The 288,358-nt window shown below is 38.7% G+C and overlaps 6 protein-coding genes and 1 long non-coding RNA gene across 17 annotated transcripts; 4 read left to right on the top strand and 3 right to left on the bottom strand.

Moving 5' to 3' along the window:
* Nucleotides 1–93,963: 93,963 nt before the first annotated feature.
* On the bottom strand, nucleotides 93,964–206,817 carry CDC73 (cell division cycle 73). The gene is made up of 17 exons (XM_055724419.1): nucleotides 206,615–206,817; nucleotides 201,063–201,168; nucleotides 200,004–200,073; nucleotides 198,928–198,990; nucleotides 198,789–198,841; nucleotides 196,913–197,001; nucleotides 194,462–194,678; nucleotides 180,753–180,851; nucleotides 179,406–179,484; nucleotides 167,223–167,287; nucleotides 115,498–115,555; nucleotides 112,418–112,453; nucleotides 111,965–112,052; nucleotides 105,319–105,480; nucleotides 103,311–103,411; nucleotides 99,783–99,924; nucleotides 93,964–98,518 (listed from the first exon to the last, which is right to left on the bottom strand). The coding sequence occupies exons 1-17, from the start codon at nucleotides 206,743–206,745 to the stop codon at nucleotides 98,482–98,484; spliced, it is 1,596 nt and encodes a 531-aa protein (XP_055580394.1). The 5' UTR covers nucleotides 206,746–206,817; the 3' UTR covers nucleotides 93,964–98,481.
* Nucleotides 136,171–144,455, top strand: B3GALT2 (beta-1,3-galactosyltransferase 2). Its single transcript, XM_005434167.4, has 2 exons — nucleotides 136,171–136,765; nucleotides 141,590–144,455. The coding sequence occupies exon 2, from the start codon at nucleotides 141,698–141,700 to the stop codon at nucleotides 142,964–142,966; it is 1,269 nt and encodes a 422-aa protein (XP_005434224.1). The 5' UTR covers nucleotides 136,171–136,765; nucleotides 141,590–141,697; the 3' UTR covers nucleotides 142,967–144,455.
* On the bottom strand, nucleotides 200,584–200,995 carry LOC102055295 (ubiquitin-conjugating enzyme E2 D2-like). Its single transcript, XM_055724449.1, is given in 4 exon segments — nucleotides 200,584–200,639; nucleotides 200,642–200,817; nucleotides 200,819–200,898; nucleotides 200,990–200,995. Coding segments are annotated over 4 exon segments (318 nt in total).
* A 2,258-nt stretch (nucleotides 206,818–209,075) lies between the features above and the next one.
* Nucleotides 209,076–213,061, top strand: GLRX2 (glutaredoxin 2). Of its 3 annotated transcripts, none has more exons than XM_055724183.1 (4): nucleotides 209,076–209,217; nucleotides 210,128–210,197; nucleotides 211,642–211,818; nucleotides 212,352–213,061. In XM_055724183.1, exons 1-4 carry the CDS (start codon nucleotides 209,147–209,149, stop codon nucleotides 212,469–212,471), a joined length of 438 nt encoding a protein of 145 aa, XP_055580158.1. In that variant the 5' UTR covers nucleotides 209,076–209,146; the 3' UTR covers nucleotides 212,472–213,061. The 3 variants fall into 3 exon arrangements, with proteins under 3 accessions (XP_055580158.1, XP_055580159.1, XP_055580160.1); XM_055724184.1 differs by lacking the exon at nucleotides 209,076–209,217 and adding an exon at nucleotides 209,497–209,605; XM_055724185.1 differs by lacking the exon at nucleotides 209,076–209,217 and adding an exon at nucleotides 209,905–209,994.
* A 164-nt stretch (nucleotides 213,062–213,225) lies between these two features.
* RO60 (Ro60, Y RNA binding protein) lies at nucleotides 213,226–232,169 on the bottom strand. Of its 6 annotated transcripts, none has more exons than XM_055724178.1 (9): nucleotides 232,049–232,169; nucleotides 226,174–226,776; nucleotides 225,449–225,669; nucleotides 225,047–225,193; nucleotides 223,441–223,578; nucleotides 223,040–223,156; nucleotides 222,156–222,269; nucleotides 221,556–221,702; nucleotides 213,226–220,278 (listed from the first exon to the last, which is right to left on the bottom strand). In XM_055724178.1, the coding sequence occupies exons 2-9, from the start codon at nucleotides 226,751–226,753 to the stop codon at nucleotides 220,126–220,128; spliced, it is 1,617 nt and encodes a 538-aa protein (XP_055580153.1). In that variant the 5' UTR covers nucleotides 226,754–226,776; nucleotides 232,049–232,169; the 3' UTR covers nucleotides 213,226–220,125. The 6 variants fall into 6 exon arrangements, 5 of the variants coding, with proteins under 5 accessions (XP_055580153.1, XP_055580154.1, XP_055580152.1 ...); XM_055724179.1 differs by having other exon boundaries at nucleotides 226,174–226,773; nucleotides 232,049–232,137; XM_055724177.1 differs by lacking the exon at nucleotides 232,049–232,169 and adding an exon at nucleotides 231,544–231,697.
* On the top strand, nucleotides 232,118–251,622 carry UCHL5 (ubiquitin C-terminal hydrolase L5). Of its 4 annotated transcripts, none has more exons than XM_055724181.1 (11): nucleotides 232,118–232,253; nucleotides 233,490–233,553; nucleotides 235,311–235,416; nucleotides 243,211–243,336; nucleotides 243,423–243,484; nucleotides 243,563–243,693; nucleotides 245,292–245,355; nucleotides 246,444–246,546; nucleotides 246,970–247,080; nucleotides 249,082–249,180; nucleotides 251,028–251,622. In XM_055724181.1, the coding sequence occupies exons 1-11, from the start codon at nucleotides 232,172–232,174 to the stop codon at nucleotides 251,070–251,072; spliced, it is 993 nt and encodes a 330-aa protein (XP_055580156.1). In that variant the 5' UTR covers nucleotides 232,118–232,171; the 3' UTR covers nucleotides 251,073–251,622. The 4 variants fall into 4 exon arrangements, with proteins under 4 accessions (XP_055580156.1, XP_055580155.1, XP_055580157.1 ...); XM_055724180.1 differs by having other exon boundaries at nucleotides 246,967–247,080; XM_055724182.1 differs by lacking the exon at nucleotides 246,970–247,080.
* Nucleotides 251,623–260,849: 9,227 nt separating this feature from the next.
* LOC129737225 (uncharacterized) lies at nucleotides 260,850–276,973 on the top strand. The gene is made up of 3 exons (XR_008734807.1): nucleotides 260,850–262,653; nucleotides 266,961–267,081; nucleotides 274,035–276,973. It is a non-coding gene; the product is annotated as an uncharacterized LOC129737225 (long non-coding RNA).
* Nucleotides 276,974–288,358: the final 11,385 nt, after the last annotated feature.

Raw genomic sequence — 288,358 nt, 5'->3', positions numbered from 1 at the left:
GGATTTAATACTTCTTCTGCTGCAGGTATAGTAGAATTTTAAAGTTTCTTCCTCTTTCTTAAAGAGTGGAAGAAGAAGAAAATGCAAGGAATAAATACCACCCACCATCTCCGTTTAGTTTGAAGCATAATCATTTAGTTTTCTTAGACATGGTTTAAAAAAACAGAAACGTAAAAATCCACAAAAACTTTCTTTCCTCCAAGAAGCAGAGGGGAACTAAAAAAAAAGACATGCAGATGAGAAATGAAAATTGCATGAAAACAAAAATCCTTTGCAGGAGATTCTGGACCACATCTTCACCTACATAAATTATTCCCACTGCAGTGAAGTCAATGAAATTACTGGAGCTGACTTTACCAAAGGCTCTAGCTCTCTCTTTTCACTAGAGTCTTTCCCCTCGTCTCACCTTAGGTCAAAGAACTGACAAGTGACATGGTCTACAGAAACCTCAGCTATATCAAAAAGTCAGGGCCTGACCCACCAGTGAATTAGCTTGTGTTTATTGCTTTGCCTGACATAACATTTTAAAGAATAATTTTGAGTTACATTTAATGAAAATGTTAACTAACTTATTAAATTAATATACGCCTTACTGATGTATATTTCCCAGGCTGTATATGACATCTATTAAATATAGATGTGTAATATTACCCTTACGTTTTCTTAGGAGACAATGTAATTGATCAAGTGGGAATATACTTAGTCATTTTCATGGCTTTTCTGGACATCTAAATCCTCACAGGTATAAATTAGAGTGGCAGATATACTGGAGGTTTTCCAAGTTTATCTTCTAAATTATGAGCTGCTCAGCAAAAGCTGTGCTGCTGACTGCTTTTGCACAGAATATATAGCGGGGGGAAAGACCCGAAAAGAACAGGAGCTTGAAACTAAGCATGTGTGAGTCCAGCTTCCCTGCTACCGTCCTCTCTCTCTTTCTCTCTCACTGACACATTTGTACCTATTACAATCTAAGTTTTAGTGCCTTTATTTTATTTTATTTTCCACTATGCAAATCTCCAAAAAAATCCTCTTAGATGCACAGTGAAAATAATTTGGCACACCATCTTTCTTTTGCTCCTTCTCCTCATTCCTTCTTTTCCCTTTTCCCACCTCCACATTTCCGTCTCCCCCTTTCTCACGAGCAGGGTTATGTACGTTATATATAAGGATGCAATACTGCATGTTTTTAAAAGAAAGCTGTCAGAATGAACCCTTTTGTTTAGCTGAATCCTCTGTTCAGGTTGTATATCTCAAAATGGAATTAAAATAAGAAACATAAAATTATAAGCCTATAAATATATATATATATATACAGTTTCAAAGCTTCCCATGGAAGTGTCCAATATTAAATTATTGCAATAACACTGTGTTACAGTGATGAGGATTTACTGCATAATTTTGACTGACATATCTGAGCAGCTGTTTTCACTCCAGTGGTCCCACTTCTATCATTGACTGCTCACTGGCGTGAACAAAGTTCACAACTGAGTCATTCACAGTTTGGGCAGCCCATGCAGCTTCTTCTAAGCAATAGCATGGAACCTCAAACATACACGGAGTGGCTTACTATGCTAGCAAAGGAGTAGTTTCCTTTCCATCACGGAGAACGACCTCACTTTCACTTAACTGAAACTTCTCTTTAATGCTAGTTAATTTTCTTTGCCTCCCCATCATTTTTCCTGCTGTGAGAATGGGGATGATTCACAGTGTAAAAGGGATGTAAATAACCACTGATCACTGTTTGAACCTTTGAGATGAAGAAAAGAGTGAGAGAGACAGAAAAAGAAAAAAAAAAAAAAAAAAAAAGACAGTACAAGACAGAGCGAGCCAAACTTGTGATGTTAAGCTAAAAAGAGGCAAAATGGAAAAAACAGTAATCATAGAAACGGACATATGAAGAAATGAGAACTAGTTTGTTATTCTATCCCGTTGTAGAAGAGTAAATAAAGCCTCCCATAAATATATATATAAATGTATATATATATATAAAAAAAGAGGACTTGAGTTAGAGAAGGTCTGCTAGAAGCAAAGGCCCTACTTCTACCCAGCCTTCAAACTTCATGTTAAATCCCTAAGTGCGACATTAGACTTAAAGGGAGAAAAGAGGCATGGAGAAAACAAAAGAGCAGATGAACTGGGTAGTGCCTCCGCCACTATCTCACAGTGCCTTTGTGAAACTAGAAAGCTCCAGTTGCAGCAATGAAAGCCCCAGGTACAGAAAAAGAACCATTGCTTTTTAAAGCTCTGAGCTGATGGGTTAAGCTACGCCCTGACTCACACACCTATTTATATGCCATTTAAATATGTCTCCAGTAATTTTGCCTGGTGCAGTGTTGCTCTTGCTTGCATTTGAAGCAATCAATCAAAAATACAATAAAATGTTTGATGAAAGCGCAAGAAATAACCTTTCATGACAACTTCTTGGTCATATATGATTTGTTTCCTGAAATTGAGGTCCTAAATGGCGATGCTGTTCTTGACCTTGTAGTCATTCCAGGTTGTCTGTCTGCTGTTGTAATGTGCTGCCTTGCTGTTTTTTATATTCTTTGGCATGTCATTATCTTTTTCTGGATTTTTTCTGTCCTCACTTCATGATGCAGTAGGAGTTACTCCTTTAAATCAGACTGCGGCTGTCTGGTGCCAGTGAGTTTGTAACTTATGGAAATGTATTCAAAATCCGGTACTTCCTGCCAATAAACAGGAATGGGAACTGAGGGATTTTAGGAAGTGGGATTTCTTCTGGAAACATACAGCATAGACAGGTCATCTGAAAATAGCACGGAAATGTAAGACACAGAAGCATTACACATATTTTGTACCAAAAAAGGCTCTCATGAAAGCGTTCAAGAAAAATAAGCATAACCCAGGCTAATTATATAGTATGAATTTTTACATGGCTCATTTCTTGAATTTAATTCAAACACAACTATGCTACATACACCCAGGTTGTGCACAGGGCACTAGAAGGCAGAAAGGGAGCACTCAGAAATAATTATGAGGCAATCAATTTACAATTCCGTACTCAGGGACAGAAAATTTAGAATTTTAACATTAGTCACTTATATATGCTTGTGCTGAAAGTGTAATTCCCAAAGAGGTTACAAAAATTGTATAAAAACATAGGATACAAAATAACATTTTTTTAAATGATATCAAACAGAAATACTACTACTCAGAGATACAACTGCAAAATATGCCCCCGCAGCGAACAAAAGTATGGATAACTGATATTTTAGTAGGAAATAGCATCTTTGTGTTATGTACCAACATTACAACAAAAATTAAAGATCATAAACTACCCTAATGTAGCCGTGCAAAGAAGTAAATCAGCATTAAATAAACATATACGCACACTTCCATTCTCCCATTCACTCTGCTTGAGCTTTAGGTTCAACTGCAGTACAAGGTTTGAACACTTTCTGAAAAATTTCTAATATTTAAACAGGAAGAAGAAAAAGCAAGGACAGGGTGTGAGCAAATGCTTGTCTCTGCTTTCCAGACAGGCTAGTCAATGGTAATGAGGAAATGTAGGAGATGATTTGGTTTTCTGGAGAGCAGGAAGATGACCTCTCCTTAGCAGCTAAAGTGGAATGCAGTTGCCACTCCTCTCCTGGACTGTCTCTTTAGTTGTACAGGCAGGAGCAGACTTGGCTTAGAAGTGGAGGGACAAAGACATAGTCCTTTCTTAGCAATAGAAGGACACGATAAAGAGCTTTAAAAATGCCAACACACTTTGCTAATCACATGGATGGGAAATTGCTGATGAAAAAAATTGCAAAAATATCTTCTTTGTGGTTGCAACTGGCTTTAACTGTCAGATTTTAAAACTGATATTTAGGGAAGAGCTGCCTGGAAAAACTGAACCACAGAATTCAGTAGAAACCACAAAGCCAAAAAGATGCCCAGTTAGAATTCATGTATGCAGCTAAATTTCAGCTTCTTCTCAGGCTCAGGAAGAGCTGCCAGACACATTGAGGGAATACGGGCATTTGAAAAGTTAAAAATATTATGCTTATTTCCCTTTATGCCCATTCTTAAAATTGCAGAAAAGCTTTTCCAGTATACACGGTCGGTGCTCCATACGCACATACTCACAAGGCAGTATGAACAGGTATTTAGTCTGGTCTAAGTTCCCAAGAACAGCACACACCTGGAAAGCTATAAGAGGACTGTAACCTAGCACATTGAGGCATGTCTGCATATATAATTCTCAAACTACTATTCAGTTCTACACTCTGTTTTCATAGAACTAAATTAGTCACAGAGTACAGATCAGGTGCAGAATAACGTCATTCCGCACAGACGGGCACATTCTGCCCAAAGGCCTGTGCACTGTATGTAAGCAACACTGAACACACCAATACCTCTTCGTATTTGCAGGCTAAATTCAAGTTTTAAGTAATCAGCCAAGTCAAGACTGAAGTCAGGCTAGCTTGCTTTTTAAAAAAAAATCATCATTTGTCCCAATTTTTCCAAAGTTTCAACAAATTTGACAGATGTACTAAGTGTGTTTTGTTAGGTTTGACTGCTAAAGACCCTTGCATAAGTGAGCAAAAAAATTCTTCAGAATAAAGACTTGTGAGTTCAGGTGCGGAGCATGTAACCACGTCTCCTCTGGGCCACAGCCCATACCGAATAAAGCACACGGAACCGCCTTGGGGGCCCAAAACTGCTGACATGACAGGAGCTGATCCCCGGGGGGATCGGAGCTGAAATTTACTGCCTGTGGCTGATAAGCACAGCGTGCTAGGAATCGTAGGAAGAATTCACTTACTCAGTGTTTGTTTAGGCCCAGTTGCTGTACCTAAATTCCTAATTACTTTGGTGATAGGGAAACACAGAACATTTTTTTGTAAAAGGAAAATGCTGCAAAGGCCTCAAAAATAACCATAAGCAGATCTCCATTTTAATCATATGTGCTAGAAATTTTTCTCTGGTGAAAATGAGCTTAAGTTTAATTAATTTATATCATCAGGAGATGTGGAGTGTAGCTGATGATTTTGCAGCTCCTGCATGTAACCCTATTTTGAAGAAATATGTGAAGCAAGGATTTCACCCAAACTACCGAGGGCAGTTTGGCTTAGTCACTGCTACAAGTTACCATCACAGCTGTACTAGGTTGCTGGGTTTTCTTTTTACAGTGAAGATTTTCAAACCATCATCTTAAACAGAGATTATAATGTGTCCAACTGTGTTAATTTAATGGTAAATTTAATCCTAAATATGCAGAGCAGTGCAGTTCTACAGCAAGAAAAAGTTCCCTAGAGACTTACCTTAGGTGTCTCAAAATATTATTATTTATCATGTTAAAATTGCTAGCCAGTTAATCTAAACAGACACACAGCTAAACAAATAAAGGCACAAACTCATGCCTGTATCAATACACTGCGCCAAACCCATACACATATGTTTTGGTGAATGCAAATAGATTCATGTCAATTTTCACTGTATTATATATTTCAGGAAGTGGCTTTTTGACATAGTGTTACTTCATATGTTGTTCCTAGTGCCATAAGAAAAACATTTTGAATACAAATAAAGAAAAAAATGTGCAACCTCATTAGCCATATGACCCATGAAATGGTAAAGATCATTAGTCTCGTAAAGCTAAGTGACTAAAATTTTTATGAATTTTGCATTCATATTTGTGAACTGAGATACTGATATCTTAAACAAAACAAGCACATGAGCACAGGACCAAGATACAAAATATCGGTTTCTGCTTCATCATATACTCCCAGCTACTGTTCTACAGAAAACAGTCTCCTGTTACTAGAATTAGCTTATAGCTGATAAACTTCAGAGAATACTTATGTGCTGTTTATGTTTCTGGTAATGAAGTCTCATATTTTAATGGCTTACTACAGCAGTACAGTGTGCTAAAAGAAAATTAAGCATCATCAGCACAACATATTGGGAAGTTTGACCCTTCCTTTAACAGACTCTACTTTCCTTTGTGAAAATAAGTTACCTCTTTACATCCCAAACGATCAAATTTTATTCAGAAATTGTTTTACTTGGTGAGCTGTAGTATTTATTTTTAAAAATAAATCAATCTTGTTGTATATATTGTATATGCAGAACGACATTTGACAACGAGAAAGAACCATGAAAGCAAATAAAGGAAAAGAGGAGAAATAATGGCTACATATTTCAGGTAGAAGTGCAAAATATAATAGTGGTTACAACTGTTTTAAAATCAGGCCACACTGCCCTTACTATAGAGAGTCAGTGGACAACCCCAGGCTTACATGACAGATGCAGCTCTCCAAACAAATTAACCAGATCCTGGTCCATGTTTTCTCTAATGGATTTCCCCCAAAGGAAGCTAGAAATAACATTTCCTATAAATACCAAAGGTATCAATTATAATCCTGGAGGCAATGCATATACTCACTCAGCAGAAAGCAGCACGCTGAAGTGAGAAGAGCTATTGATCTCCTTACCAAGATTATGTGAGGAAAAAGGCTCTAGGTGCAGCAAGGACCTGAGACGAGGACGTTAGGATATTGGCATCTGAGTGAGGTTTTATTTGAGAGCAGACTCTCCAGTGTAAGGGGTACAAGAATCATCTGAATTCAAGATAGAAAGGCTGGGACAGAGGTTAGAACTGAGGAAGAGGTGAAATTAAAAATGGGATCTGAGGAATAGTAGGGATTGAGTACAGGAATAGTTTTGTCAAATCGGGAGAAATCTGAAAGGACCAAGGTAGAAGTGGAAGAGCTTCCCACACATACATTTAGTTGTGTTAAATTTTAGAACATAAAAACCCTAAATCAGTACAGACCAGAAAATATTTCGTTGTACATTGAGTTCTTTGTATTTACCTTTCTTACTAGGGAGTTATTACAGGTAGTACAAGCTCAGTGGTTCCTCACTTCAGTGTGTAGATTGAGCTGTAGATAATCCAGCTGTATATTTCTGTAGAACATGCTGCGTTCAAATCCCAGAGCAACAAATGGTTCTGAAAGACATTTTTTTTGCTCAAAAATTCTGTACTTGGCATTTCTTCCCCAGAAAAAAAGGTAGTAGTAGTAGCAGCGATAACAGTATCTTCTTCATCTAATAGGAAAAATACTTAAAGTTTTTAAGTTCAAAACAAATACAAAATCCAGAATCAAAATTTCATAGCCCTAGCAGTTCCTTGCAAATTGAACTCTGGGCTTAAACATCCAGCCAGTTCCAAAACTATGTACACACTACTAGTATTCAAGGCATATACTATAGAGCATGGATTTCCAAAAAACCCCAAATGTAGCCATGAAAACTACATCATGCATTCCCAAAATAATACTGTAAGTTAGTGCATGAAAGGTATAGAGTAGTTCAGGATGATATACAGTACAGAAGACTTTAGTAAACTAACATATGTGTGAAATAATCTCCCTTTAAAAAGATAATTTAGATAGATTTGTTCATGAGCACAGACTGAACAGTGACTAAGTGACTAGAAAAAAAACCAGAATGATAAATGACAGTGTATTAGTATTTGGGTACCCAGACATTATTGGACTAGTGTTAACGCTGGACTTCTTTTAACTCCTTTAGCCAAGATAGAAAACTGGATTAAAAAAAATTATTAGATACGGAGGAGTGAGGGTTTGTATTCTGTTTACCTGGAGAGCCCTGTAACAAACCATAACAGTGCTTTTACAAAATATAAAAATTTTTTTTTAAGTATTTGCAAACAGAGTTACAAAATAAAAGGTAGTGTTTCTATAATGACATAATCTTCTTCAGAGAACCAAGGATGTAAACAGAACTGACTCCAATTTTACTACAGCTTTTCCACAGTAGATCAGTAAAGCGGAGTAGTGGCAAACAAGAACATGTAAGCTATCAATGCTTCCATGCACAAATTGAGCACATACAGCTTTGGAGACCATAAAAGCTGTTTCACAGGGTACTATAGAGTAATGTTGTTATTTAGTCTGTCTTGAACCTGTTGTGCGTCCTTGAGCATTTATTTTCGCTATGGCTCCATTTCACTGTGGAAAAATTGAGAGAAACATAATGTTCCTAAATGAATGAGTATCCAGGACTTTTATGTCTAACTGTCTTTAGCTGGGAGTGGATAATATGAATAAGGGGCTCTTTCAGCAGTGCATTTTAATTAGGGGTGCTAGGGTAAGCATAACTCAGGTAAAATGAAACACAGTTATGGCCACTAAAATGAAACTTGCAAAGTGCTGTACCTAAATTCATGTTCAGTTGTTGGCATGCTGGGAAAGAAGCATTAATCACACAAAAAGTACCTTGCTTAGCTACAAACTACACAAAGAGAAAGAGGTACATGGACCTATGGAATGCACGATGCACTTTGGTTTTGAGACAAACACCGCAAAATAACAATAAGAATTTTTTTGTGCGGTGCTCCCCCTACCACCACTGTGGCAAAATCTCAGGGCTGTCATGGAAAGACATATGTCCTAGCACGACAAGCCATTCTGCCTTCATACTAGTTATCTCCACAGGGTAGTCTGACAGGAGCCCCGAATTGCCTAGGAGGGGCTAAAGGCTGGCCTAAATCTGTCAATTAGGCATGGCTAAAGGCTGAGCTAAATCTGACAAATGCAATCCCCTAAAGTATTACAGTGGTTTGGACTTCAAAGTAAAAAGCAAATGTGAACTATCAAGTCATGCAATGCTGCAACATATGTCTTATTTGTAAGATGCATATTAATACCTGCAGTAATATAGTCCAGAATCTTATTTTTAATGAAAAAGCCAGCTTCGTGTATTCTGAGAGATAAGTGGAAACTGATAACTTGGAATTTTTCCAATATCATCATCTTGAAAATTTCAATAAAATCTTCACAATTTTTCCAGTAGGTATACTTCCTATATTTGTATAGGCATCTCTGCTTACAATGTGGAAACGCAATTTTTAGGATCTTGGTAACAGTAAGATTCTGGGATCCTCAACAGTAACACTAACTTAAGTGAAAGCACACCACTTCACACCAACTCAGTGTATGATTCTCTACATCATGTTAAGTAATAACAAAACTTCTTAGAAATAATTTCTCTGATGGTTTTTCAATTAAGTTATAGATGGCTTCGATTTCTTTGTTGCCATCCCTCTGTTATTTTCCAACATTAATGTATTCAGTGCTAAAATGTTGCATTTAACTATGAAGTCAAGCACTGCAGACCATTTTTGTTGTATTTTAGCTAAATCTTTTCATTCCAATTTGCAATTTGCCAAGTGAGCAGCAGTTTAAAAATGCAAAAACCCCATCATGATAGCTTATAGACTATGGGATACAAACAGAATTAATTCTATTTCCAGTTGAAATGAATGAAGTGCTGTTACGCTGTTCCTTTTTCTTGAAAACTTTAGTTTTTAAAATGCATCAGAAAGAACCTATTTTTTCCCCAGTCCCTGCAATGTTGCATTAAACATCTTGAAATACAAGCAACTTTTCAAAAGCCACCATTTTGCCTCAGCAGAGCATAATCAGTGAAATGCAAATTGATGTGTAAAAATTGCCTACAGTGCTTGATGTAAATTAAAATTACTCCTATAAATTCAGTGTTCAAATTATCTGACAACTGCCGTTTTATTAATTTTACTGCTGAATACATTAAACAACTGCAAACCCATTTTCTCACTCACATCACAATTAGTTTAGATGCTGGTCAGGAAAAGCTACTAAATATACCAATAATCGTTTACTATTTAAAGCCTGATTATAAGTAGGAGATTTATCTAAAGTGAACGACCTTTCTAGTGTTGGTATTTCCCTCTCAAATTTTAAAAAAAGTGACAAAACCTTCTGTGAAGTGAACAAGTTGTATTTCTTTCCTAGAAAACACCAACATTGGCCAAAAAGAAAACTTTGCTGTTCCTTACAGGAGAGCCGAAATACTCCCAAACCGCAAGCTAGGATAGCCTCACGGAGGCATACGTGTACGCTGATGTGTAAACAGGTGCACGGTCAAGGCCATGTGGGCAAGGACTAGATATATAAAATGACCTGTAAATCACATAGAAGGACAGTAACAGAATTAAAATTCAAGTCTCTGAATGCCTATACTAGTGACTGGGCTTCTAGGCTCACCATTTTTTCAGGATGCAAGGACTCTTGCAAATGAAATTAAAATCACTTCACTGTTTTTCCCTCCTTTTACTCTGAAACTTTGAAGAGACCCCAAAAGTATGTAGAATGTGTCTCATGCTTTTGGTTTTGGGGGTTTACCCTGATTCAGCACTACTTCAGTTATGCTGCTTAGAATAGACACCTGTGAAACACTGTATTTGAAGGCTGTATTTTTTTAAAAAAATAAAAGGGCTAGCTATATTCCCAAGGTAATTTTGTCCCTAGCTGGTACTGATTCCATGGATTTTCATTTCACGTAGAAGCCTGTGCCGGCGTCAGCACGGAGAGGTGCTGCCCTACGCAGGAAGGAGGGTCAGGAGTCCCGTGTGCCGGCAAGGTGGGCAAGGCTGTGTCCCCGCCAAAGGGGACACAGGGTCACAGTCCCATGGCTCTTGAGTGAGGTGAGCAGGGCCACCAGCAGGTTCAGCCATGCTCCAGCCACGGCCAGGTAAGTCCATAGTGCCGAGACACAGAGCTGGAGAGGTGCTAAGTGGAGGAAGAGGTACGCTGACCAAGCAAGGGGACCCACCTTATTGCGACCTGGTATTGCCATACCATCTTCTCTTCAGGCTGTTAAATTAGGCTTAATGTCAGGTTTCCAGCAAACATATCGTGCTCCCAAACACTCAGATACAAGCTGGAGGCAAGGTACATTCTGCTTCGTTTTCTTTTAGCCACAGGGCATTTGAGAAAGAACTGTCAGTAGAAAGGGGTTAACTTTTTACCAAAATTATGTAAATAAAACATTTCAGTCAATTATAAAAAAAAAAGTTTTACAGATCTTTTTCTTGTAAGCTTAATTTCCTTAGTTTTCCTTACTTTAACTGTTTGCTAATTTTTCTGGAAATGCCAGGACAAAATATTTCAGAAATTTTTCCACTAGCCCTCACAGTGCCTACATGCATAAAAATAACAACTTTGCACGTTTCAACCTTTAGAACGGATTAGGTTTTATTTAAACCAACTACAGCACTGCATTCTCTCTTTCCTTCTGTATCATACTCTACTTCTCTCATATGCTTATAGGGGTGGAGGCAGAGAAAGGCTTCAGGTGCCAAAACACCTTTGCATCTGAGGTAACATATAATGTCAAATCATTTCACAGGAACATTCAGTTTGCCAGTTTCAATTATTATGTTCAACAAGCACCGACTTATAAATTACTTTTTATGTTTAATATGTCAGTGTAACTTTAGGGTATGGTTCAAGCATTCACTGTAGTGATTTCTCTAAACATTAACACCTTCTCTTATGTATCTATTTTTTCCTAAGTAAGAGAGAAAGCCATTGCTGAAGGTATTTCACATGTACAGTCTTGCATCTCATTCACAGCCTAGTTGAGAAATTCTTGCCTTTAATTAAAGAATTCATGCACTTCACAAAAAAAGTTTAAGACAGATTCTTCAGTCTTGACTGATTTCATAAGTTTTATCAAAGCTGCAAAAAATTACAAAGTCAAGTCATGTACCTAATTCGTATTTTCCACCTCACTTCATTTTCATGCCACAACTTGTTTACAACAAGACAACCTTGTTTAAAGTGGAAAAAATATTTCTATATTTACACGGTAGGACGTCAGTGATAAGCAGAAAAATAGGTATTAAATTCTCTTTTTCCCAGGTTGTATCACTGAATACCACCACCAAAGTACTTACCTTTCCAAACCGCAAGTCCTTTCCTTTGGACTTCGGTAAATGTTTACAGGGAGATTTGATTACACTTGCCTTTCCTCTCTTACCAGTCTCTTCTGCCAGCTGAGTTTTAAATGCCAGGGGAAACAAAAAGATCTGTCTTTCCACCAGCAAATCTTCATCTTGTTATTTCAGAGTAACCAACTTCAAGGCATATTTGTTGTGACTTCCAGCATCGATGTTCTCTTCCCTCCTTTGTCACTGTTACACATCCCCTGCCCCCCCTCCAAATTATTTTAAACCCTTTTAAGTAGCAAGGACAAACCATTTCTTAATTGCTGGGAGGGAAAACCAACGTTTTTATTCAAGCTTGTTACCATAAACCTTGGCAGACAGGTTCTCAATCTTTTAACTACTGCTCAGGTTTTTAAGACCTCTGTAACCTGTGGCTGCAAACTTCCCAGTTCCCACAGGCCAGGCTCTCTCAAGCACAATGCCCTTCATTTCTCTGGATTTAGTTTAGCAGCAAATTTGCCCTCTCTGTGTCTTTGAACATTACCGAAACTATTTTAAAAAGCTACATCATACGAATAAATCTGCCAGGATTTCATAACAAGACTTAATCTGGGGAAACATAATGTGATGAGAGAATCTGCACTTGCAGCCACAGCAGCAGTGCTGGCCTGGTGCACCCCAGGTATTCAGAGCCTAATGGTTAAAGATCGTTTCCTTGCTTGGGATGGTGGAAGTGGCAGAGTGAAAACCTGAATAAATATTTTGGTTTTTTCCCATTTTCCACAAAGAAGAGTTTACATTCCTATCACATCTAAACTTAAGTGGGAATGCCTCGAATCTCAGTTGTACATGTGAAGTATCTTGAAACCCAGTGTGCTACTCTTCTCTATTTCTAGTCTTTAAAATTTTTTTCAGTCCAATTTAACAATGGAAGTGAAACAAAACAAGCCATTAGCTAGTCATTAGTTACTGTAAGTCAATATGGACCTTCTGAAGACAGTGAAGGGATACCATTTTGTTAACACCGCGGACTTCCCCCTAGTTTTCTTTTTAAAGTTGAGATTTTTAGGAAATTGTATCATAATGTTGGAAACTAAATTTATATACATTTAATTTTCCCTTCTATGATACCAGCCTTCCATTCCAATAGTGAAAATTGGAAAAAGATAATATACCTTCTAGTGTTTTGTTTGTTTTTTGTCAATAGCACGCGAGCCATATTTATTTTCTAAATGTCAAGGTAGTTTTTATATGTGTTGTAACATATACTTAATTTTTTAGGGAGGAACACATTGGTAATTATCTTTCCTAATGAAATGTGCTGTAATTTCAGTTAGGTTTTAAATGGGGCATGACTCTCACTTAAAAAGGACCATTGCATAAATGCCTATTAGTTGCAGTTTAGCGAGTTTATGCAGAACTCGGATTTTTTTCTGTCTCTTCCTACATGACTTTTTACAAACTTATTCAGTACAAGGGAGCAACTCACTTGCTTCCGATCAGAATTAAACACTATAGAATTCTCAATAATTTCATTTTAAACAACAGTGTATTCCTTGCTAGTCCCTGCCTGTAACTGAACAGCAAATAAAAAGAATTTGAACATGAAAGCAGCAGAATCACATACAACTTACCAGTCGCTACCCCAAAATAATTACATTGTTATCATGGTAGTGGTAAAGCACTAGTCTTTATTGCTAATAATTCTCATAGGGCCCCTATCTTTACAGGGACCATTGCCTTAAAGTCATTAATGTATAATAGATTTGCAGTGATGAGTAAACAGGATTGATCCTGTTCTGCCTCTTCCCTTGCCCTTGCTGCTAAAGAGGCAAAACTGCCTGTGGTTGACGGCCTTCCTCTTCTAGTAGCAGAGAAAGAACTTTGCATTTCAGTTAATTACCTTGTGCCTCGGTTTACTTGATTTGCAAAGCATGGCATCTCGCTGGAGAAAACGAGGATTTGAATATCTGTCCAAAGTACTTTGCTAAACAGAACTGGACTTCAGCATATGTGTGTTAACTTGTATTGTGTCTCTGGTACTACATCCTTGTAAGGCATTCAGTCCACAATATAGCTTCACAAAGTCCACGTCCTAATTTTCACCCCTATGAATCACCAACACCCTTCATCTCACACATTGCCCGGGAGGGATGTCACCCTTGTTCATACAGGTAGATATGGACAATGACTTATCTCTGAACTCGGAGTCATCTCCAATTAAAAAAATTGTCTGCTGACTGAGAGAGCTGGCAAGAAAGTGGGAGATAAAGTGGATTGCTAGCTCGGATAAGGTATTTCCGTTATAGCAATGTTTCTGACACACGATACGCATTCTTTCTAAACGCCTAATTTATTGCTATTATTATTTCTTGTTCTTTGCTGAATTTTAAAACTGTAACAAAAGGAAATCAAAAAGTTCATGACACCAAAATCACGCCTTAAGTGTGTTCATCACACAAACAACTTTATCCCTTGGTATTTTATGCTCCAATTCAAAAAACACATCTGTTCATAATTGCATGCGTGACTCAGTAAGATTACTACAGGCTATAAGTTTACGTATACGACTACCAGAAATACTGTATGAAGACAAGGATAAAGCATTTGAAATGGGATGATCTTTTAAATAGTGTATATATAAAATATAATTCAAGACTTCAAAATATTTGTTAAAACATTTTTTAAAAAAACTTAGAATTTCAATCAGTACTTAGATAATCACTATAAATCCTAGCTTCCATAAGGATATACATCCAGCTTCCTCTGAAATAATTCTTATTCTTTATTGTTCCCTACTTTAAAAAAAATTACCTTTAACATATGCTTCTTAAGTCTAGCATTTCAAGGTTTATCCTATTTCACCTTAAAGCTGAGAAGTGTGTCTTTATTCCATAATAATAAAATATTGATTATTCTTTTAACTCTTCCATCATTGCTTTATAAAATCATCCTTCCCCATAAAACTGCGTATTCCTCCCAACATCCAGTGGCATCAATATGTGAATGGCAGTTGTCCCACATGGTACACTTCCAGAAAAGATTGAGTAGAATGGATTAAAACCAGTGGAAAGCAGCTTGTATCCTGAGCAGCATGAATATCCTGAAGAAAGAAATGGAAATTCTCTCCAGGCAATTGAGGTCGATGATTGTGCCTATCACAAGAAAGGAAGAGTATCAACAATGACGAGCGAGGGCTCTGTCCTGAACCAACAACTCAATATTTTGAAGCTTCATTGCATTTATCATTCTTTTTATTGCAAATCTACTAAGTTTGTATTAATGCACAAGGAAGAATTTACAGTTTATATACTCCCCAAAATTACGTCTATAAACGAAACATAACTATTTGATGTCAGGGCAGTGCTTTTAGTTTAATATGGCATTGAACACATCTGCCAGTGTCTTGCAAAAAAAAAAAAAAAAAGTACTGTAAAAACATGTGATTTTTTTTTCACTTTTATAATGCTTTGGAGTATATATTCTTCCACATTACACCTTTAATACGTCTTTAATACCTCTTCCATCATAAAGAACTTTCTAGCTGAACTTGCTACCCATGATGTTGGACAAGATAAAGTTATCTGAGCAGAATGAAGAGTAAGACTTTCTGCCCTTTGTTTTATATCTGTATGTTGCTTTCCAGCTGTTTACAGGAGTGTTCAGACTGAGTGAGATCCCTTTCTCCTTACGCAATTCTCATGCTCAGAGCTTCACATACCGCAATGACATTCTGGTGTGTATTTGCAAAGAACTGAAAATGTGTATCCATTACCATTTCCTGATGATGATTCCAGGTCTAATCAATTTTATGTTACAATGAACCTAGGTTATCTAAACCTCTTCTTCCAATTTTTTAAATTCTTTTGAGATATAGTAATTATTTTTATATACATAACAAAATAATTTTATTGAGAGATAATAAAAAATAATATAATAATTGAAATACCTACCATCATCTAGCATTAGAAGGACTTACATTGCACATGCACATGAAGTAACAGGTAAGATGTTCTGACAGGCCGGTGAGAAGGTCTATTTCCCTGTTTACTTTTCCCAGTAGGTGGATAGGAAGTCAAGCCAGTAGAAAACGGTCCTGCTAAATCTAAACTAAAAGAGGTAGATTATCTTGGACAAAAAAAGTAGGAAAAGTTTGGGGAAAAAGAAAGGTCTTATAATTAAATTTCTAGAGCATGTGTTTATGAAAAAGGATAAAGGCATTTCTAAAAGGATTTTTGATAGAAAACACTGTTTTCTGAACAATTCAGTCAGGCCTTGCAGCTCAAGATGTAAGACCAAATCTCTCTAAGAGGAATTAGAGCCTCATTACTATTATTCTATCTATACCTTATTCTGTTTCCTTGGAAAAGAATGGAATCACAGAAAATTAGAGCTAAAAATTAGCTTAAAGGTCCTACATAGATTAGGAATATTTATTTTTATTTTTTTAAAGGAAGTTAAGTCTAAAATTGAAAAATCTGCAGAAAACTTCAGAGGTTTAGCAGTCTAATAAAAAAATTCCATTCAGGACTGAAGTTTTTTATGTCCTTGAAAATGCTTTTGTAATGACACAGAGAGCTTTTCTGTTTGAGTAACAGTATCTGCCCTTTCATTTAGCTTTGTGAAGGATATTTTTATTCCCAAACACTGTACTAATCAATACTTGTTCAATAATATACATGATTACTGCAGTAGGTACAACAGTGTTTTCTGCCTTCTAATGTAATAGAAAGAAAATATAAGGAGAGATTTGTTAACCCCTTTTGGACACTGTTCCATGAAGAATTACATGTTGTTAACCTTTTTGAGCTATTTTGTATATTTTACTTTATAAAGCTCAAATATCTAAACATGCAAATGACATTTTTCAAATTTCTTAAAATATCAACAGAAGCATCACTGAGTTGCTGAACATATAAAGCAGTTATTAATAAATTACAAAAAAACACACCCAAATTACACATGTGCAATTCATTTATTTTAAGAAATTGTTACTTTTAAATAGATAAAGGCATTTCAGAATTATAAAAGAGAATAATTTCCACACTTAATAAATAATAATAATGCTTCTCAGTAATTCAACTACCCAATTCTACAACTTGAAGATCTCAGGACTCTTCATAAAAACAAGCCTTAGCTTTATAACTCTCTGAGATCAGTAATGTCAATCCTTTTATAGCAAAATGCTTAAACATTTGCATTCCCAGGCTTGAAGTCAACTCTTTGCTTGATCTGATTTGGATCCATTACGTTCATTTTACCAACTGCAAGCAGGAATGAAAGGAAGCCCAACAGTGTTTATAAAGCCATCTGTGTCAGAGAAAGAAACTGAATTCAGACACGTAATTCCAGCACTCTTGGAAATCCTTCACTTTTAGTTATTAAAAATGAAATAAAACTGTTTAAGCTTTTTCCTCCTTTTGGACACATTATGCATTGCTTTTCTCGGGTGCAGAGCCTATAAAAGAATGAAATAGAAGGTATTCCAAATGGTTTATCTAAAATGAGTGCTAAATCAATCCTAAAGTCATCATTTAATCTTACACATGTTCAGTCTAAAGGTTTAGACTGAAATAACATCTCTAAGATGCCTAGAAATACAAATGGAGACTATCTAGAAGTCAATGAAGCTGCTGAACTGAAAGGGCAACCTTCAAGATCGGATCAATGTATCATGCGGCGTTATAAACATGATTGTTGTTGCCTTTCTGTACAAGACAGGCCTGTGTTCGTCAGAAGCAGGAAAACAAACAAGCAAGTACTTAGTAGCACAGAACCTTTTTTGAGGAAAACAGAAAGAATCCATTTCTGTTTAAATGCCTGGGTTTAAGTGGCAGCAATAGAAGTGGAAGCCAGGCCTACAAAAAGTGACTGATTCTACACACATTCCCACAAACGTTTCAAAGGGCTTAACTGTCTTTCAAGAAACTGATATTACAGGAAATCCAAAGAGGGAGAGGCTGAGCTATGAAAATAAAGCGATGTTTGGAGAATACATTCTGCTTTTCATGTGAACATTTTACATCTCCAGGGTGTTGCGCATCCCAGGCCACATACCATGAAACTAAATTAATACCTGTCAAAGTAATGAGACCATTTCCTCCAACATGGATGAACTTTGGTTTAGGCTATGTTTCCAGTGCAGAATGTGACAATGGATAAAAACACAAGAGAGACTATTCAGGCACCTAGTGTCTGTTCCCACTTTTATCAGTACTCTATTGCATGGCCTTAGGCAACTCCTACCCTCATTACGCTTTAGCTTCCCCAAAACATAAACATTTCTTCAACTGGGGAATGTAAGGCATAACAAAATCATAAATAAGTGTAGAGGCTCGTGTGATGACTTCCCTTTGCATTGGGTAACTTGCAGACAATGCTACCATATAGAGAGATTAAAGGATGAGCATCTCAGATTTTCAATGCTGAATACAAACCAGCTGGCAAATAAAATCCTTGTTATCCATTAAGCATCTCTTGCAGATATGATCAACTTATGAGGTTGCTGAGTCTAACTCCCACTCCAATATCTCCCTTTCACATTCCTAAAATACATTAGATGACCAGCCATGCCATAAATTGTGGATAACTGACTAGCTGAAAAGGGTCACATAGACATAGTCCAGCTGGCTGGACAAAAATGCACATCGCTCTCAGCTTATCTGAAGTAAAGCAAAATACACTGTCTTTGGCTGTCCTTGTTACACAGTAAGAGGAAGATTTCGGTGGGAAAAGAATGTTGCAGGTGGGAACAGAAAACTACAGAAGAGAAACTAGGGGCGGGCTTGGTATTTAGGCAACTAACCAATAATGAGCTTAACTTTTGTAATATGTATGAGCTAATTATAAGAAGGCATAAAAGGTGACTGTAAGAGACAATAAACGAAGTCTGCTGATCACTCATATTGAGTGACTGTGTCTTCCCTCCGTCGCAACAATAAATAATCCATAAAACCACATTCATAATATTGGTAACACTATTAATTAAACACTACTTTCTAACTGAACAGAACACAACCAGTAGTAAAGACATAACAAATGAAGCAGGGCTCTTCATGACAGTATTAAACTACTGTGCTTTAATTCATATACATATATAAACTTATTTCACCTTGTTAGAATGTGAGCAAATAAGAATGCAAGATTTTACACATTCACATTTTAGTGGTGTTCTTAGTAAAACTTACAAAAGCCTCAACAACAAAAAGCTCGTTTTCGTGGTTATATATATTGTGAAAAATATGCAACCTTTGCTAATGGGTATAGCCAAATTTATACCACATAAGGAAGCTGTAATAGAGAGACAATAAAAAAATAAACAGTGCAAATATTCCTGTCAGAAGCTGGATAGACATTTGTGCAAGCACATAATAAACATCCCTTCTAGTTAGGCAAAATTGGTCCTTGAGTATTTGGACATCATGAAAATTAAATGTAAATGCCTGACAAAAAGAAAACCCCCAAACCTGCACATTAGAGTTTACTGACTGAATGAGCACCACAGTTTCTCGTGCTTATTAAAGTATTGACCATTTGAGGGAAAAAGAGATTCCTGTGTTAAAATGACTTACTTTTCTCAGTATCCTCATACTTGGATCATTTTCAGTAGGCATATTGTGGATAAGTGGAAGGCTGACAATTCCTAGTTTGTGTTCAAACTGCCTGAACAATATCCAAACTCTGAACACAGTCTCTGAATTTAAAAAAATGTTTCCACAGAAACCAAAGAAAAAGGGACAGTTTAAAAGGAACGCATGCATATAATACTGGTTTTAAAAGAACATAAATTTCAGAAATATTTTACTAAACCTATCAGACTCTTTTCTTTCAGGAGACTGTTTCAAATCTGGAAACAGTAAGCTGAATGCCAAAAAAGCTTTGTTTTTAAGATGCAGAAAAAGGAAAATGTGATGCCGACAAATCCTATGCTAAATATAGTAACTGTGACCCATAATAACACCAACTCTTTTCTAGCTACAAGAAAGATATTGCTAAATCTTTGTAAAGATAGTCATATTCTGCTTCCTACAACATCTTCTATTCTATTAGATTTCAATCTAATCCTGTTAGATAGGCATAACTGAGAGCAGAATTTAAACCTTAGTTTCAATTTAGTTAGATTTACCATAGGTAAAGAACTCACTCTATTTATAGCGGAACCCATACACTAAATAAGATTGTCTGTTCTAGAGGCCAAACACTAACCACATAGAAATGTAATTAATCTTACTTTTGGTGATTGCCAGTTCCCTTTATATATCTTATACCTGTATTTAAGAACCTTTCAATGTATCACTGAAGCACATGAAATGTTTTACTCATTCTCCTCTCCAGTGACAGTTAACTGAACATAATTCATGGATAAAACCCATTTTATTGTTTGTTTTCTGTAAAAATCTGATAAAGGCTGATAACCACATGTAGACTTAAAGAGACACACACTTTTATTCAGATATGCAACATAAAAAAACCAAACTCCTCAGATGCCTTCAAGGAAAAGTGTGGAAGTCCTGATTTTCAAAAGCGCTAGGCACTGGCCATTCTGGCTAGAGCCAGCTGAAGCACATAGACACCAGAGAACCATGCAAACATCTCCCGCTTCCTGCTGTTGCTACCTCTCATTCTTAGCATCTTTGCAAAAGGCACAAAAATGCAAAAAATTTAGTCAATTACCAGAGTGGAAGTTTAAATGGATGCATTGACATGTGCAAATGGACAACTTCTGAATTGTGATTGATCTCTCCTATATGTCTATGTGCCCTCACAGGACCAGCACTAGTGCACTGTTACCAAGTGTTCCATCATTGGATTTTAAGCTCACTGAGAAACTGGATTAAAGATTCAGGCATGAGCCCTGACTCTGTACATCCTTCTATGCAGATGTAACAATATCATTCAGGAATTAAACATTATAGGCGGGTAAGGTCCTTGAATTATTTCTGTCATCATAAACTTACAAGGTTTTATCGTTGTTCCAAGCAGATTTTCTGAGACTTCTTCCTTTGCTAGTCTTTTAGAAGTAGAAAGAACATTCCATCTAAGGAAAGGGTCTGCTTGCACCCACCAAGTGAATCAATGCAAACAAATCAATGAGAACTTTTCTATTACTATTATTCTAGTATAGGTAAAAACGAAAACCTTTGTGAATCACAATAGCCAAAAATAATGGTAAGATTTGAAACAAAATAAGAGATGTTTTATAAGAGCTCTGTTTTATTCAGCTGTTTTTCACAGTGTACATAGGCAGCACCATTCACATGCTTTGGCATTAAAAAGCTGAGTGGATAGACAAACACACACAACAGATGCTGCTAGAAAGTTTACTGTCAAAGCAATATTCCACAAACAATATTAAGATCCATACGAAAGTTGTTCAGCTTTATAATTGCCAATATCAAAAAATAACCAAACAAAGCCCCTCACAACAACCATCCAGTTAATCAATGACAGAAATCAGCTTTGTCATTTGAAGTGTCAATTAAAAAATATCTGAAAAGGTCTGCCGCAGAAACATGTTTAACATGATCAGATTTCAGTGTGGAGAGATGTGCCAAGCAAGGCAGATAGAGAAGAGAAACTCCAAACCTAGGGGTCGTATTTTGACAGACAGAGCTGAATAATTCCAAAAGCTTCAGCTTTGCAGGCACTAAAAGGAATCTGTTCTCAGATAATTTCTTCGGGTTATGACGCACAGTCCTTCTGAATAAGCAGCTTTGGGCAGATTTGATTTCAAAGAACATCTCTTCTGGTTTTTTAATCTCTCTCTGTACATTAAGCCCAATTATGCGTAGCCCTTTGTGAGCAAGCCTCTGCTGCAAGAAAAGCTCCATCGTGGCTGCCCATTTACTCTTACCTTCCCCACCCATTCAGCACAGCATAAGATGGCAGCTTCAATCAGCCAGATCATGCTCTCTTTTCCTGTCACCAAAAGAAAGCAGAACCTCTCCTGCATGAATGTACTGGCCTACAGCAATGCTCTGAGCCATCTAAGCAAATCATTTCAGCCAGAGAAACATAGCTCTTAAACATAGCAACACCCAACATTTCACAGAGAGAGGAAACTGGCTGAGAACAGCAATGTGAGCATTTGAGATAGTGCCAGCTTGTGCAGCAGAGAAAAAAAAAAAAAATCATCCAACTACCATAGGAAAAGATTTGAGAATGAAGGATAGAGTGCAGGAAAGGTGCCCAAAATGGGATGAAGCTGAGAGGCATAGCTTGAATGCGAGAAGGCAACACAGTGTAGTGGTTGATTATTCATGTTAACATAAAGATCACATGAAACATTAAGCAAACCAAGGCGAGAGGGTTCTCCTCCAAATACTATGTACTGTACTAGTGTTACTTAGAAACAGACAACTAGCCTTGAATTCATGTTTCATTCTGAGTAGGGAAACTGTTTTCTTAGATAAAAATATTGGCCTCTATAAGGCTCTGCTCATACTCTTTATTTTCAAGATTAATTTCTTTGAATGTGTATCTTTTCTGATGAGATATTCAATCTATATGCAAGATCCTGAATTTCTATATTGTTCTAGCATCAGAAATTCTATTTCAAAATGAATCCTTACATTATAAGGTTATAGTAGAGACAGGAATACACAGCTGTTAATTCTGCACAGCCAATACCACAGGCAAAAAAATCTACTCAGACAGCAGACTAAAGCACCTACTCTGTTTTCATTGTCTCATAATATATTCCTGCCATACAGAAAAGAGCTCAGAAATTCTTCTAATTCTGGGCTGACATTTGAATCATATGTTATTGCACTAATTAAATCTGCCTACATATCAATGACTTCATCACATAGCCACATTACTGCTGTGTGCTGATGATGCATTTCTTATTGATGTGTTTTTTTCACCTCATTTAATCTGTTGTAATCATAGCCTCTTTGAACATGTAGTTAACAGCCTTCTAGCATCGATGTTACTTTTTCAACATGGCCAAAGTAGCATAATTTTGGCTCTTGGTTACTCATTACAATTATGACTCCATAGCTACTTTGATTTAATTCACTTTCTCCTTTAATCCTGTTTGTGTCAAAGACCTGTTGTAGTCAGACAGTACTTACAAGCTACAATGCACAAGATTAATTTAGCTGATGCTATTCTTTAGTATTCTAGCATCAAATCGCTCACTTTCATCAAGTGTAGATTTCACTGCTGATATCTAAAAAAGTCATAATGGGTGGAGGGTTTTGAGACAGTTAGAACCATCTCACTGAAAGTCTCTTTACTGCTCTGATAATGCTAGAATTATATATTGTTCTTACAGCCTTTAACTAATAATACCGCCCCCCCCAACAAACCAAAACTCAATAGAATATTAAAACCTTCCATCAAAATTGGATGGCTTTAGGCATACCTTAAAAGTCAAAGCTAACAGTGTTCTGATAAGAAATAACTTACATTTCACACACACACCCACTCTTGATAGCCAAAACAGAGAATCATGGCTCTAATCTTATTTATATGCAATAGAGCATTATACATTCAAGAAAGGCTTTTGGTAAAATGAATCCAAACTACTGTACAGTTTCAGAGTATTTTGGTTTGGTTTATTGCCACCTATTCTGAAATTTCTACGCAACCTGAATAACTAACATAGATTTGTGTGTGTGTATAAATATATGCATATCAAGACAAAATTAATAATGGAGTGCCTATATTTCAGTGACATGGTCTTGATTTTCCTTCATTGTATCTTTAGTATACATACACACATGAAAGTAAATTCACACCAGGACAATTTAATTACAAGACCATTTTCAGAAGCATAATTTTACATCTTTTCTATGCTTACCTTTATCCTCCATTATCAACATTTTCTGTAGCATTACTCTTGCATTGATATCATCACGTGTCAGATCTCAGCATCACCGCATGGATGCACAGTTGTCTCCTCCCTTCATCTAGGTCATAGATTTGTTTATTCCAGGCAGTGGTGGCCAGGTAGTTATGTTTGAGAAGTTCTGTTTCAAGATATTTTCTGTTTAAGACAAGAGACACATATTCTTTCAATAGCATAAAAGCCACTCTAACGGCACAGTCATTCATCTCTATCTCTCTCTGTCTCTCTCGTTTAGGAATTTCTACCCACTAGTTGTTTACAGATCCAAACCAGAAATATTTCTAAATGCAACACAACTAATCAAAATTTCTGCAATGTCCAAGAGCATATTTATTATACAAAGAGGAAATAAAATCTGTGTTGCTTATAGAAAGACTGACCTACAGAAATGTGGGTTGTACTCTTAATGTTTGTAGTAAACATAAGCTGTTCTCTGAACAATCTTTTTTCATGGCATGAATAAACATGCCTCTGCCTTTCACTCTGAAGTAAGAGTAACAACTAAAATATGTGCAAAAATGTCTTTTTATCATTACTAGACGCAAACAAGAAGACTAGAAGTTGTTTAAGTTTGCATTGCCTTCCTTCAGGCATATTTTCTTCTTTCAGGGTCTACTACAAGGCAGCGAGGTTGCTGGCAGATTCTGAGAATATACAAACATAACACAATTATATACCTCTTTCAGATTTGTTGAGCCAGAAGCATCACTGAGAAAGTTGCAGGACTCTTACCTCTCCCCAGCCTTCTGTATAACCATACAGAAAGGAGAAATATGAAAATGTATTGTTTAAAAGGCAGTAAAACTGATGAACTTCACAAAACAAAGGAGAGTTTCTCAAGCTTCATAGGAAACCTGAGCTGATGGTCTAACATTCCCAAGGACACCCACACCTGCTGCTCTTAGACACAAATTAACATAGACAGTGGAATCAAAACTAAATGGATTAAAAGAAAAACATGCCAAATTTGCACAGCCAGTGTTAAAGCAAAGGATTAGAGAGAAAAACTTAACTGCAGTCTCAGTCTGTGCCTAGGAAAATCATTATTAATTACAAACCACATCTCATGACATGCCTAACCAACGCAATTTTTTTCGAGTGAATCTGCATCCTAGATTAATTCCTAAGGTAAACAGAAGCCCTTTGGGCTGCATGTATCTTCTTCCCCTGGTTTAACAAGATACCCCCACTCACACTAGATAATATCTTATTCAGCACATAAAATTACTGTTTCCAATGGGTCTGCATCACACTACACCAGACATACTAACAAGGCAGGAAGATTCACCGAACAGCCTTTAACACTCACAGGAGAGATTTCCAGCTGATGTGAAATGTCACAGCTCTATTGACTTCAAATAGAGCTATGACACTGTATCCTGGCCGAGGATGTGGTCTGCGAGCCTTTAGCTATCCAGCAGGCTGACTTATCATTCAGACAAAGCATTAATGTCATCTGTTAGGTTTGCTCTGAAGAGTATATGGAAATTTCAGCCTGAAAGCCAGCAGGAAATATGTGTTTTTACAAGCATGAATTTATAGCAGAACTGCTGAAATGAAGCACTGAGTTCAGCACAGATCCCTCCATCAGAAATGATACTGCTTGGAACATGCCACAGAAACAGCTCCTCCAGGACATCTCTCTGAAGAGAAACAGACTGAAGAGGTAAGAGGCAGTGAGAGACATACAGGGCAAAAAAAAATGAGCATTTTCAGAGAGACGTTTTTTCTCTAGAACTATCAAGCATAAAAAGGAAAATGGATTAACTGTCAAAACAGCAGTGTAAACTTAAAAGGGTAAGAGATACAGCCCTATAGAAAGGTAAGATGTTAGGAAAGTATGTGCTGGGGTTACTTAAACAGCACTTTTAAAGCATAGATGTCAATCAAAGAAAAAATCACATTCAAAGATAAAATGTTTCTGTCTAATATTGTTCTTAAGAATGCCAGAAATTATCTAAGAGCAATTTCAGGCAAAGCTTCATGCAATAATAATAATAAAAAATTAATCAATTTTCTCAGTTTATTTTTTGCACTCTGTAGTACAACTTGCTTAGCTGTTCTCCAAGTGTAGTCAGTTTGGCACCAGTCCCATGAAACTTACATTATTTATGGAAGTCTACAAATGTATGAAGGTGTAGGTACCTTTAGAGAGAATATACGATACCTAAGAGACAATGCTGGGCTATGAGAAAATGACTGTACACTGGCCACTACTTTTAGAGTTGGAATTATTGGTAGGTTTTTAAGCGTGAGAGGAGAAACATCCTGGAACTTTCTTCCATTTGGAATATCAGAAGGAAAACTTTGCCTGCTTTAAAGATGGAACTATTTATATTCCTGAAAACGAAAATATAATAAAGGGCCTGCAATGGTATAAAATCTGACACTGTTTGATAGTTTTGTGTTGCAAGAGAAGGAATTTAATGATCCAAAACTGATTCTTACTGTATAGAAACTGGAAGAAAGGCTAGGAGCTGAAAGTCAAATAAAGTAAGTCTTACAGACTCAGTTTCATCGGTTCAAGAAGTCTAAGCTGTTACTTTGTCCATTTAATTCACTCCACTACTTGCATTTGCATTGCCAGATCCATGCTTTTACCAAGAGCATAATGTTAGGAAGTATGAACATCCCAGGGGAGCCAGAGCTGATCAAAACCTCTAATTTCCCTTTTTGCGGTTAAACGCAGAGTTTACTAGATTTGTTGTGCCTGAAATGAAAGGGAAAGAACTTTAAAATAGACATCTGCACAAAATGCGTAACTGTGTCAATTCTCTATTTCCTAAACAAGACAAAACATGCAGCCCTTGAGGGCTGGGCATTTGCTGGACTGCCCAGAGCCTGCTGCTGTAGTTTCAAGAGCTGATGCTATCTGAGAACCAAAGTTCCCATTGGGATTCTTCCAAACACTTCCAAGGTTTCTGCAAAGGAGCTGGGAATAAAGTCAGAGCTCGCAGGACTTTCAGGCTTCTAGCACTTCTGCACAATGAGGCTGCACAAGTGCACAATACCTGGCCCTTGCAGCCCAAACTGTAGAGCTGCTTCAGTATTGCGGCTCCAGGAAATCTAGCAGCGTGCCAAGTGGGTTTGTCAGAAAGCCGACCGGTTTCCAATAATACTTACCTGGCAAATACAATTCAGTCAGGACTACAGAAAACAGAAAAAAATGTTCTAATTTCAGGTGTTCAGCATTTTTTGAAGAAACACTGTTCATTCTCGAGTTCTTGACTATCTGTAGCTTAGCTCAGCTGAACAGTAAATTCCTCTAAGGATTTTTTTTTAAATTCCAGGGTAAATATAAAACAATTATTAAGCACAAAAAGACAACTAGAAGATTACTTACAGGTGTCTGAAATATAGACTAATACATGTAGCCCCATCTAACACCACTGATGCTCCACCCACCATTTCGACAATTGTAGAATCCGTGATTAGACATTTGTCTGCCTTGTGACAATACAGGTTTGCTCAGCACTATACGTTCTTCAGTAAAAAATATTACCAATTAAGATAATTGAATGATTTGAATTTAATATGGTGTTTGGTACTTCTCTGTAAGTATATTTGGTTTTGATTAGCAACAAATTAGTCAAATATTTAAAATTAATATACTCAGAATATCGTATATATCCCTAATTTCAAGTAAATTGCTTACAAATACAATTATTGCTTCAATTGAAGTCCAGGAACTGAGTCCAATAAAAGGTTTATGAATGCTAATCTTTAACCTGTCCTGATCCTTTTGTCCAAAACTATCATAATTTGCTTTTATCCTCAACCATAGGTTGGTCTGCATTTTATCAATGATCAATATAACATGCCTCTAATGTAATATGGCAAAATCAAAAACTTCTGTGAAGTAGGATGCAGGGACTTACAGCATCCCCAGCACCTTACTACAGTTTAAGATCCAAATTCTGAAAGAATGTTTAAAGGGAATTCTCCAGGTGTTTTAGTACATGAGGTCAGAGAAGATACTCATAACATCACTTCTGGGATTAAAATCTTACGGCAGACACACATACCCACATGAACACACTTCCTGGCATCTGGTCCATTCAAGACCAAACAGTTCTTTCTGATGTGCTGGCTTTTGCCTCCCAGTTATCAGAGACTTTTATCTGATGTTGCTGAAATCCATATAGATGCTTATTTTCAGAAAGACATTACCAAATAATTTATCTTCATCTTGTGTCTGATGGAATACATGATAAGCTATTAATATATGCAATTCTATGCTAAAATTAATTATTTACACAATTAATTACTCAGGTAGCATACTTTCTTCATTTTCTTCATTCAATTTATTTCCTAAATTAAGTTACTTTACTTAAATGAACAAGTTTGACATAAAAGAAGCATATTTCATTTATACATTCCATAGGAACTGTCTTCATTCCTATTTTTAAAAAAGGCAGAGAAGACTAACTGAATCAAGTTAGGCAAATCTCTGTCATATTTTTTTCTAGAGCTCAAACCGGTGGGCAAATCAGCTGTTTGAAACCTCAGGAAAATATGACTCTGAAATAAGGGACACAGGATGAAAGCATAAGGAGCCATGAAAACAACCCTGAGATGCAGAATGAGATGGAGATGCCAGTGAAGCCCACTGCCTGCCATTCAGGGCTCTGCTGGCAAAGTGAGTGACAACAAATGTGTATTGGAACGTGTTCAGGTAAAAAGCAACACGCTAGTTTGTCATGGGTCTGTGAAGGCATCTGTCCAAGCATCCACCCTTGTGAGCTTGAGCCTCACTCCAACCTCGCACCAAAGTTTGCCTCCAGACAATCACAGGAAACCATTAAACAAGGAACAGGCAAAAAGGCAGAAAGTCTCGACCAAAATCTTAATAAAAACACCAGGAAGAGACAACAGAGAATTTCAGGCAAAACATCCACCAGAAGTCAGAGAAAATTGTCAGCCTCGGTTGTTGGTAGTTCTCCACAGATTAACCTGTTCCCAGCCTCCATATTTGCCCCCACCTTTTAATAATTGAATAACACTAAAATTTTACCTTGGAAGAAAATTCAGTGTTCAGCTTTTACAGTAGAAGCCTTTCCACAATCATGCTTCTGAGATATTTCAATTGTAGAGGAGCCAGATCAATAACATCAACATCAACTTCAGTTTTACTCACTACAAAGCAACGGGAGAAGGCCAAGGACAAGAGGCAGTATTCGTGTTCAATTCTGGCTGGCAGCCGGCTGGGCATGGGACAGCGGTGTGCCCAGGTGGCCAGGAAGGCCAACAGCACCCTGGCTTGTAGCCGAAACAGGGTGGCCAGCAGGGCTGGGGCAGTGACTGTCCCCTGTGCTGGGCACTGGTGTGGCCACACCTTGAACCCCAGGTTCAGCTTTGGGCCCCTCGCTGCCGGAGGGACACTGAGGGGCTGGAGCGTGTCCAGGGATGGGCAGGGGGATGGGGCAGGGGCTGGGGGAGCTGGGGTTGTTCAGCCTGGAGAGGAGGGGGCTTCGGGGGAGGCGGGGGGGGGGGTGGTAGCTGATCCCTTCCTACAGCTGCCTGACAGGGGCTGTAGGCGGGGGGGGTCAGTCTCTTCTCCCAGGGAACAAGTAACAGGACAAGAGGAAATGGCCTCAAGTTGCACCAGGAAAGGCTTAGATTGGGTATTGGGAAAAGTTTCTTGACAGAAAGGGTGGCCAAGCATTGGGACAGGCTGACCAGGGAGATGGTGGAATCACCATCCCTGGAGTATTTAAAAAAATATGTCGATGCGGTGCCCAGGGACAAGGTTGAGTGCTGGGTTAACAATTTGACTTGATGATCTCAAAGGTCTTTTCCAACATAAATGATTCTATGAAAATAACAAGCAGGGAAGTTCTCTGCAAACATTTAACCTAAAGAGCAGCAGAAATATGGATTTGGGCTTTCGTTTTACTTTTTCTTTCCCCTGAAAACAGTAGAAGAATCATTTTTGTGTCTCAAAAGCATTAGCACTATTTGTCAATAGCAATTCTAAAGCTTGTATGCCTGGAAAACTCTTTTGTACCACATTGTTTCCTAATATTTTTACCACCTAGATCAGTACTGATGAATTTCAATTCCAGACAGAGACAGCACAGCCTACAAGCAGATAGTGCGTGGGAAATGGCCTCATTCATTAAGTTCTATGAAAACTCATCCATTAGGTAAACAACCATCACCTCAACCACAGTTTTTAAGGGAGTTTCCACGTCCAAGGCAAATATACTGGGCAGAACGGGAGCTCAGCTGCTGGTTTTACTGATTCCTTTCAGCCCAAATGATTAGTCGCCTGTTTATTGTCACAGAAAGTATTAACTGTCTCAGCTCACAGGGAAACACAAAATCTTTTGGCTGTCTGTACTATAATTATTCTAAATACCTTAGAAATAACAAGTTCAGTATTTTCATTTAGAGTTATTCTTGTAGGCATTTATTTTAAATTATGTTGGGGTTTGTGCTTGCATGTCAAACAATAAGGGTGTATGAACACTGAAATTCATCCTGGTCTCAAGAGGGTTTTATTGCAGTGCTGTGGTGTATACTCTTCATTATAAAGTAAGAGACCATTCGCAAGCAAGCTGCAGGGTCCAGGGCAAGGCTTGGATTTCAAATGATAGTGTATTTTGGTGGTGTTTTCATCAGAGAATGTCTTAAACTTTATATACAAACTTAAACATACACCAGAAAGAACATATCACAATTATTTCACTCCTACAGTATTTTAGTTTTGGAGATTTGTCAAAATTTAATCACCCTTCCCCCCCCCCCCCCCATTCTTTGGGCAAAGCAAGAGAATAATCAAATGACATATGAATACAAATGTATAGACTTCTATTCAATCCAAAGCAAGAACGGGAGACTGAATGGGTCATAAATAATTTTACCTGTTCCATATTCCATGAAGTTAAATCTGAGCGGCTCAAAATGAGCTGGCTCCAGCTGCCTCTTATGAAACTGCAATAGATCTGGTAATTTAGGTCAAAATATCTTCAGGCACAGATTAAATCCAAACACGGGGACATATATCATTTAAGTTTGTCTTTAATCTTCCATATTGCTTCCATGCTTCCATATTATTGCAGTGAAAGAATTTGGAGCTTGTCTGTATAATACCTGTGAAAGACCTTGAAAAAGCCACAATAATAGGAAATTTTATGCCTCAATATTAACTATAAATCAATGCACAGAAGAGAGACACGTTTTCCGGTATTCAGAAGTGGGCACAAAAGCATGACAAGCAGGAACCAAATGAAGAGGATGAAAGTTATAATGGTGCTCCATAATCAACACAGCTGTGCAATAATTTGATTTTCATTATAATGACACTATTTAGACATGCCCTGCATATTGAAGATTGAGCGTAGTACATAATTATTGATTAGTTATAACCCATTTGTGGTTTATGTTTATTTCATCTGACAATAATTATCATACATTTGCACTAATTAATTCATCATGTTTTATTACTGGAGACGAAAGGTAACTAGCACGAAACAGGACAAAGAACACTGAGAAGAAAAGTTGGAAGCCTTGTAAAGCAAGAGCATTATTTGCAATATAATACTACACTGATGCTCTTTGCTTATTTTATTTTTATAACATAAGTAGGGGCAAATGATTTTCTAGCTAAAATGTACTTGGAATTGCTCTTTAAAGCATCCTGAAGTGAAATTCAGCAAATACACTGATGAGATGGATATTGACCTATCATCCAGTGTTAATGCTAATTTTTTTCATGAAGGTCTGTGAAATTATTTGCCATTTTGGAATACATTGTAGAAAACTGCGCAGAAGATTGTCTGGTTTGGGGAGCAGAAGTTCTTATACTACATCTCTCAAACAACACTGCATTGAAAATTTTGGAAATGAAGCTGGATAACATTATGTAAACTGAATTTTGTTCCCTAAAAAGAACTAAGAAAGCTTGCATTTTTACTGATGGATGGCTTCATCAGCTAGTAATACAATTACTTTGCAGTGCTGATATAAAAACACTGTGCAAAACCGCGTGGTGCAGACAGCCCTAAGCCAGAGCCAAACGAGACAGATGCTAGAGAAGTAGACACACATCAGCATGGCATTGCTACTAAGCCTTATCAAGAGCCACAATACACTGAATAGCAATACTAATGGGGCTCTGTTTGCAAAATCTGAGCTTGTAACTATGGCACCGCTATATTGTGTAGAAGTACAAACTGGCCTATAGCTCTGCTGAAGGTAGACATGATGCTCCAATGCACCTTGTGAATACACCTAAAAGGGATCAAATAAGGCAGTGATTAAAAGAAAAGATTAGAAGTATTTGAACGTTTCCTCTTTGAATACATATATGATATGACAGAAAGACATATGGCAAAGAGCCGTCTGCTCTTCCAGAGGCCTTATTCCTTAGGGGGCATCCACAGATGACCATGAAATTAGACACTGCTTTCTCTGTTGAGCTCTGCATGGTGTAGGGAAGCCAAGTGCAGGCAGTGACCTGAATGTGTATGAGCTAGCTGTCATGCTGGAGGTGTGGTGAGTGTGATAAACAGTGTGCAGGGTGCAACCCAGAGCTCCTGCATGGGATACCAATGGAGATGTTAGCTAGCAGATCCATGCACTTCCAGTTATTAATTACAGGCACCATGCATTTTTAGTCTACATCTTGCTTTGCTGGTAGGGTTCGGATTGACCAACTCTGAAATTACATTTATTTTGCCAAATAGACCCTTTGTATATTTTACTAATGCATTTAATGCCTTTTGAGAGACTACAATAAATTGTAACTATCTTGTTCCATGAGAGAGATGCATACTGAACTGGAAGTCCCTGCTTTACCGACACGAGGGAAAGGCAATTTCAGACCACTGAGCCTGGTGTCTTATGAGTGATCAGTAAGAACTTGTGGTGGTGAGAAAAAAAGTGGACAAATAAGTTTAGCAAACTCACGTGGTCCTAGAAAATATTTTCCTACTTCTATAACAATTTTATTCTCAGCACATCTGTTGGGCAGATTGTGGTGGTGTTAAGCATAGGAAAGCAAACAAATTACAAGAATTTTGTGTAAAATGTTAACACTCCAGAAACAGCAAGCAATTCCTTTCATGCTTAAATTTGATCTTTAGGGAGCAATAGGATAAACTCTCACAGAACAGCCTGATAACAACAAACAGAACCCTTGAATAAATGGAATTTTGAAGATAAGACTCACAGAAAGCCAGAAATCATACAGCAAAATGCTACTGAATAAATATCAAAACACTTGATATAGCCTAGAGCAAAATACATCACAACAATTTGCACTTTTATTTGTTGTTTTGTTTTTTAGAAGCTTCATCTGATTTAAACGTGTTCCAAAGATTGTCTTAAGTCCCAAAGCTGGGTTCCATAATTTTGTGTTTAGGTTATTCAGAGATATACTTATGGTACCTCATTTATTGTGGCTGATGATATACCAGTATTTTCTTAAGCACACACAAACAAGGCAGTGATGAATAGATTGCTTAGGTACAACAAGAAATGCAGCTTAATCATTTGTTTCAGCCCTCAAGTTGTGAATGATGCTGCACACCTTTTACATACATTCACCTCTCTTTCTCCCATTTTTCTCTCTATCAAATTATCCCTTACAAAAAGCTTCATCTAATACCTGACACCCGTTCATGTTCCACGGATTTCTCATTCTCCTCCCCAGGCAGCTCCCTCTTCTCTTTCTCCTTGCAGCTCTCCCCTCTAATGATTCCTCCTGCAAATCTGCTGACATCCCTGGTTTATATCCAGGCACCAGGACACCGATCACCTCTTGAAACACAGACAAAGCAGCTGTCCTACACAAATTTCCTAGGTAAACAGGATAGGAAGACTGGGAAGCATGACATGCCTTTTATACAGGGTGACTGAGGAGTACACTGGTATCAAAGACAGTAGCTGCCTTATCACCTGGACTTTACTTGGTACAGTCTTTATCTTCATGTACAGTACAAGGTGCATAATGTATTAATGGCTCTGTAACTGAGAAAAAGTCCCAAAATGGAAGAGAGCCTCTCCCAACAGGATTAGAAACTCTGGTTTGGGGGAAGGGGGTGTGAGGTGTGTTTAAAAAAAATAATCGTGTTTGCTTTTGAAGTCTGCTTAAAATAATGAAGAAATAAAGATGCTTTTGTTTCCAGCAACTGTTCTGTTTCAATGGTACCAAAAGAGAATATGGCTACATATTTTCTGTGTTGATTTTCACCCTGGGAGCTACCGTAGCAACACATGAAATGTCATTCACTAAGACAGGTACCCAGAGGTGTTGCTTTCTAAGCTCTTTGTTTAAGTGTCTATATCTTTATATCCTGCGGAAAAACCTTGCTTCACCCTATCATAAGAACACAAACAGAACATGTAAGGCAGAATAACTGTGCTATCATCATAGCATTTCCTGCATTTGCAGGTACTCTAGTATTTTAGCCAGACTAGATAACTAGTGTATATTAAATACTTTCTTATAATGTATATTTGTGCCAGAAGATACCAACACAACTCCGCAAAAAGTCTGATAAAAGGGTTTTGTAAATTCTTCAGCATTTTCATCAATCCCCTCAGAGCTGCTACTTTCTGCCTATCTTCACCATGCAAGAAAGAGCCAGCGGGTCAGATCTCCTACTACACAATCACAATCACCTTGCTGCAGAGGGTTAATGACAGAACACATTTTTACATGACCTATAAATGCATTCATCATCCATGTGCTTATAATCAGGAAGTTGATTATCAATAGCAGAAAGACCACTGGAGAATGCTTACCTGATATTAGCTGAGCAAAGTTAAAATATAGACAACCATTATTGATTATCTTCCATCAGACACCCTGACAATACCTAAAAAATAATTAGAATTCAGGGTAATTCTTTTTTGCTTCAGAACTCTGCCCACATGCAACAGAACCACTTTGTGCTAAATGCACTTGTTAACACGCACTAGAAAACAACTAGGGGTGTACAACATGGCAAAGCAGCACAGCAACTGGGAGATGCCTCGTATTATTGCCTTCATTTTTACACCAGAACACAGAAGTAGAAAAGAAGATTGAGTCATGCATAATCAAACAAGAAGTTTCTGGCAGTCTTTCCCTAAAAGGGAGCCCATCTGAGCTGTAATTACAAGCCATTTCAGACACAACTGAAAGCTAACATACATCATCCGCTAAATTAACTCTCGTAGCACTGTCCTGCTCTGCGGAAAAACCCGACTGGACTTGGCTGCCTGGAGTGGCTGAAATCGCATCTTCTCTTGACTCTCCTGCAGCCCTGAGTTCTCTCACTAGATTGCCAAAACCAACAGTTTCAGTGAAAGTGCTCTATATAAAATTTAATAATTTTTTTACAACTGATGATTTGTTTGTTTTACAGTTTACTTGAGGAAAATCAAACGGGAGGCTGCTGACACACTGTAAATTGGGTCACAATTTCTGAGCCACTACTAAATAATCAATAATAGTTAATGACTTGTTTGATGGTTAAATGTCAAAGGAAAAGGCCAATGAGTTTAATGCTATAACAAGATTGGTGTTAACTGTATTAGCAAATACTTTGGCTCTGAAAACTATAATTACCAAGCAAAGTAAACAATAACCTGTTTTTGAAAGAAAAATGCCACAGCTGACTTATCTGAGGCAGGACAAGAGCCAGGAAATGTGTCCAGTCTTACAAATTCAATAAAAATAAGTGTGATACAATACAGCTAAAATTTGCTGCTCTGCAGTAGAGAATTTCTCTCCATACCTACCAAATAAATGGAAAGTAAGTTACCCTAATTTAAAAAAATACACAAACAACAACACAACTTTAAATTATCTTTCCATCTTCCTTCCATTTTTGGAGGATATACAATATATCACTGTTTTTAAATGGTATGGCTAAGCTGGTACAAACTAACCCCTTCTGCAGAAAATCCTCTAGTAGAGGTGAATGTGCATTAGTGAGAAGAAATATGCATTAAAATTTTATATGGAGTACATTCACCACCAGTAAAATTTAGGACAGTACTTAAATATGCCAGAACCCTATGAACCCTGGGTTTTGCCACTATCTTCTGTGCGTCTCTACAGCAAACAAAACATGCACATTAACGTGCACGGCAAAGATAACTAAGGCACTCCTAACTTAACGTTGTTTCCTCTGCTGTATGTGAAGAAAGGCAAAATCCATAATCCAAAAACGCATAAAGCTGTTCAAAATACTTGTATAACAACAGCGAAGTACTCAATTTAAAAGAACAAATGAACAGATGATACAAAGTATGACAATGACTTATCAAACCTTACTAGGTTTCTGGGTCAGTGGCTGATTCCGGTTCCAGCCTCTTTCCACACAAGCAGCTGATCAGTTGGTGGGAAGTGTGATGATGCAGCACACAGGGCACAAGGATGAGGCTAGTTCCAGCCTTGACTTTCAACTGCTTTCCTCACAACAGTCAACTTCTTTTCTTTCCCTTTTCCCCAGACAACTCTGTGGAGGATCCTTTATGTGTGCATCCTTAGAACCTGCCTGTAAATTGAAGCAAGTCAGTAGGATATTGGTGAAAACCACGTCTTCATCATCTCCTCGCCCAGGGCCATCCAGCAATTACTTCCCCTGGGGATGAAACATAGAAGTGTTCGGAGCAAACTAGTCACACCTTTGTACTGAGACACAGGGAAGTGCTGCCCAGCAACGACCCTGTCTGCCCTTTTGCCTTCAATAAGGTGAGTATGGATTTATTTTAATGCAACTGCAACCAGTCAGGCCCTCAGGTCCATTAGTGATTAAGAAACTACCATGCAGTATGCACCCAGCATAAAATTCTTTAAAGAGAGGGAACAAGAATGTTGGTATTTTACTACAGTTGCAAAGTCAAGCCTACTATAAATACCGCTGTCAAATAAATTGTTATTGGAAAAATACTATATTCAAAGAGGAACTGAATACCAGTTATCCTGCTTGTAAGTCTGAATTTTTTAAATGTAATTTCATGAAACCTCAAAACATTTTACAAAGTGAGGCTTTATGGAATCCAATTTTACTTATACCCGACTTTGATCAGTAAGCACACTTACAGTGATTGCCTCCATTGTCATGCTGCCTTCCCATCTGACAGTCTTCTGGACTAAATATAGTCTAAAACACCCAATCTCTAAAGCTAGATTTCTACTACAGAATTAAATAGAACATTTATATTTAATTTCACATAAATTTGATCATTCTACACTCCATGAGGGATTATGAAATAATCGCTTCTCTCTTCCTTGGCCTCAGCAGGAGGAGAGAGAACCCACAAAGTTTGCAGATTCCATTTGCCACGTGCAAAGAACGTTCTAACAGATGTGGAGTATACTCAGGTTTGCCATAATTGCAGGATGTATACAAGGAGTTGCACTATCTGGCTTCACAGACAGAATTACCAGCAGCTTTGCAACTACCCTTTCTGGTCCAGTTCTGTGGTGAAAGGTCCCCAGATACATTGTAGGGGAAAAAATACAGCTACGCACCAACGCGCATGCATGTTGCATGCAATGACTAATGAAGACTAGAACCTAGGTTAACTTGGTTAAAATTACAGAAAGCAGTTCTCCAGTTTTCTAACCGCAGGACAACGCTCTGGAAAATGTTACAGAAACGTCCACTTTAGCATAGCCCGGAGTTAAGAAACAGGAGGCTTCAGCTTCACTCAAGATATCTGGGTTTAGCTATTTCAAATGTAGGGTTCTAAAAAAAATGGGGGTTTATTTAGTCTCGTAAAAGAGTTTTTTTCTCTGACAAGGTGGTTTTATGAAAATGCAAATGGTATCACAATATCACCAGATCGCATATTTGAACAATACTTTAGCGAATTTACCTTATCTAGACATAAACAAAAAGCGCATCTTAAATATTTCTGTTGTGGCAGGACAAAAGGAGCTTGCTCTCCTTTTAGAGTAATTAAGTATTCCTTTAAGTAAAGAATCACAATTGAAGTCAAAACTAACTTTTTATTTAATATTTTTGTAGCAACTAGCATGTTTTACCCTGAGTTTTATTGGTCATTTAAGATTAATGGATAAAAGCTTAAAGCAACTTTTATTAATTGAAAAATATTCTTAATTCACATAATACATTACATATCATGTGGAAGTGCAGTTATTGACTGTATTATTGCAAGTTTATTATCCCGTTAAAAGTTCATGTTATAATTGCTCCCGGGCCATTGTTTTTTTAAACTAATATAGGCCAATGGTGTGATTAACTGTGTGCAATTCAAAAGAAGCCCAAGAGAATTCTTAGAGCTCCAGGATTATGGGCATATATTCATCAACAAACTGGACTTGGAAGTACAGAATTAAGTATTCCGATATATCTGGGAGCAAAAATATTTATATGCAATAAGATACTACAGAAAGAGGATGGATTTTTCTCAGAGGTAGTTTGTAGGTACAGTAAAATCAAGAGTATATACAGTACACCTTGAAGACGAGATTATTTTGAAGATGTTACCACAGAAAAAAGGAAAATGTTTAAAATTAATAAAACTCCATTTTGCCATCCATCTCCAGCTGCCTTTGCCATGGCCTCATTTGGACCCAATACTTTCAGAGGTGACACTAGAGGAGGAAATGTTCTCTTTCTTCCTGGCAGGAGCAGAACTTCACCCAGCTTATCAGAAAAGAAAAAGAGGCAGCATTATTCCCAAGAATTGGTGAGAAAGAATAGCATACCCAGGTATCTCTTCACTTAACGATTTCAGTCTGAAGTCTTATCTCGGGTCGCGAAACTACTCAACATGAAACAGTGACAAAATTTCAAGGAAAAATTTATCTGGTTAGATATAACACAGACATACGTCATGAAAAGTAAGTATCATCAGCAAGGATTTTGTCTCCCTTCGTGATTTGCCAGTTAGTCAAGCAATTGTGTAATGCATTCAGCCTAACTTCTGGGCCCACCAGCAGGTTGTAATACTAAAATTGCCTGAACCAGGAAAAAAAGCTTTGCAAGTGTAACTGAAGTTCGTTTGCCAGTAGTGAAACATAAAGGCAGGTAGACAAATGTTTTTTCCAGCAACAATTCAGCTGCAGTAAACATCCTTTGCAGCTCAGATGGCTAACTTATGTGAAAAGTAAAAAATATCAGGATTTTGCTTTATTCCAATTAATTTAGGTTACCATCTTTTTTTGCCCACAGCTCAGGCCCAGCAGAACGTTTTATTCCACAGACAAGCAGCACACACTTCTTTCCCTCTGCCCTTAGTTACTGGAGTGACCAGACTTTCAAGCATCTGGGAAGGTGAATACACTTTCCATCAGCTACAATTTCAATAGGCTCCATGATCTCATTTAATGATGGAGTACATACCTAAGACAATGGGATTACTGAAATGAATAAGTACCCTGCAGTCTGAAAATGTATCCAGAATCTGGACTAAATTTCATAACAGACTCACTTAAAAAGAAGAAGTTGCCTTCAACATTTACACCTTTACCTTTGCTTAAGTATTTTTTAAAGTATGTGCTTCTGTGGGTGGTTTTATAAAAGTGCAAGAATTTCTTATCTTCCTTTACTTTTCTAGGGCCAGGTCTGAGTTTGCCAGGGGTATAGGACAGCAAAATGAGAACACATTAAGCTCTTGTATGATTTTTAAAACAGTAGCACAGCTCCTTTTTGCACATACCTGGCACCAAGAATTACGTTAGTTTTAACATCACTGACAACAGGTAAGCCTCTGTTGCGAGAGGAACTGTTTAAATAACGCTGCACAAAAGAGATTTTCATTCAGAACCTTTTAAGCACTCCACTGATAGAGAGAGAGGTTGGCACCAATGAATTAAATGGGTATGTACACAGAGTGGTAACAAGTGCAAGTGTAGCATAACATACCCACACACTGCAGGACATCCTTGTGACTTTCTGCCTGCATTGTAAAGAGCATATTCCTGAGCAGATAACTTCTTGAAGACTCTGACAGGGAGGTCAAGCAAGTCCGCTTACTATTCTAAAGCATGTCCTTACAAATACATTTACACTGGCAGGTTCAGCCTCACTGAATCTCATGCCTGAAACAAATTAAATAATTTCAAACATAAGAAGCCATTATCAGGAGCATGTCTGCTTTCTGCCAGCCTAGCCCCACAGTACAGCAGACAGGCATTCAGTGAGTGTTTAATCAGGGAATGCTTATTAAACTGCAGATTTGTGCTGTTTCCAGGGAAAATACAAAAATAGAAACGTACTCTAGCTGTCAGTCAAGACAATTATTTTAATGCTGGCACTCTTACTTAAAGTTAGAGCAGCTGAGTTTAAATACATATACTTTATGTACATTCACTATGCTTCTGTACTGTACATTTTGTATTACACCAAGTTCAGTATAAACTTCTATAGTCTGCAATTTAGCTACATTTTTCCTTGTCATGGACCTGCAGTGTCTTTAGTAATCTTGTCCATATAATACTACACCCTACTAATTATTCTTGTTAACAAAGAAAGGTTAAGGTGGTTAGTTTGGGTTTTTTTCTTTTTTTTTTTTCTAAACATTTCTTAACAGTAATGAGTTTGGAGTTGGAATATCATAGGTCTTACATAGCAGTATCAGGCAACAGGAACAGCTGAGGTCTACACTCTGGCTTCTGACTTTAGAGGGAGAAGAGAGAATATTCATCACTAGAATTAACAAGCACAAGGCAAAAGACTGGACTAAGGAAAAAAAGTAGTTCTGGTGTAGACAGCCAGGAGATGATAGGAGACAAAGCAACTGATGTGAATTAGCTTGCTGCTTTTATTCTACTTGCACTCTAAAAAGGACCAAGCAAATAGTCATGACTGAGCCATAACTTGTTCTGTGGTTTGCACCTGAGTAAGTGTAATTATCTGCTGTCACACGTCCCCACCAGGCAGATTGCAAGGCTGCAGATTAAGCTCCAGGGTGAGATTATCTGCACTCCAGTGGATACAGACTCACTGTACCTGAATATTCCATATGGCCAGAGGTGTAGAAGAACAACCACCAAATCACAGACATTTGAAAAGCAAAGAAAAACAAAAGAAAAAAAAAATCCAATTTTTGAGATAATTAGGCAGGGGGCAGTTTACACTACATGCTTAACACTAAATGACATTTACCATATGCCAAAATTAATCTCCAAGGACAACAGTGATGGTCAAGTTATTTTCCAATAAAATTATTTTTAATAGAAGAATTAATTTAAAAGAAGAAATTTTGGTGACTTTTTTGAAAATTGTTCCTCAGATCCAGAAGGGAATGTCTGGTCAAACAAGGAGAAATACTAAATACAAAGCAGGTGGAAGATCAGTTTTAAAGGGAATCTTAACGGAAGATGGAAAAGGTTGAGCATCAGGGCCAGGTTCAGTCCTGTTTGACCTCAGGGCTTGAACTCCAGTTTCCTATAGTGGCTGAACGGAGCCGACCAGAGAGAGAAATCCTCTGTGGCACAGTGCTGAGCTAGCTGTGAAATGGCTCTGGCAGGATTGATGCCGCCTACCTCACAGAACGAGTAACCTCCTGGTCCCAGGCATTCCCACCTCAGTGCGGGGGATGGCTTATGGAAAATTTGGAATGGAGTCACGTTCACCCCTATACAGATCAGGAGAAGTTTTTACATCTCAGAAATGTTCACAGAACAAGAAAAAAAAAATCATTCCGCTCTATCCTTAGTAAGAAACATTTTTTATTTTATCACAAATGCCTTTATAAAGCAAATGCAAAGATAAATCCCAGTTTTAATACAGCTAAAAACTGTAGCTGGGACCTGAAGTCTGATTTACAGTTCTTTTTGTATTGGATGAAAATATTTAAAATTATAATCCAGAATACTGATTAATGGTCAACCAAATACTCTGATTTAAAAAAAAACAAAAACAAAAACAGAAAAATCCCCAAACAAAACCAAAACCAAAACCAAAACAAAACAACTTGGATTGATCAAAAATAGCCTAAATAAGTAGTAAAATATTATAAGAGAACACAGAGTTAAACTCAGCTGAAGAAATAAACATAACATAATTCATATTTAGTAAATTTTTTGTACAATCTCAGATTGGCATATCTAAAAATCACTCAAGACACCACTTTGAAAACATCCAACTATTCATCCCGTAGCAATGCCAAATAGAAAACAGAAGTATCGCAGGAGCACTATTATAGACATCTCTTGGAATACTTTGTTTGTTTACTTTATCTGAGCCTTAATACATCAAACACAAATGGGAAAACAGCCAAATAAGGGACAAACAGGAGAAGCCACAATGCCAGCTGGCACAAAGAGGATGCAAACTTCAGTTTCATCCCAGACAGCTGAGAAGAAATAACAGGAGGATACAATGTCTTAATATTTATACATGCTCATATACTTTCACTCAAATCAACAAGTGCTTAATTATTGCACTGTTCAACACAAAATTAAGAAGTTTGAAATGATTCGTTGCTCTGTTGACGATAACGAAATCTTCCTTACAACACATCACCCCACAGTGAAAAACAAAACACTACTGAGCCTTTTGGCCCGTGCATCCTTACAGGATCTAAAACCATGAAAAGTCAAGAACTACTAATTCATAAACCCCACGCTCAAAGTGAGATTTGCTAGGGACCAAAGAACTGAGATTAGAGCCAAGTCCCAAAATAAATATTCTTCCTTCTTCATCAGTTAAAGTGTAGAGTTAGAGTGCAGATTAAAATGATTTGCACTTCATAAAACCAGATGTTCACTAGTGAGTCTCTTCTGTTGCTGGAAAATCCGTTTCTCTGACCTTGCCATCCTGCTCTTTGCATGCAGAGACATCAATACATCCCCACGTTCTCACATCCACATGTTTCCTACCGGGTGTTCAGCACATCCAGGTAGGTGGTGAAAAATGAACGGCCAGTTCACTATGTTCCAGCTGACTGACTAAGCTTAAGGATCAAACACAATCAAGAACCAAAGTTTCTTCAGCAACAGAATTTCTGAGTTTTCCTCTTTTCAGATTCTAGCTAACCATATGCTTGAGCTCGTGCTTCTACCTTGCCTTCCTGAGAAGATGAGAGTAAAACCGCAAAGCTTGCTGATGACAGAAATAGAGATTTGAAAAGGACCTTGAGCTCATCCAGTGGGATACCTGCAGCTGGCAAACGTCTCTGATGTGAACGTGGGGGTCTCGTACTTTCCCCAGACCTTGCACTGAAAGAAATTTCCCAGACACAGGGAGTATCTCCATCTAAAGCACAACCTTTTTAATTTAAGTATCACACTGTAATCCCTCCTTCAGAAAAGAGGTCTAAATTCTATTCCAGCTCTACTGTTGCTCAGCACTGATATGGAGTGCCCCCACCATGATGACAGGTACAGCTTGGAAGAAAATGAGCAAAGCATGTGTGAGGAGGAGTTAAGGAGGAAATAGGAATTAATGAAAACTTGGAAAAAGTAAAAAAAGAAAGCCCCCAAAACCCTCAACACCAAGGGATCTGAACCAGATTAATTCCAAAATTTGCAAAGGAATGAAACAATCTGTGCTTTTCTTTATGAAGGGCTTTTCTCCCATGTTCCTATTTCTAAGTCAGAGTAATTCCAGGTCTGTATTTAAAAGCCAACTGCTATACAGAAGATGGATTCTGGGAGCCGGGGCGGGGGGAGGATATCTTAAACTGTTGTTTAATTGGATACCCAAAAAGCATTTTTGTTTTCCTTTTCATTAAAAAGAAGTTATGTTTACCAGAAACCTTAAACCAAAGGATGTCTAGCAGAGTACTAGGATCAATGTATTTCTTAATCATTGTTTTCTCATAAAAGCATTTTCATTTGCTGCTCTTTCTTTCCAGTACAGATAAGCTGCTTCTAAGCCATAGCAACTGAATTGGGATTTACACATTCCACTCTATAATTTTAACTACCTAGGCTTGACTACCCACTGCTCAGAGTCAACATACACTAAATAGGATTATTTTTAAAAAATAAAATATACAGGATAATTGCTAGAGTTTACACAAGGCATTCTTTTCTTTATTGAAACTGTGAGCAGGGTAAATTGTGCTGTATTTCCCAATGCTAGGAATTCAATCCATTTCCAGTTAACTGGTAGAAGAAAACTTTTGACTGGCCAAGAAATGTATCACTGTTACATTAACTCCATCGATGTGTCCATCACAGCAGTTCAATAACTAAGCCACTAGCTGTGGAATTTGATTCCAGGCCAAGCCAGCTTTTATCTAAAAGTAATGCAAAGTTTCTTACTGTTATGACTGTGGGAGGAAAACCTGAATCTATAGCTCAGATGACAACCCAATATAAGAGCAGATTAAAGGATAATAGTTTGGGTCCCTTTTATTTCATGATGCTGGAGTGCTTGGATTGGCCATGATGCACCCAGGAGGTTTAAGGTTCAAGAATGATAAAAGATGAACACTGAAATAGCAGAAACTAGATTCAAAATATGTCTGGATCAACAAGGTGAGATTCATTGGTAAGGACACATGCACAAAATAGCAAAACAGACAGGGAAAATAAAGCTCCAAAAACACGAGAGGCAATTTGAGTCTGTAGAGCACAGAGTAAGAAACATAGAACCACTGTTTTTCTCTACACATTTCCAGTGCGAATGAATACACTCTGAATTTAATTATATTCTGTGTATCTCATTAGCGCCAAGAAATTGGTAAATCAGAGAAACCAGAAAAGAACTGTAAAGCTTATAGATATTCAACTTAGACATAATTATGAAGGATAATCAAAAGAAGCAATATACACACGCATATAGCACGGCAACATGCTTGTAAGGACAACAGGGAAGTGAGCGCGGAACAGATATTTCAAAGCACCAGGAAAGAAGAGTAATTAGGAGTTACAAGGAATAAAGGACAATACAGTTGTGACCGATACCATAAAACACACTTGAACTGGACGACTTCTCAGCTTTTGAAAAAGTTCCCCAATACATTTAATTGATCTCTTTTAATCAAAAATACCCTGGATGAATACTATGAAAGTGTTTACTGGTAAACAACCCGTGCTAGCAAGAGTGACCATACACTGCTTCGCCTGTAACTCCTATAAGGACTTGAGCACCTGCTGGGTAGGAGTCACCTGAAAAGCAGTGAACAAAGTTATGCGTATGACTAGGCAAGCAGCAACAGTCATATATACACAGCGAAAAAAAAAAAAGAAAAACCAATCACCCTTTATATGACAGAAGCATGTATTATGGGAAACAGATCATCTATTCCAAACAAATTCCGCTGAATGAAAAATGGTCCCAAAGAAGCAAAAAGCAGTACCCGACTTCTGAGTCAACCTATGCAAATTGCAGATTATCTGTCTTAATTTCAGATTTGACAGATTTTTCCTCTTATAAGCAAGAATAGCAGCAACTAGGGATCTTGTATCAAAATACTATAGGGTTATTTGTGATCACCTTACAAAGAAATACCCAAACCAAAACATCTGCTGATCTCAGTAAAGCCACCAGAATTCACACCAAGTGAAGTTGGGGGGGTTTGGGGTTGGTTTTTTTGAACTTTTTTCATGTTGTTACTGTGAGGTGAATTTTGCCATGTTTTCTAGGAAAGAGAGAAAAATTACAGGTTCTGGAGAAAAAAGAAAAAAGAGACCTTAGCTAACACTGCAAGTGAGTTAATTAGTGCATTTGCTTTATTTCAGAATAAATCTGCCAACAATATTAACTTATAACACAAATATACTTCAAGTAGGCTTAAGAGTTAGAAGTAAGCAGCTATGAAAATATTGAGGACAGCTACCTCTCTTATCTCTGAAGAATCACTCAAGTTCAAAAGATGCTAACATTTTTACTTTTAATTAGTTGCCATTTTGATGTCAGCCTCCAGACAGCATGAAAGAGAATAGAGCCTTGATGGGTGGATATGACAAAAGCCAAGACATCACCTTTCCTTCCAGATTTCCTCGTCATCTTTGTTACTTTCAGAACAGTGGGTGAGATTTAAGAAAGTTACAAGCTTCAAAAATCTCCAGCCTCCCTCAGTACAAGACTTTTTCCCCCCTCTTTACAGCTGCAGTAAGGTTGTTCGCTAAATAGCGATTCAGGCTCTGGGGAATAAGCACCACACTAAGCCTTGCTTGGAAGGGAACACAAACTCCCTAAGGCATGCCCTGCAGGCTCAGAGAAGAAACACACAACTGCAAGCTGCCAGTGTTAATATTTGAGATTCTGTTGTTTGGGGGTTTTTTTCCTAGGAAATGAGTTAAGTCAAGGAGAAATAACATCTGACTGAGGCAAGAATACACACACACATTTAAGTGCTTTTTAAGGGTGGAGAATGAAAGAAAGGGGTTCTTTCCTTTTGACTTATTTGAGCTATCCGTGGGTTTGTAAACTGTTGAAGCTTCTAAAAGGGAAGACTGAGAAAAACAGCAATCAATAGTGCCAGCTAAAGGTGACAAACAGAGCACGAAGTGGCTACTGGAGGGACACACTGTGAAGACAGTGGCTGGGCAGTGATCAATTGCATTAGGAGATGAAGACAGACAGAGGGAGCAAAAAGAGGAATCGATCCAGTCTACTACATCTACAGATATAGGCACCTGGAGCAGGTAGCCTGCGACAGACAAGGCTTTAGTCTGTCAATAATTCATACTGCTTCACTGCATAAGTTTTAGTAAGACTCTGTCTTAAAAGCAGCGGTATTGACATATGTTGTATGGTCGAGTTTTACTAAAACCTGGCATCTCCAGTCAAGAGCAATTCAAAGCACGCTACTCAGGTTCCAGTCACCTTAGTCCTTCCTGCCGGAAGAGTTTTAGGCCAAACTAAAAAGACATTTGAAATACTAGTTTTGACAGAAAAAAAACAGGGGAGAAGCACTTCCAAAACCAGACAGAAAAGAGGAATCAGAAACAATCCTTCTTTTTTAAATGGATCATTCAATCCAGCTCTACGCTGTTGAAAATGCTATCATTATACTTGGCCAGCATGCCTGACGCGATATACTAATGAATTCAGCTGATTATAAAGGCCTGGAATCTGAATGGGAAGAATGATCTAAGACATCTAAAAGCAGAGGCTGCAATTGCGAGATGCTTCCTGGGCCAAAGGAAAAGAAGGATGCTACTCACAGCCTGGGCTGGATGCAGTGGCTAAGGAAAACACCCTGTACCGCTGAAATGTCACCAGCAAGCTGGTACCTAAAAATGAACAGGGCTGAGCTTAATCCAGTTTTTCTGAACCCTAGACATACAACTATGCCAAGTGCAAAAGTAAATATGAAAAATAGAATTTTAACTTACCCTTAGAACACAGGAATAAGTCACCCCTCCGAAAGTCTCCTATAGATGAATAATAAGCATCACAAGAAAAAGTTGATTTTATTTCTGAAGAGTCAATTCAGCTTATTCTTTTAATAAATGCTTTACTGTATTTACTCCAGTTCCTGGATTTATTCACTAACGTCAGTATAGCCATTGTCAGAAAAGATTGGTCCCTCAAGCCAAACAATGTTGCAATTCTCAATTAATATTCCATTAATTTATTTCAAATCTTCTAAGTAACATTTAATTTAATTGGTAGCTTATTTACTGTGATAGGCAACATTATGCAAGGTCAAGTCTTCAATTAATTCCATCTTCACCACTGAAGACGGGGATAAGAACTAGTGGTGGCTGTTATAACAAAACCTGTATAGGTAACTATAGTGTCCTTAATGGATTCTAGAAAAAGTAAAAATAGTATTTACCAAAACTCAGACACTTATGAAATCACTCGCAATGGTTCCAAGTTATCCTTCCACAGAAATACTCACATATTTAAAATTAACAGGTACGTTCAAGGAGGCACACACATCTAAGCCCTGGTGACATCCATTCCTGAGTCTGTATTTAAATAATGTCAGTCATTTCTGCAAGAAGCTGTCATTGCAGTGTGAATTGTCTTTCAAGCCATGTGACTGTTTTCCTCCTGGCTGCTGACAAAGACTCTGGTAAATTTTGTGACCCTCAGCTGAGAACACTACATGAGGTGCATCGAAATTTGCCTTCTCTAAGAAACTATTTCTAACTGTTGTATTGAAGAGTTTCTAAATCATCTAGTCACTGCTTTTTCTCCTCCTGTTCTTCTAGGTCTGAAACTGATGCATGGTTATTAATTTAGGGCATGGTTAATAATTTAGGACACGTTGTGGTTCCCTGCATTTGCTTAGTCCATATTATATGGCTTCTCCCAGATGAGCATGCTGTACACAAGCCATTAACTTGGTGCAGAGAAGTTCATACTGTGCTGAGCCACAGGTCCCTCCTATTATAAAACAGGCCACTCGGCTGCCCTAGTGAAGTCCCTAGCAATCTTTCACCGAGAATGCAGAAATTATTCAGCATTCAGCAGAGCCCTAAATGTTTTAGAAATCTGTTTTCCGAAGCAATTGCTGGTACCCTGACAGCTATACTTTGGCTTTATACAATGCCTACAGATAAGTACATTTCCAAGCTCATTACAGTGCTATCAACAGAAGCCAAGCATTTAAAATGTTTTATGCATTGGCTGAACCATATTTTAGTTTAGAAAGAGCAGGTAAGATTTGTTTCATCACAAATAGGCTAAACATTAAAGTAAACAAATCATCAATATTATTCTGTGCTGTAAGATCAAAGCAAATATCGATTGCAACATTCCACTGCTGCCTACTAATACTTAGCAAAATTAAACAGGTTGATTTTCTCACTTTCATTTTTAGTGATTAGCCACCATTTCATTAGTTCCAAATGTAAAAACTTGTTTCAGCCACAATACCTGTCAAAACAAGAGATGGTAATAGCAAGACCTTGCCCTTAGATTAGTGCAGCAGGTTTTCAGCTCTTAAAAAGCAAAGGCAGTTGCAATACAGACGGCTTGTGGTTGTTCCTGCATTATGGTACATAAATCTCGAAACATTCCATGTAGTAGCCAACCTGTAATGAATTATACCTGCTTCATTAAGTTTCAGATGCACAGTTACTCTGATCACTTCTGCATGTTCACCTGCAGTTTTCCTAAGGCCAACATCATTTGCTGATTATCTCCCTTCTCCAAATCAGACCCATCCAAATCACCACCCTCTTACCATTCAGAAATTGAGTCTCTTGTCCAAAATCACTGGTAATTAAACACAAAACCAAAAAAAAAGAGACAATCAGCACGGAGTCATTTCACACAAACAAAATGAGTGGGAACTCCATGACTTAAAGACTATAAGAAAAGAACGGGACTGAGTAAATTTCCAATAGGCTCATAAATGAATAGTTAATTACTAAATTCTTTACAGCTGTAGTATTTTCTCCACTAATACATTTCTGCACACTTTTTTTTAAAGAACATACTTTTGGGCCCAGATTTTTTTTTTAAAATCTCTCTAACAAAAATCTTCTCTGAAGAGAACACAAGGTTGTTCCTAAAGTAATTTAGTGTGTGTGTGCAAAAAAATAAAAAAAAAATTTAAAAAAAAAAAAGGAAAAAAATGGACAGGAATCTTACAAGTTTAAATAATTATGCCCGAACACAAAAATTAGCCTGTCATGTAGGGAATGGAATTGTTTAAAATGCATTTTTGCAAGTTGCACTCTGATAAGGGAGACAGGCTTTTAAAGGATGGAATTTGTTCTAATGATCCACCTGAAAAGTATTTTTTAATTCAAAATTAGAACTTTTATAAAGAAGTAATGGAGTATTTCTTTTTGATAAGCCACTTCACAGAACAGGGATCAGAATGCAAATTACAGTTATTTGCTCTAAGTGGTTTTCCATTAGAATGGCATTAATATGAAACATTTTCTTTTTCCATTTCACCAAGACATTTCACAGTATTTCTGCTACCTTTAAGACATGGTGTATTAATTTAACAAAATTATATATAATCTTGAGTGTATTATGTACGCTTCATTTACTCTTTGCAATGTTCATTATCTTATTTTTCTTGTTTGAACCTGTCAATTCATAACACAGTTACATCTCCTTTCAGAAGATCAGCTTTCAGATCAGAGAAGCAAAGTTTAATTACAATAGACAATTTGTAAAATTTGTGAAAAAATGAGGGCTTTATTAAAGAAAAGGACCACACAAACCCTTTTGTTTAATAGTCCAAAATCCTGTAGGTAAAAGCTTTCTTTTTTCCCCTCTCCTTTCTTTTTCATAGTTTAAACAGCAACACAAGAAACTAAGAAATATTTGGGGGTTTTTACTCTAGTGTAAATGAAGGGTGTTGGCACAAAGGTGCTGTAGGATGAATGATCTGTAGCACCAAGAACACTGACAGAAATTATTGAATATGTAAAAGCAAGAAATAACAAACTTTCATCTGCTGCTTTTTCACAATGACTAGTCGAAGTTACTCACACACACTGGCTGTGGACAGTGGGACACCACTCCACCAAAGGTAGCCCAAAGGGCACGTAGAACCATCACAGCAGATACTGCATCACCCTTTCTTAACGCCTGAAAATTGCAGTTCTACCAGCTTTTGTTTTACCTGCAGCACCCTGTGAAAATGACATCAATCCCCATCCCACCAAGTATATTCTTTTTTACTTCTTACTTGAATAACAATTTCTGCGGTTGTGCAATGAAAATAGGTGTGCAGCAGATCTGGGATAACCTTTTTCTCTGGCTTGTTTCCTATTAACCCCAGTTTTTTCCCATATCTGTTTTCAAATACAGCTGCACAAACAATTGTACTAGCATAGCTCAGAAGGTCAAAACACACATGCAGATATAAATTCTGCTTAAGCTGACACTCCTAGAGAAAGATACGCTCATTAAATGACACAGCCATAAGAAACTGTTCACATTAAGGACCCCTTTATAGTCCTGGTATTCCAGGCCACTAGAAAGGTCATTGTGTAACCTGTGTCAGAGAAGCTTTGAGCCTCTTCACTTTACTCACACCAGGGCATCCAGAAAGCATAAAAAGTGTTCTCCTTATTTCTCTAATAGTTTCCAAGGATGTGAACCATCAGCAACTGATAACAAAAAAAAACCTCCAAAGGCCAACCAAAGCAAACAGAACACCCTCCACAACACACTCGGTGCCACCACAAAGCTCTTTGTATTCCACCATCAACATACACATGGCTTACTGCATAGGCATGAAAAGCTAGGGGAAAGTCAGAAACAGAAAGTACAGAATCAATGATCGGGTTTGTTATTTATGAAAATACAGAACAGAGGGAAGTTTTTGTCTTCCTCCACCCTGTCAAGTGTAGCCATCTACTCAGTAGAGCAATCTACTCTGCACATGTAAACACAGCATCGAATACTGATGGATTAAATTAGCAAAGGGAACCTTTTCATTTTGTTATGTTATGATTTTTATTCCCTTGTCTCACCCCTCTGGCTTTGTAGAGAAGGCTAAGAACAGCCCAGTGGAAATTTCCAGCATACGGCCTGTGAATCTCAGTTCTGGTGGTCTATTATAGGTCCCAGTGAAGTCTACAAATAAAGATTTTCTAATGCAGGACTCTCTAAAAAACACAATGCTGGAAAAGGAGAAGAGATATCCAGTGACATATCTGTGGTAATTACCTGCCAGAAAAAGTTGTGACACCTATCACTAGATATAAAGGCAGCAATAACAACTGTTCCACTGGAAGAGGTGGACAAGCAATAGCACCATAGCATGGAAGGAATGTCAAATGGAGTAAGAGACTAGCAAAAACTTGTGCTCTCTATCCAAAATGCAGAAAAATGAAGGCAGCAAGTGGGATGAAGGAAAAGCAGAAGAAAAAAACCCCCACAACTATTCAGGGCAACGAGTGAACAGCATGTTATTAAACTGGAAATCCCTGCATTAGTGTACAATATGGACAATTAACTACCGGTTTATTATTTATTTTAATTACCTGACCAGAAGGCAGCTCACATTAAAAAAAAAATAAAAAAATCATTAAATGTAGTAACATCGGGTTTCAAGGGGATTAGCTCTTTTATAATCTGTGTTAACTAGCTTACAGCAGCCATAATGTGCTTTTAAGCATGTTGGTTCTGTGGCTGCTGAGAAATTGGTCTCTCCATCAGCTGGCTATTGATTTCCTACCAGTCCAAACACTCCTCTGTTTCACCATTTCTTTTCCGTGTTTTCCATTACATTTTAAGATGGTGGCACACTTACAGTATGCAAAAACGGCACCATTTTGGTCTGTAGGGTTTTTCCCCCTTATGTAGCGATTGCTGTCTAAAAGGAAGTAGCACAAACCACTCAGTCCTTGTTGCAACAAATCTCCCGGAGTCAAATTCACTGCCTGCCTTATGTTTCTCAGGTCACTCGTACCACTAAAAGTGTCGCCAAATCAGAAAATGAAGCAGACAGTGCAAAATAAGAGAACCCTGTCCGAGACTGCAGGCTCTGAGCTGAAACATTTTAAATCTCTCCTGTCCCAAAACATTTTCTGTATCTGTATTCATTTCAGTGAAAGAAGCGGTCATGCATTTCAGAGCAGAATGTGGTGCGCACATATTAAAACAAAAATAAATTAGTAAAATACAGTCTTTGCAGTATCTAATTCACCTCAGACAGTGGAGAGAGGATCGGTACAAATCCCCGTGGGTGGCAACAAGTGAAAAAGCCCATCCCTCTACAAGGAAGAGTTAGACTTGATCTCGCTCAGCATCCTTGCTGTCAGCTGGCCTCAGCATCTCATCTAGGCTTAAATGTCTAGATAGACTATCTACAATATTGGGCTGAGGGTAAGATTCATCCATGCTGTCACCATCTGAATAGGCAGACTGAAAAATTCTCCAGCAGATGCAGCTAGACTCAGGAGAGTCATTTTATTTCTAGTTCTTCAGTGGTGTGGTTCTGCTTGTGTGGCCACCCCACCAAAATTCCTGTGACAGTATTGAAAAGGATGGTGTAAAAGAAAGGAAAAATCCCATTTCCTATGGTACATTTAAGAAGAATCAGAAAAAGCAATGGCAGTCAGTAGTCTCATGTAAATAAGTGCCATTCTAGATGTTGCCATAAATGAATCTCAAATTATTTTCATTCAACTAGCTCAGAAAATCGTATTTTCCTGCACTAGACCGGCCCCATCACAGTAGGATTAAGGAAGAATACATCTGAAATACACAAAAGTGTTTATTTTAATGGAACAGACTAGAGTTCATTAAAAAATGTCATAAAACCGAAGTCGATCAATGAAGTTCACTTAGGTGTGTGGTTAATGTCATAACCAAACCTTTTTTAGTTAGACAAGCTCTCTAGCCAAATAAGTGTTTATTCATATAAAATAGTAGCTCGCAGGAGCTACTGCACAAAAGGGCATATCAGCAGATTTTCTTACAATCTCTCACTTTCAGCCAAATGATTTGCTGCTGCCAAAGGGCAGCACCTTCCCAATCCTCCCAGGCCTCAACTACCTCCTTTTCCTTTCCAATATCTCTGGTACTTGCCTGGCTTCTCAGTGAGCTCATTTAGCTAAATATTTATTTATTTATTTAATGTCTCTTTCTTCTACCTAAGACTGGCAGGCTTTTCAAGGAGTCAGATGAGGAGCAGAGCTCACATAACAGATTAGGTTTCACAGAAGCAGGAGAGAAAAAATTCCAACCCTATCCTCAGTCATGGACTATAAGCCTTCTCTTTGAACTTCACCTTAACTATGCTGGCCTGAGGGAAATGCAGTGTGCAGCAGTGCAGACTGAAATCTCTATCCTAAATTACACAGAACCCAAATCTATACTCCAGTAAGGTGGTGTTCCTACCACAGATCCCTCCCACAGTGAATTAGTCCACCTTTGCATTGTCATTCCTTCTTTCCTTCCTAAATTTAAATGTCTCCAGTAAAACCTCTACCAAACTAGTGCATTTCTGCAAAAAGATTTGATCTTACTATATCAAGAAGTTTCACCTCTCAAACATGATATATATTTAAAAAGTCATGGCCAGTTTATGCGATGTTTGTTTCATGCTGTGAAACATGCTTTATGGGGAACACATGACAGCAATTAGCTGGAGAATGTGTCATGCAGTACAACTGAAATAGTATTTCTATAGAAGGACAGTAAATTTGACACTATTGTTGAACTCTGCGGTCCTACTAGTACCTACCAATTGCTCTTTACAGGGAGGGTGAATGGCTAATGATACAGGGTGGAATTTCACTATCTTCTGGACATAAACATCCCATCATCACTCACTCCTTTCTCCACTGTGAAATAATTAGGGCACCTAAAAATGTTGATTTAGTACATCATCCTTTTCCTGTTTGTCACTGCTTCTTACTCAGCTGTCTCTCATAGCAATCACTGTACCATACATTCCCCTAATCCTGCACTCCTCCAGGCAAACCCTTGTAATGACCAAGAAGCAAAGAGGCTCCCACTATCCCTATTACAACAACCATGGGAATATGCCCTTACAAGTTGGGAGGCAGCCTAAATTCAGGACTGTGTAAATGCCTGCACTGACATGCTTGCAGAAGTGGAACATGTGGATTTTAATGATGCCAGAAACCTAGCCAGCATCTTGCTGAAGGTTCGTTGGGAGTGAATAACCATCTCATCTATACATTTAAAATACATCTCCTTCTAAGTCTTGTGACAATGTTCAACATGCAAAAAAGGGAACTGATGTTTAAGCAGGCTGAGGGTTTTTTTTTTCCTGGGTTTAAAAAGAAAAAAAAAAAAAAAGGAACATTTCTTTCTTACTGTTTAGAAATACTTGATTTGTAAGCTTCCTTTAAGAAGGTTTCCACAAGAAAATACCAGCTCCAGCCCTGAGACAATTACCCACATTAACGCATAATGTATGCTTTCCTTTATAAATATATAACAAGTATTAGTTACCCACTAATATGTTCAAAATAATTCTAGAATCTGACTGTTACTGGTCTTGAACTGCTGGACTGAGACTTAAGATCAACAAGTGGAAAATTATGCATTTAGATTTGCTAGTTTGTGTGGGTGACAAAAGCATCATCCATCAGGAAGTAATGATAGTAAAAAGACAGACTAATTCTCTCCCAGATAATTCTACCTATCTCAAAATCAGATCTTAAATATAAACATGAGTGCAGTGAATGTCAGAATCCAAAAGCTATTAATAAAAAGTGGAAACATTAAAAAAAATAGTGTTGAAACAACCAGCTTCCTCGCAGAAGAAAATAATCTCTAGGGAAATTTTGTATTCTGTCATGAGAAACACATGACCATTTTTAATTAAAAAACAAATGATCCGTTCTATTGCCTCAGTCTGTGTTCTTTGTGACGCAACTGTAGAATATAGTGATCACCTCAAAAAATAATCTACATTGGAGTTTTTCGACTGGTTTGAAGGATCACAGGACTTTTCTGAGGGAAAAGCGATCTACAGCCATACTATAGATCTCATGTTGTCTGGGGACTGAGAAAGTGAGGTGAAAACCAATCAGCACTTTGCATATCAGCCCATGCAATTCTGTTGCTTTTATAATACCATACGTTTTGTTATCATTGTCATGACACACCAGTCCAGCATTGACAACAGTCAAGAGCTTGATGCCTAGGCCATGGTCCCATTCGCCATCTGTCCACCGCACATCTTTGTATGCATATTTCACAACTTTCTGCAGTTCTACAGATCACGTTTTGAGGTTCTACAACCATTCACATCACTTTCAGTAATAACGACACCGTCTCCTTCCACAGGTGGCTCTCTGCTCCCCCTTTTTCATGAAAGATGAGTTTTACCTGTGATATCCCCAGCAGACATCCCTAGCCTGCTCCGATCTTAAAAACCTTCAAGGACAGAACAGTCCATCCCTTAAAAATCCAACAAGTTTCCTGTTTCACTGCATTTCCCTTGACGCAACTTGAGTCTATTTCTTCTTGTCACAGACCCGGACACTGGTATTTTACTTCAAATTTTTTTACTTGAAATTTATTCTGTAAGATTTTTCTCTTTAAACACTCCTAGATTGTCCTCCCAGATTTACTGGCAGAATTCCCGTTCTCTTCAGTGATGCAGTATCTGGATCTATGACAATAAAAAACACATTTTAATCCAATATGTCTTTTCTTCTATGACAAGTTTCCCAACAGAAAACAAATTTAGTAAGTTGGTCTGAACCATATGCTATTCATCCAAGACATCTAAAGGAGCTCAAAGATGAAATGTTTGAACAATTGAAAATAACCTACTCATTAAAACTGCCTCTGAGTTGCAGCAAATGTAATGCCAGACTTTGAGAAGGGTCTCAAATGGTTACAGGGAATGGATCAGCCAGAGGGACTGGCAGCCTTATTGGGAAAAGGGGTAGGAAATCAAATATTTTGCCCATGGATATATGGACAAAGGTGATAGATACCCTGAATGGAATGTTACTGGCAACATCTTATCTCACAAATACATTGGAGCTGAATGAGTCTATAGGTATAAAAGGCAGATCAAGATGATAGAGTCAGCCTGGATTTCTGAAAGACTTTCTTTTAAAGTAACTCAAATCATGAGAGCTGGTCTTTTCAGGTAAATGCCTTGTTAAGAAGCCCTCAGTGTATACTGTGGAAAAGTTATGGTATTTGCCCTATTCTGAGAGGCAGCCCTATGTCTGAGTTTTCAAAGACTTAGCTACAGAACCACTGGATCTCCTAAAGCATTAAATGCAGCAACTATCTCCTCCTTATTTCAGAAACCAATGAATTTTCATTCTTTGAATAAACTTAGTTCTACCAAAATTCTTGGGAAAACTGATTTTTTAAAAGATTCAGAGTAGGCAGCAGGACTTTTCCCTTAAGAACGCCTGTTTTTTGGAACTCACTCCATGAGACCTACCAAACATACTGATATAACTTGGTAGACATTGCAAATACCATCCGTACTACTTGCTGAGAAGCACAAGTCCCCAGTTTAGGAGGAATGCTTCAAGGATTAAAGGGAAACTTGCCTTCTGAATTGCTGATACAAACTCATTGCATTTTAATTTTTCTCTGAGCACAGTCTTGCATTTCAGGTTGGGCATCAACAGTCTGCGTGTAGCTCCAGTGTTTACTCAGTTGCCAAAATGTGAGCTTCCCTAAATAAAAGGCAGCAAACAGTGAGGAGTTACTAATTTCATCACCTGCCTCATCTCACTGTAAGATTTTAAACTACAATTATTGTAATAGATCATGAAAATCAGTACCGCTTGGAACCTTGTAACATCTTATTCAAAGTGCTATACAAACCTTAGAGCAATCAGTATCCAGATTAACTTTTATACACGATGTGTGCATGTGTACACGCAGACAGGTAACCTGTAGTTCGTTTGGAAAGTGCAAATTAGCATCTTAAAGCAGCATAGGTTTTCTTAACTTAGCATTATTACAATTTTCATTTTTAATCTTATTTTTATCTTATGTTTCTTTCAGCTGAAAGCCCTGTAATAGCAACTCACCTAGCATTATGCATTTATATTAATAAAATTATATATAATGTGTAATGGCACATCGCAAACACATATTGGAATATGCAAACCTCAAGAAAATATCACATTTGTTTTTCTGGTTTTTAACTTGCCGTTAGGCAAATTTACTTATCTTTCCAAATAATGTTTGATACATGTTCTTTCTGAAAAAGAAGATATTTCTAAAACATAATTTACATCAGCGAGAATTTTCCTCCTCAACGTCAGCTCATTTGGAGCCCTTTTCAAGTGATCAGCAAACCTGGGAGGTAACAGAACTGACTAAATAGGGAAGAATGTCACTTCTGCTTCTTTCTCCAAGATTTTGAGAAAGTAAAATACCTTATAATAAAAGTTCATTTCCAAGCTTGGTTGCTTTTTTGCTTTTTTCCTTTCAGTTGTCACATAGATAGATTTTATATAAATTATTAACATAACAGTACTGATAATTTTGAAAAGGTTATATGGAAATTGTAGTAACATCAAAAGTCACATTTGGTGAATTTTATGACAGCTTTTGCTATGTTGTTGGCTGATGCAAATTTTCCTGCAGAATACCAATCTTATTCCTACATTTGTAGAATAAAACATGAATAAAATATGAAAGTTTGACATTAATAAATATTAATTTACAAGCCTTTCTTGAGTTCTATTCAATCTCTGGCAAGTTCTAAGTAAAATTTTAGTAGGCTCACTTCAGAAAGCTCCATTGACCTCTAATGATCGTGATGAAATTTGCTTTTCATAATGTTCTTTCATGGGCAGTCCATAACACTTTTATGTTGAATAAGGTTACATTTAGCATGTGAATCACCTTTATGATAGCTACATACAATTTTTATATAAATTATCCTGGTAAGGAAAGAAAACATAAAAGATACAAGTAGGGCTTAGTAATACAGTTTTTAAATGACAACTGTAAATTCAATTGGTGATAATGAAATTATTTCAATAAAACTTCAATATATTTTGTTATTAAAACCAAGTGTGAGCAAAACATGATAATGAGAATTGTTCCCATTTTAAATGATGACTATACTCTGAAAACTAATAGGCTGAAACGTACTCATCACAGAAATGCAGGCACTATATGAACAGTAAGCATCAAACAGAATGGATCAGAAGTTGTGTATGAAAGACTGCATGTTGATAGAATGTCCAACAGGGTGCAAAAAAAAGCAAAGAAAATATTAGGAAAACAGAGTTATCACTTTGCTGTATCTAGTGATTCCCCAAAATAAATCAATGAATCTAAGCACACTCCTTCCTACATTATTGTTCCTATGCAATAACCAGGCAAGACTCTGAAAAAGAATCTCTCCGGCTATAAAAACTTAACCTTATGGAAATATTGAAAATATACTAACATTTTTAAATATGACTGTGTCAAAGGAAACCATTGTATCTTTTAAATTTTTTTTCCCCCCATACAAGTCTTTAACAAACAAAACAGCTTTAGAGTCAGGTTTTATCATAGCATTTCATGATATTGAAAACGCAATATTTTTACACTATTAGTTTCTTCTTCTTGGTACTTGTGTTCCCAAACATATTACAGAATTTTCAGGGTTTGTTCTGAATTAGGACAAAAAAATCATTATTTTTAGAATGTTGCAATGTCCCATTAAATGTATATTCAATTTTTTCTGAAGCTGTTCCTAGAAACAGATAAAATCTTGGACTGTACTGATTTTTGTCACTTAGCTCCCTGAGTCAGGATCTCAGCCCAGTCCTATGAATCTCAAGTGAACTGCAATGAGTTCTCCTGCAGCAGAAATGTTGAGCAACCTGTTTCAAAATTATAAAAGGCAGCAGATCTACCTTTCTAATTTCTACTGGAATTAATGAATTTTTTTGAAAAAAAATATAAAAACATGTGGAGGAAGATGAATTGGAAGAACATACTGACTGTGTAATGAAGAATGGATAAGTAATTCAGAAATTACATTGAAAATTCCTTGTGCTGTTATGTATCTTGTCACGTAACAGCTAGATTCCCAATTTAGCCAGACGTGTTTCAAGGCTACAAATATCCAAACTGGAGAGCTGGCAACAGAAATGAGGTAAGTCATCCTCTTGCTATAGTTTCTGCTAAGAAACAACTAAATGATAGCCAATGATGTCAGCCTGCTCATCATTTTTGGTTACCAACATACTTTCCACATGATTTTGGACTTCTGACAAATTACGGTGAAGTTAGATTGTCAAGAGAAGAAAAAGGAACCATGACAAGATGAAAATCTGAATTTTACTAGTTCAAACTAGAAATAAAGATGCAAGTGAAAAAACAGATATTTTTTTCTTTTATTATTATTATTTTTAAATAGAAAACTGAAGTGAAGCACTAAATCAACAGGACCAATACAGAAACCTTCTCCTAGTGGAATTTTTTATAGGAACAAAGGCAGCTCTGGGAAGAAATTAGCTATTTTTCTAAAATAAGATGGCATTGGCTAGAGACTGGGGTTTTCTTTTCTCAGCTTTGCATGAAGGTCAATCTCAAGCTGACAAATTAAACCCTAGGTTGCATAATAAAATTCCAAGATATGGGTCTTAAGAGGTCAGCTTGGGATAACATTAGTATGCTAACAAAATACATTTTATAATAAGAAGGGAACAAAGATATCAAGATGTCAGAAAAGGATATTTCAGATGGTTAACTCTCTTTTTGACGAGAAACAGAAATTTCCATTGGAAAGTAAATAAATATTCATGAAAGGATTTGAGCCATGAGATGAGTTTCTCCGATTACGACAAATTTCCCATCCACATTATGATGAGGCTGTCACCCTGAATACGGGAAGGGAGGGGAAGAAATATGGATAGAGGTTTACTATCTGTCCAAAACAAGGGGATATTCGTAAGAGCCTGTCATATCTCTTGGTGTTTCTGAAGCAGCAGTTACTCACCTCCTGCTGGGCTGTCAGTAATGAATGAGAAGCTTCTTTTTCTCTCTATCAAAACTGTTCTTAGCAAAGAACAAAGGATATTTTTATTCATATTATGTATCCCTAGAAGGAGTAAAATAAAGGTATAGAATTACATATTCAGCAGAATGTTATAAACTCAACAGAATTTTTGCATTTACTTGTATTCCAATATTTTCAAGGGTTACAAACATCCAGTTTCTGAAAGAAAAGCCACCATGGACATCCAACCTAAATTTCTTTCACAGCTCACATTTCTTCACAGGGGGCAGTCTGGAATTTCCTAGCAGAACAGGAAACAGAGTTTAGAATATTTTTAGGGGAAATTGCTGCCTTCACCCTGCCACTAAAACCTAAGATGAATTTGCATCCACCCCTGGCTTTTGCTGTTTAATGAAAGCTGCAAAGAGCCACAGCCAGTGGAGTGACCAGGGAAGGTTGTACTGTGTTGTCATCACTACCAGTGAGAAATTGGTTTTTCCGCATTCACTTTTGGGGACAGAATAGCTTCCCTCTGAGAAACAGAAGCAGTAAGTCTGGAAGCATTAACATTTAGCAGCAAAATTAACACCTGACAGAAAGACAAAACTAATTACTCTAGTCCCTGCAGAGGACTTCCTTCACATTCCTTTCCATCTTACAGATACAAAACTTTCCCAGTCACTCAAGTCCACTGCCATAGTAAATCAAGCTGCACTGGCAGTGGTTGCCTTATGCAGCGACAGCTCACATGCAGTCTGCAACCAAACCTGGGCACAAGGAGCAAAACTTAGCAGGAAGGCAAGCTGCGAGTGAAGAGGAGGTTCCACTTCACCCCTTCTTCTAACAGTTCTCCGCAGAACTTATCACACCTGTCTCTACATCACGATATATATTTGTCTTGTTTAGGTTCAGATATGCTGTCAATTGGAAATAATTAAATTACAGAACAAATACCAAGTCTGGGGTTTGCTTCTATACTTTAGACATACTTGAATAATACAGCAATCTCCAAATTTATCTGTCAGACACAGAAAGCTCAGAAGTTCCTGGAGGAAAAAGAAAATCTTTTTTTCTTCAAATTGCTAGGATTATATAGCAAATTGGTTTACCCTAAAATTTTTAGCTTCTCTTAAAATGAGTTGTGTCAGTTTGTATCTCATGGAATGAGGTAACAGTAAAACTGATGTAACACAGCATGAATCATCACAAAACATAACAGTTAGAAAGCCATGCAAAAACCAGTTACTGTCATGGATAATAAACATATAAAAATGTAATACATTATGGTACTTGCAAAGATGTAGCCAGCGGCGATACAATACAAAGCATTTCAGCAAAGAGCCACCTTCATCATTGCCTTTCTGACAAGTTTCAGCAATCATTTCATCATGAAAGTCATTTTACTTCAACATCTAGTAACTTCTGATGACTTTAAACCTATAACTATTTTCTAACTCTTAAAATCACTAATATTCTTGTATCTAAGGCACAGTAAAAGCAAACTCAGTCACCTCCAGCTCCAGCATTAGGCATACGTCCATTTAGAAGGACCATCTGCACGTCTGTTTTACAAAGAACTCTGACATGCACAATTTTTCACTAACATTTTACTTGCTTTGCTGATCTCAGTCCGATTTACATTACAGGACATTACTATCAACAGCCCAATGGAAGTTTTGAACTTCAGCCACCTGTGCAAAAGATGGCATCATTGTCTCAGAAGTTTTTCAAGACTTGACTGCAATGTCTGTACAGGCTACTCTTAGGTGAATTAATACCATGTACAATGGGATTCCCCAAAGAGAAAAACGGCAAAGTATGGAGTGCAATCTAACTAAAATGCTTCTACCAAACAAGTATTGACCATGAGCCAGGTTCATATGCTCATTTTTTCCTTCAGTTTGTTACTCATGCAGGAAAACCTCAGTCATCAAGCTTGAAAAAAAGGAAGAAACACACATACAAACACACAGACCTCCCCTCCCCCCCAAAAAAACCCCAGACTCAATCCCCACAAAAATAAACTCAGAAGCAGTTCTTGTAGGGCAGTCCTGAAATTTGAAATCTCACTGTGTAGCACTGTAAAGACTAAAACCAATTTTAAAACTAATACTAACTGGAATTAGCCACCTCTGCGTCCTTTAAAAACCCTCGCCTGGATTAATATATGTAACATGACAGTCTCACAAAATACAGCACCTATAAACAAGCTACAGCTCAGCCGAGCAAACGAAGACTGCGGTAGCAGTCTTCAGTAGCCAGCAGCAATCTGTTTGAAAGGGCCATAAAGCAATCTTAAATAAAAGAAAATGAAAGAGCAGTATAACTTTTTTTTTCCCCCAAGCCTTATGACAATGACAATATTTACAGCCCAAACACAGAAACACAGATGGGCAAAAATTAATCTGCCAAGATAACTTTCCCCAAACTTGTGGTGGACTTGACTGAATGAAGGTTTTATTATGATACGATTAATAAAGCTGTTCGGAAGTACAGGGTCAAACAGTGGCATGGCGGTAAAGACGTGGGTAAAATTGCCTGTTCAGTGTAAAGTAGATAATTTTTTTACACAAATATGAAACCTATACATCACTGCATGTTGTTTTTCAGCATCTATCTATTCTTTTTACTGAAGTAGTGGACATATAAACTGCATAAAAAAGGCCGTGTGTAAAACAGTCTATATTCTACAAATACCATTGAGCTTACTGATATTGCAATGGATTCTCTGTTAATTTCCACAGTAGGATGAGAGAAAATTTGTAATTTCTTTTTTACTGGTTTTTAATAAATGAATTTTTATGATTCAAAAGTCCGCTATTTCCAGCAACCAACATTAATTCTGAAATACAGTGATTTTCCTTCCTTATCAACATACTTACTTTTGTTGTGCCATATCTGATATTTTGAATTTTCAGAAGTACAAATTCCTTCTGCAGTTTGCTCCTGTTATGTGACAGACTCAATCTTACATCCATGTACAATTATGTTTATAAAAAGGTTATTCTAGCAAATTCCACTTAGAGTATAAGATTACAAAAGCTTGACACAAGCCATTTATGTGGGCTGTATAGGAACAGTTTCCTGTTTTCGGGTATTATATTGACCTTTCTTACCTTCTTCTATAACTGTCTGGCAATCTGTTTTATAAACTCTTCCTCAAATAAGGCTACACTTCTTAAAAAACAAGGTGAATTCCGTACTGCATGGACTTCAAGTCATTCCCTTCAGTCAAAAACTAAATAAATCTATGATTACCAGAGACAACCTTTTCAGCTGTATGGCATTCAGGATCTGAATTCTTGTGTGAAAAAATAAAATGCAGCAACATTTTTATTGCCTGTCTCAAAGGATACAGTAATTAATTTTTGCCTCATATGGTAATGTTCTTCATGGATGCTGTTGTTGTTATAGTGACTGTTACAGGATTGCTTTAATATGAAGATTAAGGCAGCATGACTAGAAACTTCAGAGGACTATTTCTCTACAAGGGTCAGAGATAGCAAGTGAAATACAGGATTAAGTAGAGTGTGTTGTTATAGCCCCAAGGTTTTTCTTTCTTTCTTCTTCCCTACTTCTTCTTTCTTCTCATAAGAATAATTTCTTGAATAAAACTGCCACAGTTGTTCAAACTAAATTCTAGTCCAAATTTCAACACGCCAAACACCTTGGAAGATTTTAGGATGTCAAAGTAACCTTGAAATATTTGGTACTACTTTGTTTCCATCTTCTCTACTTGTCTGTTACTCAACACTGATTTGAGGCAGAAAAACTAGAAAAGGGGAGAGAGGAAGATTTAACATCAAATTTTGATCAGTGAGAGACTCTACAGTGCAAATGAAGCAACAAAATGAATAAGAAATGGAGCAAGGGACAAAATCACTATGTTCATAACTCTAAACAAAGTGCCTAATGGCCTCGGTAAAATTGAATTTCAGTATGAAACTATTCCCACACTTGAAGTGTATCCCTCAGTCCTTTGCTGCATCAAGGAATTTATTTGTTAATTAGGCATATTCTGTAGTAAGAACTACTACAATAGTTTCTAACATTTCTTGGTCCACAGACTAAGAATAATGTGTTTGAATAGCAACACCATGCTTATATTTTTTCTGGACAAGCAATAGGATGCTCGGTTTTAAATTGTGGTTTGTGGGGATGCAAATACTGTCATATAATCTTGTACACAGTATGCTGCTCACAGGTTGGGAAGCACTATCAATAGTATATAACAGATCCATATCCACTTCAAGTACATCCTCTCCCTCTACACTTAAATTGGCATATTTAACATTCTTTTCTTATTTAATGGGATTATATTAGCTCAAACAACAAAGGTTTATACTTGCATGTAATTCAGTCTTTGTTGTCAATGATCCAGCCAGGCCCAAAGTTTAAAATGCATTTAACAACTACTTTGATAATAATTATCAGTAAATACCAATAATTATCTCTGTGTGTGTGTGTATATATATCAGTATATCAATAATTATCAGCACATACATCTATATGTGTCAATTATCAGTATTATTAATACAGAGTATTATCATAAATATATTGTTCTGACTTTCCCATGCTCTTTTTCATACTTTTCCTGCTATATTAATGCAGGAATAGCTCCGTTTTCTAATTCAGGTTTTTGATTTATACTTGGCATCCAACGCTTACAGTAAGATGAGGATTGGTTTCTTCTTAAACATCCAGAAGGTTACTGTCCTCCTCCATATTTCTACTTAAAACAAACAAACAAACACACACAAAGGAAAAAAAAGGAAAAAACAAGGGAAAAAAACAAGGGAAAAAAAAGGAAAAAAGGGAAAAAAGAAAAAAGAAAAAAAGAAGAAAAAAAAAGAAAAAAAAGAAAAAGAAAAAAAAAGAAAGAAAAAAAAGAAAAAAAAACCACCCCAAACCCCCCCAAAATAATGGGGAAAAAAAGCCTGGAAAAAAGATCTTTCAGGCCTTCTGAATATTGTTAGTATAACCGTATAGTCATTCTCTTGCACATTCTTGTACAAAGTGAGATCCCTGTGGACAATCAAACATCAAATGGTAATGCATTGTGTTGATCATGCTTAAAATATTACTTGCCTTAGGCTCTGTCAGCAAAATTAGCCTCTCTCAATGATTTCCTGACTTTTGAAGCTGTAAGGGTTTACACACGTTTTCATTAAGGGAAGGCAGACTCTGCCCTTGGAGATTTTTATGCTGGAACACCTGGGCAGAGATTCTGCACAAACACAGAGGTCCCTCAAGATGAATTCAGGTGAGGCTGCGTTTATACGAGTCAACAATTTGTAGTTTTTCCTCATACCTTCTTTAAAATAATAGGCACTGTCACATGAAAATAAAACAAACACAAAGCTGCTCCAAAATGCACCAGGTGAGTTTGCAACACTCTGAGTGGGCATACCTACAAAAGCGGTACTCCTGGCAAAGGCGCCTCGTGACCCTGAGACAAAAAGTGTGACTGCAGACGGCATTCATCCCCCATAGGATGCAAGTAGGACATACAAACACAAGTATAAATACACTCCTTGGTTTAAGTAGGTGATGACAGACGCAGTTGTAATCTATGCTAAATTCTCACTGACCTATCTTTTCCCTCAGATTTGAGATCCATTTTTAGAGCTCTGGCCTGATTTCAGGCAGTCACGCATGTCATATCACCTGGAACATGAAGCGGTACAGATTGCAGCAACACATTCTATACCAGTCATGTACTTCTGTAATTAGAGATAGTTAATCACAAACCCCCTAGTTTTCATAATACATAGACAATAATAGCCAGATCAGCCCAACAATCTAGACAAGTTACTAGCAGAAATGAGACCAGACTAACACAAGAAGCACATTCGCAGATGTTTGTGCCAAGCCACAATCGATACAAACGGGTTGGCTTCCGCCTCCTGCAAAAAGCACGGCGTTTGAATGCCCTTGAACTGATGGCTTAAAACCACACGGCTGAAAGTCACATGTGGGCAGATCCACCCAGTGCTTGTTCATTTAAAAAAAAACACAATTTTTTTTTCCAAACAGTTTTGGGGGGGGGGGGGGGGTGGTGTTTCTTGAAAACACAAAGCAAAAAATAATAGAACTAAGGCTCTAACCTAGGATTTAGAAAGACCTAGATTCAAAGTACTGCACTGTCTCAAATCCCCATCATGATCTCGGGCATCCAGTTCCTAAGGGCTTGTATAAATTGAGCTTTGTATCACTTCTCTACCTCACAGTGGGAACACATAATATTATAACTGCCATACCAAAGCTCTGAATCCTGACTGTGACCATAGCAGAAGCAGATGCTTAAGCAACATGTTTCACCACTGTATTTTGCCAGTTTTCATCAGTCTGCTACATCAAGTTATTGTGAGAAATAGTAAATAATTGTTCTCTATTGACTCTCTCCAGGCAACTTATAAAATTGTATTATTTGCCCTCAGGTAGTTCCACACCACCACCCCAACAAGCTGGAAATTCTGCAAGCATTTCATCCTTTCTAGCAGAGAAGCTATTCCACATATTCCAGCTTTATTGTCCTTCTCTCTACACTTTACAGTTCTCTAGTACTTATTGTCAGTATTGTCTACGTTTTAAGCTGGTAGATTAAGCAGACATTCCTAGATTTATACAATAACATGACAAGTACTTTCTGTTTTCTTCTCCATTACTTCCAAATAATTTCTAATGTTGTATTGGCCCTGTTGACTATATTAGCAAAATACTCAAATCACATCAGAAGAATTTATTTTTATTAAATACCTCTTCCAATTTTCCATCAAATGCCACTGCTGGCAGAATGTATTGCTATCCTTGTGGTGCATCCTGAAGATCCCAATATGCTGAAAGACCTGAATGATTTCACCCAGAAAAGAAACCTATTTGTCTCTGTAAACTACTCACTGGGATATCCTCGGGGTAATTATGGCATTAAAAGTCAGAAATTAAATTGGAAAAGTGAAGGACTGGTTTGAGAGTTAGCAGCACTCAGCAACGCCAAGGGCCAGTTCAGGTCAGGAAATTAAAAATGCTGTGGTCAGCTGAAAGACAGAAAGCAGCACGGAGAAATCAAGTGGGCTCGTAACTGGCTCCTCTAAGGTGCAATCAGATATTCACCAATTTAGTCTAAAAGTGTCATAATTTGTAAAGACATGCGAAAATGGTACCTTTGGGAGCACAGGCATTTGTGACACCAAAGAGGCGTTACGATTGCAGTCTTAACAGCCTCAAAATGCAGCAGCACTGTCTGATACCATTTTATCACCCCCTGGACCTCCCTGTTTATATACTTTTCATGCCTGAAACGCCTACCAATTCTAAGATCTGAAGATGTCACAACCGAAGGTAACAAGGCAACAGGTAACTTGGGCCTCATCCCCAAAGGCTCGGGATCACAGACATTAGCTGGTTATTCCCCACGTGCCAGTAAACACACTGATGTTGCAGAACGCACCAATAAAAACACACATGGTTTAGGACAAACACTCCGGAAGTTTTACTCTTTGGTGTATCCCAAAATGAAAGAATGTAAACCCACTTCTTTCCTGGTTCAGAAAGCACTTAAAACATACTTAATCCACATCACAGACAAACAGAGTCTGTTAGAAGGCAATCTTTCCTTGAAAACAGTAGTTGTTTTCCAGTATCTCCCCTAAATGATCTTCGACCTCTTCTTTTCTGTATCACTCTATCTTCTTGTGGAAAAATGGAAGAGCAAAAATGGCAGAAGTTACAAATGAACACACCCACAGAAGAGATATCTGTTGTGGAGGCGTGATGCTCTATCATATCAGCTTGTGAGGAAAAAAAATAAAATAGCTGAAAAATATTTTTGCAAAAACCTACAGAATGAGAAGTATTTCCACGTTTTTCTGTAAGAATTCCTTTATCTTTGTATTAGTTGTTCGAAAAGCAGCTGGAAAAACGCAACAGTAGTCTCCACACAGTAACGCCTGTCTGAACTAAAATAAAAGCTCACAAATGTGGGGGAGTAGCTTGATTATATCAAGATGATATCAACTACAATGAGAAGGGACTACAGCCAGTGGGAAACTCAGTCAAGACTACCCACTGAAGAACTCCCTTTAGAGCAAGGGAGGGGAACAACAGTGTAAGCATCCAATCCAGCAGTCCAGATTTTACTAGTAGGAACATGCACGATTACTGGAAAATACCTCTGTGAAACTTGTGAACATGGGTGAGTGACAGAAAATTCAGCAGTACTTCAAATGTCTACCTGCGACTGTACACGCAATATATACATCAGTTCTTTTCTGTTACTTTGGGTTTATTCTTCTTAGGGAGATAAATTAACCCATTTTTTTAGAAGAAAATCAGAATGAAAAGTTAAAATACTAAGGACATATAAAATGTATCTTCTCTTTTTCTTTTTTTTTTTTTTTTTTAATCAAAGTCTCTGTTAAAAATACTGGTTGCTCAGAATGGTCTGCTTCTTGAAACTTAGCTACGTATCAGCCATTCCATCCAGAGCTTTCTCCCAAGATGACAGAAGAAAGCATACACTTCACTTGTAGGAGTTATTAAATTGAGATAATTAAACAAGCTATACAGACATCTCAGAATATTCTTTTCTTCTTGCATTAATGCAGAAACATGTTGCCCCAATGAAAGGTAGAATGATGAAGTGACTCTCACGCACTTGGTGTTGCTCTTTGCCTCTAACACCAGCACTTCTTTGTTAAGTGACAGCAGATGTCTAGCCCACATAGGACTGAAATGCTGAAAACAAAAGAGGGTATATCCACATGTAAGTACCTTTCATTTTCATGCTTAAATGATTTCTGAAAAAAACGACAATTACAGTAGCCCTTGGAGCAGCCCTTCTTTTCCAAGAGCTTAGTAAATACAGTGCAAAACTTTTGTGCCACGCACAAATCAATGACATGGAGACATGAAGAGGCACCTAGTTTAAAATGAGTATGTTTAAAACCTAAATTAAATTTGAAATCTTCAACTATACAATGCTTGAGCACAGTGGTGCCATAGCATATTCTTGAGCAAGAAAAGCAACTTATGCTAACCATGCTACAGTTTTGAACTGTAATTTCCAAAGTACTTCATCAGCTTTAAAACTTAATTTAGGACACACATAAGATCTTATTTGCAAACCGCAAGAACACAGGTGCATTTAGAAGCTACAATCAACTGTGTAATGCATGTTGAGTTTTTAAAAATCCTATTTCACTGGAATTATTATTCACATTGTAAGGATTTTCTTTTTAGCTGGAGGATACTTCTCAGTTGCCCAGTGCTGCTCTGACATATTTAAAAGACCTGATCATCAATTTCTTTGAACCAGATTGAGTCAGAATATTATGAAAAATCAATTGTCTTTGTAAGATACTATTGTTGCATTGTTTGCTTCTCTACAGCTACGCTACTTTTGAAATAAAAATATACAGCGATAAATTTTAGTGTCTCTGCCTAAGTACAAAGGCAGCAAATCCCCAGAGAGTTTGAGGGCAGGTTTACAGCTGAGGCCATGGAGGGAGAGGGTTACACAGGCCTGTTCAAAATGGTGTCTAAACAAAGACAAATGTGACTGTTACATACTTTAAATATTTTTTTCCATTTAGGATTGAAAGCAAATCTTTCTAAATACTAATAATATAATTATATTTTAGAGCACACTGTTGTTGGTTTCCCCCAGAATTCATCAGGCAACTTACCCTCATGCATTGTAGAGAGACCATTTTTGCCATTATGAACACTTTGTTTATGCGTCTGTGTATACAATAAAGCTAATTTTAGTTAACTTTCTAGCTTTACATGTCAGTATTACAATTACAGTAAACCTTAGTATGCTCTGTCTTTAACTTCTAAAGCAGAGTACTTACTCAAAAGCAGAAAGAGCTATACAAAAGTTAATTAAAAAAATCTCACTGACTAAAAATAAACTGTAGCTATTGCCAAGGAGATTCTAACGTCTCATCTGTCTCTGAGTTTCCTAATACTTTTTTCTTTTTTATTCATTCATCTGAAGAACTTTTGACACACAACACCAAGCACAATCATAACCAGTCCATTCATTGACACGCTAATAAATTAATAGTTGATCTAATCAAACATTTGCCAAAACAGCTAGCTGCTACCACGTTATTGCTTGGATACCATCACTCCATTCTACCCAGGCAGTTAATTTCCAAGACACTCGTACGTGGGGAGCTGCCAGTTTGGCATGCTGGCCTCGTTAGCTCCGCTGCCTTCATTCTCCAGCCCTGTCTGCTATCCGGTTCCCGGAGAATCCTCCTATGCCTTGAAACGGGTTTGTTCCTGTTTAGTTCTGTTGTATGGCTTCAGGTTTTCAAAAGGCAAACTGCAACCAAAGAAAGAAGAATGGTTAAAGTAAGTTATCCTGGAGATGAGTGTCCTCTGGTAATCTTTTCAGGTGGATAAGCAGAACTGGAATATCATTGGCGAATACGGATCGCACCGAATCCCACTCAATTAAGATGCAGATGATGTTCAAATCTCTTGTTCCCCATTGTCCTTTCTCAAACAGGCAAGCTGTCACCTGAAGGTTTACAACTGAGACTGACTTCAGTTTTGCACTAAGGGCAGTGCTTCAGTCTTCTTTTTACCATTAAAAAAAAAAACCAAAAACAGTGCTCTCCCATTCTCACAGAGATATCACAAAATCACATGTAAAATAATTAATGCATTTATTTTTAAAATACAGATGGAAGATACTCAAACTCACCACCTTTTTCAAATCTTAGTATTAGAATAATGCATTTTTCAGGAAAGCTTGTATGATGTTTGGACTAATTGCAACTTTCTCATGACCAATTGCTATAACAGAACTCACAGCAGCAGCAAAATTAAAGAAAGCTTGTTTAGAAACAGCTACTGGCTTTTACTGTTTTCCACTAAAAGGAACCTGAAAACTTACTGCTTTGATCCCTTTTGAACTGTTTCTGTTTGCACCTCCTCTCTGTAACCCAGCCTTTGTCATCCAAAGACAGCTTGACTCTGCTCCTGTGAGCGTAGGGAAGGGAAACCCAATATTTAACTGAAGTTAATGTCATACAAGCCAGCTTAGAAATGTTAACAAAATGAACCTTCTGGTTATTAAATTATTAGTGAGGGGGGAAACAAGATTGATTGGGTGCCATAATAATGCCTACTTTAATAAGTTTGGGTTCATTTTAAAGGTGGACTTACCTTTAGATTTTCTGAACTTGGTGCTTTTTGTGGACAGTTGCAGGAAACTCGTGGTATATGTTATTCTGAAATTTACTCCTATCAAAAAAACAGTATTGAAATATAGCTAAAGCTACCTTTAAGTAGAAATGAGATCATTAATTGTAGACATTTAAAAGATTCTGTTCCCTTTTATATTTTTTCATCAAAATATGATTTTGCAGCAAGAAAAAAAAAAGAAAGAATAAGCAAGCACAGTGCCTTTTCAGAGCAGTATAAGGACCTTCTTTACTCAAAGTGCGAGCAGCTGACAGTATAAAGTCAACTTTTGGATGGTTTTGCAAAGTCAAATGAAAACACCAATTCAACCAAAATATACCAAATTTATTCTCATGTCTTAACTTATTAAAAGTGACCAAAAAAAAATAAGAAAGCTTTGCAAAAGCTGGTAAAACTTTTACAGATTTGAAGCAGCAAAACACCGGCTTTCCCTAATGAAAAGACTTGTTTAATCTAGTAGACAATATTCAGCATCATTGCAACAATCAGCATGTTCAGATACCACAATATCTAGCATCAGCAAAATTAATGACAAGAAGGTCACGCTTTCTTTACCCCTAAGAATAAAACAGCTGCGGAAACACCTTACCGAGGCATGTGCTGGCATCCCCGTTACTCACCTTTCATAAATAGTCTGGGTTTCTTTCTGAAAAACATACTCCAGTGTATCCCCCAGACCAGCTGAAAGGTAAGTCTTTGGCTTATGTTGCCTCATGGAGTAGCTTAGATAAAAATGCCAGTCTTTACACGCTCTTAACACCAGAAACAAAGCATCTTATTTGTGCTAACGGTAGTAACGTGGTCAACATTCAAGGACACAGAGGGAAATGTCGTATTTCTCAAGTGTGGTGCACCTACAATAATATTTATGAAGTTAGTACAACGTGGGTGGAAACACTCTGCTCATAGGTTTTAAAGTAGTTTTCTATCAACATTGTAGGGGTACAAATCAATGAGAAAAAATACAGGTTTGTGGACAGTCAGGAGTTTTTTCTGCGCAGCTGATAAAGCACAAGATACAGTAAGACTGGAGTGCAGATCTCAATTAGATTTCTTTTTTCTTTAGGTTTTAAACCATGTTTTGTAAGTTATTCAAAGAATGTTGTGATCCTGACATGTTTGAGAATACTTAGGAACACGGATGAGAATGGGAACTGACAAACCATGCGAAGAATCTAAGTGGACTGTCATTTTTATTTATAGTGTCAAAAAGGACCTCTTCTTATGCTACTGACGCGATTAAGGAGCCTGCATATCACCACATCTTTGAGCATTTAACAAGTTACATCGTATCACTGAATGAGCTAAAATTCTTCTTCCATATGTTTTAGACAGTTACTTTCTAACAGAGGTAACAAGCCACTCCTCCAAGAGAGATCCTAGTAACAGAAATAACTATGAAGAGGTTATAACATCAGCAAGTATTGCTGCTGGGGACTCACAGAAAAATATTACTTTGGTAGTGAACTACTACAAAAAGCATAACTGCACATCTCGTTACATATAAGCTTAATAATGCCTTTATGGTTTGTGTTCCCTCGGTGCCCCAAACACAATCAGCCAGCATCAGCCTTCATTCCCATCAGCTTCCAGTTCACAGATGAAAGGCTTTAGCCAGTGACTTGTTCAAGTGTTTTGCTTTGCCAAAGACTCATTTTGAGACTTGAAGTCAAGAGTAGATTTTATATCCATCGAATCCCCTCACTGCCAAAGAAGCCCAAGATACTCTTTCATTCTTCCAACTAGGACTGGAACTTTCAACAAGTGCCCAGTTCTTTATGATATTTGAGTAACAAACACATCGTGTAGCATCTTCGGGTGAATTAAAGGAAACAAGGAGAGGAAATGCAATTAGTGCAGTAATCTTGGATCTGAGGTGTAGCATAGTGTGCTTTGCATGTGTATTTTGAACAAGCTTCAGACTTTTATAAAGAAAAAAATGTTGAAAGGGGATCCTAACCACGCAGACGATAAATAGAGATTTTTGACATTTAGGGCACACAGAATTACTAAATAAAATATTTGGCGTTGCCAAGCTCTGGCTGCTCTCCCTCACCTGCCTCCCAAGCCTCCGTATCCCATTTCTGCTGTTCTTGCACGACATCCTCTCCCAGACTCCTGCATTTTTCCAACTCCAGTTTCTCTCTCCTGCTGAGGACACCTCCTCCCTCTGCCTGTGCAGTACCCACCGTAGCACACCTACCTGCCTCCCCAGCTCACTTCTGGCAACTGCTAATTCTTCCACGCGCTCCTATCACCTCCGGCACACCAAGATGTTTCTGTTGGAGCACATCCAGGGACAGCCGTCATGCCTGAGCCACGCTGTCGGGAGCAGAGGTCCTGGGGCAAGCTGGCATTAGCAGGAGTTTTTGTGAGCCGCTCCTGACGAGTGGAACAGACAGCACCAGCAAGCAACGAGCCTGCCCGCGGCTGGCTGCCCCGAGGAGCTGGGCTGAGGCTGGTTTGTCACACCTGGGCACCCAGCTGCAAGAATGGAAGTTCCTGGAGGGGAGTGAGGAAAGCTATTTCTGTAACACGCCACGGCAATTGCTACTGATGCATGCAGCACACTATCCAAGGAGACAGGATATTTACTAGGGGATGGTTATTCACGTTTAATGCTACCTTCTCTACACAACATGTTACATTTTCCCTGCTGCAAAGTGAATCTGCAGGGCTTGGGGATGGCAGGGGAGTTCCTCTCCCTAGCTTGGTGGGCTTCAGCCCAGGACTCCTCCCACCCCACTCAGACACGGGTGGCTGACGTGGTTCCCGTCTGTGGGTCTGGCCAGTGGCAGAGCTCGGCACGTGCAGCACCAACGCAGATACACACACACCGGTTCGGTAGTATGCCGACACGTATACAGAAGGGAGCACACTCACACAGAAAATAGGAACAGAGCTTGCTAAGAAGATGGAGTAAGCTCTGGTGAAAATGTGCAGTGCTCAGCCAGGCAAGGGCACTGACCAGCAGCCTGCTTGCACTTCAGTGGCTTTTTATCCCCCCTCTTCTCTGTTTTTCCACACTCATTCTTTCCCCATTCATTTTGATCTGCCCTTATCTGCCCCCAGATGAACCACCCAGCCCCACATACTTTTTCCCATGGGTCCCAGTTTTACTACATCTTTGCCCATGTTTGGTGTTTCTCATCCATTATCTAGGTCAGCTAGACCTTCTACCCTATACTGGACAGGGTTACCCAAGGCCTGCTGGCATAGCAAGATTTCACCCCCCACCAGGTTCCCAGTGCTGCCCCCCAGTTATGCGTGAAGTTCACGGTCTCTCACCTGACTCCTGCTGAGTCACCTGTGAAGCTCAGATGAGCTCACAGCACTGTACCCAAGGTTAGTATCTCTGATCCTGTTCCTGAGATATATTGTATAGTGTTACTGATATAGCTACCTAGGCACTGCTAGCTTTGCGAGACTGCCTCTCCCCGAAGGTCCTCCTTGCAATTATTTGTGAAGTTTGGATATTTTTCAGGTATTTCCCCCTCAATCATCTGTGAAATCCAACCATTCCCCACTCTAGCGCATACCTTCACTCCACTCACTTCTGCTGTCACCCCTTCTTACACCTCTTCATGCCTTTAGTTTTCCTTTCCTCTAAATCTGCCTGTCCTTCCAATTGCTTATTCCGGTTATCAACCTTCTGGTCTCTCTTCAACCCTGAAGATGGAGACTCAGAGAAAAAGTCGATGATTCATGAAGTCTAAGCAGGTCTGACTCTCCCTTGGATAGGATTTTTTACATATATTTATCCTCCAGCAAAGGATAAAGAAGTCTTTTCATTTGTGTTCCCCACCCCCCGTCAAGTCCAAGAAAAACAGCATCATCATATCATCTCCTTCCCTTTTCCTCTATCAGGGTTTTGCTTCCGTTAACAGGAGAACAGTCATCCATAAGAACTCTCTCCAGCAGATGTGAGCTCCTACTTCTTGTAATGAGAATTTTGCAATGAAAACAAGCAGAGAAAAGGGAATGATGAAGCAGGGCTCTTCAGCATCAGGAAAATGAAAAGTTTCCCTTGCCATTCACTGGTGGTGTAACAGCTGAGCTCCCTCCATGAGTTTAACTCATGCGGTCGGGATTCATTTCTTTGCTATCATTAATCACACTATCTCTCACTGAGAAAGCAGGAAGGCACGTGGATACTGCTTTTTGGAATCACGACAAGATTCCCCCTATGGAATAAATTATGTAGAAAAAAGTATATAAAACATAATTCTGAACTGAAATCGTCAAAGACTCCTTAATGCTGATATAAATAATTATGCTTTGATGGTTTGAGATATTTGCATGTGGCTCAGTCTACGGGCCTGAGCCAATTCCAGAAGGAGCTGTCAAATTAAAACCCTGTCGCTTATATCACCTACTGCTCTAATCTCCTCAGATCACATGCCAGTTCAGTCAGTCCTGTTTCTCAGCTTTCCAATTTCCTGCGACGCCAAAGCACAATTGTGATCCATTTACACTGCAGAAACACCTGCCAGAGAAAAGATTCGTTAGCAATTGCCCTTACAGTAAGCCGAGATACAAAACAGAACGCTAGCAGGAGCGCTGGAGTTTTGCCACAAACCAAGCATTTTTGTGAGAGTCCTTCAGCATGATGCTGCTCGTTCTGAGCAGAAAGCATTGCTATCCCCTCTCCCTGAAATGGCATGTTGTGGTCCAACACCGCCTAGGATTGAGAAGGGACCACCGGGCCCGCGTAGCAAATTCCTTCAGCTTCTTCCCAAGCGATACAGCTCTGCGACTACAGAAACAATAACACCAACAGAAAAGGTAGAGATTAAATCAACGGAGCAAAGAAGCAAATTTGAATTCCTAAAAAAGGAACGGGGGGAAATGGGCAAATAAATCACACTGTTGTCATTGTTATATTCCAGTTAATAGGAGTTAAAAGGGATTCAGTTTTGTAGGTCAACTACATTTGGGGAGGTAGGTCCTCTCCTTTGGGGAGAAACGTAACCTTGATAGCATTAAATTCTGGGCACATTAAGACTTCCAAAAGCTGCTTTCCAGAGGATATGGAACATCTGATTTCTGAGAATCGGGGCTCTTACTTTCAGGTTAGGCATCTAAAATCACTTCTGCAAAATCACAGTATTCATTATTAAGGCACAGAATATTAGTGATCAGTTCACTATGTCAATTCAAATTTTAAAGAATGTTCATTTATTCAAATGATTTCTTCCAAGTCAAACCTGACACTTCAGCAGTTAACATTTACATATACCCTTAAGCAATTGCTCTCCAATTATTTCAAGAGTAACCATAAAATTAATGTTTAAGGGCCAGCAGAGAGTGAGGACTCGCTATTGTAAACACTGTAAAAGATGAGCACTGTACAGCAACGCAGCCTGAGCAGGCAAAACATGGAGAACAGAATATAAACACAAAGCAGAATGATTAAGGATTTAGCCTTATTTGCTTGGAAGAAAAAAAATAGGTTAGTAAGCTAGGAATAAGCTAAACACAAAGAACTGAAGAAAAAGAGGACTTTGATACCAAAGGCAATGAGCAATAAAGTCAGAAGGGCCAATGTGGAGCAAAACCAATATGAAAAGTAATCATCGACTGGGAAAGTGGGAGAGAAAAAAGGTTTGGATAGCATGATGAATTGTCACAGAGCAGAGGGCATCTAGACAGGCTCCTGCTTTGCCTACTTCCACATAATCTAATCCACTCACCTGATGTAAGAATACACAGAAGTGAGCAATTACCTAAAGGGAACACCTTTAGTGGAGCTCCAAGGTGCCCGATTTTTCAATATTGGACACTGTACACTCCAAAACTAAATTTATCTCAACGCAATTCCTCCATAGTGCTCAGTTCAAGCCTTAGTTAGGACACTTAGTTGGGTGTCCAACTTCAATATTCTTTCAATATCTTAAAGGCTAGCAGGTTCTTCTAAGTATTAACTTAGGGATAGAATATTTGAAAAAGGAGATTATATATATAAAAAAAATGTCATTTAATGTCATGTAATGTACGCCCAGGTCACTATTCATTTATTTTAAAAGTGACCTCAACTTTTTTTCAACAGAAAAAAACTTTCCACCCCCGCCCCCCAGCCAATAGAAGAAAGGCTTTTCTGTTCCTTTTCAAATTTCCCTACTGCTACCAGTTTGTCACAAGCAAGTTTTTGTCTGGTGGCTAACATGCTCTACACCTTACTGTGTTTTCACTGGTCTGTACATCTGCATTACAACTGAATTTACTACATATGTTGCATTTTACATACACTGAATTATGTTTGTCTTTATTACCCCTAAAACTGATTTTATGCATCTCCCAAGGCTGTATTCCTTTGTTTACCAGTATCTTACCATGAGCTAGTTGGTTTTTAGCCATTGGGCCTCTGATATCCTCACGTACCTGTACTTTCAAGGCTTCTGCCCCATGCTCCTCTGGGTCTAGTGACACAGATAGCTCACTCTTCACAGAATAACTAGTTGTAATTAATTTGCATTAGGTTTTTTTAATAAAAAATCGTAATATTAAGTCTCATGCCACACAACTGTACAAAGCTAAGCAAAAGTTAAAACGAGGTAGGTAATAGTCCCCTGGTGACTAGATAATAACCTAGCAGCAATTAGATAATTGATGTTGCAGCTAAACAAACTAAAAAAGAAGCCAGGCTGGCCAAGGCAAGCCAGGCAAAGCCTGATAGATGTTGAAGTCCGCACTGTTAGTTTAACACAGCGCTGTGACCGGTGATGAGCAACAGCAGCTCCACATTTACTGGGCTACAAGACTATGCCATAGATCACACAGAACCACCCGCTGCAGTAAAATGACTGACACAGCTCTACTTTCCCGGCAGCTGTGCAGATCTGTAACAAGACATCGTTACGTGATACGGTTTCCTTCAGTGACAGACCTTTGCTTTACTCAGTAAACTTTCTATCTTCAGTTTCCTAGCGCTTGACAGTTTAACATGAAGAGTTTAGGTAAGATCTCAGCTGTTATTTCTGCTCTGTGTGCCAGGCTTCCTCTAAAGAACATTTGTGTATCTGCTTTGGTTGCATCTTGTTTTGGTTAAGATACACCTTTCCCTTCTTCTTATAAATCCCTTCAGATGTAAATTACGTTTTTCAGAAACCCAGCTAAATAGTATCTGAAGCAGTCTCTCATCATTCAACAACAAAAATGTTTTACACCTCCACAAACGGAAGATTAAACTCCCAATCTAGATTTGATAAAGAAACCCTGAGTAAATATTCTAGCTCTTAATGCTAGATAAAATATGCTCTTTAACTTTCAGCAACCAAAAGTGTTTGTCACCTCCAAATAGTTCAAGTAGGAGTGAGATTAACAAAGAATAAGATTATCTGAAAACTGGAAACGAGCAAACTTGTTTTCTGCCTGTGGATTTTGTAATCCTATATATTACGCTTGGGTCATATTTGCAAGACTGTCCTCACAGTTACAATGGTTAAAAATACTCAGGAATCCACCCATGGAATTTAAGAGTTATTAAAATACAAAGAAGCCAACATCAAAATCATTAGAATTAGCTTTCTAGGAACCATAAGTCTATAGCATGATGAACAGGCATGGGAAAAAGCAGGCAGAGAGCCCATGAATCTGTTTTTTTCTAGGACTCAGGCTGTAACCTTGACCAGAGTCACACATGTCATACCACTGCATTTCCTGCTGAAATCCCTCTGAAGATTCCAGGTTTCTCATGCTCCTTCCAGTGCCCTCAGAGCTGTTTTCTCATTTCCTTGTTAATGGTTTAACTCTGAGTTTTCTCTGCAATTCTTTAACAGACCATTAAAATCATTGCATTATTTTCCCTAAAAAAAAAAAAAAAAAAAAGTCTTATGGGAAATATTTTATAGTGTTTTCTTTTTAAAAAATATTTATGGGAAAGTTTCTATAGTGACTTTCTAGATCTTGGAGTGAAAAGTCTGTATTGTAAGTAAGAATTTTTGAAAAAATACCATGTAATTGGTTTCCATTAACATTAATTAGGAAGCTGAGCTGAATCATGTACAGTTTTATACTTTGGGAATTGATAAAAAAATAATTTCATTTTAAGAGACAAAGAGGTAGAAATCATAAGGTTCCATCATAAGAATTGACCAGTTTTGTTGGAGCAGGTGGAAGAAAACCAGCCTTAAAGAAAAGGTCAAAGTTGAGCACAGGAAGAAGGAGCGAGAAGAGCTCAGGAAAACAAACAACTGTTTCTTTTTCTTTCCCCTACAGCACATTTCTTTCAAATCAAAACCTTTCTACCTAAGCCTCCAAAAAGCTCGTTTCTCAAAGTTACCCGAATTCCCTGCCTGATTTATGTTGGAAGCTTGGATAAAACCAAAGCATTCCTAGGGAATTTTACCATTTCACGGATGCTATGTTTTCCAACAGAAAGGCATTCTTTCCAAAAAACTGTGATCACTTTAAATATCAATACCAATGGCTCAACCATTTTAGATTAACAGTTCGGTCAACACTTCTAAATTTTGTTACATTAAGTAGCTTTCCTGCTACTCCCATAGCTTCAAGGATTTAAACTTAAAAATGAATTTCTGCTTATATTGAAAAGTGTTTCAGAATTCCATTTAAGAACCTCGAAGGAGGCAGCAAACGAGGAAACTTCCCTGCTACATGTATTGCATATTTAAAATCTTGTGGGCTGTTGCCTTTTTATTCCTTGGTGCTGGAAAACGGAAATAGAAACTCATTAGAAGGTCCAGCAGAGGAGCACCTGGTCTATATGCTGCAATAATAAAGGTTTTATACACAAACACTACGAATAAATAGAAAAACACTCTCAAACTCCCAGCTAGCTTAGTGCTTATGCCCGATTTCATTAAGATGACAGCTTTGCCTTTTTTTGCCTTTTTTCCTCTCAAGTGGTGGGGTTTTTTTTGGTTGGTTGGTTTCGTTCTTTTAACACACCGCTTTTTTCTTTAGAGTTCCTTTGGTTTTAGAGAACATTTATCTGTTTGCTCTTGTCTGAATACTGGGAGTTTTATTATGCCTTAAAGGAATAGAAATAAAGCTATTAAAAAAACATGCACTTTTCTCTTCCCAAATCTCAAGGTGAGATTTATTTTCAAACTAAGCATGTCCTTCATTTCTCCTATTGTTTGCATATGCTAATTTCTATGCAGACCAAAAGTTTGACACATTCTAGTGCTTCAAGTTCATAATCACAAGGGAAAACATGTTTATATGTGACTGAAAAGGGGTGTGCTTGGTTTTCACTCCATATGAGAAGGTATTGAAAAAGCCACAGCTTCAATGTACTCACCAAGAGGCAAGTGAAGGGAAGGCAAAATTTTGTTTGATGGTTGCTGAATAGAAACTGGGTGAAAAAAAAAAAAAAAAAAAAGAGGCCATTTTCTTTTCCTCCCCTCTCTGGAGACCACCTGAAAACTTCAGCTTATGAAAATGAATTGTTCAGATAAACTATCTCCCACTGTTCTGAAACGGTCATGATTCTCTGACAGAACTGTTAACTTCCCCAGGAATCAGTGGTGTTAAATACGGGCGTACCCAGTAAAGGTGTAACGACAGGCACCTCCTTGCGCTGAATATGGAGTGACCTCAGTTTACAAAGATAAAGCAGCAAAAGCCGCTTTTGCCTGACGAGCTGCTCTTAGCCCTGCAGTCCTTGATGGTGCCACCTGAGCTCAGTCGCTAGGCCAGGCTGACGAGAGAGAAATTTAGGTCATGCTGGACCCTCTGCCCTCTTTCCTGACCTTTGCCAGCTACAGGCAGCTGTGCCCGTTACTGCAAAGGGCTTACAAGCATGTTCCCTAAACATAGGATGGATTTTTTTAGATCTTAATTTCAGTTTCTATGTTGCCCAGCTGGCCCCATCCCACCGCTTCGCTGCAGCAGCTCAGCCCCTCTGGGCCGGTAGCACGCAGCCGCCCCGGCCGCTTGGTTATGCCAATCCCTCGGAAACCGGCAACCTGGTCGGTCTGCAAAGCCATATCGCCTCTTCCGACTCGCGATGCTGTTTTCCAAATGCCCCGCATCTGCAAGCCAACAGACATGTAACGTCTCCTGTCCTTCCATGGAAACACCAAGTTACGATCTATTTAGTCCCAATCAATATATTACATGAGGTTAATCAGTTTGTCTGACCACAGATCTTTAAATATGAAGAATTATCTCATATTAGATGGTCAACAAATATGAAAAGCACTATTGTTTATACCAAATTATTGATAATTACAAGTCCAAGCCCCTTGTGAAATTATTTCTGTATTTTCCCAATTCTTCCTTTTTACTCCCTAGATTTCTTCTGACCCCTTAATTCCTGATTTTTTGCCTGTGCTCTATCATTTTACACCAAAAATTAATGCCCTTACAAGCCACCTGCTAGAAATACTCCTACATATTTTTTTCAGACATTGATAAACTTAAAGAACTGTTCAGTGTGATTTTTATTTGCATCACACCTACTTGAAGTAGATGCTAATGAGTTTGAAAATAATTTGTTCTAATTCTTTTGGGGGTGCAGGGAGAAATAACCGAATTTAAAAAGCCCTATAAAATGGTTCATTCTTTCCTCTAAACAGAAATTTTCTGTGATCTTGCCTGCGAGCCAAATCTTTCTGAAGCCAACCAACATCTCAACTTGAATTCTTTTATGTAAAAGACTATGTATTAATGCAAAGCACACGATGTCTACATTGAGGAAAGACAGTGCTCAGGTGAAGGCTCGGTATTTAAAGGCTGTTGAAGCTAGAAAGGAGGGAAACTATCCTTATGGTATAGTAATAGCTCACCAGTAAAGATAGAAGAACTGGGTACTTGCAAGTTCTGCAAAGGCTTCTGAAGCTGAGGTGTAACTGGGACACGGGCTGAACCTCAAAGCTGTGGTTTTGCTGGTTTTTGTGGTTTGGGTTTTTTTTTAAATATACTCAGACCGCAGGGACAGCAAAGCTTTGCCAGCCTTTAATTCCACTGAGAAATGCACAAGGTAAAAGGTGTTTGCTGTCTGCATGCCCCTTCTCCAGCCTTCCCCTGAGAACACAGTGCCAGAGGAAAAGCTCCACTGCAGCGCTGGACTGAGCCCAGGGCAGGGGTCGGGGGGCTGAACTTACCCCAAGGAGGGGAAAACTTGCACAGGCAGATGAGGCGCAGCCCCTCTCTGCTCCCCTCCTCCTCTTCGGGACCAGCCTGAGATTCCAGCTGAGCTGTTTCCAGCTATCGGGATAGCAAAATATTTATAAAGCTGATTTTGGGTGCTCATGCTAGCATACCATACACAGTCTGACACTTCTTGAGAAAACTGAGTCACATCAAATCACTCGTCTGTGGCAGAAATTATATTTAAAAACATATGCTGCTACCATGAAGTGCTGGTTCTATTTCAGGAAGAGCTGACGCCGAAGCAGCCCGCTGTGCACAAAGAACTCCCAATATTGCCATGTGCGTATGCTAAAGATTTGGTTGGGAAAGCTGCCTTTTACCTCTGAAGGAAAAGCTGCTTGCCATCTCCCGTAGGAAGTACAATAGCACCAACTGCCGCAATCCCAACCCGTGGCTGCTAGATCCTGTTACTATAAAAGCAAGAACTACTTCCCAGCACTAAAGCTAGTTTACCTCCTGAATCAGCTGCCACCCCTCTTCTGCCCGAGCTGCCAAGGAAGCTCTTTCATCTCTATTCAAATGCAAACCTCCCCTGATCTCAGCAATGAGATAGAAACCACCCTGGGGAGGGGGGAGACCCAGCTAGAAACCATCCTCCTGCTTCAAAAACGACAACAAAGACACCTCCCCCAGGAAAGTCAGCAGAGGAGTATTTCATTCTTGCAATTAGAGATTATTAAAGAACTCCTGTGTCATTCTTTAGCTTTGAAATGGCCCTTCCAGATGTTACATATCTCCACCGCATAGTTCTGTGCCCGTCCTGCCAACTTTGACTTGCTCAGGGATCATGTGCAACGCAGCAATGCACAGAATAACCAGAAACTGGCTGCAGGGTCTTACAAAAGAACCATTGGAGCTTCCAACGTTTTGAAGAATCTGCCCTGCACTCCTTTTCTAAAGTCTCTATTCTAACAGAATGTTTGGAAAGGTGGAAGCTTTTACAGAGAAAAAAAGCATTGCACTCTTCCGCTCTATTTTTATTCACAGAATTCTGCTTTCACACATGATGTTACTGCATCAATAGAATACAGCAGATGTTAATAGGCATATCCTTTAACAATTTGAAGGTAAAAATAATGGAGCAGTTACAAGGTAATGTATACACCTGTAAAGAACTGAGATGCTCAAAATGAATGGCTAATAATATTCAACATCAGTAAGAGGTTAAATGTTACTCATAATTTCTGGTTGCCTCTGAATTATAGCACACATCAGGACCATATCACTTTACAAAGTCTTCGCTCTGGTCAAAGATAATTGGCAGTTTTCTAAGTATGATTATGTTCTCTAACTGGTGCTACAATTCGATTATTACAGCTTAGTTGTTTATCTGCATTTTAACTACAGAATTCCAGAGCCTTAAACCTCTCTTGACTGCTTTTGAACAATTAGAAAGATGCAAGAAAATACTTCTGCAAAGCTCAGGGAAGAAATTTTTAAATACTATACACAAAGACATCAGGCTCAATTAATGCAAATATATTGATGACATCTGCTTGGAAAGATAACACACCTGCTTTTCACCTCTAACACATCTACTTTAAGAACTAAGCAAATCATATTAAGGTACCAGCTCTAACCTAAAAGTTAATGCCCAGAATCAAAACCAATGTCGTGAGATAAACCACTCTCTAGCTGCTAACGTGCTCTGGAAAGAGAGATAACAGCCCCTTCATTTGCAATGGGTACATACCTTATGCCACCTTCCCACACAGGAATTCACTTCTTCATTTTGATCCATGGCATCTCCCTATAAAGGGAACAGATTGCCTTAATCAAATGAGCGAACTCTGGAATGAGTTCAACATCTATCAGGGGCAAGACATTTTCAGCAATTGTTATTTTTAACATGTATGAACTTGTTCTACTGAATTTCCTTCTCGCATTGTCCAAATAAACCTGTCTGATTATGTAAATGTTTCATATGTTCTGCTGTTTCTTTTTTGAGCAACTTTGGTAGCAAATGATGTTCTTGTGACAGTTACAACAGATTGTATTTTCTGGTACAGTAAAGCAAATCTCTCCAAATTTTTTCTGTACAGTAAAGCAAACTACTCTAAAAATCACTTCATTTTAAGGCTAGGAGAGACTATGATGATCACCCAGCTTCCCACAGAACAAATCAGAGAATTTCATCCTGTAATCCTTACATCTAACTCCTCTAACAGTACTCATTATTCCATGCGCATCTTGAAGAATCTGTCTCTTAATAAGCAGCCATCTAGAGCCTTTCTTTTGACTTTGAGTGATAGTTTACATATCCATTTATACTACAGATCATTGCCAGCAAGAATCCCACATCCTCATATGTATCAGACAGGGCACCTTGGTGTACATACAAAAAAAACAAAAAACAAAACCAAACAAACAAAGAGTTGAAGGACTCCTCTGCAAAGCGTCGAATCAGTCCTTGGTGCCTCAATAACCCCAGAAAGCCTCATGAAAGCCTTGAGTTTATCCTGAATAGTTCCTTCTACGTTAAGAATGGGGATGCTGCTCAAAATGTTTGTGACCTCGCCGGAGTTTAGGTGGAAAGCCTAAAACAAGCCACGAAAACAAGAGAAAGTTTCATTTGGCAGTCTTGTTGCAGGCCAGCAAAACCTGCTGTGCACTTGAAAAAGGCTTGTGACATGGCCACAGCTTTGGGTTTATCAGCTAGCAACCCAGACAGTTGTCTGAAAGACCTACTTCCGTATGAGAAAGCCTTCCTGACCTCCCCTGTATGAAGACCCGAGTGCCAAAGACTTACCTTATGGAAAAGGTGGCAGGTTAAATTTCTTGAGTAATCAGGAAAAGCAGATGGACACCAAAGCACAAAAACACCCCCACTTTTTCTATGAAGATATTTCATCAGAAGGGATTAAATTGCCTCCAGTACCTTGTTAGAGGTGATAGTTATGGGGAAGATAGCATTATAGAAAAGTGCAATAGCGAGGCAAGCAAGCTACCAGTGGTTAAAACGAGGGCCCAACAAGCATAATCATACTGAGGTCCCTCACAAGACAGCCTTGGGAAAGGTACCTTCACTGTTATCCTTGTCAGGAACTGTAAAACAATAGGGTGAAAAAAACCAGATGATTCCTGAAATTGGCAGGCTGAGAAGCAAAAAAAGCTCCTTTAAATTTCACTTGGCATACAAGGGAGAAATTTGATATCTCCAAACTTAATTAATTCAAAACATTCACTACTCTGCTTCAGTGATAAAAATGCTGAAAACCTGGTTTGCTCCGTGAGGTACACGTCCCAGAAATCTTTCGGCTGTTGGTGAAAAGCACCTTTACTGATGAGGAGCAATAACATGGAGAAGATTGATTCTGTGAGACAAACCACAGTGACACCAGATCACTGAATCTTCAAGACCCCTGTGGTATTCGGGAGCAGAAAATAAGATCTCACAGTTGCATAAAAAAGCCACCTTTGGTCTTGCACCACTCGGTATTGCCAGCTGGAGGGGAAGATGACACATACCCTAAGTTAAACTAGGAAGATAACAGGTAGAGACTACTGACCCCCAGGATTCAGATGTAAAAAAAAAAACCAAAACAAAAAAAACCAACCACCAAACCCCACACATAAAATCTGATCGCCCTGTTATCCTGTCAGAGACAAACAGAAGTCTCTCAGAATAACCTGGAAAAAAAGTGTCCTCAGGACAGTAGAGTCTCCCACTTAGGAAAACGCATAGATGGACTCAACTGATTCAGCAGCGGTTATAGGATCAAGGAGGCAAAACAGATAGATGGGCTTGATCCTTCGTGCATGAGCCTCAGAGCTCAGCTAATTTCTGACAGAGGGGAAAATTTCATGTCAATTTGTTTGGATTTCACCTGAAAAATCCCCAAACGTTGAGATGCGCTGCACACTGTTGATCACTGCAATGAGGTTTCTCTGAGGGCAATTCCCAACCCAGGACAGATGCAGCCATGGAAACAGATCTGGATAAGGAACAGTGGTGAGAAGATGCCAGACGTGCCTTGCCACTGTGACAAGCACCACCCCACGCTCCGCACAGCAGCTAGTAAGAAACAAGGCACTTCAGACAGATCACCACGCCAACAAATACCAACACCGTACAGCAATGTGTCACGGCTTACAGCCGGCTGGGAGGGCTCCGCAAACACGGGCAGCAGCGTGATGCACAAAAAAAGCTAGAAGTCTGAATGGGAATGAAAAGGAGGAGACTATTCAGAGACAAGGATTTCAAAGGGCTTTCTTCTTCTTGCTCCTTCTTCTTTATCCCTTTGCAGCCAAGCTGGCCAAGCAGCTCGGTTGACAGGGTCCCTATTCCTGCTGGAGTGAGCTGGGAGAACAGCCCGGAGTGGGAGAGGAGCCGCCGATGCCTGCAGCGTGGCCGCCCGGCCCCTGCCCAGCACATTCAGCGCTGAGTGCGCCCACAGCACCTGCAGGCGTATGAAGGTTTCCACTTCAACGGGTCACTGCTGTTTGTAGAGCTATTTTTAAGAAAAAAAAAAGAAAGTTATTTCATATCGCATTGATACACGTGGATTGAAAGACAGAACTGCTTCACCTAACTGTTCACCCTGCCGATCTTTCTTTTCACCTCAGCTCTCCTGGCTCAGCCCCCACCACAACCACCTTCATTCTCTCACCACATGCCATTTCCCCCCCTGAATATAGTGAAAACATTCAGCATTAATCTGGGCTTCAAGTTAAAAAGTTGAATTTACTTCACTTCTGTGCCCAGACCAGCAGTCGTGTGGAAAGAGTTATTTTTTTGTGAATATAAATACATTAAGTTTTGCAAAGGACACTTACATCTCCCGCAGTTACGGCCAGTAGCACACCAATTTGCAGTAATACCTGGTTCAGTTCTACCATTTCTGTGAGAAATTATCATTTTAGTCTGCTACCGAGTTGCTTATGAAGTGTTTCAGATGTAAGGTAAGGGTTATGAAAATAAATAAGGGTTAATTATATTGGCAGTTGCTTATCCAAATCATCCTGGCAACTCTGAAACTGTATTATGTTTCTATAAAAATCTTGTTAAAAAAATGGGGTTTCATGGTATGGTTTTGACTTGCACATACAAAAGTGTGCCCCACTGGTTTGTGGGAAGGTTTACAGAAACATTCATGTAGGCAAATATAGAGAAACACTGTGATTATTCTTAAAATGTTTGGATATCAATTAAAAGGGCCTCTGTCATCTCAATAGCGGAGGAACAGAATCACAGCCAATGCTCATAGGAAGGCTGCAATACATTTTTCCATAAAACAATTTCAATGACAGGTACAGGCTTGTATTTAAAGGACATTATAAAAAGTAACTTTCTCAATCCAGACCTGAAAAAAATTATGAAGCAATGGAATTTGCTTCATACTGAAAAAAATCTTCTGCTTACGCACAGATAGGTGTGAATTAAGCAATGCTACTAATCGGCAGGGGAAACAATCAGCAAATAAACTTGATTGTTAATATTTACATAAAAAAATAATCCTGGCCATTATGAGGACATTACTCAGCACAACATTTAAGTACCGCCGTCTTCTGCTACTTATAAACTAACTGATCAAACTGAGGAGGCAATGACAGAGTGACGGGCTCCAAGGCCAGAGCCCGGTGCTTCCCCCTGCACCCCCCGAGCCCCACGGCGCCGGGGCGGGGGGAAATCCCTGCTGCTCTGCGGCGCGGGGAGCCCGGGAGGCAGCAAGCCTCGCTCTGCGGCAGCGGTTAGCGCTCGCTTTCCTTGGGAAGCACCAGTAAGTCCATTGTTATGGAAGCCCTCAACTCAGAAAGGAACATCAGCACGTGAGTAACTGTAGGCGCTTCTGTTTAAAGACAGATGCAGGATCAGCCGGCTCCCAACACTGACTGACACCTTGCACATTTTTACCAGATACAAGAATGATCCGCGGGCCTGAAATGCCGTGAGATCGGAAGGACACAACTCAGGGCATTTGTGGGCTCATGGAAAGGTCTGGGTCTTTGGAGATCCCCAGGTCCAACCATTTTTTAAAAGCAGGGCCACAGACCAGGTTATCCAGAGCCCAACCAAGCCAAGGGTTGGTCACTTGAAGCCAGGAAGTAAATTTCCACCACCACTTTGTGGACAATTAATTCCTACGCTGCACTGCTCTAATGAAGGGTGGTTATTTTCTTTTCTTTTGTTCAGACAGGATTTCCCCTGAAGCAGCTGGTCCCTTGTCCTGTCCCGTCTTGTCCCTTGTCCTATTGCCCCTTCTCCTGTCACCATGCATCCTTTTGAAGAAAGGACCGCTGCCTCCTCTACAGCTACCTCTTAGGTACTAGAAAACACAGCACATCTTCCCCGAGTCTTCAAAAAAACCACAGTAGTTTCTCCTCCAGTGATGAAATAACCAACACAGGCATCAGGTGGACAGTCAACACAGGAGAAATACATTAAAGACGACAAAGAACCCCAAATGTTTTTTTTTCTAAGAAGAATGCAAACACCAACAAAATATCTGTAGCCCTAAAAAGTGAAAACAAACTAACCTGTGCACATCGAGCCATCTAAATATACGATCCCCGTTTTCAAAATAACGTTTTCTCTTACAGAGAATCCCCCAGAAGGAGTCACTGGCAGGGCTTACATTAGCCACAGAGTGACCCCCACCACTGCAGCATCAAACTCAAGATGAAGGCCACTAGGCGGACACAGGTTTTAGGCTAAGACACCAAAGGCTTTGGAGAACCTTCCACAACAACTGAATTAACAGTAGCAGGAGCCTAACTTTCATAGGTTTTTGTTTTTGAATGAAATACGTTCAGCATTCTTGACCATTTTATGCAGAGTCTAGAGTGACCTTCGAAGGGTACACCTACATCCAGCTCGGATAAGGAACGTGTCCCCACAAAAACCTGAACCTTCTCCACTCAATTTGCTCGCACTCTGTGTTGTTGCATGCTATGTAGACTTCCCACATCTAACTTACTTAGATAAATTTACTTTAATACTGGGAATACTTGATTTAGAATCATTAATTTTCTTTCTTTGTGTTCTTTTGCAAGCGTAATAGTTAAAATTACTTCTGTGGAAAATTATAGGAAAATCGTATTAGCTCTGCATGACACAACTAATGGTATTAGGGTATGCACTTTATCCCTTAACTTCGGTAAATCAGGTTTATAGTTCTGTTGAAAGATGCACATATTACTTTAAATAATTGGAGTTAAGAGGGGTGTAACAGGAAAGCAGAAGTTAACAGCACAGAATTTCTTTGTAAAGTGCACAAGTCATGCCATTTAGAAGCACCATCATCACACTCTCCAGCAGACTGCAGGCAGGATTTCTGCCTTCCAGACATATATGATATGTTTGGACTTGCTACCTTCAGAGGAAGGCAAAGAAGTTATTGAACACTGGTGTCTTTCGGTAAGAGCAATGAATTTCTAGAACATTTAAAGATTCAAAGCAATCCATCTCAAAATCAATGCTTTACAATATCATTTATATCAATCATGTTGCGGCACTGCTCGTGCAAAACGAATCCGGCCCTGTGTGAGCAGCTGCCTCCTCAGGCACAGGTGTGCACCTACAGCTTTTCCCTAACTTTAAAATACTTCATACATTATTTTTTCTTACATTGTGATCAATTTTCAATAGTAGAAAACCTGCTGTGTTTAGCAGTTATTAGCTATCTGCTCAGCAAATGTCGAAGCTGCGTCAATTTACCTCGTGACCCGAGCGGAGGGTGTTGCAGGGTCAGTGAGCTGCCCTGGGGAGGCAGCTCTAACAGCAGAGCCAGACAACTGCTATGCCAAGGATGGGTTAGTTGCACGTTCTAATAAATGGCACGATGACAATGTCATCACATTTTTTAGCATCTAAATCTTAACCTGAAAGTTCCCATACAGACTCTTTCTGACATTTCAGATAGTAGAGAAACTACCTATCACTTCCTCTACCCTCCAGAGCACAAACCCACAGCAAAATAAACACAAAGTTAAGGTGAGATCAATCATGATTGCCTGTAGCCACCACAGAGATACAACTCCTGTGATGGTCCTGAACCCCCTCACTTTATCAACATTTTATGACACAGCAGAACTCCCGTTTCTCTGTCCTGCGGCTAAAAGCTTCAAGGTTATTGCTGGTTTTTGGAGGAGCCTCTGTGTCTGCAGACGATGCCACATGCTCCATCGCTAAGTGTGCTATGGAACATTAAGAGCTGCATTAAAGAAAACCAGACATTTATCTCTGTATTTCAGATATAAACTGTATCTCATATTTTACTACTTACAAAAGCAGTTGACATAGACAGGATATAGTCCATGACTGTTTACAAGGTTAGCAATATGCTACTGGTCAGCTGAATTATTTTTACAGAAATAAAAGGTGGGCAGGTCCTGCAACATGTAGGAAGATGGGAGACTAAGACAACAACTGTAGGTAAATGCTGTGGAAGAACCCATGGACAGGAGGCAAGAAAATCTTTGCTACAGGTCAAGATAGCGTGGGAATGATGACTTACACGTTCATACTTGTTGTGCCCCCAAAATTCCATCATTAAGCAGTGACCGCAACCCATATATTTTTTCCATTTTTCTTTTATGTATCTTTCCCCAGATACACCACCTGCAATGGGCATTATTGCCTGTTGCAAGAGCTACTGTATACCTAAGGACCTAAAAATTAGAAAATATTTACACCCACCCCCTCCCCTGATGTGACTGGTAACACATCTGAAGGCATTAATCCCAGAAATAACAGTATAAATCACGATTCCAGAATTTAAGAGAAACACATTAAAACATATGTTGCACGATATGATGCACAAAGAATCGCCAGGCTAGCGATGGCAAATTTATTACCGTTTTGACTTGCAGACAGTGTGAAAGATGAGAACATATTGAAGGTATCTGTGTGATGCTTCAGGAACATCTCGTATTAAATGGATAAATCTCTGACATATCCAGTGCATTTAGCAGATTTTGGGCAGATTCTGTTCTGCTGAAGTTCTCAAAGGCTATTCCTTGCTTTTAGGAATGGCTAGAGAACACAGCCTTCTCCAGTCTGCATCAGGGTAAAAATAAGCCTCCCAAGAGGCAAATTACCAAACACAGTGTTCTCCTCACCCAAAATTTCCTATGTAGCTCATTTACCGTATTCATTATTGTCTCACATTGTATGGCCAAATGTCTAATTTGTTCTGAAAAGAATTTCAACATATGAGAGCACTGCACTTAATTTTTTACATCACTACTTTTGTAACGTATCAAAATTAACAACATGCATCATGAGGCACGCACATACCTTCTCAGTGGAATAATAATGTGAATGTACATGCATATAAACACATAATTAACTGTAATTTTGTAGTTACAAGATCATCCATCTGCGCTGGTATTTGGGGGAGAGAAAAGGCTAGATGAACAGACCAACAGGTACCGACCAAAGCCAGAAAAGTCAAGAAGATTAAAAGTGAAAATTAATCAAATTCAAAAGGGTCTTTATATCATTGAGTGAATTTGTGGATGATTCAATTTGATAAAGCTTCGGAAGGTAATTTAGGGCATTAATCCACTGAACACAGAAATAAATTTGTTCTACACAGATTTCACAAGGAATTGTTGCAAATTTATTTCAGTTGAGTAATCTCACTTTAGGAGGTTCTTTATGTTTGGGTTTGCTGGTGGTTTGGTTTTTTTTTTCCTTTTTTCTTTGTTAATCTTTAATCCCATTATACCCTTTTTAGCAACTTTTCAGCAACCAGACTAATTGCTTCCATCATGCATAAAACAGAGGCTCTTTCATACAAGTTTTATTACAGAATGAGATCTCCCCTCTCTCCAGTGGAACCTAAAATCTAACTTTCATGCAAGATGCAACAACTGAATTTAGGCAACATTAGGTCAATGAATGGCTGAAAATACCTACCGTACAAAGCAGGTATACATGACATTCTGAATTAATCTTTCACTCTAACACCTGTGTTAGTTGCAGAATCTTCAGCAGTGGCATACGTACTAAGACCAAGTGGAGCACGGCTAAATATTTTTATTCCCTTCATTTGGGATATATCTTTATAAAACCACAGATGTGCCTTCAGTAGCAAATCAGCATCAAGAAAATCACGACAGCTGTCCTCAAAAATATCAGAATAAGGAACACCAGAACAAGCTCTACAGCAGGGGATTTGAATACGTAAAAGCTTGCCCCTGTCCTCGCAGCAGTGATCCTGAGCAGGAACACCTGAACTGAGGAAGGGCTTGGCCAAGATGCCCCACTACATACAAGAGGCAGTTGGTGAGGTTCCATTCAGTCACACCGTTTTTGTCTTACCATCTGAAGTTTTTAAGGGCACGCTGCAAAATTTATTGATAACTCACAGCCCTAGAAAACAATCACATCCACGCTTTCTGCCCTAAGGAATAGTATTAGCTGCTGTGGCCACCTCATAATTCTTATGAAACTGTGAATAGCTGTATTACAAGTGCTGAATAGCATTCTAAAAACAAGTATCATTTTCTTATTTTCTTCACTGCTCATAATTTTGTTACATTAGACTTGTCTCTCACAAAAATCAATAACAAAGAAAACTAGTGTGGTGCTCCTCAACTCGCCTGCCAGTTGCCGAACAAAGGCTGCCAGGTAATTAAGTGTTTAGATTTCATTTGGTCTCAAGTTAAGATGGACTCAGCTCAGTGGAGCTCAGGATAATAATTCACCATTCCGCTCCTAATACTTATCTGCAGTAACAGGGACAAATCTGCAGTTAAAGATCCTTGGAGAATAACTACAGACATAATAACAATAATTAATTGTTACATCTTCAACATTTTTATGTTCAAAACCTCAAAGCTTCATTACTGCAGGTCAAACCTACACAAGAAAGAAGCATGATGAAGCACTCTGTAGGTTATACTTGCCCTTTTTTGTAAATTTTGTTAACTTTGTAACCAACTCTTTCATACATAACATGGAGGGGTTTGTGCTTGTGCTTGCACTGCCCTGTTTGTGCACCGATGAACATGGGACAGAGGAACAATTAATGGGGGTGTGCTAAGCCGAGGTCCTCAGAAAGCTGCCAGGTTTGGGAACAGCCCCAGTTTGGGAGACAAAAGCAGCAAGAATGAGCCAGGGAAGATGATGAGGGGTTGGAGGGGTCTCCTGGACAGGATTTCAAGAGAGCAGGAACAGTGAAAAAACAAGCAGCAGTTTAAGGTCTTCTTTACATCCTATTTCACCAATAAAAATCCATTCAGTATTATGAAACTACAGGGTTGGTCTTGACTGATAGGAACAAGAGAAACATGCTTTTTTTGTTTCTTCTTTCACAGCTTAGTTGATTATTGTATTTCGAAACACATGCCCCTGTAAAGTCTTCAATATATTTTTGCTAAGAATTTTCAAAAGTTGCAGTTGAGCTGGTACTAAACTATTAACTCCATAAAAACACCAATAACATAGTCCAGATCTTAAATAATAGGTCAAGTGGCAAGGCATATCCAAAAATTTATTGAAAGTTGTCATTAAACAGATTTATGAGTTATGTGAGAGTTTAAAGGTTTAACCTCATGAAAGGTTTGTCTTCTCCTTTCATTCAACAGTGGCATCCCCATCAGAATCTTGTAAGGTTTTAACCTGAACCTTCAAGACTACTGTCAAAATCTGGGCCCACTGACAGATAGGCCAGAATTCATGACCTACAAACTCTTTTAACTAAACCTTCAAGCAACCACAGCTGAAGATTTACCTCTGACAGTTTTCAGTGACACATGCAGGAACCTTGCAAAGCAAATAAGTAGTTTTTCTGAAATTGAAATCAAACAAACTAAAGCAAAAGAATTCACAGATGCAAATAAAAACCATAAACCAAGATGCTTTTCTTACATATTTTATGTACCATCTCATATCTTTCAGTTTTACACGTGAACTAGTCTCTGCACTAAAGTTTCAGACATTTGAGATTGTTCTTTGCATTTGCATTCTTATTAAAAAATTATAAAATTTTTGTTTAAAGAAAAATTAACACAGTACACCAGTCTGGATGCATGGCCTGTTGCTGTGTACCACCTACCAATGAATTTTTCGGGACTACATCGTTATTTTCAAACTTGCCCTCTACAATAGCATCACCACTGAGAAGAATAATTTACAGACAAGTCAATGACAGCTGAACAACGGGCTCTATGTCACCCACTGGATCACAGTTCCATTAAAAAGCCACCTTTATCTTTGTCAAGTGCATGAACTCCACTGAAACATACTTCATACCCAAGTGATCTGTTTTCAATCACCGCCTCAGAACTGTTGTATCGTGTTAACAGGCTCAGGATAAAACCAAACCAAAGAAGGTAACTACACAATTACTACTGAAGTATGTAACTGTTCAGAGAACAAAAGCAAACCTGCCATTACTCTTAAGAAAAAAAAAAAAAAAAAAAAAAAGAAGTCAGTTAAATAACACACAAGCAGCTCTGAATATGACATTCAGAGATTCCAGGTTGTGGCACATTTTTCCTCGGATTAGCTGAACTGTAACCTACTTGGCCAACAGTTTCTTCAGGCAGGGATTTTAATTTTTCATAAGCACACTGCTCTAATAAAGTACTTGGCATTAGTTATGGCTTTTGAATTAACATGCATTCATGACATTAAATTTTAAAATCACTAAGCCATTAATTTTGACCAGCTTTTTCTTATTCGTATATGGTTTGCAAGAATTAGCAACAAAGTGCATATTTCACCAGCAAAAGAATGAAAGCTGTACTAATAAAACTTAGTTTTGCAGGTCCCTGCAGAGAATGGTAATATTTTACATACCGATTGCATATCAAATGAAAGCCAAAACCAAATTTGCTGTTCTGATAAAGGCTTACTCTGTCAAATGGAACATAGTAGTTCAACTTATGATCAAGGGCAACTTAACACACAATCTGCTATCTACATTTTCTTCCGTATTCAGAAATAAAAAGGTTTACAACATAGCAGAACAGTTCTATAAATCACCTAGCTCAAGCACTGACTTTAGTACCCATTTGTGAAACTTTCCTGCTACACAAATTTCCAGGTAATAACTAAATAGCTGAGCTCAGTTGCGGATGCTGATCGACAGTTTCTGCAGGTATGCAAGTCCCGGCAGCTGCCCTACTTCACCTTACAAGGAGTTCCCCCTTTGTCTGCTTTGTTCAGGGTAGCGTTCAGAAAGCTCAAATACTATAAATCATAGGTATTTTAGTTTTTAACATAAACCCGTTACTTCAGATATATCTACTGGCTACTATAACCTTGCTACTAAAAGCAATAATCACCTGCTGACAGTATGGGAGCCCAACAGCAGACTTCAAAACCCGTTTTCATCTCGTTTTATCTTGTTTCGTCTCCTTCATCTTGCACTTATGAAACAGTGTAGAGTTACGACACTGAAGATGTTTAATAGAAACAGCCAGTTTGGTATCTGATTCCCATGCTAGTAACATTCTACTGTTCAATAAACTACAGTCAGTAAAGTAGCTCAGTTTTAGTTATACGTTTTAATTGAGTACAATTTACACACTTTATACACTGCTAAGTAGTGCGTCAAATTTGCTCAACAATAAGACTGTGGCTCACTAAAACAGATGTCTGATCCTCCAGCTTCCTCAGTTCTTAGTATCGGTTTTCTTTATTACTCTACATTAACTTGTAGATAAATTAAGCATAACGTAAGTGTCTAAAATTCCAGCTGTGTTACAAAATGCTGCTGTAAGGCTAAATTTTTAAGTCCAAGTAGTTTCGTAATCTATGTGCAGTTATTTATAAAGGCAGCAGGAATGCTATTCTGACAACCTAATTAAACTTCCAATAATGTCAGCAGGAATCTGATTGCAAAATGGCTCATTTTATAAACATCACTACTTTTATGACTAACAAAAATATGCATGATCAGGTGCCAACTCCTTCACAAATACATATTTTACAACTTGTGTTGTAAACTGCTTGCAAGTACAAAATTCCAAGATGTTAAAGGTCTATGCTCAATCCATAAAAAGTGGCACAGTTCATACAAAGATTTCATGGATTTTGTTCTTCTGCCAGTTTCGCTTTCACGTAACTGCACTACTTTCAGAGAAGTTGCTCCCAATATATACATGAATTTACACCTTAATCAAGCCATTTCCTGTATACAATATCGGACCTGGGATTACACATGCTTTTAAAACACAAGTGAAATACAGGAGAAAAGAGATAACTGGACCTTGCCAAATTTTAAGGCCACTATATAGTCCGTATATCATGGCGCACGTGAACCACACAATTCTTCAGAATTTGCTTTTTAAGTTTGCTGCCCACTGTAGAAGTCTCTTTGAAACTGCACGGGCCATGAAGTACTGATTAAATCTGAAAAAAATTACATTTCTAACTGGAAGTCCTTGAAAGTTAAAAAAAACATACATGATATCCCACTGTTTCAAGCAGTAATGAACCCCAAATGGAACCAGTTCCTCATGGTAGCAATTGCTGTGTTGACAACCATTACAGCTTTTCTAATTACAGCACGGGTTAAAACAAAGCATTGAATGTTTTAGCTCACTCATGTATGACATGGATACATTTATAATAAGCTGAAGTATTGGGAAAAAATAGTCATTTGGTACTGACCAAAGCCCACACAAACAGGAGACCTTCTAGTAGTTCTGTATTGCCTGCTCTTCTCAGTCACTTCCCAGAATCCGTTCAAAAACCCAGTGTCAGCTTCCTCAAAGACTGGAGTCACCAGGGTTTTTTTGTTTGGCGGTTTGGGGTTCTCTTTTATGTTTCCATTAAGACCATTTAAAAATAGTAGTCTCAAGATAGCAGGGATGAAAACATAATAACAAGTCCGACCTCACAGTCCTCATAAATTTAAGACCTTGTTTTAAAAACCTCCTAAGGGTATGTGCCTTCTGTTTTTATCAAAAATGAAGGTAACATCAAATAAAAAGCAAAACTAATGAAGAATAGGTAGAACATTTTACTTTTGTTAAACCTTAAATGTAAAGTATATTAAAAAACATGGTTTGGAATTTCAAGAACAGGAATATAAACATGTATTTTCTATCCCAGAAAAAAAAAAAAATCCATGCGGGTGTTACAGTATTTGATCATTCTCTACATCCACTGGTAATGCAATATCAATTTAATGTTATTAAACAGATACAGAGATACCATAAATTTCATACAAATATCAGGGTCTTCTGGCCTCAGTTATACTGCAGATCAAGCAAATCTGTTCTTTGGTAATTGGAGGAGGCTCATTTTCCATTCCAATGCAGGACTGTTAGGAGGCCATATCAGCCACTCGTCTCAGAACATTACAACTCTTGTAGACATAGCCTAGGCTATTTTTGTCACAAGAAAATAATATTAGATGTGGTATTAGAGGTATAAATGCAGAGAAGTTAAAATTATTCATTCCTTGTGGCAGCCATTTCAGGACAAAAAAAAAAAAATCCAAACTCTCCTTCTCTATTCATTGTTTAATCTAGGTAACATTTAGACTCATATGTAAAGGTATTTTGATAGATGGGAATGTACACATGCACACCTTCAGTTTAAATAAAGAGACCTGTGTAGAGAATGGCAATTTAAAGTTAACATGACTTGAAGATATTCCTATAATAAAGTTTAAAGATCTAGTAAACTGGGACATTACAAATCCAAAAAAAGTGTTTCTTAGTTTTTCATCTTCCCTTTTTCAACAAAGACTGACAGAATATACATATACAGGTTGACATTTTCATTTTATCCAAAACAATTTTCACTTTGCTCAGTTTGCAAGTCCTATTGACTAAAATGTAATATCATTCACAACAAAATATTTTCAGTAAGTGAAACAATAAGCAAAGAAAACCAAAACTAAGCTCAGAAGCTAAGTGGTTTAGAAAGCCTGGTAACATCTATGTGTGCATAAGTGTGTCTATAATTTTTTTTTTTTATACATTAGATATATATAGACACACACACACATATATACACACACACGTGCGCACATGCGCACACGCATACACACATTTGTAACCTGCAGTGAAGATCAATCTATTTTCTAATAAGGAACAAAACACATTATTTAAAAATGTGGCTAATTTAACAAAACAGAGAAGAAACTGCTGCTATCAAAATATACAATTTGGATTGCAGACTAGAAGGCTAACAACATTAAAAAAATAGTTTTAAGCAAAACCCCTTTGCTTCTGAATAACAACAGGTATCAACCTGCCATAGCACGAAGCATCCAAACAAGATTTTATAAAAAGTTTAAACTGTGACCCTTCCTCATTTGTAAAGTTCTTGACATAGTGCGAGCTCTGGTCTCCAAACTGGAGCCCCTTTCATGTTTTCTCAATCCATACTTCAGGAAATAAATGGCAGCTGAAGGTTTCAGAATCTCAAGTGAGATTTGTGCTTTACCATATACCTGAAAAAAAAAAACAAAACAAAACAAAAAACACAACAAACCCAGAAAACAACATTACCACTCTTTTGGTAGTAAGGAATTTTACTCTCCAGAGTAACACACACAGACTTTGTTAAAAAAAAAAAAAAAAAATCTTATAGAATTTGCAAGTTGCCAAAGAGATACAATGTCTTATATGCCATACAGTTCTGTATTATGCACAATATTTGTCCCACAAATACTGGGAAGTCAGCTAAAATCTTTGCTTCAATGAAAATTCAAGTTTTCTAAGGCATCACATAACTTCTAATATTGAAAGGCTGTTGTTAAAGATAACTAGTTCATTCTGAGAATTCAGATATTTAGTTTAGCTGAGAATTATAAATAAGAAGCCACAGAAGTCTGATGCTTGGAATTATTTTGGCAATTCCCATAGGATTTTTCTTTTTGAAGTTCGCTTAATCGTTCAAGCAGTTTGCTGTGCAATCAACATGAAAAGATTAAACATTCATGAAATGCATGGGCTTCTCCCTTCCCTCAATATTTCTCCAACTGCTTCATGATAAGAAAGTTCCTTCTCTGCAACATGAAAAAGGTATTGCAATGAACTTCCTATTCAGACAGGCTCTGAACCACACAGAGGCAGAAGCAATGCTGCTCGTGCTCCTCCATCCCTCACTTCTCACAGAAGGTGGGGCTAAGTACTCGGAAGGCCCCTAAGATACAGAAGAACCCCCAGTCGAAAACTCATTACGCGTGCCTTATCTTTTTTGACTTCCTCTTCTACCCAGTGCTGTGAACTCAAGGGCATTGGGCTAAGATAATGTTTTGTGGCTCTTGATCCTCAGGTAGTTTCTCACTTTTTCCAGACTATCATCTAGCGAGGTGGAAAGTGAAAGGAGGAGAGCTTGTAAGCTCAGAGATGCAGTCCAAGGAGAGAGCTGGGGGAACAAAGGAAAACTCTACACCACCTAGCTTGCTCTCCATTCTTTTCCTTCTCCCTATAATAAAGGGAGGTGGGGAATCATGGTACTAATAGATGATTGATGGTAACTACCCTTCCTTAAATCCATGCGTATTATACTATGGAGATTATTTATAGTCTGTAATAAAATAGTGGTATATATTTAACTATCATCAGGAAAAATCTAAACAAGCAGTATTTTTAAGACATCTGAACAATGTTTTAGCCAAGTTGTATACAATTCCCTTGTTGCCATCACTTTTCATTCCCACCAAACATTGTAAAAGCCTGAGCATAAAGGACTTTCAACAGGCAACATACCTGTCCAATGTTTCCCAGAAGCGTAGAAATACTGGCCTGTCCAAGTGTCTTTTGTGGTAGCTTAGTTCTAACACTGTTACATCCCATTTCTGTACATTTGGATCCAGACGTACTTCATCATATTTGAGATGAAAAGCTTTAACTACAGGAAACAGGAGAACATTTAGTGTACAAACATGATGACTTTCCAGGGTTTCATTATTAGTCAAAGACAAGTCCCACGACGTGTCTCTTTTTCAGAACAGAGCCTAAGAACAAAACTAACTAGCCCATCTCCCCAGAAAGTCAACTAGTTAATAAAGTGCACCAAGACCCTAAATAAATTGGTCAGCGGCCACTATCAGACTCTCACACTATTACAGGCTTAAGTAAAGGGCAGCCCCTACTTTTAGATGCATAGATTCCAGGAGAATAGCAGAAACTCATTGCCAATTCAGGTACGTTTTCTCTGGCAAAGGAAGATGTTCTTTCTGAAAAATCTTTGAACTGACCAAGAATTGAAACCCCAAGCATTTCTGAGACCATTGAGGAGGAAGCCTGGCTATTTCCTGAAAGTGTGTGTAGAAGACTGATAGTAGAGCACCAGCGTTACTCCCAAATGCTACATAAAGCATTCTGAGAAACTTAGTTACTGCCAATTTCCCTTGATTTAGTACTCAGTTAAAAATGGTAAAATACTAACAGTTATTTCACTCTTGGGAAGTTTTGTCACATGTGAGTTATGTGAAGCCTAAGCATTAACATAGTGAGTATTAAAATATTCTTACGACTCTTCTTGATTTCCTTAGCCAGATCGTAGTTCTGACATAATGCAATGCAAAATATTTGAGTCTTGTACAATTCCTATCTGGAAGCCAATGTGATGCATTTCCTACTTTGGAAATTATTGGAGAAGTAAAGCAGAAGAATTTGACCATGCTTGTGGAAACTAGTTATTTTTAATGCTATGGTCATATCTTTTTCTGGTACCACTCTCTTCATTTTTTTTTTCCACAAAATTCACGTTCAATTGTAGCCAAATGGCTATAATATGTAATAATAATGTGTCCCCTTTTCCAGATACATGTCGATCTATATAAAATTATATATCTAGGAGCTTTCTAGAAGATTGGTATCTGATATTAGCTTTTTTCTTCCCCAGTTAACAAATTAAAGTGATCATCTGGCTTGTACCACTGTCAGATGAATTCCCAAGCTTTGTGAATTAATACTAAGAAAACATATACATTATCTTTGCTACAAAATGCTGCATGTTTTAAAATAACTCCAGAGAGAGCAAAAAGATATACCGGGGCTATGTATTTACCGAAAGCTTAATCAACACTTGACAGAGCCTGTCCGTTAAGGTTAAACAATATTGAGCAGAACACAATCCACTTCTGAATCCGAAACAAATTCGTGTTAGAGTGTGTTAATGTGGTCTAGGAGCAAGACCTTTAAAATGGTATTCAAAATTAAGTATTTCTTCATTAAAGTGACATCATGCAAAATTTCATCTCAAACATTCACTTGCAGATGCAAGAAATAAGGTCGTTTGCTACATGAACATTAAGCACGCAGACCACGTGTAAAGGAAACTAAGGAGAACAATTTTAGAGGCTCAACTAACAAAATGCTACGTGACATAGTAAGTGAACAAATAAAACAAGTTTGACAGGCTCTGGTCCAATACAAATTTCATCGAGGAATTTTTTATGGTAAGCTACCTGCTTGTTCTCAAAAATGACAATGATAAGCTTTGAGTATTTGTTAATCACTACGGACCCCATGACTTACATGAAGAAATACAAACTGCAGATGAAACAATGAACTGTTCAGATCCCAGAAACCCTATTTACAAAGGATACTGAAGACTATAAACAGTGGCAAAGTGATTGCTTCAGGAAAAGGTAAACACATACAACCAGACGGACATTGCCGGTGCTCTCGCCATCTACACTGCTTTTATTTTGAGGGGTAAGGACAGTCATTAGAAAAAGCCCTACAGATACTCTTATCAGGAAAATGTTTTTTACAATACCTTACTTTGAAACAACAGAATGCATTTCTAAAATTAAAAAAGGTTCATTTCATGGACAAGTAAGAACAGATATCCTTCTTTCACCTGAAAAACTTAAGAATTTGTACACTTCAGTCTGAACTACATATCTATGATTTTGATCTTTTAGCACAGCGAAGACTCCAATAACGTCAAAGGATGTCATAGCAATTCCTGTAGCCCTCTATACATTTATATGTACATAATGTTAAAATTAATAGAAACTAGCATGCAACTACTAGCTAGACCTTAAGTATTTAACAGCATTTTTCTTGGGTTTGCATTTCACAGTTTTCATTTGCTCTAGATAGTCATTTTGAAGTGATATTTTCTCCTTTCATTGGTCTCTTTTGTTAAACTTTTTCCTTTACATTGACTTTCTGGCTCTTTCACTCCCTCCCTGTTCATGCTCAATCCCTGCTTAAGCAACTAATTCCAATTCAATGTTCACAGACACATCCTTAGCCATCTGCCCAACTCTTCCTTTTTTGCTTCTTATCAAACTAGCATTCTCCTTCCAGCTTCTGCTTCATATACCAAATATTTGCACACATAAAACCTGATCAAACTTATTTCCTTATCACACTAACTGGAAAATGACAGACTGAACTAAGATGTTTTTTGGTTTGTTTGGGGTTTTTTTGTTTGGGGTTTTTTTGTTTGGTTGGTTTGTTGGGGGTTTTTTGTTTGTTTTTTTCTCTTTTCTTTTCTTTTTGTGTGTACGTGTTGGTTTGTTGGTTTTGTTTTTAAAATCTGTAGCTCAGGAACCACTGGACACTTTAAAAAGGTCTATTTTCTAAGGCAACTTCACAATGAAGCAACAGAGATCAGAAACTGACAGTTCCTTTAGATATTAATGCACACCTTACCATCAGCAGAGGGAACTGTGTGAGAAAAGTGCAGTGTGTCTGCAAGCATGCTGGGCATCATTGTGATAACTCAAAAACCTGGTCAGATCTAACTCAGTGGTAACACCTAGCTCAACTTAAAAAGCATTTGTACGTTACTAAAAATTTCCCATTTTTTCAGACAGCATATGATATTTGTAAAAATTTCTTAGTGAATTACTAGGTGATTAATCCTCTGTTCACAGTATTAATAAAATCTGAAGACAGCCTGTAAACCTGTTAGCTATGAAGTGTTATAATATACATTGCCTTTTTTTTTTTTTTTTTTTTTGAAGCTTGGGAAGTAAATTTATACACTAGCTATTTCTGAACCTCTTGTAAAGATGACAGCTCTGAGAAGATTTCCGTGAGCTTCCACAGGTCAGAACAAAAGAACTGCAGAGGGCACATTAATACCTGCCATCTGTGCAAAGATCTAAGCCCCTGTCTTCTCAGCCACCCAAGTCCAACAGCACTTCGGCAGTGTTCTGTCGTAAACACCCCACAAAAAAATCCAGACGGAAAAAAAAAACCCAAACCACTTAAAAAAACCACAAAACAACCCCTTACTTTTTGCAAATATATCAACAGGAGATCCCTTACTTTTTGCAAATATATCAACAGGAGATCCATCAGGCAAGAGCCAAGGCCAGCCTTTGAACTGCCAAGCAGGACCCTGTACAAATACTGCCACCACACGGTCCCTACGAAGACAGGGAGACATGGACATCTTGAAGACCTTGAACATTTAAATTACAAGCATTCTTAAACATGCAATATTACTAGAATAAAAAGCTATGCTAAGGAACAGCAGTAGAGCACATTTAATAACCACACCTCCAGCACAACTGCTTTTTCTCTGTTAAGCCAAAACAAAAATATTTCATGTGATTTTCCTGGACTTTAAGCTCTGTCCCTTTGCAGAATGCAGCTCAGTTTCTCATGTTACATTTATAAGCAAACAGTGTTTACTCCTGGCCATTATTACTTTGCTTTTTAAAAGTGCTTCAACATCTTAGAGATAATCTTCTATGAACAACACTGTAAACTGAGACCTATCAATTTAAAAGCCTTTATTCGGAACAGGTAACTCCTATTCAAAAAATGTATTAGAAGAGACAGCTGCCAAATTTCTGCAAAGTGCATCATTTATTGTAAGGGTGTGTAACCATCACCTGCAGTCTAACAAAATAAATTTGTGATTAAGATGAAGCTTTTACATAAATAAAATTAAAAAAACCCCAACCTTTGAGAACAAATGACTTTCCACATACAGCCTATCTTTGTCTTGAACATTTACATAATCCAACCATGTTTCCTACCAATGACAACAAATTACCTCCCCTAATCTCATCCCCAAATTTAATTCATTATAAACTCTACCAAAACCCAAATGGAAAAGATTAATCAAGGTGGAGTTTTGGTTGGTTTTTATTTTATTTTTTTTCTTTTAAAAGGTAACAGGCTAAAGCTTTGACATTTAAAATGATGTTGCGGGGTTTGTAATTGCTAACTGAGAAAAAACCCCACAGCAACACATTAATTTTGAGATACTAATACCTGATTCTCCCTTGGATAAAAACAAGCTAAAAAAACCCACACTACTTCATCTCCTTGGTCAGAAGCACTTTAGGAACCACTTTAGACAGTTCTTAAATGTTTAAGCATTAAACATTTTAAGTGCTATTTGATATTCAGCATTTCAAACCCACAGATTTCTGATGAGCTCAAGTTCTCAATACAGAGAACAATTAATTTAGAACAGGACTTTTTCAAAGTACTCCTCTCCATTAAAATCTAATTTGAAAGTTACAAAACCACCAAGAATGTCGCTGTGTGTGTCTAAAATCTTCACACTTGTAAGGAAGAAGTAAAAATGTTACCTAATCCATTACAACAACAAAAAGATGTCTCTCCAGAATTTTCCTGCTCAAAGAGAAATATGTTTTCATAGCATTGAAGAATGGGCTACAGACTAAATAATCTGTTTCCAGGTTTGTTTTTGTTTTTTGTTTTTTGGTTTTTTTTAAGTAAAAAGCTATCTATGATGCCCTTTCACAGACTGGGGCTCCCCCTTCACAAGTAAGCTCCCATCATTGAATCCAATTCAATGAATCTGATTCAACACCGAAATCACAGTTCAGTCTTTACTGTCTGTTGGATTTTCTTTCTTTCTTCCTTTCTTAAACTATTACAAAAGTTAGAATGCCAGATGCTGAAGGCCTGCAAATGTATCTTCCCAATAGACTCTCACTCAGAAAGCAGGCAAGAAAGAAGTCTTTTTCTCTCAGATCATGTTTCAGTGACTTGCACACTACAGCATCATGAATGATAAAACTAATAAGAATATTCCTATTCAAATCTGTGGAATGTTTAATGTAAACCTAATGAAATTAATTGTGCTGCTCATACTGTTTAAAAGTAGCGTTGTAATTTCTGAAGACCATTTAAATAAGTTTAGTTGCATATTATTTTCAGCTGAAGACCCCTGTACAGTTAACCATCAAGTCCGTATCTTCACTTTTTAGTGAATTTAGTAGCATTGTATTGGTCCCTCCAAATTTTGCTTTCTCCTAGTTCAGTGATTTTGTAAAAGGGAAATGTATTTTACCAGTCTTGTGGCATAAGTTTCAGAGGTTGGTCTACGACTCGATAAGGTACAGTAACGCTGACTGTAGTTCCCCCAGGCTGCATCTGGTCCTTCCTTCTCTGTATTAGGGTTTCATTCTCCCGTTGACAGCCTTGCTTCTTTTTTTCATCTGATGGGACAAACCTTGGGGGAAAAAAACCCAAAACATTCAGTAGACGAAAGCAACTTATTTGATGTAGTCAGCCAGAAAACCAACTTTATCAGACCTTTGCATTACTAGTAGCACTCACTGAAGCCATCTCATTTTCACTATGCCAAGCTTCCATCATGACTCATTCAGAACAACAAAAAAGTAAGAAAAATATTTTCTAAACTCTTATACTAAACAGAGTCACATTTTTTAAAAGGTCCTCTGCCCCTCCTAACTACAGCCTAAGCTGTTTGTATACATTCATGCACTCCTTGCCGACCTTATTAGATACATTTGCAGATGTGGAGCCAGATCACAGACTGCTAAATGGCTGTAACATCATTTTAGTGATCAAGGGTAACACGGGGAAGCGTGGGCACTAAGCAGTGATTGCCTCCTGGAGCAAATTTGAGAGTTTTTGCTATTAGAACCACCAGAATTAAGTTTTCTCAAGAAAGCTAGAGTTTTGGGCCAAAAAGGTTTTTGAGTGAGGTTTTGTTTTTTTTGGATGATGGTGATTTTACAATACCAATGATTCATCTGGTGACGACAACATACAATACTACAATTTTGGACTTTTTCTTTTTTTCCTAAATAGCTTCGCTGACAGATAAATTGCTCAGAAAATAAGGATCATGTGATCCTCCTGTCTTATGTAATCTCCATGTGAAAAAAATAAATGCTTAGGATGCAACCACCTCAAATGAGTTACAGATCTTTTATTTTGCAGCCCCCCACCTTAAAAAAATGCAATTCCATTTCAAGAGTCTCTTCTTTATGGAGATAATAAAATAAAATACACTGAGCATTTCTCAAAATTGGCATCATTAATGTGAGAGTAGTGTAAGCCTTTTTACCGATGAATCTCAGTGGATTTTGTCAAAAGGAAAGACAACTAAGTCATGCATTTTACAGAACTAAAACTATGTCACAGGAAGAGAAGCTGATGTAGCCAGTGTCACCTGCCGGGCCAGTAAAAGAGCAGAGCTCAGACCCACGTTCTCCTAATATTCTATTCAGAACCACCCAGCTGCACTACTAACACCTTTTGCCACTGACATTTCATTTCCAAAACTCATGATAAAAAGAAACTCTATGTTTCACTTAACTGCAAAAGTTATCATGAGTACCGGTGCTCCATTTTAGAAACATAGTATGCTAGATAATTGGTAAAATTTCTCTTCATTGTACTACAGATGGTGCTTTTTAAACATTTACTACATTTTCAGTCAAGTTGTTTGCAATATTTCTATTTGTTCTTTTAAATCTATTTCTATTTGAACACTAAGCCCAATTTGAATGCGCTTAAACAGGCAGACTGCACTTCCTATTGCTGGAAAAATAGAAAAAGGAATGAAAAATTAAATGAGGAAGAGGTCATTATTCAGTCAATGTGAAAATACAAGGTTTTGCTAACATCTTATAGCCAATGAGAAAACAGCGGGGGGGGGGGGGGGGGACGACGACGACGGGACAGGACACAACACGACACCCAAACATGTTTTAAGGCAGCATGTGGAAAAGGTCAATAAACCTTCAAGCAATCTGAAAAGTCACATTTTATATTTAATTTGTAAATATGAGGAATCAAGCACTTTAACCATTTTAAATGGAAACAGGGACTCTGCCAAATCAGACAAGAAGTAATACTGCTGCTCTACAGAGCCTAATGATTTCACCACTGTATTTGAGACATCTCAGATTTGGCTGACAACAGGCATTCTCAATTCCACTTCTAGCTTTAAATGTTTCTGTGTTTAAGAATTAATTTCAACACTAGTTTATTGACAGTTTCTCTCCATTTCAGCTAGAAACCTGTGTTACAGCCATTAAGGCACCATTCGGCTGTGCTTCAGTTATGTATCTTTTAGAAAACAGCCTCAGTTTTATTTACTGTAAAAATCTGAATGTTTTTGAACGCACTTCTCCAGGACAGAACATGAAATAGCTTATTATTGGAATTTGCTGAAGGAAAAAGTGTCCATGGGCAGATTCACATGGCACAGTAAAGATGACGACTGTTGTAAAGAAAACACTGAAGGAAATGTTTACATATGTACAGAGAGTACGGGAATAAAAGACAGCTTACAGAAAGTTTATAAAATATATGCTTGCATTTCCAGGAACCATCGATTCAGTAAGTATAATAAAAGCCATGTGCTCAAGAGTTAAGACTCAACAGAAATTACTGTATGATTATAAATAATAGTTTACGTGACCTACTCCATCACTACCTCAACATAAAAGACAAGCGTAAGAAATCTGAGTATTAAAGACGACACCAAAAAACCCATCTTCTCTTGGGAATTATCTGCCACAATATTACAGCTGGTGGCTTAACTACACATTTGTACTTGATACCTTTTTAATCATCCAACACACTGGAAATGTGTTCTGAAACCTGACTGAGCAGGTGCTCACTTGTGTTTTGGTTTTTTTTTTGTTGCTTCTCCAGATTACTATTCCCTAGTAAAAAATATTTTCCAAACCTACTTAGAATCGATTTTTATACCCCTACTAGGAAATTAACAACACTCAATTCTCTTGCTGTTAATTACCAAAATTATTATCCACATAAGAACAGGTGCAGTCTCTCGCTTTGAGAAGACAGCAGGTCCCTTTCCTAAGGTAACGGGTAAGTGATGAACAAGACTAAATTATGGGAGGTAATTGGTAAGATACTACCCACTGAACTGCCAGAGTGGCTCATGCCTAAGCTCTAAACTCACTTGAATTGCTAGCATTAACTTTAAAAACACTTTCACTGAGGTCAGGTCAGCACTTTCTGGCCCCCAACTCAGGCACGCTGAAAAAATGCATGAGCAGAGCCCAAGTTGTAACTCCAATGCTGAACAGTAACAGAGATCATCGTAATACACATTTGATTGTGTTTAGAATTGGGAGACTCATTTTTATAACCTTCTCAATCTTTTTGTTAGATTACAGTATCAAAAGCTTCATACACCTATTTTTGCAAGAGAACAAAGCATTTTTTTGGTAATACATCATCCCCGAAGCTTTCAGATAGTTTGTTCAATATCAAAGATGAATAAATCTCAGTGAGTTGCCTGGCCACATATGGTGAAACTTATGAGTAAAAGCATCATCATAATAAAAATACATAATCATTATCCAATCATTTACACCTGCCTGGTACAATTCCTGCCTCACTTTTTTTTTTTTTTTTACACTGCCCATGTAAAGCAGATGCATTGCTTCTGAAAAGCCTAACTTCAGTTATCCTCAAATACTTCATCTGGAAAGCCAGACTTTACACAGTAATTATATCTAGTGTTGCATTCAGATACTGAATAAAAATAAAGTGTATCATACTAAATATTTTTAATAAGATTTACAATATACCATAACATATTGCAGTTCTGATTTTAAATTAAATTATATGTTTTTATTATTTTAGAAACTCTTCATTTTTATCTTGTATTTGGCTCCTTAGAAAAATAAACTTTTAGGAAAAAAAAGGTCATCAAGATTTTTTGCATATTATTCAGTATGTGATTTATATATATTACAGTTATATATAGAAATGTCATCCTACAAAATCAAAGTTGCAACAAATATATCCAACAGAAAAATCAGATATCTTTAAAAAATACTGTAAACCAGTAAAATGCTTCCGGTTTAAAATAGTATGTATTTCATTGTACTGATGATCACTTTCTTGCTTTCCCTATTCTCTGTCTCAAAAAAGAGCAAAACGTTAGTGATGAATTGAAGATGCTAAGCATCATACAAATGTCAGCCAAATTTGGCAAAGGAAAACAACCTCAACTTATTACAGAGCTATGAAAAGGCTTACTAAAAATGTTGGTATTAATCAACAGGTTTCTTTCAATCCTTGACAATTGAATTTAATGCCTCCCATAGTACTGGATGAAGACTGTCCTCTTTATTTTATAGCCACCAACCTACAGTGTCTGCCAATGATAATGCAATTACTTTTTCTCATATCCAAAGTGACAATGTTTTGCATTCCAGTTACTTATTAAACAAAACTATCTTAAAAGACAGAGATTCCCAGCAATGACTAAATTTTGATTCTAAGTGGTTTGATCTCTAATTATAATTTTAGTTAACTTTCTTCCTTATTTTGTTTTAAGAAACATTTAAATGGAGGGAGTCATAAAAGTTGGTTTTATTCATAAAACCCAAATCCCCATTTTCTTTGTTACCACACGCTTCAGAGAACTGGGCTGCCTCAGGTATCAGGCACGGAAGAAAAAGCTGCCCTGTCAACCGCCCACATCACACGAGCATCACAGCTCCCACACCGCCACCCTGGGGGCCGCCTTCTCCCGGGGTTCTCCTGCATTTCTTAGCGGTCTCCCCTGCAACAGCTCTCACCCTTCTAGCTCCAAAAACCCCTTCGCCTTGTGCTTTGTCATTGAGCTCCTCTGATGGCTAATGGAAGCAGGCTGGTTACCTCTAGAAACACAAGAAATTCACATGTACTGGCATCTTCCCTCAGCAGGGGTAAGGGAGGAAGCATTAATCTGGGTGTGTCTTTTCTATGTGGACAATATGTCTTTACTCCAAAACTTGTGGCGATGACACGTGCTTTCCAAACCCACCCTTCTGTCAAATTTAGCTCAAAGTGTGGAATAAGTTAAAGAAGGTGGTGACTTAAGAGGCAGAAATTAGATGTCTTTCCTTGGAAAACCATCACGTATCTATCAATCACACTCCACATCAAGGCTAGTTCTACACTCTGCATACCTGAACAGTAAAAACAATCCCTGCAGCCATTCCTAAACAAACTATTTCAATAAATTTGAATGCAAAAGTATACAGGCCAGGTGGCATATTTTCTAGAAGAGTGCTAGAACTGCCATGGCTAAATTAATATTTCACTCTTCTGAATTCTGCTATTGCACTTCTGATTCATTAACATACCTTGCTTTTTCACTTTGTCTTTCATACTTGTTAACTACATCAGTGTCCTCCTTTGAACTCTTAAACTTTATTTCATTTTTTTCTGGATCACGTTCTTTGCACCCTAACGATCAGCCTCCTCTTGAGGCAGGTCTCAAGAAGTTAACTGTACCCCAGTGGGGCCAAAACCAGTGCAAGCCTTCTAGCACAGATATACTTAGACTTAACATATAGATGCTTTATTCCATTATAGATGTTCCTGTACCAGAAAGTCACAAGTTACAGATTTAAATCCAAGGCTTCCAGTTGTGAAATATTTTTCTTAAACATAAAACCCCACATAAACAAGAAACATCCTCTGTCAACACAATTATACCAGCCCAGGAACTGTCTGAACATTAAACTATAATGTTAAAAGCCAGCCTTCTCTCCAATTAAATATTTTGGAAAAGGCACCAAGAGTCCAATACACTTATTGGGTCTTTAATGATAAATGGCAGTAATCTAACAACTAGAAATAGCTGGAGATCAGAAGGTACCTGGTATCTCACTGCACAATTTCAAAAACTAGGGCAACTCCAGTAAAAGCCGTAGCACCACAATAAGGACAGCCTATTTTTGAAGAAAAGCAGTGTATAGTCTCATAAAGGACAAGCAAAGCACTGCAGATGGGAGAAAGAGCAGCTCTCAATTTTTTTGAACATACCACTGCGGACAAGCTCTAACAGTGTATTTCTTTGTGAAAATGGCTGCCTGTTTCACAAGAATAAACCAGTGTTAACAGATAGGCAACTCTAAATACCGACAAGGAGAAACATTTTTTTCGGGGGGGGGGGGGGGGGAAGAGGGGGGGGCTGGTGGTGTGAGGCAAGTGGGGTGTGTGTGCACACACAGGTTTTGTTGTTTTTACATAACAGGGAATCTTACCTTATTATAAAGAAAATAATTTGTAGTGTTGATTGCATTCAGCCATAATGAATTAAATCTTAGAAGTGCGATGCAACAAACAAATCTTAGTAACTCATTAATATTTTTCTGAATGAATTTGCATCAATACTGAAAGACAATGTGTATTTCTGTTGTATGCAAACTCAAAAAAAATAGTCTTTATTTACACAACCAGCTGCCCTCTGCTCAGCTGACACAGTTGTTTTTCTACAACAGAGGCCACCTTCCAGTGGCTGGTAACTGTGGTCATTTGCCAAAATATTTTCCGAGCTCCATAAGCATGCTGCCCTTGCTCATCTCTTAAGTCTTCTTCCATTGTAAGGGTTCATTGATCAGTTGCACATGTGTGCATTTACATTACATAAAAGAAAAGCACAACAGAAATCAGAAATGGTACCCTAAGACTCTCTTGTCACTCTGCCCATTAGGCCCACAGATCACCACCACGCAAAAACTCTGAAAATAAGTTCTTGGTTTTTTCCTCCTGTTCAAGCATTCATTTCTTTCATACTCTAGTCTGTAAGACTAGCTTGTCATGAGACAGTAGATACTCCCTCTTGCTTAATTACTAATTTGGTGCCAGTACACCTTTATATCTGAAAATCATTTTTATACAGCATGTTCTAATCAGCTACTTACTTCAGATCTTGCAGAAGGTCCTTTGCATTAAGCATCGTTATTAAAGAGGTCGTGGCTGCTGGAATAATGATTATGGGAGTTCGAGATCCTGTAGAGATAATAAAGTTACATTTGCCTGGGGGGTTTCTGTTATGGTTTTGATTGTCAGGGTTTTTTTCATTAAAGGAACTGTACACAAAAAGAACCCCCTTGCTTAACAGAGCAACATCATAAAAAAATATTCACGGAAAACTGTAGTAAATCTTTTTCTAAACTGAAGGCTTTCATTCACCGAAAAAATGTACTCCTGTATAAGGAGTCTAAATATGGGTCCTATCCATATTTAGCAAAACAGAATGCTGTCTGCGTTCCACTGCTTGTTTATACTGATGCTTCTGGTTGCAGCAAAAGATAAAGTGGGCACAATTCACACAAAAATGAGAAGGACTGCGTTTGAAATTAATATTGACTCACCTTTTTTCTGGTTTGGAGGTGGTCTTGCTTGGGAAACTGAGAAAAAACAGACAATACAGCAGGAATGATTAATACGTAAATACAAATGTCATCATAAGGCAACATTTCAATGTTTTTAGTTGCAGAAGTGAACAGAGAAAAGTCACACTACAGTAGTTAGATCATTTTCACAGATGCAATACAAAAAGTTGAGAAGTAGTTTGGGTCTCAGTATTCAGAAGAGAAAAAGCTCCTGACTGTCTGAAATAAATGCTAGGACAGTTGAGTCAATCTCTCCTGATTTTACTAAAACTAGTCATCCCCCTCCATCCCCTCAAAAGGCTGGGGCACTACACCACTGACAAAAATTGCCAGCAATCTTGAAAATGCTGCTGGTAGCTCTTAAGTTCAATGGTGCTGAACGAACAGGAAGACTGTTTCACACAGACTTACAGACCCTCACCTTCTCATTAGTTATTATTGTGCACGGTATCTGTAGGATTTAGCTATCCTTAACACATATAGAAGTTTCAACAATCAAAACTGAATCCCAGGCTTACTCAATTTTGCATTGCAGTTTGAGTTACACAAGCTCTTTGGGTGCCAAAACCAGTGAAGCTTAACAGATATGATAGCACTCAAGTAAAAAAAAACAAAAACAAACCACCAAAAAAAACCACAACTAAAAAGCACAACACAACAAAAAGGTACCCAAAACAAATAAACCTCCAAAACCAAACAACGAACAAGAACACACAAACAATACTGGCCAGACAGAAACCAAAGAATTCCCCCAATTAAATGTTTCTACTTCAGTCTTCCAAGTTGTGACCTCCTCACCATGGGAGATCCTTCAGTACAAAGCTGGAGAAGAATGTTTCTTCACTTTGGTGATATTACTGAATAATCTGACTCCCTTCAAATGAACATTTTATAGTTCAGTTTTCAGGAGTGCTAACTCAAGGAAAGAACTGTTGTGCTTGATAATTATCATATGTGTTTATCCAAATTCACAAAATCAGAAAATAGTGAGTAGTAGAAAGACTGATGTAGACTAACTCAAGTCTTAACTGCTACTATGCACAACAAATTTCATTAACTGACTTCCAATTTCATAGCACCAACTTGCTCATGTTTATTTATGACCAACTGTTTCAAAACTTCCTAGAACAGTATAAATATTCACAACACATAGTTGCCATTGTTGAAATATTGAGACCATATCCTTAATTATCTTTTCCTGACACTGTCAAATGCACAGATATAATTGGCAACACCATATTGAACTATGTGAACTTTACCTACCCAATGATTTTTTTTAATTATTTTTTTTTATATCTACAGATCTCCTTATGTAAATAAGTTCCTGAAATACACGGGCATTTCAGCTGCCCTAAAAGGACAAAAAAACAATTTAAGAAATTTGATAGCTGTAACAAGACAGGTTAGTAGAAAAGCTGGTACGGCAGAAAGGTGAAGGAAAAAAAAAGTTAAAAGCACATCTCATTTTTTTCAACTCAGTCTTGTACAACTGTTTTGTCCAATTCACCTAGTGCTTCTTATGTGCAAAGCAGCATCCTCCTGGAAATGGCATGTTTTAAATACTTTGACTGCTAAGAACAGAACAACTGATTTTTTCAGAAGTTTCAAACCCCCCAAAAATCCTATAATGGGCAGAAAGTTTTGTGGTGGGTTTGTGTTTGTGGGTTTTTTGTTGTTTTTTTTTTGAATGAGGCAGTATATGCTTTTCTTCAGACTTTATTCTTTCTTCTTTATTCTCTCTTCAACTTACAATAGAGTGGCAAGATAATGGATTAGACTGGCCTTAGAGAAGGGCAGTATCAGTATAACCTATATAACGTACAAACCCCACACTTCTGCCAGTTAACACGCATTAAGTCACAGATAACAGTAGGGACCTGTGACAACTCAGATTTCTGTTCTTGCCACTTCTACCCATCTCATACCACTGTCTGTCAACTCCATTTGCATTATTATGCTTAATGGGGCTAGGGAGGTAAGTATGACAAGCAGCCTGACCTTTCTAGTACCAAAATAACCAAACAGAAGAACCTGTGCACAACAGCATTGAGATACGCCTGGCAGTATTCAATACTAGGCTAGATTTTTGAAGAAGAATCATTTTTACAGTATTAAGTCTTAGTACTAAATCCTACTGAATCTCAAGGAATTAGCAAGGCACTCGTTGAAAGCATTTAGTAGTCTCAACAAGTATAGGCATTACTTCTAGAAAAAGTATATTCATTTTTAAAGGTAGCTTTGTTTCCAAAAAACCCAAAATGCCCCCTTCCCAATACCTTCGTAACATCATCTTGTTCTTAAACACCACCTTTCTCTTGAGACATTCTTCCATCAAACCAGAAATTCTCACAGTATGTAAACTAGATGCAGATATGCACATAGGTGTTTGGAAACACTGATCCTCTCGTATACTGTCTGCACTCTTACACTCTTCTAAAAACTCTTCTTAAGAATTTTTTAAACTTTTTTCTCATTAAAAGAAACCAAAGTACCCATATAATTCTGTCTTCAAATCTCAATTTCGGATTCACTCTGACATACAAAATTGACTTGGAAGCTGAAGTCTACGAACTGGTAATTAAAAAGCCAGTTTAGGATTCTGGCCCCACTACAAATACCTTAGGTGCTAAAAAAGTGTGAAGAAGTAATGATAACGCATTCAGAGAAAGACTTGCTTCTGATATATTAATAACAGAAGTGATTATACATCTCTTTTTGAGATTAGCTTTTCTATTTAGCTTCTTTCTCCTTGGAGTATAAACCAGCTTTTATTACATATTTGAGCTGGCATTTGTGAACTACAAGAACCAAGAGGTTCGTCAATTTTTAATTTCACTATTTCTATGGGCTAACTGGGCACAAACTGAAGAGAATGAACCCAAGCCCTGTGGTATAACATTAATAATAAAGTTATGTGTTATTTCCAATACATATGAAATTAAAGGACACAAATAAACAATCCCCACTTCATTCTCCAGCTAACCGAAATTGTAAATAGTACTCCTTTAAAGCTCACACTTGTTTGGAACAGAAGCATAAGTGATAGTAGGCTTCCTTACCTGGTCGTGGTACTGGCTGTGCTGCTGGAGTTTGTGTTTTTCGAGCAGAAGCGCCTTCCTTTTAAAAGAAGGCAGAAGAAGTAACATTAACAGACGAGCATCTTGTCAGGTACATAGTTTTTTAAAATGAACACAGAACTACAGAGGGTATCACGAGAATGAGGGCAATACATTTCCATTAAAGAGAAGAAAACAGCAAAAATATTCAAAACTCTTTACAGATGCTGTTTTAGACTTGGGGAAGACAGGCAACCTCCTAAGCATGGTTTACAGGTTTACATTTTAACCATCAAAATGTCAAACATTTTTTCTGTATGCAAAAGACATCTTTTCGCTCTGTATCATTGTTTCATTTTACCTATGATCATTTTCACCAAGGGTTAGTAATGCAAATGTAAGCAACTGGCTACAGAAATTTCAAAACAAGATCTGCTTAAGCTCCGGATGGAAAACTAGGACCAAGAAATTGCAATGCATTCCTGCCTGGAAGAGTTTTAGTGCCCAGAAATAGCACTCTAGTGGTAATTAGTTCTGCTCATGCCTTATCCAATTACCTTAATGTAACAAACAAAAGGCCTCCACTACTACCTATTCCTGTTAATGCTGCAGAGTCAACACACACCAGAGAACAGTGAGGTCACACATGTCTGGTTCCAAAGCAACACTGAACTCCAGCAAGAATAAATTCCCTTCTCAGTTACTGCTGTGCAGCCTCCCTGAACAAAACATACATTAGTAACAATGTAAAAAAAACCAACCATGCTATATGTGCCAGCCACTTCGATTTTCAAGGCTGACAGGAAACCCTGTCATTTTAACATGAAACCCTGAATTTTATCTGAAAATTACTTCAACGCTTTGTGAAGCGTATCCTACAATGGTGAGACACTCAGAAAGGTCAGAGATCCTACTCTGGGAAAAACCTGCTGGAAAAGACTCTAATACGGCATTACTCCATTGGCATGCCAATGTGTAAACAACAGTGTGTTTTGTAACTCAAAAAAAGCTAATGAGCAGGCAGCCTCGAGTTCCATGATTTAAATAACACAAAGAAACTGCTTTTAAGTTTCCACCATTAAAGTTAAAACTGTTTTTATCTCAAGAGCTGTGAAGTACAAATAGAAGATCACTTGACAAGCCCTTCGGAAAACAAAACGAGCCATCCCCGATTAGTTACAATAGGCTGGAGCTGACATTTGCTACGGTGCAGCTTTGGTAACTTTTACAGTCAGCAACCTCCTGGTAATCTTCACTAGAAGGATTTAACCCCACACTGCAAGAAATGGATTAATCCCAAGTTTTGCTGTACTCTCTTCTGATTATTAAAATACCAACATCTAAGTAGGGCACTTGAGTCAGTAACTGTTATTTCAAGACTTAGTTTTTTAGCATCTAAGAAAAGGTATTTTTGCCAGTGTCCTTTCAACAGTAATTACTCAGAAAGTGGTAAAAATCAAAATTCCACCCTCTGAAAGAGCAGCAGTGGGAAAGGCTGACAACCTTTGAGAGAAGCCCCGTGACTGACAAACAGGTATTTGAAGCAACATCACCAATCTTTTAACCAAGAAAGCGGAAACAAAGCATTTTGCATGTTTCTATTAAAAAAAAAAAAAAAAATCATTTTCTGGGCAAAAAGACTGTTCCTGTGGTGGACTAATTACACAGTCTGAAGAACTACCAAGAAATTTCCCATAACATTTCCTTACATTCACCGCAGTTTATGAAATGGAAAGAAAAACATCAAGCTAAAGAATTATCATTTCCTGCGATGCCAAGTCTCAAGCTTCTAAATCCAATCCAGTTTGCTTGGATGCTTCACTATTACTGCTGCAGTCCCACAACTCTGTTCCTCTTTCCTCCACTACAGAATCAGTAATGCAGCTTCTCTGCCTCCCCCTCCCTTAGTGCCTCCAAAGTCTCAGACCATGCAGGTCCTACAGCATCTGCAATGAAGGGAGGGAACCAGGAGCTGCTTCTGAGCTTCTAGAGTTTTTGGGAATTTTTGGAAAGTATTATAATTAAATTATAACCAAAGCTTTGCTTTTGTTTCCATTTGACTTGTGCTTGTGACCCTGCTCTTCACCAAAATGTCCACAAAGCACCAGAACATACATAGTCTAACAGGAGCAGTGGCTATCAAGCCTGACAAAATACCTGGTATATTAACTATTTGAGAGTTGTTCGTGCTTTCCTCTGAATTGTCTTCTCTACAATGATTAATGGGAAACTTAGTGCAGAAGCCTAAAACGAAAAGGCAGAGGGCTTGGAGAACGTTGCAACCAAAACTAACAAAAAAAACCCAACCCCAAAACAACATGAAAATATCTGATAAATGGTAGGAAATAAATTCATTTAAATGAGTAGATACAAAGACAGCTACCACTTCCATGCCTATGACCCTTCTACTTGTAAGAACAATTTCTGCAAATTAATAAATGGAGGTCACAGTTCTCAGTTCTGTAGATCACCGCCTTAGACTGTGATCATTTCAGGGGTGAACCTCCGCTCACAACTGACACTGGCATCTTAGCACAGAAGCTCAATTGTTACCTAATGAAGGCACATCATCTACCCTTTGTAACAGATACAGAGGTTTATCAGTGACCTAATCACCACCACCTATTACGTAAAAACCGCAGAAGCAAAAGAAACTCTGATCAGTATTTCAAATTATTGTTTGTAAGGAGAAAAATGTAGTATTAAGATGAGGAGAAAATGAGAGTGCAGAGCAGCGACGGTTGACAAGATACACAAAGTGGAGAAGAAAACTTGCTTCCATTAAGGAAGCTATTAGCTGGATAACTTTGCTAACATTTCACCTTGCCCTGACAACAAAACATGCAGAGTTTTGGTACAGAATTAAGGCTTTTCAAAAGCATGCAGACTGAGTTTTTCTTATGACAATACACTGATTTATGGTAAAAGCTCTGATTAGAAGGCAGGTATAACCACATAGAACTATCTGCTAGGATTTCTCCCAGGAGAAGAAAATTCAGTTGACAGAGGAAACTTCATAGCTGGTTCCTTCAACTACACCAGGAAAAGTGCTGCTGTAACTCATGGCCCATTAGCTACTCGGAGGCAGCTTCTCTTCTCGTTTGCATGCTCTAACTCCCTGCGCAGACAGTAGGTTTTTTCTCAGTGAGCATACAGTAAGATATTTCAGAATTTCTAAAGTGAAGTTTTTAATGTAAGATTAACTCTTCAGTAACTAGCACACTGCAAATTCAGTCCCCAGTTAGGGGAGCTTTTGTTTGCGCAGCTGTACCCTAAGCATTCGAAACAGCAGCAATCACCCTTTTGCTATTTAAAGAACATTCAATTTCCTCAAAGTTTCTGAGCACTTAACCGTTTTGCTCAAAGATGACATACCTAATTCTTATGCGTAAGCTGTCTGAGACTGTTAAAGGAGTATATTATGAATATTCATAAGTTGAAACTCATTCAGTAACAAAACCATGTAACTTCAAAAATAAAAACTTTAAGACAACCACTTAACATCACATGTTAATCAAAAACGTATTACTTGGTTTAGTTGTGCTAATTTGCCATAGAAAGTTATATATAGTTTACTTACAATTTAGAGTAAATATATGAGTATGTAACCATGCAGAAGCAACAACCTGACATAAAATGAAATCAGGAAAACAGATACTGAAAGCTTCATACTTTACTGAATTTCACTGCATCATTTACAGAAACACTGCTGTAAATATATTTTTCAGTGGAATTCATCTGCTTCAGTACTAATGTTTCCTATCATACCAGACTTTTACAAAATGCCAGCTCAATAATTGTTTTTATTTTAGCGCATGCCTTCTGCTATTTTGCACTGTCCTACCTAAACACCTAAAAACACTGGGTCCACAAACCAATGCATGAACAGAAAACAGGTTTGTAAGTGTGAAAAAGATGCAGATTCCCACTTATGTTCAAACAAGGAAAAAACCCTCACACCCTCAGGGATGACTGACTTCCATTATTGCACGCCCTGGTAATTAAGCTTTTAGTGTGTGCTTTACTTCCTTAGTTCCTTCACACAATTTCTACGTTTGTCTTACAAATTCAGATACTGCTATGTGCTCTGATAACTTTTGTGAGTGTAAACCATGTTTACAATAACAAGAAGCTTTAGATCTATCCTTTAAATTCCCTTAAGTCTGTACATTTTGTATACAGCTTTCACATGTACATTCGTTTTCCCTTCCCCGCTTCTACATTATACAGGCAAGTTGCAATATATTATGAAGATGCAAATCGTTTTGGACAGATTCATACCACACTCGTCTGTCTCCCAATATATTGCATCCTCAATCCATTTTAATGTAATAAGTTCAACAACTTTTAGAAGAAGATTTATTTATAGTACATCTATAGAGCTAGAAGGTCTATACTGTTAGTAAATCTGAGATCTACAGTCAATCTACAGCTGTATTTACGTACCCAAGAGCGGGTGCCCTGTAGGGGGGTTTCGTTTGGTTTTTGGTTTGGGGTTTTTTTTGAACAGCTTTTACAACTGCCTAACAGTGGTTTTTGACCATTGTAATTAAACTAAATAGATCTGTCCTTCTATGTGTTAATTTGCAAAAATCAACAATTACCAATATTCATCTCACACCAGGACCCAATTTCTGGTTTAGAAAAATTTCTGTATTTTAGATACACCTAGTACTTATTCTTAAGTCTAAATGAGCATTAAAATCCACAGTTAAGTTCCTTTCACTCGTTTCTCAACTGGAATAAGAGCTTCCCTGAAAGTAACTCGTGCTACGTTTTAGGAAAGGAACCCTCATGTTTTAAGCAATAAAACGTGTTATATTGGTAGAATTTTTTCTTGGAGGCTCATTTCACATATACCTGTTAGTTTGCTCTCTTGAAGCACAAAAAAAATAAAGCTATTAAAAGTTTCTTATTGTGGTGTCACAAGGTACAAATAATGGAAGGGAAAAAAACCTCTAACTCTTTCATTGCACATTCAGTATCCCAATTGGTTTCTATGTAAAGATCCATACGTTTGGTAATATTTTGACCTTTAAAAAAGGTTAGGAGCAACAGACAGAATTGACAATTTGATGCCATCTTGTGGCTTTTTAATTTAGTAAATTAAATTTCTAGCTTGTTCCTTTATAACCTTTAAATTAGTACAAGATCCTTACCCAAAAATCTAAAAATCATTAGTTAACTTGTACTACTTCTGTGCAGGAGCATGCAAGTAAAAAGTAACATTTGATTCTGCAAAAAGTATTAGCAACTGCCTGCTTATAAAACATAAAGCAGCTTTCAGCTTCACCATCCATGATGGAAGACATTCAACCAAAGGCTGCTCTGTTCATGAAGATGAATGTAGTAGGACTGCAACATTCTGATCTCAAATGAGAAAGAAAATAAGTACATGTGGATGGTAAACTTGTAAAATTATCTTTAAGAACAGACTTCAATTCCACTGCTCAATTCAGGGTAGAGAGACTGTAAAAACTCATTGTGATTACCAGCAACTATACTATCATTGTCTGAGCGATTTAAAGTATTGAACCTCTGAAAATTCTAGTAAAGCCAGCCTAAAGAACTATGGGAAAAATCTAACACAGCTACTTAGTTAAAAAGAGTATTATTTTTCTAGAAATTAAGTCTTGTATACATCGATCTATGACAAACAGCCAAAAGAATGGGATGACTTCAAAAACAGGTATCTAACAACTGGTCTAGATGCCCTACTTTAAGCTTGACAGAAACATGTATTTCATACAAATAGCCTGGATTCTGAAAACACAAGGCTTTGTTCTAAAAATTTAAAGCCCTTAAAAGCCTTGGCGGGGCAGGGGGGGCGGGGGGGGGAAGTACACACAGGATCTTCCAAAGAACCAAGCAAAGCAATCCAACAGAGCTTGTCTGCTTCTGCAGTCTTCCTGATGATTCTCTGGCTTATGCTCCCATCAATAAAATTCCAGTAATGTTTTAAGTTTAACTAGTGTTTCACTTCTTCATTTTATTTGCACGTGAAACCGGTATAGTTTATTAGCATACTTCTATGTACACAAACCTGCATATGCAGTCCCTCAAGACAGATATTTAAATAGTAAATTGCAAGCCTTTAACTGCCTTCCTAATTTTAAACTCTGCTGTAAAAAAATAGAATTTGATAACAGGATCTAAACTGCTGTGGAAATACTGCCAATATCACAATCATTTTAACTTCCACTGCTTGTAATACTGATTACAAGGTCATTTCTGCTGTTTAGACTGTCTCAACTTCCTTATTGTCTAGAAAAAGAGTGTGGGAGTTTCGGCAGATTTAAAGATATTTTTATAGAATTAATTTAAAAAGGGGAAAAGTTTACCATTGTTTATCAAAGGCTTCTGATAGTAATTGCCTAAGGCAAGTTAACACCATCGCTTCACTACTTCCTACTTTGACAACTAAAAAACCTGATGTAACAAGACAAAAGGGGTTAGAAGAAATTCTATCATACTATATTTGTTTCAAATATTTCAAAATACAAATCTGCTTATACGGAAAGTCATTTCTTATCAAGCATAGTGTGAAGAAAAATACCAATTAATGACTGCCAATCCTCAGATTCAGTTGCAAAAAAGAAAACTTGACACATCTTCTCACAAAGATAAGGCAAATTACAATTTTCAAAATGCTGTTAAAGTTAGTACATGTAACAAGTTTTGCAAGTGTAAGGAAATCAGATGTAGCCAGTCTCTTCTGAATGAGAACAGTGTTACAATGATGGAGGAGAGGGGGAAAGGAGAAGCAAGGGAGGGTGGCGAAAATAAAACTATGCTGACGACTGAATTAACTGGACTGCTTGCAGATAGCTTAGGCAATGTTCTCGTTCTGCAGAGAAAATGGTTCCAAGCAACACAAATCAGAAATGAACCCAAATTAATTCTGTTGTGACTGAGTGATCAGCTAGGGACAAAATCATATAAATATGCTGTAACAACAATAATGATAAAAATTATTGGAGATGCTTTTGGAAAGAGTTAATGAAAGCAACAGTTACTAAGATGCCTTAAAACTATTACCCCCAAAGCTGAGATTTCAAAACATTCCTGAACAATCTTTAATGAAGCATGCTAGAGTTCCTCCCATCTTTATCCTTGCACAGCGTATTGGTAAAATTAAGATCTTCATCTTGAATTCACTAATTTCAAACCATTGCTATTGAAATAGCAATTCTGAGCTGAAAAGGAATGTTGGTGACAAAGCCAGATTAAACATGCAGCCCTTCCATTTTCCTGGGGATAAGCTGCTTTCAGCAAAAAATCAACAACTATTAATCCTGAGAACTTCAGAGGTTTTGTCTGTTTGTTTTAAAAATAAAGGCCTGCCTATAATACACCTACCTATCTTTATTTAAATGCCCCATTCCCTTGAACTAGAATGAAAAGACAAAAGCAGATATCATGAAAACATTATTTGTGCTGAGAACTCTTGCCCTTTGGGTTAATTATCGGAGCTGGCCTCACACTTATTACTCGGCAATCAGTATGATTTTTGACAAAGTTTAAGAATAAAAGGATTCTTTCAACTTTGAGAAAGTCAGATGCAAAGGTTCATATGCTACTGGTTTTCTGTATACTAAGGTCAGAACAAACCACATTGATTCAACAGAACTGTAATTTGCACAATTGTGAATTTTCTAAAATTTGCTAATGTTTCGCCTTCCTACTTTCAACTTCACACATTCATGAATCTCTAGTTGCAGTATGACCTCTAACTGCAAGTATTAGTCACTCATATGAAGTGGGTTTTCCACCAGAAACATTACAGAATATGGGGCTCAAAATTCATTTGCGCAAAAGCATTCCTGACATTCAAAGCTCCAAACATAGGTAGAAACCCACTGTTATTTCTCTATTTGAATCCTGCTTTGGAAATTGTATTCAAGGGAACAGTCATATGTACATTTAAAAAAATGTTGCTCAGTACAGAGCAACTGGTAGAGCTCACTTACACCTGTACTCCATGAGCAATAAATTTGCAAAGGAAAATGCTTAAAAGACCTCGGAATGGTTCCTTTGCAACTTCTGGAAAGACTCATTAAATGCTTTGTGTGAGAAGAAGAATTTTAAAACCTTTGCAGGTGCCTAAAATGAATACAGACGGGTCCTTAACTTCTGCATTAAACTCCTTCCAAAAACCCCCAAACTGAATCAAGATCCAAGCAATTGATTAACTTGCTGTTCAATGTCTCAATGCAACAGAAACTGAGGAGGCTTTTTCCAGACACCCCTCGGTCATACCGAATCCTTTTGCTAGAACAGGTGATGCTGTAATATTGAATCTTAATATACACGAAGCTATTAAAGACCTCAGTTTTTTTGTGATTGCTTGTTCAACAAATTATCCAGCACAACTTATTCCCAGTAGTACACATCACCCTGATGTGATCCTCTCCTTGCTAGTAACTGAAAAGATTATTTTTCTGTACCTTACCATCTTTCGCAATCCCAGCACTATGTTTATATATTACATTATGGTACAAGAAAACATAATTATCATGGGTGGTCATGGCCAGAGAGATGAAAGTAATTTCAAGTAATCACCTTGGAAGACTTAAAATATCAGAAGAAAATCCTGAAACTGTATTCCTTGAGAAGCCAATGCACAAAGCTGAACAGTGGAGTGATGAACTCTTAGTTGTTTGTGTTGCCTAGAAAAGCAACTGCTGAGTTCAAAACCAGCATGAGCTTTTTCAGGATCAAAAGCTTTAAGCCGCAGCTATAACAAATTAAACAAACAAGCCAAGAGATAAGAGGGCTTGAGTGATGGCAGCGATGACTGTAAGAATGCAACAGACTATAACCACTTTGACATGGAAAGAGCTATTCTGAACTATCACAGGCCAGGGAAAAGTCTAGAAAAGTGTTCTAACTGCGAGTGTCTTACACTTAAGGCTTCCTCCTTTATGAATAACAGCTAATCTACTACGCAGATTGAGCTGCAAAAGCTGGATTGTTGGGGTTTTTTAAACCACAAAAGGCAAGAGGCCTGTTATAACTGGAACAGGCTTGTAATACTCAAGTACAGATCCGTGCAGTCAGTCAAATAATGGCAATGAAATTTATGCTATCTCCAATTTTCCTCTCAACCCTTTTTATATTTCTTTACTTTGTGGCTGTACATTAAGACACCCCAACACAGTCCTGTTGGACACCCACTTGCTTCACTGGCTACAGCAAAGTGATAAAAACTGTGTGTATAAGAAAATAAGTAGTACTATAAAAAGGAAAGAAGTGTGTTTATGCCAGTTATCTGGGCCATTTGCAGAGCAATAAATCACCAGCATAACATCCATTAAAGCCCTCCTATCAACAAACTGTCCATTGAGACGGAGCAGATTTGCTATCTTGGGTGCCGGTGATAAAAACATTGACAAAATATTGAGACACAGGGCAGTATCTATAACATCAGACAAGCAAGTTAGAAATTTTTGCAGTAAATTACTATTCTGTTTCAAAGTCCTGCACAAAATTTATTCAGTTCCTGGACTTGCACATGCTGCAGTCATCCACACACTGTAATTCCCCCAAACGGGGAAGACTGGGCATTTTAATCTGCTTACAAGACAACTAGAATACTGCCTCTATGCATTTGTCCTGCCCTGGCTGCATCAGTTCACAGGTTTGCTTTCAACTGTAATATTAAAAAAAAAGTAATGATAAAATTATACGAAATAATGAAAATTAACCACAGAAACACCATAGTCACAAAAAAACCCCAGATTTTGTCCTGCTCTTACTCTATAATCTTATTCCTTTAAAAACAACAGACTGAAAGGAAGAAAATATGTTGTGTGCCATTAAGAAGGGAAGTGCATCAAATCAAATCAGGGTGCAAGAGTTGGTGGTGGATGGTGGCAGGAGGACGATGGGTGAACAGACTTTTTTGTTTGCTTTGTAATGCTGTGGCTGAGCACCCTCGATCATAACGGCAGCAAAAAGGTATCGCTTCTCCATGACAAGAACACAGAATCAGTCATTTTCCCCCCTTTCTCAAACACCTAAAATAAGGCTCACATTTAGAGTTTGTACGGTCAGATGAGCCCCTGTGAAATGTTTGCCAAGCACTATACATAATCACAGCATTACTCAAGCTTTAAACACAGCAACAAAAACTTCAGACAGAGCTTTCTGCAATAAAAGCACCTCTAGCTGGGGGGACAGGACAGGAGATACCGGCATTACTGCTTGCCCAGATTCTGTTCCCCATCTGCGACAGCACAATGGTCGTTGCCAACAGGTTGATCGTGTGTTCAGAGGAACTTCCCTGCACTCAGCTTCTATCACAAGAAGCTGGGAAGTCTGACCCGTAACAAATCTGTACCCAAACACAGTTATTGGTCACCTTGTGACTAAAATCCTATTTCACTAAAAAATACTAAGTCTGAGAGAAACCAACTATTTTGAACAGACACGGAATACCTTACATTTTCAATGTATAGGCTTGCTACATGGTGCCATATGAAAAAGTATTATTTTGAAAACTATTACGACTGGAGCTGACATGCGATTGCAATGTTTCTTTCTGCCTGATGATTCCATTGACTTGTATCAAGTAAAACAAAAGATTTCAGGAGATTTAACTATATGGAAAACACATCTATTACTGGATCAGAACGTTTACATTCAGATTCCAACAAAATAAACAGATCCTTGGAAACATTTTCCAAGTCAGGAAAATGCAAAGTCAGAGCATAGAAGCAATTTGGGATTTAAAAGAATAGACATACAAACTTCAAGAACCAAACCTGTGAAGTTCATAAGCAGTGTGCTTCTTGACAAATAGTTAGGTTGAAATAACTGCCTTCAAAGTTTTTTTACGCTATAGCATGCATGCCACAGAACTTCTGTATTATTGCTACAATATCACATAGCAAATAGATTGTGCAAACTGCTATTGGTATTTGTATCCTGAATAAATACATCACTCATACCACCCTACTGTAGAATATAAAAGCTGATGATGTTATATGCCTATATCCAAAAGTAACTGTAATGGCAATAAATCATGCATTAAGTTAAAATACAGGAAGAATTCTGGCTGTATCACACAAGAGTAATTTTTCCATTTGGCCTTCTGCCTCTGCTTTCAGCTTCCTTTGGCATTATATCTAAATTCCCCATTATTTTTCTCTCTTTAGTAGAGAAGATTAAATTAAGCCTTTCTCAAAGCACTAAGACTACAGCATTCAACTTTTATTTTTTCATTTTATAGATGATCCATACACTAGATAGAAGCTTGGAGATAGACTATCAATGCATTATGAGATCTAGTGCATAATACAACTGTTCTTTGAAACGGCTGGGGCAGAGCCGTATTTTTGGTAATGCAGAAATGCAGGCAGCCCTCTTAAATGAAGGTCAACTGACAAGGTCTTGTTTGTACAGTCTGGGGCCATTCCATTCAGAGATGATACAGGATACGGGCTGTACAAGACCTGTACAAATTTTAGGATCTTCCCATTATGCTGACTTTTATACAGGCTTCATCCACCACTGCAGAAAAAAGTAACACCCGGCCTAAATGAGCAGATTCAAAAGCATACTTTAAAACAGGTTTAAAAAAAATTTCAGATGGCTGCCCCTCTCTCTCTCTCTACCTAAATACACTCTGTGCATGTATACACACATACATACACAAACAAACTCATCTTTAAGAACTTCCCACTGTGAATGAACACCGAAGATGACAGACTGTGCCAGCCGGCACAGGTGAGGTTCACTGCAACTATTATTCCTGCTACTCACATGTTAGCAACTATCAGTCATCCATAATGATCCTGTGGATTTCGCAGTTTATCTGAAGGAAATCTGCCTTAAGCAGCAAGACCTCTTCAACCTCTCCTTCATCCCTCACATCTGTCCTGTTACTTCAAATAGCTGTTTCGCCTTTGAAAAGTCTACTGTCAGTGATGAAAAATAAACAAGATTTTTCTTCTGCAGCAATCTGTTGCAAAGTAAGATCCCCTCACTGGAAAACAGAGCACTTGGGTGGCAAAAAATAAAAGTGAGTAACCCACTAAGAGCAGACAATGTTTTGGAATAGAGTTAGGCTTTCAATGCCAAGATCTCAATGATAAAAAAAACCCTGAAGTGTAACAAGATTCCTCTGTTATGACACCCTGGAACTTTCTGTATGTGCTTCGGAGGGCTTCACCAGTCGCAAACAGATTCAATTAGACAGACTCATCCAGTAACTTCCTTGTCTTAATCTGATGGTGCTCTACTTTTATTAGAAAAACACCAAAACAAAACCTTTTGAAAAAGGGCAGCAGAGTAATTTTACATGTAGCTCAACAGGCTGGCAATAAGTACAGAAACGTCACACTTCTCTATTCATTCCTGTTGTTCCAAAAAGACATTCTGAAAATCTAAGACAAAACAGCTATTCAAGAGCTAACACCAGACTACACATTTCTTCCTTATTTTGCAGCTTCTGCGTTGTCATATTCTTGGGTAAATGAATATATGCCTATTTTGAAGAAAGAGCAAAACCCCTTATCTTCTCAAACAGACATTTTTTGTCACTGGCTAGTGCCTCGTTTGAAGAAAAACATCTGAAGGCACTACCAGTATGAAAGCTGTTCTAAAAAAAAAAAACCCAACTTACTATTGCCATCAGATCTCAATCAGCTGGGATCAAATATTTTGGGTAGCACATTTTCCATTTGACATGACAGAGGTGCCTCAGATTTAGCAATTTCATTAGCTCAGGGCAGCTCTGTAGGAACACGGCGCATCCACTTCCCAGGCCAGCAGGGCTGCAGAAACAGCACCGCCACACAGCATGGAGTGACTATTTATAAATCTTGCAAGCACCTCGTGTATGCTGCAGCATTGTTTCAAGAACAAGCAAGCAATTCTACCCAGAGCCATCAGAGCTTATTAGCTCTGGCCACACGGGACCTGAACCGCCTCCACCAGACCATTCAGACTAGGCTGATGCATCTATTCCCCAATGGACCACGTTCCACAAGGCTTATTTGATTGTGTGCATTATCATGTGAATACACAGATCCAATTTTAATCTGGCACTGGTCCCAACCAACCTGCTGGTGAGAGACGTAAAGAGATTCAAGAGACCTGCTCTAACTCTCCCCGCTGCATCCAGCATTTCCCACAATGCTGGCGCATCTCCTTGCCCATTCCATTCCCACAGCACACCTCAGAGAAGTGAAATGTCATCACATGTAACATTCTTCTTGTCATTAGGTAAATCCAGCATAGGGTCAAGTGCTTTTAAAAAAAAAAAAAATGAAAGAAGGGGGGGAGAAAAAGGGAAAGAAGAAAAAAAAAAGAGACTTATTCACAGCAAAGAAATCTCCATGTGAGGTGACCTAGATTCTCAAAAAAAGGGATTTCCTTTTGTATTGTATCCAGGCCTCATTAAATCAAGAAGGATTTTTTTATTCTATTTTATCACTGTAGTTGCTTACCTAGAAATGTAATGGAAGTAGAAAACAACTGTTGTCTTTTTTTGCATTATTATGCTTCTTACTGATATTAAAAGAATTGCAGAGCTTTTTATATTTGGCAATAAAAAGTAACTAAGGAAAACAATAAGCTAGAGATCCTAAGGTGCCAGGGAAAAACGAAAAAGTCAGGTTTGGGCTCCCCAAAGCTATCTGCTTTCTTCTGCTATGTAAACCATAATATTTGCCATGAGTAAAGTACAAACATGTATTAACCAAAACTCACAGAAAAAGCATCTGTATAAGTCTGAGTGCTTATTTACACAAATCCTTGAGAGGAGAAGACTTAAAAGAACCTGCAATGTGCATCATTATGACCCTCGCCCACGGTCATAAGATTTGTGGTTGTTTTTTTTTTTTTAAGAGGACGACAGTTTCTCATATGTTTTGAAGAGGTAGAGGGGTTTCTTTAGATGACAGATGCTCACTTTAAATTTACTTTAGTAAAACAGATCAGTGATAGAAAGCTTTGCAGATGCTAAGAATTAAATGAATATATATTGCTGTATTACATAAAAAATATAATCTTTAATTTTAGGCCACATTTTATTAATTCAGCATTAAATATATCCAGCATTTTTTTTTCCTGTTAAACACACACCTCCCTACAGTATGCATTAATGATTCTTCATATTATGTCTTCAGATGGACAAGATGCAAGAGCATGGACTCTGATTTCTTCCTCTGTTAGAAGCCACTAAATTACAGAAAACGAAAAATCTGGAATTTAAGTTTGAATTATAGTTTAGGATAGCAGAAAAGGATAAAAAGTCTCTAGTTCTGAACCAATATTCTCTATCAATTAACATAATAAAAAACGAGCTTTAAGGGATTTCCTCTAAACCATGCATTTGAGGACTAAGAGTCCTGGCAACTCTGACTCTACATGTGAAAAAATCCTCAGGCTCACAAAATTAATCTGGACTCTTACACAGATTACAGAAGGAATTATGAACACAGTTATTCAGACAAAAAGTATGATTTCCACAGCACTGTTTCCTTTTCCTTGGAAGCCACAAAAGGCATGTTATCATTTAAGTTTAACGTGAATTTCAAAAGCGGAAAAAGAAAGACTGCAGGACAGACTGGCAACTAGGAGTATGACAAGACATTTAGCACAGTAACTTAATTGCTTTGCTCATCAGAAGTACACACAAATGAACATTTGCTTCCAAAGGATTTTTGCCACAAAACAGAATTAACTTTGAAATAACTGAAAATCAGTTCAATGATATTAAGCACACTACATGATAAAAGTCAGCACCTATTAAAATTAGCTTTTCATTAATATACACTGACTGGAAGCTACTTCCAAGTTGAAGGAATCATTAATATGGAACATTAGGAAAAAAAAAGATACAAGAAACCGGCTGGCCAAGCTGAAGTAGTTCTATGAAACTAGGTGGTGTGCAGGATGTTGGGAGTCATTTTAGTTCCCCCAATGTGTCAAAGAGAGAGCAGCAGGGAACTGCTCTTAAAAGGGGGACTTACTCTCCATCTTACAATCCAAGTTTTCTGTTGGATATGAACAAATACCGCTTAATTTTATTACAGGAATAGAACCTCTTGGATCACTGGAGAGAGGATTTTTCCCACAGATTTTGTTGTTTTTCCTAGTTGAAGCCTCTGTGCTTTAAGAAAAGGCTTCAGGCATTAAAGACACTTGTAAACCTTTGTTATTTCTGCTATAAACCCCATGTCCCACAGAATTAGCTGTAAATGAGGATACCTACAGGATAGAGCTGTAGGAATTAATGTACTAGAGCTACTGTGGAAATGTGACAGATGGAAAGAGTCAGCACAGGTCTCAACCCCAAGTCACATGCAATTCTGACAGTTCTCAAAGTCCAGCTCTTCAATTTCACATCAGTTAACACCCAACCAAACATCTGCATCACCAATTTCAAAAGCAGGAGTTTTTGAGGCCGACAAAATGTCTCCATATTCACAAACAAACCATACACAGAGGGGAAAAAAATTTGACAAGCAGATAAACAGTTGGAGCCGCTAATCTCTTAATCAGTCTCACAGAAATAACAGTAATATAAAAAAAAAAAATCTACATAGCTCATCCAGCAGTCCAAGGACGAGTGCTGGGCAGGAGGTCTGCATCCTGGTGATGAACCTGATGGGCCAAGACCCTTGAAATCATTGGGAGAGAAGTGCTGGATGTCTCAAGAGCCTGAAGATAGCTGAAGGGAAAAGGGTCTTTCTGTGCCTGTTGCAGGAAGGACTCAGGCAGACAAAGGGCTGGACAGGTGGCAACAGCTGGAGCAATGTATTTTTTTCCTTGGGCAGAAGAGCTGGTGGCCTATTACCTCCCACAGGATGCCATCTTCCTGCTTTAAGATATTTGATCTTTAAAACATTTGATACGTAGTACCAGTTCTTCCCCAAAGTCTCCCTTTCTGTAAGAATTCAAGTCTTCAATGCAAATTCTCACGCTGGGGGTGTGCGTGTGAGGGTGAGTGTTAGGGGTAACAATCATACAGGACAGGCAGGCAGAATCAAACAAGTCATAAGGTAAGGGAAAAAAAAATAATCTATTTTCCACAATGGTTCTTTAAACTGCCTGTGAACATTTGGTACTTCTGCTGGTTGGCCTTCTCCCCCCTGCTGTGCTGAATCAAAGCTTCATGAAGTCCCCACTCTTCTCAGAATGCAAAAGGAACAGTTGTGACAGGCAGAAAATATTCTGCTGGCACTGGACTGTCAGTTCATCAGGGAGTGCTGCACAAACAAAAATTCTGCATAATACAAATGAAATTATGTTGTCCATCCCCTGGAAGAAAATATCTGCATTTAGCACGCAATCAGCAGTAACTGGATGCAAAGCCTGGGGGAAGACATGAAAAATCAGAATATGGAAAAGAAAGAAGGTGTGATAAAGCAAGCAACACATTATTGACTAAAGAAACATGTATGTCTGGACAGTAGTTCAATATGCAAAATTTATGTAACATACAAACTCAGAAGAGAAATAAAGTAGACTGAAACCATTTTGTATTTTGGCTTTTCAAGTGAATTTTGAAGCACTTAAGATCTGTGTTCCTCAAAAGGAAGCTGTGATAGGAGAATGGATTAAATTCCTGTTGGATATCTAGAAAGTCAGCTTGCTTAAGAAAAATACAAACTTTAGAATTATGAAACATGCCCTTGAAATGCTTCCTAATGCAGACTGAGTAAGCAGCATGCTCCTTACCCGAAAACCTCACTTACTCTTTTCTCTCTCCCACAACTTTGCAAAGGTAGGAGACGTGCTTATATTCCTTACGGAATGATACAACATTATCGACAACTCATTAGCAAAGAAAAATTCAGAATAACTGTAAAACTTCTGTAGTTCTGTCACCATTTCAGATTGATCTACATTGCTGCATTTCTGTTTTAAATTCAAGACATTGAAAGATTAATGAAATCACTGAGTTTATGACTCGGGGATTAGAAGAGTGTAAAAATCCTGACCATTTATAAAAAAAACACAGTAAGCATAAGCTGGTTTTTACAACTGACTAAGCAATGGTGAAAATCTAAGGAAAATAAGGCAGGCAATACTGACACTTGTGGTCATTTCTAGATTGCTATTTTTATTCAGTTACAAACGTGCTTGTGATCGTGAAGAAACATGCTGGGATCAGAAAGTAGCCAAAAAATTTACAAATATTTCACACCACCATTCCCTCTCCACTCTAAATGATTTATTGGAGAAGTACTCTTTTTGAAACAAAGAGAAGAATGGCCACTGGCCATACACATAATAGTTCTTAACACAGAAAATGAAAACTAAGCATTTATGACATTCTGTATTAACACATTTCAGAATTTTAAAAAAAAAAGTTTAAAAGCAAAAATAACCAGCCTTGAAAATGTTGCCATTAATCTTTCTGAACTGAAAACATTCAACTGAAACTTGAAAAGTTTTCAACACATTACAGCTGAAATAATACTATGTTTTACTATGGTAAAATGGAATAAACTTGGCAAGTGTTCATGGAATATGGCCCATATGAGAACATTCTGCTGACAGGTCAGCTATGACGTACATATGGAGTTTAACCTGCACAGGAATCGCGGTGTTCACAACACACGGCCACCAGGCAGAAAAATCACCGAGCAATACACACCTGTGAGCACTCCAAACTGATTAGAGAAACTTCTGTTAACATTGTCAAGACTGAACTTTATTTAATGGCTCAATCAATGGGGTCTGATTTATTTTAAAACCAGTTCGACAAGATACCCTCTAAAAATGAGATGTAGGAAGTTTAAGGTTTTTTTGAGGAAAATATTCCACACGTATACACCTTTGTTTTGCAAAAGTACATTTTGCTTTGTTCACAGTTGCCACGTGCACAGGCTGTTCTAAGCAGCCATCTTTTCTTACTCCTCGCATCTGCTTCTGGCTTTGCAGAACTGGCTGAACAACTGACACAGTTACTCTGCAGTGTACCTTACACACGGGCCACACATCTCCACATCAGAGTAACTCCTCCTTAGTCTTAATAGATGGCAGCATTTCAAACACAAAGATTGCAGCTTCTAATTTAAGATGTAACCATAGTAACATTACAGAACATACTACTCCCTGGATCAAGAACAAGCAGTCCACTGACCCTTCACAGTGAGATTTAGCCGAAATAAAGCTCATTCCAACCTCCAGCCCAGCAAGATTACTAAAACCTTCAGGTCATATTTCCAGTACAAAGCAAGCTCTGCCCTCCTGAAATACCCAAAACATACAGTATCAGATAAAGACAGTAAAGAGGAAAATGCTATAAAAGAAAGAGAACTTAATCCTGAAACTTTTACTTTCTAAAGCTACATCAGTCACACCTAGATAAAAAGTAGCAGAAAAATCGAAGCTTTTCCTTACTTTTCTGTACGATGAGCAAAGACCCACTCATCCTTTAAAAGCAAAGAAACAATGAACAAAAGAAATTCTTCATTAAGATTTAAGAATCCAATATTCAATTTGTTCACATGGGAAGATAACCAACTTCACACATATCATAGGAGACAGCTCTGCCTGAACTTTACAAGCTATGCATAAGTGATATGGTCATATAATTAAAAGCCAAAGCTGATGTCTGTTCCCTTCTAAATTTACTTTAAAACAGATTCTGTTTAGAAAAAAATGGCCCTTGGGACTTTAGTACCTTTAATATTTACTAATAAGTATTTACAGATAAAAAAGCCCAACAAGCTCTGCCCACTCCAGTAAGTAAACATACTACACAACTCACAAACTTTCAGGAGATACACTTCAGGCATAGTGTAGTAGTAGTAAAAAAATTAAGTTGGATTTCGTGGACTTCAAAAACCATTCTGTTGAAATTTAGACCTGTTTCCCAAATACAATATTATGCATCTTACCTGAAAATTCAAAAATCCGATGCAGATTTACATGCCGGTATGTGAAAAAACATTACTTGATTCTATGTAAATCAACACGGGTAAATTAACTACATTAATATCTCGCTTGATTTCCTACTTGTAGCCCAGAATGCATCAAACTTGACAGTACTCCTAGCAAACTCTGTCATGTTTGTATACATACAGCAACAGATTATATAAAGTTCTATATATTTTATATAGGGTAAGGATAAGAAAGCTTTGTGTGTTTCAGTGAAGAACTCTGCAGACTGAGCACACATGCAACATTTCAAAGCACTGTCTCTCAATTATTCATAAACATCCTAGAACAGTAAACAGTGCTGGACACAGGTCCCTCCTCTCCCACTCCACTGCCCTGCTGACCCCCCCGACCCCCCCCCCCCCCATTTTTCAAATACAAAATTTTTTAGAGTGGAAGAGATTCAAGTCTTTATTGATAAGCACATTATATTTATAATTCACATGCAGGGAATATGCTCATGCTCCTAAAACATCCTCAAATAGAATCATAGGATCTGTGGAAATTGTCATTAGGATAGAAAATGCATACATTAAAAACATGACTAAATTAACAGAGAAAGTTAGTGTACATAGATGATTTAGTTAGGAGGATATAAATCTGATTATGTTTTTAGTAAATTATCAGGATATGCATCTAGAATAGTAAAATGCACTGACTGCCTCGGGAAGCCTTATTTGCGAGCAAAGGACATACCTACCCCCAATCCTACTAATCAGAGATACAATATGATAGAGCAATTGCATTTGCTTTATCTTTAGCTAAAAAAAAATAAAAAAAAACAACAAAAAACCCAAAAAACCAACCACAAACCAAAAAACACCGAAACAACACAAACCAACCCCACCCAAAAAAACCCCAACAAAATCAAAAAAAAAATGACAACCCACAAAAACACAAATAAAACCCCAACAGTCTAAAGTGCTAGTCATTAGCTTTCCAGAATAGAGTGGACAAACACAGTGACTAATAAATACTTGCTAAGTATGCTGCTAGCTTTCTATTTTCTGAGCTATCTATTGTTGGTTTGTTTGGTTTTTTAAGAGAGTAAATGTAATAAGATGCTTCAGCATAGAAGGGTCAGTCATTGAAAGGACAGAAAAACAAATTCTATAATATAGGTGGTGCCTGTAACAGACAAAAGACATCTTATATCTATCAATAATTGAAATCAAGTGCCCCTGATTCTGCAATACCAAACTTCGACCTTTACCAAGAAAGCAAGCCATTAACAGCAGAGAGGCAGCTTAACAGCATGTGCTTATACATTAGTGTCCTCCAGCTTAATTGACTAACCTAAGATTACAAAAAGCAGCTTTTATAGAGTAAGCGTGTGTAAAGGAAGTATGAGCAAACAAATACATTTATATTTTTTTTCCTTTGGCATGAAGGTAAAAAAAGATTTATACTCCAACAGAGCCAAATGGGTTAAGTCAAGCTTCGTTTCTTAAATGCTTATAATTCCTTTGCACTGCAGAACAGCTTTTGGAATACGGGAGCAGAATATCTAGCATTAAAAATCCCCTTGAGAATCATAAGTTACAGTGTCAAGGAAAAGTGAAAACAATTTGAAAAAACCCTCAATCATTCATTTAATAATCATACAATTTTTATACGATTCACCTATCATTATGCTTGAACTGAGTAAGTATCATTTATCAAATAGGAGCAAGAGCCTGTAAAGCTTTCTGGCTGCCTTTGGATTTAGTCAAAATGAATGCAAACAATCACGTGGGATTCAGCCAAGCAGTGACGTTAAATTCTGCTCTGTCAGAAGACAGCATCTGTCAAAGCCCACATTTAAACTGCTGCCTGCCTGTGCAGCAGCCGAAGAACTACGGAATGGATTTTATAGACCAGAATCCTCGGTTAAAACAGCTCAAACCCATTGCTATTACTGCCTAGCAACAATGAAGGAAGGAATAGAGGGAAATCCTATTACTGAAGGCAACTGAACCACTACGCGCTCGCACTCCCTCCTAACATTGCCATTAGAAATATGGATACTGAGGACAAGAGAACACAGCACTGCATTGTCCGACAAGGGAAACACCAGATGTAAAAGCTCCAATCCATCGGCCGTGAATGCCAGACCGCCCCGACCAGACCAGAAACGAGAACTACTGTCCTTTTGTTTGAAGGATGAACAAAAAGCCCCAAGACAAGGACAACACTTATGAGCAAGGAAGGTAACACAGCAACGAGCAGACAGATGGACAGATTGGATACTGTGAAAAGCAATCGCAGGAAGCAGACTGTTGGGGGATGTGCGCATGTTCGATAGCATCTTTTTTACTGAAGTGATGGCGTGCCAAAACTATTTTCTGTGGGTATAATCCTCGCACCACAAATGGCCTGACCAAGGAAGGTATGTCGAATCCTTGTGTGTGATATTCACTCAATTGTCTGTTACCTTTTCAGCCATTACAGATAATGATCGCTCATAACACATCTCTGAAGGGGGAGAAAGAATTCTAGCAGGTTTTCCTTTCCCACAGCACAATGTCACTACTTTACACTTACTAAAGGCATTGCTTACAGTCTGCACAAGGTTGGTGTGGCTGGAGAGGAGGGATTAAAGGGATAATGTTGCTACTGTAACGATTGCTTTTAACCGAGACATTAAAAACTCAAACCCCTCTGAAATAGAAAAAACAGTTAGAAATCCTCTCAAACTAGGTCAGAATTAATCCTTACGTGAAGTAATCTTAAAGCACTGGTAAAATGGTCACAATGGGACACACTGAGAGCACTGAACCATCAAAACAGACCACGCAGCCAAATTACATTATCTGAAAAGTACCGACAGACCTTTTTACACTTGCTTCCCTTCCCCCTCCCCCCCCCCAACCACAAGCAAAATGTCATCAGGCTAATATTGACCAAGCATAAACTGCAAACGTGCAAAAGATTGGACATGATTTAAACCATCAGCAGCGCAATCAGGCACCACATTTTACAAGTAACATCAGGCTCCCCTGACATCCATCCCAAAAGGAAACCTTCAAACACTACAGGCTTAAAATGGTGAGCACAAAATTCTCACACCATTGTTACAATTTGTTTAGTATGATAACACTGAGTGTTTAACTTGGATTGTAAAATGACATTCCATCTAATTGCCATTCATTTCTATTCATTGTTGAAATTTAAATACTTCATCACTAGTGGCAAACAAGCAAGATGAATATTTGCAATACAAATTTACGTCCTAATTTAATACACCACAGAAAAAGTGCTTATCTGCAGAATCTACTAATAAGCTGTAATAAATCATTAACTGTCAATATGAATATTCTTTCTTTGCCCAAGGCAATGCTAACATGCACTAAAACAACTGCAACTGAAAAGAGTTCACATACCTAAGGATGCAGCACACAACAGTCATCGGTTTCAGATCACTTAAGACATTTAGACGATAAAGTCACTTTCCAGAACTTTTAAAACAAACAAAAGGAATCTACCCTCAGGCAAGACCCTGGGAGAAGCATGCCTAGCTAGTGGTGCCACTTTCGTATCCAACATCTAAAAACCTGCACATCAAACCTCATCCCGAGTACTGTTTTGTGCAAAAGATTAATGCAGTTTGCAAGTAAACTCAGGCACATTCTGCAAGGCCTAATACGCAACTGCTGCTGCTGTTTATCAGAATGCCAACAGGCTGCCTTTTGAACTCTTCCCTCTAATTAAAGTTTGCCCACACAGCTAATCAAAATATGAAAATCCAGGACTTGTAAATAGGAAGTCGAATACTTCAATCTGCAGAGCTGTAATTATAGAGCAGAACTGAAAGTGCAAGGAACCAAAACACCAGCAGAGCACAGACCACAAATAAAAATTCAAGATGCATTCACAGTTTATATATTTGGCTTTGATAATGCATCAGTGACTGCACAGCCAAGTGCCAAAAATGAAGTAGAACTATTATAAACCATACCTTCAAGCTGCAGTTACTTGTAACAGCACACTTGCAGAAGACAGGGTTGATGGCTTTGAGAGAGACCTTTTGCTACATTTAGGTTTTCTTATGTACTGCCAATGGTTAGTACCTGTTCATAAGCTTTCTGTGAAATTAAATTTTAAGCATTTGGGCAAAAGCGGTAATGATCTAACCCTAACGTGAGAGAAAATGGTATTTTAAGTATACTATTTGATGGTGGGTTTAATATATATTGACAGTTGTTTGTTTTTAAACGATGCATCCCAGCACATAGTATTTTTTTTTATAGGTGCAATTGCTATTGCTGTATTTCAAGTACTTAATACCCACTGTATATTTTGAGATGTTTTACACCTGAATATCAAAGAAAATGTGACAAAGTTATTCAGTTTTTTTCAGTCAATAGTTTTATGAAGCTAAGTAATAATGTGAGCCCTTCCCCTACCCATACAATGCCTTTTTAAAGGGCAAACAGAGACTGAAGATTTTCCAGGAAACTCCCACTTCGAAAAATCAAAGAAATATGTAAGTGAGAAATGACTCATAAATATCTTATTATTCTAGTTCCATCCCTCTGTAAAACTTATTTTTATGCACAATGTGAGCATGCAGTCAAAAACAAAAAAAAGGTTTCAGCCATTATAACTGCCTTTTCTGGGACACTTCCTAGTGCCTCGCAGAAAGACAGCACCTGAAAACAGTTTTCAGTTTACACAAATATTTACATAACTTAAGATTCTCCCTTTTGCCTACTGTGATATGAAAGTAGGTGCACAACAAAACACTACCTCAATTAAAAATTAAACACAGGTTAGTAGTGCAGTGCAGATTTGCTGAAGTACTTGCATCTAATGACTGCAGTTTTAGAAGTGGAACAATTAAGTGTGACAAAATTCATCTGATTCTAGCCGCTACTCCACATTCGTGAAATTCTGGTTTTGACTTTTTTCCTAAACTGTGTATACATGCAATGGAACGATAATTAATCAAATACTCCCACCTTTGCCCTCCAAACTGGTACCAAACAATTAATTTTCCAGAGATCTAGGGTACCCTTTGAAGTGACATTTATGTTTGCTTATGCAGAGATATTTTTCCCAAACAGCTGCATGTTCATTTAAAACTCACTGCACACTGCAGAGGAACTAAAAATGTTTAGTTTTGAGGGGAGGCTTTTATTTTCTAAGCATGCAAAAGCAGGTGCAAGTGGTCAGATAAACATAAGTCTTCTGTATTTGGGGTTCATTTTCTTTTACATAAGGATAAGGTCTGAGTTAAAGCAGCACAAAAAGAGTAGTGTGGAATTTCAGGTTAATTCTCCTGCTACATGCTTTAGACACATATGTTTAACAGCTGTAGACTGGAAAATAATTTTTATAAGGATAGCTCAGTCTCTGGTAAGTGGCAGCAGTCCCAACCAGTTAAAAAAATAGTATCAGAAATACTTTCAGTGAACTTTCAAAACAGATTCACAAATGCTGTGCACAACGGCAGGGAACAGCTTAATAGAGCACTAGGCAGGTATTTTGCTATTTCAGAAAAAGAATTAAAGAGCAGCGTTGCCTTTTTGGATGCGTTTGTCACAAGCGACAGCTCCTATCCCCGCTTACTCGCTCCCCCTAGCGGAGGTCAGCGGCACAGGCCGGTCCGCCCCGGCGCAGCGCTCCGTCCCCCGGCTCCCCGGCGCTGGGGGCGAGGCGCTCCCTGCACGCACCTTACTTTGTGTATATATGAACTGACATACAGTAATTAAAACAAGCCTCGGTTCTACGTCTCTCCCCACCCTTTTGAAATACAATTTTTTCCCTTACATGAACCAGGCGGCCTGAATGTTAAGTCACACACGTACAATTTAATAATCCGTTATTCAGTGGCGTTCTCATCTTAAATTACTTCCTTACAGTGTAAAATCCTGTAATTTCCCACAACACGTCACTTAGTTTTTAAATGCAGAAATTAATCCAAATATTGGTTTTAGAAGATAGCAGAGCAATTAATAAATTACACATTTATCCTAGAAATAGCAATTTTTTATGGACTCTTGTTCAACTGTCATCCTTTCTCCTACACAAAACCCTAGGGCCCAGAAATAAATTAGACCAAATTGAATATCACAAACGAATTGCTACTGTGCAGTGAAAGGTTCATTTACAAGATGATTTGATCAGCTTTTAATATGCAGCATCATGAAGCTGCCATATTGACTCTGCTCTTGAATATGAAAAAAAATTTAAGAGAAAATGAAGCACAGACTGCTTTGGCACTTTTTCCTACAGTTACAGCTGCTGGTAACAATACTTGAAATTTCTGTATGATATCAGAAGTATGGTAGTTACACATTTATAGAGAAAAAACCTCCAAAATCACGTTCATCAGCTAGTTTGCCAGAAACTTAGTGCTGTGCAATTTTACTTCCAGTTAACAGGAACACTCACCCAGGATCGCTGCATGCCAAAAATCAATAGCTTAATTTTAATCCAGCTGTTTATGAGCCTGGCACAACAGCGGAGTGTTCCATTCAATATTTTCTTTCAATGTGGAGTAGAAGGTTTAAAGGTGCCTGAAAGGTGACGGAAAATGTTATCCCGTGTTACCATCCAAGAGCTGTGCAGTGAGGTTACTGGACCCTGAAAATTAATTTTGACAGGTGCATCTTCTCATTGACTTTCTGAACGCAGTTGGGGCCGGTGGAAACACGCCAGGCAGTGTACTGTGACTAACACAACTCTGCCATAATCAACCTTGCACCGTCTGTCCCACCACCAATACATGACCATTTTACAAAAAGGGTTTTTAAACTGTGAGCCGTACTAGCCTCTGCATGTCAAATCAATTTTAATTAATGCCAATAAACCTTCCATCTGGTATCAAGGCCTTTTCAGTCAAGTCCTTCTCAAACACTGCACAAGGATTTCACAGTCAGGATACATGAAGCTATTTACATCTACTTCACACTTCTGCTAACGAGATTGATTTTTAATTATCTTTTTGTCTCTGGTACCCAAGATGGTTGTCAAAACTTTTTACCACAAAACCAAGCATTTGTATAAGCTAGTAAGTCAAGTAAACTTTAATTATTAAATGAGGTCGGCTTCTGGCATAAACCAAACCTCCTTTTTATTCATATAGGCTGGTTTGCAAAAGAAATCCAACTCAGCTTTATCTTTATACTAGTTTCTCATTGTAACCTTTTACGTTATGAGGGTATAAAATTACAAAGATTTCTGATTTTCCTTTTCTAAATCTTTGCAGACAACTACTCAACATGAACAAAAGAAAATGAATACCAAAGAATAGCAGCGAATTCAAAACACGATCAGAAAAGCACTGTCTCACATCCCACCATTGGATTCTTACAACATGCTTCAGTGGAGAAGACGACACTGCTGCTTCGCAAAGATGACCTGGAATACCAAAAGGTCTCTGTTCCGCACCCATCTCATTGGCCTGATCTCACTTGTCTTTCTTTTCGCTATGTTTCTGTTCTTTAATCATCATGACTGGCTGCCAGGCAGGGCTGGATACAAAGAAAATCCCATGGCTTACACTATACGAGGATTTAGATCTACAAAAAGCGAGGCAAACCACAGCTCTCTGAGGAGCGTGTGGAAAGACGCCGTACCTCAGACGCTCAGGCCCCAGACAGTCACCAACTCCAACAACACCGACCTGTCACCACAAGGAGTAACTGGTTTGGAGAACACCCTCAGTGCCAACGGAAGCATTTACAACGAAAAAGGCACCGGGCACCCCACATCGTATCATTTCAAATACATCCTCAACGAGCCTGAGAAGTGCCAGGAGAAGAGCCCTTTTCTAATACTGCTCATCGCTGCAGAGCCAGGCCAGGTGGAAGCCAGACAAGCTATCCGACAGACTTGGGGTAACGAAAGCCTGACGCCTGGCATCCGAATTGTTCGTATTTTTTTGCTGGGATTAAGCATCAAGATAAATGGATACCTCCAGCGGACCATAGTAGAGGAAAGCAGACAGTACCATGACATCATTCAACAAGAATACTTGGACACCTACTATAATTTAACCATTAAAACTCTGATGGGAATGAACTGGGTTGCATCTTACTGTCCACATGTTCCATATGTCATGAAAACTGACAGCGATATGTTTGTCAATACTGAGTATTTAATACACAAGCTTCTGAAACCAGACCTTCCTCCAAGGCACAAGTATTTTACAGGTTATCTAATGAGAGGTTATGCACCTAATAGGAACAAGGATAGTAAGTGGTATATGCCACCTGATTTGTATCCAAGTGAACGTTACCCTGTATTCTGCTCTGGAACTGGTTACGTTTTTTCCGGAGATTTAGCAGAAAAAATATTTAAAGTCTCCTTAAGCATCAGACGGTTACACTTAGAAGATGTGTATGTGGGGATCTGTCTTGCCAAGCTGCGAATTGACCCTATGCCTCCACCCAATGAGTTTGTCTTCAATCACTGGCGAGTTTCTTACTCCAGCTGTAAATATAGCCACCTAATTACCTCCCATCAGTTCCAACCTAGTGAACTGATCAAATACTGGAACCACTTACAACAAAATAAGCACAATGCCTGTGCCAATGCAGCAAAAGAAAAAGCAGGCAGGTATCGCCATCGTAAACTGCACTAGAAGGACAACGCTCCCTCTGTCAAACGTACTCCATGTGCAATTTGTAAATACCGCTGAACGCATGTACAGTGAAAATGGATGAGCTAAATGGGACAGCCTTCAGTTGATCCCCATCACAACATAGTGGAGTCTGAAAATTATTTTTTTAAGTTAAAAAAAAAAAAGTATAGCTCTTGATAACACTAATATTATGAAACTATAAACAAAAGGTTTTCCCAGCAAATTTGAGTAAAAAAACCCATGGTATATAAGGACTTTTGTGTCAATGTGCAATAATAAGCATGCACACTTTGGTGGTACAATTGCTGATTTATGTGCCAATAAAATATAATGAGCATATTTTCTACACTAATTTTTTTTTAAAAAAAAAGCATTCATAGCTCTAGTTCTCAATGAAAAGTCATTACATTGACATCTAGAATTGCTATAAAATAAAAAATTTAAAATGAAGGAAATGCACAAAGGGCAGATCAGTTTTACCTTCTAATACCACATTAAAATTATATGTTTCTTCAATGTACAATACATTTAGCTGTGTCACATTTGCAATTTAGTAAGACACTACCGAGAACTCAAGCACTAAGAAAGTACTCCCTTTGAAGTGGGTCCAGTGTTGGGAAGGTTGCTTATTGTGGTTAGGAAGGAGGGATACACAAAAACAAAGTTCAAAATACTGCCCTTTTGTACATCAGCTTCAGGAATCCAAGCAGTATTCCAGATTCAACCAGATTCTCCTCAGAGTTACTAAAAGTTACTTAATTCTCTAGAAGTCACAGGGCAAGCTCCTAAAACCTGGTGCCAAGTAATACTTACCTTGGCAACTTCATGCAAATTCATCTAATCTGCTATTAATTTCCTTCTGTAAATTCAAGGTAACTCAAAGGCTAATCAGAAATGCAAAATAGAACTGCATGTCTTTCACCATAGCCTAAAAAATGCTCCATTTTGTGGAAAGAGGGAGAAAGCCAACCAAATCTTTGTTGATTTTGCTCTTTCCTGCCTGCCAAAAAAAAATAATAAAGTAAATAAAAAAAAAAAAAGGATCAGTCAAGTGAAAACAGGTCTGCTAGAAAAAAATCAAGCCACACACCTTACTTTATAGGTGGGGAAGACTAGGCCATAATAAGACTGGGAGTTTCAGATAGCAATATGGGCAAGAACAAAATCTAAGGTATTTTAAAAATTGAAGCCACAACATGTACCGCTGAAAATAAATTGCGAGAAGTAGATTTAATGTATTTACAGGTTTCCAGTTTTCTAACAAACAGAACTTTTAAACCTTATTTTCCAGCAGAGTTACAACAGAGTTGTATCAGATTCAGGTTATTCCTATTTGTCACAGTGCCAGGGTAAGCAATACCCACCTCTGATTCAGCAGCAAATGATGGAACTGTGATTAGCTTTCTGTTTGACTGGGACTTTTTAATTGGATTAAAAAACAAATATTTGATGTACTTTTATTATTTAATAAAATTGATTATATTTATGGTCTTCAGACTTCACTTTTTATGGGAAAGCTGCTCAGGAATAAAGCAATTTCTAGCTTTAGCATTACTTTACTTTTCTAGTGTTCCCTAGTTCATAAAGCCTAGTTTTCACACCACTCACAATACAGAGATCACAGCAAGGGTTTTTTTTTTCTTTGTAATGAAAAGACAAATCACATTACTGAGCACTCTCAGGAGCCCTAAGGCTGTCCGTATGCAGGAACTTTCACATATAAACAGATTCTATTGTACCAGACTAGCTCCATGAAGCAGCTCTAAGAGCTCCTGTTGAAGATGGGTATGGGAATTTTATCTCCACCTTTTTTTGGTGATCCTCCACTAAATTTTGTCTTCTGCTGTATTTGAGGTATGAAAATCACACATTTGTGCATTTCCAAGATACCTCAAATTGCAGAAATGCCCATTCTTGGGGAAATGAAATGTGGGTAAAAATAGTAACTTTCTGCAGAAGAGATTTCTCCACCTAGATTGAAAGTGCATCCATTTAGTTTATGTGATGGCTGTTGGCGTTCATGTGACACAGCGATGTGAGCTACATTAGGAAAAGTCTTTGGGAGTGTACTTTCAACACCCATTTGTAGTTTTCTTCACACTCAATCTGCCTGCTTCCCTCCAGCTAAAGCAGGCCACAGTTAATACCCCAGCTGAAAGCCACCTGGCTTAAGTTAACTATATGCAGGCTTCACGCAATATTGCAAGTTTCAGACCAGAGCGAGTGTTGAAAGCCAGCTACTGCTCAAGGGTATTTGGTTCTGCAAGATGAACGGTCCCCTAAGTGGCCTCTCCTTGAGTAACGCTGGCCAAGAACACAGCCCGTTCTCTTCGCGAGTACTTCAACACTGTTCCCTGCCTTCAGCATTTTCAGGCTAGACCGTCATGTACTCTACTTGGATTATACCAACTCTGGCTAGCTCAAAATGCTCTTACTGGCTTCTGGGTATAGTCCAAGTGATGAATAACTAAACCTTAAACAGTTTGGCGCTTCAATCAAAGTTTGGCAGCCAAACAACCTCTCGGGTACTCCACTTTGGAGCTCATGAATGATGTCGATCTGCCTGACCTTGGCAGAATTATGGTACAATGCCTACGAGTTCAGTATATCAAACTTCTCACTCATTAAAATACTAGCAACAAGTATAAGATGTTAAATAAATAGCCATTTTTAGTACCCTTTTAAGGGCTGAATATATTTTTTAAAAAAATTTTTGTATTAATGTTTGGGTATAAGTTGAAGCTACTCTATAAATGTATTTGCATCATTATCAAGACTGGCAAAGGTTACTTAAATCGTTCCTATCTAAGTACTGTTTTCTTGCAGATTTCGTTACAAAGCTTTCAGAAGTAGGAGGGACAGCTTTATGATGAAATATGCAATTGCAGAATGAAACATTTACATTCCATTCTCCGAATGTTTTTACCGTTTCCTAGCTCATGTTTAAGCTATTTGCTCACTCTACTAGAATATAAAAACAGTTCATGTTAAAAATAGTGCAATAATTATTTATATCATTAAAATCTTTGACAAGTTCTCTCACTTCCTTTCCCCATACAGCAAAATCCAAAATAATTTATTTTACTAGCAACAGGATACAAGCTTGTATCTGAATGCCTAACATGTCTACAATGCAGTAAAAGAAATAAAATATATATCTAAGGATATAACTAGTTTACCCATTGAAGGACAGAACTTTGTATAATACTAGCTTTACATGTTTTTACTTCTCTGTATGCTCCAGGTTGAAAACAAATACAAAAAGTCAGGACTGAAAACTTGGGGGGGGGGGGCAATTTCATCAGTACCATCGTAATGGCAAAGAAAAACATTAGAGAAGTGAGAAGTTAAGCATGGTAATAAAACCAGAAATTGGAATTCCATAATTTTTTCCTATTTATTTAACTTTCAAGGACATAAAGATTTACACGTTGATACTAGATTACTACATTGAAGTCCTACCAAAAATTGTTATTCACCAACAACAGAACTGCTCCTTTCACATCTTCAATTAAATCAGCAATGTGAGTTATTTGCAGATCGCACAGCAATAGATTCAAGTATGGAAAACACACAACTACAGGTTTTGGTGTAATACAACTGATCCTATCCCCACCCACTGACAAATTTTTTTTCATGGGTAAAGTTCATGATCTGTTCTAGTCTGAAAAAAATGTTACAGATAAAGGTACACCCAAGCCTCAGTGGTTGGTCTGAGGGAAAATTCAGTGTCCATTAAGATCTTCACTTAAACATTATAAATTATTTTTATGTCCTATAAATATAAAATTATAGGATGGCAGTGATCTAGAAGAGATAAGACACTAGCTTTCAGTACAACCTTACTAGAACAGCGATTTAAAATTTGCTTCTCTTTGCAATACAGTAATATAAAATGTGTCAGTCCATATTTACAAAATATTTTCAGAATACTTTAACATGTTAAGAGATGCATTAACTGTCTCCAAATCCATGCTAAATCAGGCAGTGGAGGGGAGGGAAGCACCTCAAAGCCATTATGTTAGACTGCCTCCCCACCCCTACTAATCTTCTTGATACATTAACATAATCCCCAATCACACCTCGATCTAGTATACCTACATAATCCCACAATAGAAGAAAACATTACCTCTTGAAAGAATACACATTGCAGTGTGTGAAAACTTCCTAGGAGAAGATAAAAGGGAGAGGGAAGATGCTAATATAAAACTACTACTTCTTACATTTATGCTATTAGCAAGAACAGGCTTATAAGTGATTTGCAAAAGCATCAGTAGTTGTTTACATGTTTTTCCAATTTTAAAACCCATTTTGCAATCCCTATTGCATGCTGTCAAATAACCCAAATAAATAAATATTGGACAATTACTGAATTACAGTACAATAACTGCACCTATCAAGTTTTGAGCATCACTGTCCTTTTAATTTCATATTATTCTTCCAAACCCACATGCCATTCAGGTGATGCGCGGTCTCACCCTTGAGCACAGTAATTTCAGATTGCAGACCATACTTTAATAGACAGGGCATTTGCTTTATTACCGCAGATCGCATCTCCAGCCTGCCCAGTCCCTCCTGCAGCTCTGCCTGCAAGAGCCAGCCACCCTGCAAGGGGACAGCGGGCGGGAGGCTGCACGGCCAGCTAAGCAGCGCTGCGCTGTGCAAATGTAGGTCAGGAAGGTGAGAATGTTGTCTCTGCTTTGTACCCACAGCGAGAGTGGGGGTAAAGGCTTTCTGGGGTGGGAGGCTGGGGGAGGGCTGCGGAGAACAAGTTCTTACAAGCAGGTCAGTTAAAAAAGCTCTTGGATGGCAGAGAACAGAACAGCAAAATTAAGAATGCAGCAGCGGATCAACACCACATAGGTTTAAAAAATACAGGGCAGGCTCCGCGATAAGGGAAATTATTAGAAGGGAGGCCAAGTTAGAAAGCAGGATGTGAATTTCTAGCGTTAAGTGTTTTACACTTCTGCCCTTCCGAGAAAGAATGAGGCAAATGCATTCCTCTAACAAAATTTTTTAATTTGTGATTGCAGTGCATGCTTTTTATTATGGCCTGAACCCAAGCAATTACAAGACATGACACGATGGCATGAATGGCAGGTCAGTAACTCTACAGAGAGTATTTTATATAAAGGACTGCTGGCGCACAGTCAAACCAAAAGCAAAGAGAAGTAGATCACTTGGAGCATAGAATTTACATTTCATTTTCAAAGGAAGAGTTAATTCTGCTCTTCTTTTGTCTGTGGCTAACTCAGAAGAAATCCAGCCTGGTACAATATGGTACCTTCCTTTCACAGTTAAATGACTGCAAAGGAATTTAACTGAACATGGGATATGGATGAAAACTACCACATTGCCGTTCTGATATTACCATGGCAACAGAGCTCTCTTAAGCATTTAAATCTGCCAGTTTGCACGATGACACTAACTGGATAATAGTAACGATGCATTTTGGTCCACAAGCTAACTGCTGCATAACTCAAACCACAGGGTACGAACCACTCCCTTCGCATTTCTCAAAGCTAGCCTGGTGGTCAAAATGTTCTAACTGAGAGAGTAACCTTGAATTACTACCCTCAACATAAATAAAACCAAAGAAACAAAGTCCCTCCAGCACAGGGAGTAGTCATAGCTTAATGCTTTATATACTCTCAAAGGCTTCCATTGGAATGCTTGAGCTGGGCACCGTTGGTGTACTGGGTGGAGAAGTCAAGGCTGCTAAAAACTTCAACAAGATTTTCTCAAAGGGCTTTTATTTTCCTGGGAAGGTTTGAGAAAAGAATACACTTTCTAAAGAGCAAATTGAACTGCTGCTGCTATCTTTCAGATATCATCTGCCTGAGAAAGCAGACCACTACCAGTGTTCTTCTACAATCTTCATCAGTTTGTGATCCACATACACTCTCTTAAAATAAGAAAACACTGCAAGCTGCTTTACCTTACTGGAGGCCAAAGCGTACTGAAGAATACACAAGTACGCCTCTGAGGACAAGCACATCAGAACAAGCACATCCATTTCCTTTTAACCCATCTAGCTTTACCTAATATTAATTGCTATTTCAACTGTTCAATAAGAATATTCAGTGAACCCACTCACTCTGATCCCCCAGATGCTCAGTGTGGGCATAACAGAGAAGTCTCTTTTTCTTTACCTCATCAGAAAACAAAGCATGTGAAACACCTTTCTTATCCTAACATTTTAAGGATACAGGCTTTGATACTGTCTTGCAATTAATTCAGCTGAAAGAGATGAAGAAACTGAGCACAGCATTAAATCCTTAAAGGTTTAAAATTTTCCAAGATGACAAAAATCAGATGAGAGGAATTAGCCATACTTGCAAGGATGTAGATTAATCTTTTCAACAGAAAAAAGTCCTCAAAAAGTCAAGTATTCCCAGATCTTTCCCTGTTAACACTTTTTAAAGTTTTGTATTAAATTATAAAATGAAAAACATCCATGCCATCAGAAAAACACCAAATCCCTCCACTCTTCCACTCCTGAAAAACCAAAACCCCACCACATCTTTTCTTGTGGAAAGGCCAAGTGTTCCCACATCACAGTAAGCTCAAAATTTAAAACAAGAAAAAACAACTGCCACAAGAAATCCTTTCTTAATAAAATACCAAACAAGTCACCAAGGAAAACAAAAACCTTGCTCATTGCCTTTACTAAATATTTACCATATCCTGCATTTAAACAAGCTGAGGTCTAGGAAATATTTTGAGAATAAGAGAGAGATTCTAGGTTTCATTCAGGATTTCTATGTTGTTGTCATCACTTCCCAAAGAAGCATGAGTTTAGTATTAAAAAACAAAATCTACATCACAATCTAAGCCTGTTGTGCTATAATGTATAGGTTGATGCAAGATGATAAAACAAAAATGAAACACTGGAAAACACCATCTGTGACTCAGTCAAAAATTTAGTACTGCCACTTAATGCAAATGCCAGTCTTTTTATAGGCATTCCTCCAAAGTCCACCTAGGCATTGATTTTTGTAGACATAAAAATTCAACTCAATTATCCAGCCTTCCGACTCAAGAGAATAACCAATTTCCCATTGTATCATCATTGAATAATTTCTAAGTACTGGATTTTATTGTTTTTTAATATAGAAAAGGGTAACATTTTTATGTCCCAAAAATTTAAAGAAATGAGATGACAACTCAGAGGTACTCTTAACATTACTTAAGACTCTAAAATAAAAGTAAATATCATACACATACCTGAGGGGACAACTAACACATCTGTTCCTCAAAAAGCAAATTACAAAGCTTATGCTATAAGCACACTGAGGCATACCAAAGGGAGGAAAAAAACCCAAACCGCAACAAACTCACAGAAATCACACTGTTCCAACATAAATGTACCCTCAACAGAAAAGTATTTTCAGTAACACCTCTATTAATATTAGGAGAAAATTCTGTCTTTCAAATCTGAAATTATTTTTAAATGTTGATGCAGCAGATTACTTCTGTCATTTCACCAGATTTTAGATGGTTTATCTATTTTGGAAGTTCACTACATTACTTAAAAAAGCTAATGCTCTTCCTGAATTTTCAAAGTGATAAAAAAAATAAATAAGAAAGTAAGAGGAAGAATGGTAGTAACAATTCTTTTACTCTACAAAACCTGTAATTTATTTGGATTTAAAAGCCGTAGTTACTACTTCATACTATCCAGCTGTGAATTACCCCCTTTTTAGAAGAAGGCACATTTGCTTGCTACAGCCAGCAAAGGTATGATTTTCCTTCTAATCAAAATTCCATTGAGAAATGGGTGCTGCTAACTTAAGATATCCAACTTAAATGAAATTAGTAAAGGAATGGCAGTCTTTTGCCAATAATCTGGGGGTTTACAGCCTGTGTAAAATATAATGCTGCCATATTCGTTAAAAAATGCACTGTCTGGGTACCTCAACCATTTTTAATTTTTTTTCCCCCTTCCGTCATTTCCTCATTTTCCACTAGTAGAAGTTAAACAGTTCAAATGATTTATTGTCCAAATTTCATGCCAGCAGAGCGGAATGGAAAAACTAGAATGAAGTACACAAATACATTTCTTCCCTACCCCTCCTCCTATTCATCAAAAAAATTTTACACACATGAACCCACACTTTCTCTAATGAACACCTTCTGCATACATTCCATAAATCCAGCCTTTTTGAAAAACACTACTTTTGTTGCATGTAAGACTCCTTATGACAACTAAGCAAATATTAATATTTTACCTCTTCCAGTTCTATAAGAGAAAAACACCTATGAATCTTGTATTAAAAATTTTTCATTGTAAAAGATTTTATGTGAACTAAAGGGCGTCATCCGTTCCCCCACACACCCCTCTCCCAATTTCTTACCATAACATTCTCTTGTACTTGTATTAGCACCTGAAGTACTAATATAATACTTGGATTTGCAACACCTCGATTTACTTACAGAACAGCTAAATCCTAGAATGTTCATGATGAAACTGATCATCATAAGCATTAACGTCCCTTTTCTTTTTTCTCACCCCTTAAGTACAATTGAATTGCAGAAAGCAGTACATACTGTCATATTCTAGCTAGGATACAGTAAAGTACTTTTGCACCAGTTTAAAGTGCCGAGAAGAAAACATTCACTGGTACAGTCACTTCAGCATATAAAACTATGATCCAGCTTAAAGTTACGATAAATTGAAGAGCTGGACAGTGCTCATACTCTGAAAGGATGGACTGATTCACCTAAGCCCAAGGCTGAGTAGCTGGCCTTCACACTGTTTATCATATCCAGCTGTATAATGCAAGGTGCTGCACAACTTGAGTTTTTTCCTGTGATACTTAAAGACTCTTGGGCAAAAATAGCTTTACGTATTTGCTGAACATATTTTATACTGGCTTTTTGTCAGTAACATGAAGTGAAAAACAATCACAATGAAATGTGTTGCCATAGGAAAAAAAAAAAAAAAAAATTGCCTCCCACCACAGCCAACTAAAAAATTTGGCATTTCATTGGTTTGTGGCCAATACAGACACAAGAATCCATGCTCATAGTTTGTCCCTGGCTTTTGGGAAGTCAACAAAAATGGAATTAATTTTATAATGGTCAATAAAGCTTTCTCTTCTTGCTGTCCTATGTCCCTTTGACAACTACTGCTTCACAGCTAAACTTTTTCTCAAGTTACCAAAAAGATACACGGTAACCCACTAGACATGAATCTCTGCAAGATGCAATATGAAAAATTACGCATTTTTCTGAGCAAACCCTTTAACAACCTCCCTCCCCACTCAAGCACCTCAAGAACATGCTAATGAGGAAACATTCTGTCTCAGAGAAATTTCTAACTGGTCTTGTTTTACACAAGCGAACATTAACTCCCTAAACATCACTTCAAGACCCCATTCAGAAGAGATGACATAAGCCTGTCTGGTTCTGATAAAAAACAAACCACAGATTCTGAATTTTCTATACAACGTTTTTCAAGCTCACTAATAAGCTTGAATCCTTTCAATGTCACCGGAGAATAGGTCATATATTGCAGACCAACTCTTTCCTTATGTATCACCAGAAGATATTAGATCAAATCAAAATGACTTGTTTCAACAGTTTGCCAATGTACTAACACAGATATTTTTTTAAACCCCGTAAGTATAAATAAATGTTGATTAGGACCTGTTACCAATATTCCCTCCCTAAACAGTTAATAAAATTTACCCAACACCTCACAGAAATGTTACCTGAATTTCCCAAATTACTGAAAAATGCAAAGATAGAACACAAATTCACATATACAGATTCAACTTTATAGGGATGTTTTAATCTGAGACTACACCATCCTTCAGATATGCAGTACAACAGTAGAAATTTTAAGTTTACTGTGCTGGTACTAACTACATTAAATGAGAATTACAAAAAAAGCCAGTAGAAATATTTTGTAAATACTGTCCATTATTCTAAACTTTAAGAATTGAGACACTTCAATAAGTTTTACATAGTACATCTTTTTCTATTAAACAGAGAGATAAAAGATGCAAAACCAAGCAAAGCCACGCTTCTGGGGAAATACGTAGGCAGGACAAGCACCGGAGAAACTGTAAGAGAAAATATTCTGCCCTAAGCAGCTTATGTAAGTAAATAAGAGGCCAAATTTTAAGTCGTAGGCTTCAAATGATCAGTTTAAGTACTGAAAAAGAGCGTTTCTCCTTGTGCAATGACAATTGAAGTGTGAAAAGAGTGAGGATGCCCTAAACATCCACAGGTATTTAATTTCCTATTTCCTTCTCACCTTAAAGACCCCAAACTTGCTACAAAAGACTCAATGCAAAACCAACTACCCTTGGGTTTGCCAACCAGAATAAAACAAGAAGTTAGAGACCTCTGCAACCTTTTAATGTGCACAGAACAACTGCATTATGAAAAAACTAAAATCCACTGAATTTACTACTGAATGTACATGAAACCCAGATGACCTTGAACTGTGCATGCTGGAAAATGCACAGTCTGTACAGGCTAGTTAAGAAGTCCCATTGTAGTTCTATATAATCTAACCATCACCACCTGGACTGAAAAGCCACAGTTTATTTGCGGCTTGATTCAGATCAAATCTACAGCGAACACGAACACAGCACTAAGAAACGGGACCTCAGCAACAAGCGAAGAAGGAAACATAAGACAGTCCAGCAAAGCCGCTCCCAAACGTAATGGGCTAACCAACGATCTACAAGTTCATAAAGATTCAAGTAAAGGTGAAAAGTCAAAAGCGTATTAATTTAAATGCATTAAATTCCCACATGAATTTTCTAATGCAGCAGTAAATTGGCCTTCACTCACTGTAAAATAAAGAAATTAAACTACAGCTAACTAAAGCAATTTTATTCCTAAAGACATCTCCAGCCAATGGCAATTTAATGCATTATAACTTATGAATGTTGATGTTGTACACTTTGGTAATTTGCTTTAATTTGCTTGAGTGCCTTGATCTAGATATAGCCTTAAGGAATAATTGTATATTGCCATATTAGATTGCATCATCCTTTGTATTAAAGAGAAAAGGTTATTTCTCAATGGCAGAACTAGGAAGCACTTGCTTTAACAGGAAAATGGAGATGACTGTTGCAGACTCTTAACTTCCTAATGACTCCCAGCCCCACTCAGGTGGCAACAGCCTCACCCTGGGAAGACCTGAGGTGTTTAATTACAAATGAAAAATAACTTAAGATTTCAAGTGTTTGGAACAAATCCTGTATTGGGGAGCTCAGCAGCTACAAGAGAAGACTGGGAGGAAGCTCCAGAAGATCAAGTCCCTGAAGGGCACTGACTGACTGAGACTCCAAGGCTACCATGGAAGAAAAAAGGTCACGTTTCAGGGGACACAGGGGAGGGGTGGTATTTTTCATGCCAAAGCTACATGCAGTTCTTTGTTTAACATTTGTGTGAGTGCAAAGGCACCTCTAGGAGTCTATTTATTTGTCACAAAATCCCTAAACAAGATGGGAATCCAGGAAGATCTGATGCTGAAAAAGGCAGGTAACTTGTGAACTTAAACTATTAAATGGCTCCCAGGTCAGCAGCAGGCTGGAGGCTACCTCAGCTGGATGACAGGCTGCAGTGGTTAAGAATCAGTTTATACCAAGGAGAGAACGTCTGTGAATACTGCAAGAAAGCACACAGGGTCCACCACGAGTCTCTCCTACAGCAGCTTGGTAACAAGGAGTAAGCATGACTTCAGCCAGGGCTTTAACAGAAAATATAAAAACACATTAAACAAAACAACTGAAAAATAACTGAACCCAGATTTAGATAAGTGTATACCTTTTTATGTAAGAAAAGTTTAAGATTTAAATATCTTACAGTGGAAAACCAAGTATTAAAAAGTGTAATACCATTCACAGTAATATGAACACTTACACTGAAGCGTAATAAATTTACTACAGATCAGTGTTAGAATGAATGAACTATTAATAAATAAAACCAGAATACATCTTTTCCTCCACCAAGATAGTGTCACAAAGCACAAGTGGTTCAAAAACGACTGAGCGCCCTCCCTCCCCACCAAAAAAACCCCAAGCCAAAACATATTACAGACTGCAATTTAACTAGAATCAAAACATTTTTCCCTCATCATCTTCAGACTTGCCAGAGAACCTTACTCTATTTCTTTCACCCTTGAGAAAAGAAAACATCTGCCTACCCCATCAGCTTTTAATCTTCTTATGGACAGAATTAATTTAGTTTCCCTTCCGGGGAATGTGGTAAGAGAGGAAAGTGGCCAAGCCTACTTGAGCCAAAGTGAGTCTTTTGTTTAAAAAACTAAAACAAAAAAAAAGGGGGGGGGGGGGGCGGGGCACACAAAAAAAGCCCCTTATTTCCCAAAGCTGTGAATGTTCTTTAGTTATCCCACATTTATGAAGTATCCATATATCTCTATGCATTTTAATACAGTTTAAATACGTCTTCACTAAAGAAACATCACTTTACTGAACATAAGGCAGAAGCTCCTTGAAGTTTGCCAAATATTAAATGTCAGGTTTATCAATCATTTTCATTCCACTTATGAGAAGCATCAGAAAAAGTTGCATTATCTCCTTAAGGTATGTTTCTTATTCATAACTGAGAACTTTCACAAATATCAGTATACTAGTAACTACTGTTTAAATTTAACACATTCTTGATCTTAACACAGAGAATGTTGAGTACTTATTACCTTTTACATTCTTTCCCTCTCAGCTCCATATAAAGGAGTGATAAAATAATACTTGAAAATATTTCCTGTGTATTGTGAATTTCCATTTATAAAATGTTCCCTACAGATGGATTACTGTTATGGTACTCACTGTTTAAAAGGACCTAATACCTACATTCATATTTGAAAGAACTGCAGTTCACGCTGTTGGATAATGTAGGCCAACTACAGGCAGCTTTCCAGAGAAGAAAATAAAAGGATATTAAGAGTCTTGCTGAGAACTGCTAGGGAACGGAATATAAGAAACATACTGAATATCTGGGTTTGTTGTACAGAACAATGACATGCATATAAAAGTTACCCTCATTAATTATTTAGTATATCCAAATAAAGGTGAGCAGACTGCCTGATTACACTATTTTCTCATTCATCTGAATGCCAAGTACAACAAACAAGTAAATACACTTTTCAGAAGATTTCAGGTACGAACAAGGAAGTCTATTTACATTTTCAAATTCAACATATGAAATCTGAGCCAACTATAAAACTACCCTTTAAAACCAGATGTAATATTACACCCGGCAGTCCAGAGCTCCTTTAGATTTTAATTTCTAAGATAACATTATGAACCATTTAGTATTCTAATATGCATTTTACCACTTCAATCTGCATTTCACCTGCTGTTCATGTCCAGATATTTTTGGAAGCTTTTTCATGACATTATTTTCCAGACCTAGTTATACATGTGAAATCTACTACAGAATCAGTGGTTTGTTACAGCATACAATGTCACCCTGAAACAGAATGGATTTTATAAACCCATGTGAAGTAGCTGTATATATAATGTCTATTATAATATATTATATAGATTATTAGCTACAAAATATTTGCCTTACTGCCTTATAAAGCTCTCTCCATCCACAAGTCTTTTGTTCTATTTCATAACTACGATGAAACACGATTAATCAGGCAGGTTATCTTTCTTAATGACAACTGGATTCCATTTTCATTTCAGTAATATTGCCATCTGTTTGCCTGATTTACATCAGCTGCTCCAAAGATAACCAGTAAGTAGGACTGATGAATACTGCTGCATGACGCACCCTCAAGTCCCCTTATTCCAAAGCAAAAAGCAGGTTTTTCTCCCCCTCAGGAAACAGATTTGCTAGCAGCCTGCTTTAGTAACATTCCCCCCCTTCTTCCACAGTATGCTTTGAACCTACTTTCCAGTTTCAATAAAACCTGTGGAAAAGTTACTGCCTTTGTCAATTTTTTTTCCATAATTGCTGGCCAGGGAAATGGAACTCTTGAAGTACCGCTCCCACGGAGGGAACAGCAGGCAGCACTTCTTCTCTGTCCCCTCAGAATGGCAGCACCAAGCCACCCCAAAGCAAACACCTGTTAACTCATCAACTGCACTGTCTTCCACGTCAAGGGAGATGGCTATCTCCTCATACCCACTTAGGCAGAAAAGAAACTTAGGTGACTATAAAGAAAAAAACATATTACTTTTATTCCCTATGAAGAAACCCAGAATTGAAAAAAACCCCAGACAATCCTAAATTATAAGTACTATGAATTTACAGCAACCAGACTGACAGTTAACTACAAGCAATCTTGTCACATCACTACATCACTTTGCTTAGTCACACAAAGTTTTGCTTCACACTTTAACTGAATTTTAAAAGCCTGTTGCTTATGCACGAAACCCACTCATACACCTTTATGGAAGGAAAGTATCACCTGCTTTTAACCTCAAAGAGCTCAAAAAGTGAGATATTTTAATTACAATAATAGATCTTAAGTCTCCTAAAGCAGCAAGCCAATTGAATAGTTCAACTTCCTAAAACTTACTCTGCCAAATGCAAGGGGTAATATAAGGTGAAATAAAAATATATTTTGTTAACATTCACATTGTATGAAGCCCAATCAAGCTTTAGATCCTAGCTATCCAAACGGTATTTGTAAAAACACAGTTCTGAAAGTTATTTATCAATCTTTCAATTTACCAACAGTTTGAGATAAATTTGACATTTTCAAGTACATTGGACAAACCATTTGAAATACTAGGTACTGAAGACTAATATGTTCATGCAGTAGCAAGCAAAAACTTGATAATTGCTTGTATACTTTTAAAACAAAGTATTTTATCTCAAAAAAATACACATTCACACTATGCATTTAGCAACTCACAAAGATTAGAAACAAGATGGTGTTGGTTGTTTTTTTTTTTTACCCAAATACTATCTTCAGTGTTAAGTCTCAAGTTGTATGTATATGATGTTCCTGTGACTTGGAAAACCCACAAACCAAAAGCCTTCAGAAAAGCCCACAATCCTTTGGGGAATAAAGAGGGGCAAAACAGAAAGTGGTGAATGCAAATTAAAACAGACAATACATCTTTAAACGCTTACCTACATGCACTTCCAAACTAACAGACGTTTCCTCTTAACTCACTTAGCTGAGCAGCGTCTTTAAGAGAGTTTTAGATGAATACAGACTAAAGAACCACCATTCCAGCAGCAGTGATGCAAGTAGTTTCCACAGTAGCATATTGCTCAGTGAAAACGTAAATATAGCTCCAGATGGCAGCTCAGCAGATCACAAACACAGGTATATTCTGGAAGGTACTATCAGTATTGCCTAAATGCTAGCTGAGTGAGCCATAACTAATGCACAGTTCATTATATAGTCTTTAGTCATTTACCTAATGAGAAACCTATGCTGAAACAGACTGTATTCAGGACCACCAGTAGCAAACCTGACTACACCAGGACCATGCCTATAGATTGTCCTTGCAAAGATAAATTAAACACATTTCACCATCCTAAAAGCGAGGATGCAGATTCAACAGCAACAGCATGTGGCTGCATAAAAGACACAGGCAAATTAACACCTGGATTTAGATGGAACAATAAAAATCACATAGAGACCAAAATACTGTCAGCCTTAATCAATTACCTTCTTAATTGGCCCAAAAAGGAACTGCCTTAAAGACTTAAAAATACCACCTATTTTGCTATCCTAACTGGACCTTCTAATTTGTGATGTTGCACTACATTGAAATAGTGCTAAATGACATCGCTTATAATCCATCCCGCAAAAAAACCAAGAACAAGCATTCGGACCTTAGCATTTCATTAACATTTGCCTCCAAAGATCTGTCTCAATTCTGAGCTCTGCAGCTTTGACGTGCTTCAAAAATGCTCTTTGCCTCGCATTTTCATGCAAAACCTGAAAAATGCAACACAGTCTCGTAATAAAGCCTGCCACACCGAGATACCCTCTGGCTGGATTCAAACACTAACAGCTATATACTGAAAGAAACCCAACAGAAGCCCCAAAAGAAACCCACAACTGCCAGAAGGAAGGGAGGTGGACCGTTAAAATAGCAGCTCTGGAACAAAGTCCACACATTGAAACAACAGTCCTTAAAGAGCATTCAAAAAAAAAAAAAAAAAAATGCCTTGACTATAATGACAAGGTACAGAATTTAGAAAAACAAAACAAAACTATCATAAGGGAGAATTTGCTCTGGCTTAGCTAAGTCATAATAAGTAGCATGAGCACGATGTATGGCAGACTGGGCTTTGAGGCATGTTCCTATGGATATGCTTCTAGGGTAACCATCAAGCTATCCTACTTTCCAGGCTCAGAAAAAGGTATGACCATGATGCCAAGTCCCATATAAGCAAGTACTCCAGGCAGAAAACTTGTTTCTACAAATAATGAACTGTGGATCTTACTCCACTAAGAGCAAACGACCAAGTAGTAAAATGTAACATGGCCTAATGACAGTGGTATAAACTCAACAACTGAACAGAGAAGGAAATCTGGACTCTGTCATCTCAGATTAGTTACATAAATGACTCAGCTGATCATTAAATGCTTGAATTGTAACTTTGACTTAGTTACTGTATCATGAATTGAGACATGTTAGAAACATTCAAAATTTTGTTACAACTCTTATTCAAAGACAACGGGATGGCTACCCAGGTGATTATTTTGGCAAATGTGGATACACTTGCAGGGAGAAGGATGGATGTTGAAGTGACCTGCTGGTTCCCGATCTGTCACATGCTCATTTACACTGGGTCATAGGACCTTTGTAGTGCCTTACGTAGTTGGGAATACATTACAACGTGACATAATAGCAAAGCTAATTTTTCCCCATTAAAAAAAAAAATTGATGATGAACTGTCAGTTGAAGATGCAGCTATTACGTATTCAGTAGATGTTTGGAGATAATTTCTAGATGGAAATATGTAGACAACATTGTTTAACATATAAGCTATGTGAAGTGTGTGATATTTGATTGTTCAGAACAATTAGGACAAAGCATAAAAATCCGTAGCTTAGGTTCAGCCGGTATCATTGAGCAATGCCCTATGAAACTTTCATTAATAGGTATTACACATAAATCTTAAGACCTAAAAAATACAAATAAATCTAAGCACTTATATAGGGTTCAAGCAGAAAGTGGACATCCAATTCAAAGAACACAAATGAAGTTTCCTAGATGTTTTTATTTGGGGTCATATTTCCAAGTGGAAGTGACTCCCGAACCATTCGTAAAGGATCTGAGCCCTAGCGCACACTGTACAGGGCAGATGAGTTTCTCAAGGGACACCCACAGGGCTAGCAAAGAAACTTGTACCATTCAGCTTTAGGTCAAGAAAGGTCTAGCAAGTCATCTTAGAATCCATACCAAAATTTTTTACGGTGCTCAAGCTTTTGTAAGTAAAGCTCCCTGGATGCCTAAAGCTCCATTTCAATGTATACTCAGAAATACTTCAGATTCTCACACTTGGCACTCCTCCATTTAAACCACTCAGGGACCTGATAGGCATGCCACAAGCACATTTAGCACATTGACATTTTACACGGAACAGTGACTTCAGACACATTCATTCCGTAACAAAGCTAGATAGCTCCAGGTCTCTCTCCCTCTTTTGTTCAGTAGCATCCTGAGCAACACAGCAACACCTAACTTCCAGATGCATGACTGGTTATACAACATCCACTTAGTTTCTCGAATTTGCAGTTCCTAGTCTCAAAATACAGTAAAACCTACTATAAGGAACAAAACAGGCAGTTCTGCTTTACAATGCAGTGCAATGGCAAGATACCTTGGCACCAACGTACATGATTTACAATTGCTGAGAAAACAAGCGCAATATTGTTCAGCCTAACACATTTTCTTGAAAGCAGCATTTGTATTTTTCCTTGGTCTCTATCAGCTTGACTATTTACACTAAAACTCTTCTAAGGGAAAATTAATTTACCTACTATTTGAAACACAACTGAGGCAATGAAATGCCAGCCACTGAAATTGTTACGTGGACCTTAAATATAAAATACAGTAATAGTTCTCAGGAAACCTGGTTGGATTTCATCCACCCTCATTAAAATAATATAAACACACAAAGCCTTCTGGTCTGTCACCCCAGCATAAGGTTGCTGGCCGACTGTTCTGGGGACAGATCCATTTCTCCAGCTCTAGGATTTTTTGAGTTAGTGGTCATGTCCTAGCCCTTAACCCTCATGGACAGAGAGCCTCATGGTTATGTCCGAATTACAGTTACAGATAAATATACTTCATAGGAAAAAAAAGTTTTACAAATCCAATGAAAACAAAAATCTCTGCCTCCAGCATCAACTATGGAACACTCTTCTAACAGACAATTATCACCATCTTCCTCGTCTCCTCTTGATGGTTAAAAACTGAATAGTATGCACACAGAGTTCACAGAATGCTGCTCAGCCCGCGGAGGGGAGCGGGGGCGCGGGCGGGCTGGTGTTACACTCGCATCGAGAATAATGACGAGCTTATGCACAGACTGCATGAAAATTATGCTCTGCTTCAAAGCCTGTTTCAAATGCTTTCAAAGAGTCTGTTGTTTTGTTGACTCCTCCCTCGCTTACCACTGCTTTCAAATATTTTAATGAGATTAGGACATGACACAGAAAACTGGTGACATGTGGATAAGTCGTTATCTCTCTCCTATCTAATATTTAATATGTATTAATTTTATTTATTTTTTAAAGGTAAATGCTATTCGTCTGTATATTGAAACACAACATCCAATTCCACCATATGCTTCTGAAAAGTCATTTCAAGTTTTGGCACTGCATCACAGTCTTAATTCCTCAATGTGAAGTAAAAAAGTTCTCATGGACTTACCTACTTACACAGAAGCACATCAATTATCTGAAGTCTTTTATTTTAAATACGTGCACACACCACGTTCATTGCTTCTGCCCCAACATGTTTCTTCTCCAATGGCCCCTCTTTAAGGTGTCGGAAACAGTATTTCCCTACATTCACACTAATCCCTTCATTAAGGTTAAACAACCTCTCAGTTAAAATAATAAAATCACTGAAACTGTATCATACTCAAAGGATTTTAAAGGCAATTAAGAGCAACATCCTTTAACTAGTTAATGCTCAAGATCTGATACTGACCACAACATAGAGGTGTTGAACCAGTCCTCCAATTCTTCCAAAATTAAGCCTGCTTGTACTGGGCTAATATAGGGATCCCCCTTGTTTCATTAGTCATTTTCTGTCAGGACTATAGAATGTTATTTGTTTTGACTGAAATGTAATATATTTTCTTTAATTACTGATAGTCTTATAAGTTTACTCAGAGTAATTTTACAATTGAGAGATTGCTGTAAAGCCTGGCAGGTTACACTGGAAAGATGGACGTTACTTTTGTTAATTTGTAGGAAAAACATTATCACTGAAGGCAGCAGCATTCAAAACTTACACAGAATTTCTTACTAGAGGTAAAACTTAGATGTTTGCATACACAGCAGAAATTTGCATTTGAGTTTGCTACAAGTGAAGTGCCTCAACTGAAACCCTTACTAACTGCACAGATTCTTCAAAAGTAGTCCCAAACTCTCCGGTAAGGATATCATCTCAATAGCTAAAAGAGCTGTTGTAGCCACCTGTTTACTGAACAGTTAGAGCAAGAAATGCCAACAGCAGTTCAATCTGCTTATGAGTGCAGATGATCGGCGACAGATTCCATTACTAGCAGCAAAAACTAAAGAGAAAGGAAGGAAGCTTCTGAACTTCAGCAGCTGGGAATACTGCAAGAAACTGGAAGTTAAAGGCAGGAGAGCTTTCTAGTAGTTAGGAAAGGCAACAAAGTAATTTCTACAAGGGTTTACTGCAGTACTATACAGATCTTACTTGCACCCAAGTTTATAGCCACAGGGAGTCACAGCTCATTACCAGTCAGGACTCCCAGAACTCAGAGAAAATAATTCCACAGAACTCCCCAGGCTATCACTCTATTCCTTTCCTTCACATTAAAGTTATGGAAAGTTAAGAAAAAAAAACACAAAGATGACTAAAACCAGCACCACTGTGACTACAATTGTCTTGGAGAAACAAATACTATTTGCAAGCGCACACAGTCAGAACAAAGCACGCCCTGAGCCTAGAAGAGGCTACAGTTCAGTACCAACCTATAAAAGCCCACTTTACCCGACACTGGCGGAACAAGCGACTTCTCCCGTATCCTGACATAGGCGCAGATAGCCAGTTTGTTCGGATCTTAACATCTCAAGCTAAGTTCTTCACATGTTCTAGTTACAGAAACCAGTAGTCCCAAATTCAATTTCATTATACATAAAAGGTCAGACCCACTTTCTAGGCTTCCACCAGATGACACTGGCTTAGACACCAAGTCAATATTTCTGTGTAGAAAAGGCGGCTAATGCCCTGGAGATGTCACATTTACTCAAGAAAGAAAGAACAGGTTGAGGGTGTCAGCTTAAAACTCTCTGCATTCCCTCACACTCCGTGTGTAAAAATACTAACATAGTTATCTTCCAGAGCTCTTATTTGATCCATCTCAAACAGTAAACTTCCCTACTTAAAACAAACAGAAGTTGACTTGTTATACAGGGGATTATGCTTTGAAGTGAAGCGTGCAGGTAGACATGCAGGTTTCTAAAAGTCATGCTGCACAATTTGCAACACAAACTGCTGGGTAACTAGATAGCCAGAGCTACCACCACTAGCCTACTTGTTTCCAAAACATCATCAGTCCAGGCAAACAGAAGGTGCCACAGGTATTAAACCAGGATTTCTGAGGAAGATGTCCCATTATAAACAATTCCAGGTCCAGAATAATGAAATCATGCCTTCCCAATAAAAATTCATTAAATAACTCAGTTCTTCCTAAGAGAAAGTTAAGTGTGCCAATTAAGCAAAAACCCTGTTACAGGGAAGAACTGCCAGCAGCACAAGTTATTTTAGCTGACATTACTTCAGAAAAAGCCCACCATTCACCATCTGTTCTGGCACAAATTCTGAATGCTAAGAAAGTTTCCAACATCACTGATGAAAAGAAAGCAGTCAAGATGCAGAAGTTTTTGTTTTGCTGTTAAAAAGAACAAGCATCTAAGACAACTCACATTTCAGCAAGAACAAACACAAAACAGAACTTGTGCACATTTCATAAAAATCATTACACAGAACTACAGTAAGGAAGAGTGCAAGTGGAAGACACATAGGGAATATAATATGAAATAAGTAAAAGTTTCTTACACATTTTACATGAGAAGCAGGCGGGCAACTCCAGACAGTGGGTTATGGTTTACACTCCAGGTAATAAGCATAGATCTACAAAGTTTTTTTTCCAGTTGGTAACAAGATCAAAACTTTTGGAAGCTAATGACTCCACCAACCTCTTAAACAGAAGACTAACCATCCAACTGTTTCATTCACAGAAAACAAAGGACAATGCACACAGGGAAGCCAAAGGAATCAATGTAGCACAGAGAACAAAAGTTGGGGTAGATGGTATTACTAATAATGTTAAATACTCAGGTGAACCACCACACTAGAGTAAATCTCTTACAACATGGAAACTAGAGCAAAAATAAGAAAGATATGAAAAAGTGATAAAGAATGAAGATAAATTAAAATACATAATTCATCCATCTCAAGGCAATATTTATAATTTCAGAAGCAGTAAGAAATTCTTATTGCCTTTCTACAAACCATTGGTGAGATCTCACTTAGAATTCTAACTCCATGAAATTTTACTTCTCCATGCTCGAGAAAAAGATGAATCTTAACTGGAATAGCTAGAGAAAAAGACTCACATGGGAATTGAAAGCTAATTTCACATTAAGACTTGTTTAGCCAAGCAAAACAAAAAGTTTTAAGAGAATGAGACTGCTCTCTATAAATACAGTAATGGAAACAAACACCACAGAAGAAACCCAGGAGCCACCTAAGCTCCTACCAAGGACAACGACGGCACAAAAATGAACCTTTCATATTTCACCATTCCTCTGGAAATCAGAGGTCTGAAGTTTGAAGACAGCTTCTAACAAAGAGCTACCTAACACTTCAATTCCTTTGAAACGGTTGATGAGTTCACAAAAGGGATTATACCAATGCTATGAGGACAGCAGACACCATCATGTAGGTAGAATGCAATTCCGTTGCTATCCTCCATATTCCTATGATTTAGCCAATGAGTGTAACGTACTTTGCCATCACACCTCTAGGGGACGAAAACTTCCCCATTTCCTTCCTAGTTTTGTCAAGCATAGAAAATCAGAACAAACCACAAAAAACCCTGAATAAAAGCATAATATGAAGTTCGCTAACTGGTAGTAGATTAAGCATTCCATATAAAACAACAATCTGAAGATTATGGGCTAGAACTATGCGGTCCATCACCATGACAAAGTTTAGACAAAAACAGATTAACATTTCTGTGCCACATAATTAATATTCATTTCTCCCACATCTGAAACACAAAATCAGTATGTCACTGCAATTTATGAATGAGCTAAACATTTAGGGCACCTTTTTAATAGTCTGGAAAATAAGGCTCAAAAAAATCCCTTACAAGTTCGTTCTTAGAAAAATACTAAATGACAGATGGAGTCTTAATATTTCTCATGACACCAGATGATGCTTCATGTGCAGTCATGCAATACATCTTAAATAGTTATTTCAAAAACTTCTAGTTTATATTACAAAAAGATTTACTGGTAATGTAATATCAGTTATTTTCTTTCTTAATGGAAGAAACCAGTAAAGTTAACAGTTGGACTTGATCATCTTACAGGTCTTTTCCAACATAAATGATTCTATGATTCTGTAATAACTCTACCTCAAAACTCTAGATAGTATGCTAAATACATGATCTAGGAATCTTAGAATAAAAAACACTTAATTATTTTTAAATAAACTTAAAAAAAATGTTAGAGTTACTGTGCATCCCTTCCCTTTTAGATTATGTATACTGACAAGCTTGACACATTTCAACATTTCTACTTTAATGTAATCTTGCTGCCTTTTATTTTTTTTTTCCTCCTTCCTTCTTTCTTTTTCCTCCCCCACAGGGCAACTTAAACAGAACCTGTTTACTAAGTCATTTCAAGTCACTACAACTTGAAACAGATACATTACACAATAGAAACCTGGGTTTGGTATAACACCACCTCATAAAGCAGTCCTAGATTTGTGCAAAGTCCAAACCCAAACCCAAATCTTTGGACATAATGGCTTATTTTCTTCTCCTTCACCCAATCTATTACTGAATTAATCTAGAAACAACACTGTTCAGAACCAAGTAGATTCCCTTCCTTAAAAGTCTTTTTTTTTTTCTTTTAATTTTTAAGTCCAGAGGAGGTTAGGAATAAAAGACTTGGGCAAGAACTTTTATCAAACAAGAAAAAGCTCTAAGTGTTTTTAAGAAATTTATATTCAAGATATTATTTTATGTTCAAATTAGGAGTGCAAACTACAAGTAGCGCATGGATTTAGGGGAGTGTTTAGTGCTGTCTATTCATCAGATTTATATAGGTATGCAGATGGCAAAAACCTTAACAAGGGCCCTACATTAGTTTTGTAGCATCTGTCCTACTTACCAGCAGATCAAAACAGCATTTGTTTGAGAGAATTCAACCCACTTCCACAAAAGCAGAAAAAACATTGGTCAAAAAAAAGGAAGTCTGTTTGAGGGTCAGTCTCTCTCATCTGTGTGTACATCAATCCCCACTAACAGCATTGCACAGTCATACAAAAGCAGTCCATCTCACTAAGCTAAGAAGCTTCAACAGTAATGCAGAGGTCAAATCCTTCCACCACTGAACAGATTTATTGTTACTAAATGAAGAGTAGGAAATACAGCGATACTCCAAAACCTGGTGTTATTCCTTCAGTTCTGTGAGTATACTTTTATCCCTTATGATTATGATAGATGTCCTCCACAGACATGCAGAAGGCTAGCAAAAATATGGGTATCTCACTATAGTCCAGCACAAAAAGGCTGCGCTTCCACAAGAACCACCTGCCAGCAAAGCCTTCCTAGCACACCTTTCTACTGCAGACAAATCCCTTGAGCAAAGATTTCTCAAAATGTGCAGAGCAAATTAAAACACATCTTATCTTTTCACAGAGAAGACCTTTCATCAATTCTTTTACCCAACCAAAGTGACTTCTCAGAACCTAGGCCAAGCTGACAAGATATATACAGACAGACAGAAATATAGATATACAGGTACATTCATTTCTACAAAACCTGTTTAAGAAAAGACTTTTTAGCTTACCGTTACAGACTTCAGAGTCATTCCATGATAGGTGCCCATGGTATCAATTTTAAAGCCTTCCGTCTCTGCAATGGAAAAAAAGTCTCTTGTAAATCATTACGAACAGAGGGAAGTCATGTCTAAATGGACAACATTGGAAACACCTCTGAAATTATTTTTGCAAAGAACGCGTCTTGTTATTGGTAGAGGTTTAGGTCCTGTTCACAACACAAAACCTGGTTAGTAATTAGGAAATCTGTGTTTTCTTTAGACAGAGGCCCATTTGGTATTTCTGCTTTCTATAATCAGAGTAAGCTTTTCCAGCTGCATGGAATCATTCAAACCACTCCAGAGAAAGGATACGAATTTAAATCTTTATGAGAATGTGTTACAACAGGCATGCAGTCTCACAAATTCTCTTCACTACAAAATGGAGAATTGCTTCATATTCCCAGAATGCATTGTAACGCACACATTCAACTTGTAGGTGCATTAGTGGAATAATATACTTAAGAAATCTGTTTACATGCCGACTATAAAACTGTGGCCACTTAACATGATAAATTCACTTCTGGAGTGCAGAAGAGCAACACTGTCATTGTCAGATGATACAGAGGGTAAAATCTGCATAAATTCACACTACCAGATCAAAGGTGATAAAAACAGTTGGTTTGGGGTTTGGTGGTTGGTTGTCGGGGGTTTTTTTAGTCGTTTTAATCAGACTGAATTTATGCTGAGCAAGTGCCAGAAGCCTGCAAGTGCTCAGTGACTAAACCTGCTGCCACTAGGCTGTTTGCTTTAAAATCCTCCTCCTCTGTCCTCCTTTTCTCAGCACTCTTAAGATCATAAGTCGTCTCCTGCCACCAGGACTCACCAAAACCCCTGTTTTTCCTTCTGTAAATCCTGTAGCCTCATGCATGTACTGCCAGCTAACCCCATCAACTAACCACCCTGTTGCAGCACTCTCAAAACTAGCCGGCTGCAACAAGGCTTTTACCACCCTGTACCAGGTTAACTTCAATAAGTAGCTCCCATGCCTTGCCCCTGCATAGCCACCAATCCCCCACAAGGTTTCAACAGTTTATCTACTGTTCGTGATGTTTCTTCATCCTCTTCAGGCCAGTCCCTCTGCTTCTCACCTCTGCTGCATCCTTCTCCTTGTCTCTCCTACATTCGGGGCACTCTCTCTCCTCCCTCTGCTCCCTCCAGGTCTCTCTTCATCCAGTGCTCCTCTTCCATACCCCTTAGAGCTATTTAACTACTTAGCAGGAACCAGCCACAGCTGCACCTTATCCACATCAGCCAGCCCACCGCCCCTGAAGCCAGCCCACAGCTGTATATAATCAACGTTAATTAACCTGCCCTCATTCCTCTATGAATTCATTGGTTGGTGTAGAAGAATTATACTTAAAATGGCATGATAATCACCAATCAAACCATGATAAGCAAACATTTGTCTATACCTAAGCAAGGTTTGAGCTATTTCCACTAGACTTGGGTAAAGGTAACTGATTACTGTACAGGAACAGCTATTCAGAATTGAAAGATTTTTGCCATTTTTTACACCACCTTCATACAATGCATCAGCACAAAAACATAATAGACCAGAAATAATGCAGAATCAAAGTAATGCTCATATCTGAACCTACAAAAAGTCCAAGAAAAATATTAGATTTTCAAGACTGTTAGAGCTTCTTGCTCTTATCATGAGTAAATTAACTTAAATTGAAACCCAGACAACCTTGAAAACAATGCAGATGCTCTGGGAAGCATCTATGGTTGCTCATCTTTTCTTCCTTAGATGAGGAAGATTATCAGACACTTGTAGGAAATGAGGCAGAAAAGTTTCCCTGATTTAATAACTCTCCAGTGCCTGAAAAAGACATCCAAGAGTTGAAAACTGATCATACTCCTCTCACCACAGAGATAGGTATCTACTTTCTGAACGCTGGTTTTGGTTGTCCCTTCCCCTCCTTGCCCCCTTGATTATGCTAGCAGACCTAAGAACAGCTGCCGAGTGGAGAGGCCGGTGTTACCACGTTTTGTTTTACACAGTCACCTCAGCTCCAGTCCTCCTTCATCTTGGCTTCTCAAGGCCCCCCCTCCCCTTCCGCCGGATTTAACATTTCTGAACTACACAGAGTTGATTCTGAAAAAGCAAAATGCAAGTACCGACACAAATCCAGCCTTCTCTACTAAAAAAAGAAGCCTAGCTTCCCTTTATAAATTGGTATTGCCTTACCACCTTTCCCCACAACCTGAAGATGTAATTATGCATTAAGTCTTAGCTCAGGGCTCATACAGCTGAACATGAGTGAAGCTGCACCTGGCCAACACTTTCATGGATAACAGTTTTCTCTGCAACTATATATGTCACTGTTTCTGGGCAAGGAGCGTATTAATATTTCAGGTGATGCCTGGAGCCTTGCAGAATATTTGGTAGAGCTCCCCTAAGTTGAAGAGATGCTTTTGCTGACATGGAGTGACATCAATCAGCGGCATCTAATCCAGGCTGACAGTTGTTTGTGAATTTCAGAAGGTCACCAACAGAGGAACCTTTTCCCCTTTCCAGAATGACCTATCACAGATTTTTCTTGCCTACGACATGGAGAATTTTCAACTATTTCAACTAGACATGCCTCCCAAACTCCAAAGAATATAGACACCCAGAAGAAGACCAGGAAAACAGCATCCCCCGCCATGCCTGGCCTGCCACGTTTTCTCTCCTCAGCAGAAATCCTGGTTCTATAATTAGTTCTACATGTTCCTTCCTTGTTGCAGTTATTTCTTTCCACTGGGCTTTTTCTACTTTTTCCCCTGAATAAAGCTTTGCATTCCTTCTCAATTAATTAAAAACACCCTAACCCAAATCTCCATCAGCAGTGCAAAGGGAATAAAGGCCGACAGAGCCAGCAGCACAGTGACAAATAAATCAAAGAGGAGAGAGGCACCCGGCTGGGAACAAGCTCCTGCTCAACCACCAATGGTTTCATCTTTTGCACAGATCTCCTCACATCTCTCATAAAAAATGTCCTGGTTCCTTTAATGAGCCACAAGAGCTGCTAACCAGAGCTCTGGCTCTGACCAGCCCCCCGGTCCCAGCACCGTGCTGAGCCTCCCGGCTGGCAGAGACAGCAACGGCAGGGTGCTAAGGAGCCAGCCGAGCCTCCAGCCTTCCCCTGGGCGCTCCGGCCTCCCGCACCGCCCCAGCAGCTGCGCAGGCCCTCCAGCGCTACCCAGCAGCTACTCACGGAGTAAACAAAACAGTTCTGACAATCTGGAAGTAATGGCAGCGCACTTTTTCATACTGACTGTAGCGGGTTGACCCAAGGCTAGACGCCAGGTGCCCACCAAGCCGCTCTGTCACTGCCCACCTCAGCTGGGCAGGGGAGAGGAAATACAGTGAAAGGCTCCTGGGTTGGGGTAAGGGCAGGGACACACTCGGCAATTACTGTTGCGGGCAAAACAGGCTCGACTTGTGGAAATCAGTTTAATTTATTATCATGCAAATCAGAGTAGGATAATGAGAAATAAAGCCAAAAATTGTAATTACCTTCTTCCCGCCTCCTTTTTCCCAGGCCCAACTTCACTCCCAGTTTCTCCACCTCCTCCCCTCCAGCAGCACAGGGGATGGGGACAGGGCTGCGGTCAGTCCATCACACCCTGCCTCTGCTGCTCCTTCCTCCTCACGCTTCCCTTGCCCCAGCATGGGATCCCTCCCGTGGAAGACAGTTCTCCACAAACCTAACATGAGTCCTTCCCATGGGCTGCGGTTCCTCACGTGCCGCTCCAGTGTGGGTCCCTCCCATGGGGTCCCAAGCGCTGCCAGCCAACCTGCCCCAGCACAGGCTGCCCACAGGTCACGGCTCCTTCGGGCACCCCCTGCCCCGGCAGGGCTGCAGGTGCCGTCTGCTCCTCTGGGCTCCACGGGCTGGTGGCACAGCCTGCCTCACCACGGGCTTCCCATGGGCTGCAGGGGAATCTCTGCTCTCACCTGGAGCTGCTCCTGCCTCCTCCTGCCCTGCCCTGCCCTGGGGGGCTGCAGGACCAATGCTGCTCTTGCATATTCTCACTCCTCTCTTCCACTGCGATTTGTTGTGCAGGTTTTTTTCCCCCCTTCTTAAATACACTACCCCAGAGGTGCTGCCAGCTGGCACCGATTGGCTTGGCCATGGCCAGCAGCAGGTCCATCGGGCATGGGGGAAGCTTCCATGCAAACCCAATACCTTGATGTAACTCTAATAGATGCTAAATGGCCAAAGTAGAACATAGGTAGCCCACTTACATTCCTGCTAACAGTTACTGTAGCCACGACAAGGTCTGCTGCAGACCCATGGTCTGCTACCTGCAGGTAGAGTGGGATAAGCAAAAGCAGTCACCTCCCAAACTGCCCACCAGCTCTCAAAATTCCTGCCTAAAACTCTCAAGCAACTGGTGAATGAGAGTTAAGCATTGCCACCTTGCAGATAATCACAGCAACCCTCCTTTAACTGGTAACAGCACAGCCTTTTCTCAGAATACAGCTTTTTTGACCTGATCCTCTCACACTCACCACGTGATATTCTACTAGTCAGCCACTCACTTTTCTTACAGAAATAAGCACCGCTACAAGTGAGAGCCCTGCCACTTGCACTTTTGTGCCTTTTTATAAGGTTTCAACAGCTTGTACGCTTGGCCACACACAGTAGTACCTTCAGCTCCACTCACTGTACACAGCCTGTGCAAAGCAGAGAACAAATGCTTCCAAGTCAGGGACTCCGCCGTTACAGCTGCAGTCCCACTTCAACGAATGCAGAAGGTGTTAGCCAGGTTAATGCGGCTGGTTGTAAGTTACATTCGAGGACCAGGCTAGAAAGTAGAGAGGCACTTCTTCCAGAGCATTCTCTGAGGGCAGTGGCTGACCCCCATGCAGCTGCTCAAAACCACACATGGGACACAAGAGGAACCACAAGCCAAAGTAAAGAGGACTCCAGAGCAACTTGGAGCACCACGGGACATGCCCCCAACACACATCAGCATAAACACTGTACCAAACCCTCTGACTAAGAAAAACAAAAGCAGCATGTTTCTCCCCACCCTCCCACATTGGCTTGAATCTGTACTGCTGACTCATGCACCAGCACAGACATGAAATATTAATGCCTGGACAAGAATTAGTTTGTAACTCCAGTTTCAAAATCACAGCCTCACTGATGGTAATAGAAGTAGCAGTTAAAGTTATAAGCCATCTACTAAGTGTATTCAAGAATAAGAGAGCCCTTTACATAAAAGCATCATGATAGCAAGACTTTGCACCCTTATTTTTAAAACTGGAATTAGATGCAGAACAACTGATAAAAACCCCAAACTTACTTGAGAGTCTTCAATACACTGGGATTTTTCAGTAAAATTATAGCAAAGTTATCATACACATTTCCTTTAGGCAAAAAGCAGTCCATATTAAATACTCTAAACTTTTAACCCTAAGGAGTAAAGAATGCAAGCAAAGCCCAGCCTTAGTGTATTGTCACAAACTATATCCCAACTTTTTCTGTTTGCCAGATATAATCAGTTTCATAAACACATAAGCATTGTTAAAAACACCAACATCAACAAATGCCTTAAAAGCCACATCCTGAGAGACTAAACACAATAACTAGTACTGAATAATCAATCTAATGCTTCCAAACCACTATCGTCAGTTAACATTAAGACTATATTTTCTTCTCCAGTCATTGCATGTATTATGATCACAATTTCACAGTTCAATGACCCAAAGACTGTCAAAGAATCACATACTTTTCCAGTGTGGTTCATCACTAGTTAGCATCACCATGCATCAATCTGAGCACCTTCTCTCATTTGAAAGAATTAGACCTGGAAATTAAAATATGCCCCCTAATGCATCAGCTTGTTGGGCTGATTATAGATCACCATTTGCTTATATTTCCATTTCCCTGCATGAGAGTATTAATGTTCAAGGTGCCTTCCATCTGCCTAAAGCCCACTGCTCTATGTCCATCTAGGTCACTCTGCATTCTGATTCTGCACCTGCTGCAGCTCTAGCTACGCAATCCGGGTGCAAGCTTGAGCACTGATCCATTACCAAAAGAATAATAGCTTTAAAAAGACTCAAATTAACCTGAATTTTTGGAAGGAAGTCTAGGCAAATAGAACAAAGAAGCATGTCTCTGAATCACTGAAGAGCTCAAGTTAGACTTTCTTTGAATTGTGGATGAATAAGATTGAATAACCACTTTTTTTTCAGCTGTATACTCTTCAAACCCCAGATAGCAACAGCTCTGCAGACTGCCTGGAAATGATTCACTACCCCACTTCACACCCATGGTAATTAAATCACTGACACCAAATTTCATTCTACAGAAGTTTACTGAACACTCCATTTCAGTACTATACCCTAACAAGTTAAGAAGTTTCACGCCTAAATTTCCAAGCTACACTAATTAGTTTACAACATTCTCTGCACAGTTCATATATAACAGTTCAGTAATAATCTTACAAGTAATTAACACCAAGTATTTAAAAGTTTCTCACAGTACTAATAAAAAAAAAAAAGTACGAATTTGTGTGTGTTTTTCAGTACTGAAGTGAAAGCACGGTACCGAAAGTTATCAGACGACCTGGTCACACTAAGCCAGAAAATAGAGATAGACTGCAATCTTTTTACAAATGTGACTCTTACACATATTCTCTGCTAGGAAAAAAAGCAGAATCCTATAACTGTAAAAATTAATGCAATAAATAAAAGTCTAACAAGACAGTCAACTTTCAGAACTCTGGATCTCCTGCTACCAGTTCTCCTGTTCTCCTTGTGTAAACAGAAATCACACAATTAAAAGAATATTATTATGATAAATGCTTTACAAAGAAGCTCTCTTAATGCATAGGAGAGGGGGAAAAAAAATGTATGGTTCAGAGTCACCTCAAGTTTAAAAACTTCATAGTCTTCTGCTACCTAGGCTTAACACTTATGACTGACTGAAGCTAGGCATGTTTCTGAAAAACCGCAGCTATATTTGAAAATCCAACATAATTACAAGAGTAATTCAAACACAAAATGACAACAGCAGGAAGTCAACAGCAAGCTTTCCTGAAGGACGCACCTGGACAAGGTAAACAATACTCTTTACCATTACAAACTGAAATCACATGTCTGTACAGCAAAACCCTTCCCAATTTACACTACACAGGACTAAAAATTGTTGAGGTTTTGTGTGGTGGGTTTTTTTTTATTGGGTCGTTTTTGTATTGGCTTCTGCTGTGTTGAAACCTTGACAACAATAGGCAAACAAGAACAACACTCCTGGAACACAACTTAAAGACCTAACACCTGGAGCAGCACCGAGAAACTTTTCTTTGCTATCTATACTGAGAGATGCACTCAGTGGGTCATGAAAATGTTATATCTTCAAGATTATCATCCCAACACTATTTCACACTCTGGAATTACCAAAGAAACAAGCATGTGAAAAGGACTATCTCAGGTAAAGCCACCCAAAAATCCAGGGGAAAACACCTAGGTATAGCATCCAGAACAATTTAGTACCTAGAATGTCCTATACATCAGCTCAAAGTTGCAGTATACCACCAGCTGAGCTGCAAACCATAAACATCAGTAAATATGTACTTAGATATCAAACACGGAGGCACATAGGAGAGCACACAAAATACCTTCGTAAGTGTCGAATGACATTTGGGCACTGGATTTTGAAATCCTGAAAAGGATTTAAAGATTATGTTATGTTGCCCAAGGAGATATGACAGACTGCGGTTTGAACAAGATGGCCTGTGGCATGAATAAAATACCACTAGTAAAGATGTCATTAATAAAGTGTAAAAAAAAAAAAAGCTAACAGGAGTAATATGAAGGAAAGGAATAAAACTACAAAAGCAGAGTACAAAATGTTTAGCACAGAACGGAGCCCTGTGTTGTGAAGAGGGGACACAACCCCTGACTGCCAGCATGAAAGGAACAAAACCAACAGGAAGGAAACGGCCGCCAAGGAAAGGCAGTGCAGGGAGTTCACTGCCTCACCTCAAAACCATTTGAACAGTTCAGCGTGATGGGTGTGCTGCCAAGTAACATGTTCTTCCACTGTAGAAAAATCTAGGATGTACGAGTCCTACTGCAAGAGACATTCTAATACATTTCCTATGGCATATATCACAGAACTTTAAGAACGTCAAAGGAAAGATTTCCCTCTCCTACCTAACCAAAGCCGCAGCAACAAGACACCCATTTGAGAGAAAGCTAACAACTACTGACTCAGGGCTGCATAAGCAGTTCCATTGACTGCAGGTGTAACTGATTATTTGCTCTTCAGGAATAGTACTTTAAAATTACCAACCCCCTCACATTTACTATTAAAGCAATCTAAACCATTCAAGCAGCAAAGCCTGCCCCATCTGGCATGAAAATTTTAAGCCAACCAGCCAGAGAGGCATCCTGATACACTGCATCACAAATAACAATCCATCACAAGAAGCTGAGAAATTTGGCTGCAACTCAGCTGTTTACTTAATGCATCTCATGTTAAAATTCCTAAATTTACCATCTTCACCCTATGAGCTCTGAATTGTGTTTGCTAAGGACAAAACTGTTAATGGAAAGATTCTGTATTAAACCACACAAATATTAAAAGAAAAAACAGTTCATCTTTTTGCTGCCTAAACTTTAAATCTTCACAAATACTGTAGTATTATACGAAGCTGCAGACAGACAATAAGCCGCAATCATCATGCAACTAGCCGAGGAATATGGTGAATCCTTCCTACAGTTTCAATACCTCTGAGGAAAGAGCAAACAGGTGAGACAAAGACAAAAGCTTAGAAACACTGCCTCCCTTGGCTTTGTTTCAATCCTTAGCCAAATTTACTACTACGAATATTGTTACACACAACACGCAGTCCTCCCTTCCACACTCTCTAGCCAACCACATGTACAGTCATATAGGGCAACATATAGAAAGCCTTCAGAGTGACACAAATCTATAGAGTTCAACTTTATCTCAAGTGTTATCCATCATTACTAATAAACATGGATACAATTGCATAAATACTTCAAGTTATTATACCTAGAACTTAAATAATCTTCCTTTTCCTTCAGACCTCTTTCCCAAAATCCCCAATACTGCAAGGCTTCCGTAAACACGTTATTCCAAGTTCTTACTAGACTAACCATCAAAAAAAATAGTCTTAAAGGAACAAAAAATGCCTTACTTTACTTTTATTGATGACTTTCTGCTTGCAATCTCACTTCCACACTGAGAATTTGAGGGCTACAACTGAATTTTGAAGGCAAATTAAAAATTCTTTAAGGAATGAATTAACTTGTGATATGGTTACAAGTGATGCATAAAGTTCAGTTTTAAGCAAATCACATTACCACTACTGAATGGCATAGGAAAACATAAATGCCTACTTATAGCTTTTAAAACTTACCTGGCACTGTGAGTTTCAGTTAGACTAAAATTTATAGTTTTATAATAGAATACTCCAGAAGCAAATAAGGTATTCTGCTATTTTTTAAAGTTAACTTGTAGCTGAGGAAGGTAACTTGAATATCTCTAGGTCCTCTCCTAAGAAATCTAGATGTTAATTTCTAATTCTACATAATTTCCATAAATGCTGTATCAATACCTTTCATAAGTCAATTTTGTATTTGAAACACATTCTTTCAAACACCTAATTTGTACTTCACATGCTAACCTACACATATAACTTGGTATTACACCAGTGCTATTCTTATACGTATTTCTTTAAATTCACTGAGAAAACCAAAATACAAAATCAACTCCACATATGACTAAACCAAATACAAGAAACTGGAAAGTAAGGCACATAAACATGTCCAAGAAAGAAGCAGTGGTAACAACTACCCAGGCGGAACATAACCATTTCAGGCACTTCATGACCATCACATCACAAAAGAACCTTTCAACTGGAACATCAGCTGGAGTCCATTTCAACACTAACAGAAACCCCAAGACCACGTTCTCAGAATCACATACAAATGGATTTTTCACAATTATTAATTACAGAAACATTTTTTCCCCCCTGACATGCATTTAATTTCTTCTTTGATTTCTGCTCAGAAATTTCTACATTAACCCCACGCTGGTTAGCTGCTCAACAAACTCTTCTGGGTTCTTTTTTCCTGCCATGCAAAACCTCTTATTTTCTGTTCCCTCTTGAACCACACATGTGTGGTAAAAGCATACAATACATTCACCCCTTTAGCACAGATGTTGTCTGCACAGGCTGTGTACTAAAACTACGCGATTTGTCATCTGGAAGGACACTAGACCATTCCTTTCCCTGAGTCTCTTGTGGTAAAAGACTCCACATTGAATTATATGCATTGTTATATTTGAACTGTTAGCCTTGTCCATTAATTTCTTTCTCCACCTTTTATTTCATACTGTCCAGTCTGGATATTTACCATTTTTAATTCTTAATAGGAAATGGTAGTAAAAGGAAGACTACTTGGCAAATATGCGAGTACTGGAGTCTGAAAATATCATCAGAAACAAACTGAAGAAATACTAATAAAAATATTCATGGAAGAGTTGTGTTGGTTTTTGGGTTGTTGTTTGGGGCTTTTTTTTCTTCCTTTCTTTCCCAAATTCCCTTGACTTTTATAACAACAATTAATTCTTCATGGATGCTATTTGTAGATTATTTTTCAATGCTGAAAAAGCTAGCAAACATCCTGCTTCAGCTTTTTTCTCTTACCCCCCAGGCAACTGTCAACGAGTAGTAGTAAATAAAAACCATTGCACCAAAATAAAAGAATATTGAGGCCAACAGGGGATATAATAGCATATCTGACCAAGTCTCCTATAGTAACTTGCACACACACAAAAAACCCCATAAACCTAAAGGATGTACTCACATATAAAGTGTATATTCATAGAACTTTTTTTTTAAAGTAACTTCAGAGATGGCTACAGTCAGATTCTGAAATTCTTATATATTATCCAGTAAGAGGTACATGAAAAATGTAAGCTTCACAAATTTCTTATAGCATGAAATTCTCCTTGGTGTTATATTTTATGCTTTTCTTTCTCCAGTTACAATCAAAAGTGAATATCCAAGTAATACTGTAATATACTCTTGCTTTTTATTTGTATAGCAAAAAAGACCATGCCATTTCAATACAAAATTGGACACAATTAGCAATAGCACAGCACTTCTACAGCATCTGAGAAATCATACAGACGGCATATGAATGTTACTCAGTCTCCCTCAACAAATAATGGTACTAACTTGGACAAAGCCAAATACGGTAAAAGATGTAAGCTGAATTCCTCATCCACAGTTTAAGATGGCATTTAGCAGCATGTAAGTTCTTGCAGTCAGAAAAGAAAGTCCTCAAAAGCATGCATAGGAACTGTCATTAAAGAGAATGATTTTGTTTGAGAACTAGAATGAAGAGGCAACTCAGAAGGGTAACAAAATTTGCCTTGTCCTCTGCAAGAAACACAAAAAAATCCAACCATAACACAAGATTTACAAATTAAAAATACAGCAAGACACAAACATGAAATAACTAGAACGTGCACTAAAAACAGAAGATAAAGAAAAAAAGCAAAGGGGATGGAAGAAAAAGTTTGAGTTAGAAAGACAAATCACCACTCAAGTTCAGCTTTCCACTCTGTTTTAAAATAAGTGATAGATAATTCTTAAATATATAGATTATTTCCATCTTCTCTCCAGCAGGGAGATAATATCTTGCACCACTGCTACCAGTTTGTTTTGTAATTAAGGAGACATAATAAGCTAATAATCTTTACTTGTAATTAACTGGAAGCAACTTGTCAAGTAATTACTATTGTTTGAGGACACCCAATCTATTTCATTTTATGCACCTGACAGTCATATTTGCATTTTTTTTTTTTTATTTATTTATTTATTAATTGCATATGACCTTTCCCAAACTAATTCCCCCACCACCAAGTAGTTCTGGTTTTAAGCTTTCATTTTGCTTCCTGAGACATTGAAATTATTTCTAATAGATAATATTTTCAGACTTGATTACTTGGAAAAGTAATCTTCAGGCATAGTTGAAGCTTTTTTTGGTCTTTTCTTAAGTTTCAAAAGTAAAAGCACAGAAAATCCCCTAACCCAAACTTTATAACTCATTGATTTCTTTCCCCACTTCTTTTTCTTTTCCTTTTAAAAGAAGTATTACAGTACACTTACCCTCTTTGCCTTTGAATCTTTCCTGATCATATCTGTTGTAGGCAGCTGGAATAGGTTGCTTATTTCGTAAAGTGGGATCCTAAAACAGGTTAAATAACATTTGTTAAACATACTAAAAGATACTTGATGCTTTATGAACATCATGAAGTATTACATGGAACTGTTCAAGAACTTCAGTAGGAGTCTCAATGCATTTGAAAACTTCTGACATGTTTCCCTTCAAAATCCACTTATAACCTTACAGAAACCGAGTTTAGAAGTACATACCAAAAACAATGACAGTGACCCGAGGCAAAATTAAAGTAGCAATAACAAACTGCATTGGCAAAAAATCTGTAAAGTTTTATGAAATCACACAGTTTTTGTAATATCTCAAGAACTAGCAAGAGGAAAAAAACCTGTCAACTGACAACTCATGATTAAGCCTTCAGCCACACACACAAAATGTTCCTTGCCAGCCTGATTAAGCTAAAATTCTGCTAAACCTACAGAATAAAAACATATTTGGAGGGGGGGGGGGGGGGGGGGGCGGGGAAAAAAAAAAAGGTATTCTGGGAAAAGTTTAAAAAAGTGCCAATCTAGAGACATGCTAAATACCAAGTCAATCTTTTTTGTGGATGGCTTAGTTACGTATTCACAACTATTCTGAATGGGACATTTGAATAGTGCCGTGCACAATTTACGAAATTCAACACAAAGCAAATATTTAAATATTGGAATTCATCTTGTTATTTAAATTTAGTTCTTTGTCAAAAGTAGCAGCAGCAAAACCAAAACCAAGTATGATTAAATAGCTTTTAGAGCAGACTGCCACCGAGTTCAAGAATATATTAGGCTTAATAGAACTCAATAGTAAACACCACAATACAAAACAAATCCTGTCTAATACCTAGATAGACTTAAACAATAAACCTCTAAGTCTGCTGATTTATTACAGGCAAAAGAAAGCTAGTTCAAGCTGTTCCCACTCATGAGTCATGTTCCAGATTCTTAAACATTTGCTACCCTATCTGTCAGAAAAACAGCAAAACATTTTGTCTGAAATGGCAGTACTCTCATCTAATACATTTTTTGCAAATAGATGCAGGATGTCACTAGTGTTCAATAAATGCAGAAGCTGGCAGAAGCAGTTTCACCTCTAAGTAACAAGAACATATTGAACAAATTAAACTAATGTATTCAACTCTATAAATACCAATAAATGTAATTTAAGTCAAAGAATATCTGTGAAATTATGCTGAGAAGTTGTGCATTCACTGGAACTAAACCAAAATAAATTTCATATTTAATAACAAGACACTCTCACTTCTGGTGTTACAGCCGTCATACTCAAAGTGCTGCTCTTACCGTTGGTGCTGTATTTGGTGCAGGTCTTTGCTCAGGTGCTCGGCCTTCTTCTCTGGCTTTTACTGATTGAAGAATTGCAAAAATATTCTTGGCAAAGTTCTGAAAAACATATCAGATACCCATGAACCTTGTTGACTATCTGAGTTTCAACTAGTAACAGTACAGGTAGAAGACACCATTTGGCTAACTTGTGCTTTGAAGAAAAACAAAACTAGTGCACCAATTTTCTAAACAGGCGCTTTCTGATTACTTTTCTGTGACAGGAGGATCCAAACATAAACTGAGCTTTCAGGCATCGCTGCTACTCCCTATTCTTCAAGGCCCAAACTCACTAGATCTATCTGGCTTCATTACACCACAAGGTAAACCAGACTCTTCACAAACCACTTGTAATCTCCTTCCTCCCTGTTGCCTACCATGCCCTTACAGTCCCTTTGGAACTCTGTGCTGTAGCAAGGTGGGAAAACCTCTCCTCAAGAGTTCCGTGACGCATCTCATCACCCCAGGTATGCAACCGCCAAGAGCCCGCCTGCTCACCTTCTGCCTCCCAACGGGGTGTCTCGGGCACAGTCCCTCTGCCCACCTAACCCCGTGCTACAAGCAGCTTTCCTCCACCCAAGCGTGCCCAGCTCTCTTTGACAAGGGTCCCTCTGAGCCCCTGGGGGGGAGCAAGGCAGCCATCTCCCTGCTTCCCAGCACGGCACTGGAGCACAGCAGAGCAAATGTGCTTCAGCTGGCTGTTAATGGCTCACAGGCACAACCCCATCGCACTGTGCTGCAGTTCTTTTAATATTTAGCTTGAATTACAACTTCACTCCATTTGGCAATTTAAGCAGTAGAGCCTTTCATTTTCAACTGGAAGCAAGAAATCACATTCACAAATCCTCGACTCCAAGAGTGATCCAGGATAATTCTAGTAACTTCACACAGTGTTTTGTCAGATAACCAAGTCATTGAGGCACAACGGAACAAATTGTATTGATCATGGGTTTTAAAACACATTCCTTCTAGTAATATTAGTAGGGCTGCCTTTTCTAAACGAAAACATACACGTTAATTAAGCTTTTGAAAGGCATATGCTGATCACATTACCAGTCAACAGGCATTTTAAGATACAGAGGTGTGTGTACACAATGTCTGTCATTACTGTCAATTTTCAGTAATGGTTCACCAGTAAAAGCCTTTCACCAATTAAGGAAAATTGCTTTTTTACTGGTTCAGAAAAGTATAACATATTCAAAAAATGCTTAGATACATCCAGAGTATGGTATGCTAACACTGAAGTGGTGTTAATTAACACCACTGGCATTACAAAACAAAGGCATGCACTACAAAATAAAGACTTCTGAGGTGAATTTTGAGAAATCGTTGACAGCACCGCAATGCTAAGCTTCTCTAAGCTTGTTCACTTGACCTCAGCTGGCACGTTGTCAGTCTGCTTCAGACCAGGGGGGCAGGAACTGGAAGACCACCAGAAACCACTTACAAAGGCAAAGCCATTCCCTGAGCAAACCCAGTTCTTTTCACAAAGACTGAAAGAACTCATGCAAGACTGTATTTGAAGTTCTTTTCAGTCAGAAAAATCCTGGGGAAAAAAAACCCGAAACCTTTAAAAAGCTGTGAGCCATGCACATATCAATTATATGAGGATACTCAAAATCAGCTCTGTTCTTCAGAAAGTAAGTCTAAAATACACACTTTTACTGGAAAATCAGACATTTCTCCCAAACTGTGGACTGGGCAGCATATCAATCATAATTCTTGTCACTGCTGTGCTTTATCATATACTGTCTCTTGGAAACAAGCTACTCAGTCTTCTGAAATTCAAGAGCAAGAACTAATCAAGTAAGAAGAGTAATTGTCCATGTAGAAGCCAAGTCTTCTTTTAGACACAAGGAAGCTACAACCAGCTTTCACATCCGTATTTTGTTCATAAAACCCTCAGTTAACATACTCTTAAAAAGTGAGTTTAAATTTCAAATTATGGATTTTCAGAGGCATTTTAGCATCTCAGGTTTTAATAGCCTGAAACTGCACGTTCTGGACCAAATTTTAAATTCTTTCAGATAAAAAACACACAGGATTTTCTCCCATCTGCTGATGTCTCTCTAATAGGCATGGAATTACAAAGTGTTCTTGCTGATGTCTTTTTTTTCCACAGCAAGAAAATGCAGGATCCCCCAAGGCCACAACTACTATCTGTTTGGAAGGGGGAAAAACAGCAGTGTTTTAACAAGCACTCCAACTAATATCATGATCTTGCTGTTCATTGGCTTGGTTGGGGATCTGGGATTACATTACTGTGATCATTTTCTAATGATCGAGCAGGAAGTCCGCTGCAGGTACCAACTGACTTGCAAAGCCCTGCGGAGTTGCAAGACCTCTAAATTTTCATTGTTCATCCCTTCAGAGATCAGAATATGAATATCCCCTAGCTTCTGCCCTGGATTTAGTTGAACTTAATACCAAGTGCAACATTTTTATTACCAAAAACTTCTGATCTGGAGGACAGAGCAGAGGAGAAACAAAAAAATAAAAAAAACACCAACCACCACACACTAAGAAAAAATATCTGTTTCTCCGTACTGTCTCAAAAAACCCTGAACACGCTTTAACAACAATGCTTAAGAAAATCCTCAGTATATCACAGGGCAATACGATTGATTCCTGTTGTTAGCTGCCTAGAGCACTGCTACTCCCATGAAAGCTCTCTTTGTTGATTCCAACCATGTCTACACTAATAATTCATCACAGAGTGGGAGGGGGCAAAATGTTTCAGCAACTACCAAATCAGGCTTTTGATATTGCCTCAAGTAAAGCCCTAGCATAACAGATATTTCCACCCATCCTCACTGATGCCTATAAAAAGAAGGCTCACGCGCTAGCTGTGAATTGGAAGGGAAAACAACGGTAGCCAAAAGACAATCAGCAACAGCACCTATGGGCAGATACACATAGTCAATCATCTTACAGAGTCACATAGGTTCTGTAGGAAAGCCTGCAACACTATGTAAATTCTGAAAATTTACTGGCACAGATGTTCTATGCCTTGCCAACATAGTGACTAACATACACCAAGTCAAGTTACTATCACTGGTGTTAATTTAACACCAAGCTGTTTGAAGAGAAACACCACAGCAAGTAACATCAGCCTGCTCTGCTGGGGAAGACTTAATCAAGTTACATCAGTAACATCCTTTGTAACAAAAATACTTCCATTTAAATATATCACAATTTATTCTAAAAAAAAAAAAAAAAAAAACCAACCACAACCCACCACTGCAATCCTCATTCTACAACCTATCTTTAATTTCTATAACTACCCATAACCCTAACGCTACTTAACAAAGATTTCTAGTCACGATAGCAGCTTTGTCATGCTACCAAATTAAAAGAAAAACAAACACCGATTTCAACTTCACAGAAAATATCTTGCAACAAAAAATATTTAAAGAAAAGCATATTTCATCTCAATCATCTGAACAAAAATAAGAGATTCAATCTCACATATAAAACTAGAAGTATATACAGTGTTAAGATACCATGGCTTATAGGGCTTCAAAACTTTCCTATAGCTAAGCTATAACCAATTTTTCATCAGGTTTTACATTCTGGTATTTCTCTGCAGAGAGAGAAGAGCCTAGGAACAACTGTATAAACTCAAAGTCTTACTTGAGCTAACAATAAGAATTTCTTGTTGGACATGCATTCCAGGATGAGCAAGAGCTGCAGAAGGCTGTAAATATCGTCCAAACCTACAGCAGGGCTAGAGAAGGAAGAATCAAGCCCCTATCACACTTCTTGGCACATTTGCTTGACACGCTCAGACATACTGCTAAGTCCTTTGCAGCCACTGACAGACTGAAAGGCATGATGCAGTACCAGAAATGCAATATCCCCATCACACATTTTCAGCAATTCCTATGTACTGCCTGACATGAAAAATGTGAACAGTATTCAGGTGGTCTGGTACAAGTACAGGAGAATTAAAAAATTGTGCATACAGAAGGTGAACTGATGAACTGTATCATTTAAGAGAAAATAATTTGCACATTTAAAGCACATATTTAGATCTGGAGTCCCTCATTTAAGGTATCCCCCTCCTATGCCTCTGAATATCTACCTTCAATTTATAAACTGTTCACTAATATTGAAGTTGATCTTCTCTCCTCCTTGCTCTTCTAATTTAAAGATAGTCCTAAAGCACTGCATTTTATATTGTGTGCGAGGTTGCCCTCTGAATCAAAGGTTGGACATATGCAAGATTGATATTCAGGGACAGTTGCAAGCAACTGCAAGCATGCAAATGTACTGCTAGAATGGCTGTGTGAACTATTAGTATTCTCTGCACCGTGCTCATTCAGACTATAAAAATTTCCATCATTTCTGACCCAGCACCTTTCCTCTCCTCACACAAGAACCCTTCAGGTAAAGGCCACAGTCAGAAACATGTATTATATAGTTGTGATGAAGTAAATCCTTCTTTTTGAATTGCATACACATGCACCTCTCCCATTTTCCTTATTTGCTTTCATTTGATTGACACATAAAATGCAGAATATGTTCAACTGCACTGACAGTCACGTTTGCAGAGAGCTCATGGTACCACTCATGAGTCATGCAACAAGCATAATAGCACACAAAGAATTTTTAAAAGAACCACCTAAATTAATAAGTCATCTTAGCTATGCTTTCAGGACAACAGGAGTTTATATAGCTAACCCAATGAAGCAGAGTACATGACTTAATATTTTTTTAAGCTGTCAGATTAGGAACCAATTAAAAAAAACCCTGTTCATAAAACTGAACTTGTTACTAATTGCTGGGGGGTGGGGAAAATGAGACACTCCCTTCCACAAAAAGTTACTCAGGGAATCAAATAACATTTCTTCATATTCCAGGCAAAAAGCTCAGTTAAGTATTGCTAGTCTACTGCACTAAATTGAAAACATAGCTATTAGCCCCATGTATTTGTGGACTGTATTTTCAGTAAAAAGTTTCACTCCTCCCTTGTTCTGTATTATCTTCACTAAATTTTTTACAGCAAGAGTATTATATGACAGAAACCAGAAACATCTAACTTGAAATACCACAAAGGATAGTTCAGAAGAGCAGGAACACTGTAATATTCTGAAGATACAGCACAGCAGAAAATCGGCTCAAAAACCACCCTCAGACATAATCCAAGTTTATTTCTCCTATGAATGCAGCATATGGAAATACATTTCTTTAATAGCTATAGAAGCAGTGCTTAAGAATGGTGAGTTTACTTTATAGCTAACCTAAATTTTCTTTGAGGAAACGCAATGCTTCATTCTACAGATTTTTCTAACAAATTCAAGGTATCTATTTACCAAACAAGGTTCATTATTGCACAATAAAAATACAGTTTTTATAATCTGGCCCTTCTTTCCTTTAAGTGCTGTATTCAAAATGTCTGCACTAGTGCCTAGCAGTGATATACCGGTCTTCGCAGTTTTACTAAGCTAATATAGGATAAAGTGGAGTTTGGGAACTTAAGCTACACCACGCCATTACACCTGTGCACAGCCATTCTAAAATGATACGCTTGTTCCATTTGAAAGCTCTAATGACGATACTAGTTGCTATTAACCTGGCACACCTTCGCCTGTTCGATTTTGCTATTAAATTCACCACGATTATCAATTCCAGGAACATGGAACAATCCTGCCACCTAGAGCCCAGACATAAAAGTTGCCTTTACAATCCAATAATGTCTTTTCAAATATCCAGATTTTTACTCTCACCCCTTTCAGCTGTCAAAAGTGATTAAAATACTATATTATTCTTGCTATAAAATTACTTTAATGTATTTTCCAGTTACAAGATCATATAAAAGAATCTAATGAAATTGTGATTATAACTGTATTAATCCCTTTCAGAGGTGACTTCACTAGTAAGAATGCTCAAAATGTGTCAGAACAGAAACATGAGAACTGAAACTAACTGAAAAAGCCATTACTCACAGCATTTACTTCAAATATGTTAGTCACTGTTAAAAGGATCAACTGCACAAATAGAAGACATTAATTTTAAAAAATAAAATATGCAGATACTGTCTGCAGTGGTAATATTTTCCAGGTGGTAACAGAAAACTGAAGATACTGACCACCATAAAGATGAGATTCATTTGGAGAAGGAGAAAAATGAGAAGTCTCATTATTTAATACTTACGTGCAGGAATACATAAAACCACAAAGGAGTAACATTCTGAAAGAGTTCAGAGCAAAAGACTGTATTGGATAAATTTGCAATTGTGGGTTACATCCAAGATAAATGCCACATACCAGGAAAGCACTAATCCCTCCAGCTAGCTCAGCTATAAACTCTAATCATCTTACTCAGTCCTGGACTTCTCATCACCATGCACACAAACATACCCAGAAGGTGGGGGTTGGGGAGATAAAAAAAAAATAATCAAGATTATGGAATTTAATACATACAACTCACAATCATGCTCTACAAAATTAAGTTAGAGCAGAGTCCATTCCCTTCTGTATTAACGTCCTTTTTTTTATGGATACACAATACACTGTGCATCAAGCTTTTTTCTAAAATATAGCTAACTAGCACATTACAACAGGACTGCAACAACTGAACATTCCAAATCTGAAAAAGGAGGGTTTAAAAAAAAAACAAAAAAAACCAAAAAACCAAAAAATACCACAACAAAAGAACTTGTTTATTTAAACAAATTGCTTGTTACACAAAACAAGATTCCTGTGTTTTTAAAACAAAGTTTAAGGAAAATATGTGCTCAATAGCCTAGTCTAGGTCTTTCACATAAGAACAGAGAATATAAAAATATCAGGAGATAAAGGAGATAAGGAGAAAAAGCATTTTATTCAAATTCAGGCTTACTTCCTACTTTATTAGAAAGGAAAGAGAACAGTTTTTATATATGAAGAAGCCGTAATTCAGAATATTCTCTTAACTTTTTGGTAAATGTTAAACAGAGAAAAGATTAACTACTCAGATTGTGAGAGAATCAAATGGGTCGGTGTGCAGAAGTGAAGCAACAGCAATAAATAGGACCTTTGCTTCAAGATTTCCACCTAGAGCTAGCAAGTTACACGCACATAAAGAAACAATTGTATGTTGACAAAGGTTACGAAACTAGAGGGACCAAGTTTCACATAACTCTGATCCCATACCAAGTTGAACACTCTAAATAGCTTTTCTGTTCATTAACGGATACCTGCACAAGGAGCCCACAGCTGCTTATTCTTCAATTTTATACACAGCTAATTCCATTAGAAAAACGTTCACCTGAAATTCAAGTTTCTCACATTCAGCTTATGTGGTTCTGCTTCAGTGCTTTTCCCTGGAGAGTATCCAGACACACAATAACTGTACAGGTCACACTAGACTCCTAGTGCCTTGCAATGTTTTCAAAAGACTTACACAAGGCTCAAAGAAGACAGTAAAGAAAGGATTTACAGAGCTGTCGAAAAAGGCAGAGAAATCCAGAAAACCAGCAGCTGGACAAGTCCCAGGCAGTTGCTGCACACAGATACGTAAGTGTGTGTCTGTCTACGGGCCCATATGTGGCGGACATATAGCCACTGCTCCAGCTTCTTAGTCAAAGCAATTCAGAAAGGTTATGTGGTGTAGCACTCAAGATTTCCCATATGTTTGATAAGATGGACTGTGTTATTTCTCCTGTACATAGGGTTAGAGTCCACTTGAGAAAAGGTAACTCTAATATTCTCGCAACTGTAAGAAAATATGACCGAAGAGTGCTACCCAAAATTTGAAGTTTTAGCAATAACCTCTAGCATATCCCTACGTACTGGCTCTGGCTGAGACGGAGCCGATTCTCCCCACAGCAGCCCTCAGGGTGCTGTGCCTTGCGCTGGTAGCTAGAAGGGCGTTGGTATCACCCCAGTGTTTTGGCTGCTGCTGAGCAGTGCTCACACGGCATCAAGGCTGCCTCTCCAACTTTCCCTCTTCATCAGTAGGCTGAGGGTAGGCAACATCTTGGAAGGGGACATAGCAGGACAGCCAAGCCAAACTGACCAAAGGGATATTCCATACCGTATTACCTCCGCTCAGCAATAAACAGTAAGAGAAAGGAGAGGTGGGGCCATTTGTTATTACAAAGTGTACCTTCTGAAGCAACTGCTACAGGTACTGAAGCCCTACTTCTAGGGAAGCAGCTGGACATCACCTGCTAATAAGTTCAGAATAAATCTGTTTTCCTTTGCTTCTGCATGCAATCTCTGCTTTTGCTTTTATTATACTACCTTTACCTTGACCCACAAGTTTTTTTCTATCTTATTTTCTCCACTGCCAATCCTGCTGATGAGGGGAGTGCCAAAGCAGCTTGGTGGGCACCTGGCATCTAGCCAAGGTCAACCCACCACACTCTACAGAAGAAAGGATGAAAGATTTAAAAAAAAAAAAAAAACAAAACCACACAACACATCAGAAATACTCAGAGCTTACTATTCCTGTAAAAACACTGGTTCATTTCAAAAAGAAAATTCACAAGGCCAGTATTAATGCATTTCCAAGATTCCAGTTTTAACATTTCTTTACGCATAAAGCAGAGCATGTTCAACCCAGCCCACCCAGTTATCATGTATCTGGCTGCCTATCTAAGAAATACTTCTGAGCAATCAGATTAAAGATTAAAAAAAAAAAAAAAAATATCAAGTACATCAGCAGTCACCAACAAAATGCACCCTCCAAATACACCTGTGAATGCTGAAACTGCTGCTTAGGCTACTTTAATTTTTTCCTACAGGAAGAATTCAAGTGCCACAAACAGATTTACAGCAGAGATGGAACAAGGAGGCTTTTCTTTCAGAAAAGATTGAGCCTGCTACAGGAGATTATAAAAACCAAAGGGTTATTCAGGAAGGAAGGTAGAGGAAGGACATGAAAGGAAGAAATTCATTTCAGTTTAAACACTGTTGGGTTTTTTTCTATGTGTTCAAGGGTTTGTTTTACAAAACAGCCAGACATTTATCTAAAAACATGCACACAATAGAACTAAAACTTCTGCAAAACAGTAATTCAAAACTTAACACTTCACATGCTTATGATGGTAAATATTCTATGTATGGTTCAAAACTTCAGCTACCAGAGAGATATCCAGTTCCATATACCCAGGTTCTCTCAAAGACATTACAGAAGTAGTATTTTTGTATTTTCCCCTATGATTTGTAGTTTCTAAAGTGTCAATATTAACTCCAATGTATCTTCACCAGACAGTATCTCAAACTGATTTAACATATGTAAATATCTGACAAACTTAACCTGTTCTTCAGAAACAGGTTCCACGGGCAATGGCACAACTACATTACCAATGGCCCATTCATACCCTTCTAACATGATAGAAGTAAGCATCCAAAATTATTATGTCAGCTTCATACAAAAAAAGACCACCCAAAAAAACCTAGTAAGACACTGATGGTAGCAAGACACCTTATCCAAATATCAATATACAGATTAAATAATTTTCACTTTTTCTTCTTTAAACTTCCCACCCTACACCTGTACTGCCTCTCTTCTCCAGCATGTCCAGCTGGGCCAGGTCTGAAGATAGCAATTCCCTCACCCTGATTCTGTGTGTGTTTGTGAAGATTAAGAATGAGAACTGGACTGTGTGAAGCAAGGACAAACGGAAGAGATTAATTTTTTAAAACCCCCAACAACTGTGGCTGTTAAAAGAATGGTAAAAGAATTCAGAAATTAGTCAAATTTCAAAAGCAATAAAAGTGATTGATGCTAAATTTTCAGCTGTTTAGATTGGCAGTTGACTCACTGAAACAATGTTGTTTTGCATGCCTTTAGCCACACCTGAAATGAAATGGCTTTAAACAATATATCCTCTCAAGCAGTTCTAAAATTAAGCTACTATGAAAGAGAAAAAAAAAAAAGCCAAAACCCCACACGCAAAAAGTAAGACTGAACAGATGCAATTTGGCTCTGAAAAGTGGTTACTTAGAAGCATCACATTATTCATAAAATCTGTAAGATTACACTACAGACTTGGGGAAGGCCAACAGATACTTAAAACAGACAGTGCAGGATGACTCATCCACTAGCAATTAAATCAAACACTGTATTTCCAAAAGAAAGTAGAACTGCATAATAATCAGGAAGACTACTATGGAAAATTACCTCAACAAAAAGTTCTAACCAAAACAGAAAAATAAGCAAGCAGACAAATACAAATTCTAGAAATCTTAAGACAGAAGAGGACAGATGAACTCAAATGCCTGATTTTACAAGAAGTAGGAACCTCACGAAAATCAGTAAAAAAAAAAAAAAAAAAAAAAAAAAAAAAAAGACAGCCGGGGACTGCAAAACAGAGGGGATCATACAGATAAAGGACCTGTGTGATGCATTACAGAAAGCTCAGAGTCAAAGAAACTATGAACGACAACCAATGAATGATAGTAAATTAACGGTAACCTGCCCCAGATCATTAGAGCCTTAGGGATCCATTGCCAATATGAACAAGACAGTACAGAGATTTCCAAAGAAAACAGTAATTATGAGAGATTGCAGTTACTTTGTAAATTGGGTAAGTGTCAAGAAGGTAAGTGATGCAGCAATTAATTCTTTATCTATCATAATTGCTTCTCGGAGCAACCAGCCAAAGTAGTCTAAAAAGGAAAAGCATCTCTTCATTTAGTCCATAGTACCTAGCTTAAAGAAATAGCTGCTGAAGAATATTCTACAAAAGGAGTATCAGTGTACTTCAATTCAACATTGTTGTAAATCAAAAACACTCCCACAGGCAGGAAAAAAATCCACTACTATAATTTCAGTAAGGGGATCTACATAACAATGAAGATGCTATCAAAAGATAATTAAAAGCAGCATCTGAAAGGGCAGAATGCAAGTATTCATGAAAACCACTGAAGATGTTAAGAGAACACTATGTCACTGGAGACTTAAAAAAAAAATAATCCTGGAACAGTTCTATAAAGCAAAAAAAGGCTATTTGAAGTAAAAAGCAAACTTCAGTATCAGAAAATGTGTCCAAAAGGAGAAACAGTAAATACTCCATAAATATAGTCAAGATTACTGCCATCTGTGTAGCATTTTGACAAGTATCTTGCTGGACGAATCAGTACTCTTTTCAAACACATCAAAATCAGAGGAAACCTGCCGGAGAGCTGATAAGGATGACAGATTATTTCATTTTGCTGTGGCCTGATCTTCCTAGTGTTTTACTTTTAGAATCATAGAATCATTTCGGTTGGAAAAGGCCTTTAAGATCAAGTCCAACTGTTAACCCAGCACTGCCAAGCCCACCACTAAACCATGTCCCTGAGTACGACATTTGCATGCTTTTTAAACACCCCCAGGGATGGTGATTCCACTTCATCCCTGGGCAGCCTGTCCCAGTGCTCGCCCACCCCTTCTGTCAAGAAGTTTTTCCTAACACCCAATCTAAACCTCCCCTGTAACAAACTTGAGGCACTTTCCTCTTGTCCTGTCACTACTTACCTGAGGGAAAAGACCAATCCCCACCTCCCTCCAACCTCCTTTCAGGTAGCTGTAGAGAACAATAAGGTCCCTCCCTGAGCACCCCCTCCTCTCCAGGCTGAACTCCCCAGCTCCCCCAGCCGCTCCCCACCAGTCTGGTGCCCCAGCCCCACTACATCCCTCCTGCAGTGAGGGGCAAGTTTTGCACCTTAAGCTATCACTGCATCTTTGTTTACTACAGAGAACACTGGGAAGGCTCACGCACAGGAGTTTTTCTCTGTGTAAAAGAGAGCAAGGAACTGCCTCAGACAGTTTGGAAAGAAACAATGAAATTGAAGGTTTGGGGTGCTCACTGTGTTGCAATTCACCCAGGAGTTCTACACAAATTCAGACAGTAAATAGTCAGACGCTAGATGGTATGTAAACTACTGCTGAAGTCAATTTCAAACATTCAAAGAGGTTTCCGGAGACTGTAGATCTGTAGATAAATCTATACCAAGCAGATAATTCTTTTGATTAGCAATTCAAGTATCATGTAGTAAAGTCAAAACACCATTTCCAGAGGCGTATCATGCTTACCTGATCAAAATTCTTTAAATGATCAGGCAAGTAGATAAGGAATGATCTGCCTGAGAGAACATACCCAAGTTTCCTGATAACTTTTGAGGTAGTCTTCACTAAAGTTCATTAAAGAAACCAAACAAGCAAACAACAACAACAAAAAAACCCACACCACAAAAAGCAAACAAACAAACCCCCAACCAAAGAAACCTCCCAGTCAACCTACTAACAAACAAAAAACCCTGAGGTGTTCTGGGATAAGTCACAGCCCTGAGTAACAAGTGGTATTTCCCCCACCACCCCCATCTACTTACTCTCACTGATACTTGTACAAGAAAATAAACATTATCGTTCAATGATTCCTGCCCATACTATCAAGAACACTCCTGCAACCCTGCACAAACAGAAGTAAAGGCTTGCTATTATGCCTATTACATTCATCAGGCTAGTCAAAGCAACTGCGTGCTGGAATCCAAGAATAAACTTGATCTCTTGTTTCTTGTCTTTCTTCCCATGTCAGCTTTTGCTTAAAATCACCACCTCATCTTGCTATTATTACAAGGATACTACAATAAAACATTTAACTCTCTCCCTAGTATCTTTGCAAGTTTCCCTTGGAAGATACGTAAAGATATGAAAGCCATGAATGATTCACTAAAGGAGGAAAAGCTACCCAGATTCCTTCAGTACAAATATTTCCAGTGACAAAAATTTTAAAGGCTTTTACCAAATTATCAACTCTTCAGCAGCAAGATTGCTGCAAACCTCACCGACTCAAAGAAGCAATACTCACTCTGCATGTTGCATGCAGGTATGTGCCACATAGTAATTACCCCCTAACTCATGAATTAAATTCTACTACTCACGTGATGAGAACAGGCTATGAAAATGAGCACTAATCAGACAAATGAAAACTGGAACCTCATTTACTTCTAAACATTGTTTTCCTCTGACAGTACATAAAGAAGCAGTGAAGGCAACAGATTCAATTTGACAGTAACCTCAGGAAAACAGATATTCGCAACCTTTCAGAAATGGACTTGGCGCTACATTTCTCAAGGAAGCAGCAAGTAACACCGCAATAAAGAAAGCCTAACTGTCCAAAGAGAGCAAGATGTCATCTGTGCTTGCAACCATGGTCTGGATGGCACATAACCAAGTGCAGCTAAAGACATGGATTCAAGGAGCACAAAGGGACAAAAATATACAGAAAAGCCTCTTCTTGGTAACAATTTCTGGGTTTTTTTTTCATTTTAGCATTTTCTCTCTGCACTACTTTACTGTTTTCCACAGCTCAGCAGCATTTGGACTTTAAATGTAAACCTGTTGCTCGCTCTATCAGTTACTCCCCATTTTTGTACGTTTCAAATCAGCAGGTACTTTCGTACAGCCCTCCTAACTGTAGGGCTCAAGCCAGCTTTGTTTAAGAGGAATTAAGTGATTACTTGGTATCTTTTAAATGGCTGAAGCAAGTATTTTGAGATACATTTTAGGCTTACTGTAACAAAGTAAGAACAACCTCTTCTGTCACTGTACCAACAGCCTCCAAGCCTACCTTTACCTACAACCCTGAGCACAATCCCCCAAGTCATCTACAGTTAACAAGTCAGAGAGACAGGAAACAGAAAATGCAGTTTCTCATTTCGACCATGAAACCAGCTTGGTATCCAGAACATTACCTTGCCTGTGCTTTGTAAGATTGTAGTTCTTGTCCTCCATACTCTCTCCCTGCTGACAATATCTCTGGTTACATCCACTTCAGCATCAACAAAACTTCTCTGTTTAAGAGCAGTTATGTCATCATCCAGATCAGTTTTGATAGTGGATCTTTTCTTTGCCATGATTTTTGCTTTGATAGCAGCAATTTTTTCCACTGACATGGCTTCAGACAAGGACCTAAATAAGCAAAAGTAACAAAAGAGACCAAGTAATCGCACAAACAATTCTGAAAGAATTTGTGAACGAGTAACTTCATCCTGATTAGTGTTTATGGCTATGCTACAAATCATAAAATAGTCACCTTACATATACTTGAAGATTACATGAGCTTGGCATTGCTGTTTTGGGCATGAGAATCAAACTTCTGACAAAAGACTCCATCCCAGTATGAGCACAAAAAACATCAAAAAATCCCAGCTATAACAAGCAGAAGTAAAGATCGCAGATGTGAAACATCGGGACACTTCCATTTACAACATCATCCAAATTGCAGCTCCCTGTTATTTCTCATGGATTACAACTTTGTGTCCAGTCAATCGATCCCTGGCTGCTCTGAGGCTTTCAAAGCATTAATCTAAATTTCAGCTGAGGTGCTGTTATGAGGACCTGGCCAGTTGGAAGATGCATTACCTTTGCAGAGCATGTAGGCCAAACAAACAACAGATGGTAGTAACTTTGTCCACATTAATCTGTGTTTGAGATAGCCCAGTTCAGTCCAAGAGTGCAACATCTTTATCTGTTTGCTTTTAATTGCAAACACAGAATTTGGTTGCCAAACAGTGAGCCCTATTGTTTTGCAGGTGAGCTGAAGAAAAAAAATAAAAAAGGACTGAATTGCACAGTCCTAACTGTACATACTCAATTCAACTTTACATGATTTTTTTGTTTAAGATTACACTGAAAAATTAATACAATGAGTACCAGTTGTGAAGTATTCTCCTTTAACAACTAAGCTACTGGAAAGGGAGCTTCTTTTATGTTGCTGTTGAACAAAGTAACAACAGTGACAAGCACTGAGTTCCTACTCACTGCCTGTAAATGTTATTTGCACTGTTTTTTAAAAAAGCAGTCTTTCACATTCAACATAAAAAAAAAAATCCATAAATACACAACACAAAGTCATTCCGAATAACACTCAGTAATCCCCACTGCATCGTCTCACAACTCCAAAATGAAATTGTGATACACTCAAGCTAGTATCCAGATTATTAGTTTATACAAAACAATGTGCATACTCTGATTTTTTTGATCCTTAGACTGTCTCATTTTAAGTCAGGTCTCAATCTTTTTTTTTCCCTATAGTTTCCTTTTAAGTACACCTACACAAGAGGCAGAGAGAAAGAAGTCATTCAAAATACGTATTTTTCATGTGGTTAGGGTAATTATGGATTCTACAAATGCCTAAACTCTGCTATATTAATCGTTGACAGGCTGTTACATTTAATCCCAGTAAAGGACAGACAAGCATTCATAGTATTGTTTACACTCAAGAGATAAATGTCTCAAGAACGCAGTCAATCAAGTGAAACTACTTATCTGCAAAATCCAGTGCAGACAATTCATACCCCTACACCTTAACTGCAGGAAGCATGACTCCCATTTCACATTATGGGAGCTGACACTCTAAAGAAATTAAGAAGCTACCTTTACTTTCATACTTCTGAACTCCGGTGTTTGAAAATGAGCTCTTAAGAGTCTGATACTGTACTAAGCCCGAGATCCTTAGCATCAACAAGATGTTGGAAGAATTTCATTTCCTCTCTGCTTGGCATTGGGAAGATATGTTGCAAAACTCAAAATCAGCTGTCATCCCATGCAAAGTTCTGGATGGATACAACGGAAGAGGAAAGGTGATGGGCGAGTTTTTAAGCACCTGAACACAGATTACTACTTACGGCAATGACAGTGCGTTATTCTCTGGTGCTTACTGCCTCTTCGGAGGCAGGCAGCTCACCTCTGTGGAGTCAGAGGCTGTGTTACCCTTTGATCTACTCCCACAATGTTCTCCTCCTTTTGCATACAAGATGTTCCTCAATACAAGATATTTTTTTCTGGAATAGAGATAATCAGCTCCCCCTTGCAGTTCTGCTCATTGTATCTGACTGCTTTAAATAAACATCATGGCAAAAGAAAGCAAAAATGGCAGACTTGGTAGGAGGAAGAGACAACTGTCTGCTCATTTCCGAAAACAAACCAAATCTCACGCAGTGACAGCTGACCTTCCACTCAAGAACAGGAGTCTGATTAGGCATGACGTTCTGCCTCCTCAGACATTACTACTGATAGCACCTAAGGGAGAGAGACTTCCACTGAGAGCTGTTGGACAGAAGTAAAACTGGCTGCCTTGAATAGCAAAATAATACTTATCATTCCTTTAATTCAGCATTACCCATAAGAATAATTATTCCTACCTGATCTGCTCTGTTTGCACGATACCTTCTTTATGTCCTTCCAACCGAGCTGCCAACCGCTCCTTGTCAAGACGCACGCACTCTTCATCCTAGCAGTAACAGTAATGTTTAACTGTAACATTTAGTATTTTGTGCATTCTCTTTATAAAAATAAATACAACTAGAATTAAAGCCATGCAGATTTTTTTTCTTTTTTAATACATTCGGAAGGACAATCTACATTTCCAATTAGTTTTGATCTATGCACTAGCACTAACTGTACAACTATTGGAAATTTCCTCTCAAGAGCCACAAAGTATAATTAGAAAAATTAAAAGGAAACTAGCAATCCCTCATAAAGAGCCTTGCTCAGAGAACAACTGAGAACAACAGAAAAATCAGAAAACTTACAGCTGGCAAAGAATGCACACATTCAGGTATGTCAATACATATACACACATACATATTCACAGGTAAATTTGTTGGACACTCAGATTTGCCAGATATTTATTTAATCAGTGACATTTTTAAAGAAGAAAAAAAGCTCAGAACTTTTATCTTGACACAAAACTTTTATAAATGGCATTCCTAGTGAATATATTAAAAAAAAAAAAAAAGTCCTGAGTAAGGAAGCATCTAGTAACTCATACCATGTTTGAGACAGACATGTAATTTGAGAAAGCAGCAGAGAGATGTAATTTTATGCCATCTTCTCAGGTTCTGGTACTGCTGCTACCACTTGTGTTTGATCAGTCTTATTCCCCCGCAAAACTTAAATCAGCTTCAAGCCTATCCTATCACTAGAAGTCTGTTCGGAAAGGCTGAAGCACAGCAAAACCATGCCCATGTATCAAGAGAGACCTGGAAGCCCTACACGGAGATGGTCTCCACATAACTTAAGAGATTTTACAGACTCTGAGCTACCGGAGCAGCAAAGAAACAAAAAAGAAGACAGCCATAAGCTCATTAGGCTCATATGCAAAATTCTTGATTCTCCAGATTACGATAGTGAAGATCTACAGTTTCAAACATACTGGCATCACAACCACATAGGGTAATGTAGAACAAAAATCTATAGATCACCAAAAGGTCATCTCGCAGCAGTCATCTGCTCATGTGCCATTAAGAACACATAAAGGTTTTTTGTTCTTATGCAGTTATAACTAAGCACAAACATGTTGAAATCCAACTTTTTAATAAAGGAATTTATGTATTTTGATAACCCTTCTAAGAAGAAATCTAAAGCCTTAGTACTCTGAGGCTATCTATACAGCCAGATTTATAATACCTCACAGAGGAGACAACTGGATGAACATAGTTTAAAAAAAATATATCAGGAAAAACAGTAAGTCAGTTTTTAAAACTAAAGTAATACAATGTGTGCAATAACTAGACACATTGCTTCTGTTCAAGAGGCACTTGTGAAAATACACTTACATTAATTGATTAAGACAGAGCTTCAGATGATAGTAATCACTGGGAGTTTCATATACTGCTATAAAGGGACTAAAACAGTAGGTAAACCAAAAAAGTATCCATCGATGGGGATAAGACTGGCATTTAAGTTTAATGCCAACTCATGGATGGCAAATAACTGTAACAAGTCATTAAACAGCACTTTTATTCCAATGCCCTAGCTCTTAGCAGACAATTATAATACAACAGGTACTTACAGATATGTGGTCAAGCTTTCCCCTTTCATACTACAACACGTATCTAGCAACTACAATTCCAAGTCTAAATCACAGGCTTCAAATTTAACTCCTTCCAGTTTGTGTTCACACTAACACAAGTGCTGTGTGGACCCAGAGGACAGGTACCGAACTGAACTGCTACAAAAACAGATATATACTGTAATTTACCACCACCCCCATTTTGTATTGATGACAGTCATTACCTCTATTCTTGGTTTCTTTGCTTCTGCTAATATTTCATCTGCTGCTCTTTTAACTACAAGAAAAAAAGGACATTAAAAATGCAAGATTGTAGTAGAATTTCATAAAATAAACCTCAGTTATTTTTTAGTTAAACCGTACCTTGAGTGGACCGTTGAAGGCCAATTTCAAGTGGAGCGCTTCTGTCTATGCTTGAGGAGGTTGCTGTAATCAAACACAACATTTCATTTAAGTACGAAAGATTTGAAAAAGTATTTAAATATGAAAGGAAGGAGGACAACAGACAAATTGCAAGAATGGAAATTCTAACTAGATATTAGGTAGCAAAGACAGTGTCAAACACTGTAACTGCAGATATTCAGAGCCTGATTGAATATGAAGTTAGATCAGGTTGCAGTCAGGGTCATTTTGGCCCTTCTTTGAAAAGAAGACTGAACCAGATAACCTCCTGAAGTCCCTTCCAATATAAATTAGTCAGTGATTCTATGTATACATAAAAGAAAACAGAGTCAAAGATAATTTCTTTATAACCTGGAATCAAGATCTATTAATTTGTCTAGTTTTTTGGAATAAAGACAACCTCCTGGTTGTTTAAAATACATACCTAAAAAATGGTTTACTGCTCATATTACAGAAATAATCTCATGTTCCAGTATTCTTAAAATTCTAAGACCGCCTACAAAACAGAGTAACTTACAAAAAGTAAGCCATAATTATCTTTCAGAGAAACCTCTTTTCTCTGACTATTGTTAAAAAATTTTAAAATGATGGAATACTAGGCAAATCTGCCAGGCTGACAAAGCAGTGGTTTGAAATATTTTACTGAAGATTTTAACCCACACACTTATTACATCAAGATCAATGCACTACCGAAAGTTTCCCACAGTCTAGAGAAGAAAAAAATACCAGTCTAAGCATTCTAACACATAACTATTGACCAAAAGCTGTTACACACAATAAACAATAATAAAAAAGTAGCTCACTTCTAAACATGCATGTAGGAATGCAGCTGCTAAATGCAATAAAAATAATGAAGTTCACAACAACAACAAAAAAATAAAATAAATACTAACTTCATTTGAGAAGTCTGAACACATTCAGTTAAGCTGCAAATTGACCACCATTAACCATCCTTCCCCTCCTACCCCTCATTTGTGCCATAAATATGAAGCAACAGAGTGCACTAAGTGTCTAAATTAAAAAAAAGCATCACTCACATGTTTCTCCATTTAAGTATGCAAGCAAGTCTTTCCTATCAGGTCTTCTTACCACAGGAATGTTTTCAGTCTGAAAAAACAGCAAACTTGACATTAAACCATTATTCCCCCAGAAAGTCTCTTGCTCAACATTTTCCACTTTTATTGAAAACTACTCAATTCACACAAATACAGCAACACATGTCCTGCCTCCCAAGAAAGCATAACCATCAAGCTTAAAAATGCAATTACTTCCTAGAGATTGTTCAGCTACACAAAACAAAACATGTTTTCTGCAATAAAACTGAAAGAGAGGACAGTCATTTTCCTCCATCACATCAAAACTTGCAAAATAAGATTAAGAACCACCTTTTAACATATGTGCTTCTCTGCCAGGAGTCAGTGCTGGTACACAAATCTAGTATTTCAATTTTGTTGTTCCAATTATGTATAACACGCAGCACTGCTATATCAGGTAACCGTGTGGCATGGAGGAAGATGAAGCACAGGCTCATAAAAAGCAGTCAAATGGAAATCAAAAACACACTCTTTCAGAGTTTCCCTATCTTTATTTGTAGAGCTTATTCAATACATTCTTTAATTAGATTACATACTTCTGATTCTGCTGCAAAGCTACCCTGCTGTATTTTTCTCTGTTTTGTAGCTGCTTGCAATCTCAGCCACTAAAGGATCATCGAGATTGGGATCACACAGAGAACAGATGGACAAAAATACTTTTGAAATAGTGCTGGAGACAACTGTGACTGTAGTGTCAAAAAAACCGCTGCCATTACTGTTAATATTTGGGTGACAGACTCTTCCTCTAAATGCAACCTGGTGGTTTGAAGGGATAATCTGTTAAGAAGTGAATTGTCAAGAAAAATATTCCACCTTGATAGGGACTGTCATTTGATGTCTATGTAGGCATGTTCCTTTTCAAACACACACGCACTTTGTTGTGTATCTTTTCTCCTTTCCCCAGCCAAATTCATACACTGAAATGTTACTATCATTCCCTGAAAATAACTAAGTACTTATTACTTAACACAAACAAAACAAAATAAAATATGGTCTACTTACTGCAGCACGGCGGACATAGACAGGATGCGAAAGGTGCACATTATTGAGCAGGAACAAGATAGAATCCAAAGTGTAGTATTCCCTGGGCTGGCCCTCTTTCCCTGTCCTGTAAAATCATGAAAGAAAGATTTTAACATTTAACATCTCCGTCTCTGTCTCATGCACACACTTTTGTAGCAAAGTTCTCTTTTCTCTCCAGATGAGAGTTCAAAAAGCAAGCAGTAATATTATTATCAGGCTATTGCCAAACTAGTGAACTATCAGTTGTGTTAACAAATATGAGAGAGGGATATTTATTCTTCCAGCCTCTTTACTGAACAAGTTATAAAAACTGTCCAAAATAAGAGCTGGAAGGGTTGTAAAATATACAAGCAGCAAGACTCGGGAAACTTTAAGAACACATTCTCCCATATCTCAAACATTTATTCTGATTATCAAAGGAAAAGTCCACCTTATCTGGGACAGCTAGAGGAACGTAACTGAAATGCAACTGAAAAAAAGAGGTATTATGATGTACTCTTCAGGTATAATGGGACAGAATTTTCACCACTAGAGAAGGCACAGTAAAGAATTTGGAATACATAAATTCCATGAAGTCTAGAGAGTAAAAAGTTCAAAATGGTACCAAAAGGTCAAGATAAGGAGCGAGCAGAAAGTAATTGCACACAGAACTAGCAAAACCAAAGTGGACTACAAAATCACAATGGGAATACTCAAGTCAGATCACTTCAGAGCAACACGACAGCATCAAGTTACACCTCAACTTCAAAACAACCTGTTTGAAGAAGATGCCTTTTAAGTCTAAAAAGGAATGTGCTCTGTGTAAGAATTGAAAAAAAGAGAACCACTAACAAAAAACAAGGCCCAACAAAACCCAGTGTTTTAGCTTGGTTCCACGTGCTTCGAACTTGATTCCCCCCTCACACAGGTCCACACCTTCATGCTGTCACCAGACAATTCTGTAGAGGAAGCAATGCCTGTTCCAGTTTCAAAACAAAGCCTGCTCCCCAAATACTTCATCCTCTCTGAGAAACTGACCTTTCCATCAGTTTCACAGCCCTCAGCGGGACCAGGAAATCAAGGAGACCAGGGATTCCACGGCGCAGGCTTGGGACCTGCCAGACCCAGCTCCAAGCAGGACAGGGCTCCTCCACACTGCCCAGCTCCCATCCCCAATCAGCCAGCTCACCTCAAAGCCTGAGGAAGATGACCCACCAAACAACCAGGCCAAAACTGTAAAACTTAAGACTGGCACAGAATTCTAATGAAACCAGAGAAGGAAGAAAGACTTCCACTAAAACCATAAGAAGGAGTTTTCCTTCCAAGTGCAGCAGCTTTACTAATGGGTTACCATCAGTATCGAAACACACATCACAAAAGTGCCAACCACACTGGGGGAAGGGAGAGGAAATAATAAAAAAAAACCACTTTCTTGACCCTAAAAGAGCTACACAAACAGCAACTAAACACAACAGCAGTATGTCTGTTTTCTCCATACTGCAGATATAAAGCCAGTACCGCTTTTTGTGCAATTACTTTCCTAAATTTATCTAGATTTAAAGTGTCCAGTAATCTGTTCAGAACTCATCACTAGCAGTAAGGCTGAAAACATTACTTTCACAATGATGCCTAAGAAAACCAATACACGAATAACATGCAGAGAAAAGAGGTTGAAAATACAGTGAGAAGAGGAAAAAGAATCTTTCTATCCCCATTCCTTCCTTCCGAAAACTTAGCCTGCATGATCTGCAGGTGCACATGACATTTTGTTGCTGAAGAGAAAAGGTAAGACACATAGTATCTGTCAACTGCTAAAAAGCCAAAAGCTGGTTTCACCATTAGGGCCAACAGAACTGGATTCCTCAGCAAAGAAGTGTTAGCCCACTTCACTGTTTCGCTGCCAGGATCTAAACATATTCAGAGCACTGGTAGAAACAAAAGCTTCCTCGGTATAGACTTGGCTCTGAAGTCTATGTCACATGATACAGTTGCCACTTCATTTTAAAACAAACATTTTAGATTACCTCACTTCAGAATAACTCATTATTTCTTTGAAGTGCGCCATACCCATTGAACATTGCATAAAAAGTCCAGGTCGTCATCTACTCAGGTTTTTAGCAATATTTAGCAATAAATTGCATCATTTGGAAAACAAGTACTGAAGGGTTATTTATTAATTTGAAAATACAGTATTATACAGCCACAGGCACTGCCAAAGCTCGGCAGGGCACAGCTGGTACTTCATCACTTAAAACCACACACACAAGAAATCCCCATGCTCATTATGGGTCTAAGAAGATGTTTTATTAGGGGGGGCGAGATATTGCACTTTAAAGGGACAGTATCAGACAGACAACCAGCTGTACGCAAGGAGAAAATCTAAGTCTAAACTGACATTTCAGCACCAGTTTGTATTCCTTCCAGGTTTTCCAGACAGAAAGAACCTTCTCAGAGAACCAAAAGCAAGCTGATCTGAAGGTAGCTCACTTCATTCAATTTACAAACATTCCAAGTAGAAAAAAATCAAAATCTTAAGATTCAACCTTAAAAAGTCCAGTACTTGTATTTTTTCTGTAATGTTTATTAAAAAAATATATCACTTATGAAAAAAACCACAAACCTATAGCTTAAAAAAATTTACATAATGCAAGAGAGAAAGTTCCACCTGCTTGCTTTTAACACCAGAAATTTGTTTCCTGCTCATCCATTCACCCTCAAACTGTGGGTGCCAGGAGTTTATTCATTTTTAACTGCTTTATTTTCTCTTTCATGTTTCAAAGCATGAAATTTTACAGAGGTACTAAAGGCCTGTGTCTCATCCACAAAAGAAAGCAGTAATCTTTATAAATACAAGACTAGGCATGCAGAGTATCACACAAATTACAATACCCATGACCAGCTGCTCACTGTTTAAAAACTTCTCAGCTGTGCATACAAACCCTCTGCTGGGTAAACAAAGCAAGTTAGTTTCTCTGTTAGATTGGTTCCTTCCTTTGGTTTAGAAATAGATTCTACAATCACTCTTAAGGGGCCACAGATCAGCCCTTAGCTCAAAGCACACAAAACAATCTTAGACAATCTAGCCTTCCTCATGTGCCAGCAGGGGTATTCATATAATTATTATCTGGAAACTAACCTGGATCAAAATTAATTTCTGCTTTCCCCACCCCGGGTTACTTTTAACTTGGCTTAGTTCCTCAGACCGATTCATTGTTTGGCTGACACTTGTGCTAGCACAGAGAGAAGGCAGTGCAGGGCAGCGCTGCCAACTTCTGCCAGCCTGGCTGCTCAAGGAGCCACAGTGTTAAATGTCTAGTGGGACTACTTCTAATTCTAGCAGGGACAGAATGCCACCACGGCTGCTCAGACTTGCATTACTCTCTCCAGACTGGCAGCAGAGATGCAGTTACAGCAACCGTGCTGTGGACATCTAAAACAAAAGTCAAGATTTGCTTCACGAAAAACTAAGCCACTAACAACTGCTCAGTGCAAGCACAGTTTGGATCCTGCAAAGTGACCTGAATAAAAAAGTTTTCGAATCTTAAGTTTTAAAAATTGTTTCTCAAAGTCCCTACATAAGTCTGGCAATTACTTAAATTAACAGATCCTAAACTGTGGTGCCAAAGCTACTGGCCTTGGCTTGCAGAACTGGTCTCATTTTTACAGTGTCTTCAATGTAAAGACTAGACATCTATAACTCCACCAGGGTTCACAAGAAATGTTGTGAACTGACAGCAGTCTGATGCTGCAAAAAGTTCAGAAGCCACTGGTCTAAACCAAGATTTACTAACTTCAAACCAACCAACCCACACCCTCCAAATCCTACAACACGTTTACCACAAGGATTGAGGACACAATCAGCCATTACAAGGTTACTGCTGCTGTTCTGTCTAGCGTCTTCTGTTCACACAGCTCCTTCTTGACAATGAAGATAAAGCTGCCTGAATGTACATAATGAAGTTTTCATCTCCAGCTGCTGTCTTTTTGTCTTTTGTTCACAATTTCTAGGCCTAATTCAAGGTCTCTGAGGCAGTAGCAGAGTTAGGGTGGCATCTCAGTTTCTCTGTTCCCTACAGAAGAGCAATGAAAACTGTGTCTACTTAACGGTTACTTGTTACTGCTCGAGAAAAGAAACTTGTAGCAAGGAAACCACTGCAATTCTCTATGCAGTTGCTCAGCAAAAATAGAACTAAGAATTTTCAAGAACTTCAGAACTTAACTGTCTATCCAAGTATTTTCCTTCCGCTTCAGTCTAGCCACCAGTATCCCCCACTTCTGCCAGGCAGAGCCAATACATCCCAAATCAGTTTCTGAAAGCTTAGAATAGGTAATGAAATAGCATATTTCTAGTTTTAAAAAGAGTGCAAAGTAAAGCCAGTTAAAAAAAAAAATCTGTCTACAAGTTCACAAACACAGGTTTCTTTCCTTTCTCTCTCAAACTAGAAATAAGGACATTGGATCAATACTAATATTCATGTCATAACTATAAAAGCTTTTAAAAAAAAAAAAGCCATCCCTGGTCATAGACTGAACTATAAGGGGGTTTCTGGCAAACCTGCTGGTTCTCCTGTTTTTCCATCCAGCTTCACAGGATAACGTACTGGCTTTGATCAGTTCCTGAAACGTTCTCTATCTGATACTTAACAATAAGCAATTTTCTTCTCTTGGATTTAAAAGAGATTCATTGAAATCCTTCTAGTCAGGACATTAAAAGCAAGCAGCTCCTAAACTCAGATGAAAGAACTCCCTTGTGTCACAAGCAATACACACTGTACCAGAAAAATCAACAGGTACAAAACCTCATTTTCTGAAGGTTTTCTGAAAATAAGCACTGCACCTTTTTTAAAAAATCTTTCACGCAACAGGAACGCTATCCCTGCTTGTTTACAGCAATAAGGACAACTCGGCGGCTGCCAGCTCTCGGGCCGGGAGCGGGCTGAGGGGCCCGGCACAGGTGCGCACGGCCCCGGATCGCCACAGCGGGACGCCGCTGCGGGCCTCGCTGGCTTCCCCGCAGCCGGACAAAGCTCCCGGGGCAGAGCAGCAGCCCGGCTGAAGGCAGGCACTAAGTACGTGCCGCCCGTTTTCGCCCAACCCCCCGAAAAACTTGGAGGCGCCGCCTGCCGCCATCTCCCCGCCGCAGCCCGCACAGCCGCCCCGCCGCCTCCCCTCGGGCCGCAACGACAGGCCTCGTCCCGGCCCCGTGGTTCCGCCGGCCCAGGGCAGGGCCGCCGGCCGGGCTCCGGGGGCCTTCCCGGAGGAGCCGCCAGCCCTTCGTGCCCGGCCGGGAGCGCAGAGGAGGCAGGCCCGGCCCGAGGCGAGCCCGCCCGGACAGCCGCTCCGCCGGGACCCAGCGCCGGGGCGGAGAGGCGGCGGCCGGCGCCGCCGAGGGGCCCTGCGGGAGGCGGCGGCCAGGCCGGGCCTCGCTCCCCGCAGCGGGGCGCCGGGGCCCCCCGGGCGCTCCCCCGCAACTTCGGGGCAACTTCTCCCCGCGCCCCCCCGGCCGTCCCCTCCCCCGGCCGGCGGCCGCCCGCCCCGGCCCCGCCGCTTACCCCCAGATGACATAGTTGGTCTTGACGTTCTTGGGCCAGGAGAACTCGCCGAAAATCACCTCGTCGCCCTTCACCACGATCTCCTTCTTCTGCGTGTTGTACTGCCGCAGCACGCTCAGCACGTCCGCCATCTTCGCTCCGGAGCCGCCGGCCGCCGCCGCTCCGCTCCGGCCCCTCCGCCAGCCGCGCCAGGACCCCGCCGCCAGGCCCCGGGCTGCCCGTCGCGAACGCCTGAGCGCCGCCACCCGCGCCACCGCCTACAGGGGGCGACGCCGAACCCGTCGCCATGGCGCCGCGCGGCCCCGCCCTCCGGCCGCCAGCTCCCGCGGCGCGCGGCGGCCCTCAGCGCCCCGGGGCGGCTCGGCCTGGCGATGGGCCCCGTCCCGCTGCCCACCGGCCGGGCCCGGCTGTGGCCGGCGCAGGAGGTGCCGCGTCCCGGCTGAGGGGCTTTTCACCGGGGCCGCCGGAGCCCCCTCCCGCCCGTAGCAGCACGGGGCAAGGGCTCCCCAAAGAGCCCCGCACGCTGTGCAGTGGGAAGAAAATCTGCTGGGGCCTGGCTGTGAATGGGGAAAAGGAGAAAAAAAAAAAGGCCTGAAAAACCAAACACAAAAATCTCTGCTTCATCAATCACAAAGATGCGGTTTGATTTTGAGAAGAATCAGCCGTCAAAATCGGCGGCAGCACAAGTAACTGGGAAGGGTTCCTTGGTTCCGCAGCTGGAGCAGCAGCAGCAGCGGGGCCGGGGCGCAGGCCGCACCGCCCGGCCTCACCGCGCTCTCCCGCTGTCCCGGGTCAAGCCCTGCTGCTCCAGCACACAAACAGTGCAGGCGAAGCGCTTGCCCGCTGAACCCTGCTGGCATCCCCCGTGGAACACCAGTTCGTGCGATTTCAGGCCTGGCAGAAAGCCCTCACGATGGCTCGTTCTAATCTTTGGTGCTCAAAGTTGTCTTAACGCTTTTCAAGGCTGGCAGAAAATGCCATCCCATTTTAAATCTGCAACAGGCAAAATCGCACCATTTTTCTTCCCATATGTAGCACATACTGAGACCAACAACACAGATTAAAAGCCAACAGTTTATACAATCTCCTGTTGTGAGATGTTGGTGGTACCACCATTCATGTCAGAGCTACGCAGCACGCTGAGTATCGCAGGTATATTTATAACATTTCACATATAGTGTCAAAATAGTCTAAATACACAAACATACTACAACACATGACATATACCAATCACTCACAGTATTTATTTTTCAATTGCTATTATTCGTTAGGAGACGAAACCATAATGAATTAACAGAATACTATTTGCCAGGCTGGAGCTGGAACAACTGCTGGACCTACAGCTGATAAAAAATTGAAGCAGAACTTGAAACGCTTCCAATGGGCCAAGAGCTGGTTTTACACCTCATCCAAAAAACCCTGCTACATCACCTAAACCAACGTTGCCCCTTGGGCAACACATCCCATACATCTGCAAGAATACGAATGATACTTTCTTCAGCAAGTTACAAAGTAACATTATGTTACAAGACACAGAAAAAATTCATTTTAAGCTGTGCTGTGGTGTGTGCTCAGTAAGCAGCAAATGAAGCAGCACGTCATCAGATGCAACAGGGTTTATTTTCATGTTTCAAGAAAATGTTGCAGCTTGGGCTTGCTTTTTTCAGTTAAGGATGCCCTCATTATAAGTTCCTATTGCGAGTTTACAAAATATTTCCCACAGATTGGCTTTGGGGAACACAGTGAGATTATTAACCATTATTTTTATCACCAGATCAGGACTTGATAAGAGATGTCAGAGCAACAATTTTCACATGGCATTAGGTACTGTTTTCAGTGTTGTTCATCAGTTTTGTCACCGATTAGGCTGGAAAATCATTACCTGAAATGAGAAAGCATGTTACCATTCAGTAAAATTAAAGTATATCGCATAGGTGCAATCTTTCGATTGCATTTTATGACAGGTTTACACAGAGCTGTAGTCTGACAGGTTATACCGATGATTTGTCTGACATGAAAAACAAATTGTAAAACAAGGTTTGGCAATTTTACATCGTAGGTAACTCCATTAAGATTAATAACATCAGGAAAGATTGTTCAAGTCTTATAATGCAGGAGGAGCGAGACATTCTGTGTCTGAATACACCATGTTCATTTTTATACGCACATGAACAAGACCAAGTCAGTACGCGTTAGCTGATTTCCCCGCACTGTTTTCTAAACCTTGGAACTGGCTACAGAGCAGTGATCCAGGGCACCGCTCCGCACCCCTGCCCAGCAAAGAGGGGCAGAGAGGGTTCTGCAGTGCTGAAACTGCCATCTAGGTCCCCACCGGGAGACTGGGAGGTTATCGAGCAGCTACGCTGGGCCAGGGACACGGCTCGGTGGCAGGGGTACTGGTGTGCCAGCCCCCGCAGCGAGCTCCGGGGGGCGGGGGGGGCGCGGAACGCGCTTCCCGGGCGGGCCGAGGCGAGAAGACCCCAGCACGCTCGCACGAAGTAAAACCTCCCGGCACGTTAATCCTTTAGGACGATGGAATGGATTTTCCGGGAGTCACTAGAACCGTCCCACGTGTTCCGGGGTCGGCGAAGCACCCAGCGAGCGTGAGTGCCCGCTGCCGGCACCCGCCGCGCCCGAGCGGTCCCGCCCGCCGGGAGCAGGCACAGCCAGACAGGCCGCGGCAGCGGCGCGCCGAGCCTCACACCTGGCGGGGCGCAGGCCCCGCCGACACCTTTAGCACCGGGGTCCCCCCCGCAGCAGTGCTGCCGGGCGCCGCTGCCGCCCCGCCGGGCCGGGCCGGGCCGCTCCCCGCTCCGGCCACCGGGCGCGCGGCGGGCAGCCCGCGGGGGCGGGGCCGGGGCCTGAGGCCGTGCCGGACCGCCGTGAGGACTGAAGCGGCGCCCCGCCCCTTCCTGCCGGCGCCATGGCCCTGCAGGGGGCGCTGCGGCGGGCGGCGGCGCTGGCGCTGGGGCGGCGCGGGGGGCCCGGCTGGTGGGTGCGGCGGCGGGGACCGGGCCGCTTTCGCCTTCGTGCCCTCGGGACGTGGGGCCGGGGAGTGGCGCGGCGCGGCAGGGGCCGCCCGGGGTGGGGTGGGGAGCCCGGCGGGCCGTGCAGGCCGCGGAGCAGCACGGCGGCGGACCCCGCTGCTGTGCTGGAAGCCAGCGTGGCCCCTTCTGGTAGAGCATCTGTTAGGGCCGCGCTGGGACGCTGGGCCCGGACCGGTGTGGCTTTTAACGCTTGATTAGGAAAAAAAAAAAAAAAGGTGTATTTTGCTTGTGAAGGCGGCCGTTTTTCCTTACTGCGGCCTGCAGCGTCTCTCTCTATGCTCCTCATCCTGCAGGCATGTCAGAACCGCTGCGGCTGGGGGTATTGGGGCTGAAGTGAGTTTACGTGTAATGGAGAAATGACATTAAATGTTTAACTGACACAGGATAAAGCCAACCTTTATTTTGTGAACTGTAAACCGTGTCATTTGTTTGAAAGCTCAAATATCTGACATTGATTTCTTTTTAGTTTTAGAATGGGGAACAGTCTGCCTGCTTCTGTAGGATTGTCTCATGATGCTGCTGTCAATCACATACAGGTAACTGTTTACACAATATTTGTTTTCAACATGTTTAAAAGCCACAGTTACTTAAATGCTGTATATACAAAGAAATTCTGCAAAGAGTTCTGCACGTTGGACCTGGTTCTTACCTTTACCATGTGATAGTGGCAGCATTGTTTACCCCCAGCCCTGGAAGTTGATCTTCCCAGGCTGTGCCATGTTAGGTTTTCTCAGACCTGTATTCAAAATTTAGTACTGCTGGCAATATTGGGAATTAAACCTTGTAAAATGACGTATATCAAGTAAAGTAAATATTTGAAAAGTAAGTTGGTATTTAAAACAAATTTACCAAACAGCCTGAAATTGCCTTGAATTTACAGTAAAGTAATAGGAGCCTTTCTTTTTCCTGTTCAGAACCCCTTTTTGTCACTCTGCTTGCCACTGGCACGTCCCGTTTGCCTTACGGACCCAGAAAGCCATACTAAATACTTCAAGGAGAATGCCGCTTGTCTGGCAGGCCGTAGGTCTGTGGCTGCAGAGCAAAAGAGGGCTCGGGGTTGGCACCATTGCGTGGCTGTCATACCATGTGCCCCGCCGTCATTCCACTCACTTTTGGAGTAAAGCGCAGGTCACACGGCTTCGTGGGTGCCAGCAGTGCTTCTGGTGGAGATTGTCGGTGCCAGCTTGCCTCTGTTTCTCTGCTCCCACAAGACCATAACATTCCTGAAAATTAGATACTAAGTTTTAACTGATTCCAGGTGTTCTATTCAAAGAGTAGAGCATACCTTTTGCTGAAACCTTTTAAAAGCTTAAGCAGAATGGGAGAAGTCACCGTCTTCCATGTAGTTCTGCCTGCTGCACTTGTGTGCGGATGCTCTTTGGGATCTGGTCAAGTGCAGCTGCACTTTTTGAGGCCGAGAGCCTGACTTTCTTGGTGGTTGCGTACAAAGCAGTTTCTATTCTGATGTGAAAGTATGGGATGCATTCCTAAAGGAGCTGCTAGGCCACGATAAAGGTCTTCAGAACAAACCTGAAGTATGTTTTGCACCCACCATTCAGGTGATGGTATCTTCTTGACAGATACCTTGATAGAATTCATTGCTGTCTGCTCCTTGTTTTTAAAAAGTAGTTCATTCCTTGCCTTAAGATTCTTGTGGCTGTACATTAGAAACAGGGAAAACTTACAAGTTTTTCATTTGGTTTTAAAAAAAATGAGAATGAAGTATGGTGTTTTGGAAGAGCCTTCTAAAGTCACCAGCTATTGCTGTAGCACAGCTGGGAACTCCTCAGTTGTCCCTGTTAAAAGTACCTCAGAATGCCCTTTACAAAGAGTAATTTTCCTGTATTTGTTACCATGATAGCAGACTTTTAACTTCTGTGCAGTGTAACTTGTATATTTGTTTTCATGGCTGTTCGATACTGTTAAAATACGCTGACTTAAAAACAAAGCACACTGACTGGAATGCTTTTGAACATACAGGACATGATTTCAGCAAACTGTGTGGTGATTTTCTCTAAATCAACATGCCCCTACTGCAAAATGGCAAAAAACCTTTTTGAGAGTATGAATGTGAATTATACAGCTGTAGAACTGGACATGAATACAAATGGAAGTCAGCTCCAGGACATTCTTGAACAGATGACTGGTGGCAGAACAGTTAAGTATATTTTCTTACAGGTAACAAGCAAACTAAGAACTTACACTTCATGGGTTATGACCATATCAAGTTCTTCATTTTTTTGAGGCATGTAAACTTGGGATACAAGCTCCTAAATTAAAGGCAAGGTACTGCAGAAGGGTTCTGTGCCATCTCTTTCTCTTGAGACGCTCTGGCTATCCCTCTGAGGTGATCTTTTCCATACTGCCACTAAGATAAAGTCTATTTTCATTTGTAGAGGTATATTTAATCCATTGTGTTTAACACATCTTGTAATTTCTTAATTTTATAGTTTCACTTGACTCTAGTTTATTACAATCTCTGCTACAGTGACTCTATCCCGCTTTTAAGGGGCACGCAAACAAATTTTCCCATCTCTAAATATTGTGGAAATGTATGAATTATGTATGTATATTTAGTATCACTGCACAAGAACATAACTGTTGTGTGTATACTAAAGTCCCTGTGGGCTTGCTTAGATTTTTATCCTTTTTCCAAGGAGTAACTAATGCAATTTTCATTTTCTTGGTAGGTCCCAAGAGTGTTTGTCAACGGGACTTTTGTTGGAGGTGCTACAGATACTCAGAGGCTTCATGAGGAAGGCAAACTGCTTCCATTAGTTCACCAATGTCAAGGGAAAAGAAAATCCTGAACAGCCATCTAGCTTAGCTTAGTCTTCCTTTGTATAAACAGAATTTTCCAAACAAATTTAAAGATGACAAACATACACTGCATCAGCTGGACTCAACAACTTCAAATTACAGATTTCCGAATTGGAGATCGCTGTCTAACACTGACTTGACAGACTCAGCCAATCACTTGGTGCCCTTGCCTCAGCTTCACCACACCCAGATTGGTGGGGAAAAAAATGTTGTGTAACTCTTGGGGCTCTCAGTAGCAACAAAATGACATCACTATTACATCCTGATACTATGCTTCCAAGAAGTATAGACAAGGAGAACAATCCTGTATTTTTTTTGCTGCAAATTACTTCGCTTTCTGGTTTTGTTCCAGAAAGTTTATTTGTACAATAAATAGTCAGTTTAATGGTTCCTTTAAATTTAATTCTTCTTCGAATGTCAAACTGTAATCATGAAGATCAAGTATGAAGCAAAACAAGTTTGTAGTGATAGTGCTGTGTGCATGTCCACGTCCCTTAGCTTTCAGTGTCTTATCACCTTGCTACCAAACTGTATGTCCACTTGCTACAGAAAATGGAATAAAGATTCTTGCAGCTTTCAAGAGGTAGTCAGTTGCTTTCATCTGTACTCCAAAGCGCCAGTCTATACAGTGTCACTCAGGAATATCCTCCTAGGGGAGCCAGACAGCTCTGTTACCAAACGATGTAGCTACAGACTATGTTATGATCAATCCAGCATTATTATGAAATTTAAGACAAAGGAAAAGAGTCTAATATGCATAGAGTTTATTTAAGTACTTAAGTTCTACAGTCAGAACGCAGTTTACTAGTGATTTTAACTTGCAGTTAGATGTCTACAAGAAATGTCTAAAATTCAATAGTTTCAGTACAATGTACACCCAAAGCCAGACCAGGCAATACCAAGACTCTTGGTTAGTTCAAGAAGGTTCATATGCAAGTAGAAAATTATATCCCATTCTTTAGTAAAAGGGACCATTACACTACTAAAGGTGCACAGTTTGGAATAAAAACATTAGTCAATGAATTTTTACTGAATTCTTTTGAGTAAGACTCCCGTTATTTTCATTGCTTTCAGTGCTACATGCACTTGAAGTACTTTTTTCCCCAAAAAGCATCCCATTTGTTTTCAACTCCAGATACCCAGGACTGTAAGGGTATCAATTTGACAGCTTCATTTTTTGCAATGCAGGTTTGAAATAAGTTTAAACCACATCCTTTGTAGAAAGTCTTTAGTATACACTTGCCTGCACTGTGCATCTTTAACATGTAATAAGCTATTAGACACACTGACCTCGTTACATTTTTATTATTGCCATGTACTGTATTTTGCTAGCTTCATCACTGCCTTAGTAAAATTTTGTTTACAAGGACACAGTCATCAAGGTAAACAGACACAAACGTGCATCTCTCCCTAAACTTATACTTAATAAAGCAATTTATTTTGCACATACAGTGGTAACCAAGTATTCTTTTTCTCTGTGTAGAATTCTTAGACCAGTTATGTTTTCTCAGAAGATTAACAATAATTTTGCACCTGAAAGCTGGTAAATCCATCATGTAAAAATAGTAGTACGCAATGGAATTTTTCCAAAGATCTTTTCATTTTGTTCCCTGTTTTAACAAAAAGTCCCAAACCAGTAGTCTAAAATAACCCTTTGAGTTCTAAGTTTCAGAAATCCCAGGGCATTGTCACTGAAGGCAATATTCTACTCCAACTGCTGAGAAAACATGCTGTATGCCTGCCGATCCAAGTGAGTGCCCGTTTATTACAGAAGGTATGTCTTAAGGCACTCAAAGGGTTAATTATGTTTCTTTTTAAGCATAATAAGGCTCCCCATCCAAATAGTTTCTTGTTAATTGTGTATCACTTCATAGAAAGTAGCAGCAAGACAGTGCCTTCATTACTGGATGGCACAAAGCCATGTTATGTTTAAGTTACTTAAACACGATATGGCAGTTAAAGTGTGGTTCTACTCTAGAAAAAAAAAAAACAAAGGGAGGAATTCAGAAGCAGTCATTAAACATTTCTGTAATTTTTGCTTAGCATTGTCTCCATGACAAAGCTGTTTATCTTAAAATAATGCTTGCCCTGGGACCCGAATGTTAAAAATGACCCACGAAAAGATTCTGTACTTAAGATATACCCGTTCATCCAGCTTAAATACTGTGCTCCTGAAAAGCATGAGAAGCTGGAAGGAAGCATCAGCTTATTCCACTAAGCAGACAGAGTTGTCAATGTGCCCATCACTCCTTTATACAGTATTATTTTTGAAGAGTAGAACTGCACTTTTATAGGAGAATGTAATAGAAAAGACATTTTATTTCTAACTAGTTGTGCTTAACTCTAAGAAGCTGGTAACATTAGGAAAACAGCTATTTATATTCATTACTTGTTAATGAAGCATTTCTAAAAGTTCTCAACATACCACATATATATATGCAAATATATATATATTTAAACTTAAATTCAGAATGCAGAAATACCTAAAGAAACCACGCTTTACAGTATCAAAATTATAAATCCAAATGTAAGCACACATATTTAAAGACACCATACCTTCTGCTGAAATGAGCTCATCTTACATCTTAGCCCTTAGAGCAGCATGTACAAAATACGCTGTCCTAGTGTTTTACCTTTACCCCCTGCAACTCTTACTCAGCAATTTTGTACGCTATACTGTAGCATGGTACGATGAAATCCCTACCATTCCAGCAATAAAGTCATCAAAACAGCTTACACCATATTTGTCCACTGTAAACCACTGTAAATAGCAAAATAAACCTATAAACTGATGAAATGCTTTAAAATTAAAAGCAAAAACCAAGTGATCCTTTGCACAGGTTTACTTCTACATCCTATTCTTTGAAGATTTTCTCTGACCAATACTACAAAGAAGCTGCCCATTTATCCAGAATATTAATGTAAATGTTTCCCTAATACTGCATGGAACAGCAGCTTGATAATATTTAACAGAATGGAAAGCTCCGACCCATTGAGCTCATTCTACAAAAAGCTTTTAATATGAAAGGCCAATTTTAAGCAGTTTCGTTATCAAAATAAAGCCATTCACAGGCAGATGTTTGATTTTGGTAAATAAACCAAGTATACTTTTGTTACTGATCTTTACACAAAGCTTTACCGAAAATTTGATAGATACAGCAAATTGAATGTTTAAGAGACTTACATTATCAAAGGAAGGAAAAAAATTAACCAGCTTTTAAAAATTAAGATAAATACTATGACATCAGTTCTGGTATAAGTTATTTAGCTAAGCTAGCATGCTCATTGTCAGCAAGAAGGCAGAAGCAGAAGAGAGGTAAAAAAAAGGGGAATGGCTGAGAGCCTGTATGTGAAAAGAGATTCAAGTATAGGCCTGAGGTGACAAGGAAACGGGAAAGGAGAAAAAAAGCCAACGTTAACAGAGAAAAGGAAGGGCACAGCCAAAAGAAACAAACTGAACCCATACCAGTGCTTTGAGTATGGTGGCCATAAGTTAGGTACGCGATTAAGCTGCACAGCATTTTGCAATGGAGTGAAATATTTTCCTAGTGTTTTTACAGACAAAGCCAGTATTAAAATAAATTTCCAAAACTGCTGGTTTATCTTTTAAGCCAGGAATACAGACTTCATTGAAAAGCCTTTCAAAGCCATTCCCATTTATGGGCCCCAATTAGAGTACAATGAAAAAGAACACAACCCCCCTAAAGATTAGTGTTTAACAAACAGGCTTAACAGTGGTTTTAAGTAGCAAGATATTTTAGGGCCAGTTATTAGCAGCCCTGACACAGTGGGAACTTAAGACTGGCCCTGCTGACTTCAGATCTACACCTACTTTTAGGCTCCTCTTTTTTAAAATAGCATTGTAGGTACAGACCCCATGTTTTGCCTGTAATCCAATTCCATAAGCATCCCAAACTCTCTGCCTCCTTGCTACCAGTCTAAAATTCCTGACACAAAATTCTATTCCTTGGCAAAATTACTGACTTCGAGTTATTACACTATATCAATGTATGCATTGCATGACTTTTAACAGGTCTTGAGTGCTTTCTGCCCTCGCCACATTCTTGGTTGTGTCCCTTCCAGGAAGAAGCCTGACCTTTGATGTTCATTCTTTACAGCCTTTCGCTACAGAAGTTTTACCTCTGCTGCACTTCCATCCAGCCATTACATCCTTTTCTTCATTCTTAAAGCTAAAGTGCCTGAACATTATAGTCTTAGACATAACACTCTAACACTTCAGAATTACGGGGGACAGAATAAAATGGCAGTCAAACTGAAAACCTATTAATTCTTTTAGATATCAAGAAACCTACATTCACCCAGTCTAAAGTTGCTCTCTGCATTTAGGCCTTTTTTTTTTTTTTTAAAATTACTGTTTTTAATAAAATTAACCATCTTTAAACTTGTCCCTGTTCAGTTTCATTGGTAAACTGCAGTGCACAATTACAGCCCCATTTTTGTTTTGTTAGTCAAAGTATTCCTCTAATGCAAACAACACTATCAACCTGAGAGAGTCTGTGTCTCCTCTCTGGTGAAAGGGTTGGTTATTTATTGTATACTGAATTAATCCTTAAGCTTAGAAACTTTTGTCTTAGCTCCCTTATTATTATTTTTTGAACACTAAGTAATTATTGCCTCTTGATGTCCAGATAGTTTTGGAAATTATCAGTTTAATAACTAATGGCTAAAATCAGGACAGGTTTATGTTATGGCAAGTGAGTCATGCTGTCCCCTAAAATTCAGTATATGGACAGATTAAATAAAAGATCCAGTCTGTGGAAAAGGAATATGCAGCATCATTCTTCTGTGCCCTTTACTGTAAGGTAGTAACAAAACCAGACAGAAAATGGTAGAAACAAAGGTCAACACACTGCAAAGTTTCAGCTGTCAGCGTTTACTCCAGTTCCCCCTCTCTGAAAATCTTAAAGGAAAAGCAAATGACAACATGATCTCATTCATTGGTGCTAGTTTTATATCAGATACCCAAACCACTTAGAATATTCTATTTCTAACAAGACTTTTTAGTACAGAGATACGGTAAATATGTAGGAGCATATTATGTGCTCCAGCACGGATGGCTATCTTTAACACGGTGCAAAGCTATCTGGTGTCAATAGATACAGGGAGCTACATTTTCTCTAAGTTCTACTGAAAAGTTCATCTTCATTTACACTCTAGGTCAAGAAATTGCATTTTAAACTGGACTGCTTTCAAAGATGCAACACTACTGTAACTGTTCAACCCGTTAGTAACTAGTCTAATCTTTTACTTGCAGTAAATTTATCAATTAACTGCACAGTTACTAGAAATATCTGTTTTAAGTTTTCATTTTATATTTAGCCCAAAATATTTCCTATTACTTCACACATACTACTCCAAATAAGAAAAAGTACTTGCAAAAGATACTTATCTATCAGTTATTGTCAACATCTCTAGCTTAGAAGGAAACACCTAATCAGATGTTTGGCTATTATTGTGTAATTTAAAACACATTTCTACCAAAACCAACCCCAAAACATCAGTGCATTTACTTTAAATAATTATTAACATGTACTGAACAAATGAGTTTACTCCCCATATTCATGGTGTTAATTTAGAAAGGAGACTAAAAGTGGTTAAGAAATTTTCCCTAAGAAATGGCTAGTTTTCTTTTTCAAACTCCCGATTGCTACAACTCAGCTTTTGTGGGAAAGTTTGCTTTTTTCTAGACGACACTTGACAAGCTGGTTGCAGTCTCCTTATCCTTCAAGCATTCCATCAGAGCTGTATCATAACAGCAGTGGTAATTCAGTAGTAACTGCATTCATGTCCACTGAAAGGTAACAGTCCTACCATCAGTTCTTTAAGCCAAGGTTTTAGCGTCAGAAAAGGCTTCCCTCACTGTTTTGATCTATTAGTTAAGGTGGAGTATATAACTGTATAGCAGAATACCCTCAGTAACACGTAACCTCATGTTTTAGCACCGAAGGAGATATCCATCCTACAGAATGCGAGCTCTGAATTTGTAATCAATATGTACGAGGCATGACGAAAAGTGTTACAAGTATAAAAAGTATAATATGAACTTGAATTTCACATTTAAAAGCTTGGGGTTTAGGCAGAAAAATATGGTCTTATATGTCATTCACCACAACAGGGCTATTTTTATAAACCATAGCTGTTTTCAATTAACATCAAATTCACTGTTTAAAACAGCCAGAATTAGCATAAAAGAGGCTGGCATACATATGTCTTCGGGGAATTTGTAAAAGCACCACTAAAAAAACCCAAAACACCTTTCTCATCTTCTAAAATTGTGATCTACTAAAGAGATCTTTTAACTTCCCCCCTATACACACATATATAAAAACATACACACAGAATTAAATACATATACACATGAATTGCTATCAGTTCCTGTTCCAAAGTGATAAGATATTCACTAGCGTTCTCCTTATTTACTCACACTCCTAGTATGAGACTAAATTAAAAGAAAAAAAAAATATCCAGTTCCAATCACTTCCTAAACAAGATTTTGAGAACATGAAGGAGACAACTGTACATTTCATAAAAGTTCTTAAGAATTGGTCACTATAAACTGGAGGTAGTTTTGAAAAATGTTAGCTTGAATTAATTTATGAAATCAGAAGTAATGTTAATCTACAAAAGATTTTAAAAAAGTAAATACGCTCCTGTTAGGAAGATTGTTTCTGTATCATTGAACACGTTCTTTTGGGGAAAAAAAAACATAGCTTTTTGTTTCTGGTTGTTACCACTCAGCTTCAAGAGCAGGCCAAGACACATGCGCTTGGTGATCTTCCTCACTGAAAGTGTGCTGATGCTTCCTCAAGTTGTAACATGGACTGAATGCAGCTTCCCAGCCATTTCCAAGGTCTTTTTCTATTAAAACCAGTTTTTAGAGCTTCCTGTAAAGCATATTAATTCTAAAATAGTGCTTCTGAAACAGCATTGTACAGAAACTGCCCCTCAATTTACCTAAAGAGAGTTATGCTTTACTCCTGAAAACTGAGATGATAATCTGGATAAAAAAGATTAGTATGAGCTCTTCCTTTCAGTTTTATCAGTATAAAATTTCACGGGGTGGCTTTTATACTGTGTCACAGTCACATGGTCTCACATGTCCCAGAAAATACTTCTTTTGTAGATGTGTAGTGTAACAATGGCAACTGTCGAACCTTAGTAGTTTAAAATACAGAGGTTAAAAAAAGCTCAAAGAAAAATCTCTCTCAAAGATGCTGTTAAACTGACATTATTTAAAATACTAAAGCCGCTCTCTTTTCCTGCCCCATCTTAAGTAATTAATCAATTTATTCTTGCAAACAAGCATTCCACAGCAAGGAGGGGGGGGGGGAATTAAAAATCTCTCAGTATTTATAAACTATTATAAATGAAATTAATTTATGTCTTGAGTAACCCTGTAGCTACTTTTAGCAAACTTCCCATTGTTAATTTAAATTGTGTGCAACAGGAAAAAAGAGAAAAGAGATTTCTCATCTGCTTTTCTTGTTTTCCCTTCACAAAAAGGTAACATTCCAATATGTATATGATGTGCCATGTTCTAATAAAGTATATTTGGCTGGGAGGTCCCAGGGTGAAGTCTGTTGCCAGCAATGGACCCACTGGGAAGAGCAGATGTCTAGAAAACTAAATCAAATCCAAAGTGAAGTTTCGAATAACATCCAAAGCTCCTGCATCAAAGCCACATATATCCAACATGCCTCTGTCATCTGGATCTGCGATCGTAAAACCGTTTGAGGTCATTCCACAAACAATCAGTTTAGCAGGAATACCCATTTTCTAGAGGAAAGAGGGGAAAAAAAAAAATTCAGAATGCACATATACAGTAACTTAAACATGCCAGAGGACCAAGTTTTGCTGTCCTGCTTGCATAAACCGCTGTCTGAATAGCCGTACTGATAGAAAGTAGACATGCCATAACCAGAACTGCAGACTCCTTGTTAATACTGTACTTAACCTGCAGAAGATATACTTAAATAAATGGAAATAATTACAGTGAGGTATATTAGCACAACTTTCCTGCAATAATAAGATTCATAATTTCAAATGCAAGGATTGCATTGGCTATTCTGCAGTTAATTTGGAGAGAAAACTTCCAATAAAGTAATCTAATAGACAAAAATGCACTCTTTGACTCCTAAGGCAAAGATTTCCAAACGTTGGTTGAACAACTACAACAATTGTGGCCTGGACAGTTCTGCTAAATGAGCTGAATTAGCAGGTTAGTAACCTGTAAGGTAAAGCAAGCAAGTGGCTGGAGGTCTAGAGTACAGGAACTCTTTCTTTAACGAACAAATTTAGGAATGTAAACTAATCTCAACTAAGAAAACTAAAACATGGTGGGCAAGTTAAAGATTTTTGGCATTAAGTTCAGCTGGGTGGACATGATAAGAAGATTAACGTCCATACATACATGCTTGCCAATATGTATTTTTTGTAGTTTAAAAAATAGTTCCTTTAAGACATAAAAGATTGCCCATATAAGAGTTTCTAATAGCAATATACTTGGAGAAGGTATTTTTCTTAGTTCTATTTTAAAATTACACAGCTACACAGCTTAGAGTAGCCCCTTTAAAACATCATGAGCTTTCTTCACAAGATACTATCACCCCATCTTACTGACACCTTCCCTGCAGGCTTATCTTCATTACTTCATTTAAACTTTGTGGTATCTAACTGCAGATATCAAAGTTTAATTTAATTCTGTGAGCCAAATTTAATTCTGTAAGAACAATAAAAAAACCTTATTCAATCAAGTATATATAGAATGCAGAAATCCATATATTCCCTGAATACAAAACACATTTTCATTGATATTGCAGTACACTTAGCAGGGTAGAATAATCAACTGTTTAACAATTCAGCAGTTTTAAATACACGCAATTAGTGCAGTGTGTTCACTAATTCTGCCTAACTGCACAATGTATCAGGTTTTAACAATATATAATTATTTGCTGAAAAAAGCCACAACTACTTCAGTCTCTAGAACATTTTTAGAGCTGGTATTTATTTTGTACAGTATTCACCAACTATAAACAGTTCAGAAGCATATTTACCTCTCTGTACTCTCTAAGAGCAGTTGCAGGATGAGTATTTCCAGTGAAGGTCTCGTTATCAGTAAATACAATGAAGACATCAGCAGCTGTCTGAGTTTTTTGAGCCCATATCATTGGAAGGGAACAATCAGTAGTACCCACTGGAATCTTGCAAGAAAAAAAAAAAAAATACATGCAATTCATACAGAAGTTAGTAAACCATGGAAAAATTACTTTTATGTAAGCTTCATGTTTTATCACACACAGAGGCTTCTTTGTTAAACAACAAGCCACTTACTCATTTCAGTTTTGTCCAGAGGTTTATTTGTTTGATTATTCTAATATTCTTTTCAAACTATCTCGTTGGGACCTAGCTGCCATTTTAAATTGCAATGTTTAATATCGAGCACTTGAAATAATTACACTTGCTGGACTTTAAATAAAAGAAAGAAAAAAAAAATCCAGTGTTTTACTAATACAGATACAAACTAAGAGTACTAGAGTTGATTAGGAAGAAAATACAATGTAACTACGGAGACATCTAAACTCTGACAGTAGCAACAGCTATTTCCGATATTTTTTTAAAAATTTTTTTTTTTTTTTTTTTTTTTTTTTACATACTTCATACATTTTCACTAATACTTGAGGTAACGTCATATCAGCCGTCACTGGGCAAGGGACCATTTCATGTGAAAAGGCAACGATATGGGAATCCTTCTCAGTACGTGCTACAACCTGATAAAGAGGAAGACAAAAATAATTCAGTTACATTATTCAGAATGTTTAACATCTGAATGAAGGCACTGCCCACCAAACACACAATATGACACATCCTTTTGTATTTAGGTCACCACAGCTCCTCATATGCACTAATGCTTCACTCTACACTTTATAAACATTCTGTAATACTGCTGGCAAATCAACTTTGCAAAAATCAGAACTAAACAACTGCTCTAATTATTGTAATTAAAGATACTTCAATATTTCTTCTCTTCCCTCTGACATACAACACTAAATATTTTTAAACACCAATGACAGTTCAACTCCTGTATAATACAAAAACACAACAAGCTTTAAAATAACAAATTGAGGGGAAAGTGACTGTGATACAAAGGCCGTATTGATAACTCAAATGCACACAACAATTACTGCAAAATTTCTTAACCCAATCTGTATCATTCCATTAATACTTCTGACAAAAATTGAAATGTATTTACAGCTAAGGTAAGTAAAAAGCAGCCTTGACCACTTGATTTATACTGGAAACCAACTTCTTCACATTGATCCTTCTGGATTTGGTTGCCAGTAGCTTTAAACATCTGGTCTACCAGTGAGGCAGAAGGTCACATATTCTGTATCAAAGAATATTTTCTTCTGATTCCTAAGCAGCTTTAGAGCACCTCTGCATCAAAAAGCGCAGCTCAAGCTGCAAATATTTATTAAAAAAAAAACCCAACAAACCCCCCCCCCAAAAAAACCCCCAAAAAAGGACTTTAAGGCCTCACCATGCACATAGCTGCTGCAACTGTGCTAGCATTGAGCACACTGCCCAAAACTTTTTGTGTCATCGATGCACTGACATCAACTGCAAGTACGAAGCGTTTTCCTGTTGGTTCAACTGTCTAAAACGAAAAAAAGAAAAAGAAAATAGGTACACATAATTAATACATTAATTTCCTCTTCAGTTTTCAACCCTAGAAGTGGAGCTTTTTATTTTTTCTGAGGTAACATTAGGAGAATAATATTGCCAAAAGCTGAATATGTCATGAAGTTCCAATTCTTTGTTTAATAAAATCCCAATTCCTAAGGTTTTTGTCATAAAGTTTCAGAATTGTTATCTACCCAACAACTTTTCTTCATCATTTCATAAGCTTTCAGAAAACAACAAATTGGAGAACTGTATTACCTTGAAAGTTTTGTAAAACGAGGCATCTAAAGCTTCTAAAATGTCTTCATCAGGACGCCACCAAAGCTTCCCTCTGCTTCCATGTCCAGCTTTATAGCTTTCTATTGCAACCAAAATATGGAATGGATGTATTCTGCCCTACAAGCAGAAGAAATCAACAGCAAGTTTTTGAAAATCAGAGCTCCTTAAAAAAAAGTAACAAACTGAAACTTAAAATAAGAACTTACTACAAAAATCTCTGGTTTAGTATATTGTTACTTTAAATTTGTTAACTTTTAAGAGTCCATGCAGTCTTTAAGGAGCTGCTGTACAAACTGATAGTTGTCAGTTACTGGTAATGAACCTAATTCCCTTTCCAGAATCCTGCAATGAATTCCAAATGTTATCTTATGCCATCACCAGAACTCTGGAGAAATTTCACAGCTCTATCTGTGATTGTCCAGTGCTATTTTCTGTCACAGGCTTCAAGTAAGAGAAAGTCCCCATCTTGCTGAAGAGAAAGGAGTCAAACCAGGAAAAGAACAAACTTAAAACTAGGTTTTTATCAAATACAGTAAAACTGGAGAAAGAAACTATTTTCAGAACACAGCATTCATTTTCTTCTTACAGTAAAGAAGACAGTCCAAACATTTTCTTTTTTTTTTTTTTCTCCTTTCCCTACATAAAACCAAATCAATGGCTGCTGCAAACTAAGTATTCTAAACCACACCTTTGATTTGCTGACTTATCAACATTTTATCTTTTTCCTCAAGGGGAGTTTCAGTCATTGATCACTACCAGCAGCACACCTACGCAAATCTGAATGCCTGCCTTCCTGTCTTTCTTCCATCAAGGTATTGTGCCACCACCTTTTCTCTCCCTTCTCCAGTGCCTCTGTAACTATGTGTGATTAAAGAAGAAACCAGAAAAAGGGAAGACCAGTGATATGGGGAATAGAAAAGACCTACTGCTGTTCTTCACAGTTCAACTATGGTCTTGAAGAAGTTAAGTGTTCTGATTTTAGCCTCCCCAACTCACAAAACTACTTGTCTTCTCCATCTCGCATTACGTTCCTGGAAATTTTGATCTTCTTTCGGAGAAGCCTCTTTTTCCTTTTTATTTTCTTACCTCTGATGGGTAGTAAAGCAATCTGAAAGGAGAAAGTCTCCTTGTTCCATCTTCTTTTTCCTCACACCTATGCTAGTTTCTTCATTCACTTCCTAAGATCCTACACAAGCAAATTCCACTCACTTTTTAAGCTTGTATTGCTGATTCTAAATTACAAGACTCAGAAATAATGAATGAACCCAACTGGCAAAACTTGCCATAACCCTAATATAAAAAAATATCCTAGCTGTCAATATACTTAATTTGTAGAGAAGTTTTAGAAACACAGGGAAGGGGGGAGGAGCTGTCAAATAGGGAACTAATTCTTGGGAAAAAAAAAAAAAAAGAAAAAAAAAAAAAAAAGGGGCAGGTATTCCACTGCAGTTTTCTAAAAGAATAAACTATATCTTTCCTACAAAACACATTCCTTTTATTTTGTAAAGAGGTTGCCTGAAGAAACACCGTTTAGGAAGAGATTAAAAACCACAAAGGCCGGCACTAATTATGACAAAGGTCTTACCTTTTTTAGCAGTTTCTCATTTCTCAGTCTTTCACATACTATTGCCACTTCTGAACCTCGCGGTTCAAGCACCGAATTTGCTGTCAGCTTTCCCAAATTTCTCAACAGCAGAGCAATGGACATCTCCTTCAGCAATGCCTTCCAAACCTATGATCAAAGAAAGAGAGAAAAGAAAAAAAAAAAAAAGATGAGATTCCCAAGCTACAAGAACTGACATTTGTACATTACATAAGTGTATTTTAAAATAAACATACAAGTTATATGAAGATTTTCAATATTTTAGATCGGCTATTTTGGTAACTATCTTGAAAAGCAGCATAAGGGATATTTGTTATGGAAATCTAGACTCAAGACTCTGAAAAGTGTTACTCTAAAGAGAATACAAAGCTGATGTTTACCTACCTCTTTAGATTTCAGATGGTTTGTCAGGAGATGCTCTCTAACTAGACCATATTCCTCTACTAAATGAATAACTTCCAATTCATCTTTTGTGCGTTTTACTTTCTCCACAGCCTCCAGATACTTCAAGAGTTTTTCAGTCTCAGCAGAAACTGCTTTGTCTTTATAAGCCTCTTGGACATCTTTCCACCCTTTGGTAATGTATTTAGTGACTACAGCAATTCCTATTGAAAAGAAAAATATTTTCCAAGCAGGATTACCATCTTTACATTGGCATTTATCATTTTAGCAAGCAAATGACTTAGCAGGGTTCCTTCTCAGACCTGCCAACCAGCTATAGAAAAAGGTCAGCCACACACAGCTTAGAGCAGTAGTTTTAATCACTGTACTATTCCCTTAGAAGAAGCCTAACATATCTGAAACTAACAGATCTTCCCAAATAACAAGAAAGTGTTAATTCATCATTTGTAAGCAAATAGGAACAAACTGAGGGAATTGTATCACTTTATCTTCTCTTGATGTAAGGAAGAAAAAGAAGGAACAAACTCTGTTTACCTTGAAGATAAACAGGTCCATTTCTGATATGACCACTCACATTTTTAAGGTGCAGTTTACAGGATACTATCACCAAGAAATTATCAGTCTACAATGGTATTTGGGTTTCCAAAATAGCTCCACAGTAAAAGGTTTAAAACACAGTTATTTTCAGGTAAATAAAAATTTATTACCTTCACTGGCAGGTTTTAGGTGGGACAACCTCAGAAGATCTTTATGAGACCAACCACTTCTTTGTTTATATTTTGTAACTGCTAAAGCAACAGCCATGCCATTCTTCCCATTGTACCAATCTGCAACTGCTTTCCTCAGTGCACGGCCCCACATGCCACATTTCATGCCCTCCTTCAGATCTTTTTTAAACTGGATGAAAGTAAAGAGATGGGTTGGTACGCAACACACCTCAGGAACAGCTTTAAATGCCGCTTGTTTCGTTTTTGCATCAGAACACTGTGAGCAAATTGCAAGTGCAAAAAGCAGGGGCTCCTGTTTTGCTGCTCTGCCTTCTTGACTAAAAGTCTTTATTTCTTGAACAACTTCACCACCTCTACCCTCTTCAATCAGTCTTTTTAAAGCTTCCGCATTTTCAAAGCCCAGCTTCTGCTCCTTGATGCAGTAAGTACCACCTTCTGAGCCAAAACACAAGAAACGCTGCAGTCGAGTCATATCGGTGACATGCCACACATAACCACTGTCAGAGTTCGGCACCTGCTTTTCATCCAGGAGTTGCACTTGGGTTTCCTCGTCCTCCATTGTTTACACCTCAAAGAACTCTGCTGAAAGGATAATAAAGTTTATTAAGAGCTATTGTGAAAACTTGGCAACACTACTCTTTTATCACTACTTAGCAAACTAATCTTATCTATACACCTATCTGCCTTTGTAAATTTAAGAAAGAGTGTAATAACTTTCCTAATTTTTTACTTAATTTTTACAATAATTGTACTCTAAGAGTGTAATAACACATATCAATTAGCAGAAAAGAAAGAAACAAACAAAAATCTCTGAGCTACAACGGTGACAAATTTATTTCCTTAAAACAAACTAACTACTTAAAACCCAGTAAGTGGCACACAGAAAACGTATCTGGTGTGATGCCCTTTTGCTACTAATATATTACACCACTTTCTTAGGCAGATTTTTGGATTGCAAAACTCACATCTTGCCCTACTCTATTTTGCTGAAGAAATGGTAATGCTGACCAACTGAAGAAACATGATGCTAAAGAACTAAAATACCGGAAAACTGTTTAGTCAGATGACTTTGTGAGAGTTTGAATATGGTGGGTTTCAGTGAGGCTTAGACAAGATCTTTTTAACAACCAACAGTAGCTCAAGAAAAGATTCTATTTATTATTTGTATTTTTTTTATTTTATTATATTTTGTATTTATATATTTGTCCTCAAATAGTCTACTGTTTCAAGCGAGATCCAAGAAAACATGCAGACATAACAACAAATTCTGTACTGTTTCACATTTGAAGTTAAAAAGCAAAAACAGCACAAAAATTCACAATCTTTCAGGTCTTTACGATTTATACACTCTTGAGCTGCAAGACAGTTTGGCTGTAATATTTGTAGGCAACAACACTACCCCCTTGCTTGGAGAACACCTAGCATGGTAAAAAAACTGTAACAATTAAACTGAAATAAATGCAGATTAACTGAAATCAGCAGGGTAAGGACAAGAAAATTCATCATCAATACTATCTCCAAAGCATTAATATGACAACAATAAGTTCAGTTTTCTCAATTCACACTGAACAATTAAAAAAGCAATAAATAGCACCAAGAGGTCCATTGAAAGAAAAAAACAACCAACCAATAATCCGCTCTGTCAAACTGCATATAGATCTTAAAATATGCACACACTAAAATCTGAGCATGCAAAATGACACTTCAAAGAAATCCTCTTAACGACTTAAGTAGTGCAGATACCTACTTTTGACATGCTTGTTTGGATAGCCATTTTGCTTCATTTACCAGGATAAGGTAGCACAAATAAACGTCACTAATGCAGACAGATGGGGTTTTTCCGCCAGTTTAGGTAACTAGCACACTGATTTACAAACCACTTCTCTTACTTTTTCTTTGACACAGAATCTTCCTTTCTCTGCAAATGACTATAAGTGTGCCCTTGTCCTCCATTCTTGCCTATCTGCAGTGATGTGCTGTCTGCATCCAGAATTAAATTATAAATAATCATCAGTGCCCCCATTATATGCTGCCAAAATCACAAAAATAGAAGCCATATGTGGGCACCTGGTTTAAAAATGCAGGTTTCAGTTAAAACTTCACTAAGAAATACCTTTCATTGTATTATTCAGAGCACCAGGGCCCAGCTATTTTTCTTAGTACTTAAATATTCTAACCATGTTTCCTGCCAAACCCATTTAAATACACATCATGGTTGAGCTGACTTCTTCACTGACATCCGAGGCATCCAAATACACTGAAAATAACAAGGGTGGTATGCGCAATGCATGAATACCATACCAGTACATTTTAATGTCTAAATGCATTTTATGTCAGTGCAGTTCAATAAGCTTCATTAAACAGTACGTAACATTTCATAATAAACCTACACAACCCAAACAAAAAAAAAAATAATCCTGAAATCATGGTCAGCATCCATTAGTTCCTTTATCAGCAAAAAATGGTATGTGGAAAGATACTGAAAAACACCATTATCTTGAAACAAAAATAAGGATGGGAAGCATAAAGGATCATGCATGAGTAATGAGATCTCCATATATATGAAATCCCGAGAGTAATTTCTTGTTTCGTCTTTCATACCCCTGCTATAATAAATATTACTACATTAAAATAAGACTAATTGGAACAACTCTTTTTCAGTATGGATTATCAAGACTTAAACTGAACTGGAAGGATCATGCCTTCAGTTAAAGCATTTCCTATCTCACTTTGCTGATTATATTAAGAAATACCAACACTACTTTGAATATTAGATTTTTTTCTGACATTTTTCCACTTGCACAGGTTCCATCTGATATTCCATTTTAATTTTCACTTGGAGATTCTCACTCGTCTTCACATGCTTAGTTTTATAGTCACTAATACAAATTACCTACCACTCTTACCACCACCCTGAGTGGGAACAAAACTTAAATGAAATAATTATAACATTCCTAAAATTACAAATAACATTTATCTAGTTTGAAATCTAGATTTATCAGTATTTCCATCAAAGGGATCATTCTGAAAGGCAAACAGTTCAGTACTTCGTTGGTACACGTGAATATGCAGTGTAATGTCAACTGTGTCATATTAAAGAAGCTTAGAGCTAACCATCAGAGAAAAAAATTCTCCTACTGCACTTCTCTATCAAACCATATAACAAACCTAACTTACACATGTTAATAGTGGATAATTTTTACATTTAGTGTTGTATGGACTCATTGCACTGAAAAGAGGTATGTGCTAGAACCCACAGGCTTCTGACAAAACACCGGTGTTAAAAGACAGGAGCACCCATAGCCTTCTGACACAAACATGTTATTTTAAAAGATAGTTGTTGTAAATGTACACTTCTAGTTATTCTAAAGCTTAGCTCTTTAATTTGCCTTCTTAGGAATTATGATAAACTACAAAAACACGTGCTGTTCCGATTTCCACCTTTTGCAAAGCTTCATCTTCACTCAGACCTCAAAGTCTTCTTTCTCAGATAAGAACACAGTACTTCACCGTGGAATGAATTACCTGCAGTCCTTACCCCATTAAAAATGCCTACGACAAGTCTTCTGAAACCTTTATTATTGTTACTACTGCCTTCTGATAAGCATTCTAGGATGTAAACCAGACTTATCTCAAATGGCTTATTGCTGCCTCAGAGATTTAAAGAGAGCTTCAAACCAACTCTATGAACTGTAAATTCTTTAAAATACATTTATACTTTAAAAATTGCCCTTGAGAACTGCAACAGCTGATGCAAACCAGTAATTTCGCTACCAAACAGCAACACTAGAAGTATCAAACTTAAACTTCACTAAGACCTACTGGAAAAGCACTTATTCAGTGTTGAACTATTTAAATCATATTGGCCATTTCTAACTCCTGTTTTGTATTTTAACCTCACAAGTTCCCAAAGCTATTCCCTCCCTCTAACCAGTCCCTCTTCTCTGCCCAGACCTCAAGCTTAATTTCTGCTTTAACACCTGTATAACATGGACAGCTTTCACCCTTGCAAATGGGTAAATGCAAATACACACTTAACATATGCTTTACCATAACCCTACTCTTCATCTGCTGAGCTGCAGCAGTGAACTTGAATTTCAAACACTCATGGAGGATTCATCAATTATGTTCTGGCTCCATAAGCATTTCCAGTCTCTCAGCTACTTGAATGCAAACAATGTGAAAAAGCTTTAAAGTCACAGACTAGATACTCTATAATGAAAATTGCTGAACTAAAATTCACAGTTGCTCAACCATTATTAATGAGAGAACACTAAGCCAATTTGGGTTTATATTCCAAACAGCATACAAATTAATCTAAAAGTAAAATTTGGCTTTGACTGGTCTGAAACAGCCTACACAACAATTTCATCTTGATTGGTAAGTCAGTATCTTTATGTTGCTGTACCATAACATGATAGTTTTCTAACTTAACCTCTGTTATTTCCTATGACTTTTACAATCCAGACCTACTTTTCTTAAGAAAAGTCTTAGAAGTTTCGGTTACATATTAAAAAACATACAAAATGCACAAAGCTTTAACAGAACTACAGGTTCTAGCTTAAGTCCTTAAATTGAACTGCTACATTACCCATGACAAATCAAGCTTTGTAGTGAAAACACATGGAATTAAACTCTAAGTTTAGATATTTTATGAAAAAAAGTGCATTGACATTGTAAGGACAGCACTTCGAGTTGCCTTCAAATACTTCATCATAGACGCTTTGCTCTGCGAGAAACTGCATTCTCCCACTCAGCTCTCAAAATTTTGTACAAGCATCAGACCAACGACTGCGAAGAACGTCTTGTAGGCCACCGAGCAGACACTGCGACCATCGTGCCCAGCTGCAGCAGAACAGCCCCACAGCACAGCAGGGCCCTGACAGCAACCCCGGCCCCGCACTCCCGCACACGGGGTCTGCAGGCGCGCAGGGATGCCGGGGCACCTTCCAGGCCCCGAGCGGCACGGTGGCAGCACCGAACACACCGGCCTGCACACGCCTGCCCGAGAAACGCTACCACAGTGTGCTGAGAAGTCTGTCTGCTTAAAAACCGAACTGCCCGGAGGGCCAGGGGCGCTGAGCGGGCGGAACCGAGCGGGGCGGGGCGCAGCCGAGGGGGCCCCGACCACCGCGCGCCCGTCCGCAGCGCCCGCCAGGCCGCGCCGCCCCGCCCCCCCCGGCGCCCCTTAATCCCCCCGGCGCCCAGTGGCCATTTACAACGCCAGCCCCCGCCACCCGCACCGGGCCCGCCCGCGGCCCCCGGCCGGCGGAGGGCGGCAGCCCGCACCCGCGGCGGGGCCAGGCCGGCCCCCCCCGCCCACAGTGCTGCCCGGGCGGCGCGACTTGCCTGCGAGGCGCGGGCCGGGGCGGGCCGCGGGGCAGGGCCTGCGCGGCAGGGCCTGCGCGGCCTCCGGCACCGAGCGGCGGCGCGGCCGCAGGGAGCGGCGGGGCCGCCCGGCGATGGCGGGGGGAGGGCAGGCGGGGCGGCGGCGGAGCCGGCTCCAGGCGCGGCGAGCAAGCAGGGCGGCTCCGGCTCCAGCCGCCAGCGGCTCCGCGTCTCCCCCAGCCCCGCCCCGCCGGCGCCCTGACAGCATCGCCGGGACCCGGATGGGGCCGCGCCCACTGCCCTCCGCGCCCGCACGCCGGTGCCCGGATGAAGCCGCGCCGCCGACCCGGCACCGCTGCCTGCCGCGCCGCGGGGAGGGGTGCGGGCAGGAGGGCCTTCCCGCCGCCGCCTTTCGGGAGCGGGGCCGCAAGGCGGAGGTGCGGCCCCTCCGCGGCCGGGGCGGTGCTGCCGGCGGCTGCCCCGGATCCAGTCCCCGCCGCCGCTTCCTGCTCCCGCCCCGCCTCACCATAGAGATGACAGGCGCGGCGTGGGCCGCGGGGCCTGCCGGGAAGGGAGCGGCGTGCTTCGGCCTCGCAGCGTAACCGGCCGGCGGCGGCGCCGAGCCTGAGGGAGCGCGCGGGCCGCCGCCATGTCGGGAGGCAGCAGCGCTGGCGAGTGGTGCCTCATGGAGAGCGACCCGGGTGTCTTCACGGAGCTTATCAAGGGCTTCGGTGAGGGAGGAGCGAATGGGGCCGGGCGGGCGGGACTCCGGGGCCGCGGCTCCGCCGGTGGTTGCGGCCGTCCCCGCGCGGGTGCCGGCCCGGCCCGCTGCCCGGCTCCCCGCTGGGCTGGGCTGGGCTGGGCTGAACGCGGCCGGGTGGGGAAGGGGCCGCGGCGGCGGTGGGGAGGCTGGGGCCGGGGACCGGCGCCCCGCCAGCTCCCACAGCAGCGCCCTGCCCGCGCTCCCGCACCCCAGCGGCAGCTGGGCGGGAGCCAGCGCCGTCCCTTGTGACCTCTGCGCCGCTGCTCCGGCTGCGCCCGCCGCTCCCCGCTGGCCGCGCCGCCCCGCCTGAGGGGAGCGGGGAGTGCCGGGCGGCGCGGTCGGGTCCCTCCCGCCGCTCGGGGCGGGCGTGCGGCGCTGCCGGCCCTCGGTGAGCACGTGGGGGGGGCGGCGTGCGCAGGGGACTGAGCGCGGTGCGCCGTGTGGCCGCTGGCGCGGCGGCCGAGACCGAGCTGAGCCGTGGTGCTGGGCGGGGGGCTGGGCGGCCTGCGGGGGCGCTGCTCGGGCTGTTAGACTGTAAGCGTTGTGTTGAACGGCGTTTCATGTCTTTGGCGTTAGTGTGGTTATGCGGTTATCACGACAGATAAGTCTCCACAGGATTTTGGCCAAAGCAGCAGAACGATTTTATTCTAGGTTACATTGATCTGTCATTTCTGTGACGCCTTTTTCTCCCAAGTGAAGTCCAGGCACGCTTCCCCTCTTGCGTTTTGATTTAGCTTGTAGATCCATCTTCCACACACTAAGCGTTTGAACTTTTCAGTCTCTGTATTACACAAATGTCTTGCTTGAGTGTGTAGTTTACAGTGTTTTCAGTTTATTACCATGGGTCTCTTGCTGAAGACAGATGTTTGAAGTCCAGCTTTAGACCAGCTGGTGTCTTTAAAATGGTATTACTTTCAGTGGAGCAAAGGATGTGAGGTGACCAAAGGCACGTTGATCTCCTTTGCTTCCTTTAAATGCAGCTGTGTTACAAAGACAACATCACCATGCACAGGATAAATACTTTCTCTTGAACTGCATTGTTGGGGGTTTTAATGAAAATGCATTAAAGCCTGTGAATAGACACTTCCGTAACCTGGGTGTGCAAGTTGTAAATGTTCCCATCGTTCTTTCATTTGTCTGTCTTTATGGCTGCATCCCTTTTAAATGGGCTAGATGAAGAAACCTCTATTTTTCCTTGTTACAGGTTGTAGAGGAGCACAAGTTGAAGAAATATGGAGTTTGGAACCAGAGAACTTTGAAAAATTGAAGTAAGGCGCATCTCTCATCTGCATGGTTTTTATTCACGTTTCTCTGAAGTCACTGAAATAATGTGTACTAAACTCAGGTGGTTTTTTGGTGGCATTTAGTTTGGGTTTTGTTTTTCTTCAGTTTCCGCAGAAGCTCACTAGGACTTTGATGTAATTGAGTACCTAGCAATTAAAGTTACTTTTTATTAATGCCTTGGTACTTAAGCTAGCTTTTCTTGTTTTGAAAAGAGATGCTAGTAGCAGCTAATGTGAAAATAGATTTCTAATGATTTGGTCATTGGCTTGTATTACATTCTTTGCCGTATTCTTTGAGAAACCTCTGTTCCTTGCTTTATCTTTCTCCCTCACATTACATGATACTGCATCTGTTGCGTTAAATTAATTTACTGTACTATGTACTTTTGTAACTAGTTTTTCCTGCAGAACCACTTCCATATGTAGGTGAAGGCAAATAGTCTTGTTATAACTGACAGTGATATATGGAACAGTTCTGCCCTCATTAGGCAATATTAATTATCTTACCATTTTTGTCCATGATGCATTAAGTGTTATCTGTATTCACATAACAGATTTTCAGAGAGAAATGTTGTCTAACCCAGAACATACTCTATTCCTGTGTGGATATCCTACACTTGTGTAATTACATTTTCTGAAAGATTAGCAATCATTACAGAAGGCATAGTTTTAGAGTTTATGTCTGACTGAAGATATTTGACAATGACACCTGAATGGCGGAAATGTTACTTGAGAAGTGGTTTATTTGCTGCCTGCACTGTGTATTTCATATGATACTTCATCAGAACATTAGCTGTTGCTTTCATAAAGTAACAGCTTTGCTTGCTTGTACTGTCAGATGTATATCTTCCTAGTTTTGAGTGATAGCCAGCTTCCATCCTTCCCATGCACATGTACAAGTACAATATTTTGACGTAAATACTAAGAGTTAAAGGATATAATAGCCTGTAGCATTTTTCAAATTCCCTCATTGGACCCACTGCTTAAAAAGACATCTTGGACTTCTCGTCAGAGTTTAGGAAAAGTTTCTTACGCGGTTCGGTGGTATGTTTACCTTTTGTAGATAAACTGTTGTGGCATCTTTGTGGCAGTGACCTTAAATTCAAGTTGATTGATGAGTAAGTTTTTGCTTTTATGTAGCCACAGATTTTGTAAGAACTGTTTCCTTTACTAATAATTTTTTGTTTTGTGGAAATACTAAATACAGTGTAATGTGCAGTAAAAGCTGTTTAATATGCAAGACAGGCAGTCTGAAAAGCAAAACACAATTTTAGTAGAAAACTGGTTTTCTCTTACTTCTCAGAGAGATAACTCAAAGCATTAAGTTTCACAAAAGCTTCGCTTAGTATATTTAATTTATGCCTAAAAGGATTACCAAAACTTTAGTTCCAGCCGTTGTATATGATTGACACATGTTTTGATAGCTGCTTATCACTAGCAAATTCAAATGAATGTTGTATGACAGTAATAGTTAAAGTAACCAAAAAAGGGGTCCTGACTTATAAAAGTTACTACGTGTCAGTTTAGACTGGGATTATTTAACATATGCAGAAAGAACCCTGAAGTATGTTCTGCCTAATTAAGAGACCACATTTGAAAATTTCAGTGCAAATTCCCTGTGTTTACAAAGAAATTACTGTACCAGCATACAGTTAAATTGTAGCAGGGATTTCTGGCTTTGATACTTTTCCTAAGTACATGTGACTTTTTTTTTTTTTTTTCCTATCAATTTTATTTTTTAGGCCAGTGCATGGATTAATTTTCCTCTTCAAGTGGCAGCCTGGAGAGGAACCAGCAGGTTCTGTTGTTCAGGATTCTAGACTGGATACAATATTTTTTGCTAAACAGGTATGGCAAGTTCAGTATCTTTCCTTAGATATGTCATGAAGCGTAGCTTTCAGTACTGAAAAATAAATGATCTCTTTGTTCATATGTACACAAAAATTAAGATTTTTACAAGGTGAAAAAAAACTTAACAGATTCCGTGAGAGAGGGAACTGTGTATTAAAAGATGATTAACAAAGTAAATCAGATTGATTTCTCAAGTCAGACAAAAATATCATCAGTTATGGAAGAGTAAAGCTCTTACTTACTTGTCAGCCATCTCCTATAAGAGTAACTAACTCTTCTGTGCAATAAAGAATTACTTCTCAGCAGAAAGCAAATGTGTTTGGTTTTGGTTTGTTTGTTTGTTTGTTTGTTTTTTTGAAACCACTTTCAACAAATTCTAAGAAGAAATGTTCATTTTGGTCCACTCTTTATTTCTTGTGTTTCTCAAATGCTCTGCAGCCAGGACAGTGTAACTCTGGAATACTTTAAGAGTTTGCAGACCATTTTGTCATGGGAGTTTTAAGTATTTAAATCAGAAGGGTGAGTTTAAATTAGAAATTACAGGAAAAATTGTTATTGTTAATGCAATCTGTGCATTTTATTAGATACCAAGTAGTACTAAAATTTTGTTTTAGCTTTGACAGGCTGCTGTATGTTTGTTTGCAAGCAAGAAAAACAAGATAAAGTAATCGGAGTGAAAGTAGGAGTACTTAATAGATGTTTTTAGCTCTTTTTCAAGACCTGCTTCGCAAACGATGATAAATGTAACAGTACAACCTGTGTTAAGTCTACATGTATTAATTTGCCCTTTGATATGAATGCTTTCTAATTATTAGGTTTTCTGTGAAAACTGACACATTAGACTGGTTGGTTTGAGGATTTTTTGTTGGGTTTTTTCTTTTTTTCTTTTTCTCTGCCCCACCCTCCACCCCCAATGCTGAAGTGTTTTGTATGTAAATTTAGGGCTATAAAGTAGTCTTGACACACTTCCAGCTAAAAGTTTAGGAATACACAAAACAATGGAAACATTAGGTGCCTCTGTAGCTCTCCTGGCTACTCTGTACACGTGCTTCTGTTGCGCAGGTAATAATCTTGAATTTGTTCCTTTTATAGTCACCTTACTGTTTCATGCTATTGTAGATGACTTTATTCCTTTTTTTGGGGGTACTGTTTTCTTCATTCTTTACCTACTGCAACTTTGAGTCCTCCGAGCAGTGTCCCCCATTCTTACAATACAGTGATCAGCAGTATTTTGCCAAATGGCTTTATAGCTTAATAGATCTGACAGATGCTGGTTTAGGTTGTGATTTCTACCTAATCAAACATACTGTTACTGAACATTAGGCTGTGGCTACAAAATAGCCTTGATGCAAAGAACCTCAGGGAAAAGCCTTGATAAAACTCTCAAAGGGTAGTTCTGTGGCAAGAGGAAATTGCTCTGATGTGAATGTAGACAGTTTTTTTAAAGACGAAGGCAGATGTACCCTCAGTCAAGGGATTTCATCTATCTTGTTTCCTGTGAGTAGATGAAGTTCTTCCATAACTGCTGTTCTTATGTATGCTGAAAAGTTTCCAAACATTTGTCTGCTTGCGTCACTACTTCTGCCTTTTTTTTTCCCCCCTCCCCACTTGTTTTTTGAAGCATGACACTGTGTTTAAAAACAAGAAGCTAAGAGGAGCTGCTTTGAGTTTTAAGTTGGGTTTGCAGAATGTACGTCGGAAAATTTGGATAATATTAGACTTGCTGACAAAAACAGAAAATTAAAGGCTAACAATAAAAAGTTGTCTTTATTTTGTAGCTTGCTTTGAAATATTCATGTATTACTGTTTTCTTAAGTTTGAAACTTATGTGGAGATGTAGGAACTTTCTAATCTTCCTCCTCCTTCATCTGCTGCTTTTAAGGAAGATGTCTATGACTGACTCTCAAGAATTCATTAATTTTAGCATGGAAAGCAATTTCTAGAAGTGTTCGCTATTTTAAAATAGCAGTACTTAGTTATGCCACTTGATGGCATGAAATATATGTTTCAAATATATGTTTGCGACGAGTTTAAAAGTAGAATAACTTTTCCGTGGTTTAGTGTTGTCTGTTAGTCAAGTGAAGTCAGTGGCTTAGCAAAACCAAAATACTTCTTGTAGACATATATATGCTTGTGTTTCATGTCAGTTCAGTTTTGCTTGGACTGAGGTATTGTGACAGAACTAGTGAAAATAGTCACAAAGAAATTAAAATCAAAAATTAACATAAATGAAAGAAACTGGTTTTGATATTTTGGGAGGATTTGTAATACCAGTTTAGCTCTGGTGACTTTCTTACTGGAGGAAGTTAGCCTGAGTTAAGAGATCCAACTTGACTGGCCTTGATTTCAGGACTTAAAGTGTTTTCTCAAGCAAATGGCTGATCTGGTCACTTGATGAGAGCAGGATGTCTTGGTCCTCCCAACCTGTCTCCTTTTGACTTCATGGTTCTGTTCCACTTTTGCAATGGCTCAGCTGCTCATTGAATTTCCGTAAGCCAGTGCAGCTCATCAACCAGCAGTTTTCTGTAGATGCTCTGTCTATATTTTCTGGGCTGGTCTCTTGCCATGTTACGACGTGTATTTGTTCAGTTGAGTCTGTACAGGCCAAAACCAGTAAAAGGTAAGTGAGAGAGAAAAGGAATTTCTTTATAGCAATGCTGAGGTTATTGCATTTCTTGAAACTGCAGTCTATGAATCCTTCTGGGTCACTCAGGAGCACAAGGGAAGTCAAGCATTAATGTTAAGTATTTCTGTTGTAAAATAGCAAGTCCTCCCAGTTATCATACAAGTGGTCTTGCGTACCTTTTTTATTTTCTGTATGCATGTTTTAAGTCCAATTTTATGGTGGCTTTGAGGATGGGGTTTTGTTATCTTTCAATACTTTTTTTTCAGCTGTCAGGACTTTTTTTCTTAATTACAAAAGTAATGAGTAAAATGATCATATGTCGCTTTGTAGGCTGAAACCCCAGAACAAATTATTTGTTTTCTGGGTTAGCAAAATTTTTATGACATTTAAGATAATTGGTGTATTGATCTGTATCGTCAAAACTGACATGACACTGGAGCCCTAAGAACCTCAAGAACTCTGCCTCTTTCCTTTCCCATGCATTTTCTTCTTTTAAATTTTACCACCTAGAGAGGTCTGGTACAATCTGTTTTACTGCAGAGAAGTTTCAAAGTGTCTTTCTGAATCCTGTATGAGGGAGACTAAGTAACTGTTAATATGTAACAATTTAGAACGGGGAATAAATTATGCTATTACAGGATGGCTCTATTTCTGTTTAATTTTAATTAAATATTCCATATTAAACTGTTTCATTTTTGCGGGAGGGAGGGGCACAACTTTAGTTAGATGTAAAAGGCTACAGATCTCAAACTGTCTAGCAAAACACTTAAAGTTGCATTAGGAAACACAGTTTGGGTAAGAAACTTGGGTGTGCTCACATTTTACTGGTACCCACTTTCATAGCGATGTTGTAGTTGAATTCCAAATGGCAAGTAGATCTTAGTCATAGTTAAATCACGAGTATGTTGGGGGGGTTGAATTCTAACGTCCGTCTGATATGCATGCATATTAAAGGATTTTTTTTTTAATGGTCACTTTTATGTGCACTCATGTTAAATTTGGCCTCCCTGTTATGCCTAGGTATGATTTGGTCCTCTATTTGAGGCCACAGAACTCTGGATGATCTTACATACCCTTTGAGCTAGGATACCTAGGCACAATGAGGTGAGTTAAGGATACAATTTCAGCCTTAACTCTGAATTTCCTGATTTCTGTGTTGCTTAAGTAGGCCCTTGCTGTTATTTTTTACACACAGTGGCTACACGACTGTACCACTCAACATATTCAGCTATCTTCAGCACTGTTTTGAATAGCTGTAGCCTGTGCTGATCACTGCAGAAGTGGAAGTGTCTCTTGACAAAAAAGACCAAAAAAAAAATGCCATTGTTGCACACTTAATTAATTTTTTTTTTATTTTAATAACCTCTTCAGGTTTTATTACTGAAGTATTGGTATCAGACCTTTGTTTTGTGTCATGTATTTATTTTGTGCTGCATTATGATGATAGAACTTTACAGTTGTGATAATAATGTTAACTTTATTAAAACTGGGAATAAAATCTATATACCTTCAGAAGGAGTATCTTTTAAATGATACTGTTAATAACAAAACGTTGGTCTTTAGTTATCTTTGTGCCACAAATAGAAGCATGTTATATGTTTTTGGGGTTTTTTTAACACTTGTAATACTCAGTTGATTTCAAACTCACAATTTTTGCCATTTTCAGGTTCAGTAATATTAAGGTAGTCCAGATATCTGTGTTAAAGCTAAACTTGGGATAACAGATACCTTACAAGAAGATGAACTTGCAACACATCTAATCCAAGTCAGAAAGACATTTTCAGTAATTTAATATAACTGTAGGAAGATTTTTGTCTTTATTCCAAAGGAATAAAATTAAATAACACTAGATAGGGATTTTTAACAGGCATGTTTTGGAACTTTATCCTAATGCTGAATTTTTCACATTGAGTTTTGTAGAGTTTGTTACTATTTTGTAACATTGGGATACTTAGTAAGCGAACCCCAGAGATTTGCTGGTTGTGCTACAATTGCAGCACAGGGTTGTCCACAGCTCTTTGAAAAACAAAATACGTAATCCATCGGCTGGAGGATGTAAGCCAAGAACATAAAGTGCTTCAGCCTGAAGTTGATCCAGAAACTTGAGCTGGGGACATCTTTAGGGAAAGATGCATGTTTAGGAAGTTACACATCTTAATTGAAGAGTGTGCCAGAGTAGCCTATCCAGGTGGTTCCTTAGTTTGTTTTAAGCTAGGCTTTACTTGGTGAGATGGCAATCTCCTCTGATAAATATCTATATATATTATTATTTTCTTTCAAATATTATGAAATACACCTTGTAGTTTTTCCAGCAAAGTCTTTCAAATATCTGCTTTAAGTTGGAGACCTGAACATTTACCAATCAAGTATCTCACCAGGATTTCCTGGACAGAAGTACACAGGCAAATGTTGGGACTTCTGGCCAAATACAAACAAATCCTCTTAAGTTTCCTCAGGTCAAAACACAAATCTTTCTGGGACAACCTGCATATATTCTCATGCTATTTAAATGCAGAAAATGTTTTCTGCCAGCGCTGAGACACCTTAAGGGGTACATTGAAAATCAAGGTAGAAGGGTATCCTGACCAATTTCTCTCCCAAGGGACTCACTAGCTTATGTGTATAGCAGTGCTGGACTGGCTGCATGCATTGGTAGGGTGCTGTGCCTGTGTGATAAATAAGCCTTGCACTTGTCTACATGTGGTACTGCCATCACCTCCTCCTCACTCTGTGCTCTTCAGTCTGCCCAGGAACTACCACTGCCTAGGTACCTCCTTCCATCTTCGTAGTTCTCTCATGTCATCTAGATCCAGGAACACACTGTCTTTTTATGCGTATCACCAGCACTTGTTTCTATTCTGCTGCTACAGGACTATTCTTGCTGCATTTTCCTTACCTCCTGCTTCTCGCTTTCTGAAGAGTATTTGTAGTTCTGCAGTGTATTTCCATTTCAACAGCTGGGGGCTGCTGGTCTGAGAGTTGCATTTGTTGCATATTGTTTTCTAGCAGTAAAACAAGAATGTTTAGCTTGGTCCTTACATACTTCTCTCGTACTGTAGTTGGAATACAAAAATATTTTTATGCTGAAAAGCAAGTATTTGACGAGACCATGTTCCCTGCTGAGTTCAATTTTTCCTCTTTCTATTTTTGCTGTTGTTTAAAGCTTCTGTATCCACTTAGTCCAGCACAGTTTCTGTGTTGAGCTTGCCTCTAGACACAAAATATCTCTTTAATTTCCCTACCCTTTTTTGAAGTCATTATTGGATTAGTGGTCTGTCAGAGCAACTGATTGTTCCATCTTGATTTTTCAGTAGAAATAGTTAACCACTTAGTGCTGTCTCTCCCTGTAATGTCCTGTATTAGTTATAATTTAACAAGTGCAGTTTGTTGTAGTGACCCTTCCTTCATCCTAACAGCATTGCTCTAATAGTTCTTTGACACAGGTCTCTCTATGTTCTTTCTCTGTCACCTTAACTGCCATGTTTGTAACCACTGCTTCGGGTTAGCCCACTTTAATCCACTTAGGATCTTCCTGCTTTCATCCTAGTACTACTTTTACAACTGTCTCTAATACCATACTCAAGTCCTTTCTCGGGGAATCTTTACTACTTGGTTCATTTTCCTATGTTACAGTATTAATTTTCTCAAATTATGTCATTCTCGTAGTTTGCAGTTTTTAATTTTTCTGCTGCTGTTCATTATTTCACTGCCCTTTTTTGGGTTTTCCTTCTATGCCCTTTATTTTCTATTAGTGTGAACTCTAGCCTTTAGCTTGTATACCTACAGTTTTAGTTTGTTTCAGTTGCTGTAATCTATTCTACGTCTGTAGCCAACTCCCTCAATTATCATTTAAGTCAACTAGACCGTATTTTTCTTAAATTAAGAAGTGCTTTATTATTTATTTATCATCAGCACTATACAGACATATTCTGAACTGAGAACACTGAAGTATAGAAAATGTGTATATGTATGTGGCATAGTATTAACATAGTATGTTTTTCTTTGTTAGGGACTAGCTTTGATTGTAAAACAAGTTGGGGTTTTTTTTATTTTCTCTTGTTGGAAGTGGGTTTGCATTCACAGCCCTGAACTAATTTTCTTTTTTTTTTTTAATACAGAACCAAATCCTCTCTCCCAGTCCTAAGGTTTAAGTAGCATTTTCTGTGCAAAATAGTCTCATAGACTACAGCTAGGTTATTTTTTCTAGCCTATAGCTCACTGAGAAAAAACTGCTAATATTTTCTTGTATTATGGCCTTATACCATTTGATTACTGTGCTTTTAATTAAAGCTCAGACTATATTTAGTAATCGTTGTAGTCTCTCTAAGTACTGTATTTTAGTTTGTGTATTACCAAGCAACATCAAAGGCATGGCTGTAATATGAAGGAGTGAGTTTGTGTTTTCTAAAAATGGAATATTTAATGCTTTAAAAGTCTTAAGGAACAGTGTCACAAAAACTAGTAATTTACATGTTAGTTTGAAAAGGATAGGTATATTGTAAATTAAACGAGTGAAAAATCTAAAATTTCATATGGCTTATTTTTAAGCAAACCAGCTTTTAGAAAATCTTTGCATCTTGGAACACCTTGAAATTTTATTAGTTTATGCCTAGGATATTTAAAATTTTTTGTCCAACAACTTTTTTATTAAAAAATTCTAGTTTCCATATTGTGCTTTATTGCCCCAAATAAATATTTCTTTTTTTACTCATACTCCTGGTAGGAATTCTGAGTATTTGAAGGATATTCTTTTTGGGAGAGTTGGCTGTAAAAATGTAGTTTGGGCAGCTTGATTTGAATAGTACTTTATTTGGTTTTCTACTGAGCTCAGAGGGTTCCTGTATTTCTTCTGTGTCCTTTATTAATCACTTTAGGAAGGTGGTGAGGCAGAATGAGTTTCTAAGTATAGGTGTGAAATACCAGTTTTATCAATGAATTGTAGATAACAGCCATCCAGCATTCATTTTAATACTGTCCTACAGCAAAGGGTTGTCTGTGGCTACTCAGATGAGATTTGCTGTCTAGTTTAGAGTGAGGCTGTAGTGTGAATCAGCATAGAAGTGTGTATTTGTAATGAAAAATGTCCAGCTTAAAGTAATTTTTTTATCACCAGTACTGAACAAAATCTCAACGCTTTTTGATTTTTTTTCTTTTTTCCCCCCTAGGTAATCAATAATGCTTGTGCTACTCAAGCCATAGTAAGTGTGCTATTAAATTGTGCTCATCAAGATATCCATCTAGGAGAGACTTTGTCAGAATTTAAAGAATTTTCACAAAGTTTTGATGCTGCGGTGAGTGCGTACGATTTCCTACACTTAAAGTATTACAGCGTTATATCTACGTTGGCTTACAACTTAATTTTGTAACTTAATTTCAGATGAAAGGTTTGGCACTAAGCAATTCGGAAGTGATTCGGCAAGTTCACAACAGTTTTGCCAGGTAACACATGTTTTAAACCTAGGCAAAATTTGAGTGAATTGGTTTTCATCTCAGATTTTTTTAAAATTTTCTTTGCAGACAACAGATGTTTGAATTTGATGCAAAGTCTTCGGCAAAAGAAGAAGATGCATTTCACTTTGTAAGCTATGTTCCTGTTAATGGACGGCTATATGAACTAGATGGCTTAAGGGAAGGACCAATTGACTTGGGTAATATTTGATATTTCTTCTGAACATCCTTCATTTTAACAATAGCGCTAATTGCAACAAATTGGTTGTAAGTTATAGGATCAAGCCAAGTTATTTATTGAATTAAAGCATATATTTAAAGTTTTTTTAACGTGCTCTTCAGACTCATACTTCTTTTCAGTCATTTATATTGCTTTATTTTTGTTGGTCTGAAAATGCAGTTTTCTTCCTGCTTCCTCCACTTTTATGATTAACTCTCCTTTCATTCAGTAATCAAATGAACAATCAAATGCAATCCTGTGGGCTTCCAATACCTTGTTAGTTTTGTTGCAAGAGAGAAGTTTATATAACCTGCTTCTTTTGGATGTTTGCTCTCCTTACTTGGGGAAATAAATCGTCATTCTGAGCTGTCTCTAACAAAACCTGGTAAAACTATGTAATCTTTCTGGCTTTCCTTACCAATAGCGTGCAATTACTTTTGCTAATATTTTTCCCCATGTGTTCCTTTGTGTGGTATTGTCACCCAAGGCAATTCCCATGTTGTTTTCAAAGGTTTTGGTTTTTTTTTCCCCAGGTTGAGTATAAATTATCCATTTATTTTATCATTTGTTTCTTCGGTGGAAGCATGTATACAGCTGACTCCATGCATTTTTTTTATACATTATGTGGCCGATGTTTACATGCTGCCCTCTTTCTTCTTAGATACTTTCCCAATGTTTAAAAAAAAAAATAACTACTTTTAGCAGTTTTATTCTCCGTAAGACTTGTTCCTGTTTTGTGTCTTGTAATCTTTCTTACCTTGCCGCATGTGTGCCATCTTATATCTTGAAAAGCTCTACAGTGCCTATCATGTGTCTACACTTTCTTTTGAGTCTGACAAAATCTCTGTGTTCCACACTGCATTTCCAGAGGGTTTTTGCAGTTTTCTTGGCAGTTATTTTTAGGCTGAGTAATGGCTTGCTGCTAAATCTGATCTTTAGTCTGGGTAGAAAGACTGTACAGTTTGCAGACCTACTGGTAACATAGCATCTGTGGTCACAAGATCATGAGTTTCTTCTTTTCCTTTGAGGTGTTGAAGTTGTTAAAGGCACTATCAACTAATCACATTTGCTTATTCTCTTACTTGCCTTAAGTCACCTGTCATATATCCTTTTATGGTTTTTTTCTGTCTGACTTTAACATTGTGTTGCACCCACATAGTGTTAACTCTTCTTTTTGTCCAAATGAAACAGCTGTAACTATCCATACTTTTTTCTTTTGCTGTCTACTTTTATGTTTTCATCCCAACTGATTTTTTGTTTCATAAAAATCTTGTATAACCTACTTTCCCCCTGTTCCCATTGTCTCTTAACAACAAAATAAATATTAGATACTTACCCCCCTGAAATTTAGGTTTGCTCCATTGCTTCAGCCGGTACATTATCTAAATATTGATATTAAAAAATGTTTCTTCTTCCTTCTAAAAAAACCCCACCTAAATAATTTGAGACTGCATTTGCCAAGGAAAACCTTGTTACATACTCGGAACTATCTGCACAAACCTGAATTACATAAGTCTTGAATTTGCAATTAATTTTTTCAAAGAAGATTAATCTTTTTTTTCTTTGTATTTTTTCTAGGTGCATGCAATCAAGATGACTGGATAAGTGCTGTACGGCCTGTCATAGAGAAACGTATACAAAAGTAAATGGTCATGATGCTTTTAAAATATAACAGCTTATATATGTTTAAAAATTCCTTATTGTTAATTTCCTTCAATTAAAGGCTTTCAACTGAATTTCTAAGGAATGACGCATATGCATCATTTTATGTGCATATCACTGTGTGACTTCAGAACCTATTGCCCAGCGTGAGCCAAATGTGATGATAGATAAGTCTCAAATACGCTGTGTTCCTGTATGATTAATCAAAGTAGGTATCTGTGTAGTGAAGAGAGATCCTACTAGTACTCTGAAAAAGGAAGAGCAAGATTATTAACTCTGTTAGACAGCTCTGGGTCTTTGCAAGTGAAAACTGAGTGCCAGTGCCATGGAAAAAGTTTGTGTGTGAGCTTATAATTAAAAATACTAGGTAATAAATACATTCATACAGCTGGTATTTACAGAGGTTTTTCTTAGGTATGTGATTTGCTTTAGAAATCTAAGCTTGAAAAATGTACTGTGGAAATTTTCCTACTTAGCTCTGACCCCAGACTGCAGCCCCAAGTATGTTAGAAATAAAGTTGATTTCATGCGATTTTAAGAAAATAACTTTCAAAGTATTTTATGTGAAGACTCTTTTGATAAGTAAAACATTGCTACCAAATCGCATTTGAAGGATTTAAACTCAAAGGCCTGCTAGTCTAATTGTTGAATGTACTTTTCACTGTGTGAAGTAGTCTCCCAACATTTTCTAACAAGTAACAGTAATTAGAAAGTAAAAAACATTGTGTGCAGCAGTCTTGTGCAAGTTTTGTTGTCAGCTATATCATGTTTTGTTTTCTTTTTTTTGGCAGTTCTAGTATTTACTTTTTGTGGCCACAGACAGGAATAGTAGTATCTTGGGAGAGGAAGTTATTAGGAGTTACATACTGGATAGTGTTCGTCTGAGATCTCATTTTATTTCCTAACAAGATTGGATCTGTAGCACAACTTAATTTAATAAATTGATTTAGATTTTCTTTTTTCCCCACAAAATACATTCCCTTATAATGAAATAGTGAAGGGGGTTTTTGAGTTGTCATATTAATGAGGAATTTTGAAAAATTTTTTTGTTTGTTGTTCCTCATTTAGGTACAGCGAAGGTGAGATAAGGTTTAACTTGATGGCTATTGTATCTGACAGAAAGATGATATATGAGCAGAGGATTGCAGAATTACAGCAGCAGCTTGCAGAGGTAGGCCTTGGTATTTAAGTTACTGGAGTAGTTCTCTGATAATGGTTTTGTGTCATCATTATTGACCTTCTCCTTTCCATGCTCCAAATGGAGTATCACTTAAAGCAGAGAGGGATTACTACATACTTGTCTAGTGCTGTGTGGGTACACTGATGCAGCTCTGGTTAGTTCCAAGTAAGCTAACTGTGGCTTTCTGTCTTGACTAATTTGCTGTGGTAGTGGAACTATGCTTTTGCTAGTACCTGAGCTAATTTTCTTATATCTAACTGTGGAAATTCCTTGAATGTTCCTATAACTGTAGGCAAAACTGAATCTTTCTGTGACAGAAATACTCTTTAAGACAAGACTTATTTTAATTAAAAAAATAATAAATTTAAAAATACAGGAATGCGTTACATTTCACTTTTTGTTTTGTGGAAGGAGGAGCCTATGGATACAGATCAAAGTAGTAATATGTTAAGTTCTATACAATCAGAAGTTGCAAAATACCAGATGTTAATTGAAGAAGAGAACCAAAAATTAAAAAGATATAAGGTACGTAGCCTTTGCTTTTCTGATTAAACTATTGGAAAAGTTGTAAGAAAAAGGCAGCTTCTGTGTATGTGGGAGACTGTTACAATTACTCTGGAGGAATTGGATGGGTACTAGAAAGGCAATGTTACGTAGATTCATGTTGCATTCCTGAATTTACAAGTTATTACCAGTTGCTTCCTTTTAGCATAAGGCTTACCAAGTGGGTTAGTAATGGTCTTGGTAGCTCCCTTTGTTTTGCCACTTCTTTGTCTTTTTCGCTTTAAAATATTTTTTTTTAAGCACAGTGGATTCTAGAACTCTTACAAAGAAACTGCTTTGTGTGTCTGAGATCGCTGATTAGCCTTTTCTTGTAGAGTTGCTAATTACAACCACTATATGTAACAGTGGCCTCTTATTAAGTAGGATATTTTTTTTGCTTTTACTAGAAGGGAAGGACTTTGATATGTTAGTTTTAACTTTTTTTTTCTTTTCCCTACACAGCGTTCATATAAGCTCTTCCAGCTCTTACTGTCAGTAATGAAGAATGTTAATGCATCCGTTGATAATGAAGACTAATCAGGAGATTCTGTGAACTTCCTTATCAACTGATGCATTAACGTTCCTTGTGCTGTCTTTACACATACATCTCTGAATCTGACATAGAGGTGCTTGCATAGCTTTTAGTGAAGAAGCTTTCCTAGGGTAATTGAGTTCTTTTGTTACAGTTTACCTGCTGTTTTTTCCTCTATGGGAAGCAGTGAAGATACAGTTGATATGATCTGCTTTTTCCTGAAGTACTTTGTGTGCATTGAAAGCATGTCATTCTTTGAAATGACATGTTGTGTTAATGAAAATGCGATGTGGGAAAGTTCCTCTGAGATCATCACTTGCAACTTTTTTGATAATTCCCTAATACTTTTAAAGGAATGTTTTGAGGGGGAAGAAAGCTGGGTAGTGATTTTTTTATTATTTTTTTTAATCCCTTAACCTATTGGGGGTGGGGGTGGAAAGTGTCTACATTTTAAAAAAAAGTTTTAAAATAAGTTGTATATATCAAAGGATATAGAAAAGAAAGAAATGTTTTCACTAGATTTTTTTTCTGTTTTCACTAAATACGCAATAAATGTTTTCATGAGTTTCTACAAGGTACAGACTATGACTTCAGTAATCTGATGATAATTTCAAATATATTTCTACAGTATATGTGTTAGGTTGTAAAGTGTTGTTATCTGTCCCTAAACCAGTGTTAGTATGTTCTTTTCCACAGCATCAGGATGCAATTCAAGAAACTATAAAAAACCCCAAACATTAAGTACCAAACTCAAAAAAACCCAAAGTGTGTGCTTTATTGAGCATGAGAGTAAGCAAACAAATGAAACTGAGGGGCAAAAACCCTTAAAGTTCCTAATTGTATGTGGAAATATTTTGGAAACTACATAAAGTCCACCTTTTTATGTTAAGGTAACTACTTGGACGTCACTCCTCTCAGTTGAAAAACCAAACAATCTTCTCCTTTTCTGAAAGATTGAACTGCTGTAGGAGCTGCAAAGCGTTCAGTATAACAAAAATAATTATGCTTTTGCATTGCAGAAATGTTTAAGTTTTCAGCCTAGGCTGAGGCCACAACTGCACAAGGGACTGTACAAATACATAGTTTGAACTGCAATATAAATTGAGAGGGTAAAAAAGTGAATAATTCGGATAACAGTACTTGTCAGTGTTATGGCGGTAGCTAAACCATATAACCTACTTAATCATTGAGGGTTTTTTGGCCAGTATGACAAAAGACTGTACGGAGAATTTTAAGCAGTAAATTCATCTGGCATATACTTTTGCACTGTGTGCTTAGGATTTTATTGCTTTGACTTTATTTTTAGCTGGCTGAAACGGAAAAAAGAATTCCTGCTCTTGGGAAGGGGAGGTGGGGGGTGGGGGGAGGCAGGCCAAATGACAATAATGGGGATGGGGAAAATCCCTGTTTAGGCATGTAATAATTCTGTTGATGCTTTTAATTAATTTTAGATCGAAAATATTAGAAGAAAACATAACTACCTGCCTTTCATCATGGAATTATTAAAGACTTTAGCAGAGCACCAACAGTTAATACCATTAGTAGAAAAAGTGAGTATTTCCCAACTAACTTTTAAGAAGCAGCATATTACTATAATTCTACATAGAAAAAATGCGGACAAATATATTGGAAACATATATGGCATAGGTTTGTTTATATGAACCACCATGTTCAGGGATATTGCTAGTTTACCTGATAGTCCCTTGCAGTTCTCAAGAGACATAACTCAAATGGAGACGGGACGTTGGGGGACCAACCAACTTTGCACTATTATGCAAAAGCAAATGGTAGCTCCCCTTTGATAACCTAAACAAATTTTTCTAACGGTGATATAGGAGGATGCAATTCATTATCAGCTAAACTATCACATTACAGGGTGTAAGATGCTACGAGACACACATGAATTGGGCTTTTCTGCAGAGGAAATTAAAAGTCCTAGTAAAATAGTGATGTGTAGCTCCAGTTAGTATGTAGTAGAGTTCCCCATACTATCTAGATATCCCTTTTTGAACTGAAGATTATTTAATTGTATACATACACAGACATGTATGTACAAGATCAATCTCTTTTGCCAACATGGACTTCAGTGCTGAGGTTTGTTGATCTACCCAGCTGTCAGCACTAGATGGCAACCTTTGCACAGAGGTGCTGGTCATTTAGACAGCTTGGAATGTGTTCTCTTTGTTTTCTCTGTTCTTACACTGATTTACTGGCTCATTGTTTTCCCCTTTCTGAGGGGTCTAGCTACTAATATTGATTTACTATTAGGGTTTGTATTAAGGCTTTTTTATTAAAGCAAGGCTATTAAATTGTATGGTTAGTCAGGTACTTCAACTGTAATAAGATCAGCGCTGGCTTGCATATCTATTCATGTGCCATAGACAGTATCCCCGATTTTGACCTCACACTGAAAAAGGCTCTCTCTTATTATGATGAAAAAGGAGCTAAATGTTATTTAATGAGTAATGAATTTAGTTAGAGTATGCTTGTGGGCCAGTAGTTTGAAAGACAGTAACTTTTGAATTCAGTTTTAATATTTTCCTTCTTTGGGTAACTTGTGGAGTTTTAATCCAGTTTCACATTAATAGGTGTTATTTATAACACCACCAAGCTTCTCATACGAGTAAATTTCCAGTAGACCTGAGTAGCTGGTGATAAAAGATCTTAATTCTAAATCACAGCATTAGATCCAGTTCTGTTCAATGGCAAGGGGTAACAAGCAACAGTCTCGTTCAGAATGAACAAAAGTTTTGACAGAAAGATGGCGAGTATTGCATCTGAATTGTCCCCTCTTCTTGCCTAATATTTTTTCACTAAATTCATGAGGAAGAAAATGCTAGTTCCCTGTCAATTTGAACGTCCAATCAATTGGTACAAGTTATATGAGAATCTGTTCGCAAATGTCGTGGTAGGAACTCTTGTGGGTTTTTTCGTCACTGTTCTTTTGAAAGATCTAAAAACCTAAGATGTTGATTGCTTCAGAGTTTAAGTTGTGATAATCAATATGTCTGAATGCAGTGTTTTCTTGTGACATAAATTTTTTTTATTAGGAAGAGTTATTTCTGTTAAATGAAATTAATAAGGAGGTATGAAAACTGAAGGTTAAATTATGTTTCAAAAATAGTGCTGCTTTTTCACCTCTCCTTTCCCTGTATGGTAGTTACCTAATCTTAGAGTTTCTTTCATATTATGTATTTAAACCTATCTGTATTCTTAAAAGGCTTTGTAAATGAACCTAGTAAAATAGTAGTAGGATACTTCTAAAGGGTCTAAATTTACATTTAAAATGTCTCTTTCTACAGCATGTTCTGTTGAATGTTCAAAAATTTAATGAGTAGTAATTCAAAGCTCCAAAAGGAAGGTCTTTGTCTTAACATCATCTCCCTTTATTTTCTAGGCGAAAGAAAAACAGAATGCCAAGAAAGTTCAGGAGGCCAAGTGAAGATGACTTTGCAAAATACATACAGTTGTGCTTCTGAAACTGTTTACATGACAACAAATAAAACTTTTCATAAACTTTAAATTTTGTCCAACGCACGTTTGACAATTGTAACAGTTTGTCTTGTACTGTATGCACAGTCTGATTTTCTTCCTTCCCCTGCATCTTGTGCATGTAGTACTGCTAAGTAATGTTTGGGTTCTCTTGGTCAAATTCAGTATTTAACAGTATATCTGGTTTCTGAAACCTTGAGAAGTGGACCTGAAAATGTACCTGGTTTGTCCCACTTGAATATATGATGATACAAATACCAGTTTCAAGTATAAGCATGAGCCTTCTTTGCTCATCCCTACTAACAATTATAATACTCTCCAATTGTTCAGTGACATACCCTGTGTCTTTGCTTTTATGAAGCATGTGTCTAATTTTTTTACAAAATTGAAAAGTATGGATTTAGCTGTAGAAACATTTGCAAAGACCAATGTATAATCTCAAGAGATCTGCATTGCTTTAGTAGAAAAAGATAATAAATATTCCCATTTTTATTTTGGCAGACTTTCTTCTGTGGTATTTTATTATTGGATAAGATGATTATGATATGCATTGGAGGTCATTAGCCTTAACGACTTTTGAGTATATGCATTCTAAACTTGGGTTAGAAAGAAGGCACGCTTGTTCTGGGGAGCTAATATTCTTGGATATAAGGTAGTACTGTTCTAGAGTATGTTAAATTTAAGTCATTAAACCAATGGTTTTTTAATTGACCTTGGGAGGTAATTTAATCTAAGAAAAAACATGTATGAAGATTCTTATTGATAATTTTGTAATGGAAGATGCTTGAACTGTCTTCCATGGACCAAAGGGAATGTCTGGGGAATGGAGCTCACGTGGTGTCTTGCGTACTTAGTGCTGCTCGTGTGTGAAATATGAATAGACAAATTGTTTTATTAAGGATAGTAGCAGGCCATCATAACAACATATAGTATTCAAATTACCAAAACACTGTAGTGTATAGTGTATATAAATTAGCTTTCTAAATTTCCCATTTCTTCTTAGGAGACCGAGACAAGCAATAGAAAGAAAAATGAGCAAAAGAAACTTTGTTTGCTTGGAACATGTTTAAAACCAGTAAAATATGTTTGTTTTGCTTACTTTGCCTATAGGCATAGTTCACTGAACTGTGAGGTCCTTTGGTCTGGGAGGCTTGTATGATGAGAATATACAATATTTAGAAAAATTTTTGAAACCCTGATATGAAACAGATTCTGCCATCTGTTGGTGCTTCATATATATAGCATATATATTGACAGGATAAAATTTTGGCCCAAGAAGTAAAACATGTGCTGTGCTGTCCTACTGCTGAAATGATTCGCGTGTCATGGCTGTGGCTGGAAGGGTAAGATCTGTTTCGGAAAAGAACATGAGATAGATGTCCACATTTTGTACAAAATTGATCAGGTTGATGAGAACATTTCTGTGTCTGAGGGTTCCCTACTTCAGTCACTCATTGCAGCAGTATTGTTTAGGGGAAGGGAAAGACACTTCCTCTGTAAGACATTTCTGATCTGGAAATCATACTGTAAACTCCATTTCAACCTGTTGCAAAGGTTTGTCTTTTCTTTGCCTAGCCTGATGATTCCTGCTGCACCCTGACATTCTTGGAGAATTTTGATACTTTGTACAATAAAATTTTGCTATTCCGTAATAGATGTCAACTTAAATTTTGCTGACGTCATTCCATTCTCCTTTTATTTGCATGCTTGGGCGTCTAAGCAAATTGTTTTTGCAATTGTCAGTGAATTTTAATAGTAATTTTTTTAGAAATTAGAGTGACTTACATTGCAAGCAAGCTTTCTGGATTTGTGGAATGAAAAAAGAATTGACGTGAAGTTTAAAGTTTAACAAAATTTGTCAGTCCAATGTGCGAGTGAAAAATGTTGGGGTTTTTTTAAAGAGTATTTAATGCAGAAGTAGAACAACTCAGAACTAGTGTACTTTGTTATATTCTAGAATATCTTTTTTCCCTGATCAAAACCTGTATGCTAATTTTTGACCATTTTCACCAAGTCTGTAAAACCATTTTTCGTAATTTTTATCTTTGTTTTTAAAGGCAATTATTTGTATGTTGTCTAGTTCTAGGGCAACATCACATGAAGGTAAAACTGTAAATAATGTTGATGAATTATGAAATCAAAGGTGCCGAAAAAATAAAAATAGAGATTTCGGCCTTAATCCATCTTAATTTTGCTGTTTATAGAATGGTGAAAGATTTGTGTTCTGATTTAATTCAAGGGCTGCTGCTTTCTGCTAATATAAACATATGGTGTGGCATAGCTGTTGGAGCTGAAATTTGGGTATAATGAGAATAAAAAGTAAGTTCAATTTCTATGAAGAATTCTACTGTACAGCTGCTTTTCATGTTGCCCAAAAGAGGTTATAGTGTCTCCCCCATCTGCTAAAGGTTTGTTAACAAAATGCCAACATAAAACTTCTGTGTCATCTCACAGTTTTGTTCTTTGGCTGTCAATTTTAACATAGTACATAAATTTAAGAATCCTGCTGCAGCCTGATTTCTTGCTTTACAGGGTAACGTTTTATATTTTCTACATAAATTATTTTAAAATACAAATTTGGTACACAGATATAAATTTTAAATACGAGTTTGCATGTTCAACAGTGTTACGATTTACCAGTGAATAGCTGCCAAGAGACACAAGAGACCAAGAGAGTAGTCTGTTTTTTGGCTAAGAAGGTGGAAAGAAAGGAGCAAAACATACCACTAGACTGCTTTGGAGAAAAGTGTTTTGTTTTGTTTTGTTTTTTCCCCTCAGTGTATTACTGCAAATAAAATTCATTCCGGTCACAGGAAAGTCAGATAGAATGAACTTGCACCAGAAGAGTGTTTTACCCCGAGCAGAGCAAAGTCTTAGAGGAAGGACTGGATCCAGATGGTTGTGGTACTGGTGACATAGTCCTTTGTCCTGTGCAACAGATTTTGAAAAATAAAAACTGGCGGGCATATACAAGGTCAGTGTTTTTGTATCTTTAGAATAAGTGTTTATACTTGTTTACATCTGGTCATGAAAATAACCTGTTATGGACAGTTGTTCCATTTGAATTGCAACACCTAAAATGTCTTGAGAAATAATTCTGTACTGGCTGTTTCATTTAGTAATGCAAATAAGTTTCTCTGCGTTTTCTTTAAGGTTCATGACAAAGCTTTTAATAAATGGATATTGTGGGGAAAATGGTCGTTCTATCTGTACATATGCATAGCAGCTTCGTAAATGTCAGTTCAAATACCAAATCTATTCTTATGATGCTATAGAGGTAGAAAGTGGAGGATATGAAGTCTGTGGGTACTTTTGTACAATTTATCTGAACGTAATCAATTAAACAGGGTCATTCCAGAAAACGAATGCTTAATGACTTTCATCTCTTGGAGGTGAAAGGGAAACACGACTTGTCAACTGTTATGGTAGAGAAATTTTTATTCATCTAGAGAAAGATACAGGAAAATTATGATATTCCCTTCCTGACACACAAATACAGAGAAAATGGAGGGAAAAAAAAAAAAAAGCAAAACCAAAAAAACAATTGGAGATGAAAAATTTATTATATTATATTCAATTGTACAAACTTTTCCTTTTGAATGTCTGTTCTGGAATGTTTTCTGAAATTGACTTTAACTTGGAAAATTTCAACAAATCTTAAATTAGATTAGTCAGTTTCATTGGCAAAAATTCTTATTTGTAAGCAACATTTTAAGATAATGTTCATAAATCCTCTCTGCTTCGTCAAAACTGGTCCTGTAGGAAGCTATCCATCCTTTTTTCCCTCCCACAACTTCTGCCACGCGTGTGTAACCTTACTGCCTTGTAGGGCAGCGTTGAAGGTCATCAATTAGTTTAACAACAGGTTTATCCTTGAGTTTCCAGGACTGAAGTGCTAGGAGTCCTTATATTTGCAAGACTTGGTTCTAGTGACTAAGTTAAATCTGCATTATTGGTATATTCTTTAAGAGTGAATGGGCGACAGATAAAATAAGTTTTTATTTTATTTTGTTGCAATAATGGTGTATATTCCAAAGATCTGACCTTTGGGCAGGGAGGTCATGAAAGCTACATAAATGGAGACTAAGAGTAGAAAAGTACGAAGGAAAGGGTGACTAGATAATGTGTATTTATTTCAACCATATGGGACTAAGCTAAGTAATTATTTTTTATCCATAAGATTTGTAAAGGTATTTTTTTCTTAATATCTTCTGTGGCTTTGGCAGTCTTGTCATAGCACTACATGAAAGGGGTGATTATCAGCAAGTGAAGGAGCCATTTGAAATGTTCTCATCTTGTAATGGATTTTGTACAGCTGACAATGTGATAGTAAATTCAAGTCAGTGTTTTACCTGCAGCCAGTAGTGAAATTTTTAAGCATAGTTGCATTTGTCATTGTTAACAAAAGTTACAAGAGTGTGTTACCTTGCGTTTGCTACAGGCTAAGGAAAATATACATGAAAAATTGTGTTAGCTCACAGTGTTCATAATAGGCTACGAACCTGAGGTTTCAGATCACTTACCATGGTTTGTGTAGTGCATCCAGATAAACTGCAGACCTGTGTTTGTAGATGACTGGCTGAGGAGAAGCAGCTCCCAACAGCACTGGTTGTGAACTTTGAGATACTCTCTCTTGTTCCCTGACCGAGTAATAGATCTAGCACAAAAACTTAAAAATACCAAGTTACCTGTGCCTTTCAGCTTGTACTCAACAGAAAACACAGATCCTGTCTTTTTAGCCAGCGGTATAGGACTTAGTGGTGTGATGAGTAACAGAGTCTACCTGTCCAAGCTAGGACATTTGTCAGTGTGCACGTTGTGTTTGTCAGACTTCAGGTGTGACCTTACAGCTGGGCTGAGCTCTTTATGTCCTTTATCCCGACATCGTATCAGTAAATCAAAAATTCCTACTAACTCTTAATGTGGTTTCTGTTATTAGACCAGATGAATGTGAGAAATAAAATAATTCTTACACATCCCTCAAACTACTCCTGTGATAACTGACATCTTTTCAGTTGATTATCCTGCAGCTTCCTCAAAAGCTGGCTTACTACTGGGTTTGAAGGGAAGCAATTCTATGTTCTAGGAGTTTCCAAAGCCTTGTAAGGTACCTACCTAACTAAGTAGGTACTAAACCGTCCATGTTTCATCTTAAACTCAGTTGCATTGTATATTTTCTGTGGGCAGAAGTGGCTCATCAACCTCTTTGTAAGTTAAAACATGTTGTAGTATGGCAGTGGTAGCATCCAACCTGATTGGCTTTGTAAGGTGCCTTCTGATGAACATCAGACACAGAATGTTTTAGTCTTCTTCAGAGTGGGAAGAACTTCTTCAGTCCTGTCTTGAGAAAGCTAAAACTCCTTATTCTGTTATTCAGTGAAAATAGTGCTTGCTTAATTGGCCCGAATAGCTTGATCTTGTATATGATGAAGTCCCTTCAAAATTAATGGGTGTAAGCAGGATGGCTAAGCCATATCAAACTGACAGTGCAGTTATTCCTAGAGTAAAACAAATGTTCCCAGCAAAGAATACTTGTTGGAATCTTGATCAACTTATTTGTTTTCAACCTCAAAAACATAATAGGAAAGTACAGTGAAGGAGTGTCAAGTTTATAGCCTGTGTTTGCTAAATACCTCTGTGAAAGAATGCTGGTGTTCCTACAAAAGCATCTTAACATAAGTTACGTCTCTAAAAGGCTGTATCCAATATAAATTGTAGAATCAGGGAATGGTTTGGGTTGAGAAGGGACCTTAAAGGCCATCTAATTCCAACCCTCCTGCTGTGGGCAGGGACACCTCCCACCAGCCCAGGCTGCTCCAAGCCCTGTCCAGCCTGGCCTTGAGCACTGCCAGGGATGGGGCACCCACAGCTTCTCTGGGCAACCTGTGCCAGTGCCTCAACACCCTCACAGGAAAGAATTTATTTCTGGTATCTAATCTAAATTTACCCTCTTTTAGCATAAAACCATTGCCCCCTGTCCTATTGCTACAGGCCCTACTATCGGAGTGCCTACTATACAGAGTGCTCAGAAAAGTTTGAATAAGTACAGTAACAGAAATTTTAGTAATAGTGGAAGTATCGTACAGATAGTAGTTTTTGTAGAGCAGGAGAAAAATGTTATTTATGTTTAAAAAAAAAAATCACAAATAGATCATTAAGGATGTATGGGCTTTATTGCTTTGGGCCTTGCTAGTGAAACTTATTTCTCTTAAAATTTATGCATTTCTGAGATGTGACCTATGTGGGATTATAAAATACGTTTTTTCTCTGCGGTCCCGGAGCATTGCTCTGAAATAAAATAGAAAAGCATCCTTAAGGAAACAGCTATGGAGGGAATAGTTATGTTTATGTGTTATAGTTACTTTTCTGGGTTGGTTGGTTGGTGGGGGTTTTTTTGTTTGTTTTTGGGGTTTGGTTTTTTTTCCATTTATTGTGTTTTCATCCCTTAAGATCAAAAATAGCAACGTAGCTAGTAGTAAGTTCTGCCACCATTTTCAGTCTTTTGTGTTCAACAAACCTCTCATGTAGCAGAAGTGTTGGTAGTGCAGGGCTGTTCCCACAGAGTTACAATCACCAAGTTAAGTGAAATTGAGGTAGGTTTCTCCATTACATGTAATGGCTGCAAATGCTGCAAAAGGCAGTTGAACTGTGGAGCCTTTTTGTCTGGTCTGGGTAATCTCACTTCCCTCTATTAATAAGATCTAACAGAGTTGGTTATATTGAAGGCACTTCAAGTCTAGGTAAATGTTTTGCCATGATAAGCAAGAATTTTCCATATTTTGCATGGTTTGTTTGTGCTTAAGTGCATCAATAGGAAATTACATTAATATTTGTCTTCTTTTTTTAACTATACACATTGCTAATTGCTAGGGTTATATCTCTGACAATAACTAGGCAATCATCTGCAACTCTTACCAATATCTGATATTTGCAGTTCAGTGAATGAAAAATAAAGTGTGCTTTATGCAAATATTTTTGCTAATTTCTGCCATCGTTATTGATAACAGTCTGGTACCAAGATAATTGTTGTATCCCAATTTAAACAAGAAAACATGAAATAACTCTTAAGATAATTCTCATAAGAATAACTTCTGACTTGAACATCCAGTAGCAACTCTATTTTCCACAAATCTGTGTACAAGGTGTGTACGTGAATTACCTTTTCTTCATCGCCAGTGCTGAAAAATGATTCTTACAGTAACAGGTCAGATCTCCTTGTCTTTAACAGACAATAGCGTACTACAGAAGACCAGTTTGTGATTCAGTGTTGCCTGTCAAGTCTGTCAAGATATTGTTAAACCGTTGTGCCTTTACAGTTGATGGAAAAGCAAAGAGTAAGTCTTGAGGAAATAGAACATGTGCATAGTTCTGCTGATAGTATTTAAAGCAACCTTCTGAACAGTCTGGACACATCTGACTTATCATGGTTACTATGTGGTGTGCTTCAAAAATTAAACCAGCATCATGGCTTTATGAATTTTGTTTCTCTATAGAAAAATTATTTTCCAAGAGTGGAAGAGAATATTATAAGCTTTTTCTTGTGCTTTGTCTTTCTCATTCCACCACTTATTTTTCCGGTAATGCTTTGGTTGTTTCTCAATCACTTCGAAATCTACAGAGCATTTCAGGAAGTTTTATGCTCAACGTTTTCTTTGAAGTCTTGATATGGTAGCACTAAGAGGTGACCTAAACATGACTACAGATTCCAAGATTGCTGTTGGTTTTAAGGGGAAAAAGAAGAGATTTAAAAGTGAAGCTACTTCAGCTGCTTTTATTTATTTTTCCCCTATTCTCTCTTATGACATCTTTAAATGTCACTCTGACCTCCAGCCCTGTATCCCCACTCACACAGTAGAAGAGCAGGGATTTGCTGTGTAAAGTGATGAAACATCATCAGATACGTGTTTTGGGAACTGTCTGTTTTGGTGAGTGATATTTATTTTATCAGAAGGCAGAACTAGCCAAACAGACTGTGACGTTAATGCTGGAAATGCTCTAGTGGTGGAGGGAAAAGAGAAATGTAGGTTCTTGTGACAGGCCTGGGGATGTTGGAAGCTTTTATGTTCATGTATCTCATCTTTTAAACTTGAAGCTGCAGTGTGGGGAGATGTGGTATCTTTACAGTGACTCCTGTCTTCCTCCAAATTGTTGTTTTCTCAGTTCAAAGAATATTTACACTCAAAAGTTACCAACCGAAGACGATGTATCCATTTTCCCTTTGACTTTTTTTTCCTCTTCCCCTCTTCATGTAAACTCATTTCCAACCCTCAGGGGAAAAGTAAAAGGAGATTGAGGGATGTACTGAATTTTCTGTATCTGTCTCGCCGCCCCACCTGCTTAATTGCATGAAGAAAAACAATAATTGGAATTAAATGTTGATACATGGAAGTGAGACATTACTGTCCCACCAGACAGGTAGAGACTATTACTTAACGTTGTCTAGATACTAGCAAGAAAACTTCTTGGCTGCCTGAGAGATGAGGAAGAGAGAGCTTGTCCTAGGGGAGTTTTCATGCTGTGCTGAGAAACGGAGAGATAAGGACAGTGGGATTATGCTGTCCCAGATACCTGAGACTCGTTATGCAGAACTCATCTGTATGTCTCTGTACAGTATTACATGTGGCATGGAAAAACACTGCAGGGAAAGGAGGTGGTCTGTGCAGCTTCTCTGTGTCACCCAGCTCAGTAAGCCTATAAGAGCAAACAAACCTCCTAACTGAAGGCACTGGCTTCACTTGGCCAGTTTGTTCTCTGTGTAGTCAGAAGATTAGGTTTGCTGATGTGGCCTTACTGACCAGGGGTTCGTCCTTGGTAGTCCTGGTCTTCAGGTGACAGGTAGTGGTTACCTAAGGATGTTGTGAGATGCTTGAAAGTTTTCATTACACACTAAAGAAAAGATCTCTCCCACTACCTGTGCACCTTGAAGGGTCAAGTATTTATTGTTAAGATCTCGAAACTGTGTGCTTATAACCCATATTTTGTTAAGAATTTGTTTCACAGTAACTACAGGTCTGACTTTGCCCCCCTTAAGACAATTTGGATTCTGTTCGGTGATGAAGGCTTTTTGAAGTTCAGCAGTCATATCTTGAAGCATGAAGTTGCTTATTAGTTCTATGAGAAAATAAATGAGGATATGTGTGCATGCAGCAATGAGTATGGGAACTTAGATGCCCTTACAAGAAAACACAGAGATTTCAGTTTCTGGGAAGTTGAATTATTCTTGCTGAAACTATCTCCCCTTTGTGGAAAGAGCTGATACGGCAGATGCTGGTGCAGCAGACTTCCAGAGTGGACTTGGGCTGTGGGGTAGTCTTGCTACATCTCATGAACTTCAGCTTCGTAACTTGGTATTTTGGCCAAAGAACCTTGAGAAACCTCTCTCTCTCTCTGCCTCAGAGTTTGCCCTGAAAAAAAGGAAAAAACATCAAAAAGATGTATAGCATGTCTTGGCTCTGGTGAAGGAAAGTGAGGGAGACTTACAATAAAGTGGTAAGCCTGAACTGGGGATGATGGTGGTGATGATGATAATAGAAGCCTAAGAAAGAACAGATGCAGAAATCATTAGTTCATTTTTTGTTTTCTTTTCCCAGAAGAAGGGGAAAAAGTTGGATGAAAGGTACACCCTTTGGTGAGTATAAAGTTGCAAGTGAAGTCCCTGGATGTAGGATGTTTTGGGGTAATGGAGGTTTGCTGCTCTTCAGAGCTGCTAGGGTGACCCTTCAGTTCAACACATGGCGTGCTGAAATAACCATGCGGGCTTTTCACAGGTCTGTATACGTTTGTATCAGACTTTTTAATCTGAATTTCCCCAAGTATTTTGCAGACAAATATTTGGCTTAGATGATCTTTTTTTTCATAGTAAACAGAAGATCTATGCAGTAAATTTGACTGATTTGTAATATTTACAAATGCTAATCCCTGTGATACTCAGTCATTTTTCTTAGAGAGTACAGGAGTCCTGAGTGTACTCCTTTCAGATGTAGTCGGACCTACTCATGTTCCACTATGCCATTTCTGAGTAGCTTTTCAATATATACAGCCTCTTCCTAGTACTTTATTTTGCATTTTCTACATGTTGAGCATTGTATAACATGGGTTTGAGACTAGGAAATGTTGAACTTGGCCTTTAGCTTTGACTCTTAAAAATTAAATCTGTAGTTTTAGGTCAGACAGTTTCCTCTCTGAAGTATGCTCTTACGCGAGCGATTTGCAGTTTGTTTGGGGAAGTTAATTCTGTTGGCGTTTGCTGCAACGGTTTCTGTTAAGTTCATGATGTTAGGTAATGAAGAATCTAAACCTCTTAGTATGTTTGACATGTGAGAGTCAGACATGACAATAGAAATGTCAAGAGTTCCACAAGCAGCAAGAAATTTAGCCTGAGGAAGTAGCAATAGATAATGCAGTGCTTTGTGATTCATGTTCCACCGAAGCCAATTCACTTCTTGTGACTCATAATAAATCAGTGATTCAACATAAAATTATCTTCCTCCTATTGCAAAAAAGCATAGACATGTCCAGTAAAACCAACTAGATTTGGTTCTGTGTGGGGAATCTGTTCAGCAGTTGCTTAACTGAAGATATTCCAGTTTGCGAGAGTTCCCATAAGAATTTCCCTACAAATTCCTGGTCAGAATGAATGTTTACTACTTCAGATATCAGAAATGTCATCCACAGGTTTGATCAATTAAAGCTAGGACAAGCACTGAAGCAAATAATTGAGAGCAGTTTGAAGAAAGATATGACGAGTGCAACTGAATTTGAATTTACTTGTAGCGTGACAAATTTTTCCTTTTTCCACTCAAAATTTTTATGATTATAGGAAGCATTCTGGATACGAAATGTGTAAAGCTCATGCAAACTTTATTACCAAAGTTATTTGAGTCTTAGAATTGAGAAGAAAAAAGTCAAAAGAAGAAAGTTTGAGTGTAGAATTTTAGGTTTTGCTTTATGCTTTAACTTCAGGATATATTTTCACTTTGTCCTACATACATTCTAATTAATGCACTTGACTTGCTCTTGTTAACACAGCGAATGTGGGAAATAAAATGACAAATGAAGAGGGAAAACCCTGTGTCTGTATTCCATGCCTGAAGGAAGCATACCCTCCTTCCTCCCACCTTGCCCCTGTATTTCTGTTTTAATGGTAGCGTTTAAATTTTGAAAACGTGGTTAGTGCGTGATCCAGAATAAAGCCTCTGGCTGTTCTGGGTTTAAAAAACACCTTGCCAGAGCCCCAGGCACATCCTCCTCCTTCCTGCTGGTACATTTAAGGTCCCTGTGTTGCAGCCATGCCCCTGCCTGGCTGCACACCCTGTAATCCAGACCCTGGCTCTGACTTGACTTTCTGGCTTGACTTTAGACCTGCCTGATTGCTGCAGACTTCCCTGGTGATCGCTGCTTGTGCCTGACCCTGGTTACTGTCTACAGATCTGGGCCTGACCCTCACCTGCTGGTTCACCTTCTTAGCTTGACCTTGGACCTTCCTCCTGTCCTGTCTGAAGACGTGGACCTGCTCTGCTCACCCCTGCCAGGTATGGTGGGACAGGGCTGCTGTCGGGGAGGGCACTGCCCTGCCTGCCTCCCTCTTAGCCTCTTAGCATGCTCTGCCCTCACTGCTTCCGCGCTCTGTGCTGCTCTGGGTCCAGTGCTGGTCAGATGCAACAGCCTGCTTCATTGGCCTGAATCAAACTAAAGCATGCTGAATACCACCAAAGTCACAGCTATGTCCAGGACCCGGTGGTTTTGAAATCAAATTTAAAAAAAAAAAAAAAAAAAAAAAAGAAACCTCTGCTTAATGAAATAAGGTCTCAAAGAATCCTCAGGTATTTGTGGAGTTTATATGTGTAATTGTATTTGCATGGCTTTCTGGCAGCGCTGTCCTCTGAATCTTAGCTTAATATTTTGACTCCTGCTTCTGGTTTTCATAGTAATCACAGTCATTCTGGCTCTCTGGAGCTTAATGTGCTTCTAGATTTAAATTTTTCTCTTCTTCCTTCACTTGGTGCGATGCTTCTCATGCTTCAACTCGGTCGGGTTCAGTGACTCCAGAGAGACGGCTGAGCGCTAACACCATGCTGGAGATGCTGCTTTTTCTAGCCTCTGCCTTCTTGCTAGCCAGCGATCCCGAGGTGTAGGAACATAGCCTTAACATGAAAGCAATCCTCGCTAACTTTTATAAAAGCACTTTCCAGATGGCAAAATGTTTAAGTCAAATTTCTAATAATTTCATGGTAGTAGTACATTATATCAGTGTTCCTTCTTTGTGTATCTCCTTTAAGTGTTCAAACCCCTTCAACATGTGGGAAAGTCTAATTCCATGAGTTTTATTCTTACTGTGTCAGTTACCAAATGGGATATGAACTGCCAGCGATGTTTTGTGTTATGTTTAATTTATAATCTAATTTTACAGTAAAATAGAAATACAAAAGTCAAAGCCAGAAGACAATGTCCTGTGCAGCTGGAAATTTGGTTCAGTGCTCTGAAGTGGGGTGAGACACTTCCAGTAGATTGTGATCCTTTCTGTATTTCCTGAATCACTTAGCAGATGGCACAGCATGCAGTTTTAACAGTCTGAAGCCACCAAAAATCCATTAACAGTTTTGTCTGGGTTACTTAACAGAAGTCTGACTAAGCGTGCCTGGAGCTTGACACACTCAGGATACCAAAACCGGTAAAAGCTGTGACCACCTGAGAGGAAGCCAGGTGTAACTGGAAGGGCTTCATGCACTGCAGAAGTGGGATGCTCTCCTGTCTTGAGGAGAAGCTAGCAATGCTTGTATACACGATGATGCTGGAATTGAAACTGCTTGGAGAGTTTATGGAAAACTGAAAACAAAGAGCCAAAAAATAGAGCTCAACACCAACAAAGAGTACTCAGACTGGAAAAACAAGAGAAGTGGCCTTTTCTGTCACACAGACAACTTTTTGGCATCTTCTGCAGAAGTAGAAGGGACTTAAAAGATAATGGGAAGGGCAAGAATTTATCTAATGCTAGAGGTACTTGTTTTTCATGTTAGATGGAGCTGTACTGTAGTAATATTCATGCGGTATTTACATCAGGATAATTTCATCATAGTTCTTTCCAAAACAAATGAGTACAACTAGATGTACAAGATGTGCAGGAGATAAGCAAGTTAGATAGTACCATCAAAGAAAATGTCCTGAGACTTGTTCTCAGAAATGTGAGGCAGGGATAGGAAAGTTTCTAATGAAGGTGGAACAAACACTTGAAAATACGCTCTGGTTGGGTGGGAGAGCAAGAGAAATGAAGAACCCTGTTTCTCTGTATTGTAAGGAAATAAGAGTTGTTCATTATTCCTATAACTTTAACACCAGTTTTCCTTAACACCAATGCCTCAAATTATTATTTTTTCATCAAGCAGAATGAGATGGCTTCTTTTCTGCTATGCAATACTGCACTACCGAACTTTCTGTCTGTGCTGGTACGTTACTGTAGGTGGCAGCTGGAGACACACAGGAGCACGCGGAGCGTTCATGCCCTCCCTTAATGGCCGCTTCGCTTTCTCTGCAGAGCTAAATTTAGTGACTTCTATCTACCGCATGGTTTCTTGCATACACAAACACAATGTACAGGAAATTAAGTTTATAGTTCTCAATTGCTGTAAAATATTAACGACTGCAGACACAGTGGGTACATTGTATGCTTTTCAGGCTCGGTGTTAGCCTGAATTTACAGTCCTTGTACCTTGGTAAATGTATGGCAAAAGGGTAGCTCTAAAGGTAGCAGTCCTCATTGTGATGGAGTCAAAGTCCAGATCTTTGATCCGGTATGAGGGCTTGCTCTGTCCATCTGAAATCCTTCGTTTTGAAATCCTACATTCATACTTCTCCTTCCCACACCCCCCGCTGCCCCCAAATAAAAACATTTAACAGACGAATCAGACAGTGTGTCAGATGCATCAGTCGTTCCACTGGTGAGGAAAACTGGTGCAGACTAACGTTTTTGTAAAGATGAGCCATGTTAATTTGTTGCAGTTTATGTGTTTCAGCTAGTTTTGGACTTAGGGCTCATACACATGTAAGGAAGTTTTTAATTACTCTTCTCCTTGTGATGATGTCATGATCAACAGCAGAGCTTAAGAGCTTCATGACTGTTTTAGATGTGGTCACAACCTAATTGAAACTTTTTTTTAGCGTAAGAAGAATTTTTTTCCCAGTATTTGACTGATTCCCAGTTCCACAAATATTTATGTGCATATGAAGAGTCCTGCTATAGTTTTCTTACATAAATAATTAATGTAGACATGTAGGAAGGCTCATGCCTGCATATGTAATTTATGTACTTTTTTTCATTCACTGTCTTTGCGTAACTACTTGCTGTATTTCTACAGTTTTTGAATACGAGATCCTAGTGTCTAACTACAGCAGATGAGAAATACCTCCAATGTTTTCTTTCACGCTTTAAGTAAAACTAAGTTCAGAATAGCTCTGAGTGATGAAATAAAAATTAGATGTTTAATTTAGACTGAGCTTCAGTCCATATTGTCTTAGTCCACTATTTATAAAAGTTTTTATGCTCTACTGTTGTCTTGCTTATTTACAAACTCGTAAATGTTCAGTGTGTGAGGCCACTATTTCTTTCTGCTAAACCACATACTGAACAATTAAAGTAAAAAATCTTCTACATGCTGCTCCTGTTCTTCATTTTTACCTAAACTTATCTTAATTCTTTGTTACTTTTGTAGTTGCTTTCCTGACTTTTCTTTTTTTTCCCCAACACGGTCAAGCAAAATATATCAATTTCACAAGTTTGTGATGGAAAGATGTTGAAGAAAACCAGAAAGTTGAGTAATATTTATAGATTCAAAGACTACTTGGAAGTTACAAAATATTAACCTAGTCTGCTTTGCATGAAGTACTAATTAATGCAGTCTTAACGTATGCTTTTTTCTTTTTATTCCTGAGGATAAAGCATACAGTAATGGATTTTTAAACTTGAAAATGCCATCTCTTTGGCTACTGTGTAGAAGTGGGAGACAAGATCAAACTATCACTGAAAAAACCCCCGACCTCTTTGTCCAGCTTCCCCAACAGACTTTGGAAATGTTGGCAGTATTAAGGCATATTTTTACCTTTAAGTGTGAGATGTACCCCACACATGGTTAGTACATACAGAGTTAAGACAGGATGAATGCTAATTAGGTTTGTTTTTTTTTTTGTTGTTAAAACTGCCTCAGCATTTACCAAATAGTCCAATGCTTCTCAAGTATCTCAAGGATACGGTGTGTAAGATCAAGTGAGGGTTAACCATGCCTTTCTTTGGGAGCTACAGTTAGTGTTGACGCTAGCTAGTTTTACTAATTCTTTTCACCTTTTAGACCACATCACAGGCTTAATGATGCATGGTGTGTCCAGAAAGGCTTGTGACACTGCTGGGAGAGGGGCTAGTCAGCTAGGGTATCTTATTTTCCAAAGGTAATGCACGTCAGGAACTTGGGAGGATGAACTTGCTGTGGAGATGAGACTCTCCTTTCTGCCAAAGCCGGACGGGAAGCACCCAGTATGGATGTTCTCCAGCAGCAGAGCTGCTTCTGGTTTACAAGTGCCTTCAGAGTACCCTGTCCTCAGTGAACACTTTGTCCTAAGCTCTGAGAAAACAGCTGATAGCATGGGATCCTCTCTAGCTGTTCTCTCTTCATGTTTTCAGGCTGTACCTACATAGCCTAAGTTGGTTCCTGTATGACTGTAATTTATTACGGCTGATTGGAGTAAAGATGCAGAAAATCCAGCCACCAAGAGACTGGTGTAGAAAACTCGTTGCTGCTTAGTGTGGATGGTGTTTCTGGGGGTTTATTGTATTCTTCTTTTCTGACTTTAGCTAGCTGAAGGCACATCGGCCCCTACGGTTGTGCCACACCATGGCCTCGCTGTGGGAAAAGGAGAGGATTTCTGCTTGCTTCCTTGGGGAACGCCTTAACTACGAGGGAGTTACAGCGCAGGTAAGCGCTATTGCTGTGCTCTTCCTCTGCGCATCTTTAAAAGAAAAGCGTGAATCCTGTTCTTCCTCAAAGGAAGGCTGGGGGAGTGTGCTCAGCAGGTGTGCCGGGTGCCCTGTACACAACATCCCCCTGTGCTGCCTGGTATCCATGCCAGGGGAGGATTCCCAGTGGCTTTACACTGGGCGTTTGTTGTAGGCCACTTGTAGGAGTCTCGATCTTCCTCGCTGTTATGGACACCACGTTCTTCCTCAGGGTTGTAGTAGCAAACAGCACTTTACTGGAGTTTAGTGACCATCTGACTGAAAGATACAGACTTAAATCCTCAGATTCTTTAATGGATGGAGCTGGATGTGAAGAGTTTCTCTGAAAATCACCATCCTTGGCCATTTAACATATCTACTTTGGCAACTTATATTTTACATGATACGCTACTTTTGGAACTCTGTACTAACAGCAGTGAGGAGAATCAATGTGCACAGCGTGTCAACAAAAGACTGGATGTGCGTAACACAGGGGCTACGCTCGGTTACTGCTCGGTCCCTGCTGGCTACTGGGCTTGATGTGTCTGTACCCGGTCACTACAAAGCGCTGCTGCAGCGTGTTGCGTTTTCCTGCTGTGCACTGACTCCTTTAGCAGAGTATCTGCATAGGCTAGATGAGGCTGTATAATTGGATTATAATTTACAGAGTCTAACAGGATTTGGTTTAAGCATACAAAGAAAAATTAGCTTTTTAGTACAACTCAAGCAAATTGTAATAAGCGAGTCACTGGCAATAGTCCTTGTGCTCTAGAGAAGTCTTATCTCGACTAAGAGCGTACGTTAAACTAATTACAAGCTCCTAGAAGTTAATATTAACTCAATTAGACTGAAATCACCATTATGCTATATTTTGGAAAGTCATTAAATAAGGAAGTTTGTGAAGTTTGCACTGACTTCTGTTGCGTCAATTCTCTTACGATCCATTTTGTTTGCATCTTTATCTTTCTTTGAGTCCTTGGTGCTTACTGTTAAAGAGAGCAGTCATGCCTGTAGTGAAAACACGGTCTAAGCTGTTAACAGGACTGAAAAAAAAACCACCCAATTTTGGCAGTATCTCATTTTTCCTCAATACTTCCAACTAATGGCTTTTTGGTTTTGTATGGGTCTTTGAATGCCATTTTCCCTGTATGTTTGGCGTTTTTTTATTTGGCGGATTATATGTGACCTTCGTGAGCAGGCATGTTGCATTTTGTGGTCTTAAGTAATCATGTCAGTGTCTTTACCAAGACAGGAAGAAGTTGGCCCAAAATTGTCAGTATCGGTGCCTCAGTGAGCATTTTTATGAAATAATTCTTTTTTCCTCAATAACCTAACCTTTTATTTGAGTTCAAAATCCTACATGAATGATATGATTTTGATATGTTACCACTTATGAAAAGTTCTTCTCCCCACCAAAAAAAATAGTAAAAGAAACAGTTAAGAATTGTGCATATCCTCCTAGCAAGGTAAGATTATCCACTTGCCAGAGAAAAACATCTTGCTTGTCAGTCACCGCATTGTTTTTCCCAACATCCATTCTGGTTTTGGACACTTGTATGTCCAACGCGAAGATCGTTCATTATTTGGTAGCTTTCTTGAACAGAATAACATCTTTTAGTGAATTTTCAAGTGCAATATCCTACTTGATTGGTACGCATAGCAGACAGGGTATTTTGTTATAGTTAGCAGTGCAAAATAACATTCTTTTTGTAAAATTTGACTGTGGAGACAGGGAACTACAAAGGTTTCAAACGCCATTCACAGACTTCACACCAAAACGTAGCCTAGAGCTATTGGCTAATAGGAACAGTTTAGCCGCGAGAGCCTGAGGTACGGATGTCGTTGCTGATGTGGACGGCTCTTGCTCGCTTAATCCTTAGCACATCTCCCAAAAAATTGTTATGAGAACTTGTGATTTTTGTTTCACTTTAGCAGAAAAATTTGATCTGAGTCATGAATTTAAAAGCATTTTGATTCGGAAGTATCAGTTAGCCCCTTTCTGAAAAGAAGATGCTAGAAAAAACATATTTTTTTAAAGTTTAGTTTAAATAGGTACATTCAAAAGGAAGCCTTAGGCTCTGGCTGATAGTGCAGTGGAGTCTCTGTGAGGCTTCTGTTACGGCCTAATAGATATGGTAAAAAAGATATAATACAAAGCAAAAACAGTTGACAATAGAAAGCAGGAATCTCAGGTAGCACTAGCTAGCTTATCACCTCTGCAATCAGTGGTACAGAATTAGTTTGCAGCAGCAAACTGATTTTTATTTTGTAATTGTGGGAATAAAATCTAATGAAGCTCCTGAAAGCAAAATGTTTTAGCATTTTGTTGTTGGTTTTGGTTTCCTCCCCTTCCATTTTGGGTCAACCAATTCAGACACAAGAGCAGATGCAGTTCTGGTATAAGTATTGCATAATCCTGCATGTGCATATAGGTGGGAGTGATTTTTTTACTTTTTTTTTTTTAAAAAAAAAAACAAACCACCACTTTTGACTGTTGTGTGCTTGCATGTCAATGATTTGATTTTGTTGCTTTGACATTATGTTGATTTGCCTAAATTAAACCTCGGGTGCATAAAGAATGTAGTAGCTGCAAAGAGATGCTCCCTTCTCTTTTTCTCTTCTTAATTTTGAACATAAAAAAAAAATAGTCCTGGAAGTTAAAACTCAAAGCTTTTAATTATGGTATGAAGATGTCAGAAAGAAGGAACAAGTAAAAGAACAAGGGATCTCTTGTGCCTCTTTCTTTCATCCCAAACCTTGTCTATAAAACTGAAGACACTACTTGCAGTATTGCCAAGTTATCCTACTTCAAAGGGCTCCTCAGGCCTTGTAGTATTAGTTCCCTAGAAACCTCAGCTGCGTATGATTTATTTTTTATTATTTTTTTTATGCTGGCTTCACTCAGTTACTGAAGAACTTTCCTATTTATACAGTACATGTTAGATAAAGAAACTATATGCTTACATGAGGCATACCTCCCATCCTGCTACAACTTGATTACTTTTTTTTTTCCTTAAGTACTGCTCAAGCAGAACTTCCAAAGCAGTCAGTGTCTTGTTCTTCTAATGACTTGTTAGAAACTGCATCTGACTCCATAATGCCCATCTTCAGCCTGCCCTTTCAGAACTGTCTGCGGCAGGACGTGGTTTTGTTGGTTCTTCGTTTCAAAAAGAAATGTCTCCTCTTAATCTCTTGGTGAGACCCGCTGCAGCACAGCACCTGGACTAGAGGTTTGTCTCAGATCTCACGATATGGGCTGGCTGGTGGGAGAAAGGGAACCTGGGTGAAGGGAGAATATGTATGTGTCTTGCAAAAGTAGCTGTAACCTATTTTTGTCAGGGTCCAACCTTTTTCCTACTGTCAGAAGGATGTAAGCCCGTATAAACGAGGCCTGCACAGATTCTGACGTAGATACATTGCCTGCAACGTGGCTCCTAGAACTTCTGTCGCTTGCTCCAAAATGTGCTGAGTTTCACGGCACTGAGTAAATTGGCTGCATTTAATGCTCCTGGTTCAGTCGGGCAGAGCCCCTGTTTAGGCGGGAGGGCAGGATGGCGGCTGCGCGTCGCTGCCCTTGCCTCCCCGGTGGCTGCGGGGGCACCCCTGGGGCACCCCGGGAAGCGCGGCCTTGCCGCTCAGCAGCGAACCCGGCCACTGGCACAAGGGGTAACGGCAGCTCTGGTGACGCAGGGGATGGAGCTGATGAGCGGTGTCTCGTCCTCAGGCCAGTTGCTGCCTTTCCCTTGCTGACTGGACCTTTGGTGCTTCAGATACGGGCCCCTCCGCGTGGGGCATGGCAGGAGGGGCTCCCGTGACCCCCGCTGCCGGCGGCGGGGTGAACAGTTTCTTGGCCTCCTCAGGCAGTCTGTTCAGCTTTACAGCTTTCTGGCACCGCTCAAAGGTACTGCGTGGTGGGGGTGTCTCCTTCTGGGCTGAGACTTCTCTCAGGAAATAGCTGAGCTAATTTTAGAAGCAAAAACAGCTGGAGGAGGCCCACTGCAAATGCAGTCCGGGTATCTCCCGTCTAATCAGCGATGAAATCCGATTGATGGTGAAGCTCTTTCTTAGCGGCATGTTTGTTAATCGTGAAGGGGGTGGGGAGAAAATCAGCACAAGATCTTTTATGAGGCAGACATAAGTGAACAGAAGCTTTTTAAAATTGAACTTGTGGGAACTGGTAGGTTCATGCAATCCATCACAGGGACGGAGAGGCCAGACGACAGCTTTCCGAGTACGTGTTGGCATAAAATCAGATGGAGAGAAGAGAAACTATGGTACTTTTTGCCTGACGTGACCTGAGGAAAAATACTGGCTGTTGTGCAGCTCTTGCATGCTTATCTCAGGCATATCATGTTCTGCAGTGATTAAAATACAGCTTCTGGTGACAGCAGGAACCCACATGCCCTTCTGAGTTGTGTGCAAACTGCGACAGTTGTTCCTTCAGCCCAGGTCGTGTTTCAGCATATGTTTTAGCAACAGCTTTTTATTGCATTTGAGTTCCCTATATGTTGCTCTGAATGAAAACACAGGAAATAAAAAAAAATCTTGCAGCAATATTCTGTTTCTAAGGGCGAAGGCAACCCGTTGTTGGGGTCTGTGGATGTTGTATGCATTCATGGTGTACCATGAAGTCAGGGAAGGCAAAAATGAAATTACTGATGTTTTTGAATCTTTCATCTAAACTCTTCCACTGCTTTAAGTTGTGTTGCAGCATGAACAGCTGCAGGAGAACGCCTTTTGTACTGTAAGTAGAACAAGTGTTGTTTCCATAGCAGGGCTACCATTGAGGGCTCCTCTCTTCATCTGCTGGCTGCAAGAGCCTGGGGGATGAAGGTGGTGCTAAAGAGGGTGTACAAGCTGCTTCACTTGTGTTCAGTCATGTGTCTCATCTGTTTACAGGTGTCTGCTCCCAAATAGATCTTTACTGCATTCCAGTTCACCCGGGGTGGGGGAGTTTCTGCACGTACTGAGGATTTTGTCTCATTTGAGTCGTACATAACAATTTCTAGGCTTGAAGTTGTTGCTGGGCTGCAGGCACGAGAAGAAGGCTTTAACCTGAATAGAGTAGGCTTGAAACAAAAAGGTTTGAGCCTGGCTTTAAACACAACTTTTTGGCTGCATGTTGTAGCCCAAGTTACAAGGTGCTATGCTATCCAGAACTGAACATACATTTCTTCTCCGGTTACATGTGAAACAACCAGTTTTCTCTTATTTTCCTTAAGATGACGTTTCCTAGTCTTCCTTGTAATCAGCTTCAGAAAAAGGGTGGTTTTTCTCTGTACGAAATATCTGCCGTAAACCTGGTGCGGTTCCAGAACATTTTGTTACAACTGATTGTGCCTCCAATGTCATCTTTGGGAAGACTTCTGTATCTCTCTAGTCTGGACCAAAATGAACACTGAGCTATTCCTTGTATGACCAAAGTTCTCGGAACACAACTGATAACAGCAGTAACAGGCATGTAATGTACAACTTGCTATAACTTTCTGCTGTGGAGGGTTTTAACAAGCTCTTGCCACAAACTTCAGTGGGAACAAATGCATCTGTGCTGAAAGGTTTTGACAAATCCTACACAGACAGTTTTTTGAGAACTTTAGGACCTTTTTGAGGATGTATGTAAAGACCCAGCATGAGGCACGGGATTGAGACCCCTAAGGCAAGGAAATTGTCCCACTGTTCATGTTCTTAAAAGTAGTTTGGCGCTCAAGTCACTTCTGAGCCAAAAACAATCAGACATTAGACCTCAGCAAACTTGTGAATGTCAGAATTATTTTGGGGAATTGGGATCCTTCATCATAACCGCATATTTTGCAAAGATATGATGTGTGGCCTCAATTCAAAGAAAATGTAATTTACCCAAATTATTATTCCCTTGCTATGCATAAACTTCAAAGAAAAACAGTTTCTGAATAGTTTGTATGATGCTATAAATATATTTTTTTTAATTGCATACTGAGAAAAGAATAGCATTTCATGAGTCATACGTATTGTGGGGTCTGCAAAAAAGGCTTTCAAGGCCTGATGTGTTCCCACAATGTGCAAAAGCTTTAAGGTTCAACAGTCTTGTCTCTTCCAGCAACAAATTAAAGACAGATTCTCAAAATACTTTGACGTGAATAGCTGAACCTACTTCAAGAAACACCTTAGTAACTAAGTGGCTATCAGGTTTAAGCAGAGGAAAGGACCAATATACAAAGTCTCACTACAGGTCAGATGGAGAAAAATCTTCTTTCAGAAGTTTCTTTTGTTTGCTTGGTGTCAGAGGCAATGTGTTTAGTGAATGCTTTAACAGGCAAGTGCCAGGATTGGTTTTGGTGGTGTTTTTTTGTTTTTGGTTTGGTTTTTTTTTTTATTATTATTTACTTGAAATGAAGTGTGCTTTAAAAGAAGTGGCACTTGGCCTAATTTGTTGCAAGTGGTGCAAATCCTGTTCTGTAAGACCTCTCTAATCCTGTTGAAGTCCATGACAACAAAGAGAAGAATTTGACCTTCATTATTATAATGTAAAACTTTGAGCCAAATAGCAAGATAAAATGTCTCTACAGATTTTGGTCAAAAGTTTTAATACTTCTTTTGTATGAGAACTACTGAAAGTGGAAATTTCTATTAGACTTTTTTATCTTTTGTAAAATGACAAAACCAGAACCTGAAAAGACAGCACTTTTCCAGGTGTGCAATTCCTTGCCTACTTAAATATCTTCTTCAGATAAGTACCTTTCTGGTTAACCTGAAACAGCACTCAATCCTTCCAGTGCTGGAGGCATTTTGCTGTCGTGTGCAAGTACTAAAAGATGTGAAGTTCAGTGCATGCATCGAGGCCTTTAACCAGGTCTTACTTAGCTTGAAGGTTAGTGGCAGTGTTGAACAACAGCTGAAATAACAAACCACACTCTATGGTCTGACAGAGTTTTACCTTCAATACCTGTCTGACAGGAGAGAGAAGCAGTCAGAGCCGCAGCAAGGACTGGATCGCCAAGGGCTGCTGGAAGTGATCGACTCAAGATTCTTTGAAGAAATTCACTGCATCTGCAGGTATTCTGTCCAGAAACAGCTATCCGTTTTGCAGTGGCTCTGAGGAAAGCATATGATACACCGAGCCACACTGAATGACCTTCTGAGTGACCGCATCTATTCTGTAACATTGTCAATGAGCCCAGTAAATCCATATGGGAATCATTCCATTTGTGTGCAAAAGCAAATATAACTGACCTTGTAATACATTGCTGCAGCCTGTCACATCTATGAACTTTGCATCCACAGAGACTGTGTTCAGATTGCCTTACATGCTTTGCCCAAACTCAGAAGGCTGAAACGAAACTCTTAACTTCTTTTCACCCTTTTGAGGATGAGGTTCTCTTGAAAAGCTTGAGTTTGTTGGTTTGTCCCCTACTTTGGAGCAGAAGTCTCTTCTCCCTGCTATGCCTCCATTTTCTGCTTTGCTGACATGTAATAATCTCTCACTCCTTACAATTTGGAGACGAGAGAATGATGCTGTATTACTGTGGAGTATTACTTAAATTTGGGTTTGATCAGATTTTTGTGGGATGGGGTGAAAGGACTGTAAAACTAGTAACTGATTTTATAGGATACATTCAATAAGGAAATATAGGATTTAGGATTTCTAGATGAGAGTGCTGAGATAAGGGATTGTGCTACCAGTCTAGTAACTATTAAAACATGGTAAACACTGTGTGAGAATAGCTCACTGCCAATGATAGTAACTGCAGTTTTTTCAGGTAGCAAATTATATACTGCTCCAAGGACACTTTGATTTATATGAAAATAGAATTTTTATAAATCCTGCATGTGGTTGGAGCTAAGAAACATCTGCATTGATTCAATTATTGCAGAGTTTTCCTATTGAGTTGTCATATTGTGCTGGGGGGTGTGAGTGGCGTGTTGGGGACAGCACAGGGTTCAGGGGTTTGCAGGCAGCAGCCAGCCCCCAGTGCTCTGCTGGCACCTGCCATGTCCAGAGGCCACAGTTCCGCACCCTCTCCCTCTCTGCTCACCTCTTCATAGCATTTACAGGTTTTGTAGAGATTTCTGAAGTATCTGCCTGTTATGTTCTTTTTCCCGTCTCTCAGTACGATTTTGCTCTATGTGCTTGATAAATGTCAAATGAACTGTAGGGGTATACTTGGCTGCAGGGGCAATTTGCTTTTAGTGTTGGTGGTTTTTTGTTTAACTGTACTGTCAGTTCCATGGAGCAGCAAGATTACTCAAGAATGGACGTCTCCAGTGTTCAGCTTGTTTACAAACAGTAAGTGACTGCTTGCTTGGTATCCCACCTAACACACAGATGTCAATGTTTATAAGGGGTTTCAATATGTCATGGGGTACTAATAGCATTTCCATGCAAGGGATTATGATTTTCCACCATTAAGAAATCAAAAGCTTTTTATTGTTGTAGGGTAGAAGACATTAGCAGCAACTAAAAACAATGCTAGAACAAGTAAACAAAGGTTGACTTTGTATATCTTTCATAGGCATTCACCCAAACCAAACCATTTCAGGTTCAGCCTGAAAAAAACAGGTTACAATAGCTGAAAGCAGACATAGAGGCGCTACTGAAGGACAAGATGAAGTAATGAGTAAGTTGGTTTTCTGTATCTGTCCTTCCCTAAGAGACCGACTCAGCTCTTTGGGAACCACTGTAAAAATTTAAATTAACCTCGGTAGGATGTAAGAGTAAATGTTAGCGTGCCTTGAGAAACACCAACCTGATCCCCATGTATCGGCCTCCACTGTACTTTCCCTAGCTAGTGTCCCAATGTATTCGGTGTGAATTTCGCTTCAATAAGAATGATTAGGCAGGGGGAGCTGGATCTCCTGACCACACCACTGGTCTGTGAGGCTGGGGCTTGGCTCTGTTTGGTTTGTTAGGAGAGCAGATCTCCACGGCTTTGCAAACTTCTGTGTTTTCAGTCTTGCTACCAAAATTCTTCCCAGTAGTCACAGCTGGACAGACATACCTTACAGCTGTTAAGGTAATCAGCTTGACCCAATCAAATGAGTCTTGGAATTTTTTAGGAGTTTCTTTTTGCCCTAACTGTCACTGAGACCGTCTTCAGGATCTCGCTGTTGCAGCAGTCGGGCACATTTCTCCTAACACCACATGCAGCCTGTCCCCAGCCCACAGTCTTAACTTGAAGAAATCTGTGCAGAAAGCGCTCCCTGCTTCTTCTCAGTATCTCTTCCAGTGGGTGTTAGCACTCACTATTGAAAACACACATCTCATTTCTGATTTAAATGTACCTAACTTATGTTTCTTGTTCGTCTTTTCTAGTACACAGGCCAGCCTCTCCCTCAGTGGGCTGCTTTTGGCCTCTTCAGCCATGGGCAACTGGTAACTTGCGTTCTTATGCTGTTCTGCACAAATCTAAGGGTTTGGTGAAAATCTGCAAGGGGTTAATGTTTGTCCTATGCCCTGTCTGTGCAGAACAATCTTCGTCATCCGTAAAGGGAAAACAAGGATTTTATTTATTTACCTATTAAATTCATGCGAATGTTACACAAATCTAAACTACATACAGTGGTGGGACATACTGAAATCTTGAATTACTAAGTGTAAAATTAGATGTTAAATGACCAACAGTTTCTCAATACTATCTTCTAAATACATCTGAAGGATTAGCAATGATCTCTTCACTAAAGTTCTCTTCTACATTGTAGAATATTTATTAACTTGTTTATTGGAGATTATTGGTCAGTGGTTATTTGAAGACAGGGCTGCTGCCAGGCACTAGCTTTAGCGCTTTTGAAATTATGACTTTAGAAATGGAAGCTCTGGGTTCTCTTAATGATTAATAACTAAAACCCATATATACTGTGGGGGATAAACCAGGGACTGTTTGTTTTTTCACAGAAACCAACATAAATGTCATGAGTTTGTACAAAATGCAATTTTTTGTTTCTCTAGATAGTCAGATAACATACCAGCTGTTGATAAAGAAAGTAGGAAAAAAACCCTCTATAGTTTTCAGATCTTGTATGATTTACATTAAATCAATGTGAGAGTTAATCCTGTAGCACAACAGAAAAGATTTTGTAACACAATCCTTAATCAGACAAAATGTTGTTTCTGACCAGACTTTGTGTGATGAGATCAAACAGACTCTCCACTGGTTGAGGTATTTTTATTTCTTGCCTGGAGGAGAAGCGGGAGAAGGAGGAGGAGAAGCAAAGGAGAACTAAGACAAGAATAATTTATCAGTATGTTTAAATAGATCAGTCATAGAAATCATGTGGATCAGATACATCTGGTCCTGGTCTTTTAGTCTGAAGATCAGGATAAAAAAAAAAAAAAAAAATCAGCGGGGCCAGAAAAGAGCAAAGGGAAAGGAAGCCAAATCCATTGTCAGCAAGTGTGTTTCCAAAGATAGAATAGTTTAATTGTCTTCCCTTGTTAGGACTGTTTTCTAGGATTTAAAAATAGCTGTGGACACTTTTTAATCAAGACTTGCAAAACATGACATGGCAGTGACCTGCGACCATCCTGCAGGTCTCTGCTGCCCGGGTGGGCACCACCTCCTGAGTCTCCCTCGATGCCTCCTGGACAGCTGGGAGCCCGCCATTCCGCCTGACATACAAGTGAATGTCAGTTGTTGGGCCATGCCCTTTCCCTTCGGACAGCCACCCCCAGTGAAAAGCAGAGAGGTGGATTTATCTCGCCTGCTTTTAGATGCGTAGGAACTGTTGCTGAGCCGCCTGCCTCACACGGCACTGAGTGCAGTGAAATAGGTTCCTCCGCTCTGCTGTTTGCCCACTCTATTTTAAACATCTTTCTATTTAAAGCAGAGTAAACAACTTCAAAATGTCTTTTTCTCTTCAGTAATCATAAAAGAAAGCTAGGCAGTGAGTCCAAACATAGAATTTTTTATTTAGGAGTATGAAGTTGGGCACAACCCCCTCCCACTCAGAAGAGGCTGTTGATGGAGCCTCCTCTCTGCTTATTCTATTCATTAGAGCCCAGGTAGGAATATTAATTTTGCAGCACTTAGACAAGGTCCAAAAGTGTCCCCTTACATCCCCTGGGGACCCACTGGAGGAGCTGCTGTAGTGGCAGGTAAATCAAATTCTCCCCCCGCCAAGCACTTCTTGGAGGTCCCCCATCAGTGGGGACGGAAAGCAAGAGGACAAACTGGCATCTACTCCCTTTACCTCCTCTCCCTCCTCATGTCTAATATAAGGAAAATTACCACAATATATCGACCTTGCTTTATTAAAATATTTCCAACAGGTGTTTACCCAGCTCTCAGATTTAGACCACACTGGTCTAAAAGGCATGTGTCCTGTCCTCAGCTGCTTGGTGGGTAAAGAGGGATTTGGGGGAGAAAACAGCACAGTGGTTCACAAGCATTTTTAGGAGTTGCTAGCTGATCCAAAAGAATTCTGCCTACCCCTTTAAATTATTGTATTTGCATATGTGGTTATTTTCCAGCGCTCCTCCTATTTATACTACCCTTAAACTTTTTCCAAAAATTAAATGGACTGTTGTTACTCCAGCTGTTTAAAAATAAAGAAATAATGTCTTGCTACACTCACTGGCTTATTTATTTAATTGGGCCAGATCTTAACTGAATGTATGTCTGTATCACTTCACTAATTTCAGTGAGAAAGAACTCATTAGAACTGGTAACTGAACCAGGACTATGCTGATTAAAAGCAGTTGATGACCAAAGAACAGTAGAAATGTCATATGTGTTTATAATTCCCTCTGGAGTAAGAAAATTATTGAGAAAACTTCTGGAGGGAGGAAACTATTGCATTATCTCTGCATATTGTATTGTCTTCAAAAATGACTGAAGCAGGAATGAGTCACTGTGCAAAGCAGAGAATGTAATGTAATATCCATGAAAGGTCTGAAAACTGGATGATTATGGTGACTACTATAAATAGGTTTCCATAAGCTAAATGGGGGATTTCAGTGAAATATCCAGGTGCTGACTTGGGCATGCCATTAAATGTGTTGGGAGGTGGGGTTGCCTGAGTGTGAGCTAGTGGAACGATTAAGAGTAAGTCACAACAAGTATTACAGTATGTTCCTTATTTTGGTTGCCATCACCCCTCCAGCACCTCTCTCCTCTCTCACATTGCCTTGTTTGTAACTTCCCTGGGCACTGCAGGGTCACAGTAAATGCCTGCAACTGTTGTACCTTGATGCTTGATTAAAAGAGAATGGAGTGGGGTGGAGGGAGAGTAATCTGTGCAGGCAGAGGCATGCTTTTATAATCTGGTAAAATATTCTCAAGAAGATAAAAAGTAATCCCTATGAAACAAACTCTGTTCCGGAGTGGTCAACAGCTTATTGGACTCCAGACTGGTTCTTCTCAAAGATGAGCCAGTCATGGAGCTCATCAGTCATTTCTAATAACATTAAGGCAACCAGACTCAGGGAAAGTAACAGCTATAGATATTTCTTCTTTTGCTTGGCATTGCAGTTAAACTTCTTTTTTTTAGTTCTTTTTTTCTTTTCCCTGTCAAATATTGTTGTACTTGTAATCACCCTTTTTTTTTTGTATAATCATTATGAAAACTATCTTCACTAAGTTCTTCAGCATCTTTATCTTGTCGGTCTCACTAGACCCGTTCAATTACAAGTTCTCTAATCTTACCCTGTGGCTTTGTGCCAATAGCGCTGATGTTGGGTAACATTTCCCGTCAGCCCTGGTCTTTCTAGCTCTGACTTGCAGTGAGAGGGACACTCACAAACACCGATGAGGAAAAAAAGTAGTGTCCCAGTCACATCAGTATTAGTTACTGCACAAAAAACTTTATGGGACTGTAAAGTTTTGTTTCTTTCCTCTCCCTTGGCTTGAAAAGTTTGGGTATTTCTTGTTCTCTATTGTTCCATACTATTTATAACCTCCCACTACCCAGGTCGCTCTCACTGTAGCTCCCCTGCTAGTTTAGAAGAATGTTATTGTCGTCTTTCTGTCTAAAATTACTCCAGTGCGCTTTATCTTCTGTTTCCTCTTATTCTTCTTCCTCAGATCATTGTTCTTGATGTCATTTCTAAAATGAGTGTATTGATTTCCTGTTTCTCTCCCTGTCTTTTGTTTATTAAGGTGATAAGTGTTTTAAGATAAAGTCTGTCGTTTATTACAGATATTGGATCTCTCTCTGATCTTGCAGGAAAATTGCTACTCCACTCGTGATTCAGCTCTTAAATTTGTAATAACTCTAGAAGAGCCATCGAACACCTCTGTTTCTTTTGTTACTTCATTTCCAGGTTGCTGCTAGTGAAGGACTACTTGTTTTCCAGGAAGAGCGATACGATAGTTTGCATTTGCATCTCTGAAACTACCTCCCACTGTCTGTCAGGCAAACTGCTTCTAAAAAGATGCTGCTGTGACTAAAGAAATGAAGTTGTTAATCTTCCTTCGTTTTCTTTAGCTCATAAACTGGATGTGTGCAAAGCTTAGAGGTTTCGGGGCCATAAATATGCCGCTTCTTGACTGTTCAAGCTTCAGTGTTAAATGATCCAAAGCCAAAAGTCAACTGCAGCTCATGAGCTGCTGCTGCTGCTTTGGGTTTAAAAGCTGTAAGCTTATGAAACCAAAGTTCTGTTTTCCTACCTGGAACTCTAAGCCAGCCTAGGTTTCTTCAACCTGGTAAACCGTTAAAACGTTTTAGTTTAAAAGTGAGTGTGTTATCTGATAGTTTGGCACTTTTGCTTGCTTAGAGACAAGTCTTGGTTAACTTCTGCTGCTGGGGGAATGCCCTGCCTCGAGGCACAGTGCCCTCACTGCCGTGATAAACCTTGTCCACACATCACAACTCGTGGCTGTCAGCTCCTGCTGACGGGCTGCAGTTAGATTGCTCTGGAGAAAGGCAGCCGAGGCTCAGGAAGGGAAAAGGGGCATGTGAGCAACCAAAGCTTGAATGAATCTGGGGAGACAGGGAGGAAAGGAACTGTGGAAAACTGTGTGAAGGGCATGGACCCACAAGAGTGGGAAAATGTGGACACTGCTCCCTGCTTGTTTGCTCAGAAACATCAGGACGATGGTACCCCAAAGGATTCTGCTGGCGGCAGAGGCTGGGATGCCCGGACCCTGTCCCCGAAGGGCAGTGCAGGCAGTGCTGGGCTTTGGTGCAGCTATGGCACTGCCATAGAATGTGATGGAAATAATCAAAACAAAAGATAACCCAGCCGACGTGTTGGAACATGGCTGAATGCCATTGACTTAAGTGGAATTTCACTCTGGCAGAAGTTTACTCCAGTCATGGTCTATATTCAGAAAGGTAAACATGAATGTATGCTTATATCCTGAATGTAAGTTAATTGAGTTAGATAAGACAGGACAAAGTAAATATAAGTAATACTATAGACCAGGATGCCAGCTGATCTTGTGATTTGACAAATCACTTCTCAATATTTGCTGTGCTAAAAGGAAAACTTATGTATTTCTTTGTAATGTTTGTGAATGGATGCATATATTTGCATTTGCACTTTCCTGCTGCAGCGCCGTAAATTAGATAAATAGTGATTAATGTAGCCTGCTAACGATGCGAACACTGTGAGAGACATGCCAACTGCGCCCACAGAAGCCCAGCGATGGACTGAGCGGGAGGAAGATGCGTTATGTGTACAGTATGTAAAAGGATCTGCGGGGAGCTAAGGATGTTTATGCAGCCATAAAGGGAACGGGTGTGAGTGTGACTCCAAAGAAAAGCCACCATCCTGTTTATTGAAGGAAGTCACTTGATTTTCATGGAATGAGTTGTCCTTGTGCTTGCATCTCTGGACAAGAGAAAAAGGGAACAGTAAAAATAGCTGCAGTATCAAAACTTCTTCCTGAAGGCTGCTTTGCATGGGGGGTGGTTGAAAGGCTCCACTCGGGCAGGGAGCGGTAGTCATGCAGGCAGCTCCCGGGTGGGAGCCCTGCTTTATCTCGACGCAATAGAGTATTTCCATCTGCTTGGCTGGAGCAGAAACCCTCTCTGTTTCTGACAGGGCTGGTGTTGACACTAGAACTACAATTTTCCATTGTTGTTTTGACCCTCGGATAACTTCTTTTATGGACAAAAGCTTACTGGCTGCGTGTTTTGCATTTAATGTAACTGACGTTCTGCCACGTTGGCTTTTCTGCTGCATTTTCATTAGCAGGCAGAAACTGTAAGACAGCGGCTGTATGTAGATGACTTCAGTCGTTTCTGGTTCGGCCTTGCCGAGTGGCACTACAGGGTGATGTCCTGTCCACTGCAGATGTCACCTGTAGAGTTAAGTTTGCATCTCGGTGATTCCCAGATCCAAATCAGACTGAAACCTTGGGGTTTGTGTCTCTTTCAGGCCAGTGAAAGTCATCTCAGGCTCCCAAGAGTCAAAGAACATTTTTTCCTTCTTGTATATAAAGACAAACAATAAATATTCTATTAGGCTCTACCCGGGCTGTAGCAACAGTGGCGCGGAGACTGTGAGGCACATATGCAGCTTTGCAAATGGTTTTATTCATGATGCTCAAGATGGAATAAAGCCATGTTCCCTCTGGGCCATGGGACCCTGGAGTGGAAGCTTGTGGGGGGTGGGCATGGGCACTGGCCAGCTCTCGCGATGGGGAGCTGTTGTAGCTCAAGCAACTGGGAGCCCCATTGGGACAAAGGGGCTATGGGGAGTGCAAGCTCCAGCTGGGGGGTCAGCGGTGGTGGGAAGGAGCTGCAGCTTGCCCGGTCACCCCTCTCGAAGGAGGAGGAGCATGTTTGGGCAATGATTTTGCAGAAGGAAAATTTGCAGGTTTAAGTTAGATTAGCCATAGAGTATTTAAAAAAAAAAAAACAAATTAAGGGAAAAAAGCCCAAACAACCAAACCCTCACATTTTTTTTAGTTTTAGGCATGTACTGCTATTCACATATGGTGAGCTTGATAGCACTTTTTGCTAAATAACGGCAATAAAAATATCTTTAAAAACAAAACACATACCTTTATATATGCTACAAAGCTATTTAAACTGTATTTGCAAAATGTAACCCCTGACTGAACTTTGAAATTGTCTGCTTCTAGAAATACAAGCCAATGCCTTTTTATAGCAGCATACTGACGAGGATAATTTATGTATTTCACAGTATAGAAAACTCTGGAGGCAGTGCTATTTTTAGCTGTGTAACCTTTAAGCATATTCATCTATATACTAGTAAATTAGTTTTTAACAGGTGAATGACTTAATATAGCAAAGCAGATGAATTACAGATGTGTATAATGCCTGTCCAAATTGCTTTTTTTTTCCTGGCTCTAAATTATTCATCTGGGATCACCAGAAGCCAGCTATGGGGATTATTGATAAAAGTGAGTTAAGAATAGATTAGAACATTTCTCTTGTGAAGTATAATGTTTCTCTGACTGCATTATTTTCCATCATCCGTTAAGTGCTACAAGCCAGACTTTCTAAACCCAATTTTAAACTATCCATGTTCTATTTAAATTATATTATTATGAATGCCTGAGTTCCTTGTTTATAGGTTGAGGGATGTTCTTTCAAAAGAAACAACGTTATTGTAAGCAAGAACACAAACATTTCAGCATTCTGCTTTGGGTTAGATTTTTGGGGAGAAGTAAAACCGTTCTCCTAAGGACTTGCCAGCTGTCTGAACTGGGCGGCTGAACTGTGTGATACCCATTAATTTCAGTCAGTGGTGCAAGTGCAGTCAGTATTCTCCTGTGAGTATCAAAGTTTTTGACCAGCTGTGGGTTTGTATAGGTTTTTTTGTTCTTTGTCTCTCTCCCCCGCACACACACTATTGCTTGTTATTTTTAATAAATCCAGATTCCTGAGAAGATTAAAAAAGTCTTTGGCCTGTACCAAAAGATGAAGGGATGGAATTACATATGGGGAATCCATTTGAAATGCGATAGTGAAAAAAGCATCATTCGTTCTAAAGTATAAAAGAAATCAGGTTTTCATCTACAAGCTGTGCAAGAAAACTATGAAAAATAAAGGAAGACTGTCCACTAGTGCAATAAATGTCAAGTAACTCTGTCCCTGTGAAGGTCATAAGGACTTTTTTCTACTGTAGTGTGGTGAGATTGAATGCTTTGTTGCATCTGAGATTCATTTGGGCTCCCACCTGCCATACAGAGGTTATAGCTGAAATAAAGAAAACAGGCCAGAAAGGCTGGGGGTGTGGGAGTAACAAATGATTCACTGATGAGGAAACAAAAAGGTATAGAAACACAGAGTCCAAAATCCTGAGGTTTCTTATGGGACAGAATTGGGGTATTTGAGTCCTTGGTCACCTCTCTCACCTATGTTGTGGTGGATAGCTGTAAGGAAGGAGTGGTAAAAAGCATAACATTGAATAATTCTGGTGTTCTGTACCACAAGTGTGGAGAAAGGACAGCAGACAACAACCAGGTAGGCACTAGGGGTTCAAGACTCAGCTCTAAACTCTGACCTCGTCTTGTGTCATCAGCATAAACTTTCTTGGTCGTTTTTCCCTAGTGTGTAATTAACATAATTCTTTTCCTTATGTGTATTGTCATAATTATTTAATTTATTTGCACAAATGCTTTTCTTCAGTCTTGAGATGAACACTTGCTGTCGTGTACCACATTTCCATCTGACTTTGAAGCGTTAAGATAACTGTAAAACAAACAGCAGTTCAGCAGCTGTGCTGGTAACACAAAAGAAAACGTTGTCCTAAACATCTTTCCTGGCAACCTCCCTGCTTCTGGTCTTTCTCCAGCTCCAGATTTCTGAGCTATTGGATGCGGTTGGTAACTTGATAATGTGAGTAAGGAAAGTTTGTCTTTAGAGGATTGGAGGTTATCTGAGGTAGAGGTTGCCTATATGAAGATAGAGTATTTAAATTATCCAGCCTTCTTACTGTCATCTCTCCTGTCTATGAATTTGTGTGTAACTGGGGCAACTGGAAATACTGTAATGGTGTGAACCGTGGTGGTGCCTACCAATGAGATGCCATTGCCATGTCGTGATTTCAACAGCCTTCTCCTAGAAAAGGAGGTTTGGTAAGAAATAGCAAATGGGATCTCTCTGGGAAATGGAAGCGGAGTGACACAATAACCTAACATACAGAATGTTTACAGAGGCCATGCAATAAATTGTCAGCATTAACACAGCATAGTCACAGAAACAGAGAGCAGGAAACAAGATAGCTCCAGCGTGGCTTAAAACTCATGCTGTCTCTCAGAAGACTTTTTTTCCCCATTTGTTAATGGGCTAACTTATGATGTGTAACACATCATCAGATTTGCAGGTTTTTAAGATTACTGTTGTTATTCCACCAAGTCTCACTGCTTCTTACATTCCCTTGTTACTCTTCATGTTTCAGCCCAAGGTATGTCTTGATGGCCAGGATGAAATGCTTTAGCTATTGAGCATTGGTCACGGTGGCAGCCCAGGCAATGCACCTGCTTCTTTTCTGCCTTTTCTGCTTTCCTGCCCTACCTCTTCTTTCCTCTGCCCTTTCCTCAGCTTGCTCTTGGCTATGCAGTCCTGCCCCATCCTCAAACTGCCTCTAAACCATAACTGAGCTAATTAATCTTTCTAATGTAATATAAAATATATTAAACTTTTTATATGGACCATTTTCTGCCATTTCAGTGAGTGAAAGAGCCTGACAGGTGCCAGAGCAGGTCCTGGGCAGGCTGGCTGGGTGCAGGGGGATGGCTCCCATAGTGGTCTGTGCAGGGGGATTTCTCAGGAATGTCACGAGAGTCAAGTCTTACCGGCATCGCATCTGTTTGCACTTGTTCTGCTGACAGACCATAGAGGAATGTAGGTCTGTACAGTAACACTTGGCCCAAACGCTCCGGTTTGGGGAAAATGAGGGTGTACGTGCCCCTGTGAGAGCAGCCAGGCTGGGGAGCAAGCCCCGAGTGGCAAAGCCTTCCCCGATTCACCTTGGCACTCCTGCTTCCTTCCTCCCCGTATGAAAAGTTTTGTCTTCCTGAACTTTGCATTGTGTTTCCCTGAAATGTTTCAGTCTCCCTCATGGAAATTATGCAAATGTCAGTTGTGCGCATGTTAAAAAAAAAAAAAAAATCTGACAATGGCACAAAAAGTACCGGACTAAAATAGATTTTGCTAAAAAAAAAAAAATCATCATACTGTGTGATAACAGGACACCTAATTTCCTCTGTTACGTATCTAAATTATTAGGGGATAATTCTGTTTACCAGTCTGCAAAAGTCTCATTCAAAAAATGAACTATAAATTCTAAGGAAGTGGGTGCACAAATTTCATGACCAAAATGAAGTAAGGAAAAAAAAAAACAAAAAACAAACCAACTCTAAAAGCGATCTTATTTGCTTCCCCGCATCTTTAATAACTGAGAGTCATATTCACGTTTCAAAACAAGCTGACCTTCGAGCAGGGGCCAGGCACGAAGCTTTTTGTTAAAGGTGAATGGTTTGGAAAACTCTGAGTATGTGTGAAAGGGGAAACAGTGGAAACTATTCTGCACTTGGAGCGCGCTCGGGTGCTGGAAAGCAGCTATGTGAAAGCAGCAGCTGCTGGCCGGCTCCGTTTTTTGCCTGTGTGACCAGTCTCGGCTGTTTGGCCTCCTGCATGCGGGTGGTTACAATCGCTGCAGTCAGCATATAGGTGTTAGCGTTTTCATTGCTTAGCACTTCACAGCCAGCGGCAAGTGAAGTAGCTGCTGCGCCAGCCCTGCCCCTGAGTGGAACTGCCCTGCCGAGAGGGGAGGCTGCAGGGGGTGTGAAGAAGGAAACCGGGATGGAGATAATGCATATGCAATGCAAAGATTTAGGCGCAGAGAAGCATTTGCTGTGCAGACTTTTCTCTGCAGATCTCTTCTTGCTTCGCCCTTCCAGCTGCTTGCGATGCCACCGGTGCCAGCATGGTCCCTGCTGGGGGCAGCTGCAGCAGCTGGGGCTCTCGGTGTGGAGCTGCTAGAGGCCACCCTGCCCTGTCAAGTGCAGGGGTCCCTTGGTGATGGGGCCTGATGGACAAGGACGAGGTCTGTCTTTGGTGGCTGACGCTCCAAAACTTCCAGAAAGGAACCACTAAGACCTTAGGTCTAGCAAAGCACATCAGCAATGTCCCTATAAAGTCAATGTAGCTTCTCTAGTGTTTCGCTGATGGCTTGAGGTCCTAAACTGTGACAGGAACCATCCACAAAAAAACACCTATTTTGATGTAAAGACATGTATTACACATTGCTGCGTCTATCCTTCAGCTTTCTATCAGATTTTAAGCTCATCTAAGAAGTCCTGAGGTGTAAGAGGCAGGTATAAACGCCCCAAACTCGAGTGTCATTTCTCTGACGGAGGAAGTTAATAATGTTAGTCTTTGAGGGAACTATAGCAAGAAACATAAATAGGAGCAGAACACTGTGTTCCTTGTCCGGTGTCTTGCACTAATCCTGACACGTGAGCAATCTACCAACACAAATAATGTTATCAGATCAAAATCTCCAGCCAATAATAAATCACTCCTGACATTAGCAAGGCTCTCGCTGTACAGCAATGTGACCTCCAGTTGGGAAGAGACTTCATGTTTTGTCAGAGATGCTTGCATTTAGTAAAGAGCAAGTTGCAACAGTACTTGGGAGATGTGCAGCACCAGTTGGAAAAACCACCAGAGATGTGAGAAGGTGCAAATTTATACGGAATACGTATTGATGAGGCTGTCTTCCAGCTACCCAGAACAGCTGCAGAGGCCAGTAAGTGTTTACAAAACACAGCAGAAGTGGGCGGACAGCAGATGCTCTGTGGCATACGAGTTATAGCACAGAACCAGACATTGATTGCAAATGGTTCAGTCCTGTGTTACATTGGCAAAGGTAAACCTCTCCACAGAAACATGCGTAATACTTGAAAAACTGCTCATAGGCAGGTAATGAAACCTGCTTTCGAAGTTACTGGCACTTCCATTTAAAGAAAAAAAAAAAGACGCTTTCCTGTAAAAACTATTTGAGAATAATGCTTGGTGTAGAAACCCCAGTATAATATATGAGACTGTAATTTGTCCCCTTTGAAATTAACTGGATGCAGAAGAGCAAAGTTCAATATTCTTTTATTTATAAACATCTCGGTGGTGGTGGTGGGTGTTCTGTTGCAACTGAGTGCCTACATACTATCAGCACCCATCAGTAAATTTCAGACAGATCCCAAACCAGGAACTCTAGGGATCTTCCATTCCCTCCATTGCATTTTCCACGCCTTTGTAATCCCAAATCATAGACTACAGCAGGAGTCACAATGGATGGACAAAGCATTAGCAAGAACACCAAGATAGACTGTTTCTGTGAGAAAAATAAGAAGTATTTGGTTCAA

The sequence above is a fragment of the Falco cherrug genome, chromosome 12, assembly GCF_023634085.1.
Source record: "Falco cherrug isolate bFalChe1 chromosome 12, bFalChe1.pri, whole genome shotgun sequence".
Classification (NCBI taxonomy): Eukaryota; Metazoa; Chordata; class Aves; order Falconiformes; family Falconidae; genus Falco; species Falco cherrug.
This window is presented reverse-complemented; position numbering and strand designations above follow the sequence as displayed.

What these genes read in the sequence shown, in the direction of transcription:
- GLRX2 (XM_055724183.1), top strand. Translation starts at nt 209,147, where the DNA reads ATGGAATGGATTTTCCGGGAGTCACTAGAACCGTCCCACGTGTTCCGG. An exon ending in CTGCTGTCAATCACATACAG is followed by an intron (nt 210,198 to 211,641) that starts GTAACTGTTTAC and finishes TTGAACATACAG; the next exon opens with GACATGATTTCAGCAAACTG. An exon ending in AGATGACTGGTGGCAGAACA is followed by an intron (nt 211,819 to 212,351) that starts GTTAAGTATATT and finishes TTTTCTTGGTAG; the next exon opens with GTCCCAAGAGTGTTTGTCAA.
- UCHL5 (XM_055724180.1), top strand. Translation starts at nt 232,172, where the DNA reads ATGTCGGGAGGCAGCAGCGCTGGCGAGTGGTGCCTCATGGAGAGCGAC. An exon ending in CAATATTTTTTGCTAAACAG is followed by an intron (nt 235,417 to 243,210) that starts GTATGGCAAGTT and finishes TTTCCCCCCTAG; the next exon opens with GTAATCAATAATGCTTGTGC. An exon ending in AAAAATTAAAAAGATATAAG is followed by an intron (nt 247,081 to 249,081) that starts GTACGTAGCCTT and finishes AATTAATTTTAG; the next exon opens with ATCGAAAATATTAGAAGAAA.
- B3GALT2 (XM_005434167.4), top strand. Translation starts at nt 141,698, where the DNA reads ATGCTTCAGTGGAGAAGACGACACTGCTGCTTCGCAAAGATGACCTGG.
- RO60 (XM_055724178.1), bottom strand. Translation starts at nt 226,753, where the DNA reads ATGGAGGACGAGGAAACCCAAGTGCAACTCCTGGATGAAAAGCAGGTG. An exon ending in ACCATCTGAAATCTAAAGAG is followed by an intron (nt 225,194 to 225,448) that starts GTAGGTAAACAT and finishes CTTTGATCATAG; the next exon opens with GTTTGGAAGGCATTGCTGAA. An exon ending in CTCTTAGAGAGTACAGAGAG is followed by an intron (nt 220,279 to 221,555) that starts GTAAATATGCTT and finishes TCTTTCCTCTAG; the next exon opens with AAAATGGGTATTCCTGCTAA.
- CDC73 (XM_055724419.1), bottom strand. Translation starts at nt 206,745, where the DNA reads ATGGCGGACGTGCTGAGCGTGCTGCGGCAGTACAACACGCAGAAGAAG. An exon ending in TCTTACAAAGCACAGGCAAG is followed by an intron (nt 180,852 to 194,461) that starts GTAATGTTCTGG and finishes TATGTTTTTCAG; the next exon opens with AACTTTGCCAAGAATATTTT. An exon ending in TGACTCTGAAGTCTGTAACG is followed by an intron (nt 115,556 to 167,222) that starts GTAAGCTAAAAA and finishes TTCTTTTAAAAG; the next exon opens with GAAGGCGCTTCTGCTCGAAA.